The 243793-nt window shown below is 42.7% G+C and overlaps 7 protein-coding genes, 2 long non-coding RNA genes and 1 pseudogene across 29 annotated transcripts; 6 read left to right on the forward strand and 4 right to left on the reverse strand.

Moving 5' to 3' along the window:
- Positions 1–29186: 29186 nt before the first annotated feature.
- On the reverse strand, positions 29187–56011 carry POU2AF1 (POU class 2 homeobox associating factor 1). Its single transcript, XM_024255367.3, has 5 exons — positions 55652–56011; positions 35363–35493; positions 34568–34610; positions 34218–34483; positions 29187–31340 (listed from the first exon to the last, which is right to left on the reverse strand). The coding sequence occupies exons 1-5, from the start codon at positions 55665–55667 to the stop codon at positions 31026–31028; spliced, it is 771 nt and encodes a 256-aa protein (XP_024111135.2). The 5' UTR covers positions 55668–56011; the 3' UTR covers positions 29187–31025.
- A 3581-nt stretch (positions 56012–59592) lies between these two features.
- LOC112135684 (U2 spliceosomal RNA) lies at positions 59593–59722 on the forward strand (annotated as a pseudogene).
- Positions 59723–92457: 32735 nt separating this feature from the next.
- LOC129048768 (uncharacterized) lies at positions 92458–96384 on the reverse strand. 2 transcript variants are annotated; one of them, XR_008511371.1, is made up of 4 exons: positions 94583–96384; positions 94133–94254; positions 93054–93197; positions 92458–92956 (listed from the first exon to the last, which is right to left on the reverse strand). It is a non-coding gene; the product is annotated as an uncharacterized LOC129048768 (long non-coding RNA). The 2 variants fall into 2 exon arrangements; XR_008511370.1 differs by having other exon boundaries at positions 92458–93197; positions 95474–96377.
- Positions 96385–106181: 9797 nt separating this feature from the next.
- On the forward strand, positions 106182–128541 carry LOC129048767 (uncharacterized). Of its 3 annotated transcripts, XM_054525028.2 has the most exons (7): positions 106182–106371; positions 111152–111354; positions 125368–125585; positions 126252–126413; positions 127258–127363; positions 127880–128051; positions 128164–128541. In XM_054525028.2, exons 1-7 carry the CDS (start codon positions 106352–106354, stop codon positions 128312–128314), a joined length of 1032 nt encoding a protein of 343 aa, XP_054381003.1. In that variant the 5' UTR covers positions 106182–106351; the 3' UTR covers positions 128315–128541. The 3 variants fall into 3 exon arrangements, 2 of the variants coding, with proteins under 2 accessions (XP_054381003.1, XP_054381004.1); XM_054525029.2 differs by lacking the exon at positions 127880–128051 and having other exon boundaries at positions 128164–128540; XR_008511368.2 differs by lacking the exons at positions 106182–106371; positions 111152–111354; positions 125368–125585; positions 126252–126413; positions 127880–128051 and adding exons at positions 126598–126814; positions 127554–127701 and having other exon boundaries at positions 128164–128283.
- A 5474-nt stretch (positions 128542–134015) lies between these two features.
- On the forward strand, positions 134016–135684 carry LOC129048770 (uncharacterized). The gene is made up of 2 exons (XM_054525033.2): positions 134016–134254; positions 134729–135684. Exons 1-2 carry the CDS (start codon positions 134068–134070, stop codon positions 135313–135315), a joined length of 774 nt encoding a protein of 257 aa, XP_054381008.1. The 5' UTR covers positions 134016–134067; the 3' UTR covers positions 135316–135684.
- On the reverse strand, positions 134744–193441 carry BTG4 (BTG anti-proliferation factor 4). Of its 14 annotated transcripts, XM_054525037.2 has the most exons (9): positions 191296–192542; positions 190862–190958; positions 186512–186608; positions 175486–175684; positions 174890–175027; positions 174106–174304; positions 172061–172212; positions 170619–170713; positions 166010–166094 (listed from the first exon to the last, which is right to left on the reverse strand). In XM_054525037.2, exons 4-8 carry the CDS (start codon positions 175656–175658, stop codon positions 170641–170643), a joined length of 735 nt encoding a protein of 244 aa, XP_054381012.1. In that variant the 5' UTR covers positions 175659–175684; positions 186512–186608; positions 190862–190958; positions 191296–192542; the 3' UTR covers positions 166010–166094; positions 170619–170640. The 14 variants fall into 14 exon arrangements, with proteins under 14 accessions (XP_054381020.1, XP_054381021.1, XP_054381022.1 ...); XM_054525045.2 differs by lacking the exons at positions 166010–166094; positions 170619–170713 and adding an exon at positions 134744–136378 and having other exon boundaries at positions 186525–186608; XM_054525046.2 differs by lacking the exons at positions 166010–166094; positions 170619–170713 and adding an exon at positions 134744–136378 and having other exon boundaries at positions 186521–186608.
- Positions 136511–152377, forward strand: LOC129048769 (uncharacterized). Of its 2 annotated transcripts, XM_054525032.1 has the most exons (13): positions 136511–136681; positions 137116–137273; positions 139206–139323; positions 139568–139752; positions 140207–140372; positions 141446–141562; positions 143655–143806; positions 144479–144565; positions 146125–146271; positions 146714–146966; positions 147099–147208; positions 150286–150408; positions 152089–152377. In XM_054525032.1, exons 4-10 carry the CDS (start codon positions 139696–139698, stop codon positions 146921–146923), a joined length of 936 nt encoding a protein of 311 aa, XP_054381007.1. In that variant the 5' UTR covers positions 136511–136681; positions 137116–137273; positions 139206–139323; positions 139568–139695; the 3' UTR covers positions 146924–146966; positions 147099–147208; positions 150286–150408; positions 152089–152377. The 2 variants fall into 2 exon arrangements, with proteins under 2 accessions (XP_054381007.1, XP_054381006.1); XM_054525031.1 differs by lacking the exon at positions 147099–147208 and having other exon boundaries at positions 152089–152369.
- HOATZ (HOATZ cilia and flagella associated protein) lies at positions 193412–218627 on the forward strand. Its single transcript, XM_002822453.5, has 6 exons — positions 193412–193676; positions 194177–194218; positions 194706–194776; positions 215349–215420; positions 216001–216053; positions 218372–218627. The coding sequence occupies exons 1-6, from the start codon at positions 193451–193453 to the stop codon at positions 218427–218429; spliced, it is 522 nt and encodes a 173-aa protein (XP_002822499.2). The 5' UTR covers positions 193412–193450; the 3' UTR covers positions 218430–218627.
- A 1688-nt stretch (positions 218628–220315) lies between these two features.
- LAYN (layilin) lies at positions 220316–242528 on the forward strand. Of its 4 annotated transcripts, none has more exons than XM_002822455.5 (7): positions 222086–222535; positions 225525–225822; positions 231237–231394; positions 236160–236192; positions 236799–236882; positions 239115–239217; positions 241659–242528. In XM_002822455.5, exons 1-7 carry the CDS (start codon positions 222451–222453, stop codon positions 242020–242022), a joined length of 1125 nt encoding a protein of 374 aa, XP_002822501.1. In that variant the 5' UTR covers positions 222086–222450; the 3' UTR covers positions 242023–242528. The 4 variants fall into 4 exon arrangements, with proteins under 4 accessions (XP_054381028.1, XP_002822501.1, XP_009245325.1 ...); XM_054525052.2 differs by lacking the exon at positions 222086–222535 and adding an exon at positions 222957–223192; XM_054525053.2 differs by lacking the exons at positions 222086–222535; positions 231237–231394 and adding an exon at positions 220316–220428.
- On the reverse strand, positions 226661–237209 carry LOC129048772 (uncharacterized). Its single transcript, XR_008511374.1, has 3 exons — positions 236750–237209; positions 233979–234067; positions 226661–230884 (listed from the first exon to the last, which is right to left on the reverse strand). It is a non-coding gene; the product is annotated as an uncharacterized LOC129048772 (long non-coding RNA).
- Positions 242529–243793: the final 1265 nt, after the last annotated feature.

A 243793-nucleotide genomic window follows, 5' to 3' on the forward strand; every position in this document is an offset into this window, starting at 1 on the left:
AGTTAATATGTGGGAGAAAAGATGTTTTTAAATAATCAAAATTTATTTTCCTGTAGGAAAAAGGAGGGACTGAATTGTGAATCCATTTTCTCTGCTTTCAGTTATTTCTACTCCTGAGAAAAACCCTAAGCACTTAGGGTCCAGAACCACATCCCGAGACTGTGCGCTCTTCCCACATTTTCACATGCGCATGAATCACCTGTAGGTCTCGTTCAAGCGGAGAATCTCCGGGATTCTCACTCGGGAGGTCTGGGGTCGGGCCTGAGTCCCTGCATTTCTAACAAACTCCCAGTTGATGCTGGTGCCACTGGTTCTGAATTAAGATGCTTGTTTACCTAGGGACAGCAACAAAAATTGTAGCAATGGTGTCCGGAAGTAAACAGCATGCTTTCATAGGGCTAGTGGAATGAACCCAAACATGCAAAATAAAGGCAAACCTCACAATCTTCTTGCAATGATTTATTACTCTGAGAGCTCATTTTAGGTGAGATTGTCTACCTCCGGAGCCTGATTCCTAAAAGCTTTCTGTGACTTCGAGATTATCATTTTCCTTTTGGAGGTAGCACAATATAAGAGCTAAGAAGAGAATGAGAACCGGAGTCCCTCCCAGGTTTGCATCTCTAGGTAGGTAAGCTAAGGTAAACTACTCAGCCTTTCTTAAGCCTCGGTTTTCTCATTACAAATGGGCATATACGGAATATTGGCTTGCCTCCTACAGTTGTTTGAGGACTCAATGAAAATGTACGTGAGGCTGGTTGCGGTGAGCTGAGATTGTGCCACTGCACTCCAGCCTTGTGACAAAGCGAGACTCCATCTCAAAAAAAAAAAAAAAAAAAAAAAAAAAAAAGGCCAGTTGCGGCGGCTCATGCCTGTAATTCCAGCACTTTGGGAGGCTGAAGTGGGCGGATCACAAGGTCAAGAGATTGAGACCATCTTGGCTAACATGGTGAAACCCCGTCTCTACTAAAAATACAAAAATTAGCTGGGCATGGTGGCACATGCCTGTAGTTCCAGCTACTTGGGAGGGCTGAGGCAGGAGAATCACGTGAACCAAGGAAGCAGAGGTTGCGGTGAGCCAAAATCGTGCCACTGTACTCCAGCCTTGTGACAGAGTGAGACTCCATCTCAAAAAAAAAAGAAAAAGAAAAAGAAAAAAGAAAATGTACGTGAAGCAGTTATCCTGGTGCCGGTGCCTGGTACGTATCAAGGGCACCAGCAACATTAGCTATTTAACCTTAAGGTTTCGAATCCACCCTTCTCTGGAGACTTCTTGTTCCCTACTCTCATGCATCTCTGCATCACGGTCATAACCCATAGCAACGAAAAGCCAAGGTTTCACTCTTTGAAATCTGAATAATGGTATTTGTCTGCAATAATATCCTAGGAGTAGAGCTAGAGAATTTGTTTTGGGTTTTGTTTGTTTTTGTTCATTTTTCAGACACGGTGAGTCAGAAACGTAAGGCTCAGAGATATTTTTAGTTTTTCCAGCCACTAAGAATTCTTGTTGCCTGAGGGGAATAAAGAAATGCAGAGAAGAGGGAGTGCTAGACTTGCCTGCTTGCTATCCAAAACCACTTCTTTCCTTTGAAAAAGGGTCTGTGCAGCCAAAACAAGCAGCTGTGGCTGCTAACACTGGGCTGAGAGTAGGCACCAGCCATCCAGGAAAGAGACAAGGCAACCATCAGCTACCAAAGCTGCTTCAACAGCAGACAGCTCAAAGAATCAAAAAATGCATCCCAGGAGGGCTGGGTGAGGAAAGACAGTGATCTTGCCTTGGTATTTGCGGCAAAGTCACAGACCAGGAAGGTCAAAACCTCACTGAGAACCATGTGGACAAATGTCCAGGACATGGTCGCTGGCCTCAGGGAGCCCACAATTTTATTGAAGAAGCAAGATTGTCAGAAGTAAGGACCAAAACTAGTGTATACAGAGAAAGGAGAAAGATTGAGAGGAAAGAAGAGGAGAATCAAGGAGGCAGAGGTTAAAGGAAGGAAGGGATAGAAAAGAAAAGAAAGAGAAAGAGGGAAGGAGAGAAGGGGGAAAATATGGACTCTGTTTCATGACTACATCACAAGCATTGATGAAAAGAAGAGAAATCTGTGAAGACGCAAAAGTAGGCACTGTGTTTTGCATCCTGACATCCCAGGAAAAAGGAAACAACTCACTTTAAAAGCCACTAAGAAGAGACGCTCACCCGGAGACAGACATGATGGGTTTTGGCAGCTTATCATACTGGGAAGGGCGGAATTGGGTTATGCTATGGTTTGAATGGGTCCCCTCCAAAAGTCAGCCAATGTGATAGTATTAAGAGATGAGGTCTTTAAGAGGTGATTAGGCCATGAGAGCTCCTTCCTCGGGCTTGGAATTAAGTGCCCTTATACAGAGGTTTGGCACAAGGAGTTGGCCCCCACTTGTCCTTCCACATTCAGCCGTGAGGACACAGTGTTCCTTCTCTCTGGAGGATGCAGCATGAGGGTGCCATCTTGGAAGCACAGAGCAGCCATCACCAGACACCAAACCTGCTGGTGCCTTGATCTTCCCAGCCTCCAGAACTGTGAGAAATTGCTGTTCTTCACAAATTACCTAGTCTTGGGAATTCTGCTATGGTAGAACAAAAGGACTAAGATAAGTTACCTTTTCTTAAAGGAAAACTTTGATAAATATTCTTTGTCCTATATTCCTTTCACCTATACCCCATGAAGCTGGAAGAATAGGGGGAGTAAGAGGAGGAGATGAAACTAAGAGAGGTCAGCAGCCCCTAAGCCCTAGTCGGAAGCTTCCAAAACTGTCAATCAAACCACTGTGTCTCCAGCCCTGGGCCTGACTCAGGAAACCATCACCTGCCTCTTCTCCAGCCTCCTCTCTCCATCCTTGCTTGTGATGTAGTCATGGAATACCCTCCATACTGTTTTTCCTCCTCTTTCCTTCCCTCTTTTTCTTTTGTTTTCTCTCCCTTCCTTCTTTTATCCTCCTCTACTTCCTTGATTTTCCTCTGCATCTTTCTTCTCAACCTTTCTCCTTTCTTTTTATACCCTAGTTTTAGTCCTTACCTCTGACAATCTTGCTTCTTTGACAAAACATTAATACTGAGATCTCAGACTGGCATGCAACCCGATTAGTAGAAACCTGCTCTTTCTGGCCTAGTGCAGTTCATCACGCAGCCTCTCTTCCTCTTCCCCTGGCACCTCACAGCAGTCAGCATCCACGTGTTCCTGCTAACAAGTGCAAGGCCAAATGAAGAAAACACTAAGAATGCATTCACAAAAGTGACAGAATCTCCTCTAGCCACTTTGAATTTTCCCCTCATTTACTGAGGAAAATAAAATTCCTATCTGATCTACAGGTCTGCCACCTCTAAGGAGTCGTTCCATTTTCTGAAACCCAGAATTAACCAGAACTACCACCCCCACTGTCATCCAATTTTGTGTTGTGTTCATCAGAGCTGTTGGCTGGTCAGCCAGGTTTTTGAGAATAAAGTTGACTTCAGGCTGAAATAGTCTAAATCAAAGCCTTGCGCCCTTTGGACGATTCCCTAGTGACTCTTCATAAAGCCCAGTAAAAGTCTCCATAGAAACACCTTGCAGCCCATTTATGAGTTTTTTAGCAATAGCTATCCAGAAAATTTTTACATCCCCCTGAAATAGTCAATCTACCCCATCTGCTCCATGGCAACAGAAAAATGGTGCCTCATATCATTAGCCAGCATCTCATAACACATCAGGGTTTTGGCCTAAGATTTTTCTCTGAGATACACTATGCAAATGTCCAGTTGGTATCACCAGACAACAGGAATTTAGTTGGGAAAAGCACAGGGATTGGGAAGTCTGAGGAAGGGCTCAAGGTCTCCATCTGGACAGCCAGCTCAGGACTCCTTTGTCAGGGTCCCTGGGGACCTGGCTGAGGTTTTCAACAGGTAGGGCTTGATCCTAGTGCAACACCTTGTTCTTACCCTGGGTCTGTTAGATGAGTGAACTTGGCCAAACCGCTTAAGTGATCTGAGATTGTTTGCTCATCATGATAACAATCATAATATTGCCAACCTTACACAGCTGTTGCGAGTGCCCAGAGAAACAAAAGGTAAAGGAATGTGGCCCTCCTCACATGAGAAAGGAGACTAAGAGAAATTAAGGAGCTTGCCCAAGTTCATACAGGAGGCAAGCCATGGTTTAAATCTAAGTGTGTCTGACACATATTGTGTTCTGTTTCCATTAAGCCCTAGATATAAGATAAAAAATATTATGCTTATTTGCATATTGTTATGCATAATGTCCAAATGTATGCTTCATTTGCACATATGATTGCTACGGTCTCTCATCTGGGATGTAGTTCCCAGCTGGGTAATACATTTGAGCTAAACTCTCCTCAAGCCCAGCTTCAGCCCAGCAGAGAATTTTTAGGGGCAAAGTCTCATCACAACATACAGCCCTTCTGAGCAATCAGGTGAAGCATAGATTTCCAAAAAGCCCAAACTTCACTCAAATTTCCTCTTGTAGCTCAGGATGGGAAGCTGGGGCTCTTCCAAGGGTAAGCAAGCCAGGTATCATGGCAGCTTCACACCACATTTTTGTATTCATTCTTGACCACTCCCCACCATCCCCAACCCTGCTACCTGTGCCCTGTTCTAAAGCTCAGGACTCTCAATATTCCAGAAACAGCTAATACGATTAAAAATAGTAATTAATTTTGTGGAACACCTACCAAGGTAAGTCAGCCTCTTTATGATATTTAATATTCAACATGAAACTAAAAGTAGGGGTTTTTTAACCATTCCCATTTTATGGTCAAGGAAATGGAGGCCTGGAGAGATGAGGTGGCCCACCCAGGGTCATACAACTAAGAAAGGTAAGACAGGATTCAAATCTAGGTCCTCTTACACCAGACCCAGTGCCTGTCCCAGGGTGCCGTCAGTCCCATTGCTGCTGGAGGGCAGAGATGGGTAGCACACCATCCTGCCAGCCCCCCTCTAGCCAGGGCAGACTCTCAAAATGCAAAACTTGCCAGACAGGCAGGAATGCAAATGCGCACACAGCCTGAAGTAGATCTGCCCTGACAGAAGTCACCCAGGTGGCCACTTGGCCATGGAATGTGCCCAGCTTGATAAGAAGGCAAATGCCTGGCGTCTTGCGGGGCCAGGGTGTGTATCAGGTTTCATTAATGGGCTGTGGCAAGGCAGAAGCCGTATGCGGTCTTTGCCTGCCAGGACTGGCTGGCCCTGATGCCCACGGCCTGCCAGGCATGACAAGCCCGGCAGTCTTCCCTAACAGGGCCTTCTCTTGCCCCAAGCAACAGTCCTAATGTCTTCCCAGTTGGGCACAGTTCCACAGCCCCATAAAGCTGCAAGCCAAGGAATGCAGCTCCCTTTTACCTCTGCCTTTCTGAACACTACCCTTCATTCAAGGTCAGCTCAAGCCTGCCCCCCACATTACAGGTTAGGTTCAAATGCCAATTCTAGCTGTATGGCCTTGGGTGACTCATTTCACGTCTCTTAGTGCCCTTTTGTGAATAAAATGCGGGTAAAAATGTCCACTTCCCAGGGCTATGGTAAGGATTGAGAGGCCCACTGAAACCTGGCACATAGTATATGCACAGTAAACGGTAGGCAGCCCCCACTTCTCAGAGTGACCTCTCTTCCCTGCATTCCAATTCCTCTTATCACCCGCCTAATTCAAGTTAGCATTTTATTAAACACTGACTCACATCTGTTTAGCTCATCATTTTCCATTCATGTGTAAGTCTCATCTTTCTCTGATCTCCTTAGAACCAAGAACCAGGCTGTTCTTTCTCTCGTTTCGCCATAGACCACTAAGCACAGTTTGGAATTGTCACATGACTCATCAGTTGCTGCTGGTGGGTTGGAGCTCCTAAGTATATTGATAATACAGATTGAATATCCTTAATCCAAAAATCCAAAATCCAAAGTTCTCCAAAATCTGAAACGTTTTTAAACACCAACATGATACTCAAAGAAAATGCTCATTATCGCATTTAAAATTTCAGATTTTTTGGATTAGGGATGCTCAAAAGGTAAGTATAATGCAAATGCTCCAAAATCTGAAAAAATCTGAAATTTAGAACACGGCTTATCCCAGGTATTTTGGATAAAGGATATTCAACCTGTACTACTAAACATTCTGTAAGAGTTTTTAAGTGTTATTGCTGTTCTGTGTGATCTCCATAATTATGTTTTTAATCCTGGCAAAGTGAAACAGGTGCTGTTTTTATAAACTAGAAGTAACCAAGTTTTAGGGTGGTGAAATAAAGTGTCCATAGTCACAAGGACTGAAAAGGGAAAAAGTCAGAATTTAAATCCACATTAGTTCAACTCTAAAGATCATGCTTTTAACCATTATCTTTATCCCAGTAATGTAGTCAGGGCCATTCCCCTATTGGAACAGAGCGTCCCACAAAAAAAGAAAAGCACATGAAAAGTTAGAGAAAGAAAGGAAAGTTAGACAAGGAAACACCAAAACAAGCCCCAGGGAAGGCCCAGAGTTGGCTGGCAGCTTCCTCTTTGATCTAAGACTGACCCAGCTATCACCCAAGCAACAGCCCCCAGTTTATTCCTGCTAAACACACTCACAGAAAACATTATTTCATATTCAAAAGCAGGAAAATAAAGTTTCTTCTTAGAGTGTTCTTAAATGTTACCCTCTTCAACACCACAGCCTAGAAAGACCACCAGATGAGAGAGACCTAAATGATTTCTATAGGAAAAAAAATCACCTTGCTTTTGAGTTATCTGCTTCATGGCAGGAACTACCAAGAAAGTGCTGGCTTCAGAGTGCTAATTCCACCTGTCTGTTACACCTCAAATTAAAACCATTTGCATATTGCTAGAGGGCTTTGAGATTTAGAAATCATGTGCCGTAACTTGAAAGCCAAAAAAAATCTATCAAAGCAAGCCGGGACTCGTTCCCGGGAGATATAACTGAAATTTACAAGAATCTACCCCCAGTGGTTCTGGGTACTTTCCTTGCAGAGACTGTTGCTGCCTTCTGGGTCTCAGCCCAATCTGGCCTCTCCTCTCAAGGCTACTTGGAAGGGGAACCTGGCTAGGCTTTGTCAGTCACTCCAGCTCCAAGCATGGGGCCAGCTCCAGGGTGCTTTGGGTCCTTCCTGATGCTTTTAGACTCAAGGAAGACAAAGTAGACAATCAGAGCCAATGTCTTAATTAGACAAGGAGCAATTCCAAAGAGAGGTAAAAAAATAAGAGGAGCTCCTGTTCTATGCCAAGCCTTTTGACAAATGTGGGCACCTTTAACTGAACCACCCACAAGCTCTGAGACCAGTATTATTATCCTCATTTTACAGATGAAGAAACTGAGGTGTAGAGAGGTAAAGTGATTTGACCAGGGTCATCAGGTTAGTAAATGGAGTCAGGGTTTGAGCCCAGGTTGACTGGGCCAGAGTTCACTTCATGACATTTGGCTGCTTTCCCTCATATGCCATCAGAGGCCATAGTACTTCACATTCAGGCCTGAGCAGAAGCATTGCCTGCACAGACCTCAGCCTGGCAGCTCAATTGCTTTATCCAGGGTCTGAGGACAGATGAGACCGTAACGGGGGCAGAGGGCCAGTTCTGAAGGCCTCAGGGATCACCGTCGGACTGGTTCCATGCCCTTATGATGATGCCTGGTATCTGCCAGACCAGACAGGGGCTGGGCATATTCCAAGGTCACAGTCCAGGGCAAAGTGCACACTTAGAAAGGCCTCTGAAGCCACCTGTCCCCTGGCTTCCTTGCAGGCTGCAGGAACCTGAACTTCAAAGGTATAACAGCCCTGGGCCCTGTTATCTCTCTCCAGGCTCCTAAGCCTGTTTAGGTCTTGGCCCCTGTCTGGTCTGGAGACAACACAGAGGAATGCAGGTGGCCGCCCAGCTTCCCCACCACCACCAGCCTTCCCCATCACAAACACACACAGCACAGGCTCCTTTACTAAAAATCCATCCCTCCGTGGTACGGAGAGATCTGAGTCTATTAAGTAATAGTAACCAGGACTCTCCGTGGGCCATGTGCCTCCATTTTAAAAACAGAAGAGAGCAGGGAGAAGGGAATGAACCAGTGTTGAGTGTCAACTTTTTCCCAGTCACCAGTCATGAATATTTTATCCTTCCCAAGGACTCAGTAAAATATAGGTATGGTCATAGTAGCCCCATTTTACAAAGGACGTTCACTATAGTGGTTCAGGGCATAGGCTCTGAAGAAAAGGTTACTCAGGTTCAAATTTTGGCACCTCTTCTTACTGCTATGTGCCTTTGAGCAAAGAACTTCACCCCTGTGTACCTCAGTTTCCACACTCATCAGATCTTCCCTGACCCCTCCTCTTGCCCCTCCCTCCCCCTCACCTCCTGCTCTCTCCCTCTCCCTTTCCCTCTTCTTCTCCCTTCCCTCCTCTTTCTATGGCACCGTGCTTAGGCCTGCCTCCTGGAACAAGTCTCCAAAGCACTCTGCCATCAAAACTTACCTTTCTTGGTGTCCCGTTCTCTTACTGCCATTCTTAGAATTCCCATCTTACAGACCCCTTGTCAGGAAAGCAGACCTGATGAGCTCCAAGAAGCCAAGAAGAGGCTGTTTTGCTTCCCCTCTTGGGTAACTTTTGCGCTGGGTTTCAGCAGGGTTTACAAGCTGGAGGAAGAGGGATTAGGCCTTGGGCAATCCTTTGACACAGTGGAGTTGGGCATGGAGAGGGATGGAAGTGGGGAGATTGTAGTTTTAAGAAGCCATGGACAAGGCTCACCATGAAGATTTCCAAGAAGCAGGCCTGGAAGGCAGGGGCCCGTTGCTTCCTCTTAAGCCAACGATTGCCAACAGTGCCTTCGCCTACCAGGCCCAGGAGAAGACCACGACTCCTCAGGAGAGATGGGCTCAGCCCTGGTACTTGGGGACTATAAATGCTCTCAGGATTACCTCTGCTTGGATTTTCACAAGGGTCTTTGCACCCCTGGCCATCCTCTGTCCCACAATCAGAGTTGGCACTTGGAGCGGGGCATCCTTCACAGGTCTGTCTGGTACTTGTTGCTTCCCATTATGGTCAGGGAGGGGCCCTCTCCTGCTGAGAGACCATGGGTTAATTCTGGAGTCTTGTATATCAGTCTCTTAACCTTCCCAACAAAACTGCCTGAGCCACAGAGAAACACGGACACTTGCCCAAGGCCATGCTGCAAATAGATTTGAACTCAGATTCACCTCCAGGAACCATCATCCACTTCTATTAATTATGAGCAGTAAATTAGATAATAAGAAAGTAATGCAGCTAAAATGTAATTAGCCCATTGTCTGGAACACTTTCAGTGCTCCATAAGCATCAGCTTTCCTTATAGATATAATTATCATCCAATTTTTACAAAGGACTGAGACTTTGAGAGCTTCCACAATTTTCTCAAGGTTACTTATACCAAGTCAAAGTCAAAGTCAGAGCTAAGATGACTACGCCATGCTAATAGCAGGAAAATAAACGGACCAGGTGAAAGCATTATTCCTTTCCTGGCATTTCCTTAAGGGCCTAAAACCCTGCGCATTTGCCACACAGAATGTTAAAGGAGTTCGGGTTTAAAAGTTAGAGTAGTTCAAAGGCAAAAACATAAAAAGCATTTCTTGTGAATTTATAATTTTCATAAAAAGGTAATGAATATCCATGCTGTCCATGTCTTCTGCCTCCCCTAGGCTGGACTGAAGATAACTCAAGGTCAAGGTCATGGCTTGCGGCTTATAGTTCTGCTCTGAATTTGGCTGGGTATCGAAGCCCTGTCATCCAAACATCCCTCCACAGGATAATACCTGAGTCTAGCCCAGGTGTAGGCCTGCTGTCCCTAAAGATTTTCCAGGGAAGTTAGCCCAACCCTTTCCTGTCTTCATTTTCTCCCCGCCTAGCTAATGATTGTTGTTGTCAAGTGCTTTGTATGAACATGGCCATATGCTATAAGCTGCTCACAAATCATCTCAACTAATCCTCACAATGGCCCTCTGAGTTATTGAGATTGTGGTCTCTATTTTGCAGGTGTAAACACTGAGGCCCATAGAGGTCATCACCTGCCCAACTGGACAGCTGTGAAGCCACAGCTCACTCCACTTGCTGCCTATGTGCACATCCTCCTGCAATTTCAGCACACTTTCTCTTGTGCTGCTCTCCCTGGGAAGACAGTGCTTTTCCCCAACAGGTATGTAACAATTCTTACAAAGTTATTGATTAGTGCAGCCACTTTAGGGGATCATTTGTCAACGTCTATTAAAATTTAAAATTTGCATACTCTATCACACAGCAATTCCTCCGGCATCGCCCTAGAAAAATACTCACAAAAGTACACGAGGAACTGTGTCCAAGGATCTTCAATGAAGCATTTTTATAATGGACATTTAGTTACAACTTAAATGTTCACCGACTGGGTGAACATTTCCACTGACTGGGGGATGACCAGAAACAGAAAACAGAGAACTATGCTGTATAACCATCACATGAAATTCTGGGCAGCTGTAGAAAGGAATGAATGAATCTGCTCATGCTTACATGAAAAGAGACATATTGTGAAGTGAAGGAAATTTCAGAATGGACGTTTACAAGTATGATTCCACGTGTTAAAGAACAACAAGAGATGTGGGTGTTTTGTATGCAGACATACACATGTATGTAAAAGTATAGGAAAAGGTCTGAAATGACGCAAGCCAAACTGATAACAAAATTACCCATCGAGAAGGGGAAAGTGATAGAAAAGAAAGAGTGTTGATCAAGGGGATTCTAGCCTTATCTGAGCCGTTTGAATTTTTTCACAAGAATAATGTATTCATGTGTTACTTGTATGCTTGTAATAAATCTAAAATAAGGTTGTCCTAATTCTTTATAGTAGAGAAATGGTGGCATGTGGTGATCAAGGATGCAGTGTGGATTCAGACAGGCCTTAGCTTCCATCTCAGCTTGGCTACTCGAGAGCTGTGTGACTGTACATAAGCTACCTAACCTTTCTGTATCTCTTTAGCCTCTTCTATAGAGTGAAGTTGATGACAATACCCCAGAAGATGTAGTGAGGAATTAAATGAGGTAATGCTTAAAGTTCTTATCCCTATGCCTAGAGCATAATAAATAATCAGTCATTATTGGGAGCTTTCATTGCTCCCAAAGTCCTGTGAGGAACTGTAATTTTGGTGACGGTGCTGGAGGAGATCTGTCAGGAAGTACTAAATAGTCCATCACACCTCCAGGACTTCTATCAGGGGATATCAAGAGCTCATTCCTGCCCAGCACCCTATACACACACCCACGGGGAGAAATGGGAGGGCAAGTGATATCCAGGAGGAAAGCTGGGTGGGAACCAAGGGCGATGTGCTTGTGTGTTGAGGTCAGAGGACGCTATGGAGCACGCCACGGAAGCCAGGACTCAGCTGCTCAGGGTCCACCGTCCTGTCCCCAGTGCAGCAGAGCCCAGGAATCCCCTCAGATCTGAGGGCAGATCAGCCTTAGGGAAACCAAATTCCTAGGATGAGTCATTGGGAAATAGAAAGGGGCAAGACCCCAGCGTGGTTGAGCCTGCTGAGCACTGGCTGAGCAGAGAAGGTAGAGCAGCAGGGGCAATAAGAAAGGGCCTGGGAACGTCCAATTCAGAAAACGGGGGTTTTTCCCAGAGAGTAAGGGCTAGAGCTCCCACCTTTGTCCCTTCCGGCCAAGCACAGACACAAAGCCCCGGCATTGCTGTGAAAGATGCAGGAGCCTGGGAGGTGCTATCCAGCATGGCATATTCATCCGAATTCCCGGGATTGACTGTGGGACAAATAACTATGTCATGTTGCCCTTACAGCACGGGCCAGGGGCCTAACACTTTCCTTGGCACTCCTCTAGAGTCTGCAAACACAGGCCTGAGTGCTGCCTTTACAGAGCCGAATCCTGTGCATCCTGATTAAATATTGACAATAGCTCTACCTGCCTTATCTTGATTCAGTGGAAACCCAGTCCCCGGGGAGCTGTGCAGGGCAGGATTTACCTCCCACACCACAGCCACAGATGTCCTCCTGAACCAGCTCAGCAAAAACACTGTTCTGAGGCACAAAATCCACATCTGTGCTCCTCAGCAAAATACGTTTTATGACTAGTTAGACCCTAAAATTAAAGTCTTCTTTAGTCATCTGGGTTTGGGTTGGGAGGTGATATTCCTGTGGAACTTAATAAATCACTCATTAACTTTCTGCCAGCGGGTAACTTGTAGGTGGGGAAGTAGGGATTGGGAGTGGGTAGAGGGCTGGATCATCAGGCTTCCTGGTGTCTGAGGCTGCCGACAAAATCCAGGCCTACCAGCCCAGAGATCAGTGGGGCCAGCCCAGAGATCAGAGGGAGTCTAAGAGTCCCAGGCCTCAAGCAAAAGACAGGCTTGAAGTTAAGTTACAAAGGGGCAAAGGTTATCCTCATCTCCCAGTTGGTGTCTTTGGACCTTTCAGTGACATCCAGGACCTGGGCCTCTTCGCTGTGCCTTCCCTGAGAGCATTCCAGATCCCTGAATATTCAAGGGAAAACACAGTGAATGGGTTTAGGATGGTCAAGACTCCTGTCCTCCCTTCCACTAAAGGGGCAGGATTGGAATAGGAGTTTCTCCCTGGAGATGCGGCGAGGGGGACCCTATATCCTAGGCTGCCTTGTTAACAGAGAGCTTCGGGATCTTCTTCACAAAGAGGGCTTCTCATGGTAGAGAGCACTCCAGCTAAGGAGGGGCAAATGTTCAGAAGGGTGATGAGCTTTGGCCCTTTTAACTCCCTCTGCAGGCATAAGCCAAGGTTTCTGCTGCACCTGGCAAAGAAGTGAATCAGATCAGAATCACAAATGCACGGAACTGAGTATTCTGCCTGGACAGTGTCCTAAGACTCTCTGGTGAGATCTCTGGTTTAACGACTTCCTGTACTTTCTTTATCATTTCGCCAGACAGCAGATTTCCTGAGGGCATGGGGATCCCCATGTAAGTGGAACCCCTGATCACCCTCAGTGGAATTCCAGAGTTTAGAAAGGTGGCGGCCACATCTCCCTAGAACACAGTAGACAGTTTTCTGTTCAGGGGAGATCACATTGGCATCAAATCCCACAGGCTTCAGAGAGAAATCCCTAAGAAAGCAGGTTTTCCTCCTCATTGTCATCACAGCCACCCATCATGCAAAACATCAGGTCCTAGGCTGAGTGCTTTGCATGCACGTTCCCATTTAATCTTCATCGCAATCTCTTAAGGACCCATCTTATAAATGGGGAAACTGGGACAGATGGGTACCAAGCAACTTGCCCTTGGTCACAGATCTACTAAGTGATAGAACCAGGCTTTGAAGCTAGATCTGTCTGACCTCATAGGTCATGCTCGCCATAACCAGTCACAGACTCCGAGCCAGAACGCTGAGGTTGCTGTAGGAGGGAATGAGTTAATATCTGTTAAATACTTTCAACAGTGCTTAAAACATAGTAAGTGCTATGTAAGTGCTTATTAAATAATTAGAGGCTTTGTAGGACAACAGAAGATGACTTTGCACACCTGTGTGGCTGGGATAAACCCTATGAAAAGGAATAGAATGGGGCAAGACTGAAGATCCCCTCAGCCCTTTGTGCCTTACTCCTGACCTTACTCCTGACCTTACTCCTAACCCTATCTGGTGAGAAGGTGGTGATAGTCACCTCTAGTATAATTCTCACCCCCAACATAGGAAGTTCTGTCTGAACTTTTGCTGTCTGTCCCCTGGGCTGGAGGATCTGCAAGAGCTCCCAAGAGTGATCTGCAAGGGCTTCCAGGAATGGCCCAGCCAGACCCCTTAGTCTCAGAGGCTAACACAGCTGGAGCTCATTTGCATTGGAATTGCAGGGCACCGCATCATCCAGGAGATAAGTCTGCATTATGCAAGTTACTTGTGCCAATTCTCCAGAAATCACTGAGCCACAGGGGGATTTTCTAACTGCTTAACCCTTTCTACCCAACTATAGAGCAAAAATAGACACCACTGGTCAATGCAGAGTCTTCCCCAGACGTGAAAACTTGATGAGCCGAGAGTGAGGACTGGTGTGACCGGTGCACACCTCTCCCAGCAGGTTTGTTCTTGCCCCACGGGGTCTAAAGCCCAGCCTCTCCCTATACACACCTTCTAAAGGGGAGTGAGTTGCCTCCTGGGGATGCTCAAGGTTCACTGGACAGGGAAGGATTTCTTCAACAGGCTTTGGGAGTTCAGAGTCATTTACTCTGGCCATATTGGGTTGGCGGGTAGCTCTCAGATAAAGTGGTATTTGAACTGGGCATTAGATGTGAGTCAATGAGGAGAAAAAGGGCATGTCAAAAACATAGGCACAGAAGGTCACAGCTTATCTTAGGAACAGCAAATTGCAGAAATGTAGATTATAACATTGGACTAGGTGGCAAAAGAAAGCAAAATACAATTTTGTTAGATAAATCACCATAATGAAGCTAAGAATATCTAATAAAATCACAAGTCCATGCCTATGAGTTATGAAACTCACCATTTGAACAAAAAACAAACAAATTAATTAAAAACTACTGTTCAGATTTTCTAGACAGAATATCTTCTAGTGGGCATTGGAGATTTAAAAACAAGAGGTGAGGTTGCCACAAATACAAACTCATAATGGGTATTTGCATAGCTGAGCTCCTAGGTGCAGCTGGAACAGCCAAGCCTGGGGGACACACAGCTTGGCCACTTGGGACATAGATTGTCAGATGAGTAACAAGGAAGGGCTCCTGCAAGGAAAGTCAGTTTCTCCATCTGATTGGCACTTCAAGACATCAACTTCTCTTGTGGCTCCCCTAAGAGGGAGTCATGAAATCTTAGGGTAGGTAGCCCAGCAGAGATCATCTTATCCTGCCCTCTGCCTCTAGGCCAAACTATAATACGTACAACATAATGAAGGTAATTGGATGACGGCCATTATGTGTATATGTTGTGACAGTGACATTTACAGCCCAGCGCCTCCTTTGACACTGACAGAACTTGCTGATTCCATTCACTCCAGTACTCCTGACAATGCCTCACCAACTTTATAACCAAAACTTTCTTCTTTACAGACAATCTTTTTTTTTGTTTTGAAACAGGGTCTTACATTGTCAATAAGGCTGAAGTGCAATGGGATGAACACAGCTCATTGCAGTCTCGACTTCCCAGGCTCAAGCGATCCTCCCACCTCAGCTCACCAAGTAGCTGGGACAACAGGCGCATGCCGCCAACATGCCCGGCTAATTTTTTTTATTTTTTGTAGAGACAGGGTTTTGCCATGTTGCCCAGGTTGGTCTTGAATTCCTGGGCTCAAGCGATCTGCCCTCCTCTGTCTCCCAAAGCGCTGTGATTACAGGCATGAGCCACTGCGCCTGGCTTTTACAGCCACTCTTGAGCCCTGGAGTGGAACTATGAACACTGTGTCTTTAGAAGACACCTTCTCCACATACACTTCCTACCTTCGCCCTCACCTATCCTGTGATTTGCCACGCAGGATCTCTCCAATTCTCCTTCCACTTAATCTATGGAGAATAGCATAGCATAATGGTAAAGAGTCCAAGCATCAAGGTAAAACAGAGACCAGGCTGGTGCTCACTCACCACTGTGATCTTGGGACAGTCACTGAATTCTTGTGGACTCAGTTTTATCTCTGTAAAATGGAGATAACAATATTATTTATATGTAAGATTGCTGAGAATATCAAAGGAGAGCATAGAAACCAATCTCTTCATAAATACTGTGCCATATAAATATAGAATGTTACAGTATTATTTCTACTTACAAAAGTAACACAAGTGCCACTGAGCAAACAGTAAGCATAAGGAGACTAAAGTGTCTGTATTTATATCAAATAAAGTAGATTTCAAAACAATCAGTATCAGCAGAGATAAAAAGGGATCTTTTACAATCATAAGACAGCCTACTCATGAGAAATGCATGACAATAATAAATGTGTATATCTCAAATAACAGAGATTCAAAACGCATGAATCAAAAGTCAACAGAATTAAATGGAGAAATAAATTTAGAATAATTAGAGAATTTAACACTTCCATAAAAAATAATCAATAAATACATAGAAGACCTGAACAACACTGTCACCTTGACTAAATTAATGTTTATTAGTTCATTGTTATTAAGCACATGACACCCAACCATTACAGAATTTACTTTTCTTTCAAGAGAACATGGTATATTCCCCAATAAACACTAAATGTTTGTTCATAAAACAAGTCTCAATACATTTAAAAAGATTGAAATCTTACAGAGTATATTTTCTCACAATGGAATTAAATTGCAAAGAAGTAATAATGTATCTAGAAAAATGCCAAAATACTTGGAAATTAAACAGAATATATCTAAATAAATCATGGGCCATACAAGAAAGCATAAAGAAAATTAGAAAATATTTCTAATTGAATAATAATAAAAATAAAAAATATTAAAACTTAAGTGCAGCTAAGGTAGTGTTAAAGGAAATTTATAGATTTAAATATGTATATTAGGAAAGAAAAAAGATACTAAAAGAAAAATCAATGACTTTAGGCTATACCTTTAAAATATAGATCAATAATTCTCAACTAGAAGTTACCTTGTTCCCCAGTATCTAAAGACATTTTTGTTTTCACAACTGGGTGGGGAAGAGCTATTGGCATCTAACGAGTAGAGGCCAGGGTTGATGCTGAACACCCTACAATATGTAGGCTAGTTCCTCACAACCAAGAATTGTCCAATCAAAAATGCCAACAGTGCCAATGTTGAGAAACACTGATCTAGTTAGAGTGAAGTAAAACCAAATTAAGCAGAAGGAATAAATAATAAAAGATAAGAGTAGAAATCAATGAAATACAACACTGAAAAACAATAGACAACATTTACAAAGACAATATTTACAAAGCTGAAGCTGATTCTTTGGAAAAATCAAGAAAGATCAAGAAAATTAATAAACCCTAGCTAGATAAGTTGAGGAAAAAAAGAGAGGGAGTTCAAGTTGCCAGTATCAGAAATGAAAGAGGAGACATCACTACAGATTCTGTCATTAAAAGAACAACAATAACATAGTATTAACAGCTTTATGCCAATAAATTTGACAACTTTGATGAAATGAACAAAGTCCTTGAAAAATAAAAATTACCACAAATGACACAGGTTTTTCATTTATCTATTAAAGAAATTGAATTTGCCAGCAAAAACATTTCCACAAAGAAAACTCTAGGCCCAGATAATTTCACTAGTGAATTATATCAACATTTCAGGGAAAAGGTAACACCAATCTTTTATGAACTATTGCAGAAAACAGAAAAAGAATGCTTCTTAATTCAGTTTATGCAGCTATACAAAAATCTGATAAAGACATTATGAGAAAAAAATTACAGACAAATAGTCCTCATGAATGTAGACAAAAAATCTTTACCAGAAAATAATATGTTTTGGCTAAGTCAGATTTATCCCAGGAATGCAAGGTTAATTTAACTTTCAAAATAATCTATCAATGTAATTCACTATATTAATGGTGAATGAGGGAGAAAATCAGCATGATCATCCCAATGGATCAAAAAAGTCATATGACAAATTCAACGCCACTTATGATTTTCTTTTCTGCAAATTGGAAATAAAAGGGTACTTTTTCAAGCTGATGAAGGGTGCCCATAAAAAAACTACAATTAATATCACACATAATGGTGAAATATTGAGTGATTTCTCTCTAAGATTGGGAACAAAGCAACACAATGCTGTCTCTCACTGCTTCTATTCATCATTGTACTGGAGATTGGAGCCAATGCAATAAATTTTTTTTAAAAAAGAATACCAATTGAAAGGAAAAAAAGAAGGAAAACCTCAGTTGAGACATAAAATGTTTACATATAAAAGCCTAAGGAATTAAAAAAGAGCGGCCAGCTGCGGTGGCTCACTCCTGAAATCCCAGTACTTTGGGAGGCCAAGGCGGGCATATCACCTGAGGTCGAGAGTTCAAGACCAGCCTGACCCACATGGAGAAACCCCATCTCTACTAAAAATATAAAATTAGCCAGGCGTGGCGGCACATGCCTGTAATCCCAGCTACTCGGGGGCTGAGGAAGGAGGATTGCTTGAACCTGGGAGGCGGAGGTTGTGGTGAGCTGAGATCGCACCATTGCACTCCAGCCTGGGGTCAAGAGTGAGATTTCATCTCAAAAATAAAATAAAATAAATGGCTACTAGAACCAACAAGTGAGCTTAGCAAGATTGCAGGATACAAGGTCAATCCACAAAAATTAATGATATTTGTATCTACTAGTAGCAATCAGAAAATGAAATTTTTAAAAATTCTTTTTACAAAAACATAAAATACTTGGGAATAAATTTTAAAAACATGTGCATGACTTGTGCACTGAAGACTACAAAACCTTGCTGAGAAAAATTTTAAAAGATCTGAATCTGTGAAGAGACATACCATGTTTACGGGCTAGAGGATACAACGTTTTAAGATGTCAATTATTTAAAAATTGATCTAAAGATTTATTACAATCCCAATTATAATTTCAACAGGTTTTCTTTGTGGGAATTGACAAGCTGATTCTAAAATTTATATGAAAATACAGAGGATCTAAAATATTTAAAGTAATCTTGAAAAAAAGACAAAGTTGCAGAACTTATTTAATTTTAAAACTTCTTATAAAGCTATATTCATTAAGACAGTATGGTACTGATGTAGGATAGATAAATAAATCAATAGATCAGAAAAGAGTCTAGAAATATAATCACACATATAATTTAATTTTCAACAAAAGCATCAGAGCAATCTAATAAAGAAAGAAAAGGGTTTTCAACAAAAATGTGCTAGACAACAACATATCCTTAGCCTTGACTGCTGTCTCATATCACACACACATACACATACACACACACACACACACACACACAAAATGAATTATAAATTTAAATGTAAAACATAAAACTACCAATCTTCTAGAAGAAAATAAGCTATCTTCACTATTTGAGGGGCAGGCAAAGATTTCTTAGATAGGAAACAGAAATACATACCCATTAAAATGATAAATTGTACTGCATTGAGTTTTAAAACTTCACAAAATACACCAGTAGAAAAATGAATAGGCAGGCTGCAGCCTGGGAAAAAATATTCACAGAACGTATATCTGATGAAGGAATTGTATTCAGAATAGATAAAGGACTATAATTCAATAATAAAAAGACAAGTTGCCCTATTAAAATGTGGTCAAAAGATTTAAACAGACACTTCACAATGGAAGATAAATAAACATCAAATACATATACGACAAAATGTCTTTCATTAGTCATCAAACAAATGCAAATTATAACCCAGGTGAAATACCCCAAATGTTGTTGAAGATGTGGAATAACCAGAATTCTCATTTGTTGGTGGTGAGACTATAAAATGGCACAGCCACTTTGGAAAAAAGTCTGGCAGTTATCTTGTAAAACTAAACATATATCTACTATATGAGCCAGTGATTTCATTCTTAAGTATTTACCCAAAAGAAATAAAAACATCTGGCCAAACATGAAAAAAAAAAAAAAAACTTGTGCAAGAATGTTCTTAGCAGCTGTATTCATAATAGCCAAAAACTGGAAACAGCCCAGGTGTCGATCAATAGGAGAATAAATAACCAAAGTATGGTAGATTCATGCAATGGAATACTATTCAGCAGAAAGGGAACTGCCTATACATGCAACAATATATGGATGAATTTAGAAAAACATTATGCTAAGTGAAAGAAGAGCTACACAAAGAGTGCATGCTGTGTAATTCCATTCACACTTATTCTACAAGCAACGCTCATCTACGGTGAAAAGAAATTGATGGTTGCCTCTAAGGAGATAGAGGTGGAGACTGATTGATAAGGAGCACGAAGAAATTTGAGGATTAATAGTATTGTTTTGTATATTAATAGAGATTTGGTTTACACAGCTGTACGTATTTTTCAAAACTCATTGAATGATATCCTTAAGATTTGTATGTTTTGCTCTATGTAAATTTGACCTCACAATAAAAAAAGAAAGAACCTTAAGTTAATATCAGTTTAATATATACATCCTAAAGTCTTTAGGGTGAGTGCACTGATGGCTTAGCTTACTTTGAAACGCATCTAACAGAAAAATACAGAGTCAATAGATGGATTGATAGATTTCTGATCATCTAGAGCTAAATGTTCATTGTAGAATCTAGGTGATTAGAGGCATTCACTGTACAATTCTTTAAACTTTTCTGCATGTTTGAAATTTTTCATAATAAAAAGATAGATAGAAAACAAAAGTAATACTGATGTGAAGTATCAAAACTCTCTATGGTAAACTCAGGGCATAAACCTAAGGAATCGAGCCCCAATAGGTATACCTCTCCCAGCTGCTTACCAGCCCACTTGTGTCTTGAATGGGTTATCCAACACCCAAGCTTCTGATCAACCTGGACTATTGCATTGCATTTTCCCAGCAGAAAAATATGCAGGATTTTCAGTAAGACTGTGTGTACATTCTAATTTTAATAACTGCAGTTACTAGTATGATAAAGCTTCTGACAATCATATAATTTAAGTATATAAAAGATACTTTTACTTCAGACTAAAAACTGGTGAAAAATGACTGCAATATGGAAGAAAGTAATTATTTTCCAGCCAGGAGATTCTATTTCAATATCAGCTATAAGAAAAATAATTTGTATTTAAATTTTGTTTATAAAGTGTTTCTATCATTCCTGTGAGCTGTTTTTATTTATTTATTTATTTATTTATTTATTTTGAGACGGCGTCTCACTCTGTCGTCCAGGCTGGAGTGCAGTGGTGCAATCTCAGCTCACTGCAACCTCCTCCTCATGGGTTCAAGGGATTCTCCTGCCTCAGCCTCCTGAATAGCTGGGACTATAGGTGCCTGCCACCACGCCTGGCTTGCCTGGCTAATTTTTTTTTTTTTTTTTGTATATTTAGTAGAGATGGGGTTTCATCATGTTGGCCAGGCTGATCTTGAACTCGTGTCCTCAGGTGATCCACCCACCTCGGCCTCCCAAAGTGCTGGGATTACAGGCATGAGCCACTGCGCCTGGCCAAATGTTTTTAAATTTTAAAAGTTTAAGATGCAAGGCCTAATCTTCTGCTTATGATATGTCATCAGTGGACATTTCATGTATATAACCATGTAATAATGGAACACAGCAGTGAACAGATGCATAGCAGTCTGAACTCTTCCCTGTGTATTAGTGCTGAGTCACTGCTGGGATGTGGCAGGGCTCCTCAAAATCCCTGAGCCTCACTAGGATCTCCGGCCTGCCTCTTGGTCTTCAAGTACACAGACCAGAAAGTCACTGTTCCTGAGAGGTCAAATAGGGCCAAATGATGCAACCCTGAAAAAGCTTTCCTCTAACTTACTTTCCCAAGGCAGAGAGAATTTCTCTAGAAATCAGGTCAGCCATGTTATTTAGGCATTTTTATTGCATCTTTTCCCCAAGGCTCTAGGACTCTGTGTTGGTATATACACAAAGGATTACACTATTTTTATTTAGTAAGATGGCTTGCTGATTTCAGTTTACAAGGTGAGAACATGGATATGTAAGTCTGAGTCATTTGGAAAAACAAAAGACAATCGCTTTTAGAGTAAAGAGAAATACCTACTTACAATTTTCTCTGTAAAAACATCACATTGATCACATCTTTCCATCTTCTGAAAGGCACTTTAAACCAAATCTACAGATTAGAAAATTTTGATAGATAACTTATCAGAACTGTATTTTGTGTTGAAACTGACCAAAATGCTTAATACATTTACTTTTAGTCTTTTAAATATTCTGACTTGTGTTAAATATGTCAGGAAACAAAGAAGTAAGGCACATCTTCTTGACTTGTGAAGTGTCCAAGCTCTGGGCTGGACGTAGTAGTTACTCACTAAGCATTTGTTGAATCGGTGAATAATATATCCCCAAAAAAGGCGTAAAAAAGGAGCATAATGAAAATAAAGCTGCCACAATAGGGCCCCTTAATTTCATAAAGCACCCAGGCATCAACTTGCATCAAGTACTTTTGCAGACACAATCTCAAAATGCCTCATTCTAAGAAAAGGGCAAATGATACTCTCTTTGATTGATGGAGAAAAAGAATCTGAGCCCAAAATGGCATGGCAAACTCAGAATTCTAATTGCAACTTGCAAGATCAGAACACCCAAAAAAAAGCCCCTGCACACGCCATGCTGCTGCCTCTGCTGACCTATACATTGGCTGTAAGTCAACTGAGGGACAAAGTTCAAAAGAGACCACAAAAGTGCCAGAAGGTAAGAATTCCAGCTATAATCTGTGTGTATCCATTAAATATGTCTATTTATGTAGATTCACATTTATTCCTCTATCTACTGGGTGTGTATACTGTGGGTTCAAAATAAAATTACTTCATTTGGTAGCAAAAACCATGAGGTTTGGAAATTGATACATAAGCAATCAGCACAGTAAGATGAAAGTTTAGCATGCCATTAGGCTACTAGAGCCTATATATGATTTTGAAGAGAAACACCACTAACCATCCAGATTCTAGATCACAGGGGCACAGAGCAACAAACATGCCCGCAGAAAATATTGGCCTTCTGTCTGCATATCCACTCTGAATTCAGAACTGGCTAGATGTCCCAAAGCACAAGCATGAAACTTTCACGTCCACTTCTCTCTGTCTGCTCCTCTGGGAGTGAATTCTCCCATTATATAGACTGCTGAGTTACTATGATCTGAGGCACTCTAGGTGGGAACGTTCCAACCATCCAGTCCTCTTCATCCATAGTGTCTGCCATGACACTGTGGTGTGAGCTAAGGCTTGATAAAATAAAAATATAGTCATCCAAATGGCCACCAATAATGTTGGTAGCTATGTGGCTACAGGATTAAAAGAACGAACATTGAACATGCTGGATTTGAACACCAGCACTGTCATTTACTGACTATGTAAACTTGGACAAGTGACTTAACCTCTTTAAGTCTGTTCCTTCTTCCTATACCTGGGAATTAAAGTAGTGTATCCCTTATTTGTTTTCTGAGAGGCTTAAGTGAGATCGTGGTAACATCTTCTTAGCAAATGTGAGATGTAAAGCATCTGTGTTTATGTCTACCACTCTACTTGTTTTACTGTATTATAACTTTCCATGTGGCCCAATAACTCTGAGTTTCTTGTGATCAAGGATGCACCTGACTTTTCTTTGAATTCCTTAGCAGGTAGCATAGTATGCAGCACATGAATGCTATAGTACATTGTGAAGGAAGCAAGAGTCTCCATTCTCATCTACCAGAAGTTGGTGACAGTCTTCTTTAGGCTCCTGAGCCCCAAGTCCTCCAGCTCTTTCAGCTACTACAGACACCAAAACCTTTCTCCACTGAAATAGGTAGAATAGAAAATGGGAAATAAGGACACTAGTTGTGGAACACTAGTTCTTATAATTAGGAAAAGCAGATTTATCAGTCCTATATGGCTCATTCTTTAAATTTTGGTTTGGCTTGAGTGTCATAAAGCCCTTTGCCCAGGGAGGCAATGAGTAGACTTCAAATATCTTAAATGTGGAGTTCTACCATAGTTGCTTTCTCCATTATCTTTTCACCTGACCCAGCTTGCCCCATATTTGAATATGTCAATGCACTACTGAGATTTAAAAGTACACAGGTGAGACAAGGGGCAGATGCCTCCGACATCTTGCTATTTTCTTTATGTTTCATTCTTGCATTTGCTTATGGGTCTACACATATGAAAAGAAAATCATCATGCTGTCAGATAAAAGACACTGAAAATCACTTTAGCTGATACCTCCTTGCTGAGTCAGTCTACTCTAAAGACCTCCTATAGTGACTGCTAAGACCACTGGGTTTCACTCTCTAATGAAGAGAGTAAGAATTACCATAACCCTGCCTGGTTTAGTAAGGGGGAAAAAAACCTCTAATTGAACAGGGCAGCATCCATGCTACATGCCACACACAAGTTGCCTCTGAGAACTCTTTCTTAGCATTCATACTCGACCACAGTCCCACCCACCACTGGAGGGGAAAGGTAGATGCGTGGTGGTTCTCAGCTTTCACCACATATTGAAGTCACCCGAAAGAGCTTTAAAAATTCGTGATGCCTGCATCCACTCCCAGCAAGTCCATTTTAATCAGCCAAAGGCACAGTCTGGACATAGGGATTTTTCAAATTCCCAAGTGATTCTAATGTGCAGCCAAGGTTGAGAACTGCTGTTAGAGATTTCCACCTAATGGGCTTGAGCAGGGGAAGACAACATCTGGATCTTATGAAAAGTGTGTTTTCTTCCTCTTAAGGTTTTCCCAGATGAGTTAACAATATCATATTAATAAGAGTGTCACCTTAGGATAGGTTGGATAAAGAAAACTTTTAATGAGAAGCGGATTTTAGTAGTAGGAGAGCATATAAAGATGGTGTATCTCATGGTACTGCCTGACAAACACCAGGATGGCCCCCTGGCAGAACCATTGATGCCCCTGGACCCAGTCCCATCTTAGAACAAATAATGTCAGGGTTCCTTAGGCCAGAGCCAACTTCTCTCCTGTGGTCTCCAGAGGGGATTTGAGTGAGGAATCTATTAAAGCAAGAATTGCTTTTACTAGCTCCAAAGAGACCAAAGTAGGACACATGTGTCTTAGGGACCACATGAGGCAATCCATTGGAATGCGAAAAGAAACTTCTAATTTATTTTAAAAAAAAAAAAAAGAAAGAAAAAAGAAAAAGAAGTAAAATAAAAAATAAGCAAAGGAAAAGGAAATTAAGATTTATTTGTATTTGAATAATACATATAAATAATAAACCTGGACATTTGGTCACACCAGTCCACATTAACATGGACCAGACAATATTAATGTGGACTGGTGTGACTAAACATCCAGGCTTGCCCCAGACTGAAGGATGTATTAGAACAGGACTTTCAATGCTAAAGCCAAGAAATTCCCATGCAAACCATGATGAGTTGGTCACCGTAGTGCTGATGCTCTCCATACTTTAGTTATGTGTGACTCATGGTTCTGAGAGTGTCTTCAGGGACAAGAGGAAGTTATGCATGGAAATGGGGGGTAACAGTGATGTCCTCAGTGAATTCACTCCCATCATATTGCAACATATTGAGATTTAAGGATGATATCAGTGTGGTTAATTTTATAGATCCAACATCTCTAAATGTACAGTCTTTATAAAGATATGAGACCCTTTTGTGCCATAAAAAGAATCACTGATTATCTCATGACTAAAGATACCCAAAGAACTGTGAAACTTAAAAATGAATCACATATAGATAATTAAATCAATAAATTATAGATAAATTAATCATATGTAATTAAAGCAATGGATTATATATAATTAATCATATAATTAAATTAATGAATATATATAATTTAATTAAATTAATTATAATTTATATATTAAATATATATTTACTTAATACAAACACAAGCACACTAAATATGCTGATCTTTTTTGATCGATGAGTTGGTTGTCCAAAATACATTACCTGCAGATATTTTTTAAGTAGTAAACACAATTTGTACCTAATCCAGCCCATAAGATCAAGAGAACATTAATGTTTTTTGAAATTCATGCAATGAGGGGAACATTTAGCAACCGAAAATTTCGCAGATGTTTAGGAATGTTTCCATCATGTGATATTGTTGCTAACAACAATATAGGTGTGTGTCATCCATAAAAACTTCCATATCTTCAGACTTTTTAAAAAACATGTACTACAAAGCAGAATTTTTTAGGTTGCTGAAAATTTTTCCAAATAAAGAGTTTGAGTGTTTTTAACTCAATGGGCTAAAAAGGCAACTCCTTCAATAAGTGTGTAAGAGCAGTTGACATCAGCTAAGATGGAAATTTACTGACCAAATTTTAAAATAACACCTTTGCATGATTGATGGAAGACATTTTAAAATAATTTTTGTAATTTATTTAGCACAGCCAATGATATACTATTTTTATTTGGATCTAAATATCTTTGTGTGGTATCTTTTTCAGCTATGACAAAACACCGAAATCAATTGGAGTTAAACCCAGATCTTCAAATCAGTATATCACAAAGATGCTCCTTCTAGATATTATTTACAGTTAATGAGGTCAAATGAATTTTTGTAGTCAATAAATAAAATAGTTAAAATACTTATTTTTACATTTACCTCATCTTTTAAAATTCCTATTATTGTGAACGTTTGATAATACATACAATTAGCTATATGTTTGTGGGGTATACAATTCATAAATAACTAAATATACATATATAAGAATGGACACTCATACTGAAAAGAAATCACTGAGCTAGAAAACTATTTCAAAGCAGACATCTATAATAATCCAAGATGCCTGCCTAGCCCAGAGTTGGCACTCAATAAATATGTGTTGATGGCTAACACATTTATGAAAAAAATGTTCAACATCACTAATCATTAGAGAAATGCAAATTAAAACCGCAATGAGATATCATTTCACACCTGTCAGAAAGGCTATTATCAAAAAGACAAAAGATAGCAAGTGTTGGCAAGGATGTAGAGAAAAGGAAACCCTTGTACACTGTTGGTGAGAATATAAATTAGTACAGCCATTATGGAAAACTGTATGGATGTTCCTTGAAAAGCTTAAACTAGAATTACCATATGATCCAGCAATCTCACGTCTGGTACTTATCCAAAAGATTTTAAATCAGTGTGTCAAAAAGACGTCCGCACTCCAATGTTCATCACAGCACTATTCACAATAATCAAGTTATGAAATCAACCTAAGTGTCCCTCAAGCAATGAACGGATAGAGAAAATGTGGCATATATACATAATGGAATACTATTCAGCCTTTAAAACTAAGGGAATTCTATCATTGGCAACAACATGGATGAATGGAGAACATTATGCTGAGTGAAACAAGCCAGACACAGAAAGACAGATACTGCATGTTTTCCCTTATATGTGGAATCTAAAACAATCGAACACGTAGAAGCAGAGAGTAGAATGGTAGTTATAGAGGCTGGGGTATGGGGGAATGGAGAGATGTTCAAAAGGTACAAAGTCTTAGAAAGGAGGAATAAGTTTTTTTTTGGAGATCTATTGCACAGCATTGTGAATATAATTAATAATAATGTATTGTACATTTCAAAATTTCTAAGAGTAAACTGCAAATGTTCTCACCACAAAAAATAAGTATTGGAGATAATGTATATGTTAGCTTCATTTAAGTATTTCATATTGTATTCATAAATTATAACATCAATCTGTAAATTGTATCCCAATCTGTAAATTGTATTATATTCATACCCCACAAACATATTTAAATTGTCAACTTTCAATAAAATAAATTTTTTTAAAATCTGTGTTGAATGAATGAATGAAACACCTTCCACAGCAGCCACAGCTGTAGAAGAACTGACAAACAGATTAACAGCACCAGCTTCTGAATGTTTCTACTCAAGCTTTCAGAAAAAACATCTGCCAAGCATCATGTCTCTATCCATCCAATAAAGGAGACTTCATTATAATCAACTTGCAATCATCTATATCAATATTTAGAAGTAGTGGACAGAGAATCCCCCTGGTTAATTCAATTCAACAAGAAATTATTGAGTCTCATATTTGACACTCAGATGAAGTAAGTTAATGCAAAATAAGTTATCTATGGTTTCTGATTTCAAGAAATTTGTGTTTAGCTTTAGAACATGTCTTCAGATTTCCACTTAGAGATGAGTGCAGCCTGATGTTCAGAGAATTTGAGCCACTTGGTCATGTGATTTTGTTCTTTTCCAGATATCTATCTTCTTCATCTTAGCCACATACTTGTCTCCTTACTACCCTGTTTTATGCTGGAATTGGACAGCCTCATGGATCAGAATCTTGTAAAGCACTAATCTACATCGCACTGGCCACGCTCTTCTTCAAGTTGCAGATCAAGTTTCTCATGCCTCTACCTCAAAAGAGAGTAAGGCAAATGCATTTTTAATAGATCTCCCCTTTCACTTGAGCCTCACTAAAGCTGAAGATAAAACCTCAAACCCCTTCCTTCCATGTCATTTTTCTAGGTTCTGGTTTTCTGGGAGAATAAGCCAAAAAGACAATGGTGCTGGTAATCTAAAGAAGGCTAAATAACTGGATGTGCTCTCTCCTCCAAAATCTGGAAATAAGACACATAGCAGAATAGTGTGGATAATTTTAAAACAATTACTCCAGCGAAGATTAACAATGAAGGCAGTGAGCTCAGAGGCCTTTAGAAACTCAGAAAATCACCAGGAAAGGGAGACCCCTTCCAAACTGTAACTCACTCCATGGACTGATCTTGGAGGGGACTAATTGGCTTCCAGAATTTCCATTCCGTGGTGATGTCTGGCCCTATGAGATGGCTCCCTTAGGTCATGGGTCCTGCCTGATGTCACATGCTCCTGGATCCTGATTGATGGATTTTCAGAGCCTGCTATGGAAATGCCCGTGGTAGAACTTATCCCTGAACACTCAGCGTCATGAGAAGTTACTTATGATGGCATGAATAACAGGAAGAGCAATCAAGTTAAGAGATTTCCCTCTCTCCTCAGCTCCCCACTCTCCTGGACAACAAGCCCACTAGCCACGCGCATGTCCTGCTTGGGAGAACTGGACTGCAGGCACAGTGGGGACTGGTTTTATCTTCTTTTCCAACAGATCAATTTGCAAAGTCAACAAGACTAGTGTTAAGTTCCTTCCTCTAATCACACTGTCTAACATGGGACTGAAAGCTTAGGGGGATCAACTTGATAAGAAATGAAACACTTTGGCACAGAAAAGTCTCTACAAATCTTTTTGAAAATGTTTCCATCTTAGAGTAACTCGGGAAGAAACCCAGATGGACTACTACCAAGACATTTGACCTCAAGATAAGAGAAAAAATAGACCATTTATCTTAGCAAATACGTAAAGTACTTTTTCTTTGCTAGTTTTTGCCAACTTTAACTCCTTTACGGAGGTTGCTTCTGCACCCTCTCAAATAGTATGCTGAAAAATCTTGCATAGTGTCTTTTTTTATGGAAAACCAGGGCTTTTAATCAAATAGGACTGAGAGCCCCGCCCACCTACTTACCATCACTACCGACAAAGATGTAAATGCATCTTCTCAAATGCTGTCTTGAACTTTTAAATCTAAAAAAATCTGAATAAAAACAATTCAAGATTTGTGTACTGGAATTTAAGACAGACACAGAGAAATCTGGGTCAAAATTAATCCTAAGCAGAAAAAAAAATCCAAAACAGACAACTTTCTCTAGAGTTTTTATTTAAAGTGGGCAAAGAAAATATGTCAAAGAAACTGTCATTTCCCAGAAAAGTCATTTCCCAGAAGAGTCCATGACTTCTACATGGATTCTACCAACTGAAATATCTGCTTAATAGTGACGATGGTGCTATTAGCAGGTGGATGAGCCAGTTCCCAAGGTACACATCTCCAGCAAAGCAAATTAAAATTAAACCTAATGGTACTTCTGGCTGAGGCTCCAGAAGTCCCCAGGAGGGAGGCTGTTTGGGTGGAGGGGGCCTTGGCTTCACAGAATGGTGGCTTATGGACGCTTTTAAGACACTAAAGAAACCCACATGGTAAAAGGCTGGGTGCGGTGGCTCATGCCTGTAATCCCAGCACTTTGAGAGGCCGAGGCGGGCGGATCACGAAGTCAGGAGTTCGAGACCAGCCTGGCCAACATGGTGAAACCCCGTCTCTACTAAAAATACAAAAATTAGCTGGGCATGGTGGCATGCACCTGTAATCCCAGCTACTCGGGAGGCTGAGGCAGGAGAATCACTTGAACTTGGGAGACACAGGTGCAGTGAGCCAAGATCGCACCATTGTACTCCAGCCTGGGCAATGGAGTGAGACACCATCCCAAAAAAAAAGAAAGAAAGAAAAAAGAGAGAGAGGAAGGAGGGAAGGAAGGAAGGAAGGAAAGAAGGAAGGAAAGAAAGAAACGAAACCCACATGGTAGCACTAAGCCTAGGCGAGGACCCATCACCTTTAGGCTTAATGGAGTCTTGGCCTCCACAGCACCAGCAGAGGGCCTAGAGGTGAGACAGAAATGGCCGGCCAAAAATACCCTTCACCCTGTTTACAACAGCCCAACTTCCCTTGCAATCCTCAATTGAGAGCAGCAAAACCACCTCTTCAAGCAATGCTTTCCTTCAGTTTATTGTTCTTCTTAATAACCAAGTAATCTGGAGCCAAGTCATTCCTCAGCCTTCCTCCTCCCCGCATCAAACTCAAGCTTCCTCCCACACCCCTCTCTTCAACTAAGATGCACAGCCTGTTCCCATCCCTCCTCTGTCCCTCTCTTCGTCACTGGCCTGTCCCCACCCACCCTGATGTTCTTTTCTCCCTGCCACCCACTCCCCACCCCTTATTACTCTGAGCCCCAGGCCTTGAGATTTTGCTTCCCGGACTGTAAATCTGGTCGGTGCTGAGAAGAGCAAACAAAGGAGCAACTGTGGGAACTGACAGCTCAAGGACTCTGGCATCAGGCTAGGCCCTTGGCTGCCTTTCTCAGGAGGTGCTGTCAGGGCTGGTCTTCCCGCCAGCCACCACATACATCTTAAAATGACAGAGGGTGTGAGTGACCCTAAGACGGTTCAGCAGGCACTGGAGGAAGGAGGCCTTTTCCAAGAAATGAAATGTGACAGAAATGAAAGCCCATGGACCGCAGACTTGGCAACATTTGACATAAAATGTTATTGCTAAAATCCCTATAATTACCTCCCAAAATGGAACAGAATTGAAAAAAGAAGTAAGAAAGAGAGAAGAAGCGAGGGAGGGAGGGAGGGAAAGAAGGAAAGGGAGAAGGGAAGGAGGGAAGGAAGGCAGGGAGGAAAAGGAAGGAAGGGGTTGGAAAGGAAGAAGGGAGGGAGGAGAAGAACGGAAGGAGGGGGAGAGGGAGGAAGTGAGGGAGGGAGGGGAAGGAAGAAGGGAAGGAAGGTTTACAGGTCTACAATTCTAGCTGTGCGTAGAAAGTGTAGTTATGAAATGACTACTCCAAACAAGCATGAACTTGGGGCTCAATTCCAGGCTCATTTTAAAATCCCAGTTTCAGGGAACAGGACTCAGGTGGGAGCCACCCCTAAAAGCCTTCCACAGAGAGAGTGTGGTTGAGCGCGTAGGCATCGCTATCCTCTTCCTCCAAAAGCAGCTTGTCGATGGTCAATGAGCTGGCGGCTCTCCTGGGGTCTTCCATGTCCTGAAGGACTGGCTCTGGGATAGAGATGGGGAGCTGGACAAACTGGGGCCCAGGTATGGCTGGGGCCGGAGGCTGGTACTGCAGGGTGGAGGTGGGTAGTGTGGAAAGGGGCTGAGGCCACGGGAAATAGGTGAGGGGTGCCTGGTGCTCTGGGCCCTCCAGCGGGGGCCCCACTGCGGGCGTGGCGGAGCTTCTTGTCTGTGACAGGAAAACACGGGACAGAGGGTTAGCAGCCCTGGGAGACCCATCCACCCATCCTTGCTCTTAAAGGGGTCTCCATCTCCCCCTTCAACTCTGCCCTTTCCTGGTTTCTCACTTCATGGGGCTCCACCTCCTCCTGCTCAAAGTCTCCCCCAAGGGAGAAGCCAGGCTGACTTCAAACGCAGCCCCAACCCTGACCCTTCCTAGCTGTATGTCTTTGCTCAGGCCACTTCCTGCTCAGAAGGCTCATTTTTCTCATCTACGAAATAGAACACAAATAGTAATGAACTCATTGGGTAAAGCCAATTAGAGAGGATTTTCCAGGTTTCACTGAATACAAAATTCATTTCTATTTCAAAGATCTTAAAACATGAAAAATATATGCATCTTAAAATCTGTGAAAATACATGTTAAACCATAGCCTGGCAGCTGTATCTGGAAGGTGGCCACTGTCCTGCCCAGACACAAAGACACAAAGACAGTCCGGGCTCCACACAACAGCTTTGGAGGTCCCCTTGGGCCAACAGAGCTCCATCACCTCCCACCCCTCTAGTGGTGGCCAGTATGGGGAGGTCCGGCCATTCCCAGATTGGGGAAGCACTGCTTTGTCAGCAAACTTGGCCTTCCTTCCTGCTGCTGCCTGGTGCCTTCCACATCCTCATCCTCCTCTGTCTCTGAGTTGATCTCCATGGCCATCCCACTTATGGGCACCCCCCATGACCCTCCAAGTGTTAGAGTCCTTCTCCTGAATGCCCTACGAGTCATACCTCTCACCTGCATGGCGACTGCGCTCACAAACCTCAGATCAGGCCTGCAACAGAGGCGGGACCTGGATTCTTACTTTTCTTTCACACTTGAGGAAAACAGATAGAAGAGGATGCTCTCTGCATGGATTCATGAGAAAGAGGCCAAAATCTCCCCCTACCATCCCTGTCTCCCCTGTCATATATCCCTCCTACTGTCACTGTGTCTTGACAGCAAACTGTTAGAATCATTTAGGGTAGGGCTTTTCTCAACCTCCTGGGGATCTTGTTAGAACGCAGCTTCTAGCACAGGAAGTCTGGAGTGGGGCCTGGGATTTTGCATGTCTAATCAGATCTCAGGGGACTCCAGTGTGGCCAGTCCAGGGACCAGAGTTTGAGTAGCAAGGCTTTAGGGTGTTTTTGCATAGAATGATACAGCTGGGAATGGTCTCAGAGGCCTTCCAGCCTCCTGAAATCCGGGCTGAGGTGTACACCCCACCACGGCATAAACACTTCCTCTCCTTTGACTTAAGCCAGCGGTCCCCATCACAGTGTCCTGAAACCAGACAGAATCCGGGAAAGCCGCATGATTCCCAGCTTTTCAAAAATCCAGATGGAAATTCTACATTTCCCAGTCATAAACCTGTAACTGTAGGTTTCTTTGCTCGGGAATACAATTACATCCACTCAGCACCACAGCAGGTCTTATCTCTGCTGATCAGGAGTGTGGACTTACAGCTCTAGCCAGCTTTGATGACTTAATTTACAAAATGGCAAAACAAATAAATTAATTCTTAATGAATACTGTTTGTTTGATATACAGAACCTTTCAAAGCAGAAGGTGGGAATGATGAAAGGGGATAAATAACAAAAGGAATCCTTGGTAATGAAATGGCTGGGAGCCATGAGTCCTCCACCCACCACCCACACCCCAGGCCCCTGACATGGAAATGAGTTGCCTGGGAGAGGTGTTGGATTAACTCCTTCTTATCTATCATCATCCAGGCTCCAAAATTGGTTTGCTGGGTAGCCAGGTGGACCTGGGAGGGAAGGGCTCCTGCGGGCCTTTCATAGGAGGTGCTTGGAGGCAGGGGCAGGTGCATCAGGATGACACTGGACCCTGGAGGGAAATGGAAGAGACAAGGTGGACCAAAGCAAGCACCACCATCGAAGGTGGGCTCTGGGACTGCTCGAGGCCCAGCTCTACTTCCCACGGTTTCCCTGGACTGGAGCTGGATACAGCTGTAACCACAGGTCTTTTTGCCCTTGAATACTTGCAAAATTCCCATTCCTTTAGTGGAACGGGCATCATTAACATAAATCTATTTCCCTTCCTTCCTTCATTCCTGGGGGAAGAGGCTCTTCCTTTCCCATCAGGCCCTTGGTTAATGTTAGCAGATTTTGATATGATGATAACTAACATATATTAGTTGTTTCTGTACACCAGACACTGTGCTAAGCCCTCCACACTCATTATTTCATTTGATCCTGACAACGACCCTTTTCTTGGTATTCCCATTTTACAGATGAGGACACTGAGGCTCAGAGAGTTTTAAGTCACTAAACCCAGAGTCACATAGCTAGTAAGTGAAGCGGCAGGGAGTTGAACAAGGCAATCTGACAGTAGAGACAGAACTTTAAAAAATTACCCCACACGTGGGTCTGACACCATCAAAAATATCACCTGTTGTTCAGCCTAGAAATCTTCTGTTAAACTCCATTATTAAGTGAACAGTCACTCCCCAAGTTATCTGAATAGAAATGAAAGGCTAGTTCCAACACAAGACCCCATGTAGATCTCACCTGGTACCACATTCACTAAAAACTTCAACTCAGAACCAAGACTCACTGCTTGCAGGGAAGCTGGGGAGATTTAGAACAGGGAATCAGAGAAGACCTCCCCAGTCCTGAGGAGCAGAAAGTATGACAAAAGAGGCTGCGAGACATCTTTGTGGAAGGTATTTCAGGAAATGAGAATCAGAGCAGGCCTCCATGGAGGACAAGGCGAGCTTTGATGACCTGATTATCTTGAGAATCAATAGCAAGGAAGATCAGGGTCGGGAAGTCAGCTCTGGTTATGAAAGGGTGCACTCAGCACGGGCGGGTGCAGTCCTGCCTTTGTGTGACATACCGTGACATTGGTGATGAGTGGCGGAGAGGCATAGGTCAACACTGAGGAGGGCCCCACCACCGTGTAGCTGGGGCACACGGGCTGCACATACATGTCAGCTGAGTAGGGGCAGCTGACAGCTTCATGGGGCACATACTCGGTGTAAGGTGTCCATGGGGCCAGGGGCTGGAGGGTGGCCGGGGTGGGCTGGGAGAGCCAGCCGGCACACAGGGCACCCTCCTCTGTCACTGCAGACACAGAGCCTTCCATGTCCAGGCAGGAAGAACCTGTGGGAAGAAGGAAATTACAGAACTTCAGATGCCACCCAGATGAGAGGCCTGGGGGCCACCAGGGCTACGGGGCACTCTTACCCACTGTGGTGTAGGTCGCCAGGGGCTGATGGGGCAGCACCACCTAGAGGGGAGAGGAGAAGACCAGGGTCAGTGTTTAGCCATCATCAACTGGCCCTGTGCAGGGAACTTGCCCAGAGGGCCTCAGGGCAGGAGAATAGAAGGTAGGAATCTCTCTGGTTAGAACAAAACATCCCACCCGGTATCCCAACCATCACCACCTACACTTGAGAGATTTGCGTCTCTATTTAGCGGGAAGTCTGTGTGCTCAGGGAGCTGGTGTCTTCTTCTTCTCAGGGGGAGCCCCCAACTCACACCAGGGTATGCAAGCCATTCGCTCACTCACGCCTTGACAGGAGCTGTGTTCGGCGAGCCAACTGAGCCAGCCCTGATCCCTCATCCCAGTTGCTCCACCCTAGCTCTATCCCTGGCAGCCTCCACCATGCGACCTGCACTCCTTCCTGCCTGATCCTCTTGGTCACCTCCCAAGCCATCTGCCTGCACACACACACATTCCCACACAAACACAAACACACACACTCTCACACACATACACACTCTCTCACACACACTCTCACACTCACACTCTCACACACACTCACACACACACACACTGTCACACACATACACATTCTCTCTCACACTATCACACTGTCACACACTATCACACACACAAACACATACACACACTCACATGCATACACTCACACACACTCACACACACTCCCTCACACACACATACACTCTCACACTATCTCTGACACACACATTCTCTCTCACACACACACTCACACTCTCACACACACAAACTCTCACCGCCGTAGGTGCAGGTGCTGCCCCGCTGCTGGCGTGGCCTCGCTTCCTCCTCAGCAGTTCCTTCACTGGCTCCTTCACACGGACGCCCTGGTATGGCCGGGCTGGGGCTGGGGCTTGCTCCGGAGCTGTGGCTGTGAAAAGCAATGTCCCTGGAGCCCATGGTCCTTCTCAGACGAGCCCCTACCCCACAGTGCTCATTTCCTCATGGATCTGCCTGCTCCCCTAAGTCGTGCTTGAACATGGAGAACCATGTGACACTTCCTAGAATGCTTCTCCAGTATTGTCACTCCTCCTACTCCCAAACCTTCCGTGGGTCACCTGCACCCAGACAACGAAGTCCCAGCTCCTTATCCTAGAATTAGACAGTCTTCGGAATGAGATCCGAACCCATTTTTCTCACCACTTTGCACACTCTCTACTACACAAACCCTGACTCCAACCAGAAGGTCTGTCTGTGTTCTCTGCGTGTTCCTGCGTGTCTCACCTCCTCATCTGTGGTTGAGGTTTTCCATGGTCAGAATTCCCTCTCACTTCTTCCAACCTCTTGATTCTTGCTGATGCAAGACAAATGCAACCCTCCTGCCTGACCCCTGCAGCCTGAGGAATTTCCACATTCTACAGCCTCTCAAACATTTCCAGATCTGATTAGTACTCATCAAATAGGTGGCAGTAGAGGACAGCTGTAAGAGCAGGGACTCTGAGCCAGATCGCACAGGCCTCAAATCCTGCCCCTGCCACCACCTCGCTGTGTGATCCTGGGCAAGTGACTAAACCTCTCTGTGCCTCTTAATCTTCAGTTTCTTTATCAAAGGAATATTGAGAGAAGTCACTTGATGTGGGAAATTGGTAGAACACTATATGCCTCAAATAAACTCAGGTACAGGGTAGGCATTCAAAAAAAATCAGTCTGTTATGTAATAGTTATTCTTTTTGATGGAAGTGTCTTATACCCACAACTAGATTATAAATGTCTCAAGGTAAGTTATTGTACCTTATTTCTCTATATCTTCCCAGTGGCATGCCCATCCGTTTTAAGCTCAGTTGATACTTATTGATTAATCGATTGGGTGATTCTTTAAGACATGCTGCCATTTGTCTTCCCTTCACCTCTCCGACACCTTTAGGATGGAGGCAAGTAGCTCCCAGGTTCTCAGTGACTTTCAGGGCATGGGACAATTGCCCAAGGGTGATCCATGTGCCCTGGGGACAGACAGCGTCCACCTGCTGCTGAGGGAAGGTTTCCTTCCCCTCTTGCCATCAAAGCCAGGAAACCAAAGCATTGACCCAAATAAGAGCCAGTGCATAGGGCCCTTCCTGGCCTGGGAGAGCAATTGAAAAGCAGCCGCGGCTGGGAAGCGACAAGCTGCCCACCTAGTCAGCCTGTGGCCTAGGGGCCCTGGGCTCTCAGAGAGCAGGCCTGGGTCAGCCAAGAAACACTAGCCCTTAGGACTCCCATAGGGAGCCCATTATTATCCACTGATAAGGGCCCCAGGGACCTGGGCTCTGAATCAAAGTCCGGGAAGCCTAGGTATCTGTTAAACCCGGATCTGCAGCGCTGCCCTGGTTGAACTTTGCTCAGTAAATACCCAGCTGATAAGGTCCCATGCCTGACTCGGCACCAGACCTCCCTCCAGGCTCCAGCCACAAACAAGGCCTGGCCTTGAAGCCCAGAAGGCAGAGAGAAGCTTGGGCAGAGGCAACAGGAAGTGGGAAGTGAGCCCCAGGGGCAGATTTTGGGGGTCAGGGATCCCAGTATCTCAGGTGGACTTCAGACCCATCCTCCAAGGTCCCTCAGCTGGCCAGGTAGCAAATCAACCAGGAAATGATGCAATATACAGGTACAGGTCCTGCTCCAGGAGAGTCTGATTCTAGGGGGCTGATATAGGCCTAGGAATCTGCATGTATAAAAATCTCTCGTGGGAGGCTGAGGTGAGTAGATCACAAGGTCAGGAGATTAAGACCATCCTGACCAACATGGTGAAAGCCCATCTCTACTGAAATACAAAAAATTAGCCAGATGTGGTGGCAGGCGCCTGTAATCCCAGTTATTTGAGAGGCTGACTCAGGAGAATGGCTTGAACCTGGGAGGTGGAGGTTGCAGTGAGCTGAGATGACACCATTGCACTCCAGCCTGGCAACAGAGAGAGACTCTGTCTCAAAAAAAAATCTGTCTGGTAATTCTGAAAATATACTGGGATTACAACTGCTGATAATCCATTCCTAATTTAACCAAAGAATCTCCTGATAACATCCCAACAGGAGATTCATTATCCTTATTTTAACTTCCCCTGTCTGAACAAGAGATCTCTACTGCTATTCATTCATTCTTTCAAATATTTCTAGTGCCTAGGAGTACAGCGCTGCGCAGGACCCATGCAGCCCCCGTCCATATGGATCTTGCAGTATAATGGGGAAGACAAGCAACAAACGTTACCAGCAGATGAATGCGTCACAACTTGTGAAATTCAGGCTGCTATAGGAGTGTCTAGCAGAGGAATCAGCCTGGTTCTGTGCCCTGGGGCCACCTGTGCACCTCCACCTTTGCTCTGAACACCAATGACAGTAAACCTGAGAACCACACATACCTGTATTCAAATCTGGGCTGTCACTTACTGGTGGAAAGTTCTTAGATTTATTTAATGTCTCTGGGCTTCAATTTCCTCATTTGTAAAATGGGAATAATAATTCTTCTTTCACACAGTGGTTGTGAGGATTAACCAAAATAATACATGGGGAGCTCCAAAGTCCATGTCTGGCATAGGGTAGATGCTCAATACATGTGGTTTTAATTATCTTCCCTCTGGCCATTTCCACCTTCCTTTCAGGGGATATTATCATGTCAGACAGCTCTTCCTCCTACTGAGGCTAACTTATGTTAACACGTGCCGTATTTCCCATTACCTTCTAATGAAACTCACATTTCTTAATCCATTTACAGCTGTCTCATCTATAAAATGAGGATCATAATGGTATGTATGTTGTAGGGTAATTTAAGATTTGCATGTGAAGTGCTTGAAATAGTTTGGCACAGAGCATTTAATACATGTGAGCTCCTATTATCATGAGTATTAATAGTAATATTCCTTTCTGACATCTGAGGAGAGATACCAGGTGTCCGCCCTAGGTCTGAAGGGACTTCTCATTCCTTCAGCTATTTCTAAATGAGATGGTTTTAGTCCCCCCACCTTCCTTCTGGGTGAGTCACTCTTGCACAAGTTCCATTTGCCACTTTCCCTACTGCAGGTGGTGCCCAGCGATGACCACAGGCCCTAGGTACAATCTGACGTGTCAGCGAACAGGGCACCTGCCCTGACACAATCTACTCACTCTTTCTCAGGGTCACCCCATGGCGACGTCAGCATTTTTGGTTTTAATCTTTATGAGTACATAGTCAGTGTATATACTTATGGGGTACACGAGATATTTGGATACGGGCGTGCAATGCATACTCATCGCATTAGGGTAAATAAAGCACCCATCCCCTCAAGCATTTCTCAGTTCTTTGTGTTATAAACAATTTAATTATACTTTTAGTTATTTTTAAGTGTACCATAAATTATTGTTGACTATAGTCACCCTGTTGTGCTATCAAATACTGGATCATATTCATTCTATCTAACTATATTTTTGTACCCATAAATCATCCCCACTCCCACTCCCCCTGCTGCCCTTCCCAGCTTCTGGTAGCCATCATTCTACTCTCTATCTCCATGAGTTCAGTTGTGTGAATTTTTAGTTCCCACATACAAGTGAGAGCATGAGAATTGTGTCTTTCTGTGCCTGGCTTATTCCCTTCACATAACGTCCTCCAGTTCCATCCATGCTGTTGCACACATCAGTTCTGTTCACAAACATATCCTGCAGTTCACACTTGTCTTCAATTGGGTTCCCAGCTATTCCTTAGGCGTAAAGTACAGTCTGAGGCATTGTGTACTCAAGAGAAATTTGGGAAATGGGGTTACTTAGGGGTCTGAGCACTGTGGTCACACTCTTAATTCAGCTGAGGGACAAGAAGGGCTCAATCCCATATACACATAGCTCAGACCATCTCAGAGACAGGTGTATGGCTCAGCCCCCTCTTGTTTGCATGTACACCTCTGAGGAAGGGCTCAGAGGCCTCCTGGTCCCAGTCCCTCCCAGGAAGTGGACACACCACACACTTGGCTGGAAAGGGACCAGCTGGGCACTTCCAGGATCTTGTCAAGAAAGGGCTTCCCACCTCCTACTGTTTCTAAGTCAATGAACAAAGAGCGCTTGGTGGAGGTGTTGTGGACAGAGAGTATCACCCTCTAATGTCTGGACTTCCTTGGAACTCAGTGTCAACAGGTGTGCCCTGCCGCAACAGACCATATGTGGAGCAATCTCTAAGTCCCCACCTCTTCCTATTGCCGTTGCAGGACTCCCACAGCTCCCAAGGGTCTCCTGACTGCCCGGCACGTGTCCACAGCCAGTTGCCAAGGAATCCTGTAACTGACTCCAACTGAGCAGGTAAGAGGGAGGGTGCTTCTCATAGTGACTTTGCAGTGCTCATGAAATATCAGAATCTGAAGCCTCAAGACAATTCCAAAGGAGCCCAACGGCCAAGTGTTTTTACAAGTTGAAACTTGCAGTCGGTACCTTTCACACCAACCTATGTGCAGCAACAATAAACATTTTTAATTCCACAGTAAACACTGAGCTCTCTACTGCCACCAGCATGAGAACTGAGCCCACAAATACAAATTTGGGAGAGGAAAAAAGTTTGTCTAAAATCACGATTGCCTCACCTTGGGGCTCCCGGATCCCTGAATTAACTTCAAAACAACTAAACTGGAATATGTAAAAGAAATATTTTAACTTTTTAAATAATTTCTTAAAATCATAATAAAAAATCCAAAGAAAATAAACCAGGAGATTGAAATAATAAGATATCAGCAGAGAAGACAGAAGCCCGATTTCCCACAGTAGAGTTCTCCAGAGATTTTAATAAGCTCCCAATTAACTTGTAGCTCCAAGTAGTTCACCCTCAAAGCCTGAAGCTTTCTCACCATTAATCCCGTGGTCTGAGGGCCTTTTAAGTCTCCCGTGGGTATCCAAGAGTCCATAACGGAGGAAAATCTTTCCACCTTAGCATGAGCCTCTCGGCCCTGATTGGAAATCTCCTTTTTCGGGCTGAGAAGTTCACCATATTGCCTTTCTATATCACTGGAAGTCAAGCCAATGGAGTTTGAGGGGGGAAAAAATCATTTACAGAAAAACCATTAATTTGGCCCCTATAAGGGCTTCCCTTTTCCAAAATGAGCAATGAAACAAAATCTGTAGGTACAAAAAGTCAGCAGAGACTATTTCAGTTCCCCCTGCCACACACCCAGACATGCTCCACATCACAAAAATAAGAGTCCTGCAGCTGCGGTTCCGCTGGAGAGTGCAGAGCATGAAAACTCAAGCAAACTGGTCACCTCAGTCAGCACCCTGGCTGCATGTGGACGTTTGTGCCTGCTTTGCACCAAGCTAGGAACATATGGAATGTACTGATTTAAATAAATATGGTGCTCCATTTCCTTGATGAAAGTATAATAAAATATCACCCAGGAAATATGCAAAATTGTCAGCACTTGTTTATTTAATGACACCTTGCAAACCACATTCACACCACAGTGCAGGAGCTACTCATCTAAGGAGCTAAGTCCCTCCTGATGGCTCTGAGCTAAGCAAACACCTAGGGCCTGGTCAATGGTAACTTCTCTTCTGGGCAACTTTAAGAAAGCCCATGTCAGAAGCCATTCATTTCCTAAAACAACCTCCAAGGCACCCTTGAGAGAAGGCCCTTCTCCCAGCCATTGTCCTCTTGTGACGTCCCATGAACTGCCAAGGCCAGGCACCAGGGTGGACAACAGTTAAGAGAGTTGCTCTACTGGCGAGGTGGGCTGCAGGATAAGCATGCATTTCCGTCCCACCATCTCACCTACTGAGAGTACTCTCCATTCACAACTGACTGGTTGAACCTCAAATCAGCAAGGCAGCACCACAGTGAGGGATGGAGCAGAGGAGAGGAATGTATCCTTCCTTATTAGATCAAGGCTTGAATCTGGAATTGCCCATCTGATCTAGGATAGCAATAACATGGGAATAATCTGTAGTTAGGCAGCTGGAGGAGGCAGATGGATATCCAGTTGTTTGTTCCTTGATTTAAGCAATAACTTTTCCTGAGACCATCATGTAAGGACCACTTTCTTGGAGGATGGACTCTTCAGACCCCAGCATTAGTTTTGTATTTGGGGTCAGACCCAACTGCCCAAGTTCCAAGGCTCATGGTGGCCTGGGGTGCAGCCTATGTGAGTGAGAGTAGCCCTAACAGTGGATTCATGAGAGACATCACAGCCGGTCAAGAGGAGCTTTCTGGATAATGCTCAGCTTTGCTAACCAATGGCCCTCATGATGCAAGGGATTCCTTTATGAAGGACATTGGAGAAAGGGAGTGGTTGTTAGTATCAAGCCTGAGAAAGAAGTCACTTGGTCAATTTTTTAGGAACTTACCTAAAAAACAGGTAAACCTTGTAGCCACACCAGGCCATTTTGAAAGATAAAAGCCCCTAGCCCAGAAGGACATGTGACACACTGTTAATAGTGACATGCTATTGATCACTCTGAGTAAACACTGGAAATATCTTCTGCTGTTGAATCTTCAGGGAAAAGAAAACCCCACTGAGAAGAAATACAATTTTCTGTTTATTTGTAGCAAAACTAATTGAACAATAGGAATTCAATTAGCCTGAACAAACTTGCCCTGGCTTCTAACTGAAAATCAAGTCACAATAGTTGCTGTCACCTTTCACTTTTGTATAAAGAATTCTTTACATTTTCATAGAAGAATTAGCTGGGTGCGGTGGCAGGAGCCTGTAATCTCAGCTACTCAGGAGGCTGAGGCAGGAGAATCACTTGAACCCAGGAGGCAGAGGTTGCAGTGAGCCAAGATCGCACCATTGCACTCCAGCCTGGGCGACAGGAACGAAACTCCATCTCAAAAAAAAAAAAAGAATTGTTTACATTTTCATGTAAAGAATTTTGTTTGTGCTTGTGGCCCAAAGACTTCTAGAGAACATTAACTCCAGTTGGCTAAAGGATTATTCACATCTTTAACTGAAACACTAATGTGGGTGCTTTTCTTACAGTGACGGTCTGAGTCAAAGTTTTCAAATTTGTTCTTTCCATTCATGGACAATGGCTGATTTTTTTCCAAACAGGAAGAAAGAAGTTGGGTTTTGGCCAAAGGTTGGACTTGACACACTACAGAAAGGCTTTCCCACTCGTTTACACTATATTTTAGTTGATCTTTGTTGTTGTTGTTTAATGTAGGCCAACAAAGAAATCCCATATGCATGTAAACGCAGACTTTCCATTCACTAACATTTGAACTGAGAAGACCCTGTAGCCAGGAATTATAAACACGTCACTCATATATCCTGCAATCTGGATGATACCCAGGACAGAGGAGAAAAAGACAGCAGGGGGAGAAAGGTGACTTTAAAGGTGATTGGAAGACATGAGAGAAAGAGGAACCATGATTGAAGTACAATTTGATGTTGCCTGCAAGGCTGCTGGACAGCCGAAGAATAAGTTGTAATATCTTGCATGGTAGGCTGGGATGTCTCTATCAGATCACAAAGATGGTGGCTGACCTCATGTTCTCTGGTCTGGGTGGAGAAGATAAAGGGACAGTGACATGTGCCCTCCCTGTGTCCCCATTCTAAAAGACTATTCCTTCACATCAGCCCTGAAGATCTCACTCATCAACCATAGGCAGGTCCCCTGAGAAAGGCTGAACCAGGGGCCACGGTCACTGAGAATTTCCCCAGACCTAGGCAAGCCACCAGGACCTAGAAAGAACAGTCCTGACAACGGGACCCAGGGGACACTCTTAAGGTATGTTGGAGGTGACAGCAGAGGGTTTTTCAGTCTTAGAGCCACAGAGCCCCAGGCCAAAGTGGTCTAGGGGCCGAGTGATTCCTACTTAACGGAGGTCATAGCCAACAGGAAATGGACCCCCAGGGCGGTCACAGGGATCCCTCTAGGTTGTATTAGGCTGAAGTCAAGAGCCCACTGACCCACAGAAGACCACCCTTCTCCACCAAGCTCAGACCTGAGCATTTACACCCTAAGGCCTCAGGATTACTTGGATTGTCCCTAAACTTCTGGGTGTCCTGCCCCACAACCACAGGTAGGGGCAGCCAAAGGCCTCAAGTGCGAGAGGTTTCCGCGTGGCAGCGGCCCTCTAACCCTTCCCTCACAGGCAAGACTCCCAGGGATCCTTTCCCCTGCTCTCTCCACACCTTCCACACCACACCTCCCTTCCTCTGAGCCTCCTGCAGATCAGGTCAAGCACAGAAGGCTGTTCGTACCCATTCTCTGCTCCCAGGGACTCAGGTCTGTTGAACGAATGGGTGGCAAAGGTCCATGTGTTTCCTGGTCACATTCTTAACTCTCGGGAGCTCTGAAATCACCACACTCCTATTTGCATGATGTTCCATAGAGATTTTGACACTAATGATTGCAGATGGAGCCTCACTACAACATATTCCTCTTCCCCTCCCTTCCTTTACCGAGAAGGAAAGTGATGCTCAGAGATGTTCAGTGACTTGCCAAAAGACTACACTTCTAAGTAACAGTGTGCTCAACTAAGCCCAGGACCTGTGATTCCAAGTACAGTCCACTTCTGCCTCACTGCCTGCCTTGTCCCTGCCCGGGCAAGTCCCATTTATTTCTCTGAGCGACACTGCAGGTTAATCATCAAATGATTCCTGGCCCCGTCCTAACCCTCCTTGCTCCAGTTAAAGTCTGGGCTTGGACTACCCTGATCCAGTCTCCCTCAATTGCCAATTTCCCCAAGAAATGGTGTTGCCTAGCCGAGAGAGGAGAGATCAGTCCACGAGAACCTTGTCAACAGCCTTCTCACATGAGGAGTGACGAGAACTGAGAGACCCAAACAATTCCCCACAAGGTTTTATTTTTGGTATTTTTCGACTGAAATGACAGCGGACAGGTCCACCTGAGAAAGCAGCTGCGTCTGCCTGCCTTTTACAGAAACTGGGGTCACTGGAGCAGAAAGGGTTCCCATCTCAGATACACTGTGTCCCAGGGTAGGGGACAAGACCAAGAGACCCCTGGCAGAGCATTCATTGAACAAGTACTTGCTGAGCAGAACAGATGAGGTTCTTGCCCTCTTGGAGCTTACGGTCTAGTCTAGTGGGGTACACAGACTTTAATCAAATAATTGCACAAACAAATTTAGAATTACAAACTGTGACAGAGCTGCATCTGCCTCAGAACTGAAGTAGTTCTGGCTTGTTTGGATGGTTTCCACCTACACCTGGTTTAGTAAGGCTTGAACAAGCAGCAAACTGGGGCCCCAAGTCTGTAGAGACTGTATAGAGGGGAGTACAAGAGATATGACTGTTCTGTCTCCAATGCAGAGGGGCTGGTCTGGGGCCAGAGACTCAGGCCTCACCATGAGCAGACCCTTGCTCCAGACACTCTAAGTGGCAGGTGCTGAGTGAATCCTAAGGGTGTGTCACTAGCTGGTCCTATCCTATCTTGGCTGATCGGCCCACCAAGAGAAGAGGAGTCCAGGGAACTCAGATTCTAAGATGGAAATCAGCAGGTTTCAGAGCTTCCATACTGAGTCTTGAGCGTGACTTGCTAAGATTCAAATCTGCAGAGGCTTTTGTGCCAGGCTAGAGCTACCCTTGATGAAGTCATAACCTGCCTCCATCTAAGCGAGGGCCCTCTTCAACTGGGAGGGGAAGAAAGACCCAGTGCAACACTAAAATCCTTGTCATTGAGAAGCAGTGTGGTATAGTTTGGGACTAGACCTAGTTTAGAAAGCCTGTTATGTTGCTTATCACCTGTGTGACTCTTGGCAAATCACTTAACCAGTGTGTGCCTCAGTTTCCCCATCTGCAAAATAATATCCATCTCAAAGGGTTATCATGAGAACTGTATGAGATTAACACAATGAAATACCTGGTGCACAATGAGCTCCCAACAAATAGCCCTTTCTCCTTTGATCTCAGCCAACAATCCATGGCCCATCTGTCATCGGAGAAGTAGCCTTGGTACAGTGACCCTAACTTGCCCCCATTCAGCTACATCCTGATACTGAATGTCTCTGTCTTCAGCATACCCAGGGCCTTCTGTTGCCTGCCAGGCCTGTCTCTACCTGCCTTCATTATCCTCCTGGAATTAATCCCTCAGGTACCTGGAATCCCCAGGCAGCCAGATACCCCTACTTAGGAGACAAGGAGGCCAATGATGCTGCAGAGGGGCTGGTCAAAGACCTAGCTTTGGTACAGCAATCCTAGACAGGAGACGCCAAACCCTGGAAATGGCCTTTTATAAAGATACGATGAGCTGAGCAGAAGACTTCTTTCTTCAGAAGTCACCAGAGGATTAGGTTTGCAGCAGATGTGAGTTTTTAAAGGATGACTTTAGAAATGAAAAACCTTGGATATTTTTGAATGGCAGTGATTAGGTTGCAGACAGAGTATGATGGCATTCCCTTGTCCTGACCTCAGATGCAGCCCCTTAAGGAACCTATAAGTATCTCCTAAAGGCCAGGTACACAGCCATGGCTGAGGTTATGTTGTAGATACTCCCTCAAGGGGGCTAGAAACCTAGGAGCACATATGGCATACGGAATAGAAATGTGGCAATGGGCAAGGGAGGGCTCTTCAGTGCCCATAGATGGGAGTTTTATCACCTTGTAGAGCAAAGCAGATTCCTGGATTACATATTTGGCATTGCCTCAAATTTGCTGAGAGTGGGGCATCAGAAGGAGAGAGAAAGGGCCTAAACAGAGCTCCAGACCTACTGTCCCAGACCAGAAGGTGAATGAGGAGAGTCCACCCACCCCAGTGGCCACCCCAATTCTATAGCAAGGCAGTACCATAGTGAGGGATGGAGCAGAGGAAAGGGCTGTCTCTTTCCTTATTAGATCAAGGCTTGAATCTAGAATTGCCCATCTGAGCTAGGATGGGAATAACCTATGGTTAGGCAGCTGGAGGAGGCAGATGGATATCCGACTTTTTGTTCCTTGATTCAAGCAATATCTAATTTTGGCTTTTCAAGACCAAAGAGCTTTTTTGAAAAAACTTAACTTTTCCTGAAACCATCATGTAAGGACCACTTTCTTGGAGAATGGACCCTTCAGACCCCAGCATTAGTTTTGTATTTGGGGTCAAACCCAACTGCCCAAGTTCCAAGGCTCATGGTGGCCTGGGATGTAGCCTACGCAAGTGAGAGTAGCCCTAACAATGGATTCATGAGAGATATCACGGCCGGTCAAGAGGAGCTTTCTGGATAATGCTCAGCTTTGCTAACCAATGGCCCTCATGATGCAAGGGATTCCTTTACGAAAGACATTGGAGAAAGGGAGTGGTTGTTAGTATCAAGCCTGAGAAATAAGTCACTTCATCAGTTTTTTAGGAATTTACCCCCTCCTTATTCACAAGAGACCCACAAAGACTGAACACATAGTCTTCACAGCTTCAAAGCTTGATGAAGACCAATGCAATATGTTTCACAGCCACTCACTGCCACTCTCTGTGACCAGCTAGCAGGGATCTTGCTAAAAAGAGAGGTAGATTGGCCAGGTCAGGTCAGGGGGATCCAGCTGTGATCTGAAGAACCCTGGAATATAGTTATGGTGCCTGCAGGTGCCAACAGAGTGAGAATGGCAGGGAAATGTGGGGGAACATGAGCAATCAGAGCTCTAGATATCCCCCCAAAACTGTGCCATTTTTATTCTTATACTGAAGTTCTACAGTAGATTTGGTTTGAATAAGGGAGTTTGTAACAAAAATGTTATAGACATCCGCCTAAAATCCTTGGATTTTCTTCCCAGTGCTAATATTTTATGTCCTAAGATGCATCTGCACACCCCAGGATCTAAGCAAGAAGTCTGATTACCATCTATTCTTCGGGATCCAAACCCAATGCTGTATGTTCCATGACACCTTCCCTGATTCCATCATCCCCACCTTCTGCTGAAGATAATTTATTTCATTGGTTGGTTTCTCTAGCTGGAAATAATTCCATTATTGGATGGATGCCTAGAGGGATGCATACCTGCATGGGATGATGAATAGATGGTTGATTTTCCTTCTATTCCTTTCCTTCCTGAATTGGTGTGCCTTTCATTCAACATTAAGACTTGCTTCTATTGTCAACTTTCTTGCCTCTCTTCTTTTCTTTCCTTTCTGTCACCTCAGCATTTCCTAGTCCTGGAAAGTTTTAATGATGTCCTGTATGCTTGCTCTCTTCCAGTGAAATGTATGGCTCTTTCCAGTGCATTAAAAAGTAATTCAGTTTAAGACTGGTCAAATCCTTTTTTGTCCCAGCACCTGGTCTGAGAATGATTCTGGTTGATAATCTTTTGGTGACCAGCTCTTCCCAGAAAGTGGTACTAATGAAACTGTTACTAAGAAAAGGAGGCCACACATTGTTGTTTCAGTTTTCAGTATCTATTTCTTGCATATTTCAAGTGTCATTCTGCTCACAACTAGATTACAAACACTCAGTCCAATCTTGTGAATTAAAAAAACAAACACGAGTTTGCCAGTCAATACAAGTCTTGCTGCCACCCTACCTTAGAAGGTCGGTAGGAAAATTGTGACGCGAGTTCCAAGTTTGATCACAGAATGGTCAGATTAATCATCAGAAGTAACCATGATCACTAACCCACCACAGGTTACAAGACTGGAGATGTGTGCCCTGCCATTTCACAAGAAATGCAGAACTCAGAGCACATACAAATTGTAATCTAAAATTAGCCGGCATAACTTTTGTCTTCAGAGGTAGATCGTGACAGAATGGGAAAATAATAATAGCAACTAATATTTATTGAGTGTTTACTTAATGCCAAGCACAGCAGAAAACCCCTACCACAATCCCATAAAGTAAGAGTCACACCCCTGGTGCATGCCTATAAAGAAACAGTGGCAGAAGGAGGAAAAAGGACTTGCCAGTGTCACACAACCAGTAAGGCATAAACCTAGGACTCAAACTCAGATCTGCCTGCCCCAGAAGCTAAGCTTTAACTACTAAAGGCAAAGAAAGAACAGAAGTGTCACTCTCTAACTCAAAGTTAAACCCTACTCTCTATATCTTACTCTCCACACCCCACCTAAACACACACAAATACACACACACAGACACACACACACACACACAAACACAGAGAGAGAGAGAGAGAGATGAAGGAGCAGCCTGACTTTTCCAAAGTCTAGAAAGTTCAGAATGAAGGAAGTGCCACGGAGGCAGAAGCCTTGGCTCCCAGCAAAGGCTGCCTGCCACATCGGGCTCTCTACTAAAACTGCCCAGAAAAGAGTAGGGCTGGGTTATTTGGGGGCAAAATCTAGGTCCTTCTCTGAGCCTTTTATTATAGCTAAAATGTCTTCAAACTGTCCCCCAGAGGAGGCCCAGCAGGAAGCAGAGACCTTGTTTTCTTCAACAGGTAAGCTGAAGTAAATGTTAAACAAACAAAATGGGTTCTCATGGTATGGACTACCATCTGCAGGCCTCATTTTGCCATTGGTCCCTTATCTGACATGGAAGGCCTGTGCTTTTACCAAGAATGCTTCCTAAGCACTGTGAGAGAGACAGGCAGTGTGGCAGGGAGACAGGACAGCTTAGCAGGCCAACACTTAAGGTCTGTTCACATGAATTTTGCTTTGTAGGAGAGTTACTAACTTAATCTTCATGATTCAGTTTCCTCATCTATAAAATGAACCTTACAACAGAATCTACTTCATGGAGTTTTTATGAGGATTAAATGAGATAATGCACTCAAAGCATAGTGAAGACTGACAGTTGTTACACTCAACATCCACCTTCCCTTCCTTTATAACAGCCCCTGCATTATGGAGGGTGGCAATGTGCCCAGCTAAACAATTATGCTATTCTCCCTTGTAGATAGAAATGGCATCAGATGTCAGCAGAAGTTGTGTGTTGGGGAGGCAGAAGGGGCAGCGATTGGGAGGCATGATCTTTTGCTATTCCCTTTTCTTCTTATTCCTTGTCCGAAGATGTGATGCTCACAGATGTAATGGCTGGAGTTACAATGGCAACTATGAAAAAAATCTTCAGGACAAGAGCCACATGCCAGGGATGGCAGATTAGAAAGAAAAAAGGAGCCTGGGATGATGTTGGCACTGTGAGACTCCATAAGATCCTGAACACCCTACTGTGGACTTCTTTTATGTGAGAGAAAGGACACCACTGTCTTACTTAAATCTATGTTATTTCAGGTCTCTTCACTAGCAATTAAATGTAATCCAAACTGATCCAACAGAACATTTTGTATACTGCATAGCACCAAATAAGTTCTCCATTCCCCAGAGATGTTTATTTATCACTGTTAAAAGGATTGAGCATTCTTCTGCTCTTAGCAATGCCCAAAGGTTTATTAGAAGCCATCCATTTCTACCTCCAGGTCAGCAGTTCTCAGCCTTCCCACCTGGGAGGCATTTGCAGCTCTCCTTCAATGCCCAGGACAATTTAATCAGAAGCTCTAGGTTGAGATCCAGGCGTCTGTGTTTCTTAAATCTCCTCAGAGCATTCCAGTATGTAGCCAAGGTATAAAAACACTGCCCTAAGCAGATAGAAGAATCCCATCTATTAAGTTAAGGACTTCTGATTTCAAACTTTTGTTTATTTTTTGTATAAACACTCAGGAAAACTCAGCAATTAGAGCTGGCAAAGAACCTCAATCAAGTTCAATCTCTAGGAAAATTAGCCAGGAAAAGGCAAGTTCCATTCCAACACTAGAACATTTGAGACCCAAAGTGGTTAGGTGGCTTGCTTAAGGTATCTCATCTAATTATCTGTAGAATGGAAAGTAGAACCCCTGGCTCCTGCCTACAAGTGCTTTGTCCCCAGTATCACACAAGCAGGACAAGAGGGTTTCAGAGAAGGCCTCCCCATCCCAGGTAGGCTCACTTTTGTCAAGCAGTTCTACAAAAATGAGAAAACTAGAGTGTTACTAAGCATTTCATAAAGGTGAGAATTATGTTAATGTTCATAATCAATTAGCCAACTTTGATTTGGTTGGCCCAGAATAAAAAATAGGTGGACATCTTCATTAAGTGGGAAGATAAACTACTTTAGAAAGATGTCAAAGGGGGTAAAAAACACTTTGTAATGGGAAAGTTAAAAGCAAATATTTACAAAACTTCTTTATGAATTAAATGTCCACACATTTAATGAACAGCTGTAGGCAAACTTGATTTTTTTTTTTTTTTGGTTCCTCATGAAAGAACAGAACCTCAAGTGTGAATCGGGAGAGAGCTTTCAAAACTTCTGAGTCAGTAACTTCGGGGACAAATCTGGCATTTTCTTTAGTAAATAAATATAAGGGGCAGGAAGCAAAATATCCATCAAGAACATCATCTGCTCTTTTACCAATTAAATCTGTGTATTTGGTTGATGTTTGTCCTTTATTTCACCTCCAGAAGGTGCATGTAAATTTGTGTCTCTCTTTTGGATTCTACTTGCCCTTAACAGCAAGAACTGCTTAATTGGCCAGGCGTGGTGGTTCACACCTGTAATCCCAGCACTTTGGGAGGCCAAGGCAGGTGGATCACTCGAGGTCAGGAGTTCGAGACCAGCCTGGCCAACATGGTGAAACCCCATCTCCAGTGAAAATGCGAAATTAGCTGAGCGTTGTGGCATGTGCCTGTAATCTCAGCTACACAGGAGGCTGAGGCAGGAGAATCACTTGAATTCGGAGGCAGAGTTTGCAGTGAGCTGATCTTGCACCACTGCACTGCAGCCTGGGCGACAGAGCAAGACTCTATCTCAAAAAAAGAACTGCTGAATCAATGGAATCAACTTGGTAAGAAGTAAAGGTGCTCACTAGGCTTATTAAATAAGCAAAGGTTGTAACATAGAATAGAAATATTAGAGGTTGTCCAGAAACCTAAATTACCTCTCATTGTAAGTTGTGCTTAAATTTATGTAAGAGATAGGCTGCCAAAAATTATATGCATAGTACACATTTTACTTATCTTTAACTGCCTCCCAAACAATATTGGCTCTTTAGTGGAACCCTAGAGTACATCTGAAGAGCAGAGTTCTATGTCGATGAGAATTTTAAGGCCTTAATTTTTCTGTTTGCTAAATCTCTGCTCTGTTCAAGTTGTCTGAAAGCAAAGGCATATCCATGACATAATAATTTGATACGAATTATTTCCTGTTCCAAGGCCAAGTCCACAGGACACCAAGACAATCAGCCAGTCCAAAGAAAACCAGTCAAGCCTGCCTTTCATTAGCATGTAGATTGTTCCCTAATACAAACAACAACAATAAAAAGCAACTGTCCAATTTGTTCACTTTCTAACAAATGGAGTTCAGTTTATTATACACAGTTCTATCACTTTTAAGGAAGAAATTCAATCAAATCAGTTTGGGGCATTGTACAAATTATTTAATGAATTGGCTGCAAGTTTTATTTCCCATTGGTGTTGGCAATGTACAACCCCAGGATACTGAGTATCTTTTTTTTTTTTTTTTTTTTTTGAGACGGAGTCTCGCTCTGTACCCCAGGCTGGAGTGCAGTGGCACAATCTTGGCTCACTGCAAGCTCCACCTCCCAGGTTCATGCCATTCTCCTGCCTCAGCCTCCCGAGTAGCTGGGACTACAGGCACCTGCCACCACACCCGGCTAATTTTTTTGTATTTTTAGTAGAGAAGGGGTTTCACCATGTTAGCCAGGATGGTCTCAATCTCCTGACCTCGTGATCTGCCCGCCTCGGCCTCCCAAAGTGCTGGGATTACAGGCGCCCGCCACCACACCCAGCCTGATACTGAGTATCTTAAGGAAATGAATGCCTGAAGAACCAAGCAAATCATCTCAGACCAGAGGTTGGCAATGTTTTTCTATTATAAGCCAGAGAGAAAATATTTTAGGCTTTGTATGCTGCACAGTGTCTGTTACAACTACTCAACTCTGCAAGAGCAGCCCTAGACAATATTCAAATGATAGACATACCTGTGTTCCAATAAAACTTTATTTACAAATGGAGTGGCAAGCCTGATTTGGCACAGAGGCCATAGTTTGCAGACCCCTATTTTAGACCCTTGGAAAACTTTGCAATATCCTATCATCCAAGAATATCTAGACTATGGCTTTTTAACTATTCTAATCAAAGTGTGGAAAAGGATATACGAATTTAACATAACACTGATCACTCAAGATGGGCCCACAGGAGGTTTCCAGGATGGAAGGTACTAACTCACCCCTACCACTACTTATCAGGCAACTTGCTATCATTTTACCTACATTCTCTACTTTAATTCTCACAAAAACCTTGGGAGGCAGACATTAGAATCCCCACCTCCCAGATGAGGAAATGAATGGAAATTTCCTTCTCGCAAAGAAAGAACTAAGTTGCACAGTCAACTTTCAGATCTGTCTCCCTCCAAGGTTCCTGCTATTTCCACTACACTGTTACTAGCTGGGGAGGGATGGTAATTCTTCACATCTGCACCTGACCAACAGGTCCAAGTCCAGAACCCAGGGAGAGAATCTACAGATGGAATGACTTCTTCATCCAATTGGCCCATCAAGCACATCTCAAATCCATTGGTTGGGGCTTGAAGATTTCTACTTCTCTGTGCCAGCAGTTCTGGGCTTTGTCACGTTATGCTCTAATCTTAACCAAAAGCCAGGGTTCACATTTAGTCCACAAACTAGGGTCATGGGCTAGGTAGGGAGGAGGTAACATTCACAAAGTGAATGTTTTCTTAACCCTTTCCAGAACCCCATAGTACAGTCATTTCAGCTCATGCCTCGAGGGTGTTTTCTGAAAAAAGAAAGTGCCCTTTCAGCACTCTTGGTGTCTGATTTCAAACCCTGCCCTTCCATCGGGTGATTCTAAGTGGGCTGACACGCTGCCCTGTTTTTACTGATTTTCCCACAGGGTTTAGTCACCCAGGTGCCCTCTATACCACATACTTGGGTTCAGGCTAAGGGGGTGGGTCCAGAGCCCAGGGTCTCTCCTACTTTTCCTTTAAAGCTTAAAGGACAATTCAAGATAATTCTGATTTGTGTTCATCTGAACATGTGGAAACATTCACCCCAGTTATTTCATTGATGAGCTTACAATGTGGTCTCCCTTACAATGGAGTTTTGATATCTCTGACTGGTCTCCAGGGTGTGAGCAGGAAGCATGCCCTCCAACATCCCCTTTAAAAAATTTAGGGGACAGGTGCGGTGACTCACACCTGTTTGGGAGGTCAAAGCGGGTGGATCGCTTGAGTCCAGGAGTTCGAGACCAGCCTGGACAACATAGTAAAACACCATCTCTACTAAAAATACAAAAAAAAATAGCTGGGTGTGGTGGCGGGCACCTGTAGTCCCAGCTACTAGGGAGGGTGAGGCGAGAGAATCACTTGAACCCAGGAGGCAGAGGTTGCAGTGAGCCGAGATCCCACCACTGCACTCCAGCCTGGGCAACAGAGCAAGACTCTGTCTCAAAAAAAAAAAAAAAAAAAGTCTGTTCATCTCTTAGAAGGAGTTAGAAATGAAAAAATGTACTACGGAACCAAGAGGGGAGAATATGGCAGATTGTGAATGCAGGGAAGCAACTCATATCTCAGAGGCTGATGCAGACAGAGCAATGAACATGACTTCAGTGGCACCTCACTTACTAAGGATAGATCCTCAGTGTGGATATGATTTGTACCCCCACTTTACATACAAAAAACCTAAGGATTGAGAAAAAGGAAAGTGACTTGCTCATAGAAGGTAGGAGCTGAGGCAAAACTCCTTCCAGGGGCTCACACAAAAATCAAATGATTCAGCCCTAAGTGAAAGGGCACACAGATGCTCAGGAGCCCCCAGTAAAAAGATGAATGCCCACCTGCTCTCATCCACAGAGCACTCACAACAGGGTCAGCTGCCATTGTCCCAGGAAGGATAGGCTGCCGCTGCTCCATCGCCTGTTGGGAAGAGTTGCGTGCCAACAATTCTTGAATATTCCTAGTTATCGTGGAAGTAGTCCATAACTCTCAAACCCAAATTAAAGTTCATTTCTCTTTATTTTTTTAAAAAATTGATCTTTTGATATCAAACAATGGTGGGTCTTCACAATCTGAGAAATTTTGAAATCACTCTTCTGTGTTACTTGTTAATCAGCTTAATTCCAGAGAAATTTACATAAGACATAAAGCAAACAATAAATTGGTGATAAGGTGACAGTGTCACATTTTAATCAAAGAAGTTATATTTTCAGAACTTTAGTGGATCCAATCGAGTATCTTTCCATAAAATAAAACATTCCCTAATATGTCTTCTCCTGTAAATCCAGATTTTCTTATATTAAGCTTGCTTGAGGCACAGTGTACTTAAATTAATTAAAAGGCATTTAAGGAACTAAGAATATTTAAGAGAAAGACAGAGCAATTTTTGGTCATTCTTCTTGCTTGAAGAAGTATAGAACTAAGCCCCAATAAGGTTCAACTCTCAGAGGCTGATGAGTTGACTCTGTTTACCTCGTGAAAAGAATGTTGTAAATAATCTGTATTACTTCAGTTATTAGTAAGGTAAGTCGCTGTTTGGTCCGCATAAAGGAAAATAAAGTTCACAATTGTTCCATCCAACTCCAGGGATAAAAATCAAGGCCAAAGATAAACCCACTGCTCCCTTTGCAGTGGGATAGACAAGCCTTGTCACAGAAGGGGAAAAAGAATGACGAAAGGCAAGACAGTGGAGCGAGTGAGGACACGCTTCACCAAGCCAGGTCTCCACTCCTCCCAGGGTATCCACAGGAGCCAGTCACACCCTGGCAGAAAGCTAAGTCACTCAGCTAGAAACAGGCCCAGGGAATTCAACAGCAGGCTGAAGAGCCACTGCTTATGGAAATAAAGCCCCTCCTGTAAAGAACTGCATGGCTTTTCCCTCCCAACCCCAAACCCATCCTACATCTGGCTTTTGTTGTGTGAATCATAAACTGCCCTTTCTTCACCACAGTGATTCATGCACAGAAGCGGAGGTACCCTGAGCCGTCCCACCTTGGAACACTAGTTCGTTCCCCTCCAGCCTGGAAAATCAGCATCACCTCTGACAGGCTGGTTTCTCCACTAGGCTCCATCCCGCCCACCTCCCCCCTCCCCGCTCCTGGGCTTGGAACCCAGACCCCCTCCACCCGTGGCCCCATCACCTCCACCACCAGCTCCCCAATTCCAGGCCAAGCTGTGATCGCCCTGCCCCGCTGGCACTCGCTTGGGTCTGACAGCCACAGCCAAACCACTTACGTTTTTGCCAGAGCATGGCCTGTGACAGGATGTTGCCTTTTCTCTTTGAAGCCGACAGTTTGGCTTCTTTAATGTGAGACCGGGGTGTGTTTTCCTCCAGTGGAGCCACCGCTTGCGCTGAGGCTGTTTCCTGGGCTTTTTAAAGGCCTGGGTTCCCGCTGCGTGGGCAGCGTCATCACATCCTCCCACCTCAGGTATGGGTGCAACGTTTCTGCAGCCAGGCCGCCCGTCACCCCACTGTGTGCGCCCCAGCGGCCCCGGCCCAGAGTGCTCCACACCCCAAGCCAGCCAGCTGGGACAGAGCAACAGCGCAGCGCGGGCAGCCACGGCCTGCACCGGCCCCGCGGGGACCTGTTGTGTTTGGGTGTGAAGGTGGTGTGGGGCAAGCTGTGGGAACCCCGTGTCAAGCCTTCCCCAGGCCGGTGATGAGCCCAAAAGCTCCTCTGGAAAACGTTGGTCTTTGCACGGCGCCCATGCAGGCTTCCAGGCCACCAGAGCATGGGCAGGACTCAGTCAGCCATGGGCGCCTGCTCACCGGGAAATACGATTCCCAGGGGTCACTGGTTCTCAACTGGGAGGAAACACCTGTCATCTCTTCAAGCCTCAGTAAACAACCTCCTCATTCTTTTAATATTGCTTTTCTGTTTATTCCATTTTGAAACACAATAGCCCCTCCCCTCGCCCCCAGCCACCCCCAAAATGGCAAAGCTTAATCATGCTGAAATATGGGGGCGCTGGCTCTGAGGGCAGCTATGCCCACGGAGAAAGAGGCCAACCCTCAAGGAAGGAAGGGGAACATGCCCGTGCTCTTTGACTGGATCTGGGCTTGTAGGCACAGGATGAACAGAGCCTCTTTGCCAGTGCGCACCCACTGATAACAGGAAGCTTCTTTAAGTAAGTCATGGGCTCACCATCTGGAAGTGTAGAGGGTGTTGGCTACTGGCTCCTTCACAGTTTGGAAGCCTTCTGCCACTGCATGTCTGAGGTCCACATGCTCAGGCTCCAGGGACTCAGTCAGTTTGGGGTCAAGACCCCTTGGCTACAACCCCTAGAGCAGGTGTGGGGCCTTGCTGCTCTGCCATCCATACTGCCTCAGAGCCATCTTGCACCACCTAGACCTGATCATGCTATCCTCTGGCCTACAAAGCATTCACCTTCTCCCTTCAGCCACAGAGCAGGAGGCCTAGAAAGCCTCCCATAATCGAGCCCTTGCCTTCCTTTCCAGCCTCACCACCCACTGCCCTCCTACCGCTGGTCCCAGTGCCCTCTAAGCACCACCAAACACCCATGCAATTCCCTGCCTTTGACCTTGCCATCCTCTCTTGCCGGAAGGACAAACCCTCAGCCCAGAGAATACTTGTTCCTCTTCTCAGATCTTAGAGCACTTTGTTCATTACGTGATGGTGGATTGTCACGTGACTCTGACAGTTTCTCAAGGAGGTTTCATCTTTGCCTCTCCAGTGCCCCACACAAGACCTGGAGCATAGTGACCCCCAATAAAAATTCATCTGATGAAGTTATGAATTACTGTCTCTAATAGGTTGTTGATTTGAGGGCAGGTCTTGAGGAGAAATGCTGTCCACATTTTATAAATGACTCACTTAAAAGCCAGGGAAGGCTGTCTCCTGGCTGGCTATAAGCCCTCCCCGCAAAGCCTCTGAAGTTCAGGACAGTAGAGGCCCCCAGGCTGTGGTGGCTGGCAGCCCACACCCTGGCCTGGCAGCGGGCAGCATCACAAGGCCTTGGGCTGCGCCGAGGAGTTTCCACGAGAAACAGAGGCACATCCCTCAGGCCTGCCTCAGTCACAGGAGACATGGGTTCCCATGAAGGCTCTGACACTCACTCGCTGTGTCCCCTTCAACAAGTCACATAACTCTTCTAGCCTCAGTTACCTCATTTATAAAATGAAGAACCAGTTCTGTGAGTGTCTCACAGGTTCTTAGGAGGATATGTGGCCTCGCTGGTCCTCTCTCCCACGGGTCTGTCTTTTGTCTATTTTGGTCATGTCTTATTCTCTCCAAGTCCGTGAAATTCAGAACTTTTTCTTATTCATCTCAGTTTCTCCCCACAGGCCTAGCATGATGATTTCCACAAAGTAATAATATAACCACTTACTGTGCAGGAGGCTCCATGTTAAGCCTTAGATACCTTACCTAATCTAGTCACCACAACAACGCTGCAAGGCAACTTCTACCTGTATTGCTCAGAGAAAAACAAATGCTTAGGGAATTTCATCGCCCAGTGTCACCAAACTGTCAGGTTATAGGTTGGTGCCAGACCCAAGTTCATCTGACTAGAGCCAGAGCTCTAAGTCATTAAACTAAAAGATATTTACTAAGTTGAAAGCAGTAAATGCCAAGTGTCAGCCATGTTTGTTAGTAGTAATATAGGATCATTATTATTAAAATCTGAAGCAGATCAACAGAAGCTATATCCCCTGGAATAAATTTCTGTCTTCCGGAAAGAGGGAAGGAAAAGGAGTAGCCAGAGTAGCCAGAGCTACTCTGACAAATCAGATCTTGTACAGTGGCAGAAAAACAAAATGTCAGTAGGCAAGCCCACCATCATGGCCAGTGATAAACCTATCACCTCTTATGGCCTCAAAGCTCATGAGGCAGATTCCAGCTCATTTCTTCCAGCAAATACCCTTCATATCAGTGACCACATACAGGCAGATGCTTTGGAATCAAGACTTGATCAAAACAGCAAATATTTTCCAGGAAAACATTTTCTGTGACTTAGAATCAAAAGTCAAACTGCATGGCATAGTTCAAAAGAGGCGACTATGTTTATGCAATGTCTCAAGAAGTGGAAGAAAAGAAAAAAAAAATCTGTGAACATGGTCCAGATGTCTCCAAATACAGGTGTGCTCACATTTTAAAGAATTTGATATAACAAGATCAAAACTTCTAAAATAATTTATTAAAGAGCACTGATTCATATTGTGAAATAAATTTTAGCTTTGCAAAAAGATTCACCATTGACTTCATTTCTTCCATCATTTAATAAATATTTACAGAGTGCTTATCACATGCCATTACCTCTGCCAAGTCTTAATCTTTTCTTTTCATTTAGCCTTTAATCATCTTCATTCTCATCATTTTTGATTTATGAAAAGCCCCTATCTTATTTTGCTCAGTAATTTATTTATTCATTCATCTACTTTCCCCCTCATTTTCCATGTCTATTCTTTTTCCTGTCCTCTCATACCCCCATCACCCACCCACCATTCCAATCAGGGCAACTGTTTTCAGTGGTTGATGTTGAAGCTTTTATTTGTAGACATTTGTGCCTGTTCTTATAAGATCTGTATTTTTTGGCATGTATAGATTTTTAATTTATGTAGGTGATGTTATATTACACATTTCACGCTTTCTTATTTTTTAATTCAGCACAGTGTTGTAAGATCTATCCACATCGATGTAGACATTCTGTGCACCACTTTTAACACCTGTGAAGTATTCTATGGTGTGTGAGCGCTGCATTTCACTTAAGCAGACTGTCTCCAACTTCCTCTTCCACAAACAAAGCATTGATGAACATTCTTATATGCATCTTTTTTCAGAGGCATGTGAAAATTTCCTTGAGGTTATATGCCCAGAGGTGGAATTACTGGGCCAAAGAATAGGCGTATATTTAATCTGACTGAATACAAACAAATTGCTGTCCAAGACTTCCACCAGCAGTTCATTCTTCCACCAGCTTCTCGTATTTCCACTTTACCACCAAACCTGGCATTATCCAAGGTCTAAATGTTGCCAGTGTGGTAGATGTAGTGATAGCAACAGTGTAGTGTGTGTGTCTGTGTGTGTGTGTGTTTTAGTGTAATAGTGTAGTGATAGTGTAGTGGTTTATTTTACATTATAATACTAATAAATGTAAGCATGTCTTCATATGCATGTTAACCCTATGGAGTTTCTCTTCTCCAAAATACCTCTTCAATCACCTCTTGGCCTTTTGGCTAAGATCAAGTGTAGTATTTGTTCTTGCCAGTTTAAAATGTCTGTTCATTCCTTTGCCAATTTCTGTACCGGGATTGCCCTTTTTCTTGTTGATCAGCAGAAATTCTTTGCACATCTGTGTTCTAGATGTACAATTCTAGATATTTTCAGTTTTACTCAACACAAATTTCTTCACTCTTGTCATCTGGTAACTTTATTCATAGTGTGCTTTTTTTGAATAGAAATACGTACTTTAGGTACATGGACCTATTTTATTTTACTGATCTCATTGTTCTTGTACCTTATAGTTTTTATTGTTATTTATTATAGTACAGCTTAAATTTTTCAGATAAGTTTATCAAGTTCCTCAAAAAATCCCAGCCAGCATGGTGGCTTATGGCTCATGCCTGTAATTCCAGCACTTTGGGAGGCCAAGGCAGATGGATCACCTGAGGTCAGGAGTTCAAGACCAGCCTGGCCAACATGGCGAAACCCTGTATCTACTAAAAATACAAAAATCAGCTGGGCGTGGTGGTGGGCACCTGTAATCCAGCTACATAGAAGGCTGAGGCAGGAGAATAGCTTGAACCCAGGAAATGGAGGTTGCAGTGAGCCAGGATCGCACCACTGCACTCCAGCCTGGGTGACAGAGAGAGACTCCCCAGCACCCAAAAAAAAAAAAAAACTGAAATTTTTATTGGTTTTCATTGAATTTGTAGATTACTTCAAGCAAGAGTGATATCATTATAAAATTAATTTGGTCCACTCTTCAAGGAGAACTACAAACCACTGCTCAAGGAAATAAAAGAAGATACAAACAAATGGAAGAACATTCCATGCTCATGGGTAGGAAGAATCAATATCGTGAAAATGGCCATACTGCCCAAGGTAATTTACAGATTCAATGCCATCCCCATCAAGCTACCAATGACTTTCTTCACAGAATTGGAAAAAACTACTTTAAAGTTCATATGGAACCAAAAAAGAGCCCGCATCGCCAAGTCAATCCTAAGCCAAAAGAACAAAGCTGGAGGCATCACACTACCTGACTTCAAACTATACTACAAGGCTACAGTAACCAAAACAGCATGGTACTGGTACCAAAACAGAGATATAGATCAATGGAACAGAACAGAGCCCTCAGAAATAATGCCACATATCTACAACTATCTGATCTTTCACAAACCTGAGAAAAACAAGCAATGGGGAAAGGATTCCCTATTTAATAAATGGTGCTGGGAAAACTGGCTAGCCATATGGAGAAAGCTGAAACTGGATCCCTTCCTTACACCTTATACAAAAATCAATTCAAGATGGATTAAAGACTTAAACGTTAGACCTAAAACCATAAAAACCCTAGAAGAAAACCTAGGCATTACCATTCAGGACATAGGCATGGGCAAGGACTTCATGTCTAAAACACCAAAAGCAATGGCAACAAAAGCCAAAATTCACAAATGGGATCTAATTAAACTAAAGAGCTTCTGCACAGCAAAAGAAACTACCATCAGAGTGAACAGGCAACCTACAAAATGGGAGAAAATTTTCACAACCTACTCATCTGACAAAGGACTAATATCCAGAATCTACAATGAACTCAAACAAATTTACAAGAAAAAAACAAACAACCCCATCAAAAAGTGGGCGAAGGACATGAACAGACACTTCTCAAAAGAAGACATTTATGCAGCCAAAAGACACATGAAAAAATGCTCACCATCACTGGTCATCAGAGAAATGCAAATCAAAACCACAATGAGATACCATCTCACACCAGTTAGAATGGCAATCATTAAAAAGTCAGGAAACAACAGGTACTGGAGAGGATGTGGAGAAATAGGAACACTTTTACAATGTTGGTGGGACTGTAAACTAGTTCAACCCTTGTGGAAGTCAGTGCGGCGATTCCTCAGGGATCTAGAACTAGAAATTCCATTTGACCCAGCCATCCCATTACTGGGTATATACCAAAGGACTATAAATCATGCTGCTATAAAGACACATGCACACATATGTTTATTGTGGCATTATTCACAATAGCAAAGACTTGGAACCAACCCAAATGTCCAACAATGATAGACTAGATTAAGAAAATGTGGCACATATACACCATGGAATACTATGCAGCCATAAAAAATGATGAGTTCATGTCCTTTGTAGGGACATGGATGAAATTGGAAATCATCATTCTCAGTAAACTATCACAAGAACAAAAAACCAAACACCGCATATTCTCACTCATAGGTGGGAATTGAACAATGAGAACACATGGACACAAGAAGGGGAACATCACACTCTGGGGACTGTTGTGGGGTGGGGGAAGGGGGAGGGATAGCATTGGGAGATATACCTAATGCTAGATAACGAGTTAGTGGGTGCAGCGCACCAGCATGGCACATGTATACATATGTAACTAACCTGCACATTGCACACATGTACCCTAAAACCTAAAGTATAATAATAATTAATTAATTAATTAATTAAAAAAATAAAATTAAAAAAATTAATTTGGTCCAGCTGAGCATGGGACATCTCTCCATCTCTTCAGATCATATTCCATGTTTTTTATTATTAGAGTTTTTAAATTTTCTCCACAGAACTATAGTATATTCTTAAATAGGCTAATTCTCAATTATGTTATAGTTTGTGTTGATATTGTGAATGGCATCTTGTTTTTTATATAATTTTCTAGTTGGTTAGTGATGCTATAGAAAAATTCCAATATTTGAGAGTTTATCTTATTTGTAGAAACCTTGCTGAACTATTTTATTTATTCTAATAGTTTGTTGGTTATCATACTCTTTCTAGGTAGAAGGCGATCTCTTCTGAAAGTAATGGCAGTTTTATTTTTTCCCTTCCGATTCTTCCATCTCTTGTTTTTTTCCTTTCCTATGGTGTTGGCCAGTACTATGACAAGTAACAGTGGTAATAGTGGTTATTCTTGCCCTGTCCTTGTCTTACAGAAATGACAAATTCCTAAAATTAAAAAAAAAAAAAAGATGAAAAATCTTTGAAAGGCCTCATGGACAACAATAGAGGTAAGGTAAAACAAACACTTGGATACATTATAATGAAACTTTAAAACAACTAATACAAACAAGACATTCTAAAAGCTTACTGAGAAAAAGAATATATTTATAGCTAAGGAACAAGAATCAAAATGACAGTATACTTTTAAGCGGATAATGAAGAAATATTTTTAAAGTATTTAAGAAAATGAACACTGAACCTATAATTTTAAATCTAGCCAAATTGTCATTCAAATATAGTAGCATAATGAACATGTCTTCAGACCTACAAGACTCCCATTAAAATTGCTCTTAGAGAAAGCATTCAAATGAAAAGAGTGACCCGGGGGATGTTGCAAGAACTATGAGAGCAAAAGGTAATCAAATACTGGGTAAAGTTTATTATAGGAATTTTCTTAAAGCTGGGAAAAGGAGAAAATTCATCCATAACAACACAAAACAAAATATCTTTAAAATAACATGATTACACAAGTCCAGAGAATACCGTTTATATTATATTATATTTAATTTTCCAAAATGTGGCCCTTGAGGTGATCAAACAGAAATCAAAATGCACTAATGCTTTCATTTTCTAAGGAGAAAATATAGCTATCAATAAATTTAAGAAATCAATAGGGACAAATAAACATAAAAGTGGATCTGAAGGACAAATAAACATAAAAGTGGATCTGAAGTAAGAGGCAACTGCCACTTTTGTTCTTATTATAAAAACAAAATTTTTTTATAACAAAAAATAAAACAAAACAAAAAAGTTAAACTTTTAAATATTCTGTTTAACTTTTTCATAAATGAAATGTTACACATTCTGTTTAACTTTTAATGTTTAAAAGTTTAGCTTTTAAATTTTAAACATTTAACTTTTGAGCATTCTGAGAGAAACTGAATCTTTCTATGAAAAACAGGAAGGATATATTTAAAAATTACAATGAATGGAAAACAGGAATAAGTTGGCAGGATAGGTTCTACTAGCTCAGTAATGATAATGAATTTAAGAAGATTAAACTCACCAATTAAAAGACAGATTTCTGCATTTAATTTAAATTACTTTAAAGATCCAGTCATGGTAAACTTGATTCTAAAACTAAATAAGGTCAATATAAGAAAAGGAAATTATAGGCCATCTAATTTGTGAACATCGATTCAAAAATCCTGAACAAAATATTTGCTTGCTGAATTCAATAGTATATTAAGGACTAATATATCATGATATAATAATAATACATTATGCTATGTAAGATTTATCCCAGGGATGCAAGGATGGTTTATTCTTAGAAAACCTATCAATATAATTCACCACATTGATAAACTTTAGGAGAAAAATTATTAAGATATCTCAATCAAATATCTAAACATTTGATAAAGTCCAACATCTATTTGTAATTTAAGAAAAATAACTCTTAGAAACTTAGGACTAGAAGGAAACTTCCTTAACTTGATAAAGTTTATATGCCAAAAATCTAGAGTGATGTTATACATAATAGGGAAATTGTAAACAAATTCCCTTTAAGAACAAGTTGCTGGCCCAGTGCATTGGCTCACACCTGCAATCCCAGCACTTTGGGAGGCCAAGGTGAGAGGATCGCTTGAGCCCAAAAGTTCAAGACCAGCCTAGACAACATAGTGAGACCCCATTTCCACAAAAAAAATTTAAAAATTAGCCAGACATGGTGGCATGTGCCTATAGTCCCAGCTACTTGAAGGTGGAGGTTGGAGGATTGCTGGAGCCCAGGAGGTCAAGGTGAGTTGTAATCGTGCCGCTGCATTCCAGCCTGAGTAACAAAGAACAAGTTGTCCTATTGCATTTTCATAATTAATTTGCAAACATTTTTTACACACAATTTTACACGTAATTTTTTGTATATAGAACACCAAAAATAAAACATATAAATTATGCCATGTCATTGTGCCGAGTTCTATTCCAGGCTTTAGGGATATAGCAATGAAAAAAACAGAAATGTTTAGTATCATATAGCTAGACACCTGGTGTTAGGTAGAAAGAAAATTCATATGACCTTTCAATAAATGATTTGTCATCAACTCAGACATGTACTAGTGCATAGAAAAATTGACGGCCTAGAGGCTCAACAACCTCTAAACTATGAAGATTTTCTATGGCCCAGAAATTCAGGGCAGTTTGTAAAATCAGATCTATAGAGGATTTCTTGACCTTACAGATGGGAGTAGAGGGGAGGACCACGGTGATTTTAAAGGAGGGCCATGAATCCTGTGTGTATATACATATTTTCCTTGGAAGACAGTTCATAGCATTCATGAGAGTCTCAAGGTTAAGAACCACTGTTTATTATAGAGAAATACTATGATATCAAATTTTTAAATATGTAAAAGATAAGTTGCTTTAGGTCTAGTTAGGACACTAATGGGCTCCGAGGTAAAATGGGTAATCCACAGGTAAAATACAGAAGTCCATTGTTGCCTTCAGGCAATTTCCCACATATTCTTTACATACTGAGTCAGCTAAGCCCATTTCTCATTTCTCTGGCAAATGTATATCATTTCATTCTTATGCATAATTTCCCTCTGGGTGAGACAGCAGGATATATTGAAGAGATTATGTAATTTAGAGTCAGAGAGCCTGGTTTGGAATCTGGCTGCAATGCTAGCAGTGTGGCCTTGGTCACATTGTTTAAACTCTCCTAGCTTTAATTTCCTCCTCTTCCAAGTTGAAATAATAATAGTAATTGTTGCATTGATAGGCTAGTATAGAGTTTTCTACATACGCTAATTTTATTGTACCATTCAGATCAGGAGAATATATCGCTGAACTCTCTTTCATATCTTTGCTCTCAAAATTCATGCACACTAGGGAGCCCTTCAAACCTTACCAATTTCTAGTTTTCCAAGAAAAGATCAGGCCCCGCTACCCTTATCTGAAGAAGCAGTAAGATTCAAACCACCTCTCATCTTCTCAAGTTCCCAGACATCATCTGCAAATATGGCTGACAGCTGGATGGCACGTTCTTATCTAGGAAGAGGCCTAATATTGGAATTTTAGTTTTACTGTGCCTTCAATAATTAGACATTGTGACTAGGCACAATGAAAAGGAAATCATATTCATCTGATAAAATAGAGATTGCATCAACCCAAGTGGCACCTGGATGAGTGCCAGTGTTTAGAAGCCAGGGCTTTATTGTGTGTGACAGCCTGGCCTCCACAGCAGGCTGGAAGGTGCCCAACTCTCTTTATGACCATTCCTGAACTCCTTCTGGTACTAGATAGATGGCCTCTAGCCACTCTGACAAACTTGCATTAACACAGGCAGCTGGCAAGTGTCCATGCCCCATTTTGCAGATGAGCAAATCAAGGACCAGGTGGCTTTAATTATTATCTATGGCCTGAGACTGCCATAAATGATCTTGGAAGATAATCAAGAAAGCCTGATAGTTATTACTTTTGGTGCTATTATGTCATGGAGTTTGGGGGAAAAATAGTCTTTATAAAAGAAAATGTTTCTGGGCTATTCTACTCACCATGTAGTCTGTCCAAGGCAGAGAGACCTTTTTTTTTTCTTTACCATTACTGAGCACCACACACTGAACAATGGGCTTTATTTGACAGTTTTGCCTCCATATTAACAACATTATTTTTCCCACTTCCCACACAGTCAGTGGCCACCTTTAAGAAATATTTTCCATGATACTTCTACAAATACTTATTGAGCACAAACTTTGTGCTGGAAATAATGTTAGGGATAACAAGGTAAGAAAGTCCCTGTGCTCAAGCAAGTTATTGCTGGTATGAAAAACCTGATATATTTTTCTTATAACTGAAAGTCTCACAAGAATTCCTAGAGAACAGTTTCCATCTAAATTACATGGGATACTTACTATAAAGAGATATTCATTGGGCCCCATCTGTAGAGAACCTGACTCAGTAGATCTGGAGTGGCCATGACTCGGTTGGTTGGTTGGTTGGTTGGTTGGTTGGTTTGTTGGTTTGGAGGTGTTTTTTGTTTTTTTTTTTAATTTCATGTGACATTGCTTTGGGATTTTGGAAGCACAACCCTAGACAACCAAATATTAGTCCTTCCTTTTTTCTCATGATCTCCTTTTCTATCTATCCCCTTTCAAGTTTTCTTCATTGGAATGCCCCTAGAATGCCCTGATTACCAAGAAAAACAAAAGCCTCCAGCTTAAGTGTAGCATGGAACATCCTTTGTCTAGCTGAACACATAACCATCATTTCCCACACACAGGAGGGATCTTGGCTTCATGAACGCCCCACACCCAGGGACAATCGCATTCCTATGGTTTTCCCAAGGAATAGTGATCCAGTGACCCTATGACCTGGCACACACTCTGCCTGTCCAGGACTCAAAGCTCTCAGCCTCACTTCTTCTCTGTGCAGCATTTAAAAGCCTACAAGGGGCGAGAGCCCCTCAGAAACCATATATCGGGGATGCTGGTGGTTTGATCAATTACTGACCAATGCCCTGTTCCCCTTGAGCTAAAGGCTCAAAGGAGTAAAGTGAAAGGAGTTTGTCCAGTGATCGAGGTAATACTTGCCAATCATCCTTCTTTCTGAAGATGCCACACAGGAACCTCCTCCTCTTCCTCTTCCTGAAACTTCAAGCCCTCCAGTGACTCAGGAGTTTCACCAGGTGTATTTCATGATTTGTGCCAAAACACCATGAAAATAGGAATTACAATAAAGCCAAAGTCCATTTCCTTATGAATCAAAGGTGTAGTTTCCTATAAAAAGAAAAAGGATACAACATGCGAAGACAAGTCTATTTGCATGCATGCCATGCTCCTGGGCAACTTTCGGTCACGGGTGGAGCTATAGGGCTGGCAGCTGCGCTGCTGTTTTTCAACTACCACTTCTGTAATTTGGTGGGAAAGTAACTTGAATAAATGAATGAATGAAGAGACAGAGAAAATGAAAAGGAGATATAAACAGAAATGTCAGTGTAAGAAGAAAAAAGAGGAAAGAGTGAGAAAGAGATAATGACAACTCAAAATTCTAGACATCTTGAAGGTCCAAAAGAAAAAAAGAAATCTGCTTCCAAAGATAGAGCAGTCAATTCAATTAAGGATTAACTCTACATGACGCATTTGTTGGCCGTAGTAACACTAGAGTGAGACTAATGAACAAAGGAAGCTAAGCCTGGCCTCAGTGAACCCAGAGACAAAGTCTGACATTCAGTCAATACCTAGGTATCCATGATCCGTGGTCCACCAAAGTGCACAATGCCCAGAATATAGAAAAGACTCTATAAATGGTAGCTAGTACTGTTATTACTATTTTTTCATTAACAATGAATGTGAAAGATTTTGACTTGAGCCCAGTGTTGCTATCACTATCTGTGGGAGAAAATACTAATTTTCTTTTAGAAAAAGGTATAATAAATGTAACAGGCACACAATAAATATAAACTGATTGGCATGAGTACGTTTTTGTTTTAAAAAACTCTCTTAATTAATGTGTCCCACAAATAGACACAATCGCACCATAAAAAAACAAAAGTGGAGGGAGGCAGAAGGAGATAAAACAACTCCAGGAGTTCCATGTGTGTCTTCCAGCTCACAAAGCCAACGAAAGCTAAGACTTCTGGAGCATTGACCATATGCGAGGAACTGTTCTAAATACTTCACACATATTAGTTCATTTAATCTGCATAACAATGCTTTGAAGTATTAGCCTCATTTTACATATGAGGAAACACAGTGAGGTTAAGAAACTTGGCTAAAATGCACAGTTTATAAGAAGAGCCAGGATTATAATCTGGGCAAGCTGACTCCATAGCTTATAATCACCACATCACATTATTCCCCACAACACACACACACACAAGAAAGTTAAGTCCCAGACAGCTGATCATTCATCCATCCATCCATCCATTCATTCATGCACTCATTCATTCAGCAAATATTTGCCGAATGTCATCCCACTGTCATCCAGTCTGTATTTGGCATTAAGGATGGAACAGTGAACAAGGAAAGTAAGCCTCCTGACTTCTTAGAGCTTACATTCCAGTGGAAGTGGGGAGAGGTAGAGGAGAGGCAGCCAGAACAAATATCTTCCCATCAAAACAAAGAAAGCAGTGGGTCAGAAAGTATCTTTCAAAATCAACATCTTGGGCAGATTCAGAAGAGCATTTCTAAAAACCCAGCTAAGGGATACAGATAAAAACTATCAATGGCATCCAACCTAGATATTCTACATGCAACAAATTCAAGAAATATCAGTTGAACATCAGCCACTGCCCTCACAATAACAAAGTAAGAACTGAGCTCAGGGAGCCGTAAGCTCAGTCACACCACAGGAAGTGGGCACTAAGGCTCTAGTGGGCTTTCCACTCTGCGACAGAGACAGAAGGTTTTTTAAGAGTCCAACAGGACTCTGAGCATCTTGACTCTCCCTCTTTCTTCGAAGCCTTCCAGTCCCACTTGAACATCTCATGATGCAACTCAGACCACTTATCTTCCCAAAACAAGGCAACCATTTTGCACCAGTTGAGGCAGACTTCACAGGCAGATGCACAGACTCCAAAGCAAAGTTCCAGGCAGATTGCTAAGCTGACTCAGACCCACCTCCGCTGGAGTTTGGATGGCCCAACTTATTAAATGATGCCAAGCCCTGGATTGCAGAAAATTTGGCAGACTTCTGGTGCAAGGAAGCACCTTAGGTTTCTTTTGTAACCAGCAAATTTGGCATAATAACAGTAGTAGACTATACGCTTGATAAAGTCTCATTGATTAATTGATAACAGATCCTTTACTCTTTTTCAGGGGTAGACAACCATATAGACATCAGTGGCTGCATCTGAAGTTGGAGAGCAAGTTCTCCAGCCCACCTACATTAACGGCAGTCATCAAGCCCCAGGGACCCTATACAGGATGCTGGTTGTTGAAGACAATGGCCCCGGTTGCTGCAATAGACTCCAAACTCATACTGTTCAGAGTCTTGAGTCTTGAGCCAACACACCCATTTTCTGTCACTCCAAATTTTTTGTAGGTTTTGAAATACAGGCAGGAATTTAGCCAGGTTTATCTAGGAGAAATGTCACGTGAGCCTCAAGGAAGCGTAGAGTTTTGCCAAATGTTGCATGAGAATCCTAGTCTTTTCTTTTTTTAGCCACTGGACTCAGGTTACGCAGAACCTAGAACCTCTGCTGGCCACGATTTCTTCCTCCTTGCCATCCTACAGGCCTGGGTGGCACAGGCGGAGTTATGTCTGAGGCCTCTCACATTTCCAAGGATCACAAGCAGCTTGGAATTGTGTTCCATCTCTCTGGTCCTTGGAATTGTGTTCCAAGCTGCTTGTGATCCTTGGAAATGTGTTTCCAATTGTGTTCCATTTGTGTTCCATTGGGAAAGTATTGGCAATAGGGAGCCATGGAAGTTTTTTCACTGAGGAGTGACGGGGTCAGAGTCACGCTTCTTTTAAAAGTGGCTTTGGCAACAGTGTGAAGATAAATTAGAGTTAGGAGAAAGGGTGGGAGGTTAGAGAGAATCTTTCTAACAATTGTTTCAGCAAGAATTAACTAGGGTTGAACCTGGAGTGGTAACCACAGATGATCCCAAGCCACCTGGCTCTCATTGTGTTCCATTCTGAAAGCTTCGTGTCTCTGCATTCTCGGAATCAGTCACACAGTAAGCACTCAATAAATGTTTGCTGGATTAATGAAAAGTGAATAAATCTAGAGTGAGCCCTTCATTTTTAAAATGAGGAAATAGGACCAGAGAGATGAAATTACCTTCCTATGGTTACCTAGCTAGGCAAGGGCAGAGATAGACCTAGAACCTAGCCTCCAGCTTCCCTTTTCCAGTGATTTTCTTTTTTTTTTTTTTGAGACAGAGTCTTGCTCTGTCACCCAGGCTGGAGTGCAGTGGCACAATCTCTGCTCACTGCAAGCTCTGCCTCCCTGGTTCACGCCATTCTCCTGCCTCAGCCTCCCAAGTAGCTGGGACTACAGGCGCCCGCCACCATGCCCAGCTAATTTTTTGCATTCTTAGTAGAGATGGGGTTTCACCATGTTAGCCAGGATGGTCTTGATCTCCTGACCTTGTGATCCGCCCGCCTCGGCCTCCCAAAGGGCTAAGATTACAGGCATGAGCCACTGGGCCTGGCCTCTAGTGATTTTCAAACTTTGTCATGCATCCAAATCACCATTCCCAGGGTTTCTGATTTGGTAGGTCCAGGACAGGGCCAGAGGACTTGCATTTCTAACAAATTCTGAGGTGATGCTGAGGCTGCCAGTCCAGGGATCACATGTGAGAACCACAGCCTTATCTAGTTCTCTTCCATAACACCTAGCTGTCTTGTTCAGAAAGCAGGGCCTCATCTGGCTCCTTCATCACTCACTGCTTGGCTCTGAGTTTTTGGGAGAATAGACATTCCAGCCTGCACAGTGGTAACATAGTTTGCTAGCTAAGAGCCCAGACCTGCAAGTCAAATACCTGGGTTTGATCCTGCCTCTGCCAACCTTGTCTCCTCTGGATATGTACATTATAGAATTCTTGTGAGGGTTAGATTATTGAATGTGGGTAAAACAGCACAACAGTGCCTGACAAATAGTAAGCACCCGAAAGGGATAGCCATTCTTGCAATCCCATGGATAGGCTCGAGCCTGGGCCCTGAGGGGAGTCTTATGGTACTGCCTGAACTACAGAGAGGTGTGAGAATATGCCACAGAGTGATGACAGGTTATACCTTATAGTCACCTAGATTCATGAACATACAATACACATCAACAATGAGTGCAAAGATTGCTAGGAGGGATAGCACTGTGGGCTGATGCTATCTGGATCTCCCCCAGGTTTCCTCCAAATCCACTGTTATCATGGATCTCTTATTACTCTGAGTCAAGGAACCGGATTACTAAATCACAGTTTGTAAATTACGGTGAGTCACTTTATCTAATCTAGATGGTCATATGCACTCACCTCTCAGAGGCTGTGATGTCAGCTTGGACTGATTAGAGCATCCAAAGCAAAGGGCAGCATTGAAACACCTGTTCCTTGCAGCCCTCCACGCCCTCAGGCAGCAGCAGCAGCTGACTATGGTGCACAGAACCCACGGGTGCCTGAGAAGGACACACTGAAGCCTGGAGGTAGCTGAGTTCAGGTCTTCAGGATGCTGGTTGCCCAAAGAACTGTATACTTTGAAATATACTACTCTAGTCCCAAATATAGGATGCACCATCATGATTTCCTCTTTAGCCACTCTCAGCTTTGGGAACAGCTGGGAAGAGGTTGCAGAGAAAAGCCAGGAGGAAAAACTCCCCAGTTACTAAAGCAAAACCAGAATGTTGACGGTCTAGCACGAGGAGGAGAGGGAGATGCTCTAGGAAGGAAGGATGACTGACCAAGTGACATGACCTGTCCCCAAGCTCCACTTTATGCTGATTGAAATCTGGGAGCTCCACTACCCTTTGAAAAGCTTCATGCAAATGTGAACTTGAACTCTGCTCTTAGAAATACTCAGCATGGTTAAGACAAACTGGTACTGTCTAAAAAAACTCCATAGCAAACAGCAATGAAGAATTTTATCTCTGGAATCAAATAGATCTGGGTTCAAATCTCAGGTCTACCTCTTAAAACTGTTACCTTGAGCAAAAGCACTTAATGCTCTGTGTCTTGATTTCATCACCTGTACGATACAGATACAAGAGTTCCTCACCAGGCTGTTACAAGGATCAACTCAGATACTGCATGAAAAGGCACGTCATGAAGCCTCACAATAGTAGAGGACCAAGAAATGGCCATTGTATTACTAAGCACTGAACAAGAGAGAGCACGCTAGGAATGACCCAGGGAACATTAGGCCTGGGGAAGAAGTCAAGTTGATGAGTCCAGCTTTCTGAACTTGCTGTAGCCAGCCCATTCCTGTGGCTCGAAGTTCCTGCCCTTTCCATACTGATATGGTTTGGCTGTGTCCCCACCCAAATCTCATCTTGAATTGTAACTCCCATAATTCCCACATGTTGTGGGAGGGACCCCATGGGAGGTAATTGAATCATAGGGGCAGTTCTCCCCATACTGTTCTTGTGGCCGTGAATAAGTCTCACAAGATCTGATGGTTTTATAAGGGGAAACCCCTTTCACTTAGTTCTCATTCTGTCTTGTCTGCTGTCATGTAAGACGTGCCTTTTGCCTTCTGCCATGATTGTGAGACCCCCCCCCCCCCAGCCACATGGAACTGTGAGTCCATTAAACCTCTTTTTCTTTATAAGATACACAGTCTTGGGTATAGCTTTATCAGCAGCATGAAAACAGACTAATACACATACCCAGTGTGAAAATTAATGTCTGGTCCACCTCCACAGCCTCCTCATTTCTACTGTTTATCTCTATATGGGCCCACCTTGGCCTCCTCTTCAGACACTTGTGCCCAGCCCTGTGCCTGGTTTCAGAGACAGACCTCGTCTTTAAGTAACTGACACCAGGAAATCATCATCTGGTGGTAAAAATGACTGCCACTTACCAAGATATGGTCCTATCTTTGTTGGCCTAATAGTATCAATAGAGTGGAAAAGCCTGAGATGCTCATAAAATCATTCATTTCACATATATAGATGGAGAATCTATGAGGTGTCCTATCCATGAGTCCTCTCCCCCTCAGAAGCCATTTTATTAGAACTTAGTCCCCCCAGCTCAGGGAATCTGGCTCCTGGATAGTGAGTCCATGAGGTGACTAAGGAAGAAGGCCAAATGGCCTGAAAATAGTGCAGAATTTTTCCTGGAGCAGAGAGGGCAGTCCTCAACCACAACCAGGAGGTAGGGAAGAAATTGGCCCAGGCCAGGTGGGCTTGGCCATCCAGCAACAGCTCCTCCATCCTGAAGGCACCCAGGGGCTCTGCTGCAGGTGCGGTCAGGAGCTGTGCCAGGAGAGACTGGCCTGAGGTCCCATGTGGCTTCCTGCCTGGACAAATACGCCTCCACAGCCCGGGTGGACTGTCACCTCCGCAGGCCCCCTCAGGCAGCACTCACACTAGCTCATTGTTCTTCCTCCTGCTGGCAGTTCACTGGCTCCTGCTCCCATCCCTGCTCCTGGCAACACCAGCAGAACCTTGCGTCCCAGCACTCCAGCAGAGTATGTACACACTGAGCAGGTCCTGGGATCAGCACTGTCACCCCTGTAGGTGTCCGAGAGTCAGGGACCTCCCCTATTTTAGGGACATGCCTTCAAGCCTGGTAGCAGGGACCAAAAGAGCATGTTATGAAAAGGCTGTTCAAATGACAAAGATTTTCAACTGGTTTCTATCAGCAGCATCCTTTTCTTTTTCAAATAAATTATTAAGCAGTTCTCCAAAATATAAAGCTGATAGAAAAGCCCCAAATTCAGTGAAGAGGGAGCAGGTGGGGCCCATAGGCTGTCTTGGGGGTCTTCCCACTCCTTTGGCTTCCCTAGCCCGCAGTCCAGGCAGCCCCACAAGCATCTCCAGAGAACACACAGAGTTGGAGATGCACTGCCCTAGGCAATGCCCCCTTTGAACTTACCCTGCAGACAAATGTCTTCCAGCCAAACTTAGAGGTACGCCTCCTGCCTCACCTTGATCACTTTGCACAGCCCCTCAACCTGGTCCACCAGCCGGTACAGCTATCTCGCAGAAGCCACCTCGGAGGCATGCCTGTCTTCTCCAAGCCCAGCCCAGACCTGACGCTGCTGTTGCAGGACAGTTTCAGTCCCTGTGCCCCTCAACCTTCTCCTCAGCCCCTGCCCAGGATGGTGGCAGGTGGCCATCAAGTAGCAAACGATACTTGAGACTTGAGAGCAATTCAGAGCCAATGTCCCCTTCAGAGCAGTTGAACTCCTACATAAGAACAGATTGTCTCCATGCTAAGGGGCAAATAGTTGGCGCTTTGGGGATAGAGATTTTAGAATGGTCCCTCCTGTTATATGTAACTTGTAAACTGCCTTGGCACTAGGTAATGTTCTGAAACCAAGTCACCTTGATTTCCAGGGTGACCAGCCAGGGTTATGGAAGGCCCACAGCACTCCCTGTCCCCTGTGCCCTTTCCAGGCCTCTCCCAAGTCAGCCCCATTTCGCTTTCCAACCAAGTCTACCCACATGCCCCCATTCTGCTGCAGTTCCAGCAGGTGCAGCAGAAAAGTGACCACTAATTAAGATGGGAATATTCACTATCCCCTTGTTTTTTGGCAAAAGCTAGTGTGCTTTTCTATTATGTCTGAGGGTCAGTCGACCTTCCCTGAAAATCAAGACAAATGTAACCACGAATGTGGATGCAACTACAAGGCCTAAGCTCATGCTATTCCCGCCCTCAATGTGTTCTCAGGCATGTGGGCCCGCCCACCTCCCAGCATCCTTCAAAGACTTGCCCAATACCTACACTTCCCTGAAATCATTTCTAACCCTCCTTTTACAGTGTTTATGATTCAATTCCTCACTTTTTGATAATTAATCACATGTTGCTTGAATCTTCAATGAACAGTTAAGAGTTAAGAGTTTCTGTTTATTTTCATTACTCGATTGTTAGTTTCTTACAGGCAAGGACCAAGCCTTCCTGGAATCCTCCATGGTGCCCAGCAGTGTTTCATACTGTGGTTCGCCCACAGCTAATTTTCAATTAGTATAGGTTGATTTATTCATTGCCACTGGCTAGGAACAGTGTTGAGAACATACAAACTCTGAAGAGAGCTCTCATAGAGCTGTTTCATTCAAAGAAACGAAACTAGGGCTGAAAAAGAACATAAGATGAAGCACACATTTTAATCTTCTAATTTCTTAGTTCGTTTCGTATTTTCCCTAAGCAAACATTTGTAAATTTAATCCATATGACACCCATCTCCTGACTGTCTCCAAATACCCACAATTCCTCCCCCAATCCACTTTCCAAATGCAGCCAAGAGATTTATGTTTTATGCAAATCTCTCATCTTCTTCCATAGCTTTAAATCCTTCAATTGCCCTTCCAATTGCCCTTAGGCCCCAGTCTAAATCCTTCATCTAACTTCCTAGGCCCTCGGGGAGCTGGGATGGCTGCCTTTCTAACCTCATTTCCTAACATATTCCCCCACACTTTCTAGGATCCAGCATATTCAGCTTGCAGTTCTTAAAATTTCCACACCAGGGTTTCTCTCTACTCCAGGCCTTCACACCAGCGCTTCTCTCTGTCTAGAATGTTCTTCTCCCCACCTTTTCCTTTACTTTCCTCCATCCCGTTGCCTGACTGATTCCTGTTCAATTTTCAGTTTTCCGATTAAACATCACTTACCCAGAGAGGACTTATCTGAGCCCCAGATGTCAGCCAACTGGTAGGTGTTCACAGGGCATCTGTGTCTTCTCTTTAAGTGGGGGTAAGGGGCAGTGTCTTCTCGCTGATTTGTTCTCCTTCTTACATCCTGAGGTTATAGACAGTGTCTCTTGTTCATTGATCTATCCCAATACTAAGAATAGTGCTTATTGACTAGAATTGAAATATCACCACACTTCAGCCGAACGTTCAGGAAATCTTTCTTATTTGCGGTGCTTTCAGGCCATAAAGACACTACACTTCAAGTGATGCTTTGGGATCACTGTTTTTAAGATAAATGTACAGTTAAAGAAATACTGTGTGCAAGAGTTCCATGATCTCTAATTCAGTATAATTTCTCTTAAATAAAATCATTAACTTCCCATATCACAACCTTATCCTCTGCTTCTGCCCTGTCTACCACCCTCACTTGTAGTCTGTGGCTTGTGGGGCATGAGTGGAAAGAAGAGGGTAGTCATGACCACCATCACCACCACTAATTAACCACTGTGTTGCTGCCACTTTAGGTCAATCATCACTGTCTTTCCTACCGAAAGAAAATGCTCCAACACTGCTGATCATCTGCAAGTCTGAGATAGCTTCAATAGATTGACAAGCAATCAGAGATAGCTCTATATGTTCACAGATCAGCCAACCGTTGACCAAGTGTGGTTTCAGAGGACACTCCTGCCTTCCAACCACATTACTCCAAATCTTAACTAAAATGCCCCAGTAAGACCTTGGTCCTTTAGCCTAAAGCAGTGGTTTTCAAACTTTGGCATGCATCAGATTGCTAGGCCTCACCTCCAGAGTTTCTGATTCAGGAGGTCTCGTTCAGGCTGAAAATTTGCATTTTTTTTTTTGTTTGTTTGTTTTGAGACAGAGTCTCGCTCTGTTGCTCAGGCTGGAGTGCAGTGGCTCAATCTCGGCTCACTGCATGCTCTGCCTCCCGGGTTCACGCCATTCTCCTGCCTCAGCCTCTCGAGTAGCTGGGACTACAGGCACCCGCCACCACGCCCGGCTGATTTTTTGTATTTTCAGTACAGACGGGGTAAAAATTTGCATTTCTATGTTCCAGGTGCTAGTGATGCTGCTGGTCTGGGAATCACACAGTGACACCTTCCCACTTAAACTAGGAATGGCTGTCAGGCCTGGTGGTGAGTGAGATTCACCTGTGGAGTTTTGTTTTTGTTTTTGTTTTAACATTATAGAGTTTGAATGGGGCCCAGTCTTCTATATTTCATAAATGTATCATAAATGATATTGCTGCAAGGCCAAGGTTGAGAACCATGTTTATCCCTATTTAAAAGCAATGATTCCTATAAAGGTCTAATATTTTGACACGAAGCTGGTGATTTACATGCCAGCATAAAATAGTTCTAGAGCTTTCCTGAGAGATCTTAATGGTGGGAAAAGGCATGAATACTGAAGATCCTAGACCAAGAGGGATATGTGGATGAGGCACAACCCTAGAGGGAAACTGAGGCACCCAAACCTCACCTTTACTCATGTCACCATATGGGTTGCCCAATCTGTAGAAGCCCCATGCAGGAGGTGCCCTTGAAGCCACAATTGCAGCCACTTCCTTGGAGGCTTTCATTACCTTTGGCTCTGCTTCCTGTAGGATCCCCAGCTGCGGCCAAGACTGTCCAAATGGGCAATGTGAAAAATCCAGCCAGTCAGATATTTTGACTGAACCCCTGGATACCACTTAGCCTCTGGCATGAGAAAGCTCTTCCCCGACCTCCTGTAAACCTCATCGTCCAGGGAGACAGTGGAAAGCATCCCCATATGAATTTGATCTTTGGACTCCTTTTGAACATAGGAGCCCAATGGGACTTTAAGCTTCATTCCTTTCATGGGGAGAAATGACATATCTCCTGAGCAGAGCAAATTCAGCCAGATGTTTACCCCTTCACTTTCTAGCCCCAGGGGAAGTGTGTGGTAGGAGGAAGGGGGCAATGTTTTTCCTGTTTCACCTCCCAAATGCAACCTGTGAGTCATATTGCCTCTTGAGAAGGTAAGATCTACTTGCTTAGTCCCTCCATGGCTTTAAGCGGGCTTGGTCTTCTAAGGGAATTGATCTCCTTGTTCCCGGGACAGCAGTCTCTGAGAGTGAACTCCAAATTTACTAGAGAGCTTCCACTTTTAAACCACAGCATCTCCATCCTATAGCAGAGCCTGGCTAGAAGAGGTATGGGACTTGCAGACCACAGCTGAGGTTGGTGGGATGGGATGCAGGGAAGTGGCTGAAGCCTGAGAGGTCCTTCTGCCCTCAGGGTGGCGGGTGTGAGCTGAGTGGGACTGACGTGTGAGGGTATTTGCGATCCTGCATCATCCTAAGTATGGCCTGGATAGAGGCCTTATTCCTGATCTACAGAGAGAAATGGGAGGCCCTGGAGAAAGCCGGGATGGGTGAGGGTGGGGTGAGGGTGGAGTGAGGGGAGACGATGTAAATCCCCTCTGTTACTGGGGAGGTCAGACAGGAATTTACAGCAAAAGAACCCTGAGAAGCAGGAGGCCCAGCCTCCCACTGACTGGCTGGGCAACCTCGGAAAAGTCATGCCTCCTCTCTGTGCCTCAGTTTCCTCATCTGTAAAGGGAGGAGACCAGAGCAGATGATTGTGCCCAGGCCTAGTGTTCTATGATTCTACAATTATGTGAATTGAACTACTATTGAGTCTCTTATCTTAAAATGCAATAAGCAGTTGCTAAGACTGCTTTCAACTGAGGAAAGTGTATTGCATCTGTAGTACTGGAGTTAATTTACAAATAACAAGAACTTTAGAACCCTCCAAAGAAAATCCATCTCTCTCCCTCCCTCCCTCTCTCTGTATTGCACAGGCTTATGTTAAATGATGAAGAATGTTCTAAACAAAGTGCAGTACAAACAGATTAAATGTCTGAACTTTAATATAGCATAACTTTAACATCACTTCAAAGGAAAATAATCTTATGATTCTTAAAGCCCTTATTCCCAAAGACAAGACACATAAGTGAGGAAAACAAGAAGAAAGAAGCCTTCTTCTAGGAGACAGAGGTTAATCTCTCCCACTCCCATGTGGGCTAGTTAATGACTAGCTTTTAACAAAGAATATATGAAGGGGAAGAAATAACCTCACCATGGAGAGACCTAGCAGACGCCACCTTAACCAAGTGACCAATGTTAACGTCACCTGTGACCAGTCATGTTCATATCACATAGCCTTGACAGGATGTAGTGAGAAGCCTGCTTCACCTCTGTAGTAGTATTTCTAAAAACCCATAGCCCCAGAATAACCATAACACCAAACAAACCCAAACTGAGGGACATTCTATAAACTACCTTACCAGTACTCTTCAAAACTGTCAAGGTCATAAAAACAAGACTGAGAAACTCACAGAGAAGAGGACACTAAAGAGACATAATGAATGATTTCATAGGCTGTTCCTGACTGGAACCTGGACCATAAAAAAAAAAAAAAAAACAGGAAAATTGGTGAATCCAAATAAAGTTTGTAAGTTAGTTCATGGTATTACATAAATGCCAATCTCTTAGTTTTGATAAATGTACCATAGTTGCATAAGTTGATAATATTAAAGAAAGCTGGGGCCGGGCGTGGTGGCTCATGCCTGTAATCCCAGCACTTTGGGAGGCCAAGGCGGGCGGATCACGAGGTCAGGAGATCGAGACCATCTTGTGAATGGTGAAAACCCATCTCTACTAAAAATACAAAAAATTAGCCTGGTGTGGTGGCAGGCGCCTGTAGTCCCAGCTACTCGGGAGGCTGAGGCAGGAGAATGGCGTGAACCCAGGAGACAGAGCTTGCAGTGAGCTGAGATTGAGACACTGCACTCCAGCCTGGGAGACAGAGCGAGACTCTCTCTCAAAAAAAAAAGAAAAAAGAAAAGAAAGCTGGGAGAAGGGAGCATAGGAATCCTCTGTGCTTTATGTTTGCAACCCTTCTGCAAAGCTAAACATATTTCAAAATAAAAAGATTTTTAAAAACCAGATTGTACATAGGGTGGGCAATGTCATTCATGCAAAAAAAAAAATGTGTCAACTAGCAATGAATATAGCATGAATCTTTGGATGTAAGATTTAAGATTTGTGCATCATAAACTTAAATTAAACGTCAACAAATATCATGGCCTCACTATCGTTGTTTCCATATTTACTAAATTAGACTATAATCTCTGTGAGGGGTTTTCTGCCCATCACTGTATCCCCATCACCTAACTCAGAGTAGGCTCTCAGAAAGTATGTGTTGAGTGAATGAATGAATGAATGAATGAATGGTATTATTCTGGGCCTGTACAAAGATAATTGGATGAATTCAACCCCTGCCTTCTTGGAACACACAATCTAAGAATGTATAATTATATATTTTTATTCATATATTATTTATATGTGATATGCTTTGGCTCTGTGTCTCCAGCCAACTCTCACCTTGAATTGTAATAATCCCCACATGTCATGGGAGGGACCTGATGGGAAGTAATGGAATCACAGAGGCAGGTTTTTCCCATGCTGTCCTCGTGATAGTGAATAAGTCTCATGAGATCTGATGGTTTTGTCAAGGGGAGTTCCCCTGCATGTGCCCTCTTGCCTGATGCCATGTAAGATGTGATTTTGCTCCTCATTCACCTTCTGCCATGATTGTGAGGCCTCCCTAGCCATGTGGAACTGTGAGTCAATTAAACATCTTTCCTTTATAAATTACCCAGTCTTGGGTATGTCTTCATTAGCAGTGTGATTAGAGACTAATACAATATGTCAATATATTTAAATCTTATTACATGTCATTTTGTATCAATCTAAGATTTATATATAAAATCTAAGATACATCTACATAATGCACACACACATACAGTCAGAGAGAACAAAATACCAATATCAAACCAACCTAAGGAAAAGTGAATTATATGTCATGAGGGATTGTTGCCTATTTTTGCTCACTGCTGTATCCTTGGCACCTAGAATAGGTTTGGCACTAGCAGATGCTCAACAAATATTTTTTCGATGGATGAATGGAACAAGCCTCCTGTACCAGCCAAGGGGATGTGCCTTCCAGATCCTCTCAGGGTTAGTGTGTAGGAAGAGTGGGGGTGCTACAGAGAAAGCTTTAGCCTTCCCAGCCTCAAGGCAAGCTGGCATGTGCTGTATTTGTGCTAACTGTTCCCCTGAGATGCCTTAAAGATTCTCCCAACCAGCCTTCAATGGCCTTTCAGAATCCACATTCTGCACAAAGGTCTAACTGTGTTTTCAGCCAAGAGCAAAATAATAATAATAATAATAATAAATCAGAAATGTCTCCACACACTCATTTCCACATTGAAATTTGTGTTGACTTGGTGAAGAATTTCAATGGAACTGAACACCGCTTTGCAGAGTGGAACATTAAATGGGAGCCCCAAAGCAAAAATTTCAGAATAAGTCCCTTTAGCCTTCTGAATTACCAAATCAATCTCACTCCATAGAAAGACTTCTCTTATGGGGGCCCCAAGAGTCACAGGGCTGCTCCAGTGGTATTTATGCCCATCATCCTGTGAGCTCTTAACTCGAGCATGACTCTGGACAGAGCATGGGTGATTTCTCTACTTGAGAAACCCTCAAAGTAGAACCTCAGGTTACAAAGATGAAACACAATTGTGTACATAGAAATCTGCCTGTGAAGCCAAAAGTAATTAACCTGTGCTTTTTATGCTTCAGAATCCCAACCTCAAACACTTCTGTTGTTTTCCTCCGGGCACTGCGTTAGGTAGGACTGAAATTAAAATGAAGTCCTCCCTTCACCATGACACTGTAATTAATGGAGAAAGGGGAAATGTTGTTCATGGGCTAAGGTCTCCTTTACCTGCATTGTGGGACAAAGGAGAAAACCCAATGAAGCAGTTTATCTCTGGGCCAGAACTGACAGCTGCAGAGGAGGGGATCTGGGAAGCATCCAAAAGTCCATTCAGCCAAAACTAACTTCCTTTCTCTCCCACTATGGGGCCTACAATTGTCAGCATTAATTTTCAGCAAGTAATTCCCTTGCCCCCTGAAAACTTGAATAAAGATATTCCTGAGTGGGTGACAAATTAAGCCACTGTCACTCAAACACAGCTTGGTATTTATAAGATTAACCAACAAGTCATTTGAATAGGTCCTAAGGAAATGGCACATGGGATGTACTGGTTAGATGATGATGGTGATGATAGTATTGATGGTATTGGTGATATTGATGGTAATGATGGTGGTGATGATAATGGTGGTAGCAATGTGAGGACACTAGCAGTAGAACTAATAACAAAAATATCATTTTAGAAAAATGTATTATGTACCAGTCAGGATGGTAAGGACTCTGTATTGATTATTTCAGCTTGTCCTCACATACACTTTCATATATCCATTGATATGTTTTGGCTGTGTCCCCACCCAAATCTCATCCTGAATTCCCATGTGTTGTGGGAGGGGACCCACTGGGAGGTAATTGAATCATGGGAGCAGGTCTTTCCCATGCTGTTCTCGTGATAGTGAATAAGTCTCATGAAATCTGATGGTTTTATACAGGGGAGTTTCCCTGCACAAGTTCTCTTTTCTTGTCTGCCACCATGTAAGATGTGCCTTTCACCTTCTGCCATGATTGTGAGGCCTCCCCAGCCACATGGAACTGTGAGTCCATTAAACCTCTTTCTTTTGTAAATTGCCCAGCCTTGGGTATGTTTTTATCAGCAGCATGAAAATGGACTAATACATCCATTTTATAGATGAAGAAAACTAAAATTCAAAAGAGAGTAAGCAGCTTACCCAATGTCATCCAGCTAGAGAAGAAAGGGCTGCAGCCCGCCAAAGAATTAAGATGATGACTTACCTGAAGCAACCTAAGCATCGGTGGTTAGGAAGTAGTTTCTAGGTCCCTAGAGAGGTGAGAGCACACCATGAAACAGGGTGCAGGGAATCATCTGACATAACAACTTGACCCAAGTGCCCTCTGCTCTCCTCACTTTTTCAGGTATTACTCAAAGGGTAACAGACCCCAGGTTGACTTATCTACCATCTCTGATGAAGAAATACATAGGAAAATACAAAAACACATCTCAGCGAATATGGCAGGAGCTGCTGGGTGAAGAATGTCCTTTTTCTTGGAATTGTTTCCCTAGGAAGAAAGGACCGGTCATTCATGCTGGGGGACATGAAAACTTGGAGCTTTGATATAAAGACCAGGAACTGAATGGTATACAATTAGCAGCATGTTCCCTTTGTCTCTCATGGTCTAATTGTCAATATTGAACAATTTCAAGCATCACATTTTCACTTCATGTTATCTTGTTATCTTATTCTGTGGTTTCATCTGTTGGATCTTCCCAACCGGATTGCTAACTCTTTGTGGATACAGACCATAATCCTGCTTCTTATACATCATCCCCCACATCCCAGCACTATGCTGATCATAGTGTGGGTGCCTAATGCATATTTGTAGTCTGATTTCTGAAGTCATCTCCATTGCAGTCAGATTCAGCTACTGAGGACTCTGCTGGACATTAAGATGTCAGAACCGGCCAGGCGCGGTGGCTCATGCCTGTAATCCTGGCACTTTGGGAGGCCGAGGCGGGTGGATCATGAGGTCAGGAGTTTGAGGCCAGCCTGGCCAACATGGCGAAACCCCGTAAAAATACAAAAATTAGCCAGGCCTGGTGGTGGGCACCTATAATCCCAGCTACTCGGGAGGCTGAGGCAGGAGAATCACCTGAACCTGGGAGGCAGAGGGTGCGGTGACCCAAGATTGTGCCATTGCCCTCCAGCCTGGGTGACAAGAGCAAGACTCCATCTCAAAAAAAAGTCAGGACCATGAGAACCCAGAGAGTTTGCAGAGTTACCTGGCCTTACACTGAGGACAAAACTGACCCTCTTTATCGTTTTCTGGGACACCAGGCAAGCTTTGGCAAGATTTGGAATCTGTAGCAGGCTCCAGATACTTTTTCAGGGGTGGCTTGATCTCAGTATGAACAATAACCCAATGTTGCCGCTGCCAGAGTTCAGGGAGTGGGGAGGGAGGGCTACCTGAAATTATGCTTATAAAATGTACATGCTCACATTCTTCATAAAGAGGAAGTATAGCGTGGCAGTTAGCACAGACTCAAAGCCTGATTTCAAATGTCGACTATGCTACTTGCTAGCTGTGTAACTTTGGACAATCTACTGAACCTCTCTGTGCCTTAGTTTTTTCACTTGTAAAATAAATGATAGTACTTATCCTATAAGATTGTTGTGAGGATTAAATATGTATAAAACACTTAGAAGAGTTTCTGGCATATAGCAAGTGCTGTGTAGAGATTAGATATTATTATTACTAGCATCCTTACTTAGTAATAATTATAGCATTCTGCAGATATAACATATCTTTACTGCCCTTTGCAATGTATGATGCTTTATTTTCTCCCAACAAATCTGTGTAACAGGTTTTATTAGTGCCCTTACTTCAAAGAAGATGCAATTTAAGATTAGAAGACATAAGTGACTTGCTAAAAATCGACAATCATATGCCCATTTCAATACACACTAATGTTCTTTTGTTTTTTTTTTAGAGACAGAGTCTCCAAACTGGGCTCAAGTGATCATTCTCCCATGTCAGCCTCTTGAGTAACTGAGACTACAGGCACACACCACTGTGCCTGGCTACACACTAATATCTTTTGATGATGATGACCTTCAGGTGACTGTCAGCTTCTGCATGCCTGGAGTGGGGGATGAGTGGATGGCTCAGCAGGGCCCTGCTGGCCCACTGGATAGGATACTGAGCACCATCTCTCTTTGCTGGCTGACCACCACATAGTTGAGTTCATGCTTGTGCCCAGTGTCTTATCTCTGCTCACTTTTCAAGAAGAATCCCTTGGAAAATGAGACCCAATTTTTCTTACTTTAATCATCTTTGTCATCATTTTTTCCCAACACAGTATGCCTTGTACACTATAGGCACTATTCCCTGGGGGAAAAAACATCTCCTGACTGCTGCCAGTTTCAGATATAGCCCATTTAGTTGGACCAGAAATGAGCAGGAGGCCAGGGTTTTGGGAAGTAGGCACTGGGAAGCTGGCATCCTCCCTCCTGGAGCTATTAGCCACTGAAGAGCTAGTACATTCTGCTGATGGCATCTCCTTTGTACAGGCATTCCACAAATAACTGCAGACCTGGAGCAAGGCGTTGGTGGGATTACAAGGATGAATCAGACCCAGGCAGTGCACCTCATAAAACTCACGACCCAGGGGTGGGTAGCAAAGCCCATGTACAACAATCTGTAATGCTGGAGCCTGCCTACCTCATTTCACATCCTACTCTTGCTCTTACTACAGATCACTAGGCAAGTTACCTACTTTCTCTGTGCCTTAGTTGCTTATCTATAAAATTTGGATAACAATCACACTTACCTTGAGAGGATTAAGTGAATTAATGCATATAAAGCTCATAAAACAGTGTCTGGCACGTGGCAAGCATTTAATAAAAGTTATTACTATTATTATCATATACTATATATTATTATATACTATTAATTATATAGTATATACTATAATACTATATAGTATATATACTACAGTTATACCATATAAGTATATAGTATATATAATATATACCATGTATGTGTCATATAACATATCTAACATATATTATATATACTATTATGAAAATGATTAGATATTAATACAAAGTTCTGTAATAACACCATGGAAAGGGAATTATTTCTGACAAGGCAGGTTAGAGAAAGATGTAGTTATAAAAACAGCATAATGGGCCGGGTACAGTGGTTCGTGCCTGTAATCCCAGCACTTTGGGAGGCCAAGGCAGGTGGATCACCTGAGGTCAGGAGTTCAAGACCAGCCTGAACAACATGGTAAAACCCCGTCTCTACTAAAAGTACAAAAAATTAGCCGGACAGGGTGGCGGGCACCTGTAATCCCAGCTACTTGGGAGGCTGAGGCAGGAGAATTGCTAGAACCCGGGAGGTGAGGTTGCAGTGAGCTGAGATCGCACCATCACACTCCAGCCTGGGAGACAGAGCGAGACTTCATCAAAAAAAAAAAAAAAAAGCATAATAAAGCATAATAGTCACTATTTGTCAAAAGCTCAAAAGCCAGCTCATAAGCATTATCTAATACAGTCGTCCCAAAACGCTACGAGCAGATACTTGCCACCTTTTGACTACAAAAACTCATCCTCAGAGAGGGTAACTTGCAGAGCAGTTCCATGGTGGAGCCCATTTGCACCCAGGTGGGGCTGTCTCCAGAGTCCAAGTTCCTAACCACTGTACCTTATTCCTCAGGATATGTGACTTCCAATGAGAATCAGAAGGGCAGGAAAAGTGTGGAGTGTCAGGGTTAGGATGGAGAGGGCACAGAGGCCTCCACGGCCAGAGCCCGGTGTCAGGGCAAAGGGGCTCCATCAGTGCAAGTGAAAGAACGCTAAGACTCCCTACACTCTGCACAGGCTTACCTCAGCCAGGCCCATGGAACATGTAGCCTTCCCTGTCCTAAGCCTCCAAGCCCATGTCATAGATGCAAGTCCCAGAGGACAGGTGGAGATGGTTGTGCTGAGTCACTGGAGCTGAGGCCACACTTGATGGGGTAGGAGAAGCAGGAAGCCATCCCCTCTCCTTCTCATTTATTTCTCTTATGTCCTCCCACTTCCTTTTGTCTCCTGTTTGGTGAGATCCCCATTACTACAACCTGCTTAGAGCCCCCTGGGCCTGGCTCACTGGCCCTGGGGAAGAGATGCAGGGGACCTCAAGAAAGGCTCCCAGAAGCAAGTGAGGCTGCTCGGGAATGAATGGAGGAGCAGACTCACTGCGGAGAAAACCAAGAGCTTATAGCTATATGGCTATTGGCTCAGGACCACCTGCCTCCTCTAGCAGCCATCCCTGACATCAGCGTCCTCACCTGCACCATTCAAGAGAGGGTTTCAGACAAACAGGAGACCAGCTGTACAGCTGGAGCAAAGTAGTCAAAACAGAGCACCTTTGCTTTCATTCATTTCTACCTGAAGGTGAGAGGTGCAAAGAGAGATCCTGGATGACCTGAAGACTCTTCTCTCACCAGGAAATTCAGACCCAGAAGAGATGGCAACATAAGCTAATGAAGTCATCTTCAGGACAACCCAAGTGAGCATCGTGCACCCATTCATCTATACAAAGGCATTTGACAAGAACATACTGTGTGCCAGGCACCAGGTAGATGGGATGACAAATAGAATCCCTACCTTCTAATGAGGGAGGCTTTCGAGTAAGCAAATATAATAAGACAATGGGATTCTTGCTGTGATCAAGGAGACACAAGGTGCTGTGGGAGGAAATAAGATGGCAGCCAATCTGCTAATGGAGGGTGGATGTGGGCAGGATGCAGTGGCCTCTGAGTCAAGTTGAAAAGAAGAAGTGGGAATTGCAGTTAGCCAAGGGAAAAAAGTGGGATAACGCCATTTCAGAAGGAGGAAGAGATGGGAATGGGTGTTTATGCAGATGTTTGTGGTTACAGAAAATCAAAGAAGCTCCCATCTGACTGCGTATATTTCCTCTGAAAGGGATAGAAGAGGTGGTAGAGGAGAAAAATTTAAAAATCACCGCTTTAGGAGATGATGGGAGCTGGAAAAGGAGCTGGCTAGGTGCTGTGGTTTAGATATAATTTGTCTCCACTGAAACGCATGTTGAAATTTCATCCCCAGTGTGGTGGTGTTGAAGGCAGGGCCTAATAGGAGCTGGTGAGTCACAGGGGGATCGCTTGTGGTGGGATGGCTTGGTGCCATTCTCAAGGCAATGGGTGAGTTCTTGCTCTTGAGAAACTGGATTGGTTCTTGGGAAAATGGATTAGTTCCCATGAGAGTGGGTTCTTATAAAGCCAGGATGTCCCTGAGGTTTGGTCTGTCTTCCCATGTGCCCACTTCCTCTTTGACCTTCTCTGCCTGTCTTGATGCAGCACTAAAGCCCTTACCAGAAGCCAAGCAGATGCAAGCACCATGCTTCTTTTACAGCCTGAAGAACCATGAGCCAAAGAAAATTCTTTTCTTTATAAACTACCTAATCTCAAGGTATTCCTTTATAGCAACACAAACAGACTAAGACACTAGGGATATAAGTCATGTGCACAGGACTCTCCCATGTCAGTATCCTCTTCCTAATGAAGGGTTCAATTGGGATTTCCTATCTTTTGGATGGTTTTGGCATATGAAATGCTGTGTGCTATAGTAGGAAAAAAAAGCAATTTCCTGAAACATTTTATGTAAGTTATCTCATTTGATTAACTCTGCTTTACAAATGAATAAGCTACTGTATTGGAATGATAAGTAACTTGCACAGTGTCACATACTTGGGGAAGTGAAAACCTAAAGAAGGTGAGAGACTCATTCTTCCTGCTTTAGGTGCACGGAAATGATGGAAGTTGAAGACAGACCTTCCTACTCCAAGTCCTAAGTTTTGCACTGTTAAGTCAGAAGGTCTGTTACTAACCTGCAATAGGATCTTGAATTAGTCATTTAACTGCTCTAAGCCTCAACTTCCTCATTTGTAAAATGAGTCTATGGGCCTTTCTGAAACTCTTTTTTTTTTAGACAGGGTTTTGGCTCTGTCACCTCAGACTCCCAAGTAGCTGGGACTACAGGTGCACGGCATCACACCCGGCTAATTTTTTAATTTTTTGTAGAGACAGGGATCTTACAATGTTGCCCACGCTGGTCTCAAATTACTGGGCTCAAGCAATCCTCCTGATATAACTAGAGGTTCAAGAATGGCCCCTAGAATCCAACCCATGAGCCCTCCAGCCTAGGAATGAGGCTTTGGCAGGAAATATCAAAGATGGGTTTTCTTTCATTTCCACAACCCTATAAGGTTTGGGAATTCTAAATAAACAAATTTACCTTAATAATTTGTTGACCTAATTTGTTGCTGTCTCTCCATGCACAGAGAGATAGCATGCAATGAGTACAAAAGAACAAAAGTAAGCACTATGACCAACTCATTGTGTGCCCTTGGTCAAGGCCACCTCACCTCACTCAGACTCAGTTTATTCAGCTGTGAAATGAAGTAGAAGATCCTTAAAGTCCATCCTACTTTAAATGTCTCCCACAAACCTTAACTCATATAAGCAAATGCATCTTCAATCTGTCTACCTGATTTTCCAGTAAGCATTTCTAACTTAACCTATCTAAAACAAAATCCACAATTTTCCCCATCAAATCAGCCCCCTTGCAAATGGCAATCATATCTAAGTTTCTCAGACAAAAAACTTGGGGTCGTCCTTGGTTTCCCTCCTTTTTTCATCCTCCGCACCCAGTCTGTCAGAAAATCCTATTAATTTTACCTTCAAAATATGTCTAATATACAACTACTTCTCAGCATCTCCACCGATATTACCACACTAGCCTAAGCTATCATCATCTCTCCCCTAGATTAACGTGATCCTTCTCTACCTGGTCTTGTTGCCTCTAATTTTGTCCTTCCACAGTAACAGCAGCCAGAGTGATCCTTTTAAGGCATAACCATGCCCCTGCTTTGTTTAAAACCCTCCAGTGGTTTCCCATCCCACTTGGGCAGAGTCTCAGGTTCTCATTCTGACCCACACCCTAATGATCTGGTGTCCTCCTGCTCCTTTCTCCTTCTACTCTCCTCCTATTCATCCTGCTCCTGTCTCCTACTCTCCTCCTGTTCACTCTGCTCCAGGCACACTGACCCCCTTGCCGCTCCTTGAACAGGCCAACTATGGTCCTGCTTAGAGGACTTTGCACTCACTGTCTCCTCTGCTGGGAAAAGATTTACCTGGCATGCTCCTCCCTTCTTCGGGTCACTGAGCAGATGCTGTCTTACCAAGGCAGCCTTCCCTGGACATCCTATTGGAAATAGCACTCATGCACATTCCAGCCCACCTCCACTTTCTAATCCCTTAACCTGCTTTCTTTTCCTTCATATCATAGACAGACTATCTTGTACAAGTAGCATGTCTCAAATTGTGAACACAAATCAACCAGGGATCTTGTTAACTGCAGATTCTAACTCTATAGGGTTGGGTTCTGCACTTCTAACAAGCTTTCAGATGATACCATTACTGCTGGCCCATGGATCACACTTCAAGAATGTAGAGTATATAGCATTTATTGATTTGTTTATGTCTGTCTCCTCCAACAAAAAAAGTAAGCTCCATGGTAGCCAAAACTTTGTCTGATTTTTGTTGATTTTTTTTTTTTACTTCTGTATTCCTTAGCCTTTATATCAGTGTTTGGCACAGAATAGACATAAAATAAATTCATTGAGGGAATCATGAAGGTATGAGGCAGATACATGAGAACCCCAGAAGGTCATCCAGTAAAGTCCTAGGAGCTAGAGCAAAATCCAGTGGGATGGTGTCCTGAAGCAGACAGAAATGTGATAAGTCAGAGAAGGCAACGGTGTCAAATCAGGTCAGCTGAATCCAGTGATTAGGTTTAAGAAATTAATTGGACCAGAAATGAGAGACAAGGCCCAAGAGTCCGCGGCTACAAAAGACCAGAAAGCTAGAACAGGGCAGAAAATAAGTGAGCAGGTTCAAAAGAATTGTTTCAGTCAAGACTACAATGCTCAAAGCCCACTTTGTGATGTGGAGATGATATGGCCTATCAGTAGGCTGCTGTGGTTCAGAGGCACAGAGTTGGGTAGGACAAATTCTATTTCATTTCAATCCATCTTGGAACTATTTGATTTTAGGATACAAGAAACGAGTTTCTTAAAGTTTACTATCTGTATTTGATTTAATTTGTCCTAAATTTCTTTCTTTCTAGCTTAAAAGATGTCCCATAACTTCTGTATTTCAGGGTAATACAATAATTTCATGGTATATTGCATACCACTTTGATGCTGATGTAGCTTTTCTGATGATGATGATGATGATGATGATGATACCATTTTCACTTTCAAAAGGGTTTGAGGCAGTTTATAGAATAATAACAACAACAATGAATAACATTCATGTGGTGCTTACTATGTGCCAAAAACTGTTCTAAGGACTTTATTGATATTCACTCATCTAATCTTTCCAACAATCTTACAAGGTTGGTATCTTCATTATCCCCACTTTATAGGAAAGAAAACAGAATCGCAAAGAGGTTAAGTGACTTGCCCAAGATCACTCAGCTAGCAAATAGAAACACCTACAATAAAAGAGAAAAACAAAATCTGTAAGAACCAAGTCATAAAGGAAGAATGGCGAGTGGGAAGAAACTAATTTTATCATAAAACTTGGGGAGAGAATGTTATAACTCAACACAAAACTTCATTGTAAGCTTCCTGGAAGCCCAGGGGAGAAGGAAAATGGGTTGGGCTTTATCCAAAGATTACCTCAGGCAAATTTTAAGAGAGTCTTGTGACACTAGACCTGAAGCATTAAAGATGGGTAGTCGGTGTGAGCAATGCCACTCTAGAAGGCAGAGTAGGAGAGAAGTGCAGAGTCCGAGGCCACTGCAGTAAGTAGATTGAGGTGCCAAAAAGGCCAGCAACAGAGGTGGAGTGAAATAGAGACTAGAAGGAGGTGGAAAAGGTTCCAAACACAGAGAAGGCAAGAGTCAGCATAAACCATCAATGCAGGGGAGGGTCAGCACTCAAGTGAGTCACGGAAATGCAGGATTCCAATCACAAAGTCCTTTTATACCTTGCTACTTAAAGTGTGGTCCTTGAACCAGCTCAGGAACTTACCAGAAATATAGAATTTCAGGCCCCATCCAGTTCCACTGAATCAGAAGCCACATGTTTCACAAGCTCCTCGGGTGATCGGAATGCACACGCCGGTTTGAGAAGCACTGCTTTGGCATGGGCCTTGGTGAATGCCCACACAGCAGTAGACTCTGAACACACACCCAGTGCTGTGATAGGTGCCCTCACATTCATTATCTCCTGGGATCCTCATAACAATCATAAAATAAAGATATCCTTTTTGTACTCATTTTACAGATAAGGAAATTGAGGCTCACAGTCATACCTAGTGAGAAACAGAGCTGAGACTTGCCCAAACCAATTACCTTTCATTCCATTCAATTCATTTCTATTAGCATTTCAGTGAGAATTTATCCTGGCCAAGGCAATAGCAGACAAGCTGCTGCTGGCATCATTCTGAAGGGTAGAAGCAGAGGGCCTATATCAGAGTGTGTTACAGCAAACAATGGAGGAAGGCTCAGCAGTAGGTTCTGATCGAAGAGAAGGGGACAGATGAGAGCAGGTAGGATGGATGTCTTCCAAGAAGGTACAACCAGAGCCTTCCGGGAACATGGCAAAGTTGGCCCTGAATCCATCCAGAAAACAAGTCCTTCATATTACAACTGGAGACATGTAGAGGTAGCTCCAGCCAGGCCACTCTGCCCTATCTAAGACCCTCCCCTTCCCGCCCCCACCTCAGCTAGCTGCAGTGGTGTGTTACCCTTCTGACTGTTCCGTTCATTCAGCGAAATGTCAGTGTAGGAGCAAACTGAGAGTGAATGTGTCTTTCATTTGCCAATTAGTCATGTACCACTTAACTGCTCACGTGTGTGATTTGAGCACGTGTGTTACATGTTACTTAATTTTTCCTTTATTGGTGATTGGTTTAATGAAGTTGCACATGGGCCAGGATGGTCTTGTATCTAATTGGCTTCCCCAGAGCACAAGGTGGACGCAGAGTGCATGTTTAATAGATTTTTATTGATGGATCGCCTCTTCTAGAGAACAAAACCAGAGCCCTCAGTCCCTCAATGCCCCACCAGGGAGAGCAGTCCAGGTGGAGGAGATGAGTCCTGAGAGCTGAGTGGGTCCACCTACGTGGGCTGGCCTGATGGTCCCTTCCTCGCCCAGTTGAACCCTCCTATCAGAGCTCAGGGAATCCCTGACACGCCTCTCCTCTCCTCTTTCATCTTCATGGGAAACAGAAACCACCAAATGTGGGTGTGTGGTGTGAAGACACTAGATGGTGTTCTCGTCCAGGCAGCTGTTTTGCTGTGTTGTTTTCCTGCCCCTTCCTGAGAAGATAAGATCTGGACAGGCTTGTGATTCTCTCCCACAGACCCTCAAAGGCAACAAGCAAGCCAAGTTCATTTCTCAGGCACCTTCTCAGAAACACACCCCACATCAGTATGTTTAATGAGATCCGGGTCACTTGAAAGCAACAGCGAAAGCAGCTTCCCTAAAACACAGGGCAAGATCAGTGCCTCCTCTGAGCTTCCCTTTCTTCTCCCAAGATCCCCAGGCAAAACTGATTTGCATGGGCAGCCAACTTGTACCTCCTAGAAGGAAACTTGAAGCCTGAAGTCGCTGGAGATACCAACACCTTCCCCAGCTGTAGGGGGGCCGGGGGAGATGAGCACTTAACAGAAAGTGAAATTTGCAGGTCTTTGGGGAGGCTGGGGAGAGGGAAGAAGACTGCTCTGGAAAACACAGAAGGAGAATAAAAGACAGAAACAGTTAAAAAGAATCAATGACTATGAGCATAAACTCTGCTACCCGGCTTCAAAATGGGATTGCAGTTGCAAGATGGCCCCAAGATATGAACTAACTCCTCTGGGACCCAGATTGAAGCCCAGGTGGCAACTGCACCTGCCTCACCCAGTGCAGAACACAGAAAGTCCTGCTCTGCAAAGCCCTGTGACTGGCTTACTGTTACCAGTGACCCCCCTTCCCCTGCAACCCAAAAGGACGGAAACCTAATTTTGATCACTCTTCCTTCCTCCAAAGCTGCTTCTCCTTCATTCCTCTACAGACCCCCTTATATTGTAAACTGGCAGCTGATAAGACCATTCACTTTCAAACCAATGTTTACTGAGAAGTCAGAGGAAGTGAATATAAAAGATAGGGCTTGCAAAGATAGAGGGCAAAAGAACTGGAGATTTCTTCTTCTATTTGAAAGCATCATGCCCTCCTGACCTAGGTCCCAGAGACCAGGCTAGAGAGAGAAAGAGAAACACTGAGGTTCCTGGTGTATCTCCTGATGTGCAAAATGGCAGGAGGAGGAGGCTGGTATTGCTTATGGCCCCACATGACCTAAGGATGGCCTTTCCCAATGGTGAGCCCAACAGCCTCCCAGAGAATCAGGCCTCCAGAGCAGAGCTGGGAGGGGAAGATATGGCAGCCCTGGAGGCTGGGCCTACGGGATGGGGGAAAATTAGAGGAGCCAGAGACCCACAGTTTAGAAATACAGTGGAGGCCAGGTGCAGTGGCTCATGCCTGTAATCTCAACACTTTGCAAGGCTGAGACAGGAGGTTCCTTTGAGCTCAGGAGTCTGCCATCACACTGGACAATATAGCAAGACTCTGTCTCTACTAAAAATCAAGAAAAAAAATAGCTGGGTGCAGTGGCACACACCTATAGTCCCAGGTACTCCGGATGCTGAGGCAGGAGGATCACTCGAGCCTAGGAGGTTGAGGCTGCAGGGAGCCAAGATCACACCACTGCACTCCAGCCTGGGCAACACAGTGAGACCTTGTCTGAAAAAAGAAAAGAAAAGAAATACAGTGGAACGTGGCAGCTCCTTTGTTGTTAAGTTCCAGGATATTTTTCATTCTGGGCAGCCTAGGGTGTCTTTAGCTGTTAAGGGGAAAGAGCTTGGAGGATGTGGGGAAGGGAAAGCTGGGGTACTACTGAGGGTTGAGCCTGGTAGGGGGATGGAGTTGCCTGGACTCAATCTTCAGGGCCTTCATCAGTTCCTTTCCTGTCCCCTGGATAACAAACTGGGCCTCTCTTCCTCTCTCTCCCTCTCTTTCTCTCTCTCTCCCTCTCTCGTTTTCTCACTCTGGCTCACACACACACACACACTTTTTCTTGATTAGATCGTTACATTCAATCCTAGGTAGGTGTGCCTCTAATTTCGGGTCCCCAAGCATACACACCCCAGACCTCAAGGGACTTTGGTCTGAGGTCAGGTCGGAGCACAGACAGATCTGAAATGCCGTTAGTCACATCATGGAATGGAGTGAGTTGGGTGCTTCGGGTAGATCCAGAGTACACCTTGGCTCTCACTCAGTATTATTTCTTAACAGCGTGAAACCCCCAGGACATCCCGACAGTGTCTGCCCTGGGTGGGCCAATGTGAGCAGAGAGCACGGGCTTTGAGGCTGGAGCCCCTGCATTTGTATTCTGGCTCCACCGCCTACCCTGTCACCGTGAGAAAGCGGTTTGACTTCTCTAAATCTCCTTTTCCCCTAGGTAGGAAAGGGACAGTAATGGTCCTTAGTAGGACTGAATGAGATACTGTGTAGGCCCAGCACGGTGCCTGAGCAGATCAAAAACTCAATAACTCATAGTCATTCTTATTTTTAACAGCACTTCCATTATCATTGTTATCCTCCAGGTCAGGAGCCACGCTGGGCCTGCAGTGAATTTTCTTAGAGTAGATTTTTGAGGGAGCCGGTCCCCAGCTCTTTCCAGAATCCCCAGCAGCTATTAAGGATGTCTGTGTACACCCAGTTTGCCATGTTTAGTTAAACCTTGAGGGACTCACGCCCCAGTGCAGCCCACGGGGTTTTTGCAGAGCTGATGACTAATATTTTGTAGAGAGTCTGATGACTCCAATACACCTGCCTTATGTCCCTGGGTCTGAAACAGCTTTCTTAACAGACTGAGAGATTCACTACAAGGACTCTCCTTTGTCAACATTTTACCAGCCCTGATGAAGGATTAAAAATTATGTTAACCAGCAGTTCTGACTTGGCTTCTGTCAGTCACAGCTTTGCATGGCTGCACTTGCTTCTCTCTTCCTCTTCCTCTTCCTGTCCCCTCTTTGCTGATCTGGACTCAGCCTGGTATTCTTGTCACAAGGTCATCGCCTAGGTGAGCTCAGCTCAGCGTGAAACAAAACAGCTCAGTCCGTACTGGGAGGAGGGGACCCTCCTCAATCCCCTGCCTTCTCACAAGTGGGCTCTTTTGGTTCCATCTTGCAAAAGCTGGGCAGAAAGAATTTTAATCTGAGCTCCCGGAGCCCTTGGACACAGGGACAGCATGAGCTGCCCCTAATTCCTTGGGGGCTGGGTGGTCTGCAATCACTCCCTCATAGCACTGTCTGAGGGTTGACCACTCAGCTTGCAAAGATATCTAGGCACAATTTGTTTTCAAAAGGCTTGCATGTTTGTTATTTTTTGAACGTTGGCTTTAGATCAGTTTGGGTGTTCTCCAGAGAAGAGCCACTCTGCTTCGGCATTGAAGCGTTCTCTCACTCACTCACTCCTCCCTACTCCCAAGTGTCTTGAATCACTGCTGCATTGCAGGTTCATGCATCTGGACTGTTTTCATGTTCTTGGGCCATGGCGTGTATTTTATAAACACACGGTCAGTTTACACTGCCTGGGAACTTAGGGGATTTCCTCTCTGTGGGAAACAGCTGTGAGGAACTTGACCAAACTTGGCTTTGTGGAGAGTAAGATGTCGCCTCTGATCATCCACGTGGGGCAGCTGCACTGGCTGTGTTCCTGTTGTTATGCCTGAGGATTCTCCTAGAAATCTAAGCTAAGAAGGGAAGCTCATTATGCTCTCCTCCCTGGTTTCCAGTTTAGTTGTTCATAAGTGATTTTGCATATCATAAGACCCCATGTCTGTTCACCTTCACGCCGTCTGCCAGCAGCACCTTAAGCCATCTGACTGCTGTGGGACCTCTGAGGCTACAGAATTATGGCATCATAAAGCTGGAAGGGACTTTAAGAGAGCCATTCGCCCAACACATTAGATGAGCACTTACTATATGCAAAGTGCTGTGCTAGATGTCATGGGTGAAGGAAGGTGAGCAAGACCCAGCCTCTTTCCTCAAAGAACTGATAGACTTTAGGCTTGGCCGTCATCGCCACAAAGCATTCTGTGTGACCTTCGTCTTCAGGTGGGCTCACGGTGTCCTCCTTAGTTCATGCCCCCTGCTGAGCACTATCACAGCACCTCCTATGCTGCAGTGAAGTGATCCTCGCGTCTGTCTTCCGCACAGAATGTGAGCTTCTGGAGGGCGGGACCAACCATGCTGGATGACATTGAGATTCTGCAGCTCCTATCACAGGGTTTTCATAAAGGGGAAATAAGATGAAGAGTAGAAACACTCTATTTACTAGCTACTTAGGCTAACCACCAAAACCAGAGGAGGTTGGTAGCTACCTGAAGCAGAAAGAACTAGAGAAGCCAAAGGGATACCACCAACCTTGAGAGTCCATGAAGAAGCTGGGAAAACTGGAAGCATCTAAGCCACCGTTCTCTTGGCCCTTCTGCAAACCCTCTCTGCCACGTCTGCAGGAGTTTGTTTTAGTTCACTAGGGCTGCCAAAACGAAGTACTGACTGGGTGGCTTAAATAACAGAAATTTACTTCCTCACCATTGTGGAGACTGCAAGTCCAAGTTCAAGGTGTCAGCGGGGTTGTTTCTTCTGGGAGCTCCTCTCCTTGGCTTCCAGATGGCCGCCTTCTCTCTTCGTCTTCACATGGACTTCCCTCTATACCTATCTGTGTCCTAATCTCTTCTCATAAGGACACCAGTCATATTGGATTAGGGCCTACTCATATGACCTCATTTTACCTAAATAACCTCCTTAAAGACCTTATCTCCAAATAGAGTCACATCCTGAGGTACTGGGGATTAGGAAGTCAACCTATAAACTTGGAGGAGAAGGAGGAGGCTGCACAATTCAGCCCATGACAGAAGTTAACACTGATGCTCAGAGAAGTGCCAGTGAGTCCCTGATAAAAGCCACAGCCAATCAGTTCAGGAACCAAGAATTAGGCCTGTATCTGCCTTCCTTCTTGGCTGACTGACAACCCTAGAGATACAAAGCTTCATCCAGCACTGGTAACCGAACTTAACTCTATTTTGCCACCACCACTTCCTGTACGTGCCCCTCGCCCCTTGGCCTGCCCACAGCACTGGTACTACCTGAGGTGTCTGTATTTGAGCCAAAGGCAAGAGAAGGTGTCAATGCGGAAGAGAGAAAGAAACATGTCTCCCTTGGGACTAGGATGGGAAATGACACAGATGGAGGCAATTTCCAAGGAGAACCAGTGGCTCGCTTCCCAAGCTTGTAAGCAGAACATAGAAAAAAGGTACAAATGCCCTGGCTAGATGGAAGAGAGCCAAGCCACCAGCAAGCACCAGCAGCGGGTCTCTGACTGCCAGCCAGGGCCATGGCGCTGCCAGACAGGAACCAACATGGAGCAGAGAGAGAGGCCTGGCAGCGGGATGGCTTCACCTTCCACACAGCTTTTGCTGTTGGCTTCTGCAGGGTCATGAGTCCTCAGCAGCCTCAGTTCCCAGAGTATCTCTTCCCACTATTGGGTGCCAGTTGGCTAAGTGTCGTATTGGAAAAAAAGTATGGGATGTGAGCTTCTAGATGAACCAACCCATTATAATCAGACTCGGCTTAGTTTGGCCACACAATGCCAGGACAGCAGGGAGGTGTTGCTGACTCAGCACCAGGCACCCAAGGACAGGCAGGTCCAGAAGTGGCTTGGGGTAAAGGAATCTACAATGGACAACTGTAGTGTCCTAGAGATGCTTAGGGTCCAGCCATTAAGCTGTAGTCCAGTTCTCTAGGCAAAGGAATGTAGTCCAGTTCTCTAGGCAGAGGAAAGTTCACAGTCTATCTTCTCAGCTGCCCCTGAACCCAAGTCTCAAGGTGCAAAGTCCTGGAGGACTTGCAGAAACCAGCTGCTGGCTTGTCCAGGAGATATTAAAGTTTCCTTTAAAATCATCCCAGCAGTCCAGATGACCTGCTCTTCAATCTCATCCTGAAATTGCATCCACAGCAGGGTAGACCAATCTGAGCAGCCAGCTCTGGAAGTGAAACTAAGGAGATCATAGCCAACAATCCTCCTTGGACCAGGTGGCATTCTGGGCTTTGCCTGGAGAAAGCCACATTTTTTACACAAAGACCAAAAGACTAAGGATCAGGAGAAAGAAGGCAGTGGGCATGGTAGGGTGTGGACTCTGCCTTAGCAGAGACTCTGGGGGAGATTAAACAGGGGGAGATGAGACCATGATCATCTCACAAGAGTTAAGCTTCAAAAGTCACAGGAGCTGTACGGAGAGCTACTTTGCCCACCTGTGGTTCTCCCCTGTAATGGGTAAGAACAAGAAACAGCATTCAACAATTTGAGACAGGAGTTTGTCTAGTAGAAGGCCAGAGGGATTGCAGTAGCAACCTGGTGACCCCATTCATTCATTCATTCAACATATTTTTATTGAACACCTAATTTGTGCCAAGCATTATGCTGAGTGGTTGGCAGGATAAAAAAATAAACTAACAGGCCTTACTCTCATGAAGCTTACATTCTAGCAGAGAAAAATGAATCAATTATACAATTCAAAACACTAATAATTGTAATAAGTGCTACCAAGGGCTTTGAGAGTACATGATGGAACACAATCTTGGAGGTCCCAGAAGGCTCCCTTGGGAAAGGGACACCTAGGCTAGTCCCTAAAAGGTGAGAGGAAATTACCTAGAAAAAAGGATGGGATGGGGATGGGAGAGAACATGCCAGAAAAAAGGAGTAACTTATGCAAAGGCCTTAAGGCTGGAGAGAGCATGACAGAATCAAGGAACCAAAGTCCCAAGTGGCTGGAGTCCAGAGATTGGTGTGGGATGGATCTCAAGAGCCTAGCTCTCAGAGAGGGCACCTCATGCAGGGCCTCGTAGACTATCTAAAGGGTTTTTATCTCTAAGAGCAGCCAGAGCCATAGAAGGGCTTGGGGGAGGATGAGATGGCATAATTAGCTATGCTGACCTGAGCATTCAGCCCTCCCCTTTACCTAATGTTGCCTCCATACAAAGGAGGAGACCTGGCCTTGTGTCTGAGTTCATCATGATCTGAAAAACTCCAAACTGGACAATTCATGAGAGCTACTTTGCTTCCAGCAAGCAGAGCTAGTCAACCGATTCGCAAAGACAAAATTTAGGTTTGCACGTGTGTTTCCCGAAGGGCAGGATGTCCCTGTGGGCTCCCATCTGGCTACCAATTAACTGATGTCTGCACCTTAGAGGTGCAGACCCGCCCAGCTTGCAGGAAAGAGAAAATGGGGCTAACTTCCCCAGCAATACTATAAAATAAGGCTTACAAAAAGTAGAAGGCGGCTGGGCGTGGTGGCTCACACCTGTATTCCCAGCACTTTGGGAGGCTGAGGCAGGTGGATCACAAGGTCAGGAGTTCAAGACCAGCCTGGCCAAGAGGGTGAAACCCCATCTCTACTAAAAATACAAAAATTAGCCAGGCATGGTGTCAGGTGCCTGTAATCCCAGCTACTCAGGAGGCTGAGGCAAGAGAATCGCTTGAACCAGGGCAGCAGAGGTTGCAGTGAGCCGAGATCACGCCACTGCACTCCAGCCTGGGCGACAGAGTGAGACTCCATCAGAAAAAAAAAAAAAAAAAGGCAGAAGACATGGCAGGTCACAGCAATTTTTCATGATACCATTGAGACCAAGCTCATGGGAATTAAAAGGGCCCAGAAGCTGCTGGAGAGCAAGTCAGCCTCTCCCCATCTCTGAAACTCAGGAAAACAGTCCCTTCTCTATGCACCAAGAGAGAATCTCTAATTTATTATTCCAATAGGATTCTCCTAAACTGCTTCAAGCCAGTCTGTTTTTTTATCCCAAAACAAAAGGATGCAGGGGAGGGTCTTCTGGTCTCAGCGACCTTCATAAGGGAGCCCCAGCAAATCCTTCCTCCAGCTCTGATCCAACCGTGCACCAAGCTCAATCTCAACCTAAATATTCAAGGCACAAAAACTGATCATAGAGGTCCCCAGTAAGGGCAGAGTGGTTCTAAAAAAAAGACCACACTGACACACTTCTGCTGGACTTCCTCTCATGCTCATGAGAAATGGCTGCTGTGCGTGGCCTCTGAGACCACCCAGGCGCCCTCCTGCTGGACACTCAAGATGGACATCATAGTGCTCACACCACCCTGCCACCCCAAGAGTCCTGGAAATGCATGTGCACACAGGCCTCTATCACCCTAACGCTCTCATGGCCACCAAGCACAGGCTGGAATAGAAGGATGTGTCCTTTGACCTTTTTGTCCCCTCTTCCCAGACTGAGCCTGGGAATCAAGTGCACAGGAAGACAGTTAACCTGAATCACCATGTGGCAACGCTCCCATTTAGAACCTTTGTGCCTCAGGTGCAGAGGATCAGCCAGGGACAGGACAGGGTGACTCCCAAGGCCAGAAACAGGACAAGGTCCCTCCCTTGCCCAATAACAATGGACACGAGACACCCACAGGACACACTCAGGAACTCCAAGTTGTCTTGGCCTCCCCCATCCCCAGCTGGCAGCCAATCCCCAAAAGCAGCCATGGGTGGAGAGGGAGGGCAGTTTTGGATTCTATAGACTATAAAGCAGGTGCTGTGGCAGCTTCGGTCTTAGTGAGGCTGCACGCCTCTCTGTTTTCCCCCACCTTAGTGCGACTCCCTGTGTCAGGACATCGGTGCATTTTCTCCCCCGTGCACTGAAAACAGTGCATTTCCATTTCTTTTCCAGCTGGGGACTCTGTAGCCAGTGACTCCTGACCTGGCTGCCCCTCAGCAGACACCTCAGGTTCCTCCTGCAGAAGAGACCCCTGTTGGCCACTCCTAAGCCCTCCTCAGGCGCCTAGATAGCCCCTCCACTCCGAGTCAGCAAGAAGGGCCACCGCAGTGACAGAGCTCCCTCTACTGACAGCTCGCTGTGGTGGCGGGCCCGGGAGACGGAATGAGGCACTTTCTCCCCTAGAAATTAGATTCTGGGAACACCTTCCAACTCTCCCCCAATCCACTGCTCCCAAATAAGGGCAGCATTATCTGGAAGATCCTAAGAATCAAATCCTTTTACATCAGTGCCGTATCTCCGTTGCCAAAACTTGAAATAACACCCAGGACAGGCCCTTAGCCCAGCCTGGGCCAGACTAATGGCATGTGTTCCAAGGTCCCCACTGCACTGATCTCAAAGCATCATGTGCACCAAACCATTCAATTAAGCGTTCCTACTAACTACCTCCCAGAGAGCTAGTCTACCCCTCCTCAAAGGAATTCTTAGACACCTTGCCCACTCTTACACCACAGGCAGCCAAGCCCATGCTGACAACTTCCAAAGGACCTGTCGATATCAATGACAATAAATAATAATATAACACGCTTGGTTCTCCAAGTATATGACATTCATTTAATCCACAAAAACAATGCCACCACCCCCAAAAAATAGATGTCACCATCAGATGAGGAAATTAAGGCATAGAAAGATGAGAGACCTGCCAGGATGAAAACTCAGCTCCTTACACATAAAGACTACTTTCTGGAGGAGCTGTGAGCTGAGGACTGTTAAGATGAAAAGACATTGGAACCAGGAAATCTCCGAGGCCTGAGCTCCTTTCAGCGCCCTGCCAGAAGAGGAGGCCGAGAAAGCCAGACCTCTCTCTCCCCAGGTGCTAAGTCACCACAGAGACCCTCCCCAGGTCACCACAGCCTTAGAACCACCACCACCAGTGGCACCAGAAGCCTCATGGAGGAGCAAAATAGGTGAAGAGAAATGAGCACAGGCTCAGAGGCTTGACCAGCCTCTCCCATCCTGCCCATCACAAGAAACATGTTCTTCAGAGAGCTCTTAGCTAGAGAAACACTAAAGGCCCTCACAGGTTCATCTTTAAGGCATCTCCCATCCACAGCCCAAGTCCATACAATCCAGTGCCCCAGGATGCTGACAGCGACACGGATAGATGATGCTCAATTTGGGAAGCAGCAAGGGCAAGGAAAGCAAGGAAACTAGCCTGGGCTCTAGAGCTGGGTGACTTACAAAATGTTGGTGTCACTATCTAAAAATGAAGGAGTCAAGAGCAACACCGTGGGGTGAGAAAGGAGATGATGAGTTAACAGGAAAATGCCCGGCATCTTGCCCCACAACTTGGCATGGAATTCAACTCAATATAATTTTTGCTGTAAGATGACAATGTTAATTTGTTCACATTTATTAGAGTTGGTTAATCCACCCAAATGATTCATTTATTTGAGGCCAATAAACTGAATGCTAACTGGCCTCGAAGTCATTCATCATCATTAAGTGGTAAGGTTATGTGGTTATTAAAAAACCAAGCCTGCAGATAAAAGATTTACTGGTCACTTAAGCATGTGTTTATTAATTCAATAAAATTAGGCCAGATGTAGTGGCTGACACCTGTAATTCCAACACTTCGGGAGGCCGAGGTGGGTAGATCACCTGAGGTCAAGATTTCGAGACCAGCCTGACCAATATGGTGAAACCCCATCTCTACTGAAAATACAAAAATTAGCCAGGCATGGTGGCGGGCACCTGTAATCCCAGCTTACTCGAGAGGCTGATGCAAGAGAATCACTGCAACCTGGGAGGCAGAGGTTGCAGTGAGCCAGGCTGTATTGGGTGCTTTAAAAGATTAATAAAAACAAGCCTGGTCCCCAAGTAGCTCAAACCTTACTAGAGAAGAGACGAGAAGTACCGAAATAAATGCAAACGATGTCAAGGGCCATGAGAGGGGACAAACTGCCATGGTAGTTTAGAAAGCGGGTGAGCAGGTCCTTCTGTGCAATCACAGAGGGCTACATGAAGGAAGGCGCCAGACCTGGGAAAATGGGTAGGCATGGAACAGACATTTATCATGGGGCACGCATTCCAGGCAGAACGTGTGCAAAGGAGGAGGTAGGAAAAATGAAGGGTATTTTTTAGAAGGAGTAAGGATACCTAGAAGACAGTGGCAGCATTTCTGGGTAGGGGGTTCACAGGTGTTGTTGAGGCCCTGCTGCACGCCAGGCACTCTGTACCATAGGCAGCCTCTATGCTGATCACGAAGATAAACGCATACACAAAACACACAGGAGCCCTGGCCTCATGGAGCTCATAGTCCCTCCAAGGATACGGTCAAAAAAGAAGACTGGAGAGCCCCCAGTGCCGTCCATTTAAGTAGCCTGGGGACTTGGGGGTTAGCAATGGAGAGTTAGTGACAGTTTTTAATGCTGCAAGGTTATGATCAGCGCCTTTTAGAAGATTAATCTGGCCCGATAGTAGAAGAAAAACTTAAGAAGAAAGAGGGAAAATATTGAAAGTTCAGTTAAGAAACTACTGTAGTACCCAGATGAGAGATGATTACCAAAATCAGAGCAGTAAGTAGGAAGAAAAATAGGGTATGAATGCAAGAGATACTAACCAAGCAGACTACACTCAATTTGGGAACTAGCAAGGGCAAGAAAAGCATGGACCTGAGTCCGGGCACAGTGGCTGACGCCTATAATCCCAGCTCTTTGGGAGGCCAAGGTGGGAAGATCGCTTGAGCTCAACAGTTTTGAGACTAGCCTGGGTAACATAGTGACACCCCATCTCTACAAAAAATTTAAAAATAGCTGGGCATGGTGGCACACACCTGTAGTCCCAGCTACTTGGGAGGCTAAGGTGAGAGGATCACATGAGCCCTGGAAGTTGAGGCTGCAGTGAGCCGAGATTGTGCCACTGCACTGCAACCTGGATGACAGAGCCAGACCTTGTCTCAAAAAAAGAAAAAAAAAAGGAGAAACTGACCTGGGCTCTAGTGCCTAGGTGATTTACAGAATGTTGGCATCATTATCCAAAAACCAGGGTGGCATCAAGAGGAGCACAGCGGGACGAGGAGGGGGTGATGAGGTCATGTGGGGTATGCTCAGTGTCTTCCCACAATGAGGCAGTGGGTGGTTCAGTCAGAGAGAGGTGAGAATTGCCAAGAAACCACGAAAGCAGTGACAGAAGGGAAGGGAAATGAAAAAAAAAATGGAAAGGAGGACTGGATTGAGAGTGGTTGTATCTACACATTGTATAGATCCTCCTGGCAGAAGACTCTAGCACCCATGGTTCTCTCTCCATGTCTCCAAAGCTCCTTGGAAAGACACTTTATTTTGCAAAAGAAAAGGAGAACACACAATAGAGAGAATGTACTATAGAAATATGCATGGCAAATATGGCAGGGATAGGAAAAGGGGTTTGCATTCTAGCGGTGGTGGGTGGACAGGGTGTTTCAATCTGCAGTGCTCCCTTATAGCTCTAGTACACCTTGGGCTCTCCTCTCACAGTGAGTCTCCCTCCATGCTCCAGAGACCCTGACTCCTCAGTTTTCCCATTGCTACCACAGCCCAGACCAGCCTGAATTCCAGATGATGACCACCACTGGATGAGAAAAACCAGATCAGAAGTCACCCTCTTCACCAGCACCCAAGGCTTCTTCACCTACACTCCCCTTACCACGCCCCTGTATCACACTGCATCAGAGGCAGGCAGGCCCGGGCAGGTTTGGCACAGCCAGCTCCCAGGCTGGTGTGGGAAAGTTAGCATCACCCCGGAGTTTACTCAAAGTGTATGTGCCTTAACAGAGCATGTTTTCTGGAGCTTCCCTGGGAGCTCGCCAGCGCCGTCAGAACATTTCTCAGTCTTTGCAAACACAATTGATTTGCAATCGCACCACTGAAGTCACAAAGACAGATTGAAAATCAACTCCCCACAAAGGATATTATTTCCTTGAAGAGACCTAGAATGATCTCAGTGACAGAGTTTCTTCATAAGTGGGTAAGAAAAAGTCCCTACCTGCCTCCATTTTCTATTGGAACATCTCTTTTTTCTCATAATGCTGTTAAATATACCCCAGCAAAGTGGAGCTACTAAATTGAAATCATTAAGAAAGGATCAGTTCTCTACTCATCTCAGCTCTAGAGACTAGAGGAAAGGTGAGATCCATTCACAATAAGATGCTCTTCTTTCTGGAAAAAGGCAGCCACATCACAGACCTCTCTGAGCTGTGAAATTGAGCAGGACCCTTTGGTAGAGGCCTAGAGAGAGGGGCCCATGGCGGTCAAGAATAATCATGGCCGCTCACCCAGCACTGCCGAACACCCAGACATGGGACCTCTGCTCACAGCTCTCAAAGGACCACTCTGATCTCACCCAGGCAATATGTGGCCAACTCCATATAAAACAACAGAAGAATAAAAAGAGATTTTTTTTCCTAATAAATATTCTTCTGCCACTAATCCACCCTTTATAACTGTCAGGCTTCATGGGGCTGGCAGAGAGCCCATCAGATAACAATGCAGCTGTGACCTGAGAAACGTGAGAAGAGGAGCAGATTAATAAAGATGAAAAACATGTTTGGTAACTGTGTCTGAGGGGAGGTCTCAGGGGAGTCTTTAGAGGGATACTCTGGCAGCTCAGGGACCCCAAAACCAATGCCACCCAGAAGCCGCAGCTACCCCAAGGGGAGGGGTCAGTCAAATGTGGTCCCTGAAAGCAGGCAGCTGACTTCCCTGACTTTCTGCACAGGCATTTGCTACCTGAGCCTTCCTGGGTTGACTTCATAGAATATGACAATATGTCATAGATGATGACAGAGGAGTCACATCACAAGGCACATGCTTTTGGTTCCCCCCACACCGAACATTAGACTGAGGACACATACAGCTCTGTGGGGAGGCAGCCCAAGGCGGTGCCATTCTCCCCTCCTGCTCGCCGACGAGCCCCCAGCAAGCAGCTGTGACAAAGCAAGGATGAAGTTACAGGGAGAAGGATTTGACTAATGGCCGTATTTTCCTCGCCAAGAGCTAGGATAAATGGTCCAAAAAGTGCATAGGTAAGTATGGAGACGTCAGGACAGAAAATTTCTGAGTTAGGCCTGTCCTGAAATAACTGGGATTTGGTAGAGTATAGAATGGAAATACTGGTCTTCTAGACTGTGAGATGACAAAGATTATCACAAAGATGGAAGGGGAAGAGGAAGAAGATGAAGGAATTGAGTTCCCTTTTAAGACCCTACACCTTTCTCCATCATCATCTATGATGACGTCACAAAGAAAAGCCCCCCAATTCAGTCCCTCCAGATTTCTTCAAACCCCACCATATTGTTTCTGCTGTTTTTCCTTGCATCTCTGTCCTGCAATCCTCGGCAGGCCCTGCTGACCTACAGAGTTGTGCAGAGCCTCCAGTCAGGGACCTCTTCCTTTTGCCAATGCCTGGGGACTATGGCATTGGGTCACACAGTCATTCCCCCAGGGGAGCAGACTGACAGCGGACTTGGGGAGAAAAACAATCAGGTATCAACAGGTTCTTCGTGATCCAAATTAAATTCTAGCCCAGAGGCCCTGAGCCCTAGGACACAAAGCTCAATGTTAGGTCCTGTCTCTGAACTTCTCTACGCAGAGTTACTCAGCCCCTGACTATCCGCTGTTTGGAGCCATTCAGGGGAAGTGGGGGTGCAGGCATTCATTCCACTCCCACTCCTGGAACAGGCTACCAGGGTCTACCAGTGTGAGAGGCAAGAATTTCTGCAAGGCTCTTCAGCTTCACGGCTGCCTCAGGTTCGTGGTAACCAGGAATACAGTGTGAGGGTCTCATTAGCTCCAGGAAAAGGAAGGCCGGTGATAGACTGCTAGCTAAATAATTAAGCAAACATGCAATCACCAGTAACATTTACAGACCACTCACTATGTATGTTCCAAGCATCGTTCTGAGCTCTCCCCATTCACGAATTTGTCCCATCCTCACAACTTACTTTTCTTAAATTGAGGTAAAAATCTATATGACTTAAAATTTGCCATTTTAACCATTTTAAAGTGTACAAGTGAGTGACTTCCAGGATAGTTCCAATGTTGTGCAACCATCACCACTATCTAATTCCGGGACATTTCAAAATACCCAGTACCCATGAAGCAGTTACTCACAAAAACCTACTTTTGAGGGAGGCGCCCCCTACTGACAAAGCTTAACATCATGCTCGCTCGGTAGAAAGGAGACATCTTGAGAGACCAGTCAGTATTGCAGGGCAGGTCCCAAAAGATGAACTTGGAACTGAGAGGCAATAAATGAGTAACTGGCACGTTACTCAAATTTTACACATGAGGAAATGGAACACGGGAGGTTAAGCAACCTGCTCAAGGTCACGTAGCAACTGATGAAATCAGGCTGATTCCAAAATGAGACAGACATTTGTGTCTAGAAGGTAAAGGTAAAAGCCAAGAATAAAGATGCTTTGCATCTTCTCAGGCATAAACAGGGGTTTATAATTGGTAAACAGATGAGGTGTCCCTGGACTTGTTGAGCAGATCTAAAACTAACAGGAAAAGGGACATTTCTGGAGCTTTGAATCAGATAGTTTTAGGAAATTCAGTGAAGAATACAAAAAGGTAGTAAACTCCCAAAACTCATTAGCTATAAGAGACACGGGGCCACACAATTAGGCCAAGAAGTTCTGTAGCAACTGCTAAGCATTTGTTGAGCAAAGCACACTCCTAGACACAATGGAGAACGTAAAGAAGCAACTCCCCAACTTCAATTCTTCTGCTGCTGATCCCACCTGCTTTCTCATATCTTCCAAGGTTATACACTTTCTTCAAGTCCTGCTGTACATCCCACCATCCTTAACACTCCAGAGGCTTTCCTGAATCTGTGTTATTGTTGGTGTTTTGTTTTGTTTTTCCCTTGTCTTAGTGTACCTAAATCCTATCCCTTCTGATTAGTACAGGCCTCAGTGAGCTCTTTCTGCTGAACACAGCTAGCACATCATAATAGTAAACGTTTATGGTACATTGTCATGTGTTGTTAACCCAAAATATCGGAGATAGGTCACAGTCAATTCAGAAAGTTTATTTTGCCAAGGTTAAGAACACATCCATGACACAGCCTCAGGAAGTCCTGACGACACGTGCCCAAGATTGTCAGGGTACAGCTTGCTTTTATACATTTTAGAGAGACATGAGACATCAATTGATATATGTAAGCTGTACATTGGTTCGGTCCAGTAAGGCGGGACAACTCAAAGTGGAGGCTACCAGGTTAGAAGTAGATAAAAGACAAAAGGTTGCATTCTTTTGAATCCTTGACTAGCCTTCCACTGAATACACAATTTAGTTTGGCTTAGTGAATCTGCATTTTTACATAAACACTAGGGCAGAGGAAGTAATCAGATATGCATTTGTCTCAGGTGAGCCTCAGAGGGATGACTGAATTCTGTCTCTCCTTCGTCCACAAGCAATTTCCTTGTAGGCAAATTGTAAGGGAGGTAAGTGTCTTCTTACCTTTGTAGCTATCTTATTCAGGAATAAAATGGGAGATAGGTTAGCCTGACCACACGGACACCATTACCAGCTTGACTTTTCCCTTGGCTTAGGGATTTGGGGGGGTCCCAAGATTTATTTTCCTGTGTCAAACAATTGTTAGCACATGACTTCATTTTGTCCTCACCAAAAGAACCCAGATGAGGAAACTGAGACCCAAAGAGGTTGAATAACTTCCTCAAAGTCACACAGCCACTAAATGGCAGAATCAAGACCAGAATCTTGGTTGTTTTGATGCCAAAACCTATTAACCCCAGATTAAAGTGCCTCTCAATTGAGTTTTCACATCACAATGCAGCCCTTCATCATATGGAGCTACTATTGCCTCTAATTCATTTATGATATACTGGCCTTTTCTTTTTACCAGATTAAAAGAAGGCAGTCACCACATACACAAAAGCAGCTCAGCATAGTCTCACATACAGTGATTAATTTTGTTCTCTTCTATGCCCCCATAGTGCCTAAGTCAGTGACGAAAGGGTTTGATATTCAAAAGCAGAAATTAATGGACTTATCTGAAGGCAGAACGTATTTGTGTACCTTAACCCAGGCAGTAAAGGAGGGCTATATTGTTCAGTATTGTATTGAGAGGTGAATTGAAGGATGGGGGAGTTCAGGTCAACACATTGCTTTGTGGCTGGTCTAGAACCCCAGGCTCAGTATTAATGTGAGCCTAATAAACATAACAATAACTCCCATTTTTGTAGCCCTTGATGTGTCAGGCACTGTTCTAAGCACTGAATTTACAGTATCTCATGAATCCTCATAGCAAGCCTATGATGTAGGCACTGCCATTATCACTGCTTCATAGATGAGGGAATTGAGACTCACAGAAGTAACTTTCCTAAAGGGGTATAGCCAGTAAATGATAGAATTGGAATTTGAACACAGAGCATTTTGATTCCAACCAAGAGGCCCCTCCAAAACCTACTTAGGGAATAATACCTCCCACCTAAGTTCAATATTCAAGCTTTTCATATTCTCAAATATTCACTGTTTAATCAACAGAAGTTAACTGATTCGCATAATATATGGCCCATCCTGTCCAGAGCCTTAGCATCTAGACAAGAGGAGGGATGGAGGACAACCCCCGGGGCTGGAGCACAGTGAAATGGGCTGTCCTGTGTAGGAAATAACCAGAGTGGAGGACAAGCATGGGAAGTTTAGCTAAGGGATCTAATTAGATGACCTCTACGTTTGCTTCCAGCACCCAATCAGAGATGTAAGAACTGAACTCTAGCAACTTGCAGAGCTGGGGACACATACTTGACAGCCTCCAGAATGAAAGTAGTAGATGCTGTCACAGCGCTTGGTTGGGGTTCCCAGTGGAGGATACAGACATGGATCAGGGTAGAAGCCAGAGAACTAAATATCAGGAAACATAGCTAGAGCCAAAGAGACTGTCAGGAAGGTCAGAATTACAAAAAAAAAAAAGTCAGAGTGCACCAGCATATCAGTGCAAATCAGTAAGCACTTATGAGTACCTACTATTGATTCCTTTGACATTTGATTCATTCAACAAACATTTACTGAGTCTTAATGTGTGTTCCTGGAGCTAGAGAGAAAGGAGAAAGCACAGGTAGAGCCCCGCCCTCAGGTAGCTGACACTCTCAGAGAATGCTGATGGGCACGGTATTTCATTGTGGAGCCACGTGAAGGAGTTGGATCCTGGTCCCTGCCTCCCAGATCACTTAAACGTGGGCTATGGGTACCAAACAAACACACAGCAAGCGGAATTACAATCCAACGATTAAGTAATATTTAAAGAAAATAACAGGCCAAGCACAGTGTCTCATGCCTGTAATCCCAACACTTTGGGAAGTCGAGGTGGATAGATCACCTGAGGTCAGGAGTTCGAGACCAGCCTGGCCAACATGGTGAAACCCCGTCTCTACTAAAAATACAAAAGTTTACTGGGTATGGTGGTGGGTGCCTGTCATCCCAGCTACTTGGGAGGCTGAGGCAAGAGAATCTGTAGAACCCAGGAGGCAGAGGTTGCAGTGAGCCGAGACCACGCCGTTGCACTCCAGCCTGGGCAACAGAGCAAAACTCCATCTCAAAAAAATAAAGAAAGAAAATATAAAGAAAATAACAGACATGTGAGAAACTAGCAGGTCAAATAAAGTTTTGCTCTGCCAGATAGAAGGGAAACAAATATGTTTGGTGGCACAGAACAGAGCTAACGAAATATTTTGAATTGCTTTATACTGTGTGAAAAAATTAAACCTTCATCTTCCTCAGAAGCCAGATCTTACTATTTCTACTTCTCAAGTAATATATCTTTTTTTTTCTTTTTTGTAGAGACAAGGTCTCAGTATGTTGCCCAGGATGGTCTCAAACTCCTGAGCTCAAGCAATCCTTCCACCTCTGCCTCCCAAAGTGCTGGTATTACAGGCATGAGCCACCATGCCTGGCCTCAAGTAATATATCTGTCTCCCCTGGAAGTAGTTGTAGAAGCCCTTGTCATCTTAACTGGGCCAAGCCAGACAGACTCTGCCTTGGAGGTAAGACAAGAAGGAGATAGTGGCCAGAATTCATTAGTAAACCAGCATCTATTGTTTGCAGTGGGTGCAATATAAAATATACTAAACAGTCATAAAATGTACAACAAAGATGGAAGAGACCTTAAAGATCATCCAATCTGATTTTCTGATCTTACAAATGAAACAACTGTGGTGTGGGGGCATGAAATAGTTTGTCCAAACCTGACAAAAACAAGCAACGGGGAAAGGATTCCCTATTTAATAAATGGTGCTGGGAAAACTGGCTAGCCATATGGAGAAAGCTGAAACTGGACCCCTTCCTTACACCTTACAAAAAAATTAACTCAAGATGGATTAAAGACTTAAATATAAGACTTAAAACCATAAAAACCCTAGAAGAAAACCTAGGCAATACCATTCAGGACATAGGCATAGGCAAAGACTTCATGACTAAAACACCAAAAGCAATGACAACAAAAGCCAAAATAGACAAATGGGATCTAACTAAACTAAAGAGCTTCTGCACAGCAAAAGAAACTATCATCAGAGTGAACAGGCAACCTACAGAATGGGAGAAAATTTTTGCAATCTATCCGTCTGACAAAAGGACTGATATCCAGAATCTACAAAGAACTTAAACAAATTTACAAGAAAAAAACAAACAACCCCATCAAAAAGTGGGCAAAGGATATGAACAGACATGTCTCAAAAGAAGACATTTATGCAGCCCATAGACATATAAAAAAATGCTCATCACCGGTCATCAGAGAAATGCAAATCAAAACCACAGTGAGATACCATCCCATGCCAGTTAGAATGGTGATCATTAAAAAGTCAGGAAACAACAGATGCTTGAGAGGATGTGGAAAAATAGGAATGCTTTTACACTGTTGGTGGGAGTGTAAATTAGTTCAACCATGTGGAAGACAATGTAGCGATTCCTCAAGGATCTAGAACTAGAAATACCATATGACCCAGCAATTGCATTACTAGGTATATACCCAAAGGATTATATATCATGCTACTATAAAGACACATGCACACGTATGTTTATTGCAGCACTATTCACAATAGCAAAGACTTGGAACCAACCCAAATGTCCATCAGTGATAGACTGGATTAAGAAAATGTGGCACATATACACCACGGAATACTATGCAGCCATAAAAAAAGGATGAACTCATGTCCTTTGCAGGGACATGGATGAAGCTGGAAATCATCATTCTCAGCAAACTATCACAAGGACAGAAAACCAAACACCACATGTTCTCACTCATAAGTGGGAGTTGAACAATAAGAACACATGGACACAGGGAGGGGAACATCCAACACTGGGGCCTGCTGTGGGAAGGCTCGGGGAGGGATAGCATTGGGAGAAATACCTAATGTAAATGATGAGTTGATGGGTGCAGCAAACCAACATGGCACATGTATACCTATGTGACAAACCTGCACGTTGTGCACATGTACCCTAGAACTTAAAGTATAATAATAATTTTAAAAATAATAATAAATTTTAAAAAATAAATAAAAGCCACTATACTTTAAAAAAAAAGAGTTAGTGTGATAAATAAGTGAGATAATACATGTCAAGTACTCCATGTAAATATACCCATCTATGGTAAACAATAAATAGTATTATAATAGTTTAAAAAAAAAGTTTGTCCGTAGTGAATTAGTAGCATTGGCAGACTCAAATCCAAGTTTCCTGGCAATCCCTCTTCCTATAGATAGAAAGAGGACCACCCATCCAGGAAAAAATAAGGAGGGCGGGGAATCTCAGAGGTCCTTCCCAGCCCAAGCCCTGAACAATGTCTTCATTGACACCTCTCACTTTTCACTCATCCTGCCTGACCCTTATTCCATCAGCCATCCCAATGCTGGCTGCGGAATAAGATCTCTCCTGACAGGTCTCTAAAGTTCAGACCTCACCTGGCCCTGGGACTCTCCAGCAAGACACAACTGGGAAGGGCTGGCCCAGCACTGGTGCAGGCTTCCCCAGGGCTGCCCGGTTCTGGCCAGAACTCTGAAGTGTAGCAGTATGTGCCCTGGAAGATCTAAAATCCATCTCAAGTTCTCAAAGCAAACAGAAGATGTGTTTAGTGGTTCTGTTGACCAGAGTGCACTAGCACCAGCTGGAACTGAGACAGACACCCAGCAACCCTGTCCCATTCTCTACTGGGCCAAGGGAAGCCACAAGCCCTGCCCCATTCTCAAGGGCTCAGACCTGGGATAAGGAAAGCACTCGGGGGTAGTGACAGAGAATCCAAGGTCTCTTGAGGGTAAGTGGGGACACCACCACCACCACCACCACCACCACCACCACCACCACAGGTGGGAAGGATAAAGAAGGGCTCTTGTTTCCCCAGGAGGCTGCACCCTGCCCTGGGGAGGAAGCAGCTCCCCAGAGATGACACATGAGGACTTGGCTTGGCACCACGAAAGTATACCGCTCAGGGTTTTGTTTCCCCTTTGTAAATGGAGGCAGGCGAGGAAAGGAATTCTTTGGCTGAGTAACATTATACTTCTGGGTCCAGCCCACCAGGCTTGGCCCTGGGAAGAGCAAACAAGCTGCCTACCCTGTCCCAGCAGGTTTGTGGACACTCGTGCCCATTGCCACTCACTGTGGATTCTGGGGAAAGGGGGAAAAGTAGATCCCCAAGGGGAGCAGAGATGATGGGGAAGATCTACAGCCCAGCCCTCAACCCCCGGGGTGAGGCCACAGCCAGATATTTAGTGTTACCACGCAATCAAACACAACTCCACCCCACCCGCCCTAAGCCATCTCAGCTCCCACTTTCCTCACTGACCCGGGCCTCAGAGCCCAGCTGTGAGTCCAAGGTTTATCCTCATAAGCTCCATAAGCTGCATGATTTCCCAAATGCTCTTCACCCAGACGGAGGACATCCCCCGCAGATGTGTTCTGCATGTCACAAAGCCAGAAGCAAATACCCAGAGTCTCGCTGTGATCCAAATGGCCAGCCACAAAGAAAATGTTAATAATCACCAGATATTTATTTGCAAAGTACTTTTGAAAGATATTATTTCCATTCTCATAACAACTTTCCAGGTTAGCCATTATTATCACCCCATTTTAAACATAAGGAAGCAAGGGGCTCACAGAAGTGTCTACAGAAATGGCTAAGTCAGGTCTTGAGCCCAATTAGTCTTACTCTTCATTTCACCCTCGATCAGTAGCTGCAAATTCAGCACTCTGATTATCTGAATTTGGTGATCAATAGAATTGGTGACGACCACCTCCAGCTTTCTAACTCCTGGCTTTTTAGACCTGGCAGCTGGATAAATGGAGGACTTTCAGTCAGGCGCAGTGGCTCACACCTGTAATCCCAGCACTCCCAGCACTTTGGGAAGCTGAGGTGGGTGGATCACCTGAGGTCAGGAGTTCAAGACTAGCCTGGCAAACATGGCGAAACCCCATCTCTACTAAAAATACAAAAATTAGCTGGGCATGGTAGTGGACGCCTATAATTCCAGCTACTCAGGGGGCTGAGGCAGGAAGAATTGCTTGAATCTGGGAGACAGAGATGGCAGTGAGCCGAGATCTCGCCATTGCACTGCAGCCTGGGCAACGAGAGCAAAACTCCTTCTCAAAAAAAAAAAAAAAAAGAAGGGCTTTCACCTAACAGGCCTTGAGGGGTCCAGGCAGACATGGGTGGAGACTGTACCTGACCTCGCTGGCCCAGGGGCAGGCGGCTAGCCCAGCCCCTCCCCCGGCAGGTGCCCTTTCACCTTCCCGCGCCTGCCCCTCCAGTCCACACACCCAGGCAAAGCGCCCTCGAGCGAGCGCTGTTTGTTTTGCTGAGAGTTTCCGTTGGCTCGCGTGTGGGTGTTTGTTGTATTTCTCCGGCAGATGGCAGACAGCATGCCCTCCCCACCATCACCCCGCCCCACCATCACCCTGCCCTGGGGCTGTATGGCAGGCAGACGCTGCAGGGCAGAACAAAAGCCTAGCAGGTGAACAGCCCTGTCTGCGGAGTCTTTTATCAAACCCAAGTCGCAGACAATATCTTTACAAAATTCCTTTCAACTCCCTCATCATCTGGAACTTTTCCTGCCTGGCTCCCATCCTGCTGCAGCCCCCAGCAGCCCCCACCCTCAGAAGAACATCTGCTCCTCTGACCGGGCACAGGACACGGTGTTCCAAAGAGCAATTTTTTCTTTGGCTTCCATCCACTACACCCCCTCAGAGCCCAGAGACCCCCTGCTCCCAGAAGCTTCCTGCAAAACGGGAGGAGTGTATTGGTTTGTGGAATGGAGGAGATCATTCTCCTCCTCCAGTGCTCAGAACTCCTCAGCAAAAATGACCGTCAGTTTTTACCACCCCTGAAAAACCCCAGATGAGTCCAGGGACTCCTGCCAGGAACTGGGTTGGGGGGTGAGGGGGATGCTGGAAAGGGATGGAGTTTCTCAATTTCTAAAGCTATTGTTTCTCATTCCCAAATCGCCATGCTCCAATCTGGGCCCAAGAGCTATGCTCAACTTCAGGGCTGGTGGGGCTCCCTCTGCAAGAAGATTAGGCCAATGCCAGTGAACCAGCCACTGCAGGCTAGAGGGGCCAGAGAGCCTCCGAGCATCCTCACCACCTTGCCTGAGGCTAGAGCTGCAACAGCGAGTGCCTAGACCCCCACCTGCATCTCCATCGTATCCCTGCCACTACCCAGCAGCTCGGGAGCAGGCTCTTCCCTCCACTCTCAGGCGACACTCTGCAGTTTCCATCCTGGGGTCTCTTACTTGCTTCTGCTACTCTGCCCAGTTTCTCATGTTGATAGCTTAGCTACTCAGCCTTCCTGGGTTTTCTTTTCAACCCTGGTCATATCTTTAATGATCTCTATCCTCAACACGTCTAATAGCCCAAGGACCAAGCTCATTCCACTCTCATGCTCAACTCAGATCTGCAGGACCCCAGCCAGGCCCATAGTCCCCCAGCAGAGGGGAACTGACAGCTACGACTCTGACTGTACTAGACAACATTCTACACCCACCAGGAAGTAGAGCCTTGGAGATGTCCAAGTTGACCCTGTTATTAAGGGCTGAGAAGCAGTTGTAGATGCTGCTTACAGGAAGAGGGGAAGGGGGCTGCCAGGGCAGCCACAGAGGTGTCAACAGACGGGACACAGAGGTCTCTGGCATCACCCTGATGGCAGTTCTGCAGGTGCTGATATGGGGTCCCAGAGTCCCTAGACCTAACTTTGTGTGTTAGACATCTGACTCCAATTTGTGCGGGCCAAATTCTAGCCTAGAACTTGGGCCCCAGTATGCACAATCTGTCTTCCCCACAGCCGCTGAGACACCAGGTGAGCCAGGGCACACGGCCAGCCTGCACCCTGCCCTTCTCAACAGGAATTCCTTGGGTCATGCAGCCTCCACCTCCGGCCTGACTCTGTTCTTTCTCTGTGAAACCTTCCTCGACCCCTTCAGTTAGCCTCTGTCCGAAGCCAGGCACTCTCATGGGCCATTTCCCCTAGCGCTTACCAAATGTTGCCAGGTATTTTAGTTATCTGGGTAAACATCTTCTCTGTAAACTCCTCAACAACAGAGACATTTTATTCATCTCCGTTCTCACCCACCCCCGCCAGCACCTAGCTCTGCACCTTGCCAAGAGTAAACATTAAACATTTTCTGGATCAATAAACTCAGGATAATCCCCCCAAGTCCTTATTCTGAATGGCCACAGGAAAACCAAAACATTTCCTCACCTCCTTGGTGACCACATACATTACCCTAAGCTTCAAAACAGAGGATGCTAAAGAAGGTGTGACGTGGTCAGGGGGTCCCTGGATATGAGAACCTCCCCCGTCCTAACTGGACACTGTCTTAGATTTCCATTTATACCTTCCCAGTGGCACCTCTGTCCCTGCTGTCCTATCCATCCACCAGAAACCTCTGGCCAACACATTAAACATATTTTCAAATCCCCAATTCCCTGAACTTAAGGGAAAGCAGGCTGCCCCAGCCTGGGTACTGGGTGCTACCTGACTAGCACGTGGGCTGCCCCCTGTCCCGCACACCCACCCGCTGGGCAGCTAAGCCTCTGCAGTCGTCGGGACCCCAGGAAGGCTTCCTGGTGATTTGCATATAATCACACAATGCCAGGCACAACAAAGCCACTCAAACAGCAGAGCCTTTTCAGCTGAGTTTAAAGTTTAATCTCCTTAATACAAAAGTTTCTGCTTTGCTTTTGACGGGTTCTGGAACTCTTGCTGATGATGCTAAACAAATAATCGCCCTTTCTCCCCCTCTGGAGGCTTTGCCCAGGGCATTGTGGCAGCACAGGCCCCAGTTGTTGTGGTTTACGGGCCAGACCTGCACCTGCACTGTTTGTGTGAGCTCATCTGGATGCCCAGAAGGGCTCTTTAAAGAGAGCCCAGCACAGCCACAGATGGAGCGGGAGAAGACACCAGCCCAAGGACTGCTACAATCCTTGGCCAGACACCAGCTCAAGGCTGCCTGTACTCTCGGTGCCCCCCACTGCCCTCTGCTTCCCTTATGGAAACATTCATCCCCAAGTCCTCCTCCCAAAACCTAGCTCCCTCCTTTGTGTCTCTCACGACCTTCCTCTTCCAGATGCTGTCCAGCCCCCTCGTACTTCCCCTCCCAGACTCACATCCCCTCTCAGTTTCTGCACACTTTGCCTCATCATCTGGAGGCCGTTCCTAGGTCAGTTTTCCTATTTACTTCAGCACTTCACCTATAGGAGTCACAGAGCCATCCCAAGCAAAGAGCCTCTAGAACACCCTTTCAAAGACATGCTCAGCACTTTTAAGTTTTGGCTCCAGCTCCTCTGCCCAGTCATTTTGAGAATGAGCCACGATCCCGCATCTCTCATATTGATGCAGGAATTGGAAGTTGGTCATTGAACTGGTGGCCTGAATAGGGGTGCCCTGGCCATCTTGGTTATCTGTTTTTGTGTAACAAACAATCTCAAAACTTAGCAGCCTAAGACAACGGTTGTTTTATTTTGTCTCACAGTGCTGTCGTTCAGAAATCTGTTCAGGGCTCAGCTGGGTAAGTCTGCTCTGTTGGCATTGGCTGGGGTTACTCTGTGATCTGGGATCTAAGATGGTTTCATTTTCATGGCTGGTGTCTTAGTGAGTATGGCTGAAAGGCTTGGCTCAGCTGGGACTGTCGAGCAAAGGGCCTGCACGTGGCCTCTCCAACCTAGCAGATCAAGGCTCCCAGAGAGTGTCCCAAAAGAACTGTGCAGAAGCTTCAAGCCATCACATGACCTAGGCTCTAAAATCCCAGAATCTCACTTCTGCTACATTCTATTAGTCAAGCAGATTCAAAAGAAAAGAAATTGCAACATCTTTAATCTGTCACACCAGCTAAAGAGGTCTTTTCAGAAGCTACCAGCCCCTGTAACTAGTTCAGAGACAGTTTCCTGGTCCCAATGTCTAAATAACCTATCCTTGCAAATAGAACATCACAGTTACCAGCCTGCATGTACTAGGAGCTGACATCCTTTCCATTCTTTCCCCAGAGACTCAAATCAATATCCTACCCCCGGGCAGTGTCCCCATTTGACCCCGTTTGGCCTGCCTCTTACCTACCTTGGCTGTTGGCAGGAACTTTGGTTTTTCTCAGTTGCTGCCAGACCTAGATCTGCCCTTTTCAGGTTTTTGTTCACAGATAGCTTTAGATGGGAGATAAGGAAGCTTGAGTCAGGTCAGTGCTGAGGCAAAGATGCTGCCCCAAGACAGGGGGAATGCCCCAGACTTGTCCCATCCAGGCCTTGCAGAATGGCACCAGCAACAAGCACCTGCTGTAGAGAAGGGTTGTCACTATGTTGCAGCTCTGAGGCTCTACAGAAGTCAGAGGTGGGCCATGGAGATAAGGGGACAAGGAGAGTGAGGAAGGGATAGGTGACTATCTGCCACACCACTTAGGTACTGAGTCACATCAACATGTATGCAATACCTGGTCAGACAGTCACCCGCAGACCCATCTGGCCCAGACCAGCTGCACCTTCCCTGGCTCTAAGCTGGGAGTGGCAGTCATCTGGCAGAGCTGTGGTTCCTGGAGTGAGGGCACAAGGTCACACAGGCCAGGGCCAGAGACAGCTCTCTTTTCTTTTTTTTTCACAAATACGTTTCAAATGTTATTATGAAATATGCAAGCCATACAAAAAGGAATGAAGAATACAATAATAAACATGTACCCATGTACCCACAACCTAACTTAAGAAATAAAATATTAGCAAAGAATATCTCATAATGTAATATCTCAGGGCTCTGGGGAGTAGGGGAGAGAACAGGGTCTGCTCATGTTCACACAGGAAGGAAGGGGTATTGAGAAGGAAGAGGGAAGCAAACTAGAGCATCAGCAGCAGCTCCTCCGAGAGAGAGAGATGGCTCCTTGAGCACCAGAGTCAAGGGAGATTTTATGGACTTGGGAACAGACCACAGAGAATGCACCACCCTTCTTCTTTCAACTCTCAGCTCAGAGACTTCCCAGATCCCACAGTCTGAATTAGTCATGAGTTCCTTAGAGATGCCTTATGGATTGACTTATCTGTCCTTGTCTGCTCTTGGGCTGTTTATAATATATCCATGCCTCTCCCACGCCTGACTGTAAACTCCGTGACTGTGCCTCGCTTTTGATCTCATGAAGTTCTTGTACAGGGTAAGAACTCCTTGTTATTGACTTGAATGTGTGATTAATCCTGGGAAACCCCCATGGTTGACGGGCAAGGGACAGAAGCATTAACAGAAAGGGAAAAGCAAAGTGAGTTGGGCTGGGCGTGGTGGCTCACGCCTGTAATCCCAGCACCTTGAGAGGCTGAGGCAAGGCAGATCACTTGAGGTAAGGAGTTCAAGACCAGTCTGGCCAACATGGTGAAATCCCATCTCTACTAAAAATACAAAAATTAGCCAGGCATGGTGGCGCATGCCTATAATCCCAGCTACTCATGCTTCAGGAGGCTGAAGCATGAGAATCACTTGAACCTGGGAGGAAGAGGTTGCAGTGAGCCAAGATCGCACCAGTGTACTCCAGCCTGGGAGACAGAGCAAGACTCCATCTCAAAAAAAAGAAAAAGAAAAAGAAAAAGAAAAGAAAAGTGAGTTGAACATAAGAGACCAGAGCATAGCTAACACCCAGACTTTGGTTTCTAATAACATTCTCCAATAAAAAGGAACCAGAACTCCTTGGGGAAATGGCCAATTCTAGGACTGGGACAGGAAATATACAAGATGAGATCAGGTGCGGTGGCTCACGTCTGTAATCCCAGCACTTTGGGAGGTCGAGGCAGGCAGATCACTTGAGGTCAGGAGTTTGAGACCAGCCTGGCCAACATGGTGAAACCCCATTTCTATAAAAATACAAAAAATTAGCCAGGCATGGTGGTGCACAGCTGTAGTCTCAGCTACTCAGGAGGTTGAGGCAAGAGAATCACTTGAGCCAGGGAGGTGGAGGTTGCAGTGAGCCGAGATCGAGTCACTGCACTCCAGCCTGCATGACAGAGTAAGATTATGTTTCAAAAAAAATGTATATATATGTATACACACACACACACACACACACACAAGATGAGCCTGGGGCATCTTATAGTACCAAAAATATAAGGAAGTACTCAAAAAAAAAAACAACAACAACAACCCACAATCATGAGGTATGTCAAAAGGACCCAGTAGCCAACTGGCAGAGCTTACAAAGACCAGCACTGGATCATTTTGAAAGAGAGGGAAAAAAAAAACTCTCAATCTAAATCTAAAGTATGAAATGAATACCTATAAGTCCATATTGATATAAATAAATGTTCATGTGAATAAATAAAGATGAAGAAGCGACAAATCTCACATGCAGAAGAATCTCAAATAACTTGCATTCGATTAACTTACGTTAATTTCAAATAACTTAATTCCACCCTCGGGGAGGGGTAAGACAACTGCCCACTCCTTAAGTGTGAGCTGTACATAGTGATTTTCTTCCAATGAGCATACTGTGGAAAGGGAAAAAGAGTAACCTCTACAGTGGAGGAAACCTGGCCAACGCTACCTCAGCCAGGTGATCAAGGTCAACACCAACAGTGATACATCATGTTGATTGCATGTACCCTTCATACAACGTGATGAAAATGGCACCTTGCCTCTGTGGTCTTCCTCTCAAAAACCCACACCTCCAGTCCAAGCGTTAGAAAAACATCAGATAAATCCTAACTGAGGAACATTCTACAAAATATCTGACCAACATTCCTCAAAACTGTCAAGGTCATCAAAAACAAGGAAAATTTGAGAAATTCTCTCAACTGAGAGTAGGCAAAGCAGACATGATGACTGGATGTCATATGTGATCCTGGAACAGAAAAAGACAATAGGTAAAACTAAGGAAATCAGAACAAAGTATGGGTTTCAGTTAATAATAATGTATTGGTTCATTAATTATAACAAATGTACCATATTAATGTAAGCAGTTAATAAGAGAAGAAGCTGGGTGTGAGGTATATGAGAATGCTGTACTATCTTTTGAAATTTTTCTGTAAATCTAAAACTGTTCTTAAAAAATAAAGTTTTTCAAACAATATATCAGCACATTCTAGGAAAAACTTACATAACTGTAAAAACAGAGGGGAAAAAAAAAGAGACAAAAGGCACTTTGGGATCATGGAAATTAAGTCGTCCCCCACCTGTCAGACCAGTGGAAAGTCAGGTAAAATCAGAACTGAAAGTGACATCCCAGGGCACTGCCAGGGTCCTGAGAGAAGGCAGTTTGGGGAAATAATGAAAGTCAGAAAGCTGGGGGCAACAGGACGAGGATCTGGGTGCAACAAGTTTAGGGCAGCAATCAGAAAGCGTGGTCTTTAGGTATGGGCATAGATGAAGCAGGAAGCCTCACTTAGAAGCCTTCAACTCGAGGACGCTTAGCAACACAGGTGAGTATTTAAAATAGTGCAGAGTGGGGAGTAAGAAACCAGGGTGAGACAGCACAACCACCTCTGCAAGCATTTAAAAGGGACATGTGCCTAAACGATGCCTGCTTTGCAGGAACTCACAGACACACATTTGGTTTAACAGAATTATTTTCTATGGGGAGATGGAAATGAGAATAAATGGAGAAAAATAAATGAACAAAATAGGAGAAGTTTCCTGCCCAAACCACACCAGCAATGACAATGTTCCATGAACTGAGTGTAATTAATTCAAACCACTACCCTGAGGGGTGTGTGTGTGTGTGTGTGTAGAGACAGTGTGTGTATGCGTGTGTGACTGAGAGACAGAGACAGAGAGAGCGGAGAGGAGAGGGAGGGAAGAGGAGAGGAGGCGGGGGAGGGCAGGGGAGGAGAGGAGAGAGAAGACAGAGGAGAGAAAGGGAAAAGAAACAGGAGAGTCCTAAGAGGTAATGTCTCACTTGGGGAATCTAAAGATCAAAACAATTGAATTCATGGACATAGAGAGTAGAAGGATGGTTACCTGAGGCTGGGAAGGGTAGTGGGGGACTGGGAGGGAAGGTGGGGATGGTTAATGGGTACCAAAACAAATAGAAAGAATGAATAAGACCTACTATTTGATAGCACAACAGGGTAACTATAGTTGATAATAACTTCATTGCACATTTTAAACTAACTTAAAGATTGTTATTGAATTGTTCGTAACTCAAAGGATATGTTTTTTGACACATGAGATGTTTTAATACATAATACCCCATAAATATATACACCATAAATACATACACCTACTATGTACCTACAAAAATTTTAAAAATAAAAATTAAAAAGTAGAAGAAGAGGTAAGGGAATCAAATGAGATTTTTTTCAGAACTGGATGAAAGGCAACAGCAAAAGGAATGGTGGAAAGAGGGTGGCTGAAGACTTTAGGAAAGAAAGGCAAGAGAGCGCAGCAGTGAAAGCTGGTGTGGTGGATTCCTCTGTGAGAGGCAGGGGAGTGGTCAAGCTCTCTCCAAGGCAACTGTCAACCAAAAAAGTTTGTTTTTGAAAACCATAACCTTCTCTATCAAACAGGACAAATAGGACATAAGCCTTAGAGGACAAAGACAACAAATATTGGTGAGGGGATAGAAGAAGCAGTGGCGAAGAAGAGAGATGGGGAGCCCAACGGCTACCCTCGTGGTACCGTACCAAGGTTAAGGTTGCCCTCATGGTACAGTACTGTCAGGAAGGTACTGATGGGTATTGGGGACTTGCCCTCATTCTGCCATCAACCAGTTATGTGACCTTGTGAAAATCCCAAACCTCTCTGAGCCTCAGTTTCCTCATCTTTAAAATGAGATGTTGGAATGAACACGCTCCCTTCCCTAATCCGGCAGTTAATGCAGTCTGGGAGTTCACGCAGGAAGGAAGACTAGCGGCATTACCTGCCTGAGGCTGGATTCACAGCAAGGCCTCCAGCATCTATACCTCCACTCCTGTTGTGTATCGTGCCAACAGGGTCCGGGGATCCTCTGAGCCCTTTCAGCCTGTGTGGGCTGTCACACAGCTCAGTTCCACATCTTTCATCGTGCCCTCCTTTGCTATATATGTGGCCCTATGAGGGCAGTCCTCTGTATTCCCACAAGACTGAGCCTAGGAAAGAGGTTCATTAAATATTTTGCCACGTTCTAGGCCCAACATATCCCCAATTGCTAAAGACTCTGAGGCAAGACATTTCAAAGCAGAGAACAATTGTTCTCTAATTAGGATCTGATTTTTAATTTAAACTTCAACCTGAAGAGCAACCTGAACTCTATTTTAGTCTTTTCCGGTTTGCTATTCCTAGAAATCCTGTCCAGTGACCTGACCTTGTGGGAATTTTCCATCTTTTCTTGTGTTGACTCAGGACAAGACACTTCCTCCCTCTGGGTCTGAGTTTCTTCATCCATAAAATAAAAGAGCTGAAGGACATAGCCCCTAGGATCCCTTCCAGCTCTACTACTCTCGCCAGCTGGAGTAATCTGAACCTATTTAGGCCCCCAGGACCTTTCACCAGCCAAGTACAACCTCCTTGTCCCACTAACCAGGTAAGAAGTTACCTTTCAGATGGATTTCACAGAAGGGGGCAAAGAGCAGAGAGCCAATGGCCATGATTATAATAGAAACAGGATAGAGAGACCACAAGTTTACAGAATATCCCTGAAGACCTCAGAGCAGCAGGAAGCTTTCCCACCTACCTACCCACAGCAGAAGGAAGGTTGACAAGGTGAACCTACTTTCTACTACCTGGGAAATGTGTGTGATTGATATGGAGCGAACAGGCTTCAGAGCAAGAATACCTGGGCTCTACCCCGGCCTCGTCTCCTATTACTGGTATGATATTAGGCAAGTGATTTCATCTCTTTGCTCCTCCATTTCTTAACACAATAAATGGGGTTCATTACAATGTCAATCTCACAAGGTAGTTGTGAGTACCAAAAAGCGTGGTGCATATCAAAGTTCCTTGCAAAACTTTGATACTGAAAGCATGGTCCAATGAGGTCGGCCTTCACTGAGAGCTTGTTAGAAAGGCAGAATCTCGGGCCCCACCCCAGATCTCCCATACTGTTGAATCAGAATCTCTGTCTTTAAAAGATCCTCAGGTGATTGGCAGGGACAGGAACGTTTTGGAATTGTTGCAAAACATTACACAGATGCTAATCTTACTTCCTATAAAAATAATTAAGATCATGACACCAATACACACACACACACACACACACACACACATCCTCCCCTGCAACAGCATTTCCTCTTCTTCCACTGGACTCCTCCACGCCCTGCTCACCACTTCCTGCAAACTCACAGTGCCACCATCTGGACAAACAAATGCAAAGCAGATGACTGAGATGTGCAGGGAAGGACACTCAGGGGCCTGGAACACCCAGCGGACAAGTGGCTTTGTGGGAGGAATTCAGCCTGTGCTGAACATTATGGTAACCACAAGCCACCTATGGCTACTGAGCACTTGAAATGGGGTTTCTACAAGTTGAGATATGCTGCATATCCAAATGCACTCTGGATTTGAAAGACTTACTACAAAAAAAAAAAAATGTAGCTCCTGGAAGCTAAGTCTTAGTCCTAATTACTGCATGGCTGTCCTCCCACAGGTAGTCTCTGTCCCAACTCACCACCTGCTCCCTGTCCCCCGGGAACTTTCCTCTCTGGAGCAGGACCCCACAACGCCTCCTTCTGCCACCTCCACCCTCCCGGGTTCTTCAACCCCTGGTTCGGCCAGGATGCCTGTTTCCCCTGTGGCTCAGAGGACACCCAGCCGGAGAAGGGCAAGGACATGTGTTTCAGCCGGGGGCCTGGGCGAGTGTTCCAGGTATGTCCTCTGGCAGGGAGGCCCAAGGACAGGCTGCATTTCCAGGACTGTTTTGGTCTCAAGTCAAACTCGGCTCAGGTGTAACTTGACCAGGGTTGGCTCAGGTTTCCAAGTGACTTGGGGATAGGGTTGCCAGATAAAATACAGGGTACCCAGTTAAACTTGAATTTCAGATAAATAACAAACTTTTCTTTAGTATTGCATGGGACATAGTTATACCAAAAAAAAATTGTCTAAAATTCAAATTTAACTGGGTGCCCTGTGTTTTCATTTGCTAAATCTGGCTCCCTTTCTCCAAGAAAATGACAGACTTTATGTTGTTCTTTGCCACAATCACTTCCAAAACACATCCTAGCCCAAGCCCTTCCAACTTGAGCGTTCTCTGCAAGCCAACAAATGCTCGTGTGAATTCTTCCTTTGCTGAATGTCTCAAGTCTCTTTTTTTATTGAAATGATAGCACCGGCCAGACCCTTACCAGAACAGGCTGGTCTCCTTCCCCTGACTCCTGCCCTGCCCTGTTTATTGCTCATTGCCCCTCCCCTGCCCTTGTCTTCTGGCCCATTTCCAAAAGGGTCACAGCCAAAAACCTGTGCATGATTCACCACAACCAAGTATTAACCAACCAACATGAACCAGCACTCCTCCCTCCCCCTCCCCACCCCCAGCCCAGTGACAGCCGGTGCCCCTACCTCCCTGGCCACCAAGACTTTGGAGAGCCGATGGGCTGTGTCCAGTGGGAACACAGGAGCTGCAAGGACGGAGCCACCTGGAATCAGGAGGGGCTATGTTTGACCAAGGCTCAGTGGAATGACCACTGTGCCCAAGAGGTAGGAGAATGCCCATCCCTTATGTCCTTGGCCTCCTGCCCCTCCACCCTCCCATTCAAATGCCTACCCTTCCAGCCACTGGGCTCATTCCATGGCCCCTCTCTGGAAATACAGAGGTCAGTACTTTGCACTCTCAGGCAGTTCCTAGAAGCAGCTGGAGAGAATGAGGAAGACCTTCCCCAGGGAGGTGTCTCCAAGAAGTTTGAGTCTTTGTGCAGGTGTGTGCCACACCAGGAGATGCCCGTGGACATGACCCAAGCCTGGGGCTCTGCCTGTGTTGGTGACAACAGTCAAGCAGAATGTGCAGCCCTCTGTGCCCAGAGAGACAGAGACACATCTTGCAGCTCAGCTGCCCTGATGGTATCCCACAGATTTCTGTCACTGAAGGCATGGGGAGTCAGGTACAGTACTCTGAGGTCCTACCTCATGCAGAGCCAGGGCCTGTGACTTCTGCCTCCAAGGAGGGAGCATGCAGGACATGCCTATGTGCAGGGTCCAGAGGCTGCTGCTGCCTGGCCCAAATCACTGGCACCTCTCCAACATCAGAGGCTCAGAACCAGAGCAAGTCCCCTTTGTTGATTTTATTTCATCCTACAAAACTCCTTGAATAAGAGGTCATTGTGTTCATGAAAGAAGAGGGACACTGTCCAAGAGGTCATGACTCCAGGCTGCCCCTGCCCCGTGGAGTTCTTGGAACTATTCCCACCCCCACCTCCCTTGTGTCCTTTCAGGACACTCAGACACAGCTCAGGGAAGGGGCTGTGTTCGCCCTCCCTTCCTACTGGGCAAGTGTATGACTCCGTGTCTTGAGGGAAGATCTGACACTGGCTCTTTTTGTTTCCAGGATTTTTACCTTCTGGACCGGCCTTCCCCACCACGTGCTGTGGGCCATCCCTGCAATTTGGACCTAGGGCAGAAGTCTGTCCCCCTCTATGTGATCAAGATGGATGGTAAGAGAGCTGGACAGATGGAGGCCACAGGGAGGCCTGCGGCTCGGGACCACACACATGCAAGCCTTGTCCTTACCAGGGCGTGTGCTCTGTCCCATGACCAGAAGCTGGGGTTTGACAAGGCATCCATCCCCCTGGGGAGGGCTCCCTGAGAATTGCATGCAAATTCTGACCCCCCTCAATGTTTCAGAAAGTTGAAGCTACCATGTGCAAACCAGGCTGAACAGCTGCTGATTGTATACATGCTGTTGGGAAAACTCTTACCCCGGTCCCTGCAGGGTCAGAAGGATCCCTGCTTGTTCTAGAGCTTGGCTTCCTGGGTCTGACCAGACCAGATGGTGAGCTACTACACTCCCTAGGCCTTCCCCTCAGGGATCCCAGGCGTCCAGACCAGGATCCAGGTGGGCATCGCAGCTCACCTGTTGCCCCTCCTATCCCTCCCCTACCCTTCCCAGGTCCCAGCACAAACCCATCTGAAGAGTGGCGGCTCTCCCTCATTCTCTGAATCTTACCTAGGAAAGTCTAGGGAAGGACATCTGGCCTCTTCTTGGTCACTGAGCCTCAACTCCACACATCTTGGGGATCTGCTGCCCCCAGAGCCAGGCATCCGAAACCCCACAGTCTGCCTCCAAGCCAATGATACCCTGGCCTTCCTGGTGACTCATGAGCATTACCCAGAGTATGACCTGTGAGTGTCCAGAGACCACAGCCCCATCATCATGGAGGCCCTAGAGAGGAAATGCCCCTGCATCAGCCACCACTCCCAAAGGCAACGTATTCCCTCCTTTCTGTCTCCTCAGGGGCCACTTCTATAACACACTGGAGCAATTTGACTGGGGGCGCTTCTGGGCCCTGGCTGAGGAGTCCTGGCTCTATGAGCAAAGCCTCAGCCTCTTTCTGCAGCAGTTCCAACAGCCGGGCATTTATGTCTTTCGTCTGAGCAGCAACTGACATCGGAAGATGGTTTGTCTATGATAATTTGCCTCATTTAAGACATTATCCCATTATTTCCCCTCTCTTTAAAAAATACTGCTGCAGGCCAGGTGTGGTGGCTCACACCTGTAATCCCAGCACTTTGGGAGGCCAAGGCGGGCAGATCACCTGGGGTGGAAGTTCGAGACCAGCCTGACTAACGTGGAGAAACCCTGTCTCTACTAAAAATACAAAATTAGCTTGGCGTGGTGGTGCATGCCTGTAATTCCAGCTACTTGGGAGGCTGAGGCAGGAGAATCGCTTGAACCCGGGAGGTGGAGGTTGCAGTGAGCCAAGATCGCGCCTCTGCACTCCAGCCTGGGCAACAAGAGTGAAACTCTGTCTCAAAAAAAATAAATACTGCCTCATAACCAGCTCAGACAGATCTGCAGGGAAGGAGATGTCCTGATGTCCCTGTCAGTTTCAGGGTCCCACAATGCTAACAGATGGTCCTGGGATGCCAAAGTTCATTCCACAGCAACCCAGCATGTGCTGTGCAAGGGGGGGAAGGTTGGGAGGATGGGAACACAAGTGTGTATTCAGGGACATCAATGGCATTGAGCAGCTTAGGACCTCTGGCTATCTCTCCCAATCCTCCACTTTGTCTCCCCCCGACCCCCATCTGCCAAGCCCACCTACGCATGGTTTTATCTGTGTGACCTGCACATTGCAGCACCACACTAATCCAGGTGTGCTGTTTGTGCCACACGCAGCATTTAGTAGCTCCCTGTCAGCACAACGTCCAAGGGGTTTTAGTGGCTTAGTCCCAGAACATGCACACAGCTCCCTCATACAGGTAGTCATCTGATTTGAGTCATCTGATGTGAACAAGTTTCCCAGGAAAACTCTGATTCTGCCTCCCAGCCCCCAGGTTTACACAATCATCCAACTATTTGGTCAGTGTTGGCCGGCGTGGGTCCCACTCTGTCTCCTGGCCAGTCTCTGGCAGACAGTGGGACAAAGACTGAACAGACTTCTTTCCACCCAGTATGTCCGGGCCCTCCCGCCAGGGGGCCAGTGCTTTGGGGAAGGGCCCTTTACCTCCACGACTCCCAGGTATCTCATCCAGACTGACATCGCCAGGATCCCCCGGCCCCTGAACAGGTCTGGCTGGCCAGGACTTCTGGGGGAGATCGTGCTGCTCCTGGGGCTTTGCCTGCTTCTAATGTGAGTAAAGCCAGACAAGCGACATCTTAATCACTCCACAAGACCACCTCTTCAATCCCCTATAAGTGGGTCTTCCAGTCCCATTTATAATAAGCATTCTAATAGTTGCTAAGATGCAAAGGTGACAAAGGTGCAGTTTCAAGCCTCCAGGGCTTGAAACAAGTACATGTCAGCAAATATGATGGAGCTAGCTAAGGCGTGTCCAGGGTGCCACACCAAGGCAGGAGTTGACTTCTCCCTGGAGGGGGTGGGGGTCAGGACAGGTTTGAAATGGGAGAATTATTAATATAACGTGGTCCCTGTACTACCAGACGGTTGGTGAGTTGAGGAGGGGGTACGCCATGGGGAGGAGGGACAGAGATGAGAAGGGGAGTATTGTGAGCACAGCAAGGACATAGGCATGAAACAACATGCATCTTCTCTTGGCAACCAAACGGGGTTTCCCATGACTGGAGCTGAGGTGTGAAGACAAGGATAAGGCTGGAACTGGGAGGGAGACTAAAATGGGATGGTCTCCAGGCCCTGCTAAGAAGTTTGGACTCTAACCCCTAAGCAAGGGATAAGAATTCTCAGCAAGTGAGAAAACCTGGTCCGACTTTTATTTGTACTCTAGCAGTAGGGTGGAGGACAGAGATGGATCAGAGGGGGAAAAATGACAGATACCTAAACAATTAGTCCAAGCAAGAGAGGATGAGGTGCTCCCGAAACACGGTGAAGTGTGACCTGCTTCCTTGCAGAGTCTTCAGGAAGGATGCTGCTCCCTCAGCTCGCCCTTCCCTTCCCACTCCCCATTATGTACTCCGTAGATTCAGTGTCACAGCCTAGGCTGGGCCCAGAAGACTGCTCCCTACCCCACCTTCAGGAGACATCAGCAAGAATACAACCTCTATGCCTACACTTCCCCAAGAACTGGGATAATGTCAATGAGGAGAGGCCCATCTCACCAAGACTGACACCACCAGGGTTGAGGGGGGTCCTGGTGAGTGACAGGTGGGCTAGAATAGAAGAGGCACCCCCAAATCCAACTAGCCACCTCCTGCTTCTTTTTTCCATCTTCCAAGATTGCTCAATGCTCAATTCCTCTTCACTCATCCACTGATTTGCTCAAAAAATCTTTACTGAGTGGCTGCTGCATGTGAGACACTGCCGGGCACTAGGCATAGGCAATATAGAGGAGGAAAGAGACATCTTAACACACTTTCCAAAAGAAACATAGTATAACCGTGTACAAAGTGGCCAAGTTACACAGTGACCTGTACTACCTAGAGGAGCAAGTTGCAGAAGGTATTTATTGTATGTCACGCTGAGGGGTTCCCCTTCTATCCTTGCTACTCACAGCATGGTCCTCAGACAGCAGCACTGGGATTTGTCTGTGCTCCTAGAACTTTAATGTGCATATGAATTTCCTGGGGATCTTCTGTTTCAGTAGGTCTGGGATGAGGCCTGAGATTCTGCATTTCTAACACATTCTTCAGTAGCACTGATGCTCCTTACCCAAGAACTACACTTTCAGTAGCAAGACTGTGCCTGGATTGTTGAGGCTCTATAGGAAGAAGATGCATGGAAGATCTGTAGGGAAGCTCATATTTGCATTTCAGGAGGATAATCCTGCTTCCCCCGAAGCAGGTGTCACTCACAGGTGGGAGCTGGGCGGCTGAGGAGCAGGTAGACCTGGAGGGGTTTGACACAGAGGCCTTCTTTGGAATCCTCCTCAGGCAGTCTCTGTCAGTGACAGCCAAACTCAGCCAGACGAACGAAGAGGTAACTGGCAGCTCCAGGCAACATTTCTACCCAAGACTGGAGGAACACGTGGGGCTAGAAAGAGTCTCCTCTTCAGGAGAGTTGGTTATGGGACACAGAGTCCAAAGAATATGGGACATAGAGTCCTTAAGGAATCAGAATAAAGGAGAGTATATGGGAAGGGGAGATAGAGGATTTCAGATTAAAATTAGAACTGATTTCATGAAACCTAGGGCTTCAGACCAGTAATAGGAATTCTACCAAGGCCAGCACTGGAGTTCCTTCTCAGATCTCCATCCCTAGTCCTCGGTAGCCCAACTAGCTGAGCAAATTTATGCCAGTAGATGACAGGCATTAGAAGCAAAAAGAATACACTAGAAATCCAAGTACCAAAACTGGGCCAGGGCTTCCCCAGCAGAATGTGCGTGCTGAGACTGGCTGGGAGGAGCCTGTGTCTGTCCTCATTCATTCTTTCCAAGTGTCTGGGTTGGGGGTTGGGGGGTGGGGTTCTGGAGTCTCTCCAGCTGTTGGCAGCAGGGGGCACTGCAATCACAACAGTAAGAGGCTGGGTGGCTCCGGGAACAGAGTTCACACACGCTCAATCCACCCTCTCTCTCAGCTCAAACTCCTCTACCTTGAACTTCTGGGTGAAGCCCGTTCTCTCCAGCAGCCGTCGGGAGCAAGGCACTGCCTCCCAGCCTCCGCTAACTGGCTTCTGGGGAGCGTGCAGAGGGAGCAGCAGCAGGTGGGCTTGGTTCACGCCTTCCTCTCTGGTCTCTGTGCCCAAACACAACTCCCTCCCCTCACTGAGGTCCAGGCTCCCTCCCTTAGCACCTCCCCCACCTGTTCCATCTCCCTGGACCTAAAGCTTTTACCTACAGTTCCCACCATCTCTGGGAATTTCTCACCCCCTTTGCCGCTGCTGCCATGCCTGTCCAGAGTAACTCTGGAGTTCCCAAGGTGAGCGGGGTGACCCCGAGCTTGCTGTCCCTGGTGGCTGTAGCACCTACAGGTGAGCAGGCAGGATTGTCTCTGACCCAGGCTGCTGAGGCAGCTGCCAGGGCTGCAGAAGAGGAGGCCAGCCGGAGGAGGCACCTGGCAGGCGAGTACGCAGCCAGCCTTCGTCACCAACTCAAGCTTCTTCGCCAAGACCTCCTCGGGAGGCAGGAACAGTGGGCCTCTTTCTGCTCAGCGCTGAGGGAGGCTCAGCAGCAGCTGAAAGCACAGATGGGCTCCAGGTCAGAGAAGTCCTCTCCGGCTGGGCAGAACCCAGAAAGGTGTGGACCTGGCCAACCTGGATCAGACTTAGGGAGACATGAAATGGGGAGGATATAGTGTGGCTGCATGGGGTCCTGGAACTGGCCAAAACAAAACGTCCTTTTCCCACCCCTGATTGCTCCTGTGCCCCTGCAGGGCAGTTCCCCAGCTGTACACTGTGCTGGGCCACCTGTCCCAGGTCGTGCTGCAGGAGGGCCACCGCCTGAAGGCCTGGGGCATTCTGGGCACCGGCACTGGGGCGGAGCTACTGCGGCCAGGTGAGCTTTGCTTGGGCCTCAGCCAGGGCCCCCCAGGAAACCTGGCCCTGAATCAGGGCAACCAGCCCTGTAGAAACTCCAGTTCCACCCCCAGACACCCAGCAGGGGAGGAGAGGTAGAAGAGGGCAAAACAGAGCGGACACCCCAAGGTCGGGAGGGGCTTCCCATGCAGTGCCTGCCCAAAAGAAGGAGCCTCCAATGTGGGAAGAACCAAGGAAGAAACAAAGCCATGGCAAGTCATAGCTTTATAGATCTGGAGGCACTTCCTGAAAATAAAAGCCTGGCAGGTGAAGGCAAACGGCCAAGTTTGGGAAATGATGAACCTGTCTTGGGGACTCGCAGGCCTGCTGAGTCCCGGGAATCCCGTAGCCTCCCTGTAGGCTGTCATCACCATTTCCCAAGGCTCTTCCAGTCTCTGCCGGCCTGCACAATGATATCACAATGGCACGTGGAATCCTGCCCTGGACTCAGCAAAGATGAGACCCCTGTCCCTCAGGAGCACAATGTCTGTGGAGGCTGGGGAGTTCTCACCAGCTCCTTCCAGTCACCAGCCTAGGGAGTCCCCGCATGTTCCCTTCCCCGCCAGCCCCCAGCCCAGGGCTGAGCAGGCAATGCTTGCTTTCCTGCAGCCCCAGCAGGCCCTCCTGGTGCTGATGACATCAGTGTGAACCCTGTCACCAAGTTGATGGTCCCTGGCCCCAACTGTTTGATGCTTCCAGCCAGCGGCCATGCAGGCTCCATACCCCCTGGCTACTTCATCCACCCCGACACTGGGCGGGTGCTGCCCGAGGCTGGACACCCAGGATATGATCTGCTGAGAGCTACCCTGGTGCCCACTATGGACACCAATGCCGGTGAGCCCCTGGCCCACTGACTATCCCCAACTCAGCTCTGGGCTTCAGAGATGAGGCAGGGCTTGCTGGGACTCTCAGGAATGAGCTCCCAGGGAGCACAGCACAGGACGCAGGGCTCTCTCCTTGGACAGTGGGGCTTGGTGACCAGCAGAGTAGTAAATACTTCCTTCCCCTCCTTGCCTTGACATTCTTGCTGGATGCAGAGGGTGCCATGAGCTGCACGGTAAAAGGAGGGAGGTCCCAAGGCCCCTCTGTCCTGCTCTGCAGGGCTGAGGGAGGCTGGTGCATTAAAGGGTACCAACAGCTCCCTGTATCCCTGTCCAGGTGGCGTCCACACATCAGAAGCTGCCATCCTGCCCTATGTGCCCTACCCAATCAGTCCCACCACAGGTTCCCCTCCAGCCACGCAAGAAGGACGTCCCCGCTGGGGGCTGTCATGACAGACCCCGTCACAGGCATTGAGGTGTCCGTGCTGGCTGTGACTCTGCACCCAAAAACGAGGCAGTGGCTCACTCTTGGGGGGACATACTGCAATCCTCTCACCAAGACCTTGGCCCCTCTGGAGATGGGGGGCCCCATGGAGGATCCAGTCACAGGAGGCATCTCGCCCATCTGGGAGTCAGGTTGGATGAAAACACAGGTCTCCCGGCAGCCCTCGGCGTTGTCCTCCCTCGCCCTCCTCCATGCCTGGCCTGGCCTCCCAGTCAGTCCCCTTTCTCTCAGCCCCAGCCCCTACACTCTCCATGTTCTGGTCTGAGCCGCAAACTCCACCCACGACCCTCTTTCCACCCTTCATCCTCACTCTGCCTCTTACCCCCAACCTTCCCTCTCCCCTTCCCCATCTCTACTCCAGTGCCCCTGGGGAGGGGAAGAGATGCAAGATAGTTCTATAAAGTTAACGGACACTTTTCAACCAAAAAGGACCATTTCTCCACCTGTCACCACCATGCTCCACCCCCTGCCCCCTCCCTCACCCCCTCCTCCTTCTCTCCCACAGCTCACTTCCACCCTTGTGCCCTAGTTCCCCTTATGCCACACCTGCCTACATCCCTGCTGGGTCCCTCTCCAACCTTGCCCTCTTGGTTTCTTGCTTCCAGGTCAGCTGCTTGTACTGGGAGGCCTGCGAGATGCTTCAGGGAACCTCATGCTGCCTGGTGACAGCTTTGTGGAGCCACTGAGCGGGAAGACAGTCCAGCTCCAGGGGGCTTCCCGACGAGAGGGCCAGACATTGCCCCATATGGGAGGGCCACAGGCCCTGCTGGACACCAGTGTGCTAGTGGCCCAGAGGCGAGTGATTGCAGTGCTCCAGCAGTGCCAGGAGAGTCCAGAGTCGGGTGTACAGGAAACTCTGGAGGCTGCCATTAAGGACATGAGACAGGCACTGGCCTTGACTCTGCACCATGTCCTGCAGCAGGCTCAGAGGCTGGAGAGGCAGCTGGCGGCAGCAGATGACATTGAAGCCAGTGGTGGCAGGATATGTATGGACGAATCTGGGCCAGAGGCTCTCAGGCCCCGATATCTCAGGCCCAGAATGACCTGGTGCTTTGATGCTCCTCGGCCCATAAGCTCAGGGACAGGGCTGCAGCCCTACTGGCCTTGCACATGCATGACCAAGGGAAGAGAGAAGGAACTCCATGACTTCATACCCCAACCCCATGAGTGCTTGACTGCATCCCTGTCTTAATTTCTTGCCAATGCCATTGAGTTGATGTTATGGAGCGTACATTCTCTTGTTACTTCACGGCTCATGAAACACCACCAACAGGTGCTGTGATACCCATTTTAGAGTGGGAAACCTGACATTCAGAGAGTGAAATGAGTTGCCCAGCTGTGGTCCTCTAGCTGCAAAGCCTGAATCTCCTGAGTCCTCAATCCCTTCTCACCTTCATTCTGCAGCAATCTTCCACTTCCCACGAATAAACGCAAGAAAGGAGCCCATCCCATGACTCCACCTCCCCCCCAACAGCCCTGATACAAGGAAAGGCAAGGAGAAGTAGGAGTGGCATCTTCCTGGAGTTTATCTCACTCGTTCTAGAAATTACCCTCTTCCCACAAATAACAACAAAACAAAAAGAACCAGGTCAGAATTAACTTGAGTTTGAAGACCTGCCCCACAATTTATTAACTCTTTGACCTTGGGCAAGTTATTAAAACTAACCCCTCCCTGCCACTGTTTTACCATCTTTTAAAGGAAGAGTAAAATCGTGCATACTGGCCAGGCACGGTGGCTCACGCCTGTAATCCCAGCACTTTGGGAGGTTGATGCAGGTGGATTGCTTGAGATCAGGAGTTCGAGACCAGCTTGATCAATATGGTGAAACCTCATCTCCACTAAAGATACAAAAAATAGCCAGGCATGGTGGTGGGAGCCTGTAATCTCAACAACTTGGGAGGCTGAGGCAGGAGAATTGCTTGAACCCAGGAGGTGGAGGTTGCAATGAGCTGAGATCACATCATTGTACTCCAGCCTGGGTGACAGGGTGAGACTCCGTCTCAAAAAAAGAAAAAAAATCGTGCATACTCTATAGCTTGGGTTGTAGAACTGAGTGAAATATAACTTCTACAGAGTCCTGAGTTCAGATTCTGAGGAATGGCAGGTGCTCAAGGATACAAGCCCCCTTCTTTTAGAAGTTGTTCTCAGCTTCTCAAAAGGTCTGATGCCACTCAATTCCCACTTGCTTCTTCCAAAACAGGCCATTAGGGCATTGTCCTTTCTTCCTTTCCGAATTCAGAATGCTAAGTGGAGCCTAAAGAAAATAAATGCAGTGTTTGCAGGAAAGCCTCTCTGGTCAGGGACGTAGTACTTTGAACCTGGAAAGACTTCAGGGTGATGCTTAACCCTCAACTCCTCCTCTTCACTCCCTCTCCCCTGGTGTTAGGAATGATGCGCTATCCTGGGACAGAGCTGTGGGTCCCAGCCCTGTATGGAATGGAGATCCCAGATCCTGAGGGCTTGGGGCTCATGGTGCCCATCCTGGGCATGGAGCATGATGAGAATTCTGGCGATGCCACACCCCTGGCAGGCTCAATGGAAGATGCTGATGGCAAAGGTAGGAGAGAACTTGGGACCTCTGAGAGCTCAGGAATGTGACTTAGCTCTGGGAGAGCAAACCCCCTAAAGCTCAGGAGGGGTACCCATGAGCCAAGGGAAGGGGTCATTCTGGTCTTCTGCTAGGGCTGCTGAGACCCAAAATTAAAGGTGCCCAGAGATTCCAAAACCCCAGGACCATAAATCATGTATGCCTCCCCTAGATTATTGGGTCCTTTCAAAGACCAGCACTTCAGAAACTCACCACCCACCCCCACGCCAGGGCTGTGGCCACCAGGAGCCCTATAACCCAGTTTAGAGCCCCTTGAAGGGTAAAAGGAGGTCAGGGGCTCTTCTGGCTTCCTTTTTGCCATGCATCTTTCTTCTTATGACTGCCCCTTCCTTCCTTCCCCATCTCTGGTTTCTAAAGCCAGTGGTGGGCTTGGCATCCCACAGGTCTAATCCCAATCTCGATTGGGGCTCGAGCCATAGATCCCTGGACTGGGAAGGCTGGTCCCATCATTGGAGCTCAAATGGATCCCTCTGCCAGAGTGGTGGTGCCCATTGTCTAGGTGCTGGAGGCCTTACCTCAGGGAGTGAGAGACCCCAGTCTGGTATGTAGGGGGGGTTATTGTATTCATTTATTCACTCATTCATTCATTCACTCAGCAACTACATATTGAGAGCTGTGTTCCAGGCAACATGTTAGGCATTGAGATACCAGGACAACTAGATAGGGCTCCCAGGGAACTGGCTGGCCATGCATCCCAAACACAGTGGGTGGTTCACAAGCGTGTTAAGAAAGCTCAGGGGAGGGCATCTCAACACACACAGGAGAGCTCAAGGCTTCCCAAATGAGGTAACACAGGCAGCAGAGAGACAGCAGAGAAAGTCACTCCAGCCTCGGGGAAAGCAAATGCAAGCATGAGAAATGTGTCTTCTATCATGAAAGCCACGGGGAGCTGCTGAAGAGTTCTCAGACATAGGATATAATCAAATGTAAATGCAAGACTTTAAAATTTGGAAAATATGAAACAATACAAAACATAAGTTACTCATACATTTTTAAAGTATGTCAACGAAGAAGCAAAAGCTTTCCTGCCCATTCCTCTCCCTCCACCCACAGTCAACACCCCCATGGCGTCCCTATCTAGGCACTCTTTACCTCTCCCCCCGTCTCTCCCATCAAACCCAGCCACTTCACAAGTTGGCACACCTCCTCCCATTTATCTTTATGTTTATGTATGTGTATGTACAGTCAGCATTCTAGAAAGCTCTCCCTGGCAGCTGTGCGGAGGATGGATGGGAGTGGGGCCAGACTAGCACAGGAAGCCCTGTCAGGAGGTTATTCGGTAATTCAGCCATTGGCAGATCTCCACCAAAATGAAAATGATTTAGGGCCCCCATAGATTCTCAGTCTGGTTACGTTTCAGAAACTGTGATAAAAGGTATGTGATAAATAAAATGTTCTTGTCAGAAGCCAAGAAATTTCAATTCTAGCCCTGACACCACTGTTTCACAGGTCAGTATGTCTTCACGATATGAGGGGGGTGAGAACAATTTCCTGCCGCCATGTGCCTGTCCCTCTGGACTTCCCAAGAGAAGAGTGGGGGCAGGAGGCACAGGGGACTCTGGAGCAGGTGTCACCAGGAGGGAGGGAGGGAGGAACCAGGGAGCTTGAAGAAAATGAATGGTTATTTTTCTAGCTAAAACCACATTGTTGGGAGGCAGAGGTGGGAGGATCACCTGAGGTCAGGAGGTCAAGACCAGCCTGGCCAACACGGTGAAACTCCGTCTCTACAAAAATATTAGCCGGGTGTGGTGGCAGTCACCTTTAATCTCAGCTACTCGGGAGGCTGAGTCAGGAGAATTGCTTGAACCTGGGAGGCAGAGGTTGCAGTGAGCCGAGATTGCGCCATTGCCCTCCAGCCTCAGCAACAACGTGAGACTCCATCTCAAAAATAAATTAATTAATTAATTAAATAAAACCAAGTTGATGGCCCCACCAAGTTTAGTCATAGATACCCAAGGTCAGGGAGGGCCATTACCCTGTGAAACTTTGGGGATCTACTGCCGGACCACGTGGGGCCATGAGCAGAAAAAGCCAGTAAGCCCTAAACAGCTAGACATCCTGGAGCGGGAGTTGAGAGCCCGGGAGCAGTACTGGTGCCACCAGGAACAGGAGGAGGAGCGGCTACTGGAACAGCTGGGGCACCTGAGCCAGGAGCTCCACTTCACGGCAGGAAATGGTGCTGAGCAGCAGGTGGAGGCCCAGAGGCACCACCTCACAGTCCCCACCCATCTGCCAAGATTGCACAGTTTTCTCTTTGAAAGTTTGGAGTCCTTTTCTCCCTCAACCATGGGAATGAAATCCATCTCAGAAAAGACACAGTCCCAAGATTCCCCAGCCCCAGGCCCAAGATTTCAGTCACCCCTAAGTATCTAAGCAGGACGGAGGTAGGGGAGGAGGAGCCAACAGGAGCCCCACCCAGAGCTCCTGCCTTCCCCTCCGAGGCCCATTCCTTTGTCCCTTCTGTCCTACATAGCTGAAGGCTGCAGAGGAGGCTTGCCAGGCCCTTGAGTCCCACTGCCTGCAGGAGACGGAGAGAAGAGCCAGGGCTCTGAGCACACACAGCAGCCCAGAGCGGGGCCTGCTCTCTCAAGGTGGGAAATCATCTCCTAGGCGCAGATCCCCACAGCAGAAATCTCCGGGGAGTGCATCTCCACAGATAGCTGCCCATGGGGAGCCCCTCCTGCCCTCTGAATGTGCTCGGCTCTCCCGGGTTCAGCCAGGCCCTGGCTCTTACCTGGCAGGTTCCCTTGACTCCGATAATCTATTGTCTTTTCTTCTCCTCCCTACCCCTGGTGGTGGTCGCTGCCATGTGGCCCTTTTCTCTGCCATTTGCAGCAGACAGAGAGGAGTGGGAGCAGGAGGCACAGGTGGTGCTGGGTGTGCGGAAGGTCCTGCAGAGTTTAGGACAGGCAGCAGAAAAGCTTAGGCAAGCAGCTGGCCGGCTGCCGGGCCAGAAGGAAGAGATGCGGCTGCAGCAAAGCAGGAATCAGAGCCCACAGGTCTGGAACCGCCCCAGGAAGGTGAGGCTCTGAGGCTGGCAAGGGGACCCGCACGTGATGAGCACATCTTCCCATGTCATATGTGGCTCTTCAGGGTAATGTAATATTCAGGGGTAGGTGGGCTCGAGGAACCGTGGATGTGCCAGAAGGGGAGCGAGAAGAAAGGAAGAAGGCTCATCTTAACTTGGCCATTACGTTCCCTGTGTTCTAGGTGGTTCAGCATCTCTCTGATGAGTTTCAGGGGTTGGTGAGGGAGAGACGGAACTTCCTGGCTAGGGCCCTGGGTCAGCTGCAGTACCGATGGGAGTGGAGCTGCCTCCAGCTCTTGCACACCCAGGTGCTGATCTCTGGACTGGACTTGGCTGAGGAGATCTGTATCTCCATCTTTGATAGGGGGCCTCAGAAAGAGACTCCCAAGGCAACCACCTGGGACAGGTGGGGACCAAGCATGGAACTCAGTGCTATTTCATCCTAGATGATTGCCTCAGGAACCCCTGTGTGTTTGGAGAATTACCCTGGAGACATCACCACTTCTCTCAGGGACCGGGCTGCTGCCTGTCCCCTGTTGATCCCATTCCTGAAGCAGCTCACTGCAGCGCTAGTAGGAGCTCCAGGGCTGGAGGATCAGAGGCCAGAAACAGGTCAGGCTGGTCCCTATTCCAGCGTTGTCTTCTGCAGCCAATCCTGGCCATGTTTTGATAGGTCCTAATGCTACACTTAGAATTCCCAGCACCATAGGCATGTGTCCCCAGTAGGTTCTTTAGGAAGAACATTAGAGGAACCCAATGCATTAGTTATTGATTGCCATGTAAGAAATGACCCCAAAATCTGATGGCTTAAAATGGCATTTATTTTCTCAGTTTCTTTGGGCCAAGGATCTGGGTGCAGCTTAGCTGGGTGCCTCTGGCCCAGGGTCTCCACAAGCTACACTCAAGGTGTGGGCCAGGACTGCAGTCATCTCAAGGCTTGACTGCTGGAGGATTCACTTCCAAGCTCACTCTTATGGCTATTGGCAGACCTCAAGTCCTTGCCAGCTGTTGTCCAGAGACAACAATTCCTGTCACAAGGACTTCATGGGCAGCTCACAACATGGCAGCTGGCTTCTCTCAGAGCAAGAAGGCCAGAGAGTGAGAGAGGGCGAGCAAAGTGGAAGCCAACGTCTTTTTTTGAGATGGAGTCTCTCTCTGTTGCCCAGGCTGGAGTGCAGTGGTGCAATCTCCACTCACTGCAACCTCCGCCTCCCAGGTTCAAGTGATTCTCCTGACTCAGCCTCCCAAGTAGCTGGGATTACAGGTGTGTGCTACCACACCCAGCTAATTTTTTTGTATTTTTAGTAGAGACAGGGTTTCCCCATGTTGGCCAGGCTGGTCTTGACCTCCTGACCTCAAGTGATCAGCCCACTTCAGCCTCCCAAAATGCTGGCATTACAGGCATGAGCCACTGTTCCCAGCCCCACAGTCTTTTTGACTCTTAATCTCAGAAATGACAAGCCATCACTTTTGCCATGTTCTATTCATTTGGATGAACCACTAGATCCAACCCACACGCAAGGGGAGGGAATTACACAAGGGCATGGATACACATTAGGGGGTCACTGGGGCCATCTTAGAGGCTGCCTGTCACATCTGATGCTACAGCTGGCTCCTTTTGGCTTTGGCCACAACCTTAGGCCCTCACCTCAATAACTATTTTATTCCCCTCTGTTCGGATACAGATAAAGCTGATGTCATCTGGACTTCACCATTCTTCTCCATCCTGAAGAAAACAGACATCTGGTCCCAAGCCCACAAGGAAGAAGCTGAACCGCAAAAACAAGTGTATCACAAACCAGGTAACCTTTTCCCTTGTAGCCCCTGTTTGGGATTCTCATGGGGGTCACTGAAGGTATGTGATGGGGTAACCCCCGGGATCTAAGAATGTTAGAATCCTGCCTTGCCAAACATCTCTTTCTCTCTACCCCCACACTAAATTTCCCCAAGTGATTTTCCCACATAAGGAATAACAAATAGGAATCAAAGTACCCTTATAACTATAACTGAGCAAATTTCCAAAAGGGAATTTCCAAAGGCCCCCTGCCTTCCCCACCAAACGTGAATCTAAATCTTGGGACTTCACCCCATACTGGCCAGCCACAGGTTAGAAGGAGCTAATGTAAAGGTGTGAGGCAGGAAAGTGAAAAAATGAAAGGGGAAAAAAACAGAAGAAATGAACAAAGAGAAGACCTTGCTCCCCAAAGGGACCCCAAATCACTTTACCAATACCACTCCTTGGAATTGGAAGTCAAGAGAGCACGTGGCTTGTGTAACCTGAAGAGCCAGGTCTGTTTCAACTCACACACCTCCCAAGTGGAAGAGAAGTAACAGAAAATGAATGTGTACCTTTCAGTAGACCACAGTGCAGGGCTCCAGGTAAGCACAGCACCATGAACACCCCTGAACTTGAGCAGGGAAGCACAAACTATGGCCCACTCCATACCTCCAACTCCAACCTGCTACCTGTTTTTGCATGGCCCACAAGCTAAGAAAGATTTACATTTTAAAACGATTAGAGAAAAAATGAGAAAAGAAGAATAAAAATTTTATGGAGTGCTTTATAATATGCCACATACTATTCTAACTCTTTAGATGTATTAACTCATTTACTTTTTACAACAACCCAGTAAAGTACGTACTATTACTCATCTTGTAGATGAGGGAACTGAAGCTCCTGAATAGGTCAAGAAAGTATTCAAAGATCGTATTGCTAGTGAGTAGTTCAGCTGGAATTCAATCCCCAAGAGTCTTTCCCCAGACCCTGTGCTCTTCACTTGCTTCCTCAAATGAAAAGTTGTTCAACACTATAAAGGCAGTGCCAAAAGAAGATGCAGGTAACACATTTTGGTGAGTTCCCAGGAGGGCAGATCACTTGCTTTTCTGGACCAGAGAAGCAAGAGAAGGCTTTGTAGGAGAATGAGGCCATGCTTCTACCATGAGGAAAGGGAACACTAACTTTGAACCCTAATTTTGGTTCTTGGCTGACAAAGCCTAAAATACTTACTATCTGGTCCTTTCCAGAAAAAAAAAGTTTACTGACTTCAGAGAACTTGACCAATCTCATTATTAATTCCTCCTTTCTTTGGGTGAAACTAGGAAGGGAATGGCACAGAAATCGGCTCTCCTTTAAGGGTTCCCAGACCCACTTCAACCTTCTTTGTCTTGCCATTATACTGGCCTTATAATTAGTGAGAATAATTTTATATACATTATCTTGTTTATATCTTCTAGTTCTAGAAGATAGTAGAAGGTTATTAATTACTTTTTAATAGATGAGAACTGATGCTCAAAGAAGTTCAGTGACTTTCTTGGGGTCTTACAGAACCTGGGCCAGAACACAGGTCTTCTGACTGCTACTTCAGCAGTCTTCCCTAAACTTTGCTACCAATCCATTCTTTACTGTTCTCTCAAGAACAATAAAAAGACAATAGAAATTTTAAATACTCAAGGCCCATTACAGACATTCCCTACAGATATTGTAGGGAAGTAAGATTCTTAAACATAATTAACATTTGCTGAATGCTTTCTATGTACTAGACACTGTTCTGAATATATTACATTTAATGCTCCAAGCAACTCAAGGAAATAGAAGAAGAAAATCTGTTGCCATCTTCTGTGGACCCTCATTCTGTCCTGGCCCCTCTGTTCCTGTTGACTGAAACGCAATCATTTTTTCCATAAAGATGGACAGAAGACCCTGTAGCATGATGCACATATAGCACATGAGGATGGATGGATGGATGGATGGATGGATGCATGGATGGATGGATGGATGGATAGATGATAGATGGTTGCAATAAACCTTTTCCTAAATTGAGTTGTGTTGTTAACATATCATTATTGTACAGAAAAGTTAGTGAAATTATTACTGGTTTCTCCTGATCTCTGTAGACCCAAAGAGCTCTTTGCAGGATCTTCTAAAACCTCAGACAATGCAGAAGGAAGAGTTGATAACTATGCAACCCACTGACCTTTCTGCCAGGGAGTTTGTGGTTTACCAGTATGGCCTCTCCATCCTGCACCTCCTCATCCCCCAGCTTCATGTAAGTCTTGTTTCTGGCCTCTCTATGGAGCAGTTGCTCATGGAGCCTAGACGGTCAGGGTAGCCAGGAAGAAGCCTTTGAGATGGCAGATATTCCCTAGGATTAAGCACCTGGAACAGCAAACTTTCTAGTCTCTCCTTTAAGGGGATTTATGGGAGTTATTTTACCAATCTAAAGTCTAATCTCTCAAATGATATTAATCACAGGTAGAATGAATTTGTCACTTTCTACATGCCAGAAAATATTCTAATAACTTCCATTAATTAACTCATGTAATCCTCAAAAAACCCTATGACACAGATACTATTATTTTTCCTATTTTAAAATTGAGCAGAAGAGACACAGTGGTTAAATAAACTTACCCAAGATCATACAGCCAAAAAGGCAGAGCCAAGGTTAAAATCCAGGCATTATGGGTCAGGAGCCCTCTAGTCTAGTCAACCTCTATTTAGAAAAGTAGTAAATTAATTGTCATACTTAGCATAAATATTAAATATGCAGTTAAATAGTCTTTCCATTTTCCTGTATACTTAGCCTACTCACCCTGTTGCAATTTAAATTAATGCCCCAATGCATTTACTTCTCATCAATTTGGCTGATGCTACGTAGCTGAGATGCATGAGAATTTTTTAGCAAAAGGATAGGTTTTGTTTTGTTTTTTATTTTTTTCAGGCTCCAGAAATCATCCTGAAGATTGCTTCTCATCTTCCTGCCATGGAAGCCCAAGGCAGTGCCTTCCAAGGTGCCTTCTTCTATCAGGTGCTGCAAATTCATTCCCAGATGTGGGTTATAAAATTCTGGGGTCCAGTGTAGATAAATGAAAGCAAAAAGAACAAATTTTATAATTTTTTTCTAAAATCCTGACATATTTTATTCCCTCCTGGAAATAAGTCATTTAGCTAAGGCATAATAAATGTCACAGTGTAAGAGCTTTCTCTAATCAGTAAAATGAATATGTTCTGGCTTGTGCCCAGAGAAGCATAATAGCTTGGTGCTCTTTAATAGATCTCTGTCATTATCAAAGCCAGAGGTTCCAGGCTGGTATTTCCTATAAGAGTCATGGCTCCAGCTTCAGGAAATCCTGCACAATCAGCATCTTTCTACAGAAAAGGATCTAAATTGTTCCTGTCCTGGCAGTTCTTCAGATATGTAGATTGGAAGTGCCTTGCTGGTAACTGCCTTAAATACTGATGACAGTCTATTGCTAAACAATTCTGAGAGGAGAAACTGCTCATCGATACTGGAGGATTAGAAAAAGGTTTCTACTTGACTAGTAGGTTGTTGGGGGGTTTAATAAAACCAGAAACTACTCACATATGGTACTCTCCACACATTATTTCACTTGATCCTCAAAGCAACTCGATGAAATAGACGAGAATTTAATCCCATTTTATGGATGGGTAAACAAACTCAGGTTGTAGTGCAAGTGCCGTGTGCCAGGAACTCAGCCAGGTGCCTTACAGGCATGGTCTCATTTACGACTCACAACATTATGGGGTACTTTTGTTATCTTTGTTTTAGAAATTAGGAAATTGAAGCCCAGAGAGGCTAAGTAACTTCCCCAAGATCACAGAGTTAGCAAGAGTTAAGACTTGAGCCCAGGTGTGTTTGACACCAAAAACTCATTCTTATAACCATGAGTCTATGCAGCTGCCACTCACAGCTGAGTCAAAGGATAGATCTCAGATTGATTCCAAACTACCTAAAGTTTTTTCATGCCAACCTACTGTCCCTTAAGAGAATGAACAAGAGAGTTATTTCAAATCAACAGGCAAGAGAGGCGATTTGAAAACTTGATTACAATAAAGGCATGGAAGACGAAGAAAGCCTTGAGAGCCCTCTAAGGCAGTGATTCTCAAACTGCGGTCCTTAGACCTCCTGTACCAACCACTTGGGGAACCTGGGAAAAATGGAAGTACATAGACCCCACAGAACCAGGAATTTGGGGATGGGTCTCGAGAACAGAATAATCCCCTTGTGATTCTTATTACACAAAAGTTTGAAAACCACTGCTTAAGGAAACAGTGATTGGAGGATATTGACAAAAGAGATACACAAGTAACTCTGAATTTCTAAGTTTGTTTTCTGTAAGATGGAGGCAGTAGGAAAAATTGGGAGACAGTGGAGCAAATGACTTATTCAGAGAGTTGAACTCAAACAATTTTTCCCTGGTTGTCTGAATCTTCCCTTCAGCAAATTTCCATTAGGGCCAGAGAGTATTGTTTTAGACGATGTGCCATAAACCCTGAGAAAGAAACAGGCGGTGGGAATGTTCCCAGGGGCGGACATCTCTGTGTTTGGGTGTTTTCTCCTCTCAGAGTGCTGAAAACACACTGTTCATTGGGAGAGAATGTTTGGCCTCTGTGGGAAGCTTTGTTCTGCTGCTGATCCGCTGCCTGGCCCACATCACTGCTGGGGAACCCCACGAGGACTCCGGCCCTGCCTTTCTGGGGTCATTTTACAAGGTATTTATAACATGCACAGGGCATTTTGCTTCTCTTTCTCTGTGACTCAGACCCCGTTCCCCAGGAGAATAAATGCTTTAGGCTTTGCAACATTTCAAATCTACTTGAGTCCCATTGTGGCCTTTGGTTCCTCCTGCCTGGCTAGGAAGAGGATTTTCCTAATCAGATTTCCCGTGGCAGCATATGACAAAATGCACGTACCACTGCTTCACGGAAGTGGTTTTCCTATGAGCACAGCATCTCAGCTTTCTGTGGCTGTTTAACAGTTCACACGTAAACCGCACCAGAACTGCTAAAGACAGTGATAACCCACGGCGACGGCAAGTGAAGATGAGAACTCTCAAGCCCCATTTTTCTTTCAACTATTATTTTAAAGCTTTAATAGCAATTATCTAGAAGTCCTACTGATCTGTCCCCCTTGCCTTCTCTTCCCTTGGCCAAGGGCCTGGAGGCCTATTTCAGGGAAGCATTCTCTATCACACTGAGAATGTCAGTGGTTTCCAGAGACAGTAAACTTGACCAAAGCATAAGTGCTATCCTGCTGGAAGAGCAGCCCATCTCTGACAGAGAAAGAGATCTTCTGTCTAAACTCATTGAAATGAAGCATGTATCTCCCTTGGAGCCAGAATCACTAGAAGAGGAAACTCATTGAAATGAAGCATGTATCTCCCTTGGAGCCAGAATCACTAGAAGAGGTAACTAACTTTATCACGTGTATCACATGGTCTTGACTAAAATGGACTTCTTCACAGAGTAAATGCCTCAGTGTATTCAGATATTTCTGACTTCAAGCTACATATGACAATATTGTTTGTTTTGTTTTTGAGACAGGATCTCGGTCCGCTGCCCAGGCTGGAATGCAGTGACGCCGTTACAGCTGACTGCAGCCTTGACCTGCTGAGCTTACGCAATCCTCCCATCTCACCCTTCCGAACAGGTGCACACCACCATCCCGGCAAATTTTCATAATTTTTTGTAGAGACAGGGTTTTGTCAGGTTGCCCAGGCTGGTCTTGAATGCTTGGGCTCAAGCAATCCACCTGCCTCAGTGTTCCCAAAGTTCTGGGATTACAGGCACGAACCATGGCACCTGGCCTCATGACAATAAAAATCCTGTTCTACAGGGCAGACAGTAGTTACATGACTGAGTCATAAGGAGTACAAATGTGGGCTAACTTCATGTCTCACTAACGTATTATCAATAATTAAGCAGAATCCCATCTGTAAAACTGTGACTCATACTAAGTTTAGATGCCCAAGTGGCAGCATGTTTACCCAAACTTATGGTGTGCTGTTTTCTGTGCAAGCTTGATAATGATATTCTTAATATCTTGTTAAAGCACTTTTGCCAGGTGCAGTGGTTCACACCTGTAATCTCTGCACTTTGGGAGGCCGAGGCAGAAAGATCACTTGAGCCCAGGAGTTTGAGACCAGCCTGGGCAACACAGTGAGACCTCATCTCTACAAAAATAAAAATAAAAATAAATTAGCCGGGCATGGTGGCACATACCTGTAGTCCCAGCTATTCAGGAGGCTGAGGCAGAAGGATCCATTGAGCCCAGGAGTTTGAAGCTGAGGCTGAAGTGAGCTATGATCACACCACTGCACTCTAGCCTGGGCAACAGAGTGAGATCCTATCTCAAAAAATATAATAAAACACTTTTTTGAAAATATCTCAGCATTTTAACTATTAAAAATAAAAATCATATAATTTAGGTCTATGATAAGAAAAATATCATCCTGCACTAAAGGTTAATTCGTTCTTATGAACAAGAACATATCATGTTTCAATATTTATATCAAACTATAATTTTCAAAGCCACTTTTATATATAGTGTCACTCGATCCACCCAGCAATCCTGCAAAGTAGGTAGTGTCTATACTTTTAGCCACATTATTGAAAAAGAAGATAAGGAATTTGCCCAAAGTTATAAAGCTATTTGTAGTGGTGGATCTGAGACTAGATTCTAGATTTCCTGATTCCTGCTAAGTAATTGTCCCATACACGTATCTCCATCATTGAATCTCTATTAGTTACTAAGGCAGATTTATTCTGTGGGTTTGATAATGATGTTGGTCATCCAGACCACAGAATTCTGTTGGACCCCAATTCCCACAAATCACAGAGAACAGTCCATTTTCTGTGCTCATCCATCAGCAGCATTTGACATATCTGACCACATTCTCCTCCTTGACATATTTTGTTCATTTGGCTCCCAAGACACTGGCCTCCTCTGGTTTTCCTCCTACTTCTCTGATTGTTCCTTCTCAGTCTTCTTTGCTGATCCCCGCTCTTTTCTCTAGCCTCTTAATGTTGGAGGGCCAGGACTCGGTCCTGTCCCCTTCTCCAGTCTACATTTTCTGCCCTTGAAGGTCTCTTCTAGTCTTCTAGCTTTAAATCTCATCTATATGTCAATGACCCTCAAATTTCTGTCTTCAACCCCAATTCTCTAACCCATACTTCCAACTGTTTATTGGCCATCTCCACCTGACTGTTTCAAACTTAACATGTCCAAAACCCAATTTTTAATTTCTTTCCAAACCTTCCCCCATCTCAACTGATAGAAACTGTTCTTCAGGTTTTTCAGGCCAAAGCATCCCTTGAAACTCATCCGTTACACACACCCACAACCAATCCATCAGGAAATCCTGTTGTTCTACTTTCAAAGCATATCTAGAATCCAACTACTGCTCATCAACTACAATACCACCCTTGTGCAAAGGCCACCATTGCCTCTTGCCCGGATTACTATAATACTTACTAATGGCTTCCTCAAGTCCACCCTTGTTTCTCTTCAGCCTACTTGCAACACAGCAAAGTGATCCTTTTAAAATGGAAATTGGATCTGCTCAAAATCTGCTGTGTCTCCCCAATTTACTCAGAGCAAAAGCCAAATAATCTTGTCATGAAGCCTTATATCTCACTCTCTTACCTACTACCCTTCCCCTCATTCACTCAACTCCAACCACACTTTCCTCCTCACTGTTCTTCAAGCACTAGGGACACTTCTCTAGAGGGTTCCCTGTGCCTGGAATACTCTTTCCCCTAGGGCAGTGTTTCTCAACCAGGAGGAATTTTTGTCCCCCAGGGGATATTTGGCAATACCTGGAGATGTTTTTGATTGTCATGACTCAGGAGAAGGGGTTGCCACTGACAACTAGTGGGTAGAGGCCAGGGATGCTGCTAAACAGCCTACAATGCATGGGACAGCTCCCAGAGCAAAGAGTTACTCATCTCAAAATAGTGCCAATCCTGGTCTACCCCTGACTCCCTTACCTCCTTCTTATCTTTATTCAAATATCACCTTCTCAATGAGGCCTACCCTGACTATCCAATCTTAATTTGCAACTCTTTTCCCCCTACTTAGCAGCTTTGCCTTAATTTTTCCTATATCCTTTCCTAACACACTACATAATTTACTTACACTTGTTATTACTTTCCTTCCTCAGCTGGAATGTAAGCTCCATGAGGGCAGAGAGTTTTGTTTCATTTCCTGATGTAGGCCATGTGCCAGGCTCACAGTAGGCTTGAGATGTATTTACTGTGTTAATGAACAAGTAGATGTATATGGGCCCTGATGCAATACACTGAAACCACAATCTACCTGAGCTAACTATAAGACAGATAATAGCAAACATTTATTACATGCTTGCCATGTGCTACATGCCATGTTATGATTGAGAGTTTTACATACATCATCTCACTTAATCTTCTCATGCTCTTATAAGGTGGAAGCCGCTCTTATTTCTAACTTATGGATGAGGAAACCGAGGCCTGGAAGTGAAAAAAAAAAAAAAAAACACCAAACTTGCCTAAGACATAGCAATAGTTGTGGAGCTGGAATGCTGGAATGTTAGTCCTCTGCCAACCACCCTCTATGAAGAGATACTGCTTTAATTTAAAAGCAAAATTGTACATAGTACTCTCAGGTCCACATTCTGGCTAACAAGATCCAAGGGCACTTAAAATAAATGGTAACAAGAGTATTAACTCTGTCTTCCACATTCTCTACAGTGTATTCAGAAAAACAAAGATCTTCGGCTCTTCACCAGTATGGAATATTTCCTAAAAAGCATCCTCGCTGCAGAACAACAAATCCTAAGAAAACCAAGAAATCAATCTGGGAGTGAAGATAAGGTGAGATGCCCTTATGATCAATAGCATTAAGATAACAATTAGCTATATGCCAACTATTATTTATTATTGTGTTTGGGCCATATTTATAATTGAACATGTCCACAGAATAAAAGGTTAGAAATGAGTGATGGTATGAATAAGTGGCATCACTTCCTTTAAGAGCTTCCCCCATAACAACAGAGGGTGGATCTTATATTTCAGAAAGGATCCAAGAGAACATAGAGCATTGGTCATCAGGGAAATTTAAAACTACATTAAGATACCACACACCAGAAAAATGAAAATGGTAAAAAAGATGTAGTTTAAAGCATAGTTTATCCCTTTCCCTTTAGGCAGGTAACATATTAATCCTAGAGAGAAGGAACTGAGGATCAGACTTGCCCCCATTCATCAAGCTGGAGGAGAACAAAAAGTAGCTAGAACAGGGGTCCACTGTCTTCTCATTCAGGGTTTCTTCCACTACACCACAACGATACCAACTGCTGTTTTACAAAGGCTTATTTTTAATCCTAAGCATTTAAAATGTGGTATCTTTAAAAATCAAATGTTCTGGTTCCAAATCATCACTAATATTTTGTAATGTCAATGGATAATATTAGCAAAGAGAGAACCCCAAAGTCTTCATCTTCCTCATGCACAGTGGGGACCTATCATGTCAAGATCAAGATCAGAAACTAGCAACCTAGAGAAATAACCAGGCACTGACTCCTCCTGGGCCCCAATCCACTTTACTTAAAGTTATTGCCAGTGTCTAGGATGAAAACTTTTAAACCTTTATTAAAATAACAGCTTTAAAAGTGAACAGATAATAAATTTATACCTCAACGAGTTGTCCAATGTGAATATGCCCATATAACCAGCCCCAGATCAAGAAATAGAACATTACCAGTTCTCCAGAAGCAGCTTATGCCTCCTTCTAGTCACTTGTTCCAAGATACAGTCACCACCATCCTGACTTCAAACATCGTCAATAGTTTTTGCTTATTCATGAACTTCATATAAATGGAACCATAAGATATGAGTTACTTTATTGCTTATTTTGCTCCACTTTCTGAGATTCATCCACATTGTGGGAGGTGGTTGTAATTTGTTCATTCTCTTTGCTGTAAACTATCCCATTGTGTGGATACATTACTACTTACTCATTCAACTGTTGATGCATATGTGGGTATTTTCCAGTTTGGGATTATTACAAAACAGTCTTGCACACCTTCTGGTGATGATACACAACTACATTTAGCCAGGTACATACTTAGGACTAGAAATCCTGGGTCTTAGGACATGGATATGTTCAGTGTTAGTAGATACTACCAACTAGAGTTCCAAACTATTTACTGCTGCCAAAAGTGAAGGGTTCTGGTTGCTTTCCATTTCTATCAGCACTTAGTATTTTACATCTTTTTTACTGTTTTCATTTTTCTTGTGTGTGGTATCTCAATGTAGTTTTAAATTTCCCTGATGACCAATGAAACTGAGCATCTTTCATGTTGATATACCATTTAGATACCTTCTCTTGTAAAGTGTCTAACCCAGTCTTTTGCCCATTTTCCATTAGATTGTGCCTATTATTTTTCTTGTTGATTTGTAGGAATTATTTATTCTGCAACTATTTCCCCCATTTTGTGGACTGTCTTTATAAAATAACTATATAATGTTTATCTTTTTCCATTTTATTTTTAGATCTAGAAAGAAAATGGTCATCTCACTTCAGTCTGCATGATTAAAAGGTCTTAAATACATCACTACAACATCTGATGAAGCTGATAAGAATTATTGGAAAATCTATAATATTCATGGTAAATCACATAAATGTGTATCATAGTTTTAGGTGTATATATAATAGGGGCTAATATTTGCCACAGAAGTTGAGGACCCCTGCTCACTGTGACTAAAATTTTCAGTGTGACTAAAAGATCATTAGATCACATATCTTATTAAAATATTTATTAAAGATATTGACTAAAACTCTTTCTGGGAATGTAAAACTTGTATATGTCATTATTCAATCAGGCTAAGGTTGTCTATTACTGAATCACAAAGTAGATGGATATATGTATATAATATTTGGTGATCTAGAATGTGTACTTAAAATATAGGCCATGTCACACAAAATTCACTTTGGAGGCCCTGGTTGAAACACCACAAAGAGATAAGCAGTCATCTGAAAGTGAAGTTTTGGAGTGCTGATCAGGAGACACAACACCATCACATGAATTTAGGTTAAAAAAAAAAATCCAAATACAAACTTCAACTCAAAAGCCTGCTCAGATTACAAAGCCAATGCTTGAAATTCAAACTGCTTCTCACATGGATAATTCTCTTTATTGTGCCCTGTATTTATCTGTTCTCATGCTGCTAATAAAGACATGCTTCAGACTGGGTAATTTATAAAGGAAAGAGGTTTAATTGACTCACAGTGCCACGTGGCTGGGGAGACCTCACAACCATGGCTGAAGGCAAATGAGGAGCAAAGTCACATCTTACATGGCAGCAGGCAAGAGAACTTGTGCAGGGGAACTCCCATTTATAAAACCATCAGATCTTGTGAGACTTATTCACCACCACAAGAACAGTATGGGGGAAACCACCCCCCATAATTCAATCACCTCCACTCGACCCCAAGGAAGGGTCTCTTAACACATAAGGATTATTACAATTCAAGTTGACATTTTGGTGGGGACACAGCCAAACCATATCATGCACCAAGAGAAGTACCAGAATAGATACACACACAAACACACACAAACACACACAATAAAACATTTGTTAACAAGTCTCCTAAGCAATGCAAGGAAGATAGACTACTAAAGAATTAAAGCTTTCTTTTTAAAAATATTATTTGGGTAGATAATGAATGATGACTAATTTATGAATTCAATGTCCATCTAGTATTCAACATTTTTAGCTCTGTAGGTCTTTTGTCATAATTAAGAGATGTCCATACATGGCTGAGGATTTAGCTGTCAATCCAACTGATTAAAATACTAATGGTAGATTACTTTCAAGAAAATAAAATAAAAACACTGAAATAACACGAAAAGAAGATTTACAATTAAGTTAAACAAGGATTTTTAAATCAAGCCATCAGGAACATCTGCTCAGAATCAAGTCACTACATCTAACTCCTCTATTTTGAGTTATTTTGTTGTTAGAATTGGCTACTTAGTCATCTTAATTCAGCTCACATAGTTAGATGAGTCATCAGGTAAGTACCAAACTAGACAGCCTTAAAATACCTCATTCGTTACCATTTTGATTGAAATCGTGCTTTCATGGCACAGATACTAATAAAATGGTAAAATAGTCATTGCCCATAAGAGTGGCTATGAGGGAGCTGTCCTCCCATTTATTCTATTAACAGGGAATTCTTAAATAGAGCACACCCTCAAACCAATGCATAACTTTATAAGATTAAAGACTCTAGTATTTTGAGAAGAAGGCAAGTCTTAGTTTGATTTGATTAATATTGGGTATGTGTCTGCAAGAACTTTATTTAGCTACCCACATAAATTATGAAATGTATTTCCCAGAAAGCAGAGTGAAGATTAATTAAGCCAGACACACAAAACTATTTAGGATAGTTAAGCCAAGAGTCCAGGGCCTCTGGGAGAGGTGGCAAAGAAAAAGTAGTATAGAACTTAAAGACCTTTTTTCTATATTCCTCATTCTTGGCTGATCAAGGCATCTACCAGGACATGATCCTATTAATTTCCTGGCTGACTTCTTGGGCTCTCCACCTTATTTCCATTAATACACTAACAGCTGCAGGCTTTTAGTAAGCACATGCTTTTTAATGGAAATGCCACAGATTACAAGACAGGGATCATGTTCTCCTTACTGCTGCATTATGCGTTTTTATTGCTGAATCAAATCAATAGCAAGTTCTTTTTTAAAACTGACATTCTAGTTATCTTTAAGGAACAAGCCTGTGTACACACACACACAGCCCACTGACTAGAAAACAGTTAAGAAAACCTCAATAAATGTAGAAGCCATATTTACCAACTGTTATCAAAAAAGACCCTTTTCCAAATATATATTCAATTGTCCTAAGATTTATTATTTCAAAAGTGATACATAGAATTCTATTTTTGAGGAAGATGGAATAGGCGTTTTTTCTCTACTCCTCCCACTAAGAACAACTAAAATCCCTGGGCAATACACATAAAAGAAAGAAGAGAAGACTCTGAAAGGTGTAGAGAAGAAGGCAGACTGGCTAGGGAACCTCAGATTCCAAGGGAGGATATGGAGGTGAGTTCTACAGATTTTCCTTCCCCATCGTATATTCCAGACTTGGAAATAAAGAAGCCAGCAACCCATAAATACCAATGGTAACCGATCGAAAGAGACCACAAAAGCTGCTCTTTAGCCAAAGGACCAGGAAAGGAACAGCGCAGCAAAAAAGAAAACTTTAACAGTAAATCCTATATACTAGCAAAACAACAAGAAAAAACTGGCCCCACCCACACCAGCATAAGTTGAATGGGGAGTCTAGAGCTCCATCTTTGCCAGGATGGATCAAGTCATCCCAACCTCCTGCTAGGCTGGTATCAGAGAAGACCGAGCAGAGAGCTGGGAATTTTCATCCCCATGGGTAGTTCCAAACCCTCTTCCACCTCATGGTATCAGTAGAAACCACATAGAAAGTCTGGACATCCCCACACCTGGCAGTAATAACCTCTCCCCTCCCTGCAGCTGCTACCACCACCACCACCTCCCTGCTGTAGTAGAATCAGAGGAGGACAAGTAGAGAGTTAGGGCTTATGCCATTGTCCAGTGATAATGAGGCCACCCTGGCCTCAGTGTTAGTGGAAGCCACATAAGGAGCCAGAACTCCTATACCTGCCCAGCAGTAATGAGAGACCCTTTCTTGGGTATTAATGGAGGCCAAGAGGGAAACCTGGACTTTTACTTTCACTAGGAAGTAGCAAAGCAGCACTCCCTTCTCTCCCCCACTGGAATAAGGTCAAAGGAAACCAGCTGAAACAAACTTTAAATAAAGTCCCAAGTCTCATGATATCAAAAGTATCCAGATTTGGCAAAAATCATTCATCATACTAAAAACCAGAAAGATAAACAAAGAGTGAGGAGAAAACGTAATCAACAGATTACAACACCAAGATGACAAAGATGTTAGAATTATGACAAAGATTTTAAAGGAGCATCAGAAAAGTGCTTCAACAAGCGATTATGAACATGCTTGAAACAAATGAAATAAGTCTCAGCAACGAATGGTAAAGTCACAGCAAAAAAATAGAAGACAGAACTAAATGAACGTTTTAGAAATGAAAAATGTAAAAACTAAAATATAAAGCTTCATGGATAGGCTCAACAGTAAAATGGAAGGGGTAGAGGAAAAATCATCAATGTTTTTAGATAGAACAATCAAAATTATTTAATCTGAATGAAAGAGAAAAAAAGACTGAGGAAATGAACGCATAGAGCACCAGGGGCATATGGTACTATAGCAAAAGATGGAGCATTCAAGTAATCAAAGACTCAGAAAGAGAAAAGAAAGGGGTAGGCTGAAAAAAAATACTCAAAGAGAGAATGGCTGAAAACTTTCCAAATTTGGAAAGAGACATAACCCCACAGATTTAAAAAGCTGAATGAATCCCAAACAAGAAAACCCAAAGAAATCCACACCACCACATCGTAATTAAATTTCTGAAAACAAAAAGCAAAGAAAAAATCTTGACAGCCAGAAAAAAATGACACCCTACCACTAGAGTAAAAACAACTGGAATGACAGCAACCTTCTCATCAGAAACCAGGAAGCCAGGAAGAAGTGACACAATATTTTTCTAATGCTGAATGAAAAGAGCTGTCAACGCAAAATTCTATACAAGGGGAAATATTCTTTAAGAATGAGAAGCAGAAACAATACATTCTCAGAAGAATCAAAGCTAAGAATAAGCTGGGTGCAGTGATTCATGCCTGTAATCCCAACACTTCAGGAGGCCAAGGTGGGAGGATCATTTGAGCCTAGGAGTACAAGAGGAGCCTGGACAACAGAGTGAGACCCTGTTCTCTATTTTTAAGAAAGAGCTAAGAATATATCAAGCATACCGAACCTAAAAGAATGGCTAAATGAAGTTCTCTAAATAGAAGGGAAACAAAAGAAAGAACTTGTAACATCAGGAAGGAAGAACACAGGAAGTGAAATTATGGATAAATATGACAGACTTTCCTTCTCTTGAGTTTCTAAATTATGTTTAACAGTTGAAGTGAAAACTATAACACTGTCTATTATAGCTCTAAATATATGTAGAGGAAATATTTAATTCAAGTATATTATAAATGGGGAAAGATAACAGACAAATGGAAGTAAGGTTTTTATATTTTACTTGAACTTATAAAATAACACTGGTAGACTGTGGCAAGTTACATACATATAATGCAATACCTACAGCAACCATTTAAAAAGCTATGCAAAGAAATATGCTCAAAAACACTAAAGATATGCCAAAATGAAATTCTAAAAAGTGTTCAAGTAACCCACAAGAAGGTAAGGAAAAGAAAATAGAGAAATGAAAAAGAACAGAAAACAAAAACTGAGTGGTAAACTCAAGGCCTAACATATTTATAATTGCAATAAATGCAAATAGTCTAAAAACACCAGTTAAGAGACAGAAATTGGTAGAGTGAACTAAAAATAAGACTCAACAATATGCCATCTACAAGAAACTCACCTCAAATATAATAAAATAAGCATATTGAAAGTAAAAGGATCAAAAATAGATACTATGCAAACATTAATCAAAAGAAAGCAAGAATGGCTATATTAATATCAGATAAAGCCGACATCACAGCAAAGTAGATTACCAGAAACAGGAACATTACATAATGATGAAAGGGTCAATCTACCAAGAATACAGAGCAGTCCTAAATGCTTATATACACAACAGAACTGCAACACATGTGAAACAAAGAGAAACAGACAAATCACAATTATAGTTGGAGACTTCAATACTTCCTCTTAGCAATTTATAGAACTAGACAGAAAATCAGCAAGGATATAAAAGAACTCAACACCATCAATCAACATTATCTAATTAACATTTATGGGACACTCCCCCCAACAACAAGAGGATGTACATTCTTTTCAAGTGCCCACAGGATATGCATCAAAAACCATAACCTGGGGCATAAACAAACCTCAACAAATTTTTTTAAATTGAAAACATGCAGAGTGTATTCTCCAACCAGAACAGAACCAAATTAGAAATAAATAACAAAAACAGGTAAATCTCCAAACACTTAGAAACTAAACAACATACTTCTAAATAATCCAATGGTTAAAGAAGTCTTAGGGAAATAAAAGATACATTGAACTGAATATCAAAGAAAATACAACATATCAAAATTTACAAGACACAGCTAAAGCAGTGCTGAGAGGCAAATTTATAATACTAAGTATACACATTACAAAAGAGGGAAAGTGTCAATTCAATAATCTTAGCTTCCACCCCAAAAATCTAGAAAAAGTGTAAAATAAACCCAAAGCAAGCAGAAGAAAGGAAGTAATAGCAAAAATAAATGAAACTAAACACAAAACAATAGAAAAAAACACAGTAAAGCAAAAAGCTATTTCTTTGGAAAGGTCAATAAAATTGACAACTCTCTAGAATTAAATTAAACCCTCTGACAATTAAAAAGAAAGTGAAGACACAAATTACCAATATCAAGAATGAGTGTAGGGATACCACTGCAGACCTGCAGACACCAAAAGGATAATAAGGAAACACTAACAACTCTACATGCATAAATTTCAGAGATAAAATAGGCTAATTTGTTAAGAAACACAACGTATTACAACTCACCCAATAAGACATATATTATTTAAATAATCGTAAAACTGTTAAGGAAATTGAATTTATAATTTTTTGATTTCCAAGGAAGAAGTCTCCAGGCCCAGATAGCTTCATAATATAATTCTACCAAACATTTAAAAATAGGATTAACATCAACTCTATGCAATTTCTTCCAGAAAACAGAAGAGCATTACGTTCTGATTTACTTTATGAAGTGTTTATAGTATGTATATAATAAATTACATATTGTACTATATATTTATAGTATTACTCTGATACCAAAACCAAAGATAATACAAAAAATTAGAACTGTAGACCAATATATTTCATGAATATAAATGTAAAAACCCTTAAAATATTAGCAAATAAATTTCAGCAATATATAAAATGAATTATATGCCATGATCAAGTTGGGTTTATTCCATGGATGCAAAGCTGGTTCAATATTTTTTTAAAAAAATCATAGTAATCCACATGTCAATAGGCTAAAGAAGAAAAGTTATATGATTATATAAACGGATGCAGAAAAAGCATTTTACAAAATCCAACATCCATTTATGATTAAAACCCTCAAAAAATGGGACTAGAAGGGAACTTCCTCAATTTGATTTTTTTTAAAAGGTAGTATCTACAAAATTGATGAGTATCTACTTAATGGTAAAGGATTGCTTTCTCCCAAAAAAAGAAACAAGTCAAGGATGTCTGTTCTTAGCCCTCCTATTCAACATAGAGCCAAAAGTTATACCCATGAAAAGCACAAAAAAAGAAATAAAATGCATCCATATTGGAAAAGAAATAAATAAAACTACCCCTATGCAGATGACATGATTGTCAATACAGAAAATCCCAAGCAATCTACACAGAGATAAAAAAAATTCCTGGAATAAAAGTTCAGCAACATCTAGAAAGGACAAAAGGAAAACATACAAAAATCACCTGTATTTCTATATATTACCAATGAACATACAGATACTGAAACTAAAAATATAACATCATTTATAATTGATCAAAAAATGAAATTCTTAGATATAAATCTAAAAATCATGTACAAGAGTTGTATAATACACACACACACACACACACAAAGAAATTGATCTAAATAAATGGAGAAACATATTGTGTTCATAAATTGAAATACTCAACATAGTAGAGACATCCTTTCTCTCCAGATTGATATATAGGGTGAATACAATACCTTTCAAAATTTCAGCAAGATTTTTCATAGATATAGACAAGATCATTCCAAAATGTACATGGAAAGGGAAAGAAACTGGAACAGATAAAGTAATTTTTAGAAAGAATAAAATGGGAAGAATCTATCCAGTTTCAAGACTTACACAGCTACAGTAATCAAAACTGTGTGGTGTTGGCAGAAGAATAAACACACAGGCCAAGAACACAGAACGCAGAAATACACCCACAGAGATATACTCAACTGAATTTTCACAAAGATGCAAGAACAATTCGATGGAGGAAAGATAGTCTTTTCATTTTAACAAATGGTGCTGGAGTAAGTGGATATTCATAGAGGGGAAAAAAGCACTTTAATCTAAGTCTGGTATCTCATACAAAAAATTAACTCAAAATAGATGGCGAACTAAATGTAAAACATAAAACTTTAGAAAAAAAAAAAACTTCAGGATCTAGAGCTAGGCAAAAAGCTCTAAGACTTGACACCAAATCATGATCTATAAGAGAAAAACAAATTCGACTTCATCAAAATTAAAAGATTTTGATCTGTGTAAGACGTCATTAAGAGGATAAAAACACAAGCTAGAAGTCTGAGCAAGATGGCCTAATAGAACCCTCTAGCAAGCATCCCCCCACAGGAACACCAAATTGAACAACTACCCTTGCAAGAAAGCACCTTCGCAAGAACCAAAATAACCCAGCCCACCAAGGCAGTTCCTCGAGGAGTCAGCAGAAGTTGCAGCATTCCTGTGCTTAGGGTACACCCCAGTGCTGATACACCTGCAGTGACCACAAGCTTAGATCACAACACTCAATCCCCTTTTAATATGTGGAAAGCCTTCTCAAGAAGGGTGGGTACAAATAAATCCAGATTACAAAGATTGGAATACTTAATTCTTCAATGCCCAAACATTGATGAATGGCCACAAGCATCAACAACATCCAAGAAAACATGACTTCACTAAATAGATTAAATTAGACACCAGTGACCAATCCCACAGTGATGAAGATATCATCTTTCAAACAGGGAATCAGAATCACCATCTTGAGGAAGCTCAGCAACATAGATAAAAAGATAACAGAGAAGGAATTGAGAATTCTTTCAGAAAATTCAACAAAAAGATTGAAACAATTTGTTTTAAATCAAGCAAAAATTCTGGAGCTAAAAAATTCAACTGACGAACTGAAAAATGCATCAGAATCAACAGCAAATTGACCAAGCTAAAGAAAGAATTAGTGAGTTTGAGTCAGGCTACACAAAAACAGACAGTCAGAGAAGAGAAAAGAATAAAAAAGAAGCACATCTACAAGATCTAGAAAATAGCCTCAAAACAGCAAATCTAAGAGTTACCCTTAAAGAGTACAGAGAAAGAGAGAAAGAGAAATATCAGGGTAGAAAGTTCATTCAAAGAAATGACAGAAATTTCCAAGCCTGGAGACATGAATATCCAAGTACAAGAAGGTCATAGGACACCAAAAAGATTCAACCTAAATAAGACTATCTCAAGGTATACAATAATCAAACCCTTAAAGAACAAGGATAAAGAATCCTAAAAGTAGTAAGAGAAAATAAGCAAATAACATATAAAGGATCTCTGGTATATATGGCAGCAGACGTCTCCATGGAAATCTCACAGGCCAAGAGAGTGGAATGACATCAAAGTGCCAAAGAAAAAAGAAAGTCTAACCTAGAATATCATATCTAACAGAATTATCCTTCAAACATGAAGGAGAAATACTTTCATAGAAAAACAAAAGCTGAGGGATTTCACCAACACCAGACCCACCTTACAAGAAATCTAAAGAAAGCTATTCAATCTGAAAAAAGGGATGTTAATGAAAAAGAAGTAATCTGAAGATATAAAAATTACTTGTAAAAGCACACAGAAAAATAAATACACTAACACTGTAGTTGCTCTAACAGTATAGTTGCACTAACAGTGTCATATAAACCACTCCTATCTTTCATAGGAAGACTAAAAGACAAATCTATCAAAAATAATTACAGCTACATTTTAATAGATACACAGTATAAAAAGATAAATAAAAAGAACAAAAAGTCAAAGCAGGGGGTAGGAAGGAGATGGAGCTCAAGTGTAGTGTTTTAATTTTATCTTTGCTTTGCTTTTCTTTGTAATCACAGTTGTCACCATTTTTAAATTGGGTAATAAATGCTATTTGCAAGCTTCATGGTAATCGCAAAGCAAAAACCTGTAAGAGATACACACACACGAAAAAAGGAAATTAAGACACACTGTCAGAGGGAATCACTTTTACACAAAGAAAGACAGGAAGGAAAGAGGACCAACAAAACAACCAGAAAACAAATAAAATGGCAGTAGTAAGTTCTTACCTATCAATAACAACACTGAAATTTAAATGGACTGAACTCTCCAATCAAAAGACATACAGAGGCTGAATGGAGTTTTTCAAACACCCAACTACATGCTGCCTGCAAGAAACTCATATCACCTATAAAGGCACACATAGACTGAAAAAGATATTCTATGCAAATGGAAACCAAAAAAGCAGGAGGAGCTACAGTTATCAGATAAAATAGATTTCAAGACAAAAACTGTAAAAGAGACAAAGGAGGTCATTATACAATGATAAGGGGGTCAATTCAACAAAAGCATATAACAATTATAAATATATATATATCCAACACTGGAGCACCCAGATTTATAAAGAAAATATTACTGGAGCCAAAGAGAGATGGACCTCAATACAATAATATCTGGGAATTTCAACACGCCACTTTCAGTATTGGACAGATGACCCCTATAGAAAATCAAAGAAACACTGGACTTAATCTGTACTGCACACCAAAAGGACCTAACAGACATTTACAGAACATTTTATCCAACTGCCGCAGAATACCCATTCTTCTCCTCAGCATATGGAACATTCTCAAGGACAGACCATATGTTAGGCCACAAAACAAGTCTCAAAAATTTTTTAAAAAATGAAATCATATCAACTACTTTTTCCAACCACAATGGAATAAAACTAGAAATCAATAACAAAAGGAACTTTGGAAACTATACAAACATATGGAAATTTTAAAATATGCTCCTAACCGACCATGAGGTCAATGAAGAAATTAAGAAAATATAAAAATGTGTTGAAACAAATGAAATACAACATTCCAAAACCAATGGAATACAGCTAAGGGGTATTAGGAGTGCTAGTTTATATTAATAAATGCCGCCATTAAAAAATAAGAAAAACTTCAAATAAACAATCTAACAATGCATCCTTGAAGAACTAGAAAAGCAAGAGCAAACCAAACTCAAAAACTAGTAGAAGAAATGAAAGATCAGAGCAGAAGTGAATGAAATTGAGACTTTAAAAAAAAATACAAAAGAACAAAATGAAAAGTTGGTTTTTTGAAAAGATAAACAAAATTGACAAACCTTTAGCCAGATTAAGAAAAAAGATCTTTCCTGTAGGAGATAGCTAAAAAGGAAAAAGAGAGAAGAACCAAATAAATAAAACCAGAGATGAAAAGGGAGGCATTACAACTGCTACCACAGAACAACTATGCATCAATAAATTGGAAAACCTAGAAGAAATGGATAAATTCTTAGACATACAACCTGTGAAGATTGAAACCTGAAGAGATCCAAAACCTGAATAGACCAATAACAAGTAATGAGATAGAAAACCTTTTACTACTGCTTCTATCAAAGAAAAGCCCAGGACCTAAAGGCTTCACTGCTGAATTCTACCAAACATTTAAAGAACTATGATGCCTGTAATCCCAGCACTTTGGAAGGCCAAGGTGGGTAGATCACTCGAGCCCAGGAGTTCAAGAACCAGCCTGGGCAACATGGTGAAACCCCATCTCTACAAAAACTCAAAGATTAATCAGACTTGGTGGTGTGCACCTGTAGTCACAGCACCCAGGAAGCTGAGGCAGGAGGATTGCTTGAGCCTGGGAGGCAGAGGTTGCAGATCACACCAAGATCACACCACTGCACTCCAGCCTAGGCGGTAGAGTAAGACCCTGTCTCCAAATAAATAAATACATACATACTATTCATACTATTCTAAAAAATTGGGCTAAAAAATTGAGCAGAAAGTAATACCTCCAAACCCATACTATGAGGTCAGTATTACTCTGATATCAAACCCAGACAAAGATACAACAGAAAAAAGAAAACTACAGGCCAGTATCTCTGATGAATATAGATGCAAAAATCCTCAGTGAAATACCAGCAAACTGAATTCAATAGCACATTAAAAAAGTATTCATCATGATCATGATTATGTGGGAGTCATCCCAGGGATGCAAGGATAGTTAAACATATGCAAAAAATAATGTGATACATCACATTAAGAGAATCAAAGACAAAAACCACATGTTTTTAATTGATTTTTTTAAATATTTAATTTTATTTCAAGTTTGGTGATACATGTACAGGACGTGCAGGTTTGTTACATAGGTAAACATGTGCCATGGTGGTTTGCTGCACCTATCAACCCATTACCTAGGTATTAAGCCCCCCATGCATTAGCATTTTATCCTGATGCTCTCCCTCCCCCCGCCTCCTCCCTGACATGCCCCAGTATGTGTTGTTCCCCTCCCTGTGTCCATGTGTTCTCATTGTTCAGCTCCGACTTACGAGTGAGAACATGCAGTGCTTGACTTTCTGTTTCTGTGTTAGTTTGCTAAAGATAATGGCTTCCAGCTCTATCCATGTCCCTGGAAAAAACATGATCTTCCCTTTTTATGGCTGTGTAGTATTCCATGGTGTATATGTACCACATTTTCTTTATCCAGACTATCATTGACGGGCATTTAGGTTGGCTCCATGTCTTTGCTATTGTGAATAGTGCTGCAATAAACACACACGTGCATGTATCTTTATAATAGAATGATTTATACTCTTTTGGGTATATACCCAGTAATGAGATTCCTGGGTCAAATGGTCATGTGATAATTTTGATCGATGCTGAAAATGCACTCAAAATTCATCCTCCCTTCATTTTTAAAATACTCAACAAATTGGGTATAGAAGGAACATACCTCAAAATCATAAAAGCCACATATGACAAACCCACAGCTAGGATCATACTGAATGGGAAAACTGAAAGCCTTTTCTCTAAGATCTGGAACAAGACAAGGATGCCCACTTTCACCACTTTTATTCAACATGGTACTGGAAGCCCTAGCCAGAACAACTAGATGAGAGAAAGAAATAAAGGGTATCCAAATTCGAAAGAAAAAAGTCAAATTATCCTTCTTTGCAGACAATATAATCTTACATTTAGAAAAGCCTAAAGACTCCACACCAAAAATCTATTGAAACTGAAAAATAAATTCAGTAAAGTTGCAGGATATAAAAATCAACATACAAAAATCAGTATCATTTCTATATGCTAACAGTAAACAATCTGAAAAAGAAACCAAGAAGCTACTCCCATTTACAACAGCTACAAATAAAATACCTAGGAATAAACTTAACCAAAAAAATGAATGATATCCACAATGAAAACTATAAAATATTAATGAAAGAAATTGAAGAGCACACAAAAAATAGAGACATTCCATGTTCACGGACTGGAAGAATCAATAGTGTTAAAATGTCCATGGTACCCAAAGCAGTCTACAGATTCAATGCAATCCCTATCAAAATACCAAAGACATTCTTCACAGAAATAGAAAAAAAAATTCTAAAATGTATATGGAATCACAAATGACCCAGAATAGCCAATGCCATCCTAAGCAAAAAAGAGCAAAACTGAAGGAATTATGTAACCTGACTTCAAATTATACTACAGAGCTATAGTAACCAAAACAGCATGGTACTGGCTTAAGAACACACACATTGACCAATGGAACAGAATAGAAAACCCAGAAATAAGTCCATGCATTTATAGTCAACCCATTTTCAACAAAGGTGCAAAGAACATACACTAGGGACAGTCTCATCAATAAATAGTGTGGAGAAAACTGGATATCCATACACAAAAGAATGAAACTAGACCCCTATCTCTTGCCATATGTAGAAATCAAGTAAAGATCGATTAAGAACTTAAATATAAGATCTGAAACTATGAAACTACTAGAAGAAAACATTGGGAACATGTTCTAGAACATTGGTCTGGGCAAAGGTTTCTTGGGAAGATCGCAAAATCACAGGCAACCGAAACAAAAATGGACAAATGAGATCACATCTCACTAAAAAGCTTTGCACAGCAAAGGAAATAATCAACAAAGTGAAGGGACAACTCACAGAATAGGAAAACATATTTACAAACTACCCATCTGACAGGTATTAACTACTAGAATAGATAAGAAGCTCAAACAACTCAATAGGGAAAAAAATTCAATTTTTTTGGACAAAAAATCCAAACAGGCATTTCTTTTGTTCTCTTTGTTTTTATTTGGCTCAGAAGGTACTGAATAGAGATTTCTTAAAAGAAAACAAACAATGCCGGGCACGGTGGCTCAAGCCTGTAATCCCAGCACTTTGGGAGGCTGAGGTGGGCAGATCACCTGAGGTTGGGAGTTCAAGATCAGCTTGACCAACATGGAAAAACCCCATCTCTATTAAAAATACAAAATTAGCCAGGCACGGTGGTGCATACCTGTAATTCCATCTACTCGGGAGGCTGAGGCAGGAGAATCACTTGAACCCAGAAGGCAGAGGTTGCGGTGAACATTCAGCATCACTAATCAGAGAAACACAAATCAAAACTACAATGAGACATCATCTCACCCCATCAAAATGGCTTGCATCAAAAAGACAAGTAATAACAGTTGCTGGTGAGGATGTGTAGAAAGGGGAACCCTCATACACTGTTGGTGGGAATGCAAACTCCTACAGCCGCTATGGAGAACAGTATGGAGGTTTCTCAAAAACTACAAATAGAACTACCATATGATCCAGCAATCCCACTGCTAGATACATATCCAAAAGACAGGAAAATAGTATATCGAAGAGATATCTGCACTCCCATGTTTATTGCAACCCTATTGACAAGAGCTAACATATGGAATCAACCTAAGTATCCATCAACAGATAAATGGATAAAGAAAATGTGGTACATATACACAATGGAATATTATTCAATCATGAAAAAGAATAAAATCCTTCATAAAAAAGAATAAAATTCTATCATTTATGAAGAATAAAATCCTTCATAAAAAATAATAAAATCCTGTCATTTGCAACAACATGGATGGAACTAGAGGACATTAAGTGAAATAAGCCAGGCACAGAAAGACAAATATTATATGTTCTCATTCACACATGGGAGTGAAAAAAAAATTGAACCCATGGAAATAGAGTAGAATGGTTGGTTACCAGAAGCCAGGAAGGGTAGCAGGGAGGGGTTAGGTGAGTAGGGATTGTTAGTGGGTACAAAAATACAGTTAGAATAATTAAGATCTAGTACTTAGTAATACAATAGGATGACCATAGTCGATAAGTTACTGTACATTTTTAAATAACTGAAAGTGGCCGGGTGCAGTGGCTCATGCCTGTAATCCTAGCACTTTGGGAGGTCAAAGTGGGTGGATCACATGAGGCCAGGAGTTTGAGACTAGCCTGGCCAACATGGTGAAATCCCATCTCTACTAAAAATACCAAAAAAAAAAAAATTAGCTGGGCGTGGTGGCGGGCACATTCTACTCGGGAGGCTGAGGCAGGAGAATCGCTTGATACTGGAAGGTAGAGGTTGCAGTGAGCCGAGATTGTGCCACTGCACTCCAGCCTGGGCAAAGAGAGCAACACTCCATCTCAAAAATAAAAAAAATAAATAAATAACTGAAAGTGAAATTGGGATGTTCCTAACACAAAGAAATGATCAACGCTTGAGGTGATGAATACCCCAGTTACCATGATTTATAACACAACATATGCCTGTATCAAAACATCACACGTACTCCACATATATAACTATTAGGTACCCATAATAATTAAAAATAAAGAACTTTTTAAAATACAAGGTACAAACTGGAAGAAAATAGTTTCAAGCCACACATCTGACAAAGGACCAGTGTCTAGAATATATCAAATACTCTCAAAACTCAGTGGAAAAATAAACAACGCACTCAATTAGAAAATGGCCAGAAGACTTACACAGATATTTCATCAAACAGGATATTCAGATGCCAAATGAGCACAAGATGTTCAACATCACTAGCCATGAGGGTTATGTAAATTAAAACCATACTAAGATATCCTACACACCCATCAGAATGGCTGAAATAAAAAATTATGACAATACCAAAGACTGATAAGTGTGTGGAAAAGCTGAATCACTCATACATTGCTGATGGGAACATAAAATGGCAGTTTCTTTAAAAACTAAGCATGCAACTACTATATGGCCCATTAATTGCACTCATGTTTTTATTTCTCTGGAATAAATGCCTATGTTCACACATTGTCTACACAAATGTTTGTAGCAGCTTTATTCCTAATATCCAGAAACAATCTGGTTGTTCTTTGACAGGTAAATAGCTAAACTGTGATGTATCCATACCACGGAATACTACTGAGCAACAATAAGGAATAAACTACCAATACATGCAGCAACCTGGATGAATCTCCAAAGAACTATGCTTAGTGAAAAGAGCCAATTCCAAAAGGTTACCTACAGTATGATTAATTTATAACACTCTTGAGATGACAAAATTAAAAGAACAGGCGGAAGATTAGTGGTTGCCAAGGTGTTAAGAAAGGGATTGGAGTGGGAGGAAGTGTGTGCAACTATAAAAGGGAAACAAGAGGAAATTCTTGTGGTGATGGAAGTGTTCTGTATCTTGACTGTAGCAATGTCAATATCTGGTTGTGATACTGTACTAAAGTTTTGCAAAATGTTACCAAGGGGGAAAACTAGGTAAAAGAATGCATGGGATCTATGTTATTTCTTACAACTGCATGTGAATTTATAATTACCTCAAGATAAAAATTTTTTTAAAAAGAGAAGGCCAGGCACGGTGGCTCATGCCTGTAATCCCTGCACTTTGGGAAGCCGAAGCGGGAGGATCCCTTGAGCTCAGGAGTTCAAGGCCAGCCTGGGCAACATAGTGAGACCTCGTTCTCTACTAAAAATCAAAAATTAGCCAGGCGCCTGTAGTCCCAGCTACTCAGGAGGCTGAGGCAAGAGGATCACTCAACCCAGGGAGTCAAGGCTGCAGTGAGCTATGATTGCACCACTGCTCTCCAACCTAGGTGACAGACTGAGACCTGATCTCAAAAAAAGAAAAAAAAAAAAAAAGAAAGAAAAGAAAAGAAAAATAAGTGGTACATATTCATCATAGAAAATTTTCAAAATGTAGATTAGGAAGATCTAATTTGGTTATTATACAAATAGACTAATAGATATGACGTTAATACATTTAAGGGCTTTTCAAGTATATTGACCACTTTTAATCACAGTAGAAATATATAGTTGATTATATTCTTTCCCCTATACATTTGCTCAGAGCCTCCTGAGAGGCTCTAAAGGATTACCCAGGGATCATATGCTCATGGATGGCTGCCTCTGAGCCAAACCCTAGCACATCGTGGAATTGGTTTCTTCCTGAGTACCGATTTGGAACAATTAATTATAATGGTCATCTCAAGTACTGTGCTACAAGAATTATGAGGCAATCTCTGAACCCAAATCAGAACACTGTGATTGACTAGCAGTGTCCATCAGCAGCATGGGGTTCAGGGGTACAGTGTCACCTCTGTTGGCTGGAAGAAATGTTTTTAAACCAACCTTGCAAACTACAGGGACACTTTATTAATAAAACCCTCTGTGTAAAGGTTCTTGAAAAATCACTCATTTTTCTGTCATATCCTAATATTATGTTGCATTTTTTTATCTAGCAACTATTATATATGGTTGATTTTTCTTTTTTTAGTCCACTAAATTGTACATGTAAAAACCAAACAGCTTCAGATTTTTACAGCAATTAGTTCTCCATGCCCAGCCTAGAACACAATACTTCTTACTCTGCTGAGAGAATGATCAACCAACAAGCATTATTTAATGCTGTGTATCAGATTATATATTAGGCAAGCATTTAATCACCAATAAAGCCATTCAGTCTATAAATCTGAACACTGCTATATGCCAACATTAAATGGGAATATGAGGTATCTGTACTCTGAAAACTCAGTCTATTGGGAGGATACTGATAACTATGAAACAATTATAATAGATAAGTGCTTTTCTAGGGGCAGACAGAATGCTGTAAGGAACCCCTAACATATGACTGTAAACTAGACTTGGGGATCAGGAAGTCTTCCTGGAAGAGGTAGCATCTCAAGTGATACCCAAAGATCAAGAGGGAAGGGAGAACAATGAGGCAAGGTGAGAAGTATCCCAATCAAGAAGTCTTAAATACCAGAGTCCCCAGTAATCCCAGCACTTTGGGAGGCCAAGGTGGACAGATTACTTGAGGCCAGGAGTTTCAGACCAGCCTGGCCAACATGGTGAAATGCCGTCTGTACTAAAAATACAAAAATTACCCGGGCATGGTAGCGCATGCCTGTAGTCCCAGCTACTTTGTAGGCTGAGGCACGAGAATCGCTTGAACCCGGGAGGCGGAGGTTGCAGTGAGCCAACATATCGCCACTGCACTCCAGCCTGGGCAACAAAGTGAGACTCTGTCTCAAAGGAAACAAACAAACAAACAAACAAAACAGAGTCCAAAAGAGTCAAGGTTAGGCTGAAAAGATATTCAGGAACTCAAGTCATTAAGACCAGAAGCCATATTCTAGAATTTGATATTTTCCTGATTGAAACATTTTAAACTGGAGAGTAAAGATTACCTTAGGATAGGGAACAAGACCAGAAACAGTTACTGTTGTTAGTAGACTGTTGCAATAATCAGGTAACTAATGACAATTGCCTGCACAAGGGTAGAAGGTAGGGAGGCAGAGAAAATGAAATGTTACCAGAAATTCCAACTTGATGGTTAAGGATTAAACTAAAGTACATTCACATACATGCCAGCATCCTAAAGCCTAATCCTTACACCCATTGCTGGTAGTCTTGTTTCTGCCCCATTTTCTGGAGACCAGAATTCACCCACACACGTATGGAGGCTGGCAAACATCACAGCCACCTCCAGAAGATGGTTTGCTGAGGGGCCAGTAAACTAGTGTTGTGGTTGCCATGAGAGAAATCTAGGGAGGTTCACAACAACTCCCACACTATAGTAGAAAGCTCTTCAAGAGAGGACAAACTCACTTTTCAGCAGAGAAACTTGACCTCATATGCCATTAAGGGTAGGTGAGTTTGTCCCACAAAATAATGCTGCTATGTGCCCTAATGAACCATCATTTCTAGAAAAAAAGGAAAAAATGATTACTAAGAGCTGCAACCAAAGTAATGAGGCTAGAATCAAGCTCCCCTCCCCCTTCGTCAGCACTAGCATGACTGCTGGCGTGTCATACCCAAGTTGGGACTCAAGGTCACAACTTTTTGTATCCACTCAGAGCCACTGGCCCAAAGCACAAGTCTACTCACAAGAGAACCAAGCTGTGACTGCTCCAATGCTACCAGCTTCCTGGATCCAGAACCACCTAACAGCAGAAACTCAGCAAGAAAACCAAGATGTAGGGAGAAGATACAAGTGGCTGGAGAAGAGCAAAGCCTTAAAATGGAGATGAGAGAGGAGAAGGGAGGGATAAAGTTTTGAAGTAGGAGAAAACAAAAAGAACAAGTCCCCTGCTGAGAGCACAGGAGGGTGGAGTAAAAAGAGATTGAGAAGACAGCTACAATACGGCTTAAGTGGAGATTAACAGGAACTGCCAAACAACAGCAAGGACCCGGCTGAGAACAAACAGCATGAGTAGGAATGGGTCCAGTCAACAAGGTTTTGGGAATTTTCTAACAACTAGAGACACAGAATTTAGAAGAGTCAAACTATTTTTGGCTAATAAAGTGAAGCTGGATTGTAGAATCTCCCTCCTTAATTTTAAAATCTATAAAATCTAGCAAAGATAAAATTCACCAGCAGCAGCCTAATGGGCATTTCCTCATACCATAAACATCGAAAAGTAGCAGCCAAAACAATTCTAACTGTTATCAAATATGTAGAGACATGGACTGCAGAGTCATCAACTTTCCCTATAGCAAGTGGTAGAGGGTGAGGGGAGAAAGAATGAATGGTGGCCAGGCACGGTGGCTCACGCCTGAATCCCAACACTTTGGGAGGCCGAGACAGGAGGATTGCTTGAGCTCAGGAGTCTGCGACAAGCCTGGGCAACATAGGGAGACCCCTTCTTTACAAAAAATAAACTTTTAAAAGTTTGTTTCTTGCAACAAACTGAACTAAGAACTATTAAAAACACTGTATGTTTATTTAAACCATTACTTTTCATAATTCATTGAGTCTTATTACAGGTCAATATCTTCATTCTGTTACCTTACTGAGTACATTCACTAATGTTACATAAAACTTCATGTAAAATTAAATAAGAATTAAAAGTACAGCTAAGAACAGTCATGATCTGTATGACAGGATTTACCATTGTATACTCTAGTCCCTAATATGGTCATTTTTTGTTTCATGGGCCTCTCAACCTTAAATTCATTTTTATTTTAGAGAGAATAAAGGCGCTCCTCTGAGCTCTCGCCCACCACATGCCCAGTCGCTGCGTCATCGGTGTGTGTTGACCCAGTGGTACCTGTCCACCCGGTGCACAGCAGGCCTGTAACATTTAGGGTGTTTCTGTGAGCCATGGTAAGTGTTTCCCAGGAGGCCAACACGGCCGTCCATCACATTCTTTTTGCGGGGGATTTGTAACCAAGATTGAAAGGGCTGTTTCAAGTTTTCAACCTGGAAAAAAAAAAGTAAAAAGATCTCTAATAAGCTAGCTGTAAGGACTAAATATGAACCCATAATTCAAAAGTCAGGCACTTCAAAATCATAGGGAGCACAAATGAATAGAATTGAAAGTGCATAACCATCTTTGAAAAAATTTCTAGCACTTGGCGAGAACATAAGTCACTTTATACTGTACCTTTTTAAAAAGTTAATTAATTCAACTGAAAACCTTTTAATACACTTATTCAAGTTAATGTTTATTCTTGAATTGTCCTTCTTCCATCCCTACCTCACCACTGCCAGCCCAATCCAAAACTGCATGTTCATGATCTCTGGGGCCACAGCCTAGACATCTTCATTTTAAACACCTAAGATGATGGATACAGATGTTTTACAGAGCACACTTTGAAAAGACATTGCTGTAAAAGAATATAGCTGATGACAGGTCTGATCCCCAAATGGAAGAAGACCTTTCTAAAAATAAAAATAGAATTCAGGGCAAATACCGTAAATCCTCACTCAACAACTTTGATAGGTTCTTGGAAACTAATTTTAAGCTAAATGACATATAGCAGGTCTTTGAATAACATAGTTTGGTTATAACACTGAGGAAAAAAAGGCTTGGTCATACATCGTTTTACTTAAAGTTACTGTTTCCGAGAAACTATCAATGACACATATAGTTTAAAAAACTAGGGATAAAACATTTGCCAGAAATATGACAAGGGGTTAAAATCGTTCTGGCATATAAAGAACCTACAATAATACATTAGAACTTCAAATAATGAATGGGTGAATGAGAGAAAATTTGTAGGACAGCAGGTGCTAAAACATTTGGGCACATGGAAATTTTTAATGTTTAATTTCACTAATACTGTATTACATATGCATATCATGTTAATCAAATTATCTGTTTTTAAATGAGAACAGCCAATTCTAGAAAAAAATGGCAAAGTGGGCACTTTTACATACAGCTGGTGAGACTACAAATATATAAAACTTTCTATATGGTGTTTCAGCTGCATATTAAAAAACAGTAAAATGTTCATACTCAGTGACCCAGTAGTTCTGTGCTTGAGAATCAAATCTCAAGAAACAACCTAAAATTCAGGCATCACTATATGAGTTACCAGCTTTTTAAAAACTATTACAACCATGTGGAAACAGCCTAGAATATCTGCCAATAATAAGTTACAAGGGAGGCAAATGATATTAAAATTTTAATTGCTTTAACACTTAATACATAGGTGATTAAGAGAACATACCAACAAATATATATATATAGTGTTAACAAATTCTCTCTAGATCAGTGTTTTTCAAATTGTGGGTCATGAAATCAGTTTAGATGCTTGAAATCAAATGAATTTAATTAGAAGTATTGGGAGCATTGGGAGCATTGCTCCTAGTAAAGATAAGTACTGTTTCATGAAACTTTTTAAATGAAAATATACATATCTTTGAATGGGTTATGGTTTAAAAAGAAGAAAAAAATAGTTGAGAAAAACTGCTCTAGTGGCAGAATTTATAGGTCTTTGACCTTTCCTAAATCCAAATTTTCTATAAATGCCATGGTATTTTCAATTGACAAAAAAAAAAGCCCACCAATCTTAATCTTTGATTCTGTAGGAATTTAAGTGGAAGGAAACCTGTGTGTCTTCAAATACTGTATGAAGAAATAGGACAATAAAAGATTATGTGGATCCTAAAAGCTCAGCCAGGTGTAGGGAATACATTATGCAGTGAAGGAGACAGAAAAAGTTTTGCCAAAATATGAAGATTCTGGCTTTTAAAAATGTACAGTTTTGTTCCTTCCATGACTTTTTGCTTCTTTGTTTTCATAATGAGTGCATTCTTTTTAGAATTAGATAGAAAAAAAGTATAGAAAAGAACTGGAACACGCTTGACCTGATAAATACTCTTCGGATTGCTGACTTTAGGAATGACACGAGGTTCCTTGCTACAACTTTCTTCATCGCAGGAAGTGCCAGAGGGATCATCTGATGAGGCTCTACTAACTGCGTAACTGATTTGTTGATATAGTTCCCATTCCTCCCAACTGCCTTTAAAAGAAGCAACTGTAAATGGATGGTTTTTCTCACCATACCTAAGTAGGAAAAGAAATTTAAGTACTAATTAGGAATTCAACTTCCTACAAGATCTCCAATCTTTCCTGGAGACAATATGCTAACTTATTTTAAAAGAAATTGCCTTAAAAAGTTGAAGGACATTTTGACCTTCACCTACTACACTGTTATAAATGATATTCTATAAGAGCTATTTTGGTTAATTGTTCAGAAAAAAACAAAGACTAGTTTCTTTTGATTCAGTTAATGAACTGAATTGTCCCATGGTAGATAACTCTTCTTCCTTTCTGATATTGTGTATAATACTTATCTGTTATCAATCTACAGTTTGTAAGAGATACTGTTACCAATCTATAGTTTGTAATAAGGTGCAGTGATTAAAGCCACATTTCAAATATTTTGCAAAATCATTGTGCTTTCCACCTCACCCACTTTGAATAGAAGTCTGCATTGTCTAACAGAAGTTTGCATCTAAAATCTTAACCAAGAAGTATCCCTGCTGCCAACTCAAGGCTTTGGTGCATCATCTTTCGTGAAGGTATGTAAAGTTGTCTAACTTAAGGTTTCCAGGTATCACACAGCACACAAACTATGAGATTACTCACCTACAGCATACTTCAAAGGGATCTACCCATATGGTCATCTCCTTCGGAAGTCCCAGGTGAGAAAAATCTACATTACTTTCCACACATGCCCTTTCTAGAATGGGATCTTTATTCTGATTGTTGTTTATCCTGATGCACCTTTTTAAAAAGCGAAGGGAAATGAAGACATGATGACAGACACTTTAGCAGAAGAATCACATTATGCACATACTGTTCCAATACACATAGCTCCCACCTCATCCCCACCTTCCCCTCAGCCTCCTCCACCCTCCACTCTTACAAGACATCATCAACTTTTGATACAGTGGCTCAGAATGTATGTTGCATCACTAAGTCACAAAATTAGTTATCTTTCATGGCAAACACAAGTTAGAAATTGTCTAATCTACCTCACATAAGGGGCTTTGCTCTGTTGTTTCCAGCCACAGTGTCATCTACTATGTCTCCTCCTTTCAATTCCACGTTCAAACAAATGAACTCGAGCCCATAAAACTTTCGTTACTTATATGCAGAAAACAAGATCACTCCATTTTCCTAGGAGCTGGCTGGCTGCTTGGTGATTGCTTCCCTTTGCCATCCCACATACTAGTTCTCACCTGAAGGCTTGCCCTTTAGAAGGGCAATCAGAGTGCCAGTGACTTCTGTATGTTTCAAACAAGATCGTCATCAGCTTTTCTGCAAAGTCTTCTATTTGCTGTTTACTTAGTTTATCATGTTTTTTCACCAATCTTGTGACAAAGAAAACTGTTGTTGCAATTTCATCTCTCATGATTCAAGAAAAATAGATAAGGAGGTCTGAATCATTAAAAGGAAGCAAGAAGAAATAGAAAGAAATGTTTAACTTATTATCAATATTTAACTGCCATTTGGAAATTTTACATACCTTAAAGTTAAAACTGAGAAAATTTGCTAGAAAGAAGTCCTTAGTAAACTAGATAAGTACATGAACACTATCAATCAACGTAACAGCCAAGAACAGCAATTCCTCAAATAGCCCAGTTTTAAAGGTTTTCAAAGGAAAAAAAAAGTCTTTTTAAAATTTTAAAGCACTTTAGTAACAAATGAAACATCACTACAACTTTAAAAAGATCCTGATATGGGACAGTAATTACCTCAAGCATCACTTTTTAAAGATATATTAACAAAGAGCAAAACATTTCAGGAGAGAGTAATTCCAAAATGTGGGTCACAAGTTGCATGCTTTAAGAGTAATCAAACATATTATACTTGCCAACAAAAGCTCTTTAGCCCCCAAGAAAAGTGGGTGAGAGTTAGAAGACCAACCGCACTATCCCTTATGTTGCCAACTCTCACCCACACCTGTTCGTGAGTTTGAGGCTGAAGTTTATATAAGCCTGGGCCCTAAAGGCTGATAGGTGTTTCACCTTACACAGGTGCTGCCTATTGAAATGATCATATAGCTTTTTCATATGCCAATCTGGTCTCCATCCGACTGCTCCTTGGCATAAGTGGAGTGGGTTCTCTATTTGAAGTGTTTAAAATTTTCAAACTGGATCTGTATTTTCTATTTTGCTATTATAATCTTCTCTTTGATAACACAGAGTGAGAATCAAGTGTTCTCCTTCCACACCCTAATATTGTACATTCCAATGATGTCATCTCTAACTTAGCTGACAACATATTAAGGAATTTTGCCTTAGATTTCTTACAAAACTTGTTAAGACAACTTTGAGCAGTCATTATGTTGACTACACATTTTTTACTAAAGTGTTTATTTGTAGGATAAGCGGAAGAGATCTGAGTTTATCTCACCTCACCAGTTCTCAAAGGGTGGGTCAGTGACCATGTGATCTGGACTCACTGTGTTTCTTGTTAAAAATTCAGATTCTTGGCCGGGCGCAGTGGCTCATGCCTATAATCCCAACACTTTGGAAGGCCGAGGCAGGTAGATCACCTGAGGTCAGGAGTTCGAGATCAGCCTGGCCAACATGGTGAAACCCCGTCTCTACTAAAAATACAAAAATTATCCAGGCATGGTGGCATGTACCTGTAGTCCCAGCTACTCAGGAGGCTGAGGCAGGACAATTGCTTGAACCCAGGAGGCGGAGGATGCAGTGAGCCAAGATCACACCACTGCACTCCAGACTAGGTGACAGAGCAAGACTCCATCTCAAAAAATAAAATAAAAATAAATTTAAAAATTCAGATTCTTGGACCTTATTTCAGATCTGCTGAAGCAACTCTTCTCAAGGTAAGGCCTGGCAATCAGTATTTAGGCCTGGCAATCAGTATAAGGCCTGGCAATCCCCAGGTGATTCTAATACCCACTAAGCGTTAAGAAGCACCACACCTGACATATGTTAAGTCTTTAACTCTCAGGATTAGTGATCATTCAGTTTCTTCATTAGTGAAAAGGAATTCACTGTCTTACAAGGAAGTCCATTTCATTTCTAAAAAGCTCCAAATAACAGCCAGACCTTCTTTTCTGTGTGGAGCCAAATCTACCTCTGATTTTCCTGTATGTGCAGCCTAGTTTTTCCTTCTGGAACTACACCAATCGTGTCTAATGTTCCACCACATGATGACATTCCAAATACTAGCTACTCAGCCTCCCTCAGCCTTCTCTTTGTGGAGCCTAAATAGTCTCAGCTTTTTAAGAGTTTTTCCTACAGACGCAGCTCACCATGCTGGGTACTCACATCACAATGAGTATCAGGTGTGTGAGTAATCCTCTTTTTCCAGCTCGCACACAATGCTCCAGGTGTGCTCCACCCCTAAAGACTAGCATGAGACTGTTGCTTCCCTCCCTCTGAATACTGTATTCCAGAACACAACCTCAGGTGGCTTTTACCTTGTTGGCAGTGGCATCACACCACAGACTCACATTGAACTTGCAAGTACTCTTTTTCATTAATGCTACCATTTTGTCATATCTTTCCATTCCTGCACAATACAAAGTTTAAAAATATGGGCATTAAGATCGGATAGACTTGGGTGTGAATTGCAACTTTAGGACTCACCATCTGTGTAACCTTGGGCAACTTAATTTTCTGCCTGTGAAATGGGAGGTACAATAGTGAACTCATAAGGTTGTAATTAAGATTATACTAGATAACATTAAAGCACTTGTTCTTGAGCTGGGCAGAGGGCCTCATGCCTGAAATGAAAACACTTTAGTCCCAGGCGAAAGGATCACTTGAGGTCAGGAGTGTGAGGCTGGCCTGGGCAACTCAGTAAGACCCCTGTCTCTACAAAAATTTTAAAAGTCAGCTTGGTGTGGCATGTACCTGTAGCCCTAGCTACTCGAAAGGCTGAAGTGGGAAGATCACTTGAGCCCAGAAGTTTTAGGCTGCAGTAAGCTATGAGCTATGATTGTGTCACTGCACTCCAGCCTGGGCAACAGAGCAAAGACCCTGTCTCAAAAACATAAAAAAAAAACCTTTCACTAGTGATGAACTGAGATGAAATACATATATTAGGTAGTGTGCTGGCTATTGTAATGTCTTTGATGCTTGAGAAGTATAAGAAATGTAAGTATAAGGATTGTCAAAGTTGGTTAAGGATACAAAAATAGATAGAAGAAATTAGTTCTAGTATTCTAGTATAGTAGAGAAAAGGATACAAAAATAGATAGAAGAAATTAGTTCTAGTTATTCTAGTACAGTAGAGAAATTATAGGTAACAATTGTATATTTCAAAATAGCTAGAAGATTTGTAATGTTCTCAACATAAAGAAAAGATAAATGTTTGAGGTAATGGATATCCCAATTACCTTATTTGATCATTATATATTGTATACAAGTATTAAAATATTACATGTACCCCCAAAGTACATACAACTATTATATATCAATTTTTAAAAATTGTTTAAAAGGACAATGAAATCGATGGCTGAGCATCTTGATATCTAAGAATATGATTTAAGATTTAATTAAGATTAATTTAATTCAATTTAGTAAATATTTAAACATCTACTATGTACCCAGAACATATTAAAATAAACAAACATGAAAGTAGGACCTTAATAATCTTCCAACTCCATAGTATCTTGTTTGTTTCAACTGTCCATGATGTAGTTGTCATTCCTCTTCCTCAGTGGCTGGAGTACCTAAACTGTTTCACTTTGGAATCACCTGAAGATCTTTTAAAAATACCAATGTCTGCCTCCTATCCCTTACCCCAGAGATTTTTTTTTTCAATAGAGATGGGGTCTCCCTATGTTGCCCAGGCTGGTCTTGAACTCCTGGGCTCAAGGAACCCTCCTGCCTTGGCCTCTCAAAGTGCTAGGATTAGAGGTGTGAACCACCACCCCTGGCCAAGACATTCTGACTTAATTGGTATAGAGTGAAATCTGCACATCAGGATTTTTAAAAGTTCCCCAAGCGATTCTGATGTGCAGCAAAAGTGGAAATCATTAAGATAGATACCGCCTTTGGTTCTGTTTATATGCTGGATTACATTTATTGATTTGCGTATATTGAACCAGCCTTGCATCCCAGGGATGAAGCCCACTTGATCATGGTGGATAAGCTTTTTGCTGTGCTGCTGGATTCGGTTTGCCAGTATTTTATTGAGGATTTTTGCATCAATGTTCATCAAGGATACTGCCCAAGGTAATTTATAGATTCAATGCCATCCCCATCAAGCTACCAATGACTTTCTTCACAGAATTGGAAAAAACTACTTTAAAGTTCATATGGAACCAAAAAAGAGCCCGCATCACCAAGTCAATCCTAAGCCAAAAGAACAAAGCTGGAGGCATCACGCTACCTGACTTCAAACTATACTACAAGGCTACAGTAACCAAAACACCATGGTACTGGTACCAAAACAGAGATATAGACCAATGGAACAGAACAGAGCCCTCAGAAATAACGCCGCATATCTACAACTATCTGATCTTTGACAAACCTGAGAAAAACAAGCAATGGGGAAAGGATTCCCTATTTAATAAATGGTGCTGGGAAAACTGGCTAGCCATATGGAGAAAGCTGAAACTGGATCCCTTCCTTACACCTTATACAAAAATTAATTCAAGATGGATTAAAGACTTAAACGTTAGACCTAAAACCATAAAAACCCTAGAAGAAAACCTAGGCTTTACCATTCAGGACATAGGCATGGACAAGGACTTCATGTCTAAAACACCAAAAGCAATGGCAACAAAAGCCAAAATTGACAAATGGGATCTAATTAAACTAAAGAGCTTCTGCACAGCAAAAGAAACTACCATCAGAGTGAACAGGCAACCTACAAAATGGGAGAAAATTTTCGCAAACTACTTATCTGACAAAGGGCTAATATCCAGAATCTACAATGAATTCAAACAAATTTGCAAGAAAAAAACAAAAACCCCATCAAAAAGTGGGCAAAGGACATGAACAGACACTTCTCAAAAGAAGACATTTATGCAGCCGAAAAACACATGAAAAAATGCTCACCATCACTGGTCATCAGAGAAATGCAAATCAAAACCACAATGAGATACCATCTCACACCAGTTAGAATGGCAATCATTAAAAAGTCAGGAAACAACAGGTGCTGGAAAGGATGTGGAGAAATAGGAATACTTTTACACTGTTGGTGGGACTGTAAACTAGTTCAACCATTGTGGAAGTCAGTGTGGCGATTCCTCAGGGATCTAGAACTAGAAATACCATTTGACCCAGCCATCCCATTACTGGGTATATACCCAAAGGACTATAAATCATGCTGCTATAAAGACACATGCACATGTACGTTTATTGCAGCACTATTCACAATAGCAAAGACTTGGAACCAACCCAAATGTCCAACAATGATAGACTGGATTAAGAAAATGTGGCACATATACACCATGGAATACTATGCGGCCATAAAAAATGATGAGTTCATGTCCTTTGTAGGGACATGGATGAAATTAAATCATCATTCTCAGTAAACTATCGCAAGAACAAAAAACCAAACACTGCATATTCTCACTCATAGGTGGGAACTGAACAATGAGAACACATGGACACAGGAAGGGGAACATCACACTCTGGGGACTGTTGTGGGGTGGGGGGAGGGGGGAGGGATAGCTTTAGGAGATATACCTAATGCTAAATGACGAATTAATGGGTGCAGCACACCAGCATGGCACATGTATACATATGTAACTAACCTGCACATTGTGCACATGTACTCTAAAACTTAAAGTATAATAATAATAAAATAAAAGAAAAAAGAAAAAAAAAGATAGATACCGCCTTAGCTGTGAAGAAGATTTTAAGCTTATTTTACACTTTTGATTGCTTAGTAATGCCTTAAGTTTAACAGATTATTAGGACAAATTTGCATCGTTTATTCTCATATTTTCTAGCCATTTGCTAGGGTAACTTTTGCAAAGATTATTTTTTAAAATTTATGTTACAAGGGACAAAGCTGAAAATTAGGGTAACTCCTTGTATACTGCTGAAATTTTGCTTCTGAACTAAAGGCAACAGATGCATTAACAAACAGAAAAATGTTTTTCTTTTCAAATGGTCAGTTTGCATTTACAATAATAGAATGGTGCCAGGTGTTTTTATAATTCTTTCATTACTTCATCTTCCCGATGACAAACTGTTCCCTTGCACTTTGAGTTGGTGAAGTACATTAATGAGGTTTTGAACCCTCTCCTAGCATTATTTTCTGCAACAGGCCCAGGCAGGCCTTGAAAGTTATGAATAGAACAGTAGAATAACAATGTACTTAGATTTCAGGAAAGAACAATCAAATAAAAAGTAAACATCATGCAAGATTTCCTTCCATTACTTGTTTATGACTTGAAACACCTTATTTAAATCACCTCCTTTACATTAATGACAACTACACCTTCTGTTTTAATTAACACTCACTTAGTGACTATTTACTGACCACCTACTTCACAGACACTAAGTATTAGTGGGCCTGGGGGTAAAAACAAAATTCAAATTTCCTTTCAAGAGGCTTTTTATCTAGAGAGGGAAACCAAATATATACACAAGTGACTACTTGGATGTAAAGTTTGGGAAATGAAATACTCAAAATTTATCCCAAGTTTCAAACACTAGTAACCAAGAGATTAATGTTATCATTGAAAGAATGAAGTTCAGTGGAAGAGTCAGTATAAAACAAACGGTGATTCATTCAGATTGAGGTATACTGAGCTTTCAATGGCAATTAAATACCCAAGTAGTAATGTCCACTGACAAGATGTTAGAATTTAGCAGAAAAACCAATCTGGTCTGGCCTAAGCCAATCCCAGAGCTAAGTAGAAGAGAAAATTACTGCTGAAATTTGAACAACTCTCCCACTATCCTTGTGTCATGTCTAAAATTCTCATTATAAGACATTTGTTCCCTTGCTTAAAACCTTGTCTTTCAAGGATATCTTTTTGAAAATGTCCAATGAGCTATCCATAGTAGAGCAACAGGATGGTGTTCTATTTGGGTGAGGGGATTATGTCTGAGTGAAGAACCACAGAAAACAAGAAATAAGAGGTTCTGGCCATTTGGAGTGAGGATGAAAAACAGAAAGGCAGTGAAGCAACACAGACATATTTTATTTCTTATTATGCCTGTAACAGAGAATCAAATGGTATAAAACATGAATATGACTGACATGACCTTGTACAAGTAATAGTTTCTAGAATTGCATTCTTCATTTTAAAATGAGGAAATTCAACTTGATGGCTAAGGAATAGTCAAGCCCCAAAGTTCATCGATGAAGGTAAAACTCGAAAATCTGGTTCTACATTTGTCTTCTTGGTTTTAGCTAAACTTCACTTATAAAATGAAAATATTTATGCTTATAAAAGTTTAAAAATAGACAAAGTAATTTTAAAATATCATCTGAATTGAATATTAAATTTGCTGGACTTGTGATGTAATAACCAGTCTTATCATAACCCCATTTCATTTCTTTAGCTTCCCTCCCTAAACTACAAGTTATATCCCTAGGCTCACCCATCCATTCACAAATACATGTTATTGCCAAAGAGGGGAAAGGTATAGATGTTTTAGCAAAAGTCCACTTCTGACAGAAAGTATTTTTTTAACAACAGCAAGCAAGTAGCACTATTTTATAAAACAATGAACTGATTCTGTAACCCACACATAAACTCAGTTCCATTATGGTCAAGCCACATAAAAGGAAGTTACATTAATTGCTGAAACAAAATTGCATTTCCCAAAACATTATCTAATAAAATTCTACAGCCATACAATGTTGATTTGAACTCAAAAGAAATTAGTTTTAGTGTAGCCTGATCAAAGTAAAATTCCTTTACCAATAATACTATGCAAGTGTTTTATCTGCCACAAGCTTCTTCCTAATTTGTATTTTCTATCTGCATTATTGAGCATTCACAATGTAAGTGGCACTGTTCGAAAGACCACAAAAAATACATACATATATAACATTTCAAGTTAGAAACCAAGATAACTCTTATTCAACATAGTACTGGAAGTCCTGGCCAGAGCTATCAGGCAAGAGAAAAAAATAAAAGGCATCTGAATTGGAAAAGCAGAAGTCAAATTATCTCCGTTCACTGACAATATGATTGTATACCTAGAAAACCCTAAAGATTCCTCTAGAAGACTCCTTGGCCTGATTAACAAGTTCAGTAAAGTCTCAGGATACAAAATCAATGTACGAAAATCAGTAGCATTTCTATAAACAGTAACATTGAAGCTGAGAATCAAATTAAGAATTCAATCCCACTTAGGATAGCCACAAAAAAGAGCAAAATACCTCAGAATACATTTAACCAAGGAGGTGAAAGATCTCTACAAGGAGAACTACAAAACACTGATGAAAGAAATTGTAGATGACACAAATAAATGGAAAAACATTCCATGCTATGAATTGGAATAATTAATATGGTTAAAATAACCATATTACCCAAGCAATCTACAGATTCAATGCAATCCCTATCAAATTACCAACCTTGTTTTTCACAGAATCAGGAAAAACAATCCTAAAGTTCATATGGAACCAAAAAAAGCCCAAATAGCCAAGGAACTCCCAAGCAAAAAGAACAGAGTCAGAGGCATTATATTGCCTGACTTCAAATTATACTACAAGGCTATAGTAACTAAAATTGCATGGTACTGGTACAAAAATAAACCCAGAGATTAATGGTACAGTACGGGGTTCTCTAACCTAGAAATAAAGCTACATACATACAACCAGTTGATCTTCAATTAAAGTCAACAAAAATAAACAATAGGAAATAGACACCCTATTCAATAAATGATGCTGGAAAAACTGGCTAGCCATATGCAGAAGACTGAAACTAATTCCCCATCTCTTAACATATACAGAATTAACTATAGATGGATTAAAGACCTAAATGTAAAACTATAAAAACTGAAACTATAAAAATCCTAAAAGAAAACCTAGGAAAACTCCTTATGGACATTGGCTTAGGCAAATAATTTATGATGAAGATTCCAAACACAAATGCAATAAAAAACGAAGATAGAGAAATAGGACATAAACTAAAAGTTTCTGCACGGCAAAACAAATAATCAATAGGATAAAAAGACAACTCACAAAATGGGAGAAAATATTTACAAATTATACCTCCAACAAAGAATTAGTATTCAGAATCTACAAGAAATTCAAACAACTCAACAAACATAAACCAATTGAAAATGGGGCAAAGAACATGAACAGACATTTCTCAAAAGAAGAAATACAAACAGCTAACAAACATGAAAAAATGCTCAACATCACTAATCATCAGAGAAATGCAAATTAAAACCACATTGAGATACCATCTCACTCCAGTCAGAATGGCTTTTATTAAAAAGTCAAAAAACAACAGATGTTGGTGTGTATGCAGAGAAAAGGGAATACTCACACTGTTGGTGGGAATGTAAATTAATTCAACCTCTATGGAAAACAGTATAGAGATATCTCAAATAACTAAAAATAGAACTATCATTCGACCCAGCAATCCCACTACTGGGTATCTACCCAAAGGAAAAGAAATCATTATATCAAAAAGATACTTGTACTTGTGTGTTTATTGCAGCACCATTTACAATTAGAGCAAAGTCATGGAATCCACCTACATGTCTAACAACTGTTGACTGGATAAAGAAAATATGGTGTATATATACACCATGGAATACTACACAATCATAAAAGAAGAATGAAATCATGTCCTTTGCAGCAACATGGATGGAGCTGGAGGCCATTACCCAAAGTCAACTAACCCAGAAGTAGAAAATAAAATATTACATGTTCTCACTTGTAAGTGGGAGCTAAAGAAATGGTACATGTGGAAATGAAAATAGAGAAAATAGACTCTGGGGACTCCAAAGCGGGGTGGGGAAGGTTGAAAAATTACCTACTGGATACAATGCCTAATATTGGGGTGATGAGTACAGCAGAAGCCCAACACCCAAAATTATGCATGTGATACCCATGTTAACAAACAAGAATATGTACCCCTTAAAAAAAGAAACCAAGATAACTCACTAAAAATAATTCAGAGTGTAAGAAAATGTTCCTATGTACAACACTCTATACTAATATAATAAATATGTGTATATGTATCAGCACTCTATACCATTATAATAAAATGCTGAATTCAAAATACAATTAGAATATAGAATAATACTCTCTTATTAATGGAACTTACTAATTTTAGAGTGACTATATTAGTGTCAAAGTGATTAGAGAAGAGAAAGGATCAGGAGGAACTAAAGGTACTAGGGAAGATTTTACCCAGGAAGTAGAATTTGAGCTTGAGATTTCAACAAACTACAGAGGAGCTAAGAGCAGGAAGGACAATGTGAACTTTACAAAATGTAAGCATGATGAAATCCTTGAGATATATTCTATGAATATAGAGGAAATAAAGATAACAAATGAGGATTATGTAAATTTTTTAACTAAATATAAGTTTCCCTCTTCAAAAAAAAAAAGCTTAAGTGCCAAATGAGGACAGTGGAAATAAAAACAAGAATAAGTAGACACAGAGTGATGTTTAAGAGGATGGCATGAAGTATTTTCATTCTTGTAAATCAATTAATTAACAGGATAATCAGTCTGTTTTCTCCTTTTGGCTTAATAGAGTTACAGAATACACCCTAGAGCTCTTAAGAAGGAGAAAGTTTATTAACTTTCTTCAACTGTGCAGACTACTAACTAGCTTATTGAAACCTTAAAATTACTTTTATAAACCTGAAAATCTACCTGAGGGTTTTTGTTTTTTGTTTTTTTGTTCTTTATTTATTTTTTATTTTTTATTTTTTTAAGAGAGATGACAGAGGCCAATCAGTAGTGGGACAAGGCCAGGAAAGTTCATCTGTTTAGTTCTAGCCTAGAGAAGATCATTGATCCTTCATTGACTCAATGAATAAAGCCCTGGACAAAAAAATCTGGTAGAGCCAATCCAATCATCTGCTGCCTATGGCTAATTCTCTACTGACCAAACCTTGGTGATGTGGTGGTGCCAATGCAGCAGATTCTCTTGAATTCGTAAGCGTATGAATTTTAAAACAGCTTGGTTTTTGTGAGAGTCCTCTCTTCTGCTTCCTGTGGGCTAACCCTTCCCAAGATTTACTTCCTCCTGCCATCCCCTAAAGAGGAGAGGGATCCTCTCAGATTTGATCCTGAGCCTTCTGTTTTCCTCATTTTATTCTCTATTCGAGGTTAATACATTACCATCATCACCTACTCTGGCGTCCTTGATAGCAGGGACTGGTAGGTCAATGAAGAATCAGCCAGCAGACCTTTCTTGGAGAACTCCTCGTGACTTCAACTATCAAGAGGATAAAAGAGCTTCAATCTCTTTTCAGTTCTGGCCTCCTACCAGAGTTCTAACTCCACATATCTAACTCCACCACAATATTCTTCTATGACCTAAAACTAAACATGCCTACACCTAAAATCACAATTATTCTCTGACTACATTTTCCCCCTCAACACCTCTACTTGTCATCGAAGTCTCGAAGTTAATCTTATTCTGTTTGTTCACTTGAACCAGTTACCAACCAAGTCATGCAAAGTTTCCTTCACAAAGTTTCTCTCTTCATCCCGTGTTTTCTACATCACCTCATGCTGAAATTTACTAATCTCCTAAGTGGTCTTTCAGTCTCCTCTGTCTCTCCCTCTTCTAATCTATGCTACTTTATGAATCCTTATAAAACAACCCATTGTATACATCTGGGGCTCCTCGAGCAGAATAATGAAATTGAAACTCCCTGGGCTTTTTTTTTTTTTTTTTTGGTGAACTTCATAGAAACGTATGAGCAGGCAGGTAAGTAGGATCATGGAGGACTTTAAATGTTAAAGTCCTCTTTAATCTTATTTCCCCAATGGGAACACACTCATTGCTCTTCCAATTGGCCTCATACATTACAATCTCCATAAATTTGCTTGTGTTTTTCCTTCACAAATTGCTCCTGCTACCACAACATTCTCTCTTCATCTCTAGTATTTTTTGCTTCTAGGCTCAGCTCAATCTCATCTTTTCCATATAGCCTTCTCTGTGTCCTAACCTTTGATAATTTTCCTTATCCTTTTTCCTAAATGTTGGCAATAATGAAGTTTGTATTAACCATCAGGATTCCTGAAGCACTTTTTAACCTTAAGCACAAATATAACCATCTTGATACTAAATAATTATATATAATATAAATAGAATATATAACAAAAACATGTATTCTTAATCTATTACTATAAGTTATATTAATATTAAGATATATTTATATTACATACTAATATAATTAACATATTAATTATCTATATATACACGCATTGTCCATCTCACCAACTAGCCCACATAAATACCTAGAGATTGTCCTCTAAAGATGGAAAATATGCAACCTGTTTGCTCCTACTGAAGCCATACCTAAGAGCTCCGGCAACTTTAATTATAAAGACTATTTTGTTAGACTGCTTATGATTTACCTGAAAGATAAATTAACATTTTATACTGAAAGCAACAGTATTGATTAATCAATAAATATAAACAAGAAGCTAATTAAGAATCTGGTGCACTCTTACTAATGAGAGTACAATGAAATGGAACTAGAAATATGGAATTATAAAAACTGCTGGCAGTTCATTTTAGCTCAAAAGAAAATCTTCTCCCATAAATAGATTCAATGATTTTTAGTTCTTCAAAAGCACTGAATTGACTTCAATTTAGTCTTGCTTCAACATATAAACTAGTTTCTAGGTATACTATCAAGAAGGTTAATAATCTGACACTTATTGATCTATAAACCAAGATGTGGTTTTAGATTTCCTATGAGTAAATATGCATTTAAAAAAACAGGCTTAGGCCAGGTGCAGTGGCTCACTCCTGTAATGCTAGCACTGTGAGAGGCCAAGGTTGGGGGTGGGTGGTGGATCGACTGAGGTCAGGAGTTCGAGACCAGCTTGGCCAACATAGTGAAACCCCATCTCTACTAAAAATACAAAAAATTAGCCGGGCATGGTGGTGGGCACCTGTAATCCCAGCTACTCAGGAGTATGAGGCAAAAGAATCGCTTGAACCTAGTAGACAGAGGTTACAGTGAGCCAAGATCGCGCCACTGCACTCCAGCTTGGACAATAAGAGCAAAACTCCATCTCAAAAAAAAAAAAAAAAAAACAGGTTTAAAAAGAAGCTGCTAAAATCCAGTAATTTCTAATTAGTCTAATTCTTCATTTCTTCCTCTTCCAACAACATCCTTCATAAGCTGTGGGAGATGGTGAGTTTGTATGTATTGAAGGGAGGGATATGTTGTCTCCATTGTCTCCATCTTTTTTTCTTTCTTTTTTTTTTTTTTTTTTTTTGAGATGGAGTCTTGCTCTGTCACCCAGGCTGGAGTGCAGTGGCACGATCTCGGCTCACTGCAACCTCTGCCTCCCAGGTTCAAGTGATTCTCCCACCTCAGCCTCCCAAGTAGCTGGAACTACAGGCACGCACCACCACGCCCAGCTGATTTTTGTATTTTTAGTAGAGACAGTGTTTCACCATGTTGGCCAGGATGGTCTCTATCTCTTGACCTCGTGATTCGCCCGCCTTGGCCTCCCAAAGTCCTGGGATTACAGGTGTGAGCCACAACGCCTGGCCTGTCTCCACCTTTTCTAATTCCCAATTCCCATCAATCTAGTCTTGTATCTAGAAGTGGTAAATTAAGTCAATATAAATGTGCCAAAGCTAAAGCAGAAGGTATTTGTTTTCTACAGTCTTCTTGGCTTCCTCCTAGTCATCAACCTTGTCTCTCCTGACAGCTCCTTTTCCATCTCCCTAATCACCAAAAGCCCAGAAATTAAAACAGTAAACAATTCCCCTGAAAGGTGCCTTCCTTGTACTGTCTAAAACAAATGCAATCTTCTGTGTGGGCATTTAAAACACCACAAGCATTCTTACTTAGATTAAATCATGGGTCTCCCTGGTCTCCAGGCATGCCTAGACATGAACCATAAAGGGAATGAGATCCTTGGAGTTTCTCTAGTAACTGCAGGCCAAATCAACAGCAACCCTAAGAACAAGCATTCTTTTTTTTTTTTTTTCAACAGAACTAGGGCACACACATTTTTTGTCATAATTTAAATTTTTAGTTGCACTACATAGAAAATAAACTCATTTTAAAAAGTTATTTCAGTAGGCAATGCATCTTCATGACTTTTACATATGAGTTTTATTTTTCATTACTTTTGAAGAAAAGTCTGTAGAAATCTACTTTTCAAGGCATCTAACACAACCATTGCCTTGGACAGCAGCAATCCAGCTCAGGTAAGATATTTAAGATGCAACTAATAATCATAAAACATCAATTGAGAAGAAGTGTTCGATATAGTATTGGGTAAAAGTGACTAACAATTTGGTAGAAGAGAATCGTTTTTATAACTATCTCCTAACCAAGATTTCTCTAAGTCTGCATATTGTTAATGGAATTAAGACTATTTTGCTCCTAGTTTCATGTATGTATATTTAAGTGAATGTGAGTCATTTATGTAATGTGTGCTAAAACACTGTGCCCCTCACAAAGGTAAGATGAATACAAAATACAGTTATTGTAGATGGCTTGTCTTTCACAATTTAACTCTACAAATTAGTTTTTATAATTAACATTTTCTGTGCTATATATTTTATATTTTGGTTTCTTTCCCTTCACTTTGGGGTGTACAGAACAAAGTATGCATTTGGAAAAAAAGTGCTGTCTTTCGTATGCAAAGAAAATGCTATAACTTATTCAAACATCTTTGGGCAGTTCTTTAGTTGTTTTAATAGTGTGAGTTTGGAGTTTGTATTGAATGATCCAGATGACCTGCCCCTGTTCATGTTACTTGTGGCATCTATGAGACCATTTGCTGGTTTTAGGGAATCAATCTATAGGTGGGAAGTTTCCTTTTGCAGAAACTAATTTAGAACTAAGCCTTTAGTGTTAGCAATTAGTGCTCTATACTGGATGCATGAAGACTATATTTCTAGGGGAGGCTGCTTCCAGCTGAATTTCACAAGGTGAGGATAAAGAGAACATTGCTTATCCTCTCCTGATTAATTCATTAAAGGCAAAGGAGGGGAAGGAAAGTTATTAGCAGAGATCTCCCAGAAGTCCTCTGTAACTGTCCCTTTTGCCCAACTGTCACAAGATATTGTTTTTCTGGCATCCACAGCCCTAACCCTGAATACCCAAATGTACTCTTGCATCAGGGATCTACTCAAGTCTCACCTCCTCTGGGAACCTTCTTTGACCTATTACAGCTCTCATTGAGGGCCTCCCTTCTATTTCTATCAGTCCCTAGTTTAGTAATTTATTATATATATACTGTCTTGAACGGTATGGCCTTGATCTCAAGAGGACCACGATTTGATGTAACTGACAAGCTGCCTGGCTCACTATTTGACTAGAAGGCCCAGGCTTCGCATCACTGCATGGCCCTCTAAGAGTATAAGGCCAAGTCCCCAACAGAGCACAAAGGTGCAGATGAGACTCTCAAAGGCATCCTCCCACATGTCAGAGGCTACCCAAGCCCACCTCCATTTGGAAAATTCAAACCTATGATTTGAGGTACCTGGGAAGCCGCTTTCCCAGGGCGGAATGGTCACAGAAACTGGGTAGGCTGGGGGGCTTCTTGGGGAATGAGGGAGTGGAGGAGCTCTTTGTCCCTCCTGCTAGATCAGAAAAAGAAACATCTCAAGAACCTGGGCCTCCATCTTCTAGGCGTCTCCCTTGGAGGCCCTTCAGGGACCGCCCACAGCCCCTTCTCTCAGCCTCCTCCCTTCCCCCACCCCCCTGCCCCGTCTCGCGCCCGCCCCGCCCCTCGGCCCGCGGGGTTCCAAGGACGGTTGGTCGCCCCCGCCACAGTCACTCGGCCGCTCAGAGCTGCGGGGCGCACGGGGTCGAGAGAGCCGGCTCTAGGGTTTGGGGCTAGGAACTGAAGCCTGGCGTGAAGGAAGTGGGAGCCCGGGCCGAGGAAGCGAAGGGGAAAGGAAAAGCGAGGGGAACCTGAGCGGGAGGGCCCTGAGAGGAGCGGGAGGCTGCGGGAAGGGGAGGCCCGGCACTCCCGGGGGTCACCGGGGTCGGGGCGCGGCTCCCGGCCTGGGAGGACGCGAGTCCTCCCCGGCAGCGCCGCCCGCTGGCCCAACCACGCGTGCTGTGCGCTGCGAGGCCGGCGGGGGTCCCGCTGGGCCCGGGGGTGTTCTCGGGGGCCGCTCGCGCCCAACCATGGTAGGGCGTCCCCCGGTGAAATGGGGTCCGAGGCGGGCCCCGACCCCGCGTCGGCGCTGCGGACCGTCCGGGAGCTGCAGCCGCGGTGCCCGGTGCTCGGTTTGTAGGCAGTGTCATTAGCTGATTGTACTGTGGTGGTTACAATCACTAACTCCACTGCCATCAAAACAAGGCACAGCATCACCGCCGCCCGGCCGGGAAGAAGACGCTGGCTCGGGCAGCCCGCAGCCTTCGAGAGAAGATGCCTGAGAAGCGCGGCGTCGGCGTGGGTCCTGCTCAGCCTGCCCCGCGAGCGCCCGCTGCAAGTGCGAGGAAACCCGCGGTTTCTCCAGATACAGTTAAACTGTTAGCTCTCTCTAGGAGTCACGGAAGATGAAACAGCCTCATACCAGGAAAGCAAAATCCCTGGAGGTGAAGCCCCTCCACCCATGTAACGGTTAATACTGTATGCTATGATTCACTGTGTCTATTTGCCATCGTCTAGTAGAGTATTCACCAAGCTAGCAACTCAGTTGAGCTCCAACTCAACCAATGAATTGCCTGTAACAACGTATGGGGGTACCAACTTGAGACTGCAATTTTTTCTATGAGTCTAGTTACTAGGCAGTGTAGTTAGCTGATTGCTAATAGTACCAATCACTAACCACACGGCCAGGTAAAAAGATTTGGGAATTCATCCAAATGAGCTGCCTGTGCATCATCAATGTGCGTGGGGAAGAGGGGTGTTGGAAAATGCTGATTTCATCCATTGCCTATTAATTGCTCAGCCAAAAGAAAAAAATCAACATTTTAGCTACTAAGTTTATAATGTATGTAATGTGTATGTATGTGGGGTTTGTTTGGTTTTTTTTTCAATATTCCTTCAGGCTCTTAACCAAAATTTTAGATATAAGGGGGAATATGATTTTTTTCTTAGCTGACTGATGTATGTTATTATATGAACATGTGATTATTAACTTCTTGAGACTATATTGTTAGTAATATTTTGAAAGTAATATTGTTAGTAATATTTTGAAAGAATAAAGTGCCATAAAGACATAAATTGTGGTTATTGCCATGTGTCCATTTCTTTTGCTAAATTGACTTTATGATGTCCATCTCAGTTCCTGCCACAGTAATCTTAACTTTTCTATCAATGAAGTGGTTAAGTTGTTCCTGCCATGACAAAAATCTCCCGGGAAAGCTACTCATACACACAGACTTGTTAATACTTTTATAAGAATACATTAACAAAATTTTTCATACTTCTTTTTTCCATGAAGAGACTCTGTTCACTGATTAAGATATATCCCTTCTTTTAAGTAATCATTTACAACTGTTGAAGTCTATGCAACTTTTAGTGGGAATGATTAGTAAATGCAGTTACACTTTAAATCCAGCTTGTTTCCTAAGATTTAAAGGATTCAGAATTTTAAAATCACAGAAACTGGACACATGGGCACGTATCCGCCCAGTTCAGGCCTCTAGCTCCCAAGGGCTAGGCTTTCAGGCGTGAATTCTCCAACGCAACGTTCTCAGAACTTCCACCTAGCAGGTGCTGTCCCTGGCAATCTGGTTTGGAAGTGGGGATTGGGGCGATGGGGCTGAGGAACTTAAAGTTTATTTATCTATCTTTTGGGGGGGGAGGGGAGAGGATGTGCCAGGCCCACTGAGAATATAAGAAGCTAAAGTACTCCCCCACTGACTCCGACAGGACACAACCCAAAGTTGACGTTTTGACTCTCCCATATCTAAGATTTGGACTGGTCCTAAAACCTGATCACCGCAGGGGTGGGCTTCCGACGGCCCCCACGCGCGTGGAGGATCCCAACACCTACCTAGGAAACCGAGGGCTGCCGGCAGGGGCTGGAACCAACTTGGCGGTTCTCGGAGGGGCGGGGAGGGGGCGGGGCGGGGGGGGGCGGGGACGCTTGGAGAAGCGTCCTCAGTTGCCATGGAAACGGGACCCAGCGAAGAACCTAGCGGCCGAAAGGAGTCTCAGGAAATGTGCCCCCCGGGATTACTGGTATTTGCTGGCTCCTCGGAACAAGATGCCAACTTGGCTAAGCAGTTCTGGATCTCGGCGTCGATGTATCCCCCTAGCGAATCTCAGCTGGTGCTGCGCAGAGACAGCAATCAGCGTCAGCCGATGGCGCGGCCCAGGAGGAGCAGAGGGTCTGGTGAGTAGAGTAGCGGCCTCCTGTCAGTCATACCTGCCTCCACCGTAACCGGCCTGCAGGTGCCAGAGCCCTTTCCAGGAGAAACTGCAATGGTATATACAAATAGTTATAAGTACATACAAATGCATGTATAAATAGTTCCTGAACCCTTCCAGCAACCCTTCACCCGAAAAGGATCAGTGGTATATCTGTTACATCTAAAAACACATAAATTTCCCTTAAATTATAGCATCTATTTGGTAAACAGTATAGAAAAATCTGAGGAAATGCTATGTGTTGGCTGAAAGGATAGTTTACATAGTTTAATTCAAACATAAAAAGCCCTGGAGAAAGATGAAGGTGGAGTCAACATTACCAATGAACTTCCTGGACCTGTGAGCCCTTAGTGAGGCCTAGGATGTGGAAACTGTTATGCAATTGTTATAGTATAAAAAATTCAAACGCCTTTAATGTTGTGGACTTTTCCAATGATTTCTTTACTTCCCTTTTGTATTTTTTAGAAAACAGTCACTCCTCACAGTCTTTTCACCTTGCAAGTAACAGTAAGTACCAAGTTTTATGCCTTTCAACATTCTGACTCCTAGGTTCATTAGAAAATAGACAATAAGTACAAGGGCACTACTTTACACTGTGGTATAACTTTCTGAATTGAACACCTAAGTCCCTGCTCAGGGACCACCCTGTTTATCCAGAGGACAATGCCTAAATTCCTTTAACAGTTTGAACAGGAATGTAGAAATTAGAATCTCTGATCCTGCAGATATGTTCTCTTTTGAGACTTTTTCTTGTCTCTGGACTCAAGCTTACTCATCATCTAAAGAGATTAGAGGTTCCCTGCAGCCATAGCTAATTAACTCAGTCTCCAGTTGTTTGCAAATCTGGCTTATAAAGTTCCAATACACCACATGTATTTTTGTTTACCTTCCTACTCTATGTATTCCCTTTCAACCCGTGTCCAATTTTATATCAATTTTAGTATAAAATCATAATAAAATTATTTCAGATTGAATTTGACTTTATTCCCTCTAGAAAATAGAGACATCTTTGCCGAAGCCCTAAAGATACAGGAATCTGAGGAGAAAGTAAAGTATCTCCAAAAGGTAGGCCAATATTTCAGAAGGTCATCTGATCGTCATTAAATTTCTAAATAATCTTGATTTTTTAAACACATGTATATTAAAAAATCTGCTACTTCTAGTGCATCAGCTTGAGCAAATTAAGGAAACCTTTATTAGAATTTTAATTGAAAATTAAGAAATTCTATTCAACATTGGCTATTATCAATCTCAGCAAAAGCCCAAGAATGTATAGGAACAACAGAACCAGAGAGAAATAGAAAGAGGTAGAGTCACACACTTTCCATTCAGTAAGGTCCCCAACCATATGCAGTGTTGTAAGAACAGAAATAGCGTAAGAGGCCAGATGCAGTAGTACACACCTACAATCCCAGTGCTTTGGGAGACCTAGGCAGAGGATCCCTTGAGGCCAGGAATTCAAGACCAGCCTGGGCTACATAGTAAGACCTCTATCTCTACAAAAAAAAATTTTGTTTTTAATTTGCCAGGCCTGCTGGTGCATACCTGTAGTCCGAGCTACTTGGGAGGCTGAGGCAGAAGGAGCCTCTGAGTCCAGAAATTCAAGGCTGCAGTGAGCTATGATCTCACCATTGCACTTCAGCCTGGGCAGCAGAGTGAGACACTGTCTTAAAAAAAAATCACAAGAACAGGAAAAATCAAATAGAATTGATTGTCTTAATAGGTCAAAATTAAATGATCAGAGGAATGAGTCTGTCATCTAGACCTGTTTTGACTAAAGGCTGGAATTAAACACATTGGTGTAGTCAAATCAGCTGAGCACAGTTCTCTTTTTGGCAACATCCTTTGTTTGCTTTTCATGATACAGGCATGGCCTTTAACTCAGCAATTAATACAGTGATTTATAGAAACATTTAGTGTGATTAATGGATAAATTATACTCCTGTAACTGTTCCTATACTGTAAAAGAAAAAATAGAGGATTCATTTTGGCTGAATATCTTTAATCATTGGACATATTGGCAAACTCTGAAAGACTTATCGGGAATTCTACATAAATTACAAAACAATGCATTTGAGTTTGTTTATCACATTAATTCACTTTGTGGACTACTGGTGATTCCCTCAAACAAATTAGGTAATTAGAAATAGTCAGCATTTTATTCTCTCTTTAGAATATTATGTACTGTATATTTATATCCAGACTTTATAGGGAGGGGAAAAGCCTAATTTTCAGTGAATTAAAAATCATTAAAAGTCAACTTCAGTGCTTTTGGAATTTAATTTTCATTCTATTTCATTTTAGGAAAGGATTAGAAATAAAAGATTAAAGACACAATATTATAAATTTCTATCAGCTTTTGTCAAACAATAAGACAATATGATGTGAATTACCAGTGGAGGTTGTGCTGATAGACTGTTAGGCTAATAATCTTAGAACTGGTTTCCTTGTCTTGGCTCCTTCTATGAACTCATCTTAATTACTAAATTCCACAGATATTTATTGAGAACCTGCAAGTGCTATACTAGCTGCTGGGGATCCAAAGATAAGATGTGGTCCCTTATCTCAAGGAGTTTACAATCCAATGGAGGAGACAGCCAATTAAAGTCAATAATTATTATATATTATAATATCATGATAGATGTATGCACATAATACTATGAGAACACATTGAGGGACATCAAAATCAAGTGTAATAAATCAAGAAAGCTTCCCAAAGGTGCTAGGTTTTAAAGGATTTATAGTTTGTTAGACAAAGAATATGCAAAGCAATCCCTCACAATGTATTAGTTGTCTTCCTAAAATCCAAATATGATTATACTAGCCCTTCTGCTTTTTTTTTTACCCCCCATGGCTGCCCATTTCCTTTACAAGATCAAGGCCAAACTCCTTAGCATGTTCGAATTCCTTTCCAATCCAACCCTAACCTGTCTTCTCCTATCACTCTCCCTGCTTTCTCCTATGCTCTCACCCCAACTCTGTATAGTTGGATCTCAACCATGCAGGCCAAGGCACACTATTTACACCTTCACATATATGCTTGCAAAGTGATGAATAGGAAAAGTATATTTTTGTTATACCTAAACATGCATAGTATCTGCCAAGTTGTTCATTAAGCCTAGTGGTCCTGCACTGCAATATAGAAGATGATTCCATTTGTTGACAGTAGAAGACAAGAGGCCTAAAAAAACAGTAAGGCAGTGGGAAAGAAAGAGAAGTTACTGAAACTGTGCCTTCTTAGTATATGGGGAAACTTAGTCAGCACTATCTAGTACAATTCAACTTGAACAATGCCAAAATACAAAAGGGCAACCAAAAGAATCCTGAAATAACTGAATTGTCTTATAGTGAGATAATATAATTTAGTGTTCATAACAACCAATTATTGAATGTATATTAGATACTATACACTAAACTAAGCAATTGACATACATCAACTCATATACTCCTTAAAACAGCCCATTATGATTATCACCATTTGGCCAAACAAGGCCTAAAATGATTTTCCAAACACCCCACAACTGGTAAGTGGCAGAGCAGATTCAAAGCCTGCAATCCTAACTCCAAAGTCCATGAAATTAATCCCATAATAGATTCGTTGTATCATAATGATTGCTGTGTATGGCATTGTTCAAGTATGCTGCCAAATATTCTAAAATTAAAAACTATGGTATGAATACAAATGTGAGAAGCACTGTTTCCAGCTCTGGAACTATAAGCTGGTTCTTCATTCTGCAGTGCACTTTCATTATCTACCTGAAATGCTCTTCCCCATTTACCTTCAAGGCCTAACTCAAATGCCAGCTTCCGTGAAGGCTTCTCAGGGGTTACCCAGAGACTAGCAGAATGAATAGATCTCTTCTCTGTGCTCCCACGGCAAGCCACATATCCTTTCTCATAGTATTTGTACAGTCTCTGATGTGCATTGTAGGTAATTGTGTATGTTTCTCTCTTTCCTGCTAGATTACAGGCACCATAGTGTAGTAGATTTTGGAGACAACAAGAAGGGTTTGGAAGCCTAACTCTGCCACTTACTATTTGTGTGACCTTGAGCAAGTGGTTTAACTCCTGGGATGCTCAGCTTCCTCATATATAAAAAGAGAAATGATTTTTTTTAATATCCTCCTCATAGAGTGATGTAAGGTATGTGAAGCGCCTGGCCACAGTTTACCCTCAACAAATGCAGTCTATAAAGGCAGGGGTCACGTCTTATTTGCTTAACCTAGTGCCTTTTTGGTTATTGAAACTCAGTAAATCTTTGTTTATTGAATAAATAAATGCATAATTAAATGAATTAAAGAGTAAATGAAGGCCCTATATATTGATATTTCAATTTTGTTTAGCTTTTCCACATAGACTCATCTGGCATATTTTTCTAGGCTGATAATCTTTACAAGAATACTCCCAAAATCTAATCTGTTAGCACATCACCTCTCCCTCATTCTGCTTTATCTCATGGGTTATGGATATAATGGGAGGAAATGTAACTCCCTGTAATTATTGAAACAGAATCTGGTTTTGGATACCACTTTTTTTCCTAAATCAATAATGTTGTCTCTGCATTGCTGCCACCACCATTCTAGAATTTTTAGCTTGATGTTAGAAAATAGATGAGGGGAGGGTTATCTTTTTAACTAACAAAACATTTACAATGATCTATTTAAGAGAATCTTCTACATGTTTTGAACATATACATTGATAAGTAAATTCCAGGTATAATTTTCATCTTAAATTGGGAAAAAACATTACCCATAAATTCTCTTTAAGGTTTATTCTTCCACTTTCTCCTTAAAATTAATGAAAATCTAGAAATTAATTTCTCTCTGAAAGTACCTTTTTAACCCTCTCTCTGCAACGGCTATTGATTTTTCAGTTGTTACAGTTTTTTGCACTTGAATATTATTCTCCATTTTGGAATATTTTCCAGGTATACATTATAACAAATGCTTTTGGTTAGTGATCAAAATGCTATTAATCACAACTGCTATTTCTGTGATTGATATCCATGGCGGGAAATCAAAAACAATTGAGCCTGTCAAGATTAAATGGCTTACTCTGTCCATAAAGGAAACCTCACAGCCCTACACTGGACCATCATTCCTCCTCTGAGAGTTCTAAAGTAGTCTGAAAACATTATAATAAGTGGATAGTCAGCTAATTCTTTGAAATCATAAAACTAATTTGCTTTTTAGTTTTGCCACCTTTAAGAAAGCTCTTTAGCTGATTATCCCTTTATGAAAAGAATTATAAATAATTCATTTGCTAGGAGAAGGAAGAAGAGGTCAGAGCAGTATTTGAAGGCATATATGTAAATGACAGATTTGGAAATGATCTGTAATCAAAGTTTTAACATGAATGAATATAAACCAAAGGTTTTTACAGGGAAAATATGCAATCTGCCGAACAATATCCCAGGTATGCTCCTTATTTGGGTATGGGTTTTTAATCTGTTCTATTACACATTCTATACAACCAATAATGTCCATAGTATAAGTCTTCCTCAAAAGTTTGTTATATGGCACTTCCTTGAACCAGAAGCAAGTCATGCTATGATGAGAACATTACAGTAGTCCTCCTTCCCATGATTTCACTTTCCTTGGTTTCAACTACCTGCAGTCAACCATGATTCAAAAATATTAAATGAAAAATTCTTGAAATAACTAATTCATAAGTTTTAAATTGCTCGCCATTCCAAGAGTGTGATGAAATCTTGTGCCATCCCACTTGGGATATGAGTCATCCCTTGGTCCAGTGGATCCATGCTGTAGACACTACATGCGTGTTAGTGACTTAGCAGCCAAGAGAGAGATCGCATTCACATAACTTTTATTACAGCATATTGTTATGTGCTCTATTTTAGTATTAGTTATTGTTAATCTCCTACTATCTCTAATTTACAAATTAAACTTTATCATAGGTATTATATATATAAGGGAAAACATAGTATATCTAGGATTCGGTAGCATCTGCAGTTGCAGGCAACCACTGAGGGTCTTGGAACCCCATCTACCAACATTGCCCTTTAAATGAAATTCATGCTGCAGCCATTTTGAACCACTTGTGGTTCCAAGAACCCAACAAGGTGTTTCCTTTTTCTGAGACATTGAACCTACAGTTTCTTCTGCCTGGAAATGCCTTTCTCCCATTTCTTCCCATTTAGCTAATACCTACTTGTATTGAACTGCAATCTGTATTCTCAGAAGAAAAAAAAATCTTAGAACTTCAAAAGGTTGTATTTTCAGACACTGAGTCATGAAAGTGGAAAACTTTTTAACATTATCAACTGTTGGATTATCACTTTCAAAGTAGTGAAAGGGATACTTTGAATCATTATAAGTCAACTTCAGAGAATCAAAGCAAAAATGTAGGGAATTTCCTCAGTGTCATTGCCAAGATGCTCAGATAAAAGAAAATCCTCTTTTGTGTCAAAATGATAGGGATTGGCTTCCGAGACAAACCTAAAATTTCCCAGTAAGAGTTACCTGGCTTTTAATTTTGCTTTCCCACCCTAATATAATATTTATGAAACTCCTTTCCTCCATAAAAGGAATACCAATAGGAAGTGGTGGATTTCCCCTTCACCAATAAAAGTTGCTTAGTCATTTAAATTCTTGTTCTTCTCTTCCTAATTTGTCAAAGCACTCAAGTGGAAGAGTCATAAAAACAGACTGTGCATTTATAGTAACAAGCAAATATTTTGATAGTAAATGATAATTAAAAGATTATATTAATATACATATGTTTTATGCTTTTATATCATCCATAAGTACCACTTTGTTTTCAAAAGTTATTTAATGTTGGGGAACATTTTCAGTTGACAGATGAGGTTCCCCTCTAAATCTTCTTTAGTAACATCTACAGTCTGTAAAATCATAATTGGGAGAGGAATGAGATTTGGGATCAAATACCTGAATTCGGCTACTCTGGGCACACTGCCTACGGGGTAGCCCTGCTCTGCAAAGAGTAGGAAAAAAAAAATGCTGAATTCATTTGTCTCATATAGACCCAGCCTCAGAGTTCCATAGGGACATTCTCCAAATGCATCTCTTCCTCTTTTTTCCAGAGATCTGTGTATTATATCTTCTATACATTTCACCTTAAGAACAAAATGAAAACACTTTAAATGCTGAGATAATACTGGGCAAGGATCCACGTTCATTATCTGCTTGTAAAACATAATTAAATGAAACTATTAAATGCAAAATGAAGCAAAAAAGGATCATGTACATTTTTCCTTTTTTAAATTAATGCAGAACTATCAATTTGGTTCCAGTTACATGAATCCTTATTGTTCAAATTAGTAAACACTTTATAAGCATCAGGGCAAATCAAATTGGGTTTATTGAAGAACTGGAATGATTCTGTGGATCAGGTAACTCAGAGAATAACCATGGCACATCTGAAATTAAAGCCATTATCCACCTTTGTACTTTGCCTCTATCTAAGGCAAGATGAAAACGTTCTTAGGCAATTATATCAGAGCCAGATAATAAATGATGTATCTATATTTACTTCATTTTGTCATTTTCTGTGATAATATATTCTAGTCACATAAAGTGTGGTCAAGAAAGCCTCAGAGCCTGATGATACAGTCATTTGTCTAGTTGACTCTTCCTAAGCCACTTGGGCAGTTCCCAAGCCACTATATTAGCAATATAGTAGATCCTCATTATTCATGGATTCCTTATGTGCAAATTTGCCTACTAGCTATAGTTTATTTACAACCCTAAAATCAATATCCGTGGCACTTGCATGTTCATTTGCAGACATGCAGAAAGTGGTAAAAAAAAAAAAAAAAAAAAAAAAAAAATGAGGCTGGGCAGGCCAAGGCAGGCGGATCACCTAAGATCGGGAATTCAAGACCAGCCTGACCAACCTGGTGAAACCCCGTCTCTACTAAAAATACAAAATTAGCTGGGCATGGTGGTGCATGCCTGTAATCCCAGCAACTCAGGAAGCTGAGACAGGAGAATCGCTTGGAGCTGGGAGGCGGAGGTTGCGGTGAGCCAACATCGCGCCATTTAGCCTGGGCAACAAGAGCGAGACTCTGTCTCAAAAAAAAAAAAAAAAAATTGAGTTGTTCAACACACACGTTCGCAGCTGAGGTTGAACAAGGTGATGTTTTGCCTCTGCGTTTCACTCTCATAACTCCAAACAAGAGTCTTTTTGTTATTTCATGCTAAGTGTTCACTTTTTTTTTTTTTTTTTGGTGACTTTGCTGTTTAAAACGGCCTTAAAGTGCTAATGTTCCTAAGTGCAAGAAGGTTGTGATGTGCCCTATGGATAAAATATATGCATTAGATAAGCTTTATTCAGGCATGAGTTAGAGTGCTATTACCATGAATTTAATATTGATAAATCAACAGTATATTTTAAGGTGTCTTTAAACAGAAACACACATAAAACAAGGTTATGTATTGTTCTATTGATGAAACATTATGACCAGTGGCTGGCAGGAACCTAGGAGCAATGGTTTAGTGTTCACTGATTCAGTGTTTGCGGTGACATTCTAGAACATAACTATGACAAACAATGAGAATCAACTGTACTCCTAAAACTGGTTGAATCACAGTTTAATAGACCAAGACTTTCACTTGGTCTGCCTTCTGCAGTACCTCCTCAGCCTCATCTACCCACCATTACCCTTAAGTGCAATTCATTTTACAGCCATTTTGAACCACTTGTAGTTCCAAGAACCCACCAAAGTGTTCTGTGACATTAAACCTATAGTTTCTTCTGCCTGAAAATGCCTTTCTCTTATTTCTTCCCATTTAGCTAATAACTACATTTAGCTGTTTACAGTTCAATAGTCACAGTGAAGCCTTTTCTCACCCTCGCATATCTCCTAGTCTGATATAAATGCCTCTTTCTTTAGTTCTCTAGGACCCTGGGCATCCCCTGTCATCATCCTTGAAATATAGTACTGTGGTGTCATTGATCTGTTTCTCCTGTAGGTTCCAAGTTTCTTAAGGTGAAGGACCATGGCTTTTTTGACATTATAATCACAGAGTCTTACAAATAGGTGATCTCCTGGCATACCAAATAAATGTTGTGAATGAATAAATGGATTATCTAACTTGTCTGGACCAAATTCTGCATGATAGCCCATTTCCTTGAGCTAGATGTCATATAAAGTATTCATTTAATAGGAAAACTTGCAAGAATAGTATTAAGACCCAGAGGCCTCACAGACTCATAGGTGCTGAACAGACATGTAGTCAGTTGAGAAAAAGGATGTGGGAGCAACAGAAAAGAGTGGAAGTACATTGTGCTCTGTAGGTCACAGAAGAAAGTCACAGTAGAGGAGCAGAGCATTGCATGTTCTCCAAAGGAAGTGATTCCAGAAAAATTTGATAGACGTTTAAAAACATTATGCCAAGGTTTAACAGCATGTAAGAGAAACCCTGCCATGGGCATTGGAATGTAGGGTCAGGAGTGGAAAATAGAGCAGAACCCCTGCCCCAGAGAATCTGGAATGCTAGACAAGAAATTGAGACTAGGAATTGGACACAGGGGACAAGATAATATTCCGTATACTAGAACTTTGCTACCAAAGAGAGGCTTGGCCAAAAAAAGAAGGAAAGAAAGCAAAGTCCTAGAAGCATATACCCTTCCCCCAACTCCAATCACATTGCTAAATGCTTGTGTCATTCCTTACTGACATATGTAGAAAACCCAGAAAGTTTAGGACCATCAATATAGGAGACAAACTGACCTACCTATGATTATTTTGACTTTCTTGGCCAACTCAAAAAATATTCAAAAATCAATTTACAAACAGTTGATTTTATTGTTGATATAGCTTTGATGAATAGCTTTTTAAAGAAAATGTGCATATTTTATTTTTCTTTTGTTTTTTTTTTAGACAAGGTCTCACTCTGTCACCCAGAATGAAGTGCAGTGGCGTGATCACGGCTCACTGCAGCCTCAACTTTCTCGGGTTCAGGTGATTCTCCCACCTCAGCCTCAGCCTCCAAAGTTTCTGGGACTACAGGTGCACACCATCACATCCAGCTACATTTTTTGTATTTTTTGTAGAGGCAGGATTTTGCCATGTTGCCCAGGCTGGTCTTGAACTCTTGAGCTCAAGCGATTTGCCCACCTCGGCCTCCCAAAGTGCTGGGATTACAGGCATGAGCCACCACACAGGACAGGAAAATGTGCATATTTTCATTGTAACAGTAATTTAGCAATTTGTTTTTTTTTAAAAAAAAAAAAACCCTAAAAGTTATTTAGGATAGGGTATCTAAACTTTGAAACTTTCATTATAAAGGATACATTTTTAGAGCACTGAATAACTAAAAATATAAAAGATAGTTCTTAATTGTGGTTATGTTTTATATATTATCTTTGCATTCTCTGGAGTTTCTGGTCATAAATGCTGCCAATAGATAAAATAGCTGGTAGGATAAGTATAGACATTAGTCTGTATGTGTGAGGTTGGATTGGACATTGTTTAGGTTTTACTCCAGACATGTGGGCGCCCTGCACTGAAATCATGAAGCCAAGCTGAACTCTACAGAATGTTGGCCAGAAGCAACTGAAAACTCTGTAGGCTTCAAAAGAAATCTAGGCAAGTTAGAGGTCAACACTGAAAAGGCAATGTCAAGTTCAAGCAAGAAGAGCCAAGCAAAGCCATAAACAGTAAGATGAATCATGGGCCCAAAAGATGGGAGAATTTTATTTGGAAGACTTGTGCAAGATTCATTCAACAAATATTTATTGAGCACTTCTATGTGCCTGGCATTGTGCGAGGCACTGGCGTACAATGATTAACAATGACAACAAAACATGTTTTAACCCATTTCCCATTTAGAAAAAAGAAGTTCAGGTTGCTGCCAGCACAGCGTTCTTGGGGCAAATGGGAAATGGGTCAAAGATACGAACTCTGCCCTTATACGAACTTTGGAGTTTAATCAGGGAGATAAATATTTCTGAAAGAATTACAGTGATGTTAGGATAATTTAATAGGGTGGTATTGATCCAATCAAGGGAATCAGGGAGGATTTCTACAAAGATTAACTAGACTGAGATTTGAAGGAAGAGCGGGCATTAACTAGGTCAGAAGGAGGTGGTGGAGGGAATATTGGAAGAGCATTCCAGACAGTGAAAACAGCATGTGCAAAGACCCTGTGCTGGGAACAGGCACCGCGTATGTCAAAAGCTCAATGGCCAATGTGGTAATGTGGGAGGAAGGTTAGGCTCCAGTAAGAACAGTAAGAAGCTACTGAAGGGTTTAAATTGGGGAATGAGAATATCACATTTGCTTGAGAAAGATCAGCAGACTGTGATATGGAGAATGTATTGAAAGTGGCCAGAGCAGAAGTGGAAAAACCAGACTGGAGGCCATCACAAAACTTCAGTCAGGAGGTGATGCAATGTGAATTAGGATCATGCAGGTAGATGAGAAAGACCAGATAGATTGAAGGGATAGTTAGGAAGTAAAATAACTAGTATTTAGGGTTATATACTGGATATGGGAGGTGAGGTACAGCAAAGTATCAAAGATAACTCAGTTTTCTGGCCGCTTGCATAATAGGATGGGTAGTGTCATTCTCTGAAACAGGAAACATTAGATGAAGATCAGGTTTGGGGGGTTTCGTGGGGGAGGGGCTACAAGTTTAGTTTAGACTTACCTAGTTTGAGATGCTTTTGAGAAAAGCAGGTGAACTGTCAGATAGGCCTGTGAATATATGGGCTAGAAACTCAAAGAAGAAGTGTGAGCCAGAGATGAAGTTTGAGGTCATCTGTGTGGGGAATCCCTAACCTCTCCTTCTTAAGTCGTTATGGGCAGAACAGGAAAGACATATCTGAAAGATGAGGTCAGTATCATTCACCCACTCATCATAGCTGTATAACCAACAACAATGAAAATCTTCAAGACTCAGTAGTCTTCGCTAAGGAAAAGCTTTAATAATTATTGCAAACTGAATCATCAATAACATATAATTCAATCATATAGAGTTACCCTCAATATATGTATACTTTGTTGAATTTTAAAATGCAGTGCTCGTTTTATGCTCGTATTTTCTCAATACTAAAATACAAATCTCACTTATTACTTTTTTTAAAATAAGTGCCTCTTAAAGCAATATTAAAGCAGTTTTTTTAAATCACTTATACTTCTGCTCTGCATGCATTTTGTGTGTGCGTGAATGTTTTAAAATGTACGTTCTTCAGGCAATTATTATTGGTAAAATATATGTAATGGATCTAAGAAAATATATGTAACAGAACCAAGAAAATACACATTTTTTTCTTCCTCACAACAGATAAATTCATACTTGATTGAAGTCTGCATTTAAGAAAAATTGTATTGACTCCCTCTTATGTAATGACTAATTTTTTTCTCATTTTAGTAAGTTGTTATTTTTCAAATGAAAAGTATATATGTCAGACCTAGGAATTGAGCCAAGATCAAGCAATTTCCAGGAGGTATAGAAAGGTGCTTAGATCTGCATCTTTTTCCAGCAAGTCAGCATTCTTCCTTTCTCTGATTAATAATCCTGTAACATCCTCCATCCACTCCCATAGATTACTATAGTTAGGTCTATCTTTTAAAATCAGATTATACTGGGGAAAGCCTTCTCACTGATTATTCAGCCTGTCTTTTAAAGTGCATAGTAGATAATTTGAGGTCCAACAGTTCTGTATCTTATTATTAGAGTAGATATAAATTTCCTATATGGTAGTTGTAGAATCAACATAGCAGATTTCAGTTAATAGGCACAGGGAATGGTAGTAAATTCATAGAGTAAATTCATAGTTGAAGCATTCTGTTATCAAAATCAGCAAGCCAAGGTGCATACTCCTTTTGGAAACCAGGCCCAAATGTGAGATTTTTTAAAATGATAAATCGATAAAAACCTTAAGTCAATCATAATTCTCACCTTCCTCATGATTGCATTTGTAACATAAAAATTAAATGGAACCCACTGAGGAGTGAGATTCTTGCAGAATATGAACTGAAATTCCCTAGTACACCTATAGACAGTTAACTCTCAATCATTGGGATAGAATTAAAAATTAAGGCTAGGTATGGTGGCTCATGCCTGCAATCCCAGCACTTCAGGAGGCTGACCAAAGTGGGAGACTGGCTTGAGCCCAGGAGTTCAAGACCAGCCTAGGCAACGTAGGGAGACCTCATCTCTACCAAAAAAAAAAATCATTTTTTAATTAACTAAGTGTGGTGGCATGTGCCTGTGGTCCCAGCTACTCGGGAGGCTGAGGTGGGAGGATTGCTTGGGCCCAGGAGGCCGGAGGTGGAGGTGGCAGTGAACCCTGATCGTGCCACTGCACTTCCACCTGAGTGGCAGAGCAAGACCCTGTCCCAAAACAAAAAAAAAATTAAATTCTGGAGCCTCAAGGAAATAAAAATCAGATAATGTTCTCAATTTCTGTTAAACCATAGAACCTTGGCTCTGCCTAGGTAATATTCTGAATTTGGAATGTAATTCCCATTTTTACAATTAATTTATAATTTAAAATCCTTGCATAAATATTTCGTTTACACTACGATCTTAGAAAGCTCCTCAGTTTATAAATACCACTATAATTCAACTATCTTTACCACTTAGCCACATTTTGCAAAGAGCCACATGATACCTTCAAATAAGCAAATTAACTGTGATCAAGGCTGAGCTCGAGCTGGATTAGCTCCACCTGCTGTATTCTGATAAGCATGCATTTTCTACAAGAATAAGAATGTTTCTGTGAGAGCAGAGACTATATTTTTCTTCTTCAGCATGGTTGATGCTAACTCATTTTTAGAGTAAAGATTGAATGAAGAAACCATTCTGTCACTCTGTGTGTGTGTGTGTGTGTGTGTGTGTGTTTGAAGTCTGTGTGTGTGTTTGAAGTCTGTGTGTTTGAAGTGTGGCAAAAGAAGCACAGGAAATGACGTCCAACAGAACTGGAAATGAGTTTGAATCTTTGGCTCTGCCAGTTACTAATTAGTAAAGTGACCCCGATAAAAGTTGTTCATTTTTACGTGGTTGAGTTTCTTCTACCTGTAAAGAGGTAATAATAATAATGCCCACTTCACTGTGCTATAAAGATAAAATGAGATAACCTATAAGGAACTCACACAAGGCCCGACATCTAGTAGTTACTCAGTGAAAGTTTGTTTTCAAACTCTGCTTCCCCCTCTTCCTTTTTTTTCCAAACCCATGATTGAAAAATAAAAATTTAGCAGGTTCAAAATAAGCATTAGCATTAAATGGAAATGCTTTGACTAAAAGGGTAACTCTCAAAGGATGATGACTAGATTACTAAAGGCATGATCACTCAAGTATCCACATCCTGATTAAAAGACACAAGATTGGCTTGCTCATAGTGTTAAAATGAGACTCATATTATTTTCCCTTAATCATTTTTTTTTTTGAGACGGAGTCTCACTCTGTCGTCAGGCTGGAGTGCACTGGCGCAATCTCAGCTCACTGCAACCTCCGCCTCCCGGGTTCAAGCGATTCTCCTGCCTCAGCCTCCCAATTAGCTGGGACTGCAGGCGTGCACCACCACGCCCAGCTAATTTTTGTATTTTTAGTAGAGACAGGGTTTCACCATGTTGGCCAGGATGGTCTCGATCTCCTGACCTTGTTATCCTGAAGTGCTGGGATTTCAGGCATGAGCCAATGCACCCAGCCCCCTTAATCATATCTTTAGTTATCGCCCGCAAAAAGAAAAATTACCACTGAAGCTATATTTTGAAATTTCAAACACAGAGCAGAAATGTGTGGGCAAAGTTAATTAAATCTTTGCAGATAAATAAAAAGTAATTACATTTATCATAATGCCTCCCTCTATAAGTATAGATTAAGAGGTGAACATCATAATGATTCTGAAAGTCTAGAAGTGGTCTCAGCTAGAACCCCATTGAAAATCAACTGGGAAAGGAATTTTCAACCATATACTGGCTTTACAACACTTGTCGGAAACCTATGAAAAGGCTAAATTACTGAAGCTGAGGCACTATTGGAAGCGATGAATAATACAGTGACTATACCCAAGTTAACCCAAGACGAACTCAATTGATTAGCCAATGGTAACTGAAATTAGTTGAGGAGATAAAGATGGTCCTACTCTGCATAAGCCTATAGGTTCTTTGCCCATTTACTTTTTGTGTTTGGTAGATAAATTGGCCTATTTGTTATTTCTTAAATTCTTTTGGTAAGTTTTTTTCTCCAGGAAATTGTTCATTTCATCTGTATGTTCAAATTTACTGGTGCAAAAGACTCATAGTGTTTTTAACACCTTTTTTATCTCTGCTGTAGCTCTAGTTATTACCTCTTTTCATTTCTAATCATTTGTATCTTTTTTCATAAGTAATTATGCCAAAGTATTATCTATTTTAATAGTCTTTTCAAAAAAAAACAGCATTTAGCTTTATTGTCCTCCATCATATTTTTATTTTCTAGTTATCCATAGTTGATTTTTATTACTTCTTCCTTCAACTTTGGGTTAGTTCTTTTCCTTCCAACTTCCTTCTCTTTTTACTTTAACTTTCCACTTTCTTTCCTAATATACAAATTTAAAGCTATAAATATACCTCAATGTTCTATTTTAGCTACATCTCATAAGCTATATAGTATTTTCATTATTATTCCATTTTAAATATTTTACATTTCTATTCAGATTTCTAATCCGTCCTATCGATTATTTAGAAGTATGCTTTTTAATTTCCAGTGTATGAGGTCTTTTTATGTTAACTGTTTTTATTTCTAACTTAATTATATTGAGGTACAAAACATAGCGCCTATCTTCTACTAAATCAAGTTTAAACAGAGGTATCTTTATGTCAAGGTTCTCAACATCCCATTAACCTATCCTACCCTTCATCTCTCTAGTCCTCAAAGCACACACCTTGCTTCAGTCAAGCAAGGCTTATCACCATCATTAAGCATCTTTAAGCTTATTCCTACTTCCATGTCTCCATTTATTTTTAAGTGGACTGCTATCTTCTTTTTATCCCTGTGTATAATTTTTTAAATAATTTCAATTGTTGTTTTAGATTCAGGGGGTATATATGCAGGCTTGTTACATGGGAATATTGTGTGATGTGGGTATGAATGATTCTGTCACCCAGGTAGTGTGCACAGTACCCAATAGGTAGTTTTTCAGCCCTTGTGCCCCTCCCTTCCTAACCCCTCTAGTAGTCCTCAGTGTTTATTGCTCCCATCTTTATGTCCATGTGCACCCAATGCTTATCTCCCACTTATAAGTGAGAACACATGGCATTTGGTTTTCTGTTCCTGCTTTATTTCACTTAGGATAATGGCCTCCAGCTGCATCCATGTTGCTGCAATGAACATGCTTTTGATCCTTTTTTGTGGTTGGATAGTATTCCATAGTGTATATGTACCACATTTTCATTATCCAGTCCACTGTTGATGAGGACCTAGCTTGATTCCATGTCTTTTGTGCATAATGTTTGTGTTATAATCATTTTAAGCTAGCCCACAGCTTCTTTAGCTGCCTTTCTCCTTTTGATGAATTATTTTTAAGTCCATAGATTATTTATTTTGGAGCGTCTTTAAGGGTCTTCTGAAATTTTCACACGTTTAAAATATTAAAACATATTAATATTTTAGATTTAGCAGTTGGATTTATATAAACATCATTTCCTTTGTATATTTTTTCACATTTTCTGATGTCTATACCATGTACATCTATTGCACTTATAGTCAATGGAAAGAATTTTAAATGTTTTTAAATTCTCATTTGAGTTAAAACATTTTCCTCAGTACTTCTTAGTCTGTCTTCTTAATGTTTTTTTCTCTCCAAATATCTGCTCATCTCCCTACATAATATTTTTGAGAACTAACTGCATGCACTAAATATATTTTGTGTGCATTGCATCTTACTCACATTCTTATTTAATCCTGAGAATAATTCTGTTGAAAGCACTATGATTGCCCTCATTTTACAGATAAGGAAGCTGAAGCTATAATGTGACTTTTTCAAGGTCACACATCTAAACTATAGTACAAGGGTTTGAACTCAGGTCCATCTGACAGTGAAGCCAAGGGGCTTAACTACTATCCCATACTGATTTCAAGAGTTCTTTGATTCTCTGTGTGTTGAGATGATTGCCAAATATCTAAGCAAAGAACTGATCCTGGAATCAATTCAATATTCTTATAAGACATTTTTTAAATTATATTCAGTAATTCAGCTTTCATATTCTGGTAATCAAGAGAAAATTTCTTCTGGCTACGTAGACGGATAATCAGAGAAAAACACTACCTCATTTATTTATTTATTTATTTATTTATTTTTGAGATGGAGTCTCACTCTGTCATCCAGGCTGGAGTGCACTGGCACGATCTTGGCTCACTGCAACCTCTGCCTCCCGGGTTCAAGCAATTCTTCTGCCTCAGCCTCCTGAGTAGCTGGGACTACAGGCAAGCACCACCATGCCCAGCTAATTTTTGTATTTTTAGTAGAGACGGGGTTTCACTATATTAGCCAGGATGGTCTCGAACTGCTGACCTCATGATCCTCTTGCCTCAGCCTCCCAAATGCTGAGATTACAGGCGTGAGCCACCACACCCGGCCCCTCATGTTATTTTTGATGAACGTTTCAGTCCAAAAATTTCAATCATAATCCACAAAAGAAATGCAGTTTGTATATGGGAACCAGGTCTTGAGAAGAAAGGACCTTTCTTCTAAAGTCTAGTGTTTATTAAGAGCTTTTTTTATAACTGAATATTAACTGAAAAGAAAGTTGATAACACACCAGAAAATTCGTGGTCAGAAGAATTTGCACTGCATATTTAATAACAAATCATATCTTTAACATCTCTCCTTACTTCTCCTTTCCTCCCTCAAACTGTATTCACCAACTGACCCATAGGTCAGAGGTTGAATCGTAAGAATTCCTTCATGCCTGTACACAAAAGCAGACAATCTGTCCTCTTTTTTCTTACTCTTTTCGAGATTTTAAAAGCACTGAAAGAAAAATTTTCTAATAATAATAGTGTTATAATAACTACCATTTATCAAATGTTCACCATACGTCATGCATTTCATTAAATAATTTTTATCTCCAATTTTCACAACAACCTTCCTCACAGATTAGAAATCCACAACTGGGATTGTGGATTCTTTGGTTTACCCAAGATCACAAAGCTCTAACTTACAGGTCAGTGATTACTGCATAGTTGCGGTGGGGAAAGGAGGAACCAGGCGGGAGAGTTAAGCTAGAACTTGCCATTCAACACACAGCAGAACTGGGATTCAAACCAAATGTATTTGACTCCACTAATACATATTGCCACTCAAGTCATTTGGCTCTGAAAAGCCAAAAAGAGAGAACCAGACAATTTAACTCTTGAGGTGACACTAAAATTCATTAACCATCTATGAGACATTAAATGTATATGTTATATCACATCCTAATTTTCTGGAATCAGTTTTATTTCACAGTTTATTTTTTCAGGAATAGTATAAATATAAATCATAAATAAAATATATAAATATAAGTAAATAGCCAATGGTCAAAGATGTTATAAATATAAATTCTGACGCCCTTGTATTAACAATTAATTGAATAATTATAAAGTCTTATAAAATTCCATTAACAAGCCCAACCAAAACGCTATAATTAGAAATGAAAATTTTTTGTCGATATGAAATTAAGAAGTAAGTCATGCTTCCTTACTAATAATACAAGTTATAAGGATCTTCTCTTACCACTGAATTGTATTTAGCTTTCCTGGCAGAGATTTCCTAGAATATTCCCCAATGTTTTTGTTTAGATGACACAATTGTTTACACTAGTTTTGTTATTTATTTCCAGGAAACATGTCCAGGAAGCAGAAATCAGCTCATATTTGAAATATTTGTTTCTAGTGCATTATGTGATATGTGATATTTAAAGGCACCAAAGTCCTTTATATTAAAAAAGAACTTGAAGTCAAGGAAAAAATGAATGAATATATTTGTTATTCTACTATTATTTTTGAATCTTGCAACTAAATATTTGTCTTTTTATATTAGAAGCACAGGACAATATAACTTGTCCATGAGTTCCCAATAGTTACACAGAAAATAATCATATAATTTTGTTCATAGGGGATTTTTAAAACTAAATTTACCCACTGTTTAATTTCACTTTCCAAAACTTTTTGTTTTTTGCTTAGGCCAATAATTGTGGATTACACAGTACAATGATTGCATTCATACATCATGACTCAATCACTTCAATTCAACAAAAATTCATTGAGTATCACATACAAAGCACTGCTAAGCTCTAAGGAAGGATAAAGAGATGAGTAAGATTCTGAAAGAGACATGGTAGCAACTAAGAGATAAAGCAGGAACAGTAAGATCAATACCATAATAAAGGTATAAAGTGCTATGTAATCACAGCATGAGAGCAATTAATACTGATTGAATACATGTGTAATGGAAAAGTTGGAAAAGAAACGAACATTGAATACCTGCATTGAAAATATCCCAGGTCTTTAAGGACATTATTTTATTCAATCTATGCAAGCTGATAGATATTGTGAAACAGTTTTCAAACGTACTCTGAATTTGTTTCTTTCAGTAACTGTGATATATGATGCCTAAAACTCAAATAAAATGTAGAAATCCTATCTCAAAATAAATAAAATTAAAACTTTGTAGGCTTATAAAAGGCAAGATTCATACCACTTAAACAGAATGATGCAAAGCCAAGGCACCCAGTTCACCAGCCCAGACACTGATTAACAGCTGCCCAGCGTGGGCCCCTTCTCTGTGTGCCTTAATGGATCACGCCTGAGGTTTCTAGCTTCTTTAGCAGATGAGCCATCAGGACTGGGGAACTGCCCTGAGAAGTACTTAGTCACCCAGCAGCTTCTGGGGCTTTGCACACACTGTTTCCTCTGCCTTAAAAACTTTCTTCCCCATCTTGTCTCCAACATTATCTAACCACTTTCAGGCCTAAAGCATGGACATCACCTCCTCTGGGACATCTTCTGAGTCCCCACCCCTACTCCACACACACACACCTTTGTCTTAATTAAGGGTCCTTGATCTTCAGTTCGTTCATTGTACCCTATATTAACCCCACATAGCACACTTGAAACTATTGTCTTCTGCTACATAAGTCTGCAGTCACCTTACAGGCAGAAAGGGTGTTATGTTCAGCCACTAGCACATAATGTTACATCATAGGCACTTATTATGGGTTGAAATATGCCCCCCCACATGCAAAAATTACGTTGACGTTCTAACCAGCAGTACCTCAGAATGTGACCTTATTTGGAAACAGGGTCTTTGCAGATGAAATTAGTTAAGATGAGGCCATAGTGGAGTAGGTTGTGCACCCAATCCAGTCTGATTGGAGTCCTCCTAAGACGATTGCCATGTGAAGACAGAGAAACAGAGAGAATGCCATGTGACAACAAAGGCAAAGATTGGGTTTACGCAAACCAAGGAATGCCACAGCTTGCCAGCAAACCACCAGAAACTAGAAAGAAGCAAAGAAACCCTATAGGTTTCAGAGGGAGCACGGCCCTACCAATACTTTGATTTCAGACTTCTAATTTCCCGAACTGTGAGACAATAAATATTGTTTTAAGCCACGCAGTGTGTGGTACTTTGTTACAGCAGCCCTGGGAAGGTGCTCAATAAATTTAGATAGATGACAGCATCTGCACCTGGCTGTGACAAATCTGTGTCTATTCTCACTTCTTATTTCTTTCTTGCAGCTTGATCTAAACAGAATTTATATGATTTTATCTGGCCATTTGAAGTTACAAGTTTTATCTGTTAGATGTTAGATTATCAGGCTTTTCTTTTGTTCTCAAATGCACCAGATGTGATTTTCTGCCTGGCTATCTCCAAAACTTAATATAGATGAATTCTATGAAAAAAAAAATGGAACCTATATTTGCCTATTTTTATAGTTTATATATTGGTAAATCTTCATGTCTGCACTAAGTCAGTTTTTTGCACTTAGGAAAACTTACCTGAGAATGTGCAGGTCTCAATATCTAAGCTAGAAATAGGAGAGATGAAAGAATAAGGCTTTGTTGCCCTGTGCAAGCGGCATGCTGTTTGAGCTTGCTAATCCTGCTTCTTGCCACCATTAGTGGCAATTTAGTGTGATGGTCAATAGCTTGAATTTTGTTGCTAAATGGAGCTAGGATCAAATCCAGTTCTGCCACTTAATAGTTTGGGTAAGTTATTTAACCTTACTAAGCTTCAGTTTCCTCACCTATACAATGGAGTAATAGTAGTGTCAAACTTCTGAGTTATTATAAGAAAATAATGACATAATGTCTATAAAGCTGTTAGCATAGCTCATGTGGTAAGGTCTTAATAAATATTAGTTATTTTTTAAAAGTTAGTTATTATCAGGTGGGGAAAAAAACCCTGCATTTAGGATCAATTATGTAAAGCAGCATTTTATTATTTTACAATAAAATTTTACAGCATTTCAATATTTTACAAAAGCATTTTGTAAAGCAGCATTGTCTTGAATAAAAACAGGATGTTGGCACAAACAAAAATGTATAAATATATCTTAGGAAAAAATATTTTAAAATTCTGCCAATACAAGATGAAAATGGAAGAATTCTACCTTCCGTAGGCGTAAGTCTTCATTATTGAATCAAGACACCCACTTTTTTCTTTCTTTAAACAGGCTAAAACAAGAGAAGAGATTCTCCAACTCTTAAGAAAACAAAGAGAAGAAAGGATCTCGATGAGACCAATAGTGAGGCATTTGGATAATCTATCTGAATGGATGAATTGTGGCAAATTTGCAGAGGTTTTATAGATTGAACCCTTAAATCTAGCTAGCTATAGTCCAGAGCCATTGATATACCAGAGTGGGGCAAGGTATAGACATTAGATAATTTGGCAACCCTTGATCAATCAAAGCTATCTCCAGAGTTTGCAGCCCTCCTGGCATAAGAAATGAGTCAGTGGAGTTTACTGTTCACATATTATAAAGCTGTAAGATATTAACATGGGCTATTTCAGTGCTAATATTTGTTTACAGTGATTGAGCTTGCCTAGATCATACAAAAATAAATGTTAAATGAAGAGAAACAAACCTAATAAAAATAGTAATAGTATCATGTAAACTTGTGGATGTACAAAACAAACACTCCTGAATAAACCCCAAACTCCCTAATGTGCAACATTTCTGACTCCACAGTTTCCAGATTTAAGAAGCTAGTCTTTATAAACTCTGTGATGATTTTACCTCAGCTTTTTTTCAAATGAGTAAATTGCAATCAGTGCAAGAAGTAAAATTTTACCTTTTTGATTTTTGTTTTGTTTTGTTTCAGAAAGAACTGATTTCCCTTCCATATAAACCAAAAGCCAAAGAACACAAAGCAAAGTAAGTTTACCTATGTCAAAAATATCCTCTCACCTTTCAACTTACTGTGTAGGGAAGCACTTCTTTTTTCTTACTTTGCCACTTACCCTTAAATCTTCTAGAAACCCACCCCCGTGTATTACAGATTTCTTGCCTTGAATAGACTTTCTTCTCCGCATAGCTATTAAAGCCTGTGTACGAACTTGTCTGTCTGTGGAATATGCAAGCATAAGTTAGTGCAAAATGGAAAGCAGCTCAGCCTTGAAGCTCTGTGCACATTCTCTGTCCCTCCCTTCTCATCCTGGGCTATATAATCACCCACCATCATGCCCTCCTGACTCCACTATCCCCCATCCACACCTGGCCCACTTCTTTAGTGAATCAGCAGGTGTTTGTAGCTCACCAGCTCTGAGTGGGCTAAGGTTGCTAAAACTAAGTTCATGTAGCAAACTCTCAATGATAAGGGAGTAGCCTTATCTCTGGAATAATGTTAAAGCAGGACTAGGAACAGTTTAACAGTCTAGAAGAGTTTAAAGGAAATAAGCAAGCAACAGTTAATCACTAACGCACCCCTAATAAGAAATCTCTCCATTTTTGTATTATGACTAAAAACCAATGTGGCCAACTCAACATTAATTTGACAAATATTTATTTTCATACCACATTCAGGGAGAAACAGAAAGTGATAGAATTTTGATTTTTCTCTCATTGGTATTGAGGTTAACTGCCTTTAATGCTATCAAAGTAATATCCTTAAAGAAGAAAGAATATGTCTACGCTAATTTTTTAAACTTCTGGAAAAAAATAGAAAGATCATTTAATCACCTAGCTATATTATCTACACAATGCTCAGCAACCTAATTTCTCGCTTTTTAGCCAGACGATTTGACTTAGCTTCTACAGACGAAGCAAAACTAGCCCAATCAAGAGTGACTTAATGATACCAATAGTGGATGAAGACTGCTACTTAAATAGCATCAATAGATATGTCTGGGTGCCTTAGATTTCTGCATGTATTTTTACAGAACATTCCTGCTACTACCCATGTTGACTCACTTAATAATAAAACATTTCACAGCTTGGACAGATAATTCTCTTAATAATTTAAATGCTTACTTAATTCCTTTTGTAAATTAACTTTGTCCTGCATCCTGAAGCCTTGAATTTCATTCTATTCTGCTGTGATTACCTTCTTACTATTAACTTCTTCTAGTTACTCTTTTTTTTTTTTTTTTTTTTTTTTTTGAGACGGAGTCTCGCTCTGTCACCTAGGCTGGAGTGCAGTGGCGCGATCTCAGCTCACTGCAACCTCTGCCACCCAGGTTCAAGCAATTCTCCTGCCTCAGCTTCCCGAGCAGCTGGGATTACAGGCACCCACCACCATGCCCAGCTAATTTTTGTAGTTTTAGTAGAGACAGGGTTTCACCATCTTGGCCAAGCTGGTCTTGAACTCCTGCTCGTGATCCACCCGTCTCAGCTTCCCAAAGTGCTGGGATTACAGGCGTGAGCCACCATGCCTGGCCTCTAGTTACTCTTTGCACATTCTTTGGGCAACTAATCATGCATTACTCTGTGCCCATATTTTATAATTATTTAACTCTTATTATTGCTTTCATTATTTAACTTTTCTCGTATTTTTTGTATTGTCTGTAACTATATTGTAAGCTCCATGAGGAACTGGGTCACCCAAAGTGCCAGCATACTGCTTACATGTTGGACTTCAGAAAATATTTATAACAAAAAGTTTATTTTAAAAATATCATGTAATTCAGTGTTAGCCAATTTAGAAAGTGATGTTTGCATACTATACATTAATTTATAAACTTTAAAAACTATTCAATTATTTTAGACACAATTGTAAAATAACTCCCCTACATGCACAGACACTCCCTTACCATTCCTCCTTCAACAGGTCTTCTTAGTATAATCCAGGTCCCCTTCTGTTAGAAAGAACCGGAAAATGTGTTCATAGTAAGGTTTTAGTAGCAATATGTTTATTATCCATCCCAGAATATTTGCGTTTTAAAAGAAGTCTGAATAAATAAAATAATGGGTAAACCAAAGAAATCAATTACCAGTGATGAAATCTCAGGAGTCTGACTCTCGAATAAACAAAACACATTTAGGGTAGGAGGGCTCCTGTACCTCCAAACCACACTTCACAATATCATAACCACTTCTCTCACATACAAGTTTATACTTGGTTGCAAAACCCAACACATAGAATCCACAACAGTGAATTTTTACTGGGAGAATTTTCAAAAGTTGTTTTCATGCTACATCATGTTCACAATGGCGGAGTTCTGTGTATTGGAACTGACTGATATTACTACCAACAGGAAAGTGGTATCAGAGTCAGATAAAGAGGACCAAGAAGAAGTCAAAGCTTTGGACTGATTTGCTTGACACATGGCAGAGGATGGCTCACTTATATCTTCACTTTGGAAACAACCTTCTCTTAGATCAGGATCATTGAGATCACTGGCAACATTATAGTAGACAAAGAAATACAAGTTAAATACGCAGATTTCCAGGAATTTTACCAGTTAGTGAGTACTTGTGTTAAAATAAAGAAATAAAGGTTAAATATGCAGACTTCTATGAATTCTACCAGCTATTGAATATTTGTGTCTATTTACTTACTGGGTACTACTGTTTGACACTACATCATACATCTCTTTCATCTTACCACATTCTCAAACTCCTATTTATCTTGTTTTCATTTGAAGGGTATTTCTAGAATTTCTATGCTAGATCTATATTATGAATATCAGGTAAGCAAGAAACAGGGGCTTTATGTGTCTTAACTTGTAGACCACCAGTAAAAACAATCAGGAAATAGGAATGAAAGGGCAGTTTTGAAAACTTCAAGTCTACTTGCTTTAATAAGAAAACCACTTAGCAAAATTTGGTTTGTTCCATTTCTGGAGCATGTCTGAAGTCAGAAATGAGTTGCTTCTACCTCTGTGAATAACTGGCTCCACGTGCCTACGTTTTACACACATACATAAACCCAGTGCCAACCCCCCTCACTTTCATTCCCTTTGCTATGTAATGGAAAAGAAAAGATTAAGGATTTGTCCCTTCTGCACTGTCCAAATGGCAGTCCTACTCAGGGTTAGATGCTCTTCCCCACCCCTCCTTCAAGAGATCTTAGCATAACCCAGGCCCCTTTCTGTCAGAAAGAAAGAACTGGAAAGTGTGTTTATAGTAAAGTTTTAGTAGCAATATGTTTATTATCCTCCCAGGAATATTTTCATTTTAAAAGAAGGCTGAATAAAAGGAACGATGGGTAATCCAAGGAAATCAGTTACCAACAATGAAATCTCAGGAGTCTGACTCTTGGGTAAGCAACATATATTTAGGGTAAGAGGGCTACCCAGAGTTTGCAGCTCTATTTAGGACCACCATTTCCGTCACTACTGGCCTCCACTTGGAACTCTTGGACACAGCTTTCATAAGACGCAGCCCCCATCCACTGTGCCAACAGAAGACTGGGTGGCCCATTGGTCAGAGCTTAATCACAAGGACACATCAGGCTGCGAGGGAGACTGGAAATCATCTTTAGAAAATGGGGAGAGGGCTTCTGTCTAATTAAAATTCAGGGATTCCATCACCAAATGAAGTGGTGAATGGATATTAGGGGACAATGACAAGGTTCTGGCACAACACTATTTGAAGAAAAACGTTTGGAACAAAAGGAAGGTAGTCAGGCCTAGGAAAGGAAAATTTTTAAAGTTATAAATTGGCAGCGCCATCCTAGCACCAGCAAGAATAAAAGGTACCCTGTCTGGTTGATGTATTTGTCTGCCTGACAGGTAGGTCTTTGTTGTGAAGATGGACACAGCAGGCTATCAAAGCCTAAACTATTAAATCATATAACTAACTCCTTTCATTCTGATTCCATGCTGATAAATCTTTTTTGCCCAGAGGGAGAGTATGTGTTCAACAGGCCAATGCAAGCATTAGTTTACTTGACAATTCTATTTCTCAATGTGTAAATATATTAGTCTCTTAGATTGGGTTTGAGCATGTTAAACTAGGAATTGGATCCTGGAGCAAGGTAATTTTACCAAGAAAAATTCTACTTTGTGAACTTTCTTGGCAACCAGCCTTCCCCTAGTGATACCTCCCTACATCACCAAGTGTAATGGTTAGCTATTGCTGCAACAATGCTGCATAACAAAGGGGTCTAAAACAACATTTATTATTGCTCACACATCTGCAGTTTGTGTGATCTAGTTTGGCTGATCTAGGCTTAGCCAGACAGCTCTGCTTCAAGCTACAGCACCTAGAACAGCTCTGCCTCTTACTGCAAGTTTGTCAATTGCCTGAGGTAGCTCTGCTCCATCTGTCATCCTCTTAGGGATACACATAGACCAGTGGGATATCTAAGGTATGTTCCTCTCAGAGAGTGGCAGAGAAGAAAAAGAAATATGAGGCCTTTCTGGTCTAAGCTCAGAACTGACTCATTCTGTTAGCCAAACAAGTCAATCACATGGTCAAACACAAAGTCAAGGTGTGGGGAAATATACTCTGCCTGTTTAGTAAGAGAAACTACAAAGTCCTATGGTAAAGGATATGGGTACAGGGAGGTGTGGAGAATCGGGGCCGTTATTGTAATCTACCAGGTTTGGTTGACTGTATTCCCTAACAAAGTCCAGCTGAACCAAGGTCCAGGGTATCAAAGCGAGAAGTTGGGACATGATTTAATTATGTGGACCCAAGTAACAGCTTTTTAAAGTTGTAGCAGATGTTATAATATTAGAAATAAATCCTTTTCAATTGACATTAAGTGCCTAGATATCTGAACATTTACATATATATTTGCCTTATCAAACACTCTCAAAACTCTTAAGGCAACTGTTAATGTTACCAACAGTCAAGTGAAACTTAGGCAAAGGGACTTGCCAAAGGCCACACAGACATTAAATGAAGAAGAGCCGAATCTGAAACAGAACCTCAAATGCCAACTCAAGTGCTTCTTTTCACCATAACAGTTCTCTCTAGTTGTTCTGACAACCAAGAATTTCTAAGAAGAATGTGTGTTGGATGTGACCTTGACGTATTCTAACTGCGACATAAGGAAGGTCTATAAATGATCTTGCCATAAAGGTCAGGCCTCATCCTGCCATAACCGCTGTTATGTGCCGCAGCAGAGCTCCCCCATAATCTCAGCTGATACTGAAATTCATCCCACTCCCCTCTCACCCCCAGCCTGTATTCAGGCTGTTTGTCTAGAATTGCAGTGGCTAGAGGCCTTAGAAGCATCACTGCTTTCTTGGCTGTTTTGAAAAGCAGAAAGAGTACGAAAGAAGCAGAAAGCTGGAACCAAACTCCAGAGGTCGCGGCCCAGATGGGGCTTCTGCTATGCTTCACAGCAGCATAGTGTGGCAGAAAACGCAGAAAGTCAGATTCACCTTCTGCTACTTAGTGCCTTAATCTTTGGACAGATGGCTCACTCTATTGCTTGACTATATTTAAAAGCATTTTGTTTACGAAACCAAAGTGAAACACACCTACTTCGGGAGTTTACAAGAGGAAGCGCACATTGAGGGCTAGGTTAGGAAAGCTTTTCCTGAAATAACAGTTTCATTCTTTCCTGCGGGGCGAGGGACCAAAGCTGAACTCCCTAACTATGACCCCCACCTCCCAACCTGTTCCCTGCAAAAAACAGAATCATTTCCTTCCTGGGATCTGGGACATCTTTTGGCTTCTGGTAGAAGCCGTTCTCCTTTCAGCCGGGAGGCCTCCAACTCAGCCACGTTCTTTGGACGCCATCCGCGCGGTGTCCCATAACTTTCCTGGCCGGTGGGCACACTGCCTGCGTGAGTGTTTGTTCTCTGCATTGACCATTCCCTGCTCAGGCGTCGCCCTTCGTGCTGGGACTGCGGCCTGCTGAGCCCCAGGTAGGAGTTCACGCATCGCCTCTCCCTCCAGCTGCACCCGCACAGCTGGCGAACTTGGCTAACGTCAGGGGGAGAGGAGGGGTGAAATGTGGTGCTAGTTTTAGGCACACTGTGCTCGTTATCAGATTGCCTAGCAGCCCGACTGGAGTATTCCTCCGCCCAGCGCCTCGGGCAAACGCGGGATCTCCCAGGGAAGCTCGGAGGGGAACAGGGAGCTGGTCCCCCTCTGCGACTCGCCCCCCTCTGGCTGGCTGAGTGTCTGGCGCCAACCTCGCTGGAGGAGGTTGTCGGGGGCGGGCCAGCCAGCGGGGCTGCCCTCCTCGCAGTGACGTCCCAGGGGGCGGAGGGGCGACCAACTGACTCCGCGCCCTCCCCCTCCTCTCCCGTGCGGTCCGTCGGTCCTCGGGAGATGCTGCTGCCGCGGTTGCAGTTGTCGCGCACGCCGCCGCCCGCCAGCCCGCTCCACCGCCGTAGCGCCCGAGTGTCGGGGGGCGCACCGGAGTCGGGCCATGAGGCCGGGAACCGCGCTACAGGCCGTGGTGCTGGCCGTGCTGCTGGTGGGGCTGCGGGCCGCGACGGGTCGCCTGCTGAGTGGTGAGTGCGCGCGCTGGGTCGGGGGCTGGTGCCGGGGTGAGCTCACTGCACCCCAGCTGCTGCTGACCCTCTTCTGGGTCGCCACGCATGGGGCTAGGAGGCCGTCCCATGCCCCACTCCCAGACGCAGCCCTTCGGAGTCTCCTGCTTCCAGGGAGCAGTCGCACGGCGTCTGAGACCCGCGCCAGTTCCTGGAGCTGCGCAGTTCCCTGCGCTTCCTGGAACGCTCGAAGCCCGTTCCCAGTCCAGAGTTATGGAGGTGGGTTGGAGGATGTAGGAGAGGTGGGGCAGTGGGCAAACCTGCCCCAGTGGGTGCCCCTTCGGCCCGCTCCTTTACACGCATCGAGTCAGTCCTTGGGACCACCCTCGCGGGGCAGGCTTGCCAGCTGGCCCCCGCCTACCGCCCTCTCCCGGAGGCGGCCGCAGAGACAGCGGGGTAGGGATGCTGGATCCGCGGTGCCGTGGGAACCCTGCCTGTTACTCCTCGTCTCTTCTGGGGGGTTGGATGGCAGGGTCCAGCGCCTGGAATGAGAGCGCTTAGAGATCGGGAAAGAACTCCAGTTAGTGTGGGACTAGCCCCGCCTGACTCCGGGGAATGACTCTCTGCTTCCTTCCTCCTGTTGTGTCACTGCAGCCTCGGATTTGGACCTCAGAGGAGGTACAGTGCTCTGGCTTCTGGCCTCTTTCACTTGTTCTGCATGTCGGGGGGAGAACATCCGTGCCCTTTTCTCAGATCCCCTTTGCGGATGCCAACAGCTTGACCAAATGGGACAGAGGAGACTGGGAACCTCCTCTACTCCGGCATCCTGGCTTGCGAAACTAATTTAAAGAATGTAAAGTTGGTTTCAGGATGGAGGCGGGGCGCGGGGCGGCAAAAGAGGTGGGAAGCTGAATTGAGCTGCTTGGGTTAGGGCTGCGTGGGCTCCGTCCTTGGTCGCGGGGAACAGAAGGCCCTCCCACCCTTCCCCTTCCTGCAAATGAGAAGAGAAGGACACTTCCTGAACGCAGGAGAACCAGATAGGCCCGCGGGCCTCCTTCCAGCTCTGACTGTCTCTGGCACTCACCCGCAGACTTGGGATGTGTGGCCAGGCTGGACCATACAGGAAACTCGCTTAAGGTGTTATGTTTCCCTTGACAATCCAACATGGAAGGTGGGGGTTGTCAGGAAATTCAACTCCAGCTTATGTTATGCCGGTGGCCAGGTTGGATAAGTTCCTGCCCCTCCTCTGCTGCCCAATTTGGAGCCAGCTTTGAGGAATCGCAAAAGCATGGCTGGCCCAGCCCCCTTCCCGGGGGCATCCCTGCCTCAGCCTCTCTGAATACCTTCTTGTAAGCAGGTCTGGCTTTTGAGCCGTCCTAATGTGCTGCTGGACCAGTCTAGTTAGAGTTTCTCTATTATCAGCAATAGCCAAATAATGACAGGAAAAGGGAGAAGATGTGGAACTCTTATAACTTGTTGCTCATTGAGAATTCCTTTATGAAAGCGATGATAGAAGAAATAGAAAATGAAGACTCACTGGAGCTTTCTGGATAATCTGTATGTGCTCTTTCTCATTTAGCACTAATCATATAGTTCTATCTGTCTGTGGCCCCTTGCCCTATATGCTGGCCAGTGTTGGGAATAATGAATGCTATCTGGCTCCCTGCGCAGCTGTAAAACAAGTTGGGAAAACAAGAACATTCCAGAAGTTCTGGGAAGAGGTTCCCAAACCAAAATATTTTACCCCCGGCACTGTGGCAGCAGTTCGCACCCACAGCCCACAATTTGGCTTTCTCTTTGCAGGGGGCTACTCCCCATGTTGATACGTGGTTTTTCACTTTGAACATTTGAATCCGGAAACATATGCTGTGTGCTCCTGTGGGTTAGGAAGTAGCTTTTGTTCCTGTATTCCCAGCACCTCGCACAATGCCAGGCACAGAGTGTACACTCAATAAATGTTGATTGAATGAAAGGAGTGATGAGGCTAGTGTCTCCGTTGCAGCAAGTCTTCAGTCACACAGACACAAGCTAGAGCAGTGTGTACTGTGAGCGATTTGTTATTGGCTCCTCAGTAAAATCCCATTTGTTTGTCTGAGATGATCTTCAGCCCTTCAGGGGACAGTCTGATAAGACACATTACATATGCCCCCAGTAAAACATGAGCCTGGGGTGCAGCGGGGAGCTAGCAATTAGTTCACTGGTACCAGCCTGATTTTGTAATTAGATCTGGGCTCTAACTCCAGTGATGCTGATGATCACTGTGTGATCTTGGCCAAATTACTTAACTTCCCTGAACTCCAGTTTTCTCATTTGTAAAATAAGCCATAAACAGTATCTGCATCAGGGGACTATTATGAGGGTTACATGAGATAAAAAGTATGTAAGTAAATGTTAAGCCCTTACCATAGTTTATGGCACATAGTAAGAGTTCAGTAAACCTTAACTGTTGTCTTTAGGTCAGAGGGCTGACTGTCAGTAGCAGAAAACCCCGTGGATCTGATGCTCTTAGCTTCTGCTTACAGCAGAGACTGGGAAAATTCTCAGTCCTGCTGCACAGGCAGAGGGTTCCAGAGTAGAGGAGCCCATGCCTGACTTCAGGAAGCCTCTCTTACCTTAAAGAACCACCAGAGACACCCCCTTTAAGCCACATTATCCCCTGAGACTCCCTAATGAAAGTGTTATTTGTGTGCCTTTCAGTGAAACCATAAATCTTCATCTACTTCTCTTCTAAAGGACAGTCAAAATAAAACATTTGCTTTTTAAGATTCTGTAATGGAACAAACAAAACATGATGTCCCTACACAATATAGGCATCAGAGTTTAAATCACTACATCTCCATGCTGGAAGGAGTATTAATTTGCTCTGAGAACCCCAACTGACATGATAACAGTCTACTGATGAGTAACCAAAATTCCTACCCAGGCATACCTTCCTTTAGACGCCTCCATGCATCCCTGCCCCGGTATACTTTTTGAGACACTGAAATAGATTGGCTTCTTTTTTCTCTAGGGCAGCCAGTCTGCCGGGGAGGGACACAGAGGCCTTGTTATAAAGTCATTTACTTCCATGATACTTCTCGAAGACTGAACTTTGAGGAAGCCAAAGAAGCCTGCAGGAGGGATGGAGGCCAGCTAGTCAGCATCGAGTCTGAAGATGAACAGAAACTGATAGAAAAGTTCATTGAAAACCTCTTGCCATCCGATGGTGACTTCTGGATTGGGCTCAGGAGGCGTGAGGAGAAACAAAGCAATAGCACAGCCTGCCAGGACCTTTATGCTTGGACTGATGGCAGCATATCACAATTTAGGTAAGTGTGTGGAACCCACAGCAGCTGACTCACTTGACATAACTCAAAAAAGAGGCAGGCTGGATCCACAGTGCCAGATCAGTGGGGAAGCGAAGACCAACCAGGCAGATCTCTGAAGGGGAAGTAGCACCAGAATAGCTGCTGACCTAAGCAGTGCGGGTGGTGAACTTAGCCTTGATTTGGGCCCAACCAATGTCCAAGGAGCTCTGTTCAGGTAAGTGCAGCCCAGCAGCCTTGTTTCAACAGCATACAATGCTTGAAGCCAGTTGTTCTGGCTCTCTGGCCTTTTGGACCAGAACCTCATGGAGAGACTGAAGATCCATAGGGCTATGACTCAGGATAGGACTCCAGTCCACAGGGAATTGTAATAATGGGCAAGAAATCAGAGCCAAGATCTAATTCTGTGGATTGGCCAAAAGTGGGGACCTCAGGAAGCCTGCAGTGTGTAGGGCCCTGCTAAACCCACAGCATCAAGACTCACTCATCCCTCACCCTGGAAGCATGACATTGCCATCATCCCTCCCTAAGAAATGCAATGACATAGACAAACATTTCAAAAATATCAAAATTAAGAGACAGACATGAGACTAGGAGAATGCGTGTAACAAATCCAACAAAGAGTTAATATCTTTTTATGATAAAGAGTTTATATGTCAATAAAATACTAAGACCTCAAAATATAAAGAGACAAAAGACCTGAGCAGACCGTTTATAAAATAAAAAATCTAATGGTAAACAATCATATGGGGAAAGGTCTAAACTCATCAAAAGAATTTAGATTTTAAAATATATTCTTTAATATATACCTACTATGTACCACCAAAATTTTAACAAATATATATATACATATATATGTATGTATATATATATATTTACCTATTACATTTAAGGCAGCACATCAGCATCTATCTTAGTCCACCCATTACACTGATCAGGTGCACATCTTCATATAAGTTCTGGGAGTAGCTCCTCCAGGATTCTCATGAGCCTGTCTTCCTGGGAGAAACTTTAGAAAGGAGGGTTAGTCAGATGAACTACACTTCCCATCAGTGCAGCTGGTCCCAGGGCCACAGATGGTACTTATTGACCTCCCTACTCTACTAGCCAGTCCAGATTCCCTTACCATCTGCTGGTCTCAACGGTTGACCTTGTGGCATGATCCACATTCTCATATCTGAAGAATCTGAGGTCCTAGTCACCTTGCCCTTATCATGCTAGAGTTAGTGCACTTTTCCATTGACCATCAAAATTGGGCAAGCGAATTCCAAGAGGTACCCGAATAGATAACTCCTTGCCCATAATACATAACAGCAGGCCTATCTCCTCCTGACGGTTAGGGTCACTTACCTCCTTCCAAAACAATGTCTTCTCTTTTTCTCTGCTGGTCCCTGGACACAAAGATCCCAGAGTGTCCAAATGACAGTGATAACTCATCGTTTAATAAGATTCTTGTATCTTCTGACAGTCCCCTGTGGGAACCAGGACCTCTAAACTTCCAGATCCCAGTGTTGCAGAGACAAGAAGCATAAACTCCTAAGTGGGTCACTGCCAGTGATTCTAAAGCAAGGCTACTCCTGCTTCCACCCCTCGGCTCCCAAACCCATGTATTCTTATTCTTGGGAACACAGGACTGTATAAAGTGCACGTGAGTTATTGCTTCTTTCAGAAGTCCCATGTAGTCAACTTGCCACCAAGTGCCACATTGGTGTCCTCAAGTGTTGGTGCTGTGTCAGAGACTTAGCATCGGTTTCTGTTGCTGGAAGTTGAACATTCGGCAGTAGCAATAGCTAGATTAGCCCTAGTGAATGAGAGCCAATCTGTTGAGCCCATCCATAGCCTTCATCTGTGCCACTATCTATTAGTATCTATTGTACTAGCACTGGGGTGGCTGATAACAGGCTGGCTGGCATTACCTAGCTGAGTTATTTTGTCTCCCTGCTTGTTCAGTGCCTCTTCTAAGTAGATGTTTCCTGGTGATCTTTAATATCTGATGGAAAGAGTTGCATATTTTATGTTCACTCTTCTATGTATAGTCACATCCCTCTATCCAAAACTTCCTAGTCCACAATCTTCCAGTCTATTTCCATTTAGACTCTTGATCAGCTGGGCATGCTATTACCTTACCCCTAGTTCTTATATATTCTAATCTCCAATAATTTCCCTTTCCTTACAAAGTGCTTAACTAGATGTACCAACTAAAGCTCTGGCCATTGGGAAGATGTTCCCTTACTGGTGTCTTTCAAGGCCACCTCAGTGAAACTGCAGTGCAAATGCTGTCCATTTCACTGTGTACTCCCATACTTAGCTGACCTACCCTTGAACCAGGCTCAGGCTGCCTGTATCAGCTAGTCACAAGGGATTCCTCCATGCAGTCACAGGTGTGAGCTAAGGAAGAGGCTCTGGTCCAACAGTGGCAGATGTCATGGAAGTCTGCTTTACCTGCTCATGCAGTGCTCTTTGGTCCTGGATGTACCTCTTCCATCTTACAACGGATATATTCCAAGCTTGCCTAATCTCCGATTAGGTGTGTCTGACAGTTCCTTGCTCATGATGGGCAGGTTGTGCTTCATGGTCTCTGGTGCTCCTTGCCTAGTAGCCAGCCAGGAATTGCTTCTCAAAAGGTGACTAATTTTCAGCTACAGATGGTATGGCCTTGCTTCAAAATCCTAAGGGTCTGCATGTGATTCTGTCATTGAGGCTTGTTACAAACTCTATATGGCATAATTTTTCCCACCACTGACATCTCTAATAATAGGAGCTCCTGCATCATATGGCCCAAGTGGCAAATCTGCTTGCACACAGCCTAGATCCACTTCAGAGTTCTTTTCTGCTGTGACTCCTACTCAAAATGGCTGTATTCCATGTCACCTGGTTTATGGGCCAGAGCAGTATTCCCAGGTGTGAAATATGCTGCCTCTAGAGCCCAAAGAGACCTACCATGTGCTATGCTTCATTCTTCAAATTACTGCAAGATGCAATAATTTGTTCTTTAATCTGAAAGGGATATTCTGGTATTCCCTAGATCACTAGACACCCACACATTTTATTGAAGTGGTAGGCTCCTGAATCTTCATAAGATTTATCTCCAACCCTCTGGAGTACATAAGTCTTACAAGGCATCCAGTGTGCTAACCACTTCTTGCTCATCTGTTCCAGTTAGCATGATGTCAGCCATATAGTAGGTCAGCGTGATTTTCTGCAAGATGTCTAGGAAATCCAGATCTCTTTATACCATATTATGACAGAGGACGGTAAAAATTAATATAGCCTTGAGTCAAGACCATAAGTATATACTATTGTCCATCCCAACAAACTGTTTCAGATTCTCTTTCTGATACAGAAGGAAAAGAATGTGTTCTGCATACTGGGTACCCAAGGGCATGTTAACCTGCTTTAGCAAAGACGCCACATATGGCACAGGCAGCCACAATCAGGCTTCCACTTGGTTGAGTTTGTGCTACTCTGTTATCACCTTCAGGATCTGCCTGGTGTTTTCAGGAGTCAAGACTAGTGAATTAACTAGAGATATGATGGGGAACACCACTCTTGGATTCTCTGGGTCTTTAAGGGTGACACTACTTCCTGCCACCTTTCCCTGGATAAGATATTGTTGTTGATTTATTATCATGGCAGGGGTAGGGGGGAGTGCAGTTTCAAAGGCTTCCCCACTTGACATTCTCCACCGTGATAGCTCTTGCCCCACAGGTAAGTAGACCAAGAGACGACGCAGCTCAACCTCCCCATCATAGGCCAAGGAACCAATGTGGAACTGTACCAACTAACAAATAAGTCTATTCAATTCATATATTTAGGGACTGGGGAATGATGACTGGCTAGGTGCCACTATGAGCTGATCCTGGGCCAGACCTCTATTTAATACCTGTCCCAGACCTCTATTTAATACCTGTCCCCAGTATGCTCCCACTCTAATGGGTAGCTTTGATGACACTTTAAGTCTGAGTATTAATGTCAACTTGCACCCTGTGTCCAACAGCCCTTGTAATATTTGGATATTCCCTCTTCCCCAGTGTATGGTTACTGGAGGAAATAGCATGGATCCCTTTAGGGAAAAATGGGAAGTTATTACCATGTGCACCTGCCATGGTGTTGCAAGGTCCTTCTTACTGGAAACCTGGCCTCTCTATCAGTGAGTTCTGGGTCTGAAAATTGGCTCAAGTACAGAAATTATACACCAGACATAATATTCAACCTATAAGACAAAATAATGTAAAGCCATAAGGCCAGTGGGGAGGGGAACAAGGCAAGTCAGGGTAGGAGGCCCAACAGGGCTGGAATCTGGACTGGAGATAACTAATGAGGTGCCCCCAGCTGTCCAGGCATAGTATCCAAGGAGAGTTTATTGTAAGCTAAGCTGTTTTCCAGGAAATTCAATCCAGTGAGTGCAGCAAAGGATGTTCCTTTTAGTAGACAACAATACAGGACTTAAGCAGAGCCTTACTGTGGCGCTACAGGGAGAGCTGTCTCTTTCCTGAAGAGGGCTCTGACAAGAGCTAAGCAGAGCAGCATTGCCTGCTCTGAGCATCAGAGCAAGATCTGAGCCCAAGAAGGAAACAGCTCAGGTGACTAAGCAGGCAGGTTACAAAGCCCAGCCCTGAGTCAGCACATGGGGTGGGTACTCACAGATGTAAACACTCCATAAGATCCAAGGCTTTAACCTGGCACCCACATATCCAACTCGGTGGCAGCACCATTTAGTTTCAAGTGCCACTGGATAGTAGTGTAAGGTTGCTAATGCACCCCTCTAGGGGGCTAGGGAGACAAAGACAAGACATCTGCAGGTAGAGGCTGAGGGGCTCATCAGCCTTATCAAGTGGAAACAACTTAACTGAAAAAGACCAAATGGTCCTCCTGCTTTTGTCCCCACCCCTTCACCTGTTTTGACAGCCTCTATGTTTTGGAATGTCTTGCTCATGTGCTTGAATTTCTCATCTACTTCCCAGGGCTGAGAAGGCAGTTTGTGGCTGTTGAAAAGCATGGAGAGATGAGAGTAGGGCAAGCTCTGGATGAGATAAGCCATGTCTCTTCTCAGTGCATCTGAGATCTAAAAAAAGACAAACAAACCCAATTAGCGAAAAGCAAGAAAGAAATAAGATCGTCCAGACTAGCCCTGCTAGCTGCTTTTACTCATAATTACTTTACAGACATCATATGGTGGCATGTTTCTCCCTGCAAAGAGATTTGTGGCAAATGTCATATGATTGATTGTGATGTCCATATGAGAATGCGTGTGGTTCTGCTTACTGGCAGTACTTCAATTCCTCCCTCTCTCTGTATCGTGTTCTGAGGCAGAATCTTGTGTTTATGGCTCAGTGAGACTTGATGGGAAAAAAAAGGCTTTGAAGTCTCAGGGGATCCTTCTCCAGTTGCCTCCACTGCTGATCCCTTTCCTACAGGAACTGGTATGTGGATGAGCCGTCCTGCGGCAGCGAGGTCTGCGTGGTCATGTACCATCAGCCATCAGCACCCGCCGGCATTGGAGGCCCCTACATGTTCCAGTGGAATGATGACCGGTGCAACATGAAGAACAATTTCGTATGCAAATATTCTGATGGTAATGAATCCTCTCCCAAGCTATGCGGCTGAATTCTCAACCTCTCTCATTTCATGAGCAGCTGCTAGTACCAAGAATTTGTCATGTGGTCTCTGAGAAAGCTTGTTGCAAATGCCAGCAACATAAAACCTTAAGAATTCTTGTAAAGGGCAATGTAATGACAATTCCTCACTGAGGAGTAATCCTAGCAAAGGAAAGGTTATCAGATGTTAAAAGAAGGGATGAGAAAAAGAAAAGGTCTAATTTATGTGTGATAAAGCAAGTCTTAAGAGAACATCAGGAAATAAGCCCTTTAAGTGGACAGTCACAAATTATTACTCTTTCCACATGTGAGGTTGGCTGTAAGGGCTTAGAATAAGGTGGCCATTGCTCCTGCAAGTCTTCTAACAGCCCGGTGAGATTATTTTCTGGGGTTTTAAAGAAGCATGATACATATGTAAATGATAAAGTACACCAACTGCACTTTCACTGGGCAGAGATAGCAGGTAATTTGATGAGCAGATTTAAACTCTCAGACCACCCTGTATTTAATGCCTTGCAAATTCAACTTACATTTGCTTCCAGATCTGTTAGGGTTTTGAACTGGCTACAAGCCTGTAGTTTCACTATACTTGGGTTTCCTAGACTTCTCCATTATAACTGACAGATTTGAATTTGAACTGATTCTTAATCTGCCCTTGAAGTTTCTCACCTCCCTAAAGCCAACTGCTTAGCCCCAATTCTGCATTCTTTCTTGATAGGAGTAGAGTGACTTGTTAGTTATATCTAGTTTGGGACTAAGTAATCCTGTCATTTTAAAATTGTTTGAACTGGACTATGGTTTGGTGGCAAATTTTGCTGCTAAAAGATGTTTTTCTCTCTCTTTATCCTCTCAGATGAATTCTTCTCTCCAGTGACCTGGCCCTCCCCACCATACAGCCTTGTCTCAGGGGGGAGATTGCAAAGACCTAGACTGACTTAGCAAGTCACCTTTATAAAGCAGTGAAAGCAAAGCACTTGTTACAAACTGGCTTTCCATCACTTTTGTTAATTATATTCTATTATTAATAGCTCCATGGTTTAAATTTTTGCACTTCCTTTAACAGTTTTTGAAATGTGAGATTTTGAAATTTGCTTTAATATCCTTTTATTTTGGACTTGGCACCTTTTTTAAAAAAAAATCATATTCTTCATTACTTTTGTTATTGCTATATTAGTTACACTAAGTCCTGGCAGGAAAAAGATGGCACACACAAAGGGTTTAATGAGGAAAGTGTAATAAAAAGGACATTTGCTGACGTGTAGGCAAAGAGCAAGAGATGGTAAAATATCCAGAGACTAGCTACAGTGGGGAACTGTTACTTCCAGGCCTGAAGGAGTAAAAGGAGGGAATGGTTTTAGCAGAACCCAGGAAAAGCTTGGGGTCATGAAAGAGCACCCGCCCAACAGGAGCTATTACCACAAAATGCAGCTACTGTCAAACCATGCTGACATGGGATGGGGGCATGGGGAATAAATACTAAGACTTCTCTTTCCTTCTATCCTCTGACCTTCTGCCTTTGCCTCTCATTGGCTAAGTCTAATCAGAGACCAAAGAACAAGGGAACGAGGAAGCCCCATTGAAACAGTTTATAGACCTCAACCTCCCAACGCACAGAGAAGGACAGAGAATGGATCCAACAGAGGGAGGTGGGCACATGGAGGAAAACTAACACACTGCCTGTTTTTGGCCACCCATGCCCAGAATAGTTTACACACCTTAGCATGCCAGAAGAGGATCAGCACGACCAGACCCTTGCTGACCTGTCCAGCTCAATTCTCACCACTCTAACTCCTCTCCTCATCCTATTCCAACACCTTTGTACCAAATGGAATTCCCCAAGAGCTCTTAATTTCTGTTTCCTGTGCTTGAAACACCCCTTTCCCAGCCAACTCATTCTCACCCTTTGGCTTCAGATTAGACAACACCTTCTCTCCTAACAGCTAAGTGCAACCGGTGATCCTGGGTTGGATCCTGGACATGATGTGATGATTTCCTATAAATGGCATTGTTAGGAAAATTGGTAGAATCTGAATAAGGTCAGTAGATTAGAAAATAGTATTACATCAATGTTAATTTCTTGGTTTTGATCATTGTACTGTGGTTATACATGAAAAGGCCCCTTTCCCTTTCAAAAATCTTTAGGAGTAAAGGGGCGCCATGCTGGCAACTTGTTTGCAGGAAAAAAGTTATGTATGTGTATGTATGTGTATATATATATGCATGTATGCACACACACATAAACATATGTGTATGTGATACAAAGAAAGAGGAGAGATAAGAGAGAGGGAGAATAATTAAGTAAATGAAATGTGATGAAATGATAAGGTGAAGGATATGGGATAATTCTTTGTACCATTCTTGCAAATTTTCATAAATCTGAAATATTTCAAAATAAGAAGTTAAAAAAATAACTTCCTTTGGAAAGCCTTCCAGGGCCCCTCAAAGCTAGGTTTGGTGTCTCTCCTATAAGGATCGTAGCACCTCACACACACAGTACTTTAACTGCCTATTTATAAGGCTGTCCCCTTCACTACATGATTGGCATGAAGTCTGGAAACTTACCTGTTTAACCACTTGATGGGCTGGGGAAGCTCACTCCTGTGGTTCCAGCAGGAGGGCACATCATCCCATTATGTCAGAGTGGCAAGGAACTGGATGAATGATAATATATAAAACTAGATTTGAGAAAATAATCATGTAGAGTAGGCAGCATGCTAGCCATAGCTGAACTCTTGCTTACTTCTGGGGTATGCTAAAGGCACAGGCATATTCAGCGAACATCAGAAACAAATCATGAGGCAACACAGATGCACGTGCGGGGATTGATGGGAATGCTGCAATGATGTGTCGTGTTTAACTTTGCACCATGGATTGAAGTATGGAGGGACAACAGTATGAATAGATCATGTGTTGAATAGATCATGTTATTACATATTCCAGTGTATTATCACAAAATCAATGTTCATTAATATTTTCCTGTATTTCCAGATTTTATGGCTATCTTGTAGAATATAAGCTCCTTAGAGGGCTGAGATTCTTTCTCGTTTGCTGTTTTATCTCCGCTACCTAGCACAGTTATGTCTTCTTACTATTTTAATTTTCATTAGAATGTATTTGGTTGAAATGCCTTTACAGCCACTTATCAGCTGTGAGATTTGGGCAAGTTACTTAATCTCCCTGAATCTTGGTTTCCTTATGTACAAAACCAGAATAATAATAAGGCCACCTCCCATCCTGGCTAACACCGTGAAACCCCGTCTCTACTAAAAAATACAAAAAATTAACCGGGCGTGGTGGCGGGTGCCTGTAATCCCAGCTACTCGGGAGGCTGAGGCAGGAGAATGGCGGGAACCCAGGAGGTGGAGCTTGCAGCCAGCCGAGATTGCGCCACTGCACTCTAGCCTGGGCGACAGACCAAGACTCCATCTCATAAATAAATAAATAAATAAACAAACAATAATAATAATAAGGCTGTTATCAGGATTAATTGAGTTTGGTTTTATAAAACACTTAGAACAGCCCAGGCACGGTGGCTCATGCCTGTAATCCCAGCATTTTGGGAAGCTGAGGCTGGTGGATCACTTGAGGTCAGGAGTTTGAGACCAGCCTGACCAACATGGTGAAACCCCATCTCTACTAAAAATAAAAGTACAAAATTAGCCAGGCATGGTGGCGCATGCCTCTAATCCCAGCTACTTCGGAGGCTGAGGCAGGAGAATCGCTTGAACCTGGGAGGCGGAAGTTGCAGTGAGCCAAGATTGTGCCAGTGCACTCCAGCCTGGGTGACAGAGCAAGACTCTGTCACAAAAAAATAAATACATAAATAAAATAAAAATAAAACAGAACAGTTTCTCTCATATAGTAGGCATTGTATAACTGGGTTTTTTAAAATAAATGGATTTACATCACCTATACACACACACACACACACACACACTTATGGGAAGATGACTAAAAGTTTTTGTCCTTTCTGAGTGAAACTTCAGAATGGGCTTGACATCCTGGCCTTAGGACTGTGATTTTTAAGGTCTTTCCCTTAAAGACCCTGTCCCTACGAACACCGGAGCATCTGATTGGCATAAGAGACTCATTGCCAATACAACAGGTGGACACACTCCCAGTCAAAAGCAAAAACATTTGATGTCAATTATCTGTACAACCTGATATTCTCAAGACACTTTTAAATATGTACAATAGCTCAGAGCTCTAGATCACCAGCCTCTGCCTTGGTGCTGGCCAGTGGTCTACTGAGCCCCTAAACCACTTTCACTACTTGGAGATCAGTGTTTGTTGCCCTCTAAAACATCCCCATTATGAACTGATAAAATGTCTTAGACTGCTTTAAAATAATCCAGGCCAGGAGTGCAGGGGAGAGGAGTAGGGATTATTGTTGAAACTAGATGAGCTATATACATTGATAGGAGTTGAAGCTGCATGACGGTACACAGGGTACATTATACCAGTTTTTCTACTTTTTTGTATACTTGGAAATTAGCATATTTAAAGGTTTTTAAATACTTTTTTAAAAACAAAAAAGCACCGAAATAAAGCTGGGGAAGGTTAGTCTTTGTGCAAAAGCAATTATTTTGATTTACTAACCCAGTTCCTGATATCTGATAACAACAAATAAAGTTTATCGGAGGAGTGAATCAGCAAATAAATGGATGCTCTGAGGCTGTGGTTGATTTCATTCAGATGCCATAAAAATTTACTTATTTTTGTTTTTGTTTCTTTCTACTACAGAGAAACCAGCAGTTCCTTCTAGAGAAGCTGAAGGTAAGCCTGTCACTTGAGATTTGGGTTAACTGGGGCTGTTTCATAGCCCCTCTTCACAGGTTTAAAGCCCTATGTCCTTTGGACCAGATTATTCAACAGAAACTGGTATTAACTCAGGCATTTGGGACAGGTATACACCACACCCAGCCATGACAGCTAGTTTAGTCATCTCATTTTCTAGTGTTCTCACAGCTGAAAAGCAACAGCTACAAATTCTGTTTGGGGTGTTACTTGTCATTATTGACAATATCAAAGGAATAATTTAATCTAATGAGACCAAAAAAATAAGCCAAACTGATAATTTATGGTCCTAGAAGTGAGTCCTTGGCCCTTCCCCTTGACACTTTGGTATTTTATGTACCTTGATGTCAGCTGCTTCTTGATTGTTTTGGTACTGGATTCTTGACAGCAAGGGTCTCACCAAAAAGACAAAGACAATTTAAACCTCTAGTGCAGCAAATTCAACCCTTTACTTTTCTATGTTTATAGATGATGCTAGCAAAGTTGCTACAGCTTTTTTGCATCCCAATTTGCACATGGTAGGACTCAAAGAATACCTGAATTATGCCTTTCTTCAAGTTCACAAGTCCACGTGTCTCTCTCCAGGTGAGGAAACAGAGCCGACAACACCTGTACTTCCAGAAGAAACACAGGAAGAAGATGCCAAAAAAACATTTAAAGAAAGTAGAGGTATGTACAAAACTCCCCTGGGAAAGACGAATAATGAGGCTCCCTTGATTACAAATTACCCATGGTTGAATTCCCTACTTTGTTCTTTCCCACAGCTACCTAAAAATAGAACTAGACAGGGCATGTGTGGCTTTGCAAAAGCTGTACTAAATGCTAGGTTTCATCAATGAAATATGCGGATGGAACTATCCTAAGATGACTGGGGAAATCAGACAGCAGGTGAAAAATTTGCATGAAGATGGAGCCTTGGGAGCCACTCAAAGGTCATGCGGGGTAAGGTGGAGTGAGGACTGAGAGAGAAAATGTAGAGAAATAAGATCAGAAAGACCCAAGCTGTGATGCATCACATCTATGATTAATATTCATCTGCAAAACAAAGAGAATAGACAAAATCATTTAAAAGGTTAAATCATAAAAGGTAAAAGAAAATAGGATAATACATTGGAGGGCTAATGGATTTCAAACTCACTCTCGCCCTGAAGTTCAATAAGGACATCTGAGTTTTTGTCACTGGGCAACTTTTAAAAACCACTTTACTTCTCTGTGCTTCAGTTTAATTATTTGCATAACGGAAGTAATAATATTTTTCTTACCTACCTGAGAGCACAACTGTGTCCATAAAACGAAATAGGATATTGCAATAGTGCAGTTCAGTTCTGACACTAAATTCCAGAGTTGGCACACACCCCAGCTCATGAGCACAACTCATAACAAGACTGCCCTCACTTCAGACATCGACTGCAAGTTCAGGGGTCCCCAGGCCACCTGCATTTCTGACCAGCTGGCTACAAATCCAAGAGTGCCCATGACCCCCACCTCTTAGGTTTAATAATTCACTAGAACAACCTACAGAACTCAGGAAAATAGTATATTTATGACTAGATTGATGGTTTGGGATACAAATCAGGATTAGCCAAATGAAGAGACACATAGCAGGATGTCTGGGAGGAGTTTCTGTGTCATCCCCCACCCCATGGAACCAGGATGCATTAGCATCCTGGCACATCAGTGTGTTCACCAACCAGGACGCTCCACAGAGCTTTCGTGTCCAGAAGTTTTATTGGGGGTATCAATGCATAGCAGTCTCCAAAAGAGGTCAGGCTGCTATCACTAGGCTCAAAGCCCCAACCCTATCATCACATGGTTGGTCTTTCTGGCATGGCCAGCCCCCATCCTGAATCATCTCCTTATAAACTCTCTTATGGTCTGAGGGGCTCATGAATAACAAATTCACTCCTATTGGGAGAGTCCAAGGATTTAGAGCCTCTCTCCCAGGAACCAGGGACAAAGGCCCATCAGATTCTTTATTATATGACATATATGTGAAAAAAGTACAAAGTGCTCTGCAAAGGTGGGTGGCATTTCTATTGCTCATTGTTATTATGGTGGTATTTAAAGTGGGTTTTGAGGGTTTAGGGTTTTTAGTGGTGGTCAGGTTTGCAATCTCACAGAGAAAAAAAGCCAACAGCCTCTGGATAGTCAGGAAGCCTGGGTCAGTGGGAGTAGGAAGAGGGTTAGCCTCCAATCCTTGATTCCTCCCAAAGCCACTTGAGGGGAACATCTTTGGTTCTAAGTCTTAAAGGACTAGAAAGTTCAGAAAAGTAAGCCTCTAAGTGCTCTTCACAGTCATGGCTCATGGACCCAACTGAATCCAATTGGTCTTAGAAATGTTGGAAAAGTTTTACTTGCTTCCTGTGACCTCTTTCCTGGTAATGACACTGAGACTTCTGGCTCGCTTCTTTTTCCTTCTCTTTCTCCCATCCCATCTTGGGAACTCCGTGACTGTCCTTAGAGGCAAAAGCATCAACACTGCCCCAGCGGCCCCTGCTTTACTAAGGGAGGACAAGAGAAAAGAGGGACTCTCTTTTCTCTGAAAAAAAAAACCAAAAAGCTTAATTAACAAAAGTGCCCTTCTGATATTTGAAAGACCCAAAAATTTAAACTGATTTTCATTATCACTTAGGGTAATAGGACAGGTAGAAAATGCTCATTCATCGAAACCAGAAGACTCTTTGCTAACTGGCTAGATGTGTCTTGATCACTCAGGAATGAGCTCTTTGGAATACTCTGTGTTGATTAGGCTTTTTGTTTTGTTTTTTAATTTTTTAATTTCAATAGATTTGGGGGTACAAGTGGTTTTTGATGATTATGCTTTTTTAAAGCCTGGTTTGAAGCACAGAAAAACAAAACAAAAAACAGCCAATGCTGATCATGTGCTTTCTTTCTTTTCAGAAGCTGCCTTGAATCTGGCCTACACCCTAATCCCCAGCATTCCCCTTCTCCTCCTCCTTGTGGTCACCACAGTTGTATGTTGGGTTTGGATCTGTAGAAGAAGGCAAGTAAAACCTTCATTATGTAAACCTTTGCATCTTCTGCTCTCTTTGAGATTTGGATATTGCCTTGTTTATTTCATTAAAACCCACGGCAGCACCAAGAGTATCACCACTGCAGATTGGAGAGCGGGTTCTTTGACAGGCTAGGGCATTCAGAAGTACTAGGCATTTGTGCTTAGTTGTGATTAAGAGAGTGATCTTACATGCTTTACTGTCTGTATGTGGAAGATTTTAAAACAACTTGAAGGGTGAAATTGCATTATTCACCTCCCGTGCACTCACACGTCACCCAGCAAAAATGCTCTCATGAATGTATGCCCTCACTCTGAAAATGTTTGTGGACTGAGTGAAAGAATGAATAGTGAGCCATATGAAAAATGACTGCTGCAAAGTATTCTGGTAAACATCTGAAACTAAACCACTTAATTCAAACTGAAAGAGCCAAATTCCTTTTAATTGACTTTTCTTTTAATTCAGTACACAAGTATAGAGTGCTATAAAATAGCTACACTAGGTGGCATCAACAATTTCTGTATATGGTCAGGATCGTGTGCCACTATTTTATTTTATTTTATTTTATTTAGTACTGAAAGCTCTTCTCAGTTACCTTTTTATTCTCCATCATTATGGTATACGGAGAAGATGTCTAGTATTCCCATTTTACAACGGGAAAACTAAGGCCCAATTTAAGATTTGACTCCCTTTAAAGACCAATTTGAGATGAATTAGTAAGATTCCAATGTAAAATCTATTTCAGTTAATTGTAACTTCCTTATAGGATTATTATAAGGATTAAGGAAGTTAATACTTGCAGAATAAGTATATACTAAGCACTTAAATGTTACCTATTATTGGGATTATTTTATTAGTTATTTCCTTTGAATCTAAAAGTAGAATTTAGTTCAAAAAATTACAAGCATATTTTCCAGCTGCCTACTCTGCCCACTCAGTTGGTTCTTGATTTCCTTTCCTGACTCTCTGTTTTGCACTTCACCAGGATTTGGGAATTGTGACTCTAAAGCTGGGGTGTCTGTCTATCCCAAGGGTTTTTAATCTTTTTTGTGCCCTGCAGCAGTCTGGTGAGGCCTATGGACTCCTTCCAGAACAATATTTTATTTTATTTATTATTTTATTTAAAATATATATATATGTTTGAGACAGAGTCTTTCTCTGTTGCCCAGGCTGGAGTGCAATGGCGCAATCTCGGCTCACTGCAACCTCCGCCTCCCGGGTTCAAGTGATTCTCGTGCCTGCCTCAGCCTCCCAAGTAGCCGGGATTACAGGCACATACCACCATGCCTGGCTAATTTTGTATTTTTAGTAGAGATGGGTTTCACCATGTTGGCCAGGCTGGTCTTGAACTCCTGACCTCAGGTGATCCGCCCACCTCAGCTGCCCTAAGTGCTAGGATTACAGGCATGAGCCACCACACCCAGCCCAGAACAATATTTTAAATGCATAAAATAAAATACATTGGGTTGCAAAGGAAGCAATCATACTGTTATATAGTTTAGCAAAATATTTCCAAAAATGAATATGTGATTAGTAATACATGTACTCCTTTATTAATGCTTCCTTATTTAGTGCTGGGTATAATTATTATAATTTTGAAGTAGAGGTGAGGGTAAAATATTTCAAGGCATCTATAACTGTGTTATGAAAACATCTATAATTTCTAGTAGTGATCAAGTCAAAGATATTATTAATCCTGCTGTTTTATCTCTTACATTCATAATGGAAGGACATGCTAAATTTCACTTATGGATGAGTTGTGTTTTTTGTTGTTTTGGTTTTATTTTATGTTTGAGACAGGGTCTCACTCTGTCACCCAAGCTGGAGTGCAGTGGTACCATCACGGCTCACTGCGGCCTTGACCTCCCAGGTTATCCTCCCACCTCAGCCTCCCAAGTAGCTGGGACTATAGGTGTGCACCACCATGCCTGGTTAATTTTTGTATCTTTTATAGGGACGGGGTTTTACCATGTTGCCCAGGCTGGTCTCAAACTCCTGGGTTCAAGTGATCCACCTGCCTCAGCCTCCCAAAGTGTTAGGATTACAGGCGTGGGCCACTGCCTCCCAAAGTGTTAGGATTACAGGGCGTGGGCCACTGTGCCCAGCTGAGGTTTTTTTTGTTTTTTTTTTTTTTTTTGTAATGTGGTATTATTTCCCTATTCAATTCTATCCCTGGACACTCCAGGGACCCCAGGATAATAACCCTGCCCACACTTGGGCAGCAGTGAATGACAGATACACAATCACTTTGAACATAACATCTCTCTGTTCAGTTCCCTCCCACTCCGAAGCCCTGGCCTGTAAGTTACATAGACAAGACATGCAGCTGGGTGACTGCCCAGGGCTGCTTCCTCTGGTCTCAACAGGAAGCACAAGGGTATTCTCAATCACCTGGTCTAAAACACTCAGCCCTGGTTTTCTTTCTTCCTAGAAAACGGGAGCAGCCAGACCCTAGCACAAAGAAGCAACACACCATCTGGCCCTCTCCTCACCAAGGAAACAGCCCGGACCTAGAGGTCTACAACGTCATAAGAAAACAAAGCGAAGCTGACTTAGCTGAGACCCGGCCAGACCTGAAGAATATTTCATTCCGAGTGTGTTCGGGAGAAGCCACTCCCGATGACATGTCTTGTGACTATGACAACATGGCTGTGAATCCATCAGAAAGTGGGTTTGTGACTCTGGTGAGCGTGGAGAGTGGATTTGTGACCAATGACATTTATGAGTTCTCCCCAGACCAAATGGGGAGGAGCAAGGAGTCTGGATGGGTGGAAAATGAAATATATGGTTATTAGGACATATAAAAAACTGAAATTGACAAGAATGGAAAAGAAATGATAAGCAAAATTCTCTTATTTTCTATAAGGAAAATACACAGAAGGTCTATAAACAAGCTTAGATCAGGTCCTGTGGATGAGCATGTGGTCCCCACGACCTCCTGTTGGACCCCCACGTTTTGGCTGTATCCTTTATCCCAGCCAGTCATCCAGCTTGACCTTATGAGAAGGTCCCTTGCCCAGGTCTGGCACATAGTAGACTCTCAATAAATGTCACTTGATTGGTTGTATCTAACTTTTAAGGGACAGTGCTTTACCTGGCAGTGATAAAGATGGGCTGTGGAGCTTGGAAAACCACCTAGAAGTTCTGTTTTCCTTGCTCTATACAGCAGCACATATTATCACACAGACAGAAAATCCAGAATCTTTTCAAAGCCCACGTATGGTAGCACAGGCTGGCCTGTGCATCGGCAATTCTCATATCTGTTTTTTTCAAAGAATAAAATCAAATGAAGAGCAGGAAACAGAGTGTTAGTCTGTGTCTACAGCCCTTCCTCTGCATGTGGCCACAGGGGATCTTTTTTCCTTTCTCCTGACGTCCAAACTTGGAAATATCTAACTACTTTCAAAACTAAAAATGAGGCCAGGCGCGGTGGCTGACGCCTGTAATCCCAGAACCTTGGGAGACCAAGGTTGGAGGATAGCTTGAGTTCAGGAGTTCGAGACCTTCCTGGGCAAAATAGTGAGACTCTGACTCCACAAAAAATTTAAAAATTAGCAGGGCATGGTGGCATGCGCCTGCAGTCCCAGCTACTCAGGAGGCTGAGGTGGGGGAATTGCTTGAGCCCAGGAGGTTGAGGCTGCAGTGAGCTAGGATCACGCCACTGCTCTCCTGCATGGGCAACAGAATGAGACCCTGTCTCTAAACAAAAATATTTTTTAAAGAAACTGAAAATGAAATTCGAGTCTCAGCTTCTAGGCTTATGTACTCCCATCCCTGATACTACACGTTATTCTGTTTGCGTGTTTGTTACTGCAGCGTCAACATAACATGACTAATAATGATGACAGTTCTACCTTTTGTTGACAGACCTCATTGTTTCCATTGTGTTTGGCCTCAAATTCAAAGAAAAGTTTCTCGGCCCAGCATCAATCATATACACATTGGAGGTCTGAAAGCCATTATTTAAATCACCAGCAGTTTCCCTCAATCAGCTTCATAATCTCATATTTTAACCTTTCCTCATATGTCTTATTTTTTAACAGCTCAACAACTTTGCTTCACATATGGAGCCCCAACCTCTAGAGTTAACTAGTCTGGGTCAAAGCAGTATCGAATGTAGTGGATTGAAATCCCTGCCAAATTATCTGCCCTACTGGGGAAGTGAATATACTAGGAAACAAAACTCCCTGCTTTGGGAAGTGTGTTTTGTGGTTACATTTCAAGCAAAAACTGAGCACATGGTCCTGAAGGACTGATTTGCTGCTGCTCTAAAATGCCCAAGGTTCCATTCTTGCTTCAGACAGCCTCGCTCTACCATCTGCCCTGTATCCTGCACTGTGCCCCACAACTCTGGCCCTTATTACACTGCAAGCTTCGCTAGTAGGATCCTATCTGCCGGTCAGCATCACACCTCCTGCAACCCATGTCAGCACCTTGCAGGGTAGGCAATCAATGTCTGTTGAATGGATGAACAATGCATCTTTTCAGACTGATGTCAAACAGTTTGAATATTTCAGCTTAAAAGTTTGTTTTTCACAGTCCCCCTAGGTGGAGGAGGTAACTGAG

This window comes from Pongo abelii, chromosome 9, assembly GCF_028885655.2.
Source record: "Pongo abelii isolate AG06213 chromosome 9, NHGRI_mPonAbe1-v2.0_pri, whole genome shotgun sequence".
Lineage (NCBI taxonomy): Eukaryota > Metazoa > Chordata > Mammalia > Primates > Hominidae > Pongo > Pongo abelii.

Coding starts and splice junctions, on each gene's coding strand:
- BTG4 (XM_054525036.2), bottom strand. CDS start 175,658: ATGAGAGATGAAATTGCAACAACAGTTTTCTTTGTCACAAGATTGGTG. Junction 175,028..175,485: donor TCTAAAGGGCAAGCCTTCAG/GTGAGAACTAGT, acceptor CTTTTTAAAAAG/GTGCATCAGGATAAACAACA. Junction 172,213..174,105: donor ATCCGAAGAGTATTTATCAG/GTCAAGCGTGTT, acceptor TTTTTTTTCCAG/GTTGAAAACTTGAAACAGCC.
- LOC129048769 (XM_054525032.1), top strand. CDS start 139,696: ATGCGGCTGCAGCAAAGCAGGAATCAGAGCCCACAGGTCTGGAACCGC. Junction 143,807..144,478: donor TCCTCATCCCCCAGCTTCAT/GTAAGTCTTGTT, acceptor TATTTTTTTCAG/GCTCCAGAAATCATCCTGAA. Junction 146,272..146,713: donor TTCTGGGGTCATTTTACAAG/GTATTTATAACA, acceptor CCCTTGGCCAAG/GGCCTGGAGGCCTATTTCAG.
- POU2AF1 (XM_024255367.3), bottom strand. Junction 34,611..35,362: donor CAGCACCTGCACCTACGGCG/GTGAGAGTTTGT, acceptor TCTCCCCTCTAG/GTGGTGCTGCCCCATCAGCC. Junction 34,484..34,567: donor GGCGACCTACACCACAGTGG/GTAAGAGTGCCC, acceptor TTCTTCCCACAG/GTTCTTCCTGCCTGGACATG.
- LOC129048770 (XM_054525033.2), top strand. CDS start 134,068: ATGACAGACCCCGTCACAGGCATTGAGGTGTCCGTGCTGGCTGTGACT. Junction 134,255..134,728: donor CTCGCCCATCTGGGAGTCAG/GTTGGATGAAAA, acceptor TCTTGCTTCCAG/GTCAGCTGCTTGTACTGGGA.
- LOC129048767 (XM_054525028.2), top strand. CDS start 106,352: ATGGTCCAAAAAGTGCATAG. Junction 111,355..125,367: donor AGACAGACTCTGCCTTGGAG/GTAAGACAAGAA, acceptor GTCCTCCCACAG/GTAGTCTCTGTCCCAACTCA. Junction 125,586..126,251: donor GGCCTGGGCGAGTGTTCCAG/GTATGTCCTCTG, acceptor CCCCACCCCCAG/CCCAGTGACAGCCGGTGCCC.
- LAYN (XM_002822455.5), top strand. CDS start 222,451: ATGAGGCCGGGAACCGCGCTACAGGCCGTGGTGCTGGCCGTGCTGCTG. Junction 222,536..225,524: donor GACGGGTCGCCTGCTGAGTG/GTGAGTGCGCGC, acceptor TTTTTTCTCTAG/GGCAGCCAGTCTGCCGGGGA. Junction 239,218..241,658: donor GTTTGGATCTGTAGAAGAAG/GCAAGTAAAACC, acceptor CTTTCTTCCTAG/AAAACGGGAGCAGCCAGACC.
- HOATZ (XM_002822453.5), top strand. CDS start 193,451: ATGGAAACGGGACCCAGCGAAGAACCTAGCGGCCGAAAGGAGTCTCAG. Junction 194,777..215,348: donor AAGTAAAGTATCTCCAAAAG/GTAGGCCAATAT, acceptor TTCTTTAAACAG/GCTAAAACAAGAGAAGAGAT. Junction 216,054..218,371: donor GCCAAAGAACACAAAGCAAA/GTAAGTTTACCT, acceptor TACTACCAACAG/GAAAGTGGTATCAGAGTCAG.